The following is a 246,657-nucleotide window of genomic DNA, read 5'->3' as shown; positions in this document are numbered from 1 at the left end:
TGTTCAATGAGCTTATGTGAATGATCAAGATCAGTGAACACACTTCTCAAGAATTTTCAACCCACCACACCACCAATCTCAGAATTTATATATAGATCCCTGTCATTTGCCTATCATCCTTAATAGGATAAAACCCAATGGAAAGTCTGGTGAAATTGTAGCTAAGTGGAGAAATTATAGGATAAGATTTTTAAAAAAGAGGTTTATTAATGTTGCCAATGAGAGAAGTAAATACGAGACAAAAACAGAGAGTGCTGGGGAAACTGAATAGGTCTGGCAGCATCTGTGGAGGGAGAAACAGTTAACATTTCAAGTCCAGTATGACTTCTTCAGAATTAAGGAGCATAGGAGTACCAAGAAATTGATTAAATTTAATCCTGATAACAGGTGATGCATTTTGAGAGGTCTAATACAGGAAGGACATTCACAATGAGGAGTAGGTTATTTGGGAATATTGAAGGAAGAAGCAATTTTGGTGTACAAGTCCATAGATCCTTGAAAGTTCCATCAAAGGTAGAGTGGTGAAGAAGGAATACAGAATGCTTACCTTCCTGGGCCATGAATATAAGAGCAAGGAATTATTGTGTCAACTGTATAAAATATTGGTTAGGTGCCAAATAGAAGACTGTGTACAGCTCTGGTCACTACCCTAATGGAAACACATAATTGTGCTGGAGAGGAAAATCATCGCAGGCAACTTCCCAATATCGTTGCGGTGTGGTTTGCTTGTGCCATTCAGGAGTGTTTAAGCTAGTATGGCAGGGGTTGGGAACCAGAGCAGCAGGACAGCAAAAAGGAGAAGATAGAGGTTAATGGATGAACAAATAGGGCTAATTATTATATATGGTGGGACTATTAAAAGTGTATTAAGACTGGAGGCATAAATAATAAGCTGAAGCAGAGGATAGAGTGTACAGCTAAAAATAAAGTTATTTATACAAATGCGTGGAGTATAAGGAACAAATGAACCACAGACACAGATTCAAAGTTAAAATATAATATGCTAGCCATTAAGGAGTCATAGCTGCACAATGATCAGGACTGGGGGCTAAACATAGCTGGTTATAAGGTTTACAGGACAAATGGAGAAAATGGCAGAGAGGAGAAGTGGCATTACTAATTAGAAACGGAATCAGTTCTGTGGTGAGCCCGAGGATGTAGTGAGGGGAAAGCAGAGGAGACCTTATGGGAATTGAGGAACTGTAAAGGAACTAAAACTACAATCTGTGCCATGTAGATCTAGTATTAGCTCAGAAGTGCTACATTTTGTAAATGCTGAAATTAGACTACTATGTAGCAAAAATAAGGTCATATTAATGAGGGATTTTAATCTTAACGTAGACCAGTAGAGACAGACAAGCACCTGGCAAAAAGTTTGTGAATTTCTAGAGTGTGTCTGAGATAATTTCCTAAGACAGTATATCTGGGATTTGACAAAGATATAAGCAATATTGCATCCAGTAATGAGCAATGAGCCTGATTTAATTACTGATCTGCTTGTTTGTGAGCATTTGCCAATTAGAGTTATAGAGTCCTACAGCAAGAAGACAAGCCCTTTGGCCCCAATTGGCCCATGCCAACCAAAATATCCATCCACCTAAGCCCATTTCCCCACACTTGGCCTATTATCCTTCTAAACATCTCCTATCCATGTATTTGTTTAAACGCCTTTTAAACATTGCTAATGTACCCATCTCAACCACTTCCACTGGCAGCTCATTCCATATGTGTACCACTCTCTATGTAAAAAAGTTTTCCCCAGTTTTCTGTTTATTCTCTCCCCTCTTACATTAAACTCATGCCTCTAGTCCTTGATTCCCCAATGCTGGGGAAGAGACTGAGTGCACTCACCCTATACATGCCTTTCATGATCTTATACACTTCTATAAGATCTCCACTCAGTCTCCTTTGCTGTAAAGAAAAGAGTCCTAACTTGTCCAAACTCTCCTTATAAATCAGTCCCTTAAGTCCTGACAACATACTTGTAAATTTCTTCTGTACTCTTTTCAGTAGAGACCATAACATAATCAAGTTGCATGTAGCATTTGTAAGACATAAGGAAAGATTGAATTGTGGCTTTTAGTAAGGCAGGCTTTAATGGGATAAGATAAAGACTGTCCACAGTAAACTGGGAAGCTCTGCTAATAGGTAAAAAACCAAGGAACAGTGGAGGGTATTCAAAGTAGCATTTAATGCTATTCAGAAGCAGTTTGTACCCATGAGAAGGAAAAACTCCACCTCACAAAACGAAAGCAGCCAAGGACATTTAAGGAGGTAAGACACAGCATGAAATTAAATGAAAGAGCTCATAGAAATATAAAGAACAATACAGATCCCACAGAATGGGACAAATACAATGACTAAGAGCCACAAAGCGGCTTATAAGAGTAGTTGTAAAGGATTATGAAAGGAAACTTGCAAAGGACATAAAATACAGTTAGAAGAAATTTAATGATTATATGAAGAAAACTATGAAGAAAGGTTGAGTTGGTTAGGATTATTTTCATTAGAAAGACAGAGATTGAGGGGGGATCCTGATTGAGGTCTACAAAATCATTAGGGGTATAGACAAGGTGAATAGCAAGAAGCTTTTTCCCAGAGTGGGGGACTCAATTACTAGGGGCCATGAGTTCAAAGTGAAAGCAGGAAAGTTTATGGGAGATATGTGTGGAAAGCTCTTTACACGGAGGGTGCTGGGTGCCTGGAACATGTTGCCAGCGTAGGTGGTAGATGCAGACATGATAGTGTCTTTTAAGATGTATCTGGACAGGTACATGGATGGGGAGGGAGTAAAGGGATACAGACCCTTAGAAAATAGAGGATAGGTTTAAACAGAGGATCTGGATCGGTGTAGGCTTGGAGGGCCGAAGGGCCTGTTCCTGTGCTATAATTTTATTTGTTCTTTGTAAAGGGACAGCAACTAGTTAAGAGTACTGTCAGCAAACTGAGGACTAAATGATGAGATTGTTGATGACCATGCGGAAATGGCAGACGTTGAATGATTATTTAGCTTCAGATTTCACAGCAGAAAAGAAGAATAGCTTACTGGAAGTCCCAAAGAAATTAACAGATGATCAACAACAGGGTCTAAATAAAAGGAACTGAAGTAAATCATCAATGAAGGGGAAATTAATGGATCTGATGAGAAGCAAATCTCCAGGACCTGATGGTTTTCTTCCATGGTTGTTAAAGGAGGAAGGAGAGTACATTGTTGATGCCCTAACCATAGTCTTCAGAGTTCCCTGGATTTAGGGGTTGTATTGCTGGACTGTAAATTTGCTCATGTTGGTTGACTCTTTCAGAAGGGTGACAGAGAGAAACCAGGGAACTACAGACATGTTTTGTCCAGAGTGTGCAGGAGGGCTTCCTGACACAGTATGTAGATAGGCCAACAAGGGGCGAAGCCACATTAGATTTGGTAGTGGGTAATGAGCCTGGCCAGGTGTTAGATTTGGAAGTAGGTGAGCACTTTGGTGATAGCGATCACAATTCTCTCAGGCTTACTTTAGTGATGGAAAGGGATAGGTGTATACCACTGGGCAAGAGTTATATCTGGGGGAAAGGCAATTACGATGAGATTAGGCAAGATTTAGGGAGCATAGAATGGGGAAGGAAACTGCAGGGGATGGGCACATTAGAAATGTGGAGCTTATTCAAGGAAAAGCTCCTGCGTGTCCTAGGTAAATATGTACCTGTCAGGCAGGGAGGAAGCTGTAGAGTGCGGGAGCCATGGTTTACGAAGGAGGTGGAATCTCTGGTCAAGAGGAAGAAGAAGGCTTATGTTAGGATGAGACGTGAAGGCTCAGTTAGGGCACATGAGGGCTACGAGGTAGCCAGGAAAGACCTAAAGAGAGAGCTCAGAAGAGCAAGGAGGAAACATGAGAAGTTGTTGGCGGATAGGATCAGGGTAAACCCTAAGGCTTTCTATAGGCATTTAAGGAATAAAAGAATGACAAAAGTAAGATTAGGCCCAATCAAGGATAGTAGTGGTAAGTTGTGTATGGAGTCAGATGAGATAGGGGAAGCGCTAAATGAATATTTTTCAACAGTATTCACTCAAGAAAACAACAATGTTGTCGAGGAGAATACTGAGATACAGGCTACTAGACTAGGTGGGATTGAGGTTCACAAGGAGGGTGAAGATAGATAAATCCCCTGGACCGGATGGGATTTATCCTTGGATCCTCTGGGAAGCCAGGGAGGAGATTGCCAAGCCTTTGGCATTGATCTTTAACTCGTCATTGTCTACAGGAATAGTGCTAGATGACTGGAGGATAGCAAATGTGGTTCCCCTGTTCAAGAAGGGGAGTAGAGACAACCCTGGTAATTATAGACCAGTGAGCCTTACTTCAGTTGTTGGTAAAGTGTTTGAAAATGTTATAAGAGATAGGATGTATAATCATCTAGAAAAGAATAATTTGATTAGAGATAGTCAGCATGGTTTTGTGAAGGGTATGTCGTGCCTCACAAACCTTATTGAGTTCTTTGAGAAGGTGACCAAACAGGTAGACGAGAGTAAACCGGTTGATGTGGTGTATGTGGATTTCAGCAAGGCATTCGATAAGGTTCCCCACAATAGGCTATTGTACAAAATGCGGAGGAATGGAATTGTGGGAGATATAGCAGTTCAGGCCAGAAATTGGCTTGCTGAAAGAAGACAGAGGGTGGTAGTTGATGGGAAATGTTCATCCTGGAGACCAGTTACTAGTGGTGTACCGTAAGGGTCGGTGTTGGGTCCACTGCTTTTTGTCATTTTTATAAATGACCTGGATGAGGGCGTAGAAGGATGGGTTAGTAAATTTGCAGATGACACTAAGGTCAGTGGAGTTGTGGATAATTACGAAGGATGCTGTAGGTTGCAGAGAGACATAGATAAGCTGCAGAGCTGGGCTGAGAGGTGGCAAATGGAGTTTAATGCAGACAAGTGTGAGGTGATGCACTTTGGTAGGAGTAACCGGGAGGCAAAGTACAGGGCTAATGTAAGATTCTTAGCAGTGTAGATGAGCAGAGAGATCTCGGTGTCCACGTACACAGATCCAGGTTGACAGGGCTGTTAAGAAAGCATATAGTGGTTTAGCTTTTATTAATAGAGGGATCGAGTTCTGGAACCAAGAGGTTATGGTGAAGCTGTACAAAACTCTGGTGTGGCTACACTTGGAGTATTGTGTACAGTTCTGGTCACCGCATTATAAGAAGGATGTGGAAGCTTTGGAAAGGGTGCAGAGGAGATTTACAAGGATGTTGCCTGGTATGGAGTGAAGGTCGTACGAGGAAAGGCTGAGGGACTTGAGGCTGTTTTCATTAGTGAGAAGAAGGTTGAGAGGTGACTTAATTGAAACATATAAAATAATCAGAGGGTTAGATAGGGTGGATAGGGAGAGCCTTTTTCCTAGGATGGTGACGGCGAGCACGAGGGGGCATAGCTTTAAATTGAGGGGTGAAAGATATAGGACAGATGTCAGAGGTAGTTTCTTTACTCAGAGAGTAGTAAGGGAATGGAACGCTTTGCCTGCAACGGTAGTAGATTCGCCAACTTTAGGTACATTTAAGTCGTCATTGGACAAGCATATGGATGTACATGGAATAGTGTAGGCTAGATGGGCTTGAGATCGGTATGACAGGTTGGCACATCATCGAGGGCCGAAGGGCCTGTACTGTGCTGTTATGTTCTATGTTCTATGTTAGTCTAACATCTGTGGTGGGAATCTATAATCCAGGATAAGATAACTGGTCACTTCAAAAAATTTCAGTTAATGATGGAGAGTCAGCATGGATTCATGAAGAATAGGTCATACCTGACAAACTTAATTGTTTTTTGAAGAGGTGACGAAGGTGATGGACAGAGGTGAGTTAACGGATATTGTTTATTTGGACTTCCAGAAGACCTTTGATAAAGTCCTACACCAGAGTCTCTTAGTCAGGTGGAAGTCCATAGAACTGAGGGAAGTTCACTGACATGGATACAAAATTGGCACAGTGGCAGGAAAAGATTGAAATAATGGGTAAGTACAGAAATTGGCAGAACATGATTCGTGGTATCCTGCAAGGGATCTGTGTTAGGGCCTGAATTATTCAACTTACTCACTAAATGCTGAGGTAATAGCATACAAAGTCAAATATCCAAATTTACTGATGACACAAATTTGGGCAGCATTGCAGACGGTATTGATGACAGCATAAAGTTACAAAAGCATGTCGATAGGTTAGTGAATGGCCAAAGTTAAAACAGATGAATTTTAATATAAATAAGTATGAAGTTATCCATTTCAGACTGAGAAAGGATAATAGGGTATTTTTTAGAGGGCATAAAGTTAAGTAGAGTGGATATCCAATGAGATTCTGATGTATAGCTCTTTAAAATGCCACAGCCATGTGCAGAAGATAGTCAAGAAATGTCTCAGAATGTTGACCTTAATATCTAAATGGCTAGAGTATAGACATTATGTTTCAGTTACACAAAAGTTCTGTTAGACCCGACTGAAGTACTGTGAACAGATCTGGGCGCCACATATTAGGAAGAATTTTTGGCCCTGGAGAGAGTTAAACTCAGGATTACAAGGATGATACCTGTACTTCACGGGTTAAATTATGCGGAGAGATTTAAAAAATTATGACAGCACATTGGTTCAGTGTTAGCAGTGCTGCTTCATAGTGCCAAGGACCTGGGTGCAATTCCAGCCTCAGGTGACTATATGTGAGGAATTTGCATATTCTGTGTGAGTTTCTTCCGGGGTTCTGTCTTCCTCCCACATCCAAAGGATGCAGGTTAGGTGGATTGGCCATGCTAAATTGCCTGCTTCCATACTGAAGGGATTTAGAAATGGTGATCTAAGCAAGATTCTCAGGATACGAACAGGGAAAGACAGGGCAGATCAAAATAAACTATTTCCACTGATTGAAGATTCTCAAACCAGTGAGTTTGGTCTAAGATAATAAAGTGTGAAGCTGGATGAACACAGCAGGCCAAGCAGCATCTCAGGAGCACAAAAGCTGACGTTTCAGGCCTAGGCCCTTCATCAGTTTCTGCTCCTGAGATGCTGCTTGGCCTGCTGTGTTCATCCAGCTTCACATTTTATTATCTTGGATTCTCCAGCATCTGCAGTTCCCATTATATCTGATACGAGTTTGGTCTAAGAGTTAGGGCCAGGCTGTTTAGGAGAGCTAGTTAGAAAGCATTTCTATACAAAAACTGGAAGTGGAGGTTTGGAGCTCTCTACTTCAAAGGATGGTTCATGCTAATTCAGTTGTTAAATTTAAATGTGATATAGGCAAATTTTTATTTGCAAGGGTTTCAAGGGATATAGGCCCAAGGCAGGCATGTGATGTAATGCCATAGATCAGCTGAGATTTTATTGAATGACAGCGCAGGCTCAGGGGCTGAATGGCCTACTCCTGTTCCCATGTTCCTGAAAATCTCAGGTATAAGGAGAGACTGGGTAGGTTGGGTTTGTTTTCCTTGGAGCAGATGAGACTGAGGAGGGATCTAATTGAGGTGTACAAAATTATGAGAGGCAGAGACAGAGTATATTGTGAGAATCTTTACCCCATGGCAGATGTGTCTAAGACTAGAGGGCATAAGTTTAACGTGAAGAGTGGATTGTTTAGAGAAAATCTAAGGATTTCTTTTATCCAGAAGCTGAGTAGAAATATGAAATATGCTGCCTGAAAAGTGATGGAGGCAAGTACTCTTGTGACATTGAAGAACCATCTAGATGAGTACAAACTTCTGGAGCATTGCAGGTTTTGGACCAAATGCAAGTAAATGGGATGTGTTGGTGGTGTTTATTGGTTGGTGTAGATCTGAAGAGCTGAAGGACCTGTTTCTGTTCTGTATGATTCTATAAACCACCTCAGAGATAGTACAAACTGCAGATGCTAGAGTCAGAGATAACATTGTGTGGAGCTGGAGGAACATTACAGGACAGGCAGCATCAGAGGAGCAGGAATGTTGACATTTCCTTTCTGCTCCTTTGATGCTGTCTGGCCTGCTGTGTTCCTCCGTTCCACACTGTGTTATCTATAAACCATTTGTTGCCTTTGATATGTGAGCACAAATGATCGCCTCCCTATAACTGCAAGTGTTGCTGCTCATTCAGAAGAGCTACCACCCTTTCGTAGGGCAACCTCTCTTGGGTCTTACTTGCATGGGAAAGCCCACTGCTGTCTAGTCGAGTGCCAGATTACCTCAGAATTGTGTCAAGCCTTACAAAGAAAAATGAATCAAAGCTCCCACTTGTTCTCCACTTGACAAGCAAATATGCCTATGAACAAACTGAATTCCAGCCAAATGTCAAATTACTGGAACAGCAATACAATATAAGTGACTAAAATACAGAAGTATGATAATAAAATGTGAGGCTGGATGAACACAGCAGGCCAAGCAGCATCTCAGGAGCACAAAAGCTGACTAGGCCCGAAACGTCAGCTTTTGTGCTGCTGAGATGCTGCTTGGCCTGCTGTGTTCATCCAGCCTCACATTTTATTATCTTGGAATTCTCCAGCATCTGCAGTTCCCATTATCTCAAAATACAGAAGTATGTTGTGTTGTGAAGACACTTTATAAATGTTTTCAACTGATTAATTTCTTATTAACATGTCAAAAATGTACAGTTGTACATTATTAGTTTCTAAGACAAGAAACAACAAGACAGATGCCACAGACTTTCCTGGAGTCAATGCTAACAGAGTAATCAAGAAGAAATTTTATGGAAGGATGCAAGATATATTTTGTGGATGAGTTTAAGTAGGAATACTAATTCACGGTGATGTTCAGCATTTAAGTACAAAACCAAAAGATAGAACTATCAAAAGACAATGTTATTGATGTTAAGAAGATCTTATTTTAAACAATGAGCAACACTGGATTGAGTATCTTAGTGCAGATGAATGTTGTGGGTTGATTAAAGATACAGTTGGATGATACAATTGGAGAACATTAAGCGCCTTGGAATGCTTGCACAGGAAAAAGCTGAGGCCATAAAGATGCAACCTTTAAAGGAAAAGCAGGTACAAGGAGACCCAATTTATGATCAAAGAACAACAGAGCACAGAAATGAGACCTTCAGCCCTCCAAGCCTGCGCAGACATATTTTGCCCTTCTGTACCAAAACTGTCTTTGCTTACAGGATCCTTACTCCTCTCTTCCCTTCCTATTTATGTATTTGTCCAGGTGCCTCTTAAATGTTGCTAGTGTGTCTGCTTCCCCCACCTCTTCTGGCAGCATGTTCCAGACACTCACCCAACTTTGTGTAAAAAAAACTTTTCTTTTAAATATAATCCCCTCTTGAACCCGCATTCCCTAGTAATTGACCCCTCCACCCTGGGAAAAAAGACTCATATCCAAGCCATTCACAATCTTAAAATCTTCTATCAGGTTGCCCCTGAACCTCCTGCATTCTCGTGAAAACAAACCCAGTCTATCCAACATTTCTTCACAGCTAAAATCATCATTACTAGGCAACAGCCTGGTAAACCTTTTCTGTACTCTCTCCAAAGCATCCAGATTCTTCTGGGATAGTAGGAACTGCAGATGCTGAAGAATCTGAGAAAACAAGGTGTAGAGCTGCATGAACACAGCTGGCCGAGCAGCATCAGAGGAGCAGGAAAGCTGACATTTTGGGCCTAGACCTTTCTTTAGAAAATCATTTTCTGAAGAAGGGTCTAGGCCCAAAACGTCAGCTTTCCTGCTCCTCTGATGCTCCTTGGCCTGCTGTGTTCATCCAGCTCTACACCTTGTTATCTCAGATTCTTCTGATATGGCGGTGTATGCAATACTCAATGAGTAGCCAAACATTCAATACAGCTGCAGTTTAACCTGCCTATCCTTAAACTCAATGCCCCTTTCAATGAAGGCATGCATGCCATAGGCCTTTTTTACTATATTATCCACCCTATGTTACTTACGTCAAACCAGAGAGTCAAAGTATCGTTAACATAGTTCGGTAATATCAGAACATGTGATATTCCAGTAGAAAGATATCTGCTTCACCTTCCATTGCAGTCAGAAGTAAGGACAAAAATCACATGCCCCAGTACTGCTCCAGGCATGGGCCCCTGGCCCCACCACAGGACCCCAGCCAGAGCACAATAGCCCCAAGCCCAATCTGAACATAGCACGACTACCTCAGTACAGCGACCCTCTCCACCCTGAGAACAGTGGCCATCTCCCACCTGTGCAGGGGTGTGTCGGTATTAGGGAGGTGGGATCCTGCAACGGGTGGTGTGGACTTGTTGGGCCGAAGGGCCTGTTTCCACACTGTAGGGAATCTAATCTAATCTAATGTGTTTTCCTTCATTTGGGGAAGACCTCTCTGGGTTTTCAGACAGTTTCCACCAGTGTGATTTCAATAAATTCTTTGATGTTGCAAGTGAACTCCTGGATGTTGAGTGAATCGTTTGGTCATTCCACTCCAAAACCTCAGTAATTGGGTATTGGTAACTTACCCTGATTCCCATTGACTCAAGTTTTTGCTAGGGCTCCTGGATGGCACGTTTAGTCAAATGCAGCCTTGGTGTGAAGAACGGACAGTCTCACCTCATCACTAGAATTCATCTCTTTTGTCCATGTTTGGACTAAGACTGTCATGAAGTCAGGAGTTGAGTGGCCCCGGCAGAAATCAAACTAACATCAGCGAGCAGATTATTCCTGATAAAGTACTGCTTAATAGCACTGTTAATGACGCTTTCCATTGGTGATAAACAAGAGTACACTAATGGGGCAGTAATTGGCTGAATGGGATTTGTCCTGCAATTTGTGGCCAAGGTGTACCTGAGAAAGTTTCCACATTGTCATGAAGATGCCAGTATTGTAGTGTACGAGAGTAGCTTGCCTAAGCGAACAGCTGTTCCAATAGTCGGCATATGATGTTACATGGATTCCTGATGGCATTTGATAAAATCAAATGAGTATAAGAGATGACTAGCTAAAATTAAAGTTCATGGAATTGAAGACAATCATTGACCTTGTGAGAAAATTGTTTGAGTATTTACATTCAGAGTAGGAATAATGAGCAAGTAGTCTAATTGACAAATGCGACAAGTGGTGTCCCTAAGAATCTAAGTTGGGACCTCAACTATTTACCACATCAAATTAATAAATTAGTTGCATGAAATAGAGAGCCACATGTCCAAAAATTCCAATGACACCGAAGAGGTAATATTGTAAGCAATGTAGATGAAAGCATAAAATGAAAAAAACCTGATAGTTTGTGAACAGGCAAAACAATGATAAATGGAACAAAAGAACAAATGAATAAAGAAAATTACAGCACAGAAAAAGGCTCTTCGGCCCTCCAAGCCTGTGCTGATTCCAGATCCTTTATCTAAACCTGTCGCCTATTTTCCAAAGATCTGTATCTCTCTGCTCCCTGCCCATTCATGTATCTGTCTAGATACATCTTAAAAGACGCTGTCGTGCTTGCCTCTACCACCTCCACTGGCAACGTGTTCCAGGCACCCACCGCCTGCTGCATAAAGAACTTTCCACGCATATCTCCCTTAAACTTTTCCCCTTTCACCTTGAAATCATCTATCAACTTTGTCACTTCCTCAAAGAATTCTATCAAGTTGGTAAGACATGACCTTCCCTGCACAAAACCATTCTACTGATCACAAATAAGCCCATTTTCTTCCAAATGTAAATAGATCCTGTCCCTCAGTATCTTCTCCAGCACCTTCCCCACCACTGACGTCAGGCTCACCGGTCTATAATTGCCTGGATTTTCTTTGCTACCCTTCTCAAACAAGGGGACAACATTAGCAATTCTACAGTCCTCCAGGACCTCACCCGTGCTCAAGGATGCTGCGAAGATATCTGTTGAGGCCCCAGTTATTTCCTCTCTCGCTTCCCTCATTAACCTGGGATAGATCCCATCTGGACCTGGGGACTTGTCCACCCTAATGACTTTGAGAATACCCAACATTTCCCCCCTCCTTATGCCAACTTGACCGAGAGTAATCAAATATCTATCCCTAACCTCAACATCCATCATTTCCCTCTCCTCAGTCAATACCAATGCAAAAGTACTCATTAAGAATCTCACTCATTTTCCCCAACTCCTCACGTAACTTCCCTCCTTTGTCCTTGAGTGGGCCAACCTTTTCTCTAGCTACCCTCTTGCTCCTTATGTACAAATAAAAGGCTTTGGGATTTTCCTTAACCCTGTTTACTGAAGATATTTCATGACCCCTTTTAGCCCTCTTAATTCCTTGTTTCAGATTGGTCCCACTTTCCCAATATTCTTCCAAAGCTTCATCTGTTTTCAGTTGCCTAGACCTTGTGTAATGCTTCCTTTTTCTTCTTTGCTAGTCTCGCAATTTCACCTGTCATCCATGGTTCCCTAATCTTGCCCTTTCTATCCCTCATTTTCACAGGGATATGTCTGTCCTGCACTCTAATCAATCTCTCTTTAAAACCCTCCCACATATCAAGTGTGGATTTACCCTCAAACAGCTGCTCCCAATCCACATTCCCCAGCTCCTGTCAACTCTTGCTACAGTTGGCCTTCCCCCAATTCAGCACTCTTCCTTTAGGACCACTCCCATCTTTGTCCATGTATATTCTAAAACTTACAGAATTGTGATCATTTTTCCCAAAGTAACGCCCTACTGAAACTTCAACCACCTGGGCGGGCTCATTCCCCAACACCAGGTCCGGTATGGCCCCTTCCCATGTTGGACCATTTACATACTGCTCCATAAAACCCTCCTGGATGCTCTTTACAAATTCTGCTCCATCTAAACCCCGAGCACTAAGTGAATCCCAGTCAGTGTTGGGAAAATTGAAATCTCCCATCACCACCACCCTGTTGCTCCTACATCTTTCCATAATCCATCCACATATTTGTGCCTCTATCTCACGCTCGCTGTTGGGAGGCCTGTAGTACAGCCCCAACATTGTTACCGCACCCTTCCTATTTCTGAACTCTGCCCATATTGCCTCACTGCTCAAGTCCTCCATGGTGCCCTTCTTCAGCACAGCTGTGATATCCTCTTTGACTAGTAATGCAACTCCTCTACCCCTTTTACCTCCCTCTCTATCCCAATAGATTTCAATACATAGCTGTATGATATCCGTGTTGGACCTGAAAAGAATAGAGCAGGGTAGTCTCTAAATGGTGAAAAACTACAATTGATAGTGGTCCAAAGAGGCACTGTCAGGGTAATTGGTAGGGATGAGGTGATGGTAATATTGGGGTGTGGCAGGATGGGGGATGGGTGTGATGCTGAGGTTCCAGGTACATGCTTTATGACATTATTTTAAAGAAGCATAGAGTATAATTACAAATGCTAATGGAATGCTTGATTTTATGTCCAGTAGATTAAATATGAGGTGCTTGAAGCCACGCTTCACCTCTGCAAACTTTGGTTTGAACACATCTGGATACTACACCTTAACTGTTGTCCTTGGAGGGAGGTTTTACGAGAATGATACCCCTTACAGCTATCTTATTCCATAGCCCTAGGCAAATATCTCTTCCAGGATCAAGGAAAATCCTAAAGCTTTATATAGGTATGTCAGGAAAAAAAGAATGACTAGAGTAAGATTAGGGCCAGTCAAGGACAGTAGTGGGAAGTTGTGCATAGAGTCCAAAGAGATAGGAGAGGTGCTAAATAAATATTTTTTGTCAGCATTCACACAGGAAAAAGACAATGTTGTCGAGAAGAATACTGAGATACCGGAGGTGTTAGGAATTCTGGAAAGAGTGAGAATAGATAAGTCCCCTGGGCCAGATGAGATTTATCCTAGGATTTTCTGGGACGCTAGGGAGGAGATTGCAGAGCCTTTGGTTTTGATCTTTATGTCATCATTGTGTTCAGGAATAGGCCAGAAGACTGGAGGATAGCAAATGTTGCCCCCTTGTTCAAGAAGGGGAGCAGAGATAACCCTGGTAATTATAGACCAGTGAGTCTTACTTCGGCTGTGGGTAAAGTGTTGGAGAGGATTATAAGAGATCGGATTTATAATCATCTAGAAATGAATAATTTGATAAGGGATAGTCAACACTGTTTGGTGAAGGGTAGGTTGTGCCTCACAAACCTCATTGAGTTATTTGAGAAAATGACCTAACAGGTGGATGAGGGTAAAGAGGTTGATGTGATGTATATGGATTTCAGTAAAGCATTTGATAACGTTTCCCATGGTAGGCTATTGCAGAAAATACAGAGGCATGGGATTGAGGGTGATTTAGCAGTCTGGATCAGAAATTGACAAGCTGTAAGAAGACAGAGGGCGGTGGTTGATGGGAAATGTTCATCCTGGAGTTCAGTTACTGGTGGTGTACCACAAGCATCTGTTTTGGGGCCACTGCTGTTTGTCATTTCTATAAATGACCTGGATGAGAGCACAGAAGGATGGTTTAGTAAATTTGCGGATGACACTAAAGTCGTTGGAGTTGTGGAATGTGCGGAAGTATATTCCAGGTTACAGAGGGACATAGATAAGCTGCAGAGATGGGTTGAGAGGCGGCAAATGGAGTTTAATGCAGAAAAGTGTGAGGTGATTCACTTTGGAAGGAGTAACAGGAATACAGAGTACTGCGTTAATGGTAAGATTCTTGGCAGTGTAGATGAGCAGAGAGATCTCGGTGTCCAAGTGCATAGATCCCTGAAAGTTGCCACCCCAGGTTGATAGGGTTGTTAAGAAGGCATACAGTGTGTTAGGTATTATTGGAAGAGGGATTAAGTTTCGTAGCCATGAGGTCATGTTGCAGCTGTACAAAATACAGGTGCGGCCACACTTGGAGCATAGTGTACAGTTTTGGTTGCCACATTTTAAGAAGGATGAGGAAGCAATGGAAAGGATGCAGAGGAGATTTATCAGGATGTTGCCTAGTATGGAGGGAAGGTCTTAACAGGAAAGGCTGAGGGACTTGAGGTTGTCTTCGTTAGAGAGAAGAAACTGAAGAGGCGAACTAATAGAAACATACAAGATGATCAGAGGATTAGATAGGGTGGACAGAGAGAGCCTTTTTCCTCGGAGGATGATGGCTAGCACGAGGGGATGTAGCTTTAAACTGAGGGGTGATAGATATAGGATGAAAGTCAGGGGTAGGTTCTTTACTCAGAGAGTAGTAAGGGCGTGGAATGCCCTGCCTGCAACAGTAGTAGACTTGCCAACTTTAAGGGCATTTAAATGGTGATTGGATAAACATATGGATGACAATGGAATAGTTTAGGCCGGTTGGGCTTCAGATTGGTGTCACAGGTTGGCACAACATTGAGGGCTGAAGGGCCTGTGCTGCGCTGTAATGTTCTATGTTCCAATAAGTAGACATTGCAGAGTTGAACAGAAAAAATGAGAACAGTCAGAAAATAATAATCAATTCATTTGTTCAAAGTCTACTCACTGGCCAGTTGTAATAGAGGTGACACATCTTGTAAGTTAATCTCTGTACATGATCTGGTTTCATGCTACTATTGTCATATACAACATGGTAGTATGTTGGAGAAACAGTGCCTTGGTGTGCACATTGGTTGATTTGGAAGAAGTCATACCTGTCAATATGATACAACAAATTTAGTTCACATTTCAGAACACTTATCACCTCAGAGAGGGGCGATCTACAATATTTGATTTTTTGTAGGTAATGTATCAACTTATTACGAGTCATTTTTGACTTTGTGCTTGTGCTTAAGTGGCAAAATTTCCATCTCTTGACAAGAATGCACCTAATGCTCTAGAATCATGGATTATGACTCCCTAAATTGGTAGACCCTAATTCCATGATTCATAAAGCACAGAGTTTGGTCCTGGAGGTTTCAATGCCTTGAAAAAGGTCCAACTCAATTGTATATCGTCATAGACACGTATAGCATGGAAACAGACCATTATATCCAGCTTTTCCATGCCAAACATAATGCCAAACTAAACTAGACTGCTCCTTGCCCTTATCCCTCCGAACCTTTCCTCTTCATGTACTTACCTAACTGTCTTTTAAACATTATGTTGTGCTCACATCCACCACTTCCTCTGGAAATTCATTCCACACGTGCAGCATGCTATTGCCTCCTAATATGCCCCTTGTCTTGAAATCTCCCAACCTAAGAAAAAGACACCTGCCATAAACTCTATTTTTACCCTTCATGATTTCATGAACCTTTTTAAGATCACTTCTTAAGCTCCTGTGCTCCAGTGGAAGAAGTCCCAGTCTACTCAGCCTTTGTTTATAACTCAAACCTTCCATACCCAGTAACATCCTGATAAGTCTCTTTTGAAACCTCCGTAGCTTAAAAATATCCTTCATATAACTGGCCGACCAGAACTAGACACAGTAGTCCAGAAGAGGCCTCACCAATATCCTGTAAAACCTCAACATGATTTCCCAACTCTTATCATCAAAGGACTGAGCAATGAGGTCAACCATATATCTATATCTGATGCAAACTTCAAAGAATTATGCACCTGAACCCCTAGGCCCCTCTTTTCTACAACACCATCCAAGGCCCTACCAAATATTGTGTAAATCCTCTGATTGTTGTACCAAAATGCAATATCTTACATTTATCCAAATTGAACTCCATCTGCCATTTTTCAGCTGATTGACCCATTTGATCAAGATCCATTTGTAATCTTAGAAAACCTTCTTCACTCTCTACTATGGCACCAATTTTGCTGTTGTCCACAAACTTACTAACCATACCTTCTACATTCTTATCTAAATCATTTATATAAATGACAAAAAAGAGGACCCAGAACCATTCCCTATGGACCAATGTAAGTGATGGGCCTCCAGTCCGAAAAACAATCTTCTGCCACCACTCTCTGTGTCCTGTTGTCTAGCCAACTATGTGTCTAAGTGGCAAGCTCACCCTGAATCCCATGAGACCTAATTTTACTAGTTAATCTACTATGTGGAACCTTGTTAAAGAGGTTATTAAAGTCCAAGTAAATAACTTGGCAAGGGGATGGCAGGGACATGGTATCTCAGAGAAGAGTACCAAAGTCTTTTTCTGGAAGCTGCCTAAATTATGACTGTTTAACATTAACAGAAGGAGGTGCCCACAGATGAGTCTGTATCCAGGTAAATCCTCCAATCCCAATAGTCTTACACACATTTGCTCTCATTCCCTGTAATGTCAGGTGGACTTTCTTGACATTTGCAATCCTTGTATAACTGGATTTTCAGTGACAGTTGTTTAACGTGAAAATGTTATATATTCATATATAATTTTAACAAACCGTTCAGGATGGGTAGCCTCGCTATCAATCACAGTGCCAACTGGTGGATTTTGAAGCAGTCCATTCACATTAGCAAAAAATCGGCAGGTACCTTTCTTCCGAACTACAATGATTGTTACTTTGGGGCTAAAAGAAACAAAAGTTCTCATGAGAACTGAGGGAGTGCTATAGTTAAATGATTATTGTCTATTTTTGCTCATTAAAGACTTTATCAAAGGTAATTAAATTTTACATCACACTCCAGCAGATTACAAAATCGACCATTCCTTCTACCGCAGCACTGGAATTTATACATAGAAGTGAATTGAAATTTGCCTCACAGTTATACTAAGAATGGCAGCATTCCAGAAGATTATGCAAAGTGTAAATTACAGGCAGATCAATGAACACTCCAAAAGGAAGTGTTCCAAACTGAATTTACTTAAACTGGAAATCAGCAAATTCAGACATACTTCGGACAATCTGTTACATCAAGATAATTTATGAAGATTTCTCGAACAAGAGTTTCAGATGGTAGCTGCTGTGTAGAGTGTTTGGGAAGTGATAGCAGCAGAGGCAGCAGTGGTGACTTTCTGTCAAGGAAAGGGAATATAGAAATGTTAAACCTGGACTCTCAGACCAATTGGTTCTCCAATAAGTTTAAAGCAAGGCTTTCTCTGGGGAAAGGCAAGGGTTGAAATCCTGAGAAAGCCTCTCAGGAAGTAGGCTTAACAACTAAACTGCAAAGCTGGTAACATTCCGATCCCTCCCTAAGTCATACACTAAAATAGATATAAATAATGAGATTAGGAACTAAAAGTGAGAGAGTAAGGCTAAGAAAAATGGAGTCACACATGTGTTTAATAAATTTCGATCTAATGCAAAGCTTTTTTTTTACACTTCTTTTCATTTGTTAATACTGTCACCTCTGATACAGGGGGCTATGGCTCAAGTCCTGCTCGAGGGCTTGATCACAAAACTCAAGGTTGACATTCCTGCGCGGTATTGAGAGAAGAGCATCCATAAAACACATTAGAGGACTTTTAAATTAAACTGAATTTATTTCAATGTGAGAGCCCTAACAGGTAAGGCAGGTAAACTCAGGGCATGGTTGGCAACATGGGACTGGGATATCATAGTGATTATAGAGGTGTGGCTCAGGGATGGACAGGATTGGCAGCTTAATATTCCAGGGTATAGATGCTCTTGGGAGGATAAAAGGGGAGAAGATAGGAGGGAGAATGGCGTTTTTGACTGGGAACAACATCATGGCTCTATTTAGGGTAGAACTGTGAAATAAGATAGGGATGATGACCTTGTTGGGATTGCATTATAGACCCCAGAATAGTCAGCAGGAAATTGAGAAACAAATTTGTAACGAGATGTCAGTTATCTGTGTGAATAGGTTAGGTGGATTGGCTATGCTAATTTGCTCATAGCTTTCACGGATGTGAAGCTGACGTGGGTTATAGGGGATGGGTGGGATGCTCCAAAGGTCAATGTGGACTTGTTCAGCCGAAGGGACTGTTTGCACATTGTAGGGATTCCATATCTATGCCTATGTCTATTTCTAATAATAGGGTTATGGTAGGGGATTTTAACTTTCTAAACTTAAATTGGGACTGCCATCGTGTTAAGAGCTTGGATGGAGAGGAATTTAAGAGAGTGTACAAGAAAAGTTTCTGACTCAGTATGTGGATATACCTAGTAGAGAAGGTGCAAAACTTGACCTACTCTTGAGAAATAAGGCCAAGCAGGTGACTGAGGTGTCTGTGAGGGAGCACTTTGGAACCAGTGACTATAAATGTATTAGTTTTAAAACAGTGATAGAAAAGGATAGATCAAATCTAAAAGTTAAAGTTCTAAATTGGAGGAAGACCAACTTTGACGGTATTAGGCAAGAACTTTCAAAAGTTGACTGGAGCGGATATTTGCAGGTAAACGGATGACTGGAAAATGGAAAGCCTTCAAAAACGAGATAACGAAAATCCAGAAACAGTATGTTTGTGTTAGGGGGAAGGGCAAGGCTGGTAGGTGTAGGGAATGCTGGATGACTAGAGAAATTGATGCTTAGGTCAAGAAAAAGAAGGATGCATATGTCAGATATAGACAGCAGGGATCAAGTGAACATCTGGAAGAGTATAACGGCAGTACAAGTATACTTAAGGAGGGCAAAAAGGAGACATGAGATAGCTTTGGCAAACAGCACGAAGGAGAATCCAAAGAGATTCTACAAATACATTAAGGACAAAAGAGTAACTACAAGAGAGCATAGGGCCCCTTAACGATCAGCATGGCTGCCTATGTGTGGAACCCTAGGAGATGAAGAGGATACTAAACAAATACTTCGCAACAGTATTTACCGTGGAGAAGGATATGGAAGATAGAGAACGTGGGGAAATAAACAGCCACATCTTGAAAAATGTCCATATTACAGAGGAGTAGGTGGTGGACATCTTAAAATGCATAAATGTGAATACGTCTCTGGGACATGTTCAAGGTATCATGATTTAATGAAGGTCTGTTGCTCAGGTGGTGGTTGGAGTTGTTGGTTGGGTTACTGAGCTGACTGGTTTTTGTGCAAACGTTTCTTCTCCTTTCTAGGTGATTTCTTCAGTGCTGTCTAGCCTTCATTGAAGTGCTGTTGTTCTGGCCCGCTTTGAATTTATCTGGTCCAATCTGTCATGGTGGATAGTCTTGTGTCCAGTTTTGTACCATAGTGGTATGTAGGTGGGGTATATTTCAACATGTTTGTTTATTGCACCAGTGGTTGAAATCCGGGTCTCCAGGAATTCTCGTGCTTGTCTTTGCGTTGCTTGTCCTAGTACTGTAACTTTGCCCCAGTTAAACTGATGTCCTTCTATGTCGGAGTGTATTGAAATGAGGGAGAGTTGGCCACACTCTACCCTATATTAAATCACATCAGAACTGACTACAAGACTCCTACGACCTCTTAGAATAAGGACAGCACACAAACCTACAACCACACTTCGCCAGTTACTGTTAAAAATGAAAGACCTCCAACCCATAATGAGCAGGACAAATGTGGTATACAAAATACCATATAGCAACTGTGAGAAACACGACATAGGACAAGTGGGCAGGAAACATGCCACCAGGATTCATTAACACGAACTCGCACCAAAACAACATGACCAACTCTCCCTTGTTTCAATGTACTCTGACATAGAAGGACATCAATTTGACTGGGACAAAATTAAAGTTTTAGGTCAAGCAAAACAAAGACAAGCACAAGAATTCCTAGAGGCCTGCTTGCAACCACCGTTGCGATAAACAAACATGTTGAAATAGACCCAGTCTGTGCACCACAATGTTACAAAACTGGAAACAAGGCTACACATATATCTAGTAAGAGAGTATGGTGGAGACTGGTATAATTACAACATTTAACAGGTGTCTGGATGGGTAGATGAATAGGAAGGGTTTAGATGGATATGGGCCAAATGCTGGCAAATGAGACTAGATTTATTTAATGTATCTGTTCAGCAGGGATGAGTTGGACCAAAGGGTCTGTTTCCATGTTGTACAGCTCTATGAATCTATGACTCTCTGACATTAGTCACGAGTGACATTATCAAGTGGCTAATATTTCCCAGACTGTTTTCCTAGCATAAGTAAAACATTTACAAAAAATCTGTAAGAAATGTAAGTTGGAAGTGGCATCTTTCAGATGAGAGGTTAAACCAGTTTGCCACTTGTTCATTCATTTGGATACAAAAGATCACATGGTATTTATTTTGAGAAACAGAAGGGGAGTACCCTATCCCTTGGGCAACATGTTCATAGTCTGTTCATCATCTGTTAAATTCTGTTCAATATCATATTGCTGTTTGTGGGAATTTTCTTACATCACAACTGCTTGACATTCAATTGCAATTACAAACCCATATTCATCACATACATTTTATTCTTCAAAAGTAAGATTTAAATTTAGGAAATCAAGAAATATTAAGAACACATAATTCCTTTATGTAAGGTGACTGTGCACATATATTTTAGCGCCTTTAAATGGATATTGTGTGATTTCAATAACTCACTGCTTACATGTGTAGCACTTCAGGAAAACAAATTTATACACCTTACCTGTAGGCTGAGTGAACCATCTTGAAGCTGTCCAATATTTGGGGCACTTCATAATCAACTAATGTCATTAGTTGCCCATCCCCTACACCATCACGATAAATAACAATACGGCTAGGCAGTTCATGATTCACTTCAAGCCATTTGTTTAGAGCACCTATAAAATAACACTTTAATCATCAAGAGACATAATCAAGGGAGTAACAATTCCAGATCCTTTTACTAACACATGTAAAATATTTAAATAAAGAGTCATTGATTTATACAGTATGGAAGCAGACCCTTTGGTCCAACTCAGCCATGCTGTCCAAGTTTCCCAAACTAAACTAGCCCTGTTTGCCTGCATTTGTCATTTTCCCCTTGAAATCCAACCTGTACATGTACCTGTCCAAAGGACTTTAAACTGTTGTAACTATACCTATGTCTATCAGGTTCTCCGGCAGTTCATTCCAGATATGAACCATTCTAAGTGAAAAAGTTTCCTCTCAGGTCCCTTTTAAATCTTTTTCCTGTCACCTTTAAATTATTCCTCTTGTTTTGAACTCCTCTACCCTAGGGAAGACCTTTGCTTTTCACCTTATTTATGTTTCTCATGATGTATGGGCCATAAGTTCATGATTTTTTGTGATGAACGGGACACTTGTGTTACTTGCTATTCATTACATGGGAATCCAGTGTTAACACTAAGAATTCCCAGAGATAATGCACTTAAAGTTTAACATAGATCATGGCCGAATTTATACTGCAGCCTAAATGTTCATGATCAAAGTTCACAAATTAGGTCTCTTTATTAACATTCATATTTTGACCCTTACATGAGGCTTAAAGGAAAGAAGACAGAAAGAAACTGAACTTCATTTGCACAATATGGATTTCCAAGGTGGTTCCAGAAATGGGCACCACTCCATGCAGTCAGAGTGCAGATGACTGATCATGATCACTTGACTGGCAGTCAATTAATGAGTTGAACATGTGAGGCCCATCCAATGTTGACAGACAATGGGCAACAAGGCATCAATCTTAGCAATACCTGATGAAAAGGCAGACTCTGGGTTATCTCTAAAGGACTGCACGCTGTACTACCTTATTCATCAGGATCTCAGCAGCAATAACATTGAATATCCACTTGGCTGAAATCTGAGCTAGTCCAGCTTAAATTGCATTGAGGAGTCGTAGATCTCAGAAAGCCAACTGAGGAACTAAGGAATGGACAAAGGGGTTGCTGACAACTTGCTGGAGAGAAGACACCATGATCTGATGGCTCAGGGATGTCTCTTCACAAATTCGCCTTTAGGCTGCATAGGAGATAAAAAGCTCTTTCCAAGGGATGACAAAAAAACACCAATATACCTAACCAAGGGAGGACGAACATGTTCTAAGTGACATATGTTCAATGGTTTCCACAGATCACGTAAAAAAAAGGTTTTCGCTATAGAGGTAAAGGTAATGTGATTATGCCAAGGCAGCCATTGCAAAATTGTAAACAAAACCTTAAAAAAACTACAGATACTGGAAATTTGAAATAAAAACATAAATTGCTGGAGCATCTCAGTGGGTCTGAGAGCACCTGTGAAGAGAACATTTCAGGTCCTTTGACCCTTCTTCGGAACTGAGGTCTGGAAGGAGGGTCACTGGAATGGAAAACTTAAGTCTGCTCTCTCTCCACAGATGCGGCCAGACATTGAGTTTCTGTTTTTGAAATTTTTGTTTTTGTTTCAGATTGCCAGCATTTGCCTTTCTTTGTTTTATATTACTGCAGTTCTGCAAATGTCCCAATCTTCATTAAAGTAAACAAATAAACATTCTACGTACTCTCATTTGCAGTTATTATACACATTATCCAAAATACATTGTTATGAAGCAAACTATCATTAAGAAACTGCATGTTAACTCAAATCAGTTCCACTTCTGACAGTCTCTGCATGTATGGTATGCATAGTCTTTAAATCATGCAAGCCTCCTAATGGCTCTTATGCATGTTTCCTCGACTGTTTGTCTGGGATCCGTTCTTTGAGTGATTCTCATTCCTGTGGCAAGTGCTTTTACCATGTGAGCTTTGTTGCTGATTCATTTCTACTGCTGAGGAACACTGGAGTTCTAAGACTGGTGGTTGTGCTGTACCTTGGGCAGATAGTGAGATGACTTCCCCTGATCCATTACCTGCATTGAAAGCACAGATCTAGGCGTATCTAAACATCTGCATTGCAATGGTATTTCCAGTCATTCACATTCACCATGTATGATTATATCAACCACTATTCCAATCAGGTCTCAAGTTCCCAGAAGAGGGCAGCAGAGTGGTGACGCTGATTGGCTGATGTGGGGAAGATTTGCATCAGTGTTGTCACTGCTTCCAGAAGGTGGTTTGCAGAGGGGCTGTTATCAAGTGACAGGTCAACTCTAAGTACACATACCACAGTGAGAATTTGACGTAAGTGTAAGGGAAAGATTCAGAGAGCATCCTGGGAAGCTGTGCGAGGTAAGATCTACCTTGGGTATTTGCAGTGATAAGTAAGGGTAAGTGTTGAATAAATTTTCTCAAATAGCTTAATTGGTGATAGAAATGTCAGTCAGCTGCGGATGCGGGATGCGGGATGCGGGATGCGGGATGCGGGATGCGGGATGCTTCCGGCATCTCGGATGAAAGTGAATGCAGTTGCAGCTCCTCACAGACCACAAGTTGGTGTGGCAATTGGATGCACTTAGGAACATGTGGGTGGAGGAAAGCATCATAGACAGAGTAGTTTTAGAGATGCCAAGGTGCAGGCAGATAGTTGGGTGACTGCTGTCAGGGGCAGGCAGCCAGTACAGGAATCCCCTGTGGTTGTTCCCCCTCTCTAACTAGTATACCATCTTTAGATACTGTTCGGGGGGATGACATGTCAGGGGATAGCAACAGCAGCAGACTGGTTGCACCATGGCTGGCTCTATTCTTAAGAAGGAAAAGACAAACAGCACTGGTCATTCACAGGTATTGCTATTTAGAATGGATAGCCAGAGACATTTTCCCAAAATGATGATTATGAGGGGACATAATTTTAAGTTGACTGGAGGAAGGTATAGGGGAGATGTCAGAAGTAGGTTCTTTACACAGAGTGCTGGGTACATGGAATAGGCTGCTGGTAGTGGTAATGGAGTCAGATACATTAGGGGCATTTAAGCGACTCTTGGATTGGCACATGGATGATAGTAAAATGTAGGGTATCCAGGGTAGTTTGATCTTAGAGTAGGATAATAGGTTGGCACAACATCGTGGGCCATACAGCCTGTACTGTTCTATGTTCTAGCAGTAGTTATAGGGGACCCTATAGTTAGGGGTACAGATAGGCCCTTCTATGGACATACAACAGACTCCAGGATAGTATGTTGCCTCCCTGGTACCAGGGTCCATGATGTCTCTGAACAGGCAGAAAGCATTCTGAAGGAAAAATGTGAACGGCCAGAGGTTGTGGTACATATTGTATCAAGCCATTAATGACATTGAATGATGAGATTCTGCAGCAGCAGTTAAAAAGCAGGATATCCAGGGATCACTCCCTGTGCCACGTGCCAGTGAGGCCAGAAATAGGAAGATAGTACAGCTCAACATGTGGCTAAACAGATGTTGTAGAAGGGAGGGTTTCAGATATCTGAACCTTTGGGATCTCTCCTGGGACAAGTTGGAGCTGTACAAGAAGGACGAGTTGCATCTAAACTGGAGGGGCACAAATATTCTGGCTGGGGGATTTGCGGGTATCACTCAGGAGGATTTAAACTAGCCTGGCAGGGGGTTAGGAACCATAGCAAAGGAGAATTGACTGGAAGGGAACTAGAGAATAAGGCCAGTAACACTGAGGAAGAGCAGGCAGGGTGGGCTTGTTGATCAAAGTGGGTCTGGTGGACTGAAGTGTATCTGTTTCAATGCAAGAAGTGTAACTTGTGAGGCAGTTGAATTTAGAGCTTGGATTAATACTTGGAACTGTGACGTTGCTATTACAGAGACTTGGTAAAGGGCGGGACAGGATTTTCAGCATAACGTTCCAGGATACAGATGTTTCAGGCAGGATAGAGGGGGATGTAAAAGGTGTGGGGGAGTTGGAATACTTGTAAAGGAGACTACCACAGCTCTACTATGGGAGGGCACCTCAGATGGCTCTTACAGCGATGCAATACGGGTAGAGCTCAGGAACAGGAATGGTGCAATCCCAATGTTTGGGGTTTACTATAGGCCTCCCAACAAGGCCAGAGGGAGATAAAAAGACAGGTGTGTCAGCAGATTTTGCCAAGATGTAAAAGTAACAGGATTTTGTCGTGGATGATACTAACTTCCTTTATTGACTGGGACTCAATTAGTGCTTGGGGTGTGGAAGGGGCAGAGTTTGTAAGGAGCATTCAGGAGGGCTTCTTGAAGCAGTATGTAGATAGTCCAACAAGGAAAGGGGCTGTACTGGACCTACTATTGGTGAATGAGCTTGGTCAGGTGGTCACAATTCAGTATGTTTTAAAGGTACTGATGGATAAAGCTAAGTGTGGTTGTCAGGTGAAGGGGTAAGGATAATTACAACACTATTAGGCAGGAACTGAAGAATGTAGATTGCAGACAAATGTTTGAGGGGAGCTCAACATCTGGTATGTGGAAGGCTTTCAAGTATAAGATCATAGGAACTCTGGACTGGCACATTCCTGCAAAGATGAAGGATAAGTAATGGCGAGTTTAGGGAACCTTGGATAATGAGAAATATTGTGAGCCTAGTCAAAAAGAAAAAGGAAGCATTTGTCAAGGCTAGGGGGCTGGAAACACATGAAGCAAGGGTGGAATACAAGGAAAGTTGAAAGAAACTTAAGCAAGGACTCAAGAGGGCTAAAAGGGGTCATGAAAAGTCATTGGCCAACAGGATTAAGGTAAATCCCAAGTCTTTTTATACATATATAAAGAGCAAGAGGGTAGAGAGGTAGAGGATTGACCTACTCAAGGACAGGGAAAGGAATTTGTGTGGAGCCAGAGGAAATGGGCAAACTATTAAATGAGGTTTTTTTGCATCAGTATTTACCAGAGAGAAGAACTTGGTGGATGATGATTCTGGGGAAAGGTGTGTAGATTGTTTGGGTCATGTTGAGGTCAATAAGGAGGTGGTATTGGGAATCCTGAAAATCGTTAAGGTAGATAAGTCCCCAGGGCCTGATGGGATATACTCCAGAATACCCCAGGGACAAGGGAGGAAATTGCTGGGGCCTTGAGAGAAATCTTTGCATCCTCATTGGCTACAGGGGAGGTCTCAGAGGATTAGCGAATAGCCAATATCTTTACTTTGTTAAAGAAAGGTAGCAAGGATCATCCAACTAATTACAGGCCAGTGAGCCTTGTGTCAGGGATAGGAAAATTATTGGGAAGGATTCTTCAAGACAGGATTTACTCCTACTTTGGAAATATGTGGACGTACTAATGAGAAGCAACATGGTTTTGTGAAGTGGAGGTCGAGTCTCTCTAACTTGATTGATTGAGTTTTTAACAAAGTAGTGGATATGATCAATGAGGGTAGGGCAGTGGATGTTGTCTACCTGGGCTTCAGTAAGGCCTTTGACGAGATCTGTCATGGTAGGCTGATACAGAAGGTAAAGTCACACAGTATGAGAGGCTATAAGCAGAGGTTGAAGAAACTTGGGTTGTTCTCACTGGAATGACAGAGGTTGAGGGGCTACCTGTTGCAGGTCTACAAGATTATGAAGGACATGGGCAGAGTGGTCAGTCAGAAGCTTTTTCCGAGGGTGGAAAATTCACTACGGGGCATGGGTTTAAGGTGCAAGGGGCAAGGTTTCATGGTGATTTATGAGACAAGCTTTTTAGAGGGTGGTGAGTACTTGGAACTCACTACCAGGGGAGGTATTGGAAGCAGATACGATACTGACTTTTAGAGAGAGACTTGACAAATACTTGAATAGGATGGGAATAGAGGGAAATTGTCCCCGGAAGGGTAGGGGGTTTTAGTTGTGACTGGCACACGTTGGTGCAGGCTTGGAGGACCGAAGGGCCTTTTTTTTTGTGCTATAATTTTTTGTTCTTTATTCTTTGCCGGGCATGGTGACTTTTGACAGCACAAATGTTTGGATGCTTTCTGGTTTGCCAATTCTCAGTTTTGGCAAGTGCTTGGCCATTTTCTTAATGAATTTGGCTTTCTATCTTTTTACACTGAATTTGTCACTCACATTTAATACTACTTCTGGCTTCAGGCTTTTAATTATCAGAACAGTCGTTTGCACGCAGTATGGCATTAATCTTTGTAATGGACTACATTCCATGCATTCAGTGAGTGTATTTCTCTACAGATCTAGCTTCTCTTCCCTTGTATTCACCTGTGCCAGATATGTTTGATTCTTTTATGATCACTTTCACTGCTTTATCAACTCTTCTATTTGATAGAAGATACTGTGGAAATAATTGGCGATTTTGATTTTCCCAGTTCTTTAACAAGTGACCACATTTCTCATGGATTATGGGCCATGGTAACTCATCACCATGTAAAAAATGTAATAACTGAAGTATGCTTTCATGCATTCTACAATGTCACTGGATGTCACCTAGTCTAACTGCCAGTAGTCTGAATCGTAATTGATAGTAATAATCAGCTTCTGCAAGAGTGCAGAGACATGCACAAAGCTTCATCTGAAGTGGCATGCTTCATAAGTGGCTCTTTAGTTTGCTTAGCTTGGTCTCTGTTACACATACTGCATTAGCTCACTTGGTCCTTGACTCATTGCTCATGTTTGGCTGATTGAGCACCTTGACTTCTTCGTAGCAGACTCAATACCTTGATGGCTTGCGTGGATGTGCTTCAGCATTTCTTTTCTCATTTTGTGAGAGATGATAATCCTACTTCTTTTAAGAAAGATGCCATCTTAGGATGTCATTTCATCTCTGCCCAGCACTCATATGATAATGGGTGTAACCTTGCTGCTTTCAGGCTATCCTTTCATCGCTACTTCCTGCAGCACGCGGAGCGTTGTATATTGTGTTGTTTGCACAATTTGGGCAAGATGTTTCTCTGTCAGATTCAATGTCTCTGCTGAGTTGATGACATCAATAACACATTGAGTTTTTACTTTAATTGAATCTGAAAAATGTTACACTCTGTCTTAGCATCTGCAATCACCTTCATAGGAACTGTCACTCTCAACAGAATGTCTGAGAACACTGCAGGTCTGATTTCCTTGCTTGGATGTACTGGGTGGATGATACCTCTTCCAATGAAGCAACACTGTTACATGAAGTAACATAGAAACAGTTTGCGGAAGATGTTTTGAACTGGTTGTAGTTTGATTCCGCATCAATTTGTCACTCCCATTTATGTCATGATTAAAAATAGCCACAATTAAAGGCCACAGCCTGGTAATTTGTACTGCCTGAGCGTATGACATTGGGTTTGAGTTAAAATGTAGAATTCAGATGCAGCTGTCTGCTCTTGCTGTGTTTAGGGTTGTTTCAAGTCCTGTCTTGCAGTCATGATAATCCTATGATGACGTAATTATTGACATGATACACACTCTCTCTCTCTCTCTCTCTCTCTCTCTCTCTCTCTCTCTCTCTCTCTCTCTCTCTCTCTCTCTTCCCCCCCCCCTCTTCTCTCTCTCTCTCTCCCCCCCCCCCCTCTTCTCTCTCTCTCTCTCCCCCCCCCCCCCCCAAGCATGGGGGGGATCACCAGTTTATTTAGATTCCCTTCAGTGTGGAAACAGACCCTTCAGTCCAACAAATCCACACTGACCCTTAGAGCATCCCCCCTCCTAATCTAGGCATCCCTGAATACTATGAGCAATTTAGCATGACAAATCCACCTGCCCTGCACATCTTTGGGCTGTGGGAGGAAACCCATGTAGACATGGGGAGAATGTGCAAACTCCACACAGACACTCGCCCAAAGGTGAAATCAACCCTGGGTTCCTGGCGCTGTGAGGCAGCAGTGCTAACCACTGAGCCACCGTGCTTTGAATCTTCTGAGAGCTACTTCTTGTTCTGTGTTCCATTAGCACAACACTTCCTTAACAGTGAGCTTGTGTAGATGTTCCTATACTGACCATAAATTAGGCAAGAACTTTGCTAAATAATTTACAAAATCAACAAATCCCCTTTTTGTTTTACAAGGGTGGCAAGGATCATCCAGCCAACTACAGGCCATCAATGGGTATGTCAATGGTGGGGAAATAATTTGGGAGGATTCTTCAGGACAGAATTTACTCCCACTTGGAAATAAGTGGGCATATTAGTGAGAGGCAACATGATGTTGTGAAGGGAAGGGTGTGTCCCACTAACTTGGTTGAGTTTTTTTTTGAGGAAGTGATGAAAATGGTTGAGAGTTAGGCAGTGGATGTTGTCTATAATGGTCTTCAGTAAGGCCTTTGACAAGGTCCCTCATTGGCAGGCTGTTACAGAAGGTAAAGTCGCATGGTATGAGAGGTGAGCTTGCAAGATGGACAAAATTGACTCAGTTATAGAAAACAGAGAGGGTAGCAGTATGTTTCTGAATGGAGGGCTATGACTTGTGGCATTCCTCAGAGATCTGTATTGGGATGCTTGCTATTTGTCAGATATTTGTATATAAGTGATTTGGATGTAAATGTGACTAGACTGATTAGTAAGTTTTGCTGATGAGACAAAGGTTGATGGAATTGTGGAGAGTCAAAGGATAGAGCAGGATATAGATCAGTTGATGACTTGGACAGAGAGATGGTAGATGGAGTTTAATCTGGAAAAATATAAAATGCATTTTGGAAGGTCTAATCCAGATGGAAAATGTACAGTAAATGGTAGAACCCTCGAGTACTAATAAGCAGGGTGATCTGGATGTATGGGTACACAAGTCATTGAAAGTGGCAACACAAGTGGAGAAGGTCGTCAACAAGGCATATGGCATGCTTTCCTTCATTGGCTGGGGCAGTGAGTTTAAAAATTGGAAGGTAATGTTGCAGCTTTATAGAACCTTCATTAGGACGTATTCGGAATACTGTGTTTAATTCTGGTTGCTACACTACCAGAAGGATGTGGTGGCTTTGGAGATGGTAGACAAAAGATTTACCAAGATGCTGCATAGTATGGAGGGGATTAGCTATGAGGAGAGGTTGGAGAAACTTGGGTTGTTGTCACTGGAATGACGGAGGTTGAGGGGCGACCTGATAGAAATCTACAAGATTATGCAGGGCATGGACAGTGGACAGTCAGAAGCTTTTTCCCATGGTGGAAGAGTCAGTTACCAGGAAGTTATAGGTTTAAAGTGCGAGGGGCAAGATTTAAAAGTGATGTGTGAGGCAAGCTTTTTACACACAGGGTGGTGGGCACCTGGTACTTGCAGATGATTGATGTCATCATGTCTAGTCCATATTTTGGCAGAAATTGAATGGTGAGTGAACTGTGAATCATGTGCACTTCTGGAAGGGGAGATAGTGGAAGCAGAAACTATAGTGACGTTTAAAGGATGTCTTTACAAAAACATGAATAGGATGGGAATTGAGGGATATGGTCCAAGGAAGGTAAGGAGTTTTAGTAGTGATGGGCAGAATGTTGGTGCAGGCTTGGAGGGCCAAATGGCCTGTTCCTATGCTTTAATTTTCTTAGTTCTGTAACTCCAATGAGTTCCTGGAATGAAGCAGAAGTGCTTTTTAAAAAAAAAAAGGACCAAAGTGGCTGTCCTCATTACAGCATCACGTAATCACTAAAGCCATTTCTTGAATATCATCATGGTCCAAAGACTTGTGACAGCCTGTCAGGAAGGTGGCAGAATTCACTGTATTTAGAGATGGTGCATCCTCTGTCTATGGACCCTTGGTATAGGTTGCTTTTCTTTCCATTTTGGTGACTGCTGACAGGGCCCGGCAGCCATTTTCCAGTTTCTCAACCCAAGGCTGCATCTGCAGGTGGCCAAGAGGTTGCCATTATCCAAATCCCCACAGCTGAATCTATTTCTCTGCCAGGTTTGCTGTGTCATCGCATAACAGGGGGACTCTTCAGTATGAATTGTTACTCTAACACATGCTTTCTCAACATAATCTACCCTGGCACCTCCCAACATTCTCTCAATAGATGCATGTGCCACTTGCCATATGGTATTATTGAGGCTCAATTTGAAATCCTGATTCCTAAACACCCTTCTTGACGCAATATGCTATAGCTGTGATGCCCCAGCTTCCCTACCTGCCCTGATAATTGCCAAGTACAGCATTGAGCTCAGCAGTGGATCCCATTTCTGCTGTAAAACCCACCAGAGCTCAGACTCCCCTTTTGTAAAACTCAAATAAGCTTGCATAGGTCATTTGCTTTGTTTAGCAACCGTGGGTAACTCACTTGCCAGTTTTCCAGAAATGCACATGATTCGCACTTCACTCACCATTCAATTTCTGCCAAAATATGGACCAGGTATGATGACATCAGTCATCTGTGCCAACACCACCCATTTGACTGTATGACCCCTGTCATTGCCCCCATGACCATTCACAATGGGGCTGGGAAACCTCAGCTGAGATGTGAGCATTGAGCATTTATTCAGATCCTGCCCTCCTAAACATTACCTATGCCAGTAAAGTGACTTTCAATTTCATTGCTGCTTTAATGCCAACTTTCCTGAAGCTTGGGATAGCCATGCAGCAGCTGTCAACTCCAGATTGGATGCAATGGCATATGATAGAGCCTCAGTTAAATATGTTCATGATGGTGATGCTTCTCCAAATCAGGATAATCACATGAAAAATAGGGAATTAACATGGCGATGATGAGACATTCTTCTTGAGATTGGATATACAAATGTGTTGCTGAAGTGTATGCATTGTTTACCTTCTCTTGATGCTGATCTTTCCAACCCCACCCACCACCTGGTTCTTATTCCACCTGTTTGTTAATACTGAGGTGCAGATGTTACTAATCCTGTTTTCGTCAGGTTTGCCTATTTTAAGTAGATTGCCTGGAAAACCTGAAATATTGTCCACTGCAGGTCACCTTGGTTAACATCTAAATTCATGATAGGATTGGCATTCCTTCCAAATATATAAAGACCAATCATTGTTTGAATCACCTCTGTGTTAGCATTAAAACAAACTGGAATTCCCTGTTATTCCAATTTTGCGTGACAATATCTGACTTGAAACATTAACTTTCCAATAGGGCAGTGAAACATCTGTGCTACGTGAAGAAAAGACTTTTATATCTGCACAAAAGGAAAGCCTTAGAGGTATTTCCTCATTTACTGTCTTTCTAGTATCTATGTTTGTATCTCCAACAATCATTTGAACTGATTTTAAAGCTGAACATATATAATTATCTATTTGTAAATGCTAGTAAGTGTAAGGTTGTGGCAGCCAATTTCAACAAATTGTTCGATGATGCTTTCACTGGGAACACAAGTGAAAGAATGTGCACTCACCCAACTATCAAAAGCATCCAACGTGTTCAGACATATATTCACGAAGAGAGCTTTGGAGAGCAGATGAAGGGATATGTAATTTCATGTGTATTCTGACATCATTACAAGGCAGCTATCTGATTTTGGGGAAAAAAAATTGCTTGTTAGAATTACTATGCATGAAAGAAACAAGCTTATATCAAATCCGTGAACAGGAAGCTTGATTGTTTTGGAGAAGCTTGAATTATATTTTTTAGAAGACATTTTTATCAGAATATGTTTTCATCCCCACCCTAGTGCAGCATTAGACCCATGAATCATTAAAAGATGTGAGGATGTATTTGGCAATCTAATCACTAGTTAGTTTATACTGGATCAGTATAAACATGCAGTAATACTAACAGATGACAGCAGGTTCAATCAGTGGCAGACACAAGTCCAGACATACTCCTGAAAGAGCCACCCTCAGTTGACTCATGATCGATTACACGAACTCAGAGTTCATTGCTTGTTTCAAATGCTGACGATAGTAAAGTAAGTGTTACTTAATGTTTATCATCAAAAGCGCTACACAAGGTAAGAACATTAAAATGGGGCTTGTTCCTAGACGAATCAACAGATAAAAATTCATTCAATGATCGCTGAATTTTTTTGTTTCTATATGATTTGAAGAAAATGAATTTGTGTATGGTGTCTTCTGATTCTATAATGTTCCTCGTGTCTTTACCTATGAGTGTTATGAGGGTTTTATCAGTCACAGGTCAGATGTACAAGGTGATAAGCACAACATTTAAAAAAGGTTAGAGTTTTAAAATTATTTCGATCAGAATATGGTTTACCTGAAACTATTCTTGGAACCAGCTGTTAAGTGGAATTGTTGCTGCTTAATTGCTACATTACAATGTCAGCTGTATTCATTTTTGGATCCTGCTTGCCTACAGAGATGGCCAAATAACAGTATATAATATGTTAATTTGTAATTTCTTTAATGCTATGTATGCATGTTTTGATCCTTTTTTTCAGGAATAATTTAACAGGACATGTTTAGACCATCTTTTATGCAGCCTGAATTCTGATTGTCTCCATTCTTAAGTTTATCAAGTTATGACAGTGTATTTAACTATGTGAAATATACCATTCCAAAAGCATTCTACTGCAATTTGATGTTTTAATATTTTTGATACTTACTGCTTTGCTGCTTAATAATGACTACCTCCACTCTATCTCAGCCATTGTCAGAGTTCCATGTCGTATTTGATTTATGATTCTAGTATGGCTGTCAACCACACAGTGCTGGCGCGTGTATGCCTGTTCATTACCGATTATGTTAACAATCCTTTTCACAAACTTGCCTTTGCAATTTGTTTTAAATTTGAATTTCATTTAGACTCTACTGGTAACTGTGGCCAGTGAATCAAATCATAAGTATTTAATTAATGGCTAGTAGCATTTATGTATGATTTGGACAATGTAAGAATTGGGTTCAAATAGATTTAAACTTTATTTATTTGTTCGAAACCAATAGATTCATTTGGGAATGAAAATAACTCAATTAATATTCATATACACATATCATCTAGAGACTCTGAAGAAGAGGGTTCAGAGGAGGTTTACCAGGATGCTGCCTGGACTGGAGGGCTTATCTTATGAAGAGAGGTTGACTGAGCTCGGTCTCTTTTCATTGGAGAAAAGGAGGAGGAGAGGGGACCTAATTGAGGTATACAAGATAATGAGAGGCATAGATAGAGTTGATAGCCAGAGACTATTTCCCAGGGCAGAAATGGCTAGCACGAGGGGTCATAGTTTTAAGCTGGTTGGTGGAAAGTATAGAGGGGATGTCAGAGGCAGGTTCTTTACGCAGAGAGTTGTGAGAGCATAGAATGCGTTGCCAGCAGCAGTTGTGGAAGCAAGGTCATTGGGGTCATTTAAGAGACTGCTGGACATGTATATGGTCACAGAAATTTGAGGATGCATACATGAGGATCAATGGTCGGCACAACATTGTGGGCTGAAGGGCCTGTTCTGTGCTGTACTGTTCTATGTTCTATGTTCTAAGTTTGCTTGTGGATAAACATTAGTCAACGAGAGGATCAAAATCTCCAAAAGTCAAAAAATGCCTGTCAAAATGTATAAGCCTTAATTGAATGGTTCCTTGTGGAGTAGAAGAGACAGAATGTAAAATAACTGGTGCCAGCAATGTCATTATTTCCAGAACAAATGAAGTGCCAGTCAACCGTGTCTGGCCCATAGGACGTGTGATAAATCACAGACCTTAGGCAGGATATCCTGCAGTAGTGAGGCCCGGTGGTGAACCAGAAGTATGTTCCAGCATTTGGTTTAAAGGGCTGCCAACCCTGGTTGGAGGCATATTCAGAACCAGAAACTGACTGGCAAACTATCATCATTGAGGCACTAATTGCACAAAATTAAGAGGAGAACATGTAGGCAGAGCATTTGCTATCATCCTGATGATTCTTGTGCCTTCCTAATAGCAAAGATGAAAGTATCCAGTTCCTCATCCAGGGCACCCACCACATCAGATCAAACAAACCTAGAGCGACAAGCAATGAAAGTGGTGAATGTTTGGATGGCCTCTGGCTCAATGATGACTCATTAGATGTTCACCTCTGGACTGTGAATGGCAGAATGTCCACATTCTGCAGAATAGGAACAGGAGGCCTGCACACTCGACCCAGAATGTCTGGATGGAGGTGGCAGAGGAGGTCAGCAGCCATGTGAGGACTTTCCTACTCTGTGAGAAGCTGAACAACCTTCTCTGTTCTGCAAGTTTTGTTCCTGATGTGAGTTCATAACTATGGAAGGGTGTGTGATGATATGCATAGGTAGTGGGGCATGGTGTAATGATTGGGCAGTGACCAGAGCACTTATTCAAGAAGATTTGCACTAGCACAGTGAGGAATGTATGCATCATGTATATTATCCTGTGTTATAGCTTACATGAGAAAGATGTGTGTCCAAAATGCAACAATCTCTTACTCAACTTAATAAGATAAGTGGAGTGTGCATAATCTTCATTTCTTTTCTCACAGGTCAGCCACTAACCCTAGCAGCTACCATCTCTGATATTGACCTCTGAGATGGATTGAACCATTCTAACCTTCCACCAGAATGCATATTGCTGTGGGTAGTAAATTATCATGGGTACAGGAACAGCTAACTAATAGAAGACAGAGTTCGGAATAAGAGAGGGAAGACATTATCAGACTAGCAACCTGTAATTAGCAGTGTGCTGCAGGGTTCAGTGTTAGGGCCACAATTATTTCCACACATTAATTTACCTCATCCAATTCATTAACATATATCACCAAGTTTGTGGATTACATAAAAATAGATGGGAGGATGACACACAGCCTGCAGGTGGACACAGATACGTTAAATGAATGGACAAAAATTTGTGTGAAATGTGAGTTAATGTACTTTGGCAAGAAGAATAAAGAAGCTGACAGTTATTTAAATGGCAAATGACTGTAGAGAGCTAAAACATAGAGGGATTTGGGAGTCCTCATACATGTATTGCAAAAAGCTAGTATACGTTTCAGAACGTGATTGGGAAGGCAAATGCAGTGCTGGTCTTTATTTGAAAATAGTGTCTAGTAAAGGGAATTACTGCTGAAACTCTATAAGAAATAAGTTGGACCACTCCTGGAGTAATGAGAAAACACTGTTCTGGTTGCTTTATCTAAGGAAAGGTGTATTGGCATTGGAGGCAGTCCAAAAAATGTCAATAGATTGGTTCCAGCATGAAGGAAAGGTTGGTAGGCTGGGCCTATATTCACTGGAGTTCAAGAAAATGAGAAGTGACCTTTATTGGAGTGTAGCAAATTACTAAAGAGCTTGACGAGGTAGACGAGGTAGATGAGGTATCTCCTTGTGGGAGAGTCTAGGATCAGATGACGTAACTTCAAAGTGGTTGTTCACTTAAAACAGAGATAATGAGGAATTTCTTCTCTTGGAGGATAATGAAACTGTGGCATGCTTTACAGCAGAGGGCAATAGAAGTTCAGTTGTTAAGTACATTCAAGGCTAAGACAGACAGACGTACAGATATTTAATCCATAATCAAGAGTAATGGGGGAAAGGTAGGAAAGTGGAATTGAAGATTATCAGTTTAGTCATGATTTCATTGACAGACTTGATGTGCTGAATGCCACCCTCCTGCTCCTATGTCTTATGGTCTTAGAACCGTATTACATATCTTATGATTCTATAAATAATTCACATCTTATCGTTAAAATATGTACTGAGACAAAAAATATGGCTCCCCAGGATTCAAGATGGCACCACCGCCAGGTGACTCTTTACATGGTCTCGACAACAGAACTTTTTCTAACACCTTTTTATAATCATTCCACACTTTTAAACCTAAATTTGCTCTGTCCAAGCACCCTTTGATCTCTGTGTCCTTGTTTGCTATCACCTGCCTGTACTCTGCACAAAACAAAGCTTTTCACTGTACCTGGGTACATATGACTACAATAAATCAAATCAAAACTATTAAAACTAATGAAGTCATGGCCAGCTGCCTGAAGCAAAATCTTTTGCCAGGAATACAGCATATTTTCAGATACTTGTACTTCTATGAGGTTGTATGCATTTGCTAAATGGGAGTGACAAACTGATATTGGCACAAAGGCTGTGATAGACCTTGCCACAGAATCCTATGCAGATAATGAGACTTTTGGAGTTTTCCATTAAACAACAGATACTGAACTCCATCAGAAGGTGTGTGAAGATTTGGCACAGATTCCAAATGATATGTATACCCCAAGAACAGTAAAAGGTTCTGGAATTTCCCACTCATCCACAAAAGTAGCCTTTTCATCAAGAGATTGGTGACTCTCACAGACAACAAGATCCACAGCTCAATCATAGGTTCCTCGGTTTGTGTTCTGACCTGTAGTCTATTGCCATATCATAGAGCTCAAACAGGAAACGCTGAGGCAAAAGAGACAGAATACCTGAAGTGTGAGCCAGAACCTCCCAGTACTTTCAAGAAGGTGTAGATGTTCTCAGGACTGCAGGAAAAGAGCAACTGCTTGCATTTGGTATCTCTCCAGCAGCACCTGATGGTGGTAACATCTCCTGTGCCTCTCTGCAAGTGACATGTGTGCTTCAGGGTGCCACAGGTATAGAGGAGGCTCCTGTCACTATATGCAGGAGTCCCTCACCACATTACCATTCACATCACCAACAAGAGGACACCATCAAAGTCAACCCAGACAAAGGAGCATCAAAGGTTAGCAGCCTTTCTCTCATGCAGCAGGCAGCAAAGGGGAAATATATAGTACAGCACACACAAAATAATTAAGAAATCACAATGGACACACATGGACATTCATTTACTTGTTTTTAATGTGTGAATTGTACTCATGGTTTTTATTACAACATACATATTGTTGTTACTATGAGGGAATCCTCTGATAGCTCATTGGTTTAAAGAACCCAAGACTGCAGCATCATGTCTGTCGGCAGCAGCCATTTTTGCTGTTGTCATTGCTGATGATGTTTACATACTACCACTCGTGGTTCTATGTTAGATTGTTCAAACTGAGTCACAAGTTGAAATATTGGAGGCAAAAATCTTGTTACTTAAAGTCTGACACTGTTACCTCAGGCACCTTAGGTACTATGTGTGGAGCTGGATGAATGCAGCAGGCCAAACAGCATCAAAGGAGTAGGGAAGCTGACGTTGCTGATGTTTTTGGCCTAGACCTTTTTTCAGAAATCTCAGATTCTCCAGCATCTGCAGTTCCTACCATCCCTGAAACATAAGGCGCCTGTCTCTCTCAAGCATTCACTTCCCGCTGGCCCTCAAGTCACCCATCTTGCTTCTCCTATTTGTCTTCTGAAGCTGCTTTTTATTTGTCATCTGGGAATACAATCCTGTCAAGTGGATTATCATCTGCCAAGGCATCCCATCTTCAGAGATAACAAGGTGTAGAGCTGGATGAACACAGCAGGCCAAGCAGCATCAGAGGAGATGGAAAGCCGATGTTTTGGGCCTAGACCCTTTCTTTAAAAAAAAAAAATTCTTTTTCTCTCTCTGAAGAAGAGCCTAGGTCTGAAATGTTAGCTTTCCTGCTGCTTGGCCTGCTGTGTTCATCCAGCTCTACACCTTGTTATGTCAGATTCTCCAACATCTGCAGTTCTGTCTATTTCTGAAACCATCTTCAGAGAACCAGGTTATGAGTAGTGTAGCAGACCACAAGAACTGGGGAGAACTGAGCTAGTGCATACTGCAGTGTGCCCAGATTGGCCTATGCATCGGAATCTCATCTGGTGTGTGGATGGTCGTCATTGTAATGATGCATTACCTCTGTTTAAAGATTTGTCAACAGAGCCATGGGCCACTATGCAGTGGATATCTCTTTTCACCAATAGTCCTGTGGAGGAAGGTTAAGGCAATAGAGAGAGCCAGAGGACATACATCTGCATGATCCTCTGGCAATGGGCACACGCAAGTTGTATATTTAGAAGCTGAATGCCTCTGACAGGCCAATAGGAGCCTTATGGTCATGTGTGTACAGCTTATCAGGCTCTAGCATATCTTCTTTTGCAAACTAAGTCCTTTTTTAAAATTCATTTGTGGGATGTGGGTATTGTTAGCTGGCCAGCGTTTATTGCCTGTTGGCAGTTGTCCTTGAGAAGGTGGTGGTGGTGAGCTGCCGCCTTGAACCACTGCAGTCTATCTGCTGTGTGCTGAACCACAATGCAACTAGAGAAGGAAATCCAGGATTTTGACCCAGTGACTGTGGAGGAACAGCAATATATTCAAAACTCATAGGCCGGCAGATTGTTGAAAAGTGCAAACGTAGCAGGGTTGTTCTTAAGGGTGACTTCAACTTTCCCAATATTGATTGGAACCTCCTTTTAGTGCAGATGGTTTGGATGGAGCCATTTTTGTCAGGTGTGTTCAGGAGGGTTTCCTTACTCAGTATGTGGACAGGCTGACTAGGGGAGAGGCCATTTTGGATTTGGTGCTCGGCAATGAGCCAGGACAGGTGTCAGATCCCGTGGTGGGAGAACACTTTGGCGACAGTGGCCACAGCAGCCTCCCATTTACCATAGCCATGGAAAGGGAAAGGAGCAGTTACCAGGGGAAGATTTTTAACTGGGAAAAAGGAAAGTATGATGTTGTTATCAGGCAGGAGTTGGGAAGTACAGATTGGGAGCAATTGTTCCACAGAAAGGGCACAACAGACATGTGGAGACTGTGTTTAAGGAGCAGTTGTTGCGAGTGATGTATAAATTTGTTCCTCCTGAGACTGGTAAGATTAAGGAGCCTTGGATGACGGGAACAGAGGTGCTTCTCGTCAAAGAAAAAGGCAGCTTACATAAGGTGGAGGAAGCAAGGGTCTAGCACAGCTTTACAGGATTACAGGCTTGCTCGGAAGGAGCTCAAAAGTGGACTGAGGAGGGACCTGGAGGGGGCACGAAGGCTTGGCAGGAAGAATTAGGGAGAACCCGAAGGCATTTTACTCATACGTGAGGAATAGGAGAAGGTAGGGCCGATCAGGGATAGCGTAGGGAACTTGTGCATGGAGCCTGAACAGATAGGGGAAGCCCTATGAGTTTTTTTTGCTTTGGTTTTCACTAAGGAAAGAGATCTTGTTGTGAATGAGAACTTTGACGAGCAGGGAAACAGTCTTGAACAGATCAAGATTGAGGAAGTTGATGTGCTGGAAATTTTGGAAAACATTAAGATTGATAAGCCCCCAGGGCCAGACCAGACTTTTCCTAGCTTGCTCCGGGAAGCAGGAAAGAGCTTACTAAGCTGCTGACGAAGACCTTTGCTTCCTCACTCTCCACAGGAGTCGTACTGGATAATTGGAGGGAGGTAAATGTTTCCCTTTTCAAGAAAGGAAATAGGGAAATCCCTGGAAATTACAGACCAGTCAGTCTTATGTCTGTGGTCAGCAAGGTTTTGGAAAGAATTCTGAGGGATAGGATTTATGACTATTTGGAAAAGCATAGCGTGATTAAAGGGAGTCAGCATGGCTTTGTGAGGGGCAGGTCATGCCTCACAAATCTTATTGAGTTCTTTGAGGAAGTCGCGAGACAGGTTGACAAGGGTCGAGCAGTGGATGTGGTATACATGGACTTCAGCAAGGCATTTGATAAGGTTCCCCACAGCAGGCTCATTCATAAAGTCAGGAGGTATGGCATACAGGGTGATTTGGCTGTCTGGATTCAGAATTGGTTGGCTGACAGGAGGCAGAGAGTGGTTGTAGATGGTAAGTATTCTGCCTGGAGGTCAGTGCTGAGTGGTGTCCCACAGGGCTCTGTTCTTGGGCCTCTGCTCTCTGTAGTTTTTATAAATGACGTGGTTGAGGAGTGGGTTAGTATGTTTGCTGATGACACAAAGGTTGGAGGTGCCGTTGATAGTATTGAGGGCTATTGCAGGCTTCAGCGAGACATTGACTGACAGAATGCAGAGCTGCGCTGAGAAATGGTAGATGGAGTTCAACCTGGATAAATGCGAAGTGATGCATTTTGGAAGGTTGAACTTAAAGGCTGGATTCTCGGCAGTGTGGAGGAACAGTAGGATCTTGGTGTTCAAGTGCGTAGCTCCCTCAAAGCTGTCACCCAGGTGGATAAGGTTGTTAAGAAAGCATATGGTGTTTTGGCTTTCATTTAACAAGGGGATCGAGTTTAAGAGCTGTGAGGTTATGCTGCAGCTCTACAAAACCCTGGTGAGACCACACTTGGAATATTGTCTAGTTCTGGTCACCCTATTATAGCAAAGATGTAGAAGCTTTGGAGAGGGTGCAAAGGAGGCTTACCAGGATGCTGCCTGGACTGGAGGGTTGTCTTACGAGGAGAGGTTGACTGAGCTCGGACTTTCTCTCTGGAGAGAATGAGGAAGAGAGGTGACCTGATCGAGATGTACAAGGTAATGAGAGGCATGGATAGAGTCGATAGCCAGAGACTTTTTTCCCCCAGGGCAGGATTGACTGCCACGAGGGGTCATAGCTTTAAGGTGTTAGGAGGAAGGTACAGAGGAGACATCAGAGGGAGGCTCTTCACCCAGAGAATTGTGAGCGTGTGGACTAGTTTACCAGTGGTATTCATGGAAGCGAAGTCATTAGTGATATTTAAGCGACTGCTGGACATGCACATGGACAGCAGTGAATTGAGAGAATGTAGGTTAAATTATTTTATTTTTGGATTAGGATTATTCCACGGCACAACATCGTGGGCTGAAGGGCCTGTACTGTGCTGTACTTTTCTATGTTCTATATGTCCAAGTCAGGAAGGTGAATGCCTCGGAGGAGAACTTGAAGGTGGTGTTCCCATGTACTTGCTGCCCTTGTCCTTTGTTGATGGAAGTGGCCATGGGTTTTGGAAGGTGCTGTCTCAGGACGATCAGTGAATTTTTGCAGTGCATCTTCAGATCACAGAATCACAGAATCCTTACAGTGTGGGAAAAGGCCCTCCAGCCCAATAAATCCACACTAACCCTCAGATATCCCACCCAGACCTGTCCCCCTTTAGCCCACCTAATCTACACATCCCTGAACACTATGGGTAATTTAGCTTGCACATCTTTGGCCCGCAGGTGGAATCGAACCCAGGTTCCTGGCGCTGTAAGGCAGCAGGCAGCACGGTGGCTCAGTGGTTAGCACTGCAGCCTCACAGCCCCAGGACCCGGGTTGGATTCCCGCCTTAGGCAACTGTCTGTGTGGAGTTTGCACACTCTCCCCATGTCTGCATGGGTTTCCTCCAGGTGCTCCAGTTTCCTCCCACAGTCCAAAGATGTGTAGGTTAGGTGGATTGGCTGTGCTAAATTGCCCGTAGTGTTCAGGGGGATGGGTCTGGTTGGGATGCTTCAAGAGGTGGTGTGGACTTGTTGGGCCAAAGGGCCTGTTTCCACACTGTGTAGAGAATCTAATCTAATCTAACCAATGAGCAACCATGCTGTCCAAAATTGTAATGCTGCAATTTACGATTGTAAAGGTACATAATATCTTATACATAATACACACTGCTGCTACTGAGCATCATTGGTGGAGAGAGTGGATGCTCGTAGATGGAAGGCCAAGCAAGCAGGCTCGTTTGTCCTGCGTAGTATCAAGTTTCTTGAGCGTTGATAGAATTGCACCCATGCAGGCAAGTGGGAGGTATTCCTCACTTTTGCCTTGCCGGTGGCAGACAAGCTTCGGGGAGTCTTTTTCCCAGACTCTAACATTCTCTTGTAGTCACTATGTTTATGTGGTGAGTCCAGCTGAATTTCTGGTCAATGATAACCTTTGTACTGTTGATGCTGGTGGTTTCAGTGATGATAACACCATTGAATGTCAAGGGGCTATGGTGTGATTGTCACTGTCACTGTGTGGCACAAATATCACTTGCCACCTGTCAGCTCAAACCTGGATATTGTCCAGATCTTGTTGCATTTGAACATGCGCAGCTTCAGTATCTGAAAAGTTGTGAATTTTCCTGAACATCTTGCAGTCATCGGTGAACATCCCCAATTCTGACTTAATGAGGTAAGGTCATTGATGAAATAGCTGAAGATGTTTCAACTTAGCACACTGCCCTGAGAAACTCCTGGAGCTGAGATGATTGACCTCCAACAACCATGATCATCTTCCTAAATGCCACGTATAACTCCAACCACCAGACAGTTTTCCCCCAATACCTATCGATTCTGGTTTTGCTAGGGGTTCTTGATGCCATCCTTGGTCGAATACAGGTTAGATGTCAAGGGCTGTCACTCTTACCTCACCTCTGGAATTCAGCTATTTGGCCCATATTTGAACTTTAATGAGGTCAGGAGTGGAGTGGCCTGGCAGAATGCAAATTGGGTGTCACTGAGTAGATGCTGCTTGATGACATCTTCCATCACTTTACTGATAACCAGGAGTAGACTGATGTGGCAATAATTGGTTGAGTTGGATTTGTCCTGCTTCTTATGTACAGGACATACCTGGGAAATTTTCCACTTTGTTGCCTGTGATGTAACTGTACCAGAATGGCTTGGCCAGGAGAGCAGCAAATTCTGGAACACAAGCCTTCGGTACTATTGCTGGAATATTGTCAGAGCCTATAGCCTTTGCTGTATCCAGTGTTTCCAATCGATTCTTGATATCATTTGGAGTGAATCAAATTGGCTAAAGACTGTGATACGTGTAATGCTGGAGGAGGCCAAGATGGATCATCCACATGGCACTTCTAGCTGAAGATTGCTGTGACCGTTTTAGCCTTATATTTTGCACAGATGTGCTGAGCTCCTCCATCACTGAGTAAGGCGATATTTGTGGAGAACCTCATCCTCCAGTGAGTTGTTTAACCGTCCAACATCATTCATCACTATATATGTGCAAAATTGCAGAACTTAAATCTGATCTGTTGGTTGTGGGATCGCTTAGCCCTGACTTTTACTTGCTGTTTATCTGTTTGGTGTCTTCACCAGGTTAACACCTCCTCTTCAGGCATGTCTGGTACTGCTCTTTGCATGTCCTTCTGCACTATCCACTGAAGCAGGGTTGATTAGCTTGTTTGTTGATAATGGTTGAGTGGGGGGATATGCTGGGCCATGAGGTTATAGATTGTGCTGAAGAACAATTCTGCTACTGTTGATGGACAACAGTGCCTCATGGATGCCCAGACTTAAGTTACAAGACCTGTTTGAAATCTGTCCCATTTAGCATGGTGATCATGCCACACCACATGGAAGTTATTCTCAATGTAAAGGCTGGACTTTGATCACTGTGCAGTTCTTGTGGAGACAATCTTATCGGAATTGTCGCAGACAGATGCATCTGCAGCTGGCAGATCGGTGAGGATGAGGTCAAGTATGTTTTTCCCTCTTGGTGGTCCTCTCACCACCTACTACAGACCCAGTCTAGCATCTATATCCTTTAGGAACTGACCAGCCTGATCAGTACTACTGTTGTCAAACCACTCTTGGTGGTAGACATTGAAATCCCCACCCAGAGTATATCTTGTGCACTTGCCATCCTCGGTGCTTCCTCTAAGTGTTGTTCAACATGGCGGAGTACCAATTCAGCAGCTGAGAGAGGACCGTACATAGTAATCAGCAGGAGATTTCCTCACTGACATTTAATCTGAAGCCACGAGACTTCATGAGTTTCAAAGTCAATGGTCAGGACTCCAAAGGCAACTCCCACTTGACTGTATACCACTGTGCCGCCACCACTGTTGAGCCTGTCCTGCCAATGAGACAGCACATGTCCAGGTATGGTGATGGTGTCTGGGGCATGTTTGTAAGGTATGATTTTATGAGTATGACTATGTCAGGCTGTGCTTAAGTAGTCTGTGAGACAGGTCTTCCAATTTTGGTGGTAGGCCAGGTTGTCTGTCTGGTTTGATTTTGGGGTTTTAGAGATGTACAGCATGGAAATTGGCCCTTCGGTCCACTTCATCCATGCCAGCCAGATATCCTAAATTAATCTAGCCCCATTTGCCAGCATTTGGCCCATATCTGTTTGATCTCCTCTTATTCATATACCTGTCCATGTGCCTTTTAAATGTTGCAATTGTACCACCCTCCACTAATTCCTGTGGGAGTTCAGTCCATACACACACTATTCTTTTGAGACATTATAGCAATTGGTGCAACTGAATGACTTGCTAGGCCATTTCAGAGGGCAGCTGAGATTTAACCATATTGCTGTGGGTCTGAAATTATATATAGGCCAAACCAAGTGAGGATGGTGGATTTCCTTCCCTGAAGGACATTAGTGAATCAGATGGGTATTTCCAACAATCAACAATGATTTCATGGTCATTAGTAGATTCTTAATTCCAGATTTTTTTTATTGAATTCAAATTCCATCATCTGCTGTGGTGGGATTTGGACCTTGGCCCCCCCATTAATAGTCTAGCAATAATATCACTAGGCCATTGCCTCCACTTTGGGTCTCTTAGCATGAATAATCTCATCCATTGCCTCTGAATTTGCTCATCCTCTTTTAGGTCCATGACCATGTTGATGCACTGATGTGCTGCAGCCTGCAAAATACTGCAAACATCTTTTGGCTGGTGATCCCTGGAAGTATGAAAGTAGTTCGGTCACCTTCACAGCTACAGGCATTGCATGTCCAACATTTGAAATAAGCCATCAGCAAAAAATTACACAAAGGGACATCACTATCTCCTGGGAGAGAGGCTGACATCAAAGACACTGGTGCTCTGATGGGTGCAGTTGGTTCATCCTCTGTCTGTAATCTGCTTGTGCAGAGTATGACTCTTCCTGCTGTAAGGACTTGGTGATATTGGGCTCAATGGCCTTTTGTTCTTTGAGCAACTCCAGGTCTTCCATATGCCTGGCGAACAGGCCACTGCTGTCTCTGTCCAGCTTCTCCCCTCCCTCCTTCCCCTGTTCTACTCCTCACTGGAGGAATTCCAGTTGGAGTCTTTCCTTTCAATGTCGACTTCTGATGCCTTTCTCTCACTTCTATTAACAAACTTAGGTGCTAAAGCCATACTCTCTGAATTGCTTTATTTCCAAGCCTTATCCATTAGGTTTGAGTGCCCATCAATAGCTACAGTAAATCCATTCCCTTCCTGTTCGCCTATGTGTACTATATAAATGATTGATCAATTGCAACTAAACTGAAACTACTTTAATTGGATGTTAATTGGTCATTTTGTAAAAGCAAGTGAGATTCTGACTCCAGGTCCCCACTTGCCTTCCTTAATATCAAAGACTGGAATTATGATGCCTGATCTTAGGCTGAAGACCCTTCTGCCCCTCTTAAGTTGCTGGCGTGAAATCCAGCCCATGGTCTTTCCTGATATGTAAGTGTCTCTGTCATGATAATATCTAGTAGATTGACCAAATCCATGTTAGAAAAAGTGGTCATTCTCTAATTCCTCAATTCTGAACAGCTTGTAACCATATTCATGATAAGGTTTACTTGTAAGAAAGGAAAAGCTAACTAGGGGCAGAGAGGTGGCTCAGTGGTTAGCAGTGCTAACTCACAGCACCAGGGACCCGGGTTCAATTTCCTCTCGGACAACTGTCTGTGTGGAGTTTGCACATTCTCCCTGTGTCTTTATGGGTTTTCTCCAGATGCTCTGGTTTCCTCCTGTCCAAAGACATGTAGGTTAGGTGGATTGGCAATGCTAAATTGCCTGTAGTGTTCAGGGATGTTTAGGTTAGGTGGGTTATAAGGAGATGGAGCTGGGTGGGATGCTCTGAGGGTCATTGTGGACTTGTTGGGCCAAAGGGTCTATTTCCACACTTTGGGGATTCTATGATGAAACGTGGATTAAATAGTGGCAGTGCTAAAATTAAAACTCTTTTATAATCGACCTTATGTAAAGTATAACAGGACTTCAAAAAATAGCACTGGATAAAGTTATTTGAAAAAGGTCCAGCCTTCTCTCAAAACATCTTACAGCAAAGTAAATGATGATAATTTGATTAGTAAGAACGGGCTGAAATGTCATAGAATTCGATGCCACAAACATACTGACAATGTATGGAGTAAACAAAAAGCAGTAACATATTCTGTTTTTAAAACATGTATAACATCACAGGCTGTTCAGAGGTTTGGTGTGATAGGTTCATGTGACACTTAAAACTCCATTTAAAAAAAAATTCAACTTTAATCACAAGGTATAGTGTAAAAGTTAAAATATATCAAATATAAAACCTTAATACAACCTCCAAATTTCTGTGCACAGTATCAGAGTGCAGGAGGGATAATACATGGAATTGTTTCATCCCATATTTTGGTCAAGAAATAATGATTTATAATCTGTCTGTAGGCAAGTCACATTGAAACTGAAAGCATCTAGATATTTTTAAACAAGCTGTCCGGACATGTTATGACCTTCAGGGCAGGTGGAACTTAAAATGAAACTTCTGATCTGATGATAAGAACAATACTACCAGCTTAAAGAACCCTAGTAAAAGCAAATATGTTTTGCATTGCTTGCCCTTTTGCATGATTGTCACACTCTGCCCAACATTGCTCATACTGTTGGCTTGACAAAAATTAATTAAAAGATTTAGTAGCACATTTCAACTAGTCTAGTTGGTTTGAAGGGAACTGCACTCAAAGCAAGGATACTGTTGCTAACTGTCTGAACTACAATTGGCAGAAAGCGGAATTTGAACACCAGGGAACAGAGAGGGACAGCTCCAAGGTTCACAGATGTGATGCTGCATGGAGGTCAACAGAAAGGAGAAAGACCAGGCTCCACAGAATGCCCTGCAAAGGGAATGGAAGCTGGGGCTGAATTATGTGGGATGACTTGTATTCAGCACCCCTCCCCACCAACACCACCACCACCAAAATTGTCTGGGATACACAGAGTTGTAGTATTTCCTGCCCTATTGCTGCTGTGCATCAATTTAAGACAGAGAACAGCAGTAATTGCTTTATGGCGAGACTTCAGCTGTTACCTTAGGATGTCCAACCTGAGACAGCAGCTGCCCAATTAGATCATAGAATCCCTATAGTGCGGAAACAGGCCACTCAGCCCAACAGGTCCACACCACCTTTCCAAAGAACATCCCACCCAGACCCATCCCTCTATCTTGCCCCTGTGACCCCATATTTCCCATGCATGGCCAAGCCACCTAACCTGTACATTGTTTGGACTGTGGGAGGAAACCAAATCACCTGGCAGAAGCCCAGGCAGACAAGGGAAGAACATACAAACTCCACATAGTCACTGAGGGGTGCAACTGAACATAGGTCCCTGGTGCTGTGAGGCAGCAGTGCTAACCACTGAACCACTATGCCTGACAGCTCTCTAGCTCCAGCAGCATCAGTTTTGAATAGTGGACATTGGTAGAAATTTAATTAACCCCCAATGCTGAGGAGTTCAGGTAAATCCAACAATGGTATCTTGGTGAGAAGAGAAGTTAAGGAGTAGTAGGAGCTGAGTTCAAGAGACCAGAGAAAAAGGGTTAAAAAGAATGGATCTTACAAAGAGAGGGGGCCCAACTGGGGCCAAAGGGTCTGTAAAGGAGCATTCATGTGCTCTTTCTTGAAGCCACCCTAAGTAGCTAGGGCTGTCAGACTCCCTTGTAATATGGATCTTCCCCATCATGGGAAAATACTGGCAGAGGAGGCTGAGGCATTTAAGTGGCCAATTAGAGGGCCTCAATAAGCCCAACAGTGGGCAGGTAGTCCATCGCCTTCCCCAAACCTAGATAAGTGTCGTGAATCTTTGGCACTCTCTTCTGCATAGAGTAGTGGAACTGAAGTCATTTAACACTTTTTTTAAAGCAGATGTAGGTAGATACTTGACGAATAAGAGCGTTAAAATTTATTATGGGCAGGCAGAAATGTGGATTTTAGGTAATAATCAGATCAGCCATGATCTTATGAAATGATGAAAGCAGGTAAGAGAGGCCAAACGACTTACTCCTACTCTTAATTCATACGCTTGTTTGAATATGTCAACAAACCTTTTCCCATCAAATTTCTGTACGACTGGCATAAGACTTTAGGCCAAAAGGTTTGTACTTATTATGCTTATGTTTCTTTATTTAAAGATGAGTTCAACATCTGCAAGTCATGTCGTCCAGTATCACTTCCATACACAAGGAGCATTGAAGATTTGTGGTTAGAATTTCTGAAATTTCCACCCTTGCCTTTGCTTTTAGCACGGAAGTGGAGTACAAAACTAGCATTTGAGTAATATTAGGATTAGGGTGGTGATAGTGCTGAGTTCTGGATGGAATGCTGTTCAGAGGGTTGGTGCAGACTTGATGTCCTGAATAGCTTCTATCTGCACAGTAGTAGTTCTATGATAAAGCAAACATTTGAAGTGCTGGTAATATGAATAAAAACAGAAAATGCTGAAAATACAACAGGTCAGGCAACATCTTCGGAGAGACAACAACAGTTTGAGTTTCAAGGGGATGACCCATCAGAACAGAAACTGGTGGAGCTGACTGCATGTTTGACTTAACTGTACAGTTTGGGGTCATTTATAAAAATATAGTTGTGAATAATTTTTTAAACTGTACATACACAATTACTTAACTTTGTGAAATTTCTCTTTCCCTATAATTTATTTTGTTCTGATTTATAAATTTGACATTTGGCATGCGCAAACATGTTTTAAAATCAAAACTAAAAAAGTCAGAAATTGACCCAACAAATATCACATATTTACATAAGTCCAGAAAGCTTGGGTTGGTGGGAATCAAGGTCCATGGTCTTGAGGCCCACGGAATACATAGAAAGCACTCGTATTTACTTGACTAATTTCAGTTGAAGTGCTCCTAATTGTCTCACCCTCTCACACTCTCAAAATGACTTACATTGGACAAATTACATCCAACATAACAGTGACAAATGCAAACAATCCATCTTCATCATCCTTGACCTGCTTGTAGACTTTGACATAACTGGCAACACTGCACCCCAATGCCTCAACACCCTCCCCTGAATGGAACAGCACTTGCCTGGTTGCACTGCAAACTACCAAACCATAGCTGGACATACACCTATGTTTATCAGAGATAATGGGAACTGCAGATGCTGGAGATTCCAAGATAATAAAATGTGAGGCTGGATGAACACAGCAGGCCAAGCTGTGGGGTCTAGGCCCGAAACGTCAGCTTTTGTGCTCCTGAGATGCTGCTTGGCCTGCTGTGTTCATCCAGCCTCACATTTTATCACCTATGTTTATCATCCTTCTCCTGTACATTACCTCTGTAATTCCCTCGTGTTCCTCAGCTACTTTCTGATACTGCTGCAAGTAGCTTATCCCTTGACTCCCCAAAGCCTGTCCACCATCTACATCACAGGAGTGAGATGGAATACTGCCTACTTGTTTGCAACTCTAATAATACTCATGAAGCTTGACAGCATCCAGGATAAAACAGTTCACTTGATCGGTACCAAATTCACAAATATCCTTTCCCTCCACCACAGACATTTAGTGTATACAGTCTACAAAGAGGCACTGCAGAAATTCACCAAGGATATTGGACAACACCTTCCAAGCCCACAACCTCCCTCAAGGGCAGCAGATACATGGGAACACCACCACCAGTACGTTGCCCTCCAAGCCTTCCTGATTATGAGAGATATCACCATTCATTCACTGCTGCTGGGTCAAAATTCTGGAATTCCCTCCTAACTTAACCAGCACCTAGACAGAATCCATTTAAGAAGATAGCTCATCACCACTTTCTCAAGGGCAACTAAGAATGGGCAATAAATGATATCCTAGCTAGTGATAGTCACATCCCGCAAATTAATTTTTAAAAATAATCTAAAAAGAATGTTGATGTTCACATAAAAGGAATGATTTCCACTTATGTCGATGCCTTAGTGGCTACCTAATGTTTCAAAACACTTTTTAGCCTTTGAAGATTTTATGAAATGTAGTCAGTGTTGTAATGTATGAAACAGAACAATGAATTGGAGTACAAACGGCTCCCATAAATTGTAACGTGATAATGACCCAATGATTTGTTTTTGTGACATTAATTGTGAAGTATACATTGGCCAGGAGACCAGGAATAACTTCTTAGATTTTCTTTGAAATAGTGCCATTGCCTTTAGTACATCTCGTTGATAAATCAGACAGGTCAATTCAACGTCTAATCCAACAGATAAGTGTACGCCTCATAAATTAGTTATAGAGTCCTAGAGTCAGGGTAATACAGCATGGAAACAGGCCCTTTGGCCCAGACTGGTCCATGCTGAACACAGTGCCCACTCAGCTAGTTCTAATTGCCTGCTTTTGGTTCATAACCCTCTAAATCCTTCTCATCAATGTACCTATCCAAATGTTTTTTTTAAATGTTGCTATATTGTACTTGCCTCAATCACTTCATCTGGTAGCCCATGCCATACTCTCACTCCTTGCGTGAAGAAGTTGCCCATCAGGTCCTTCTTAAATCTTATCCTCCCACCTTAAACCTATACCCTCTAGCTTTCAATTCCCCATCCCTAGGAAAAAATTTTCTTGACACACTATCCAGTTTAACTATGTCCTTCCTATAACAGGGTGACCAAAACTGTACACAACACTGAGTGTGGGCACATCAATTGTAATGTAATGTCCCAACTCCTATATTTAATGCCTCATCTGATGAAGGCCGGCATGCTAAATGTCTTCTTCACCACCCTGTCTACCTGCGGTGCTGCTTTCAATAAACTACGTGCTTGTACTCCTAGGTTCCTCTGTTGCACAACAATCTTCAGGACATTATCATTTACTGTATAAGTCCTATCTTGGTTTGACTTTCCAAAGTGCAACACCTCACACTTATTTGTATTGAATTGTATTTGTTAATCCTCAGTCCACTTTCCCATCTAATCAAGATCCCTCTGTAATTTTTGATAACCTTCCTTGCTATCAATGATACCTCCTAATTATGTATTATCCACAAGCTTACTAATCACGCCTTGTGCATTCACATCCGGACCATTTATGTAAATAGCAAATAACCATGGTCCCAGTAATGAGCCTTGTGTCACACCACTAGTCACAGGCCTCCGGTCTGAGAAACATTCTTCAACCATCACCCTCTACTTCCTACCATCGAGCCAATTTTGAATCCAATTAGCTAGCTTTCCCTGAATCCTAGGCTAATGTTCATGAGTAGCCTGCCATGTGGGACCTTGTCAAAGGCCTTACTAAATTCCATACAGATAACAGCCACTTCCCTACCCTCATCTATCCTCTTGGTTACCTCCTCAAAAAACTCAAAGATTTGTTAGACATGACTTCCTGCGCACAAATCCATGCTGACTATCCCTAATCAGATCGTGACTATTCAAATGTTGGTTGATCCTATCCGTCAGGTATCCTCCCCAATAACTTGCTTACTACTTAGGTCAGACTCACTGTCCTGTAGTTCCCTGGCTAGTCTTCACTACCTTTCTTAAACAATGAAACAACATTAGCTACCCTCCAATCTTCTGGAATGTCACCAGTGGCTAAACATGAAGCAAAAATCTCTCAAGAGCCTCTGCTTTTTCTTCCTTACCCTCCCACAATGTCCAAGGATGGACTTGACTAGGCCCAGGGGATTTATCCAAATAATGTGACTTAAGGCTGCAAACACCACCTCTCTTGTAATATGTATGCAGTTCAAACCATTCCCATTGTTTTCCCCTTTACAACTTGAATTCACGGTGGGATCTGAATCCATAACCTCAGAAACTTAGCCCATGTTTCTTGATTATTAGTCCAGTGACATTGCTCTTATGTCACCACCTCCCCCTTAAAGTTCATAACACTATCTCATTTGACTCCTCCATCGTTGCTTGTGATCAGATTGCTCATCTTACATTCCGTATTGGATATAAACAGAAATTTCCTCCAATTAAATACTGGAGAGGCTGAAGCCATTGTCTTCCTGAATCCCTTACTCCAAACTCAACTCCACAGCTCCTAACTCTATTCCTGACCCTGGTAATTATCTAGGGTTGATTTTAGGTTAATAAATTTCTGCTTTTAAAAGCAGTTTTGATATTTCTTGAAAGAAAATCATTTTCCAAACTATCTACAACAGAACAACTGACTCATATGCAGATACATAGTTAGATATTAAACACATGCCCATCTCTGTGGCACAATAGGTTAGCACGTTGGGCTGTTAAGTGGAAGGTTAGTGGTTGGTGTGGCACAGTAGCACAGTAGTTTGCACTTCTACCTCACAGCACCAGGGACCCAGCTTCAATTCCACCCTCCAGCGACTGTATGCATGGAGTTTGCACATTCTCCTCATGCCTGTGAGGGTTTCCTCCCACAGTTCAAAGATGTGCAAGCTAGGTGGCTTGGCCTTGCTAAATTGCCCATAGTGTTCAGGGATCTGTAGATTGGGGGATGGGTCTGGTGTGATGCTCTGAGGGTCAGTGTGGATTTGTTGGGCCAAAGGACCTGCTTCCATACTGTAGGGATTTTATTCCACAAGACTATTAGGCATGGGAGCAGAAGTAGACTGTTCAAGTTTTCAAGCCTGCCCAACTATTCAATGAGGTTGATCTGAAATCCTGAACTACACTTTCCTACCTTAACCCTATAACTTCTTCTCCCTTTTGTGATTAAAAATCTTTTTCTGCCTTGAACATAATTAACAGTCCAGAATGAACAGCCCTCTGCAGTAAGGAATTTTGTACAAATTGACTACCTCTTGAGAGAAAATAATTTCCTCATCTCCTCTGTCCTAACTGGGCCACGTCCGACCCTTAAGGGGAAACAGCCTCTCTGTATCTATTCTGTCAAGTCCACTAAGATATATATTTTGAGAATGTCTCCTTTCATTGTTCTTTGCTCAAATGACTGCAAGAGCAAACTACACAATTTTTCCATGCTAAGGAGCTTTCCAGGACTGATTCCAATGCCACTATATCTTTCTTTAGATAAGGGAACTAAAACTGTTCACAGTATTTCACCTATAGAGATAACAAGGTGTAGAGCTGGATGAACACAGTAGGCCAAGCAGCATCAGAGGAGCGGGAAGGCTAACATTTTGGACCTAAACCTTTCTTCAGAAATGACTCTGTCACCTTTACTATTTTTCTTCCTATTTGTGAATTGTCTGCAAATTTTGTGATACTCTATTCAGGTAACTCATCCAAACAAATAAATAAAGTAATCCATTACCTAATAAAATATTTGCTCTTTTAAAAGAAAACTATCATGAAATAAAAAAGTACTTGCCTTTCGGACAGTCTTTAAAAAATAAAGCATATCTATCTGATCATTTTATAACCTACTAGGGCCAGGTGTTCCTACCTTTTTAAACAGTGATTCTGGCTTTATAACAAAAGTATCAGTTATTATGAAAGATTATATTAATTTGTTCTACTTCACCCCTATTTTCCACTCGTCTAGGCTTCCAGGCCACAAACCATGCCGGCAGTCTCCTTCCAGGCTTCAATGTGTGCCTCATGAGCCATTTAACATAATATGTAAAGGAGGACACGGCCCTGAAGAGACTCTCCTTGTAATTTTCTCGTGAGGAGGGACATTCAGGAAGTTCTCCTATCCTGCTAGATATATTCCAGTGTCAAAGGTCCTGATGCCATATTTTAATATGTTAATCATTCACTGCCAGCCAGGTGCGCCACTTGAGTTCTCAGGTTGGATGTCTCAAGTTAAACATTAGCGACATTTTACCGTTCTCTGATCAGTCTGCCTCACTTTCCAAGTCAGCCTTCCATCCTCGAGCTGTTTACTGGACCTGTGACCATTACAACACAGTCTCCTTCCCATTGGTCATTCTTATTTTCCCCATGAAATGTAAGCCTTCTGATGTTAGATGTTAATCATGGCATCGATGAACACTCCCCAAAGTGGGCAAAGCAGTGAGTCCAACGTTCAACAAGATAGTACCTCACCTATTAAACTGTTACATATAAATCATAAGGTCATATGACAGAGGAGCAGACATAGGCTCAGTGACTGCTCAGTAACACTCAGTTTGCATTCCACCAGGACCCCTCAGCTCCTGACTTCATTACAGCCTTGGTTTAAACCTGGACAAAAGACCAAAAGACAAAGGACATGAATTCCAGTGGTGAGGTAAGAGTGGCAGCTTTCGATATCAAAGCTGCATTTGACCAAGTGTGGTATCAAGGAGCCCCAGAAAAACTGGAATCAATGGGTAACAGGAAACCAACTCTCTGGTGGTTGGAATCATACACGGTACACAGAAAGATGGTCATGCTTGTTAGAGATCAGTCATCCCAGCTTCAGGACATCTTTGCAGGAGTTCTTTGGGTTCGTTCTTCTTCAGCTGTTTCATAATGACCTTCCCTCCATCGTAAAGTAAGAAGTGAGCATGTTCACCAATGGTTGCACAATGTTCAGGACCATTCAGGGCTCCTCAGATACTGAAGAAATCCATGTTGAAATGCAACAAGACCTGAACAACATTCAGCTTTAGGCTGACAAGTGGCAAGTAACGTTTGTGCCACACAATTCCAGGCTGTGACCATCACCAATAACAGACAATATAACCACATCCCCATGATGTTCAATGGTGTTACCTTCACTGAATCCTCCACTATCAATATCATGAGGGTTATCATTGACCAGAAATTCAACTCAACTCACCATATAAACACATTAGCCACAACAGCAGGACAGAGTCTAGGAATATTGTGGTGAGTAACTCACCTCATGACTTACCAAAACCTGTCCCTCATCTCAAACAAAAACAGTCATTGTTGGAAATGCTCAGCACATCTGGAAGCATCTGTGGAGACAAATCAGAGTTAATGTTTCTGGTTGAGTGGCACAAGTCAGGATTATGATGCAATACTCCCCACTTTTCTTGATCAGTGCAGCTCCAAGAAGCTTGACACCATCCAGGACAAAGCAGACCTCTTGATTAGCTTTACATCCACAAGCATCCAACACCCCCCACCCCCAACATTTGTACTTGTACTTCAAGTTCCCCTCCAAGTCACTCACCATCATAACTTGGAAATATAACACCATTTTTTCACTGTTGTTGGGTCATAATTCTGGAATTCCTTCCCTAATAGGATTTTAGGTCAACCCACAACAGGTGGACTGCAACGGTTCAAGAAGGCAGCTCACCATTACTTTGTCAAGGGCAACGAGGGACAGACAATAAATGTTGGCCAGCCAGCTATGCCCACATCCCATAAATGAATAGAGTCTGCTCTGCCATTCAATGATATCATGGCTGATATAATAATTCTCAACTTCACTTTCCTGCGTCACACCATTATCCTTGATTCCATTACTGATTAAACAACACTGTCCATCTCAGTCTTAAATATACTTAGGGATCCAATCTCAACAGCCCTCTGTAATAAAGAATTCCACACACTAATTAGTGTCAGAGAAAATATCCATCTTCATCTCTGTTTTAAATGTGTGACTCCTTATTCTGAGATTATGTCCTCTGATCCTAGGCACATTCACAAACCTTTCTGCATCTATCTGTCAAGTGATCTACAAATCAAACCTGTTTCAGTGAGGTTGCCCCTTATTACGTTAAATTCCTATGAATATAAACCAAATCCTCGGAAGATATTCCACCCATAACTGATATCACCCTAGTGAACCTTCTCCACATTCAATGCCTATACATCTTTCCTTACCTAATTGGCACAAATTTGTTCACAGTATTCCAGCCATAGTCTGACTAGTGCCTTATACAGTTTCAGCAAACCTCCCTAGTTTTATGCTCCATTCCCTTTGAAATAAAGGCCAACATTACACTTAAAGCTGAAAGAACTGTGGATGCTATGACTCAGGAACAAAAATAGAAATTGCTGAAAAAGCTGTGCAAGTGTGGCAGCATTTGTGAAGAGAAATCAGATTTGACATTTTGGGTCCGGTCATCATTCCTCAGAAACATTAACTCTAATTTTTCTTCACCGATGCTGCCAGAGCTGCTGAACTTTTCCAGAAAATTCTGTTTTTGTTCCCAATATTCCATTTGCTTTCCATATGTTTGTGATTCATGAACAAGAATTCCCAAATGCCTCTCTTCTATGCTTTCTGCAGGTTTTTAAATTTAGAAAAGTAAATTTAGAAGAGAAAGCATGTATTATTCATTCATAGGGAAATTAATTAGGGGAACTTCTGGTGATTTGGCAAATTGGCAAATGCAAATACATGCATATAGGCTTCATGATGTTTGCCATCATGAAGCTCAACCCACCTTTATGGCTCCAGAAACCTAATTGCAAATTCTGTTAGGATTCTGCATATTGGCCTCCTGCTTAATTAAGTTTACTCTACCTTGATTCCAGTTCATGGGAAATGCACAAGATTTGTTTCCTTGTGTTTCCTTTGTTTAAAATTCCACCTTCCTGTTTAATATTTAGTTCTGTGCTGAATTAAGAAATTTCAGATGAAATAATGTTAAGATTTTCTATAAAAATGCATTTGTATCACTGAGTTAAGAAAGAGAAAATCAAGCTGACTTCTTAACCATCATCACTAAACAAGAAGTTTTCTTTGTTTAGTTTTTCTAAAATTGTCAAGCTTCTCAAGCACTTCACTGCAGATTTAAAAATTGGCATCAAACTAAAGGACACATAAGGACATGTGAACAAAATCTTGATAAGAGGTAAGATTTACAAGTGTTGTAAAGGAGGAGAGAGAAAAAGGAAAGTTTGTGAAGAACTTTCCATAGCTTAAAACCTAGACAGTTGAAGACATGACCACCAATAATGGGGCAAAGGAAGTGGAGCATGCACTAGAGGCCTTGGTTTGAGGAACGCCCAGTGCTCAGAGAGTTGTGGATCTGTAAGCAGTTACAAACATAAAGAGAAGCAAGGTGCTGGAAGAATTGAAGCATATGGATAAGAATGTCAAATGGAGGCATTGATGGATTGGTAGTTAATGTAGGACCGGAAGCAAAGGGATAATGGATGAATAGAATTTGGTGCCATTAGAAATATGAGCAGAAGAGGTTTGGCTTGGATCTGTTAATATGTATGAACGGTGGAAGACAGGAGGCTAACTAAAAGAGAATATTTGTCTGGAAATAACATGTATGTATGAGCATTTCAGAGCAGATGGTTTGATCAAACTTGGAAACAGTGATATTCTGGAAGCAAAGGTAGTCAACATTGGGGGTGAAAAGTAATTGAAGATCATTCAAGGTTAACTAGGATGCTAAAATTAAGTTCATGCAGCAACTAAGTGGAATACAGCTAGGAAAAGAATTAGCTTCAGTTATCCCAACATTTATTTGTGAAAATTTTCAGATCATTCAGGAATAGATGTCAGACACGCAGTCTGACAATGGCAGTGGAAAGTCAGATAGAGATAATAATGAGACAGAGCTGAATATTATCAAGTAATATAGCAATCAGATATTCCCTGGGTGAAGTAAATAAATACACTTGGTTGTGCTGTCCACTGTAGCTTGTGAATTTTCACCCAGTCTACATATGAAATTCAGTTTAGGTAGATCTGCACACTTGCATACCAGGCAGTTAATATATCTCTGAAGTGGCATTTGTGGGAGTGGGGAGAGTTAAAGGTAAAATTACAGCTTGCATAGCATTTCTTAAATAAAGGCCAGAATTTGCCTTTTAGCTTTTTCCATTTAATTGTTGTAGAAGAGCACAGAAGTTATATTTTTAGGTGTAAACTGCAAACAAATTTAAACCTGATTGGAACTTCCTAACAGACATGAGTGACATCTTCTGGGAATAATGGCCTACATTGTCAGACAGGACAAAACTTTATTGCACTTAACTCATGGCAGCTCATTCATTTCAACAAACATCAAGTCAAAAGAAATCTGCCACTTGAAAACAAACTAACTTCTTCGCCTCAATTGAGTTCGGCTTCCTTTTTTTAAAACCCGCATTTCTCCTTTTCACCTCTCTTCGTGGTGCTTGTGAAGGCCAAAAAATGTTAGAAATGACTTTCGACCACATTAAAAATGTAGACCACTGTGATATACTCACTTCCTTTCTGCTACCTCAGCAGTTAAGGATGGGAAAGTCCGTGGTGACCTTCTCAACTGTCCAATAACATATTTAGATGGTACATAAACAGCTACTTAAGCAGCTTAACTCACCAGCGAACCCAAAGTAACAAAGTGTGAAGCTGGATGAACACAGCAGGCCAAGCAGCATCTCAGGAGCACAAAAGCTGACGTTTCGGGCCTAGACCCTTTATCAGAGAGCTTCATCAGCGAACCCAAAGTGGCTGTTTTCCTGACGCCAGGAAGATGTAAGGTACAGCATTCTTGCAGCAACCATGAAAGGAACATAGATTCAATCAGTTGCTGTCATCTAAACCATTATTTTAATGCATTTCAGGATGTAAGTTTGCTCGCTGAGCTGGAAGGTTTGTTTTCAGATGTTTCGTCACCATTCTAGGTAACACCATCAGTGTCATACAAATCTGCTCAAAACTCGTTAATGCATTTCAATTCAGCAACAACTTATTTATTTAAAATGCAACAATTCCCTAATTAAAATACTAAAGAAAAGAGAGAAATTTGGATCAATCAGGTTTAGTATTGCAAAAGAAAACTGCAAACTAATAAACTGTAAATGAAAAGTTGTCACTGCAAGAAAAGTAATTATGTCGTGGATCACTCATAATAGCCAATTAAATTTAAGGGTTTATCTATTAACAAGCAAATAAACTATTCCAGTATTGTACTACATTTAGGACATATTGGGGTTAACACCTCAGCCTGTGAATGAATAAAGGAAAAAGAATATATATAGGTATACTTATTTACGGTGTACCATAGTTTGATAATGTACATACCAATCACTTCAATGTAAGAAAATCAGTCTGGTACTATAACGGCCGACAATTTACCCTACTGAATTACTAACCAAGGAACGATAAATATCTATTCCCATAAACAGAAACCAACTAAGTATTAAGAAAATGATGTTCATATAGCACCTTAGGATAGTCTAAAGTGTTAACAGTCATTGATATTTTTGAAACAGAGTCCTTGTTGTAAATAGAAAACTCAGCAGCTAATTTACACACAGCAAATTCCCACAAGACGCAATTTGATGATGAGCAGTAAGACTGTTGTAGTAATGCTGATTATGGATAAATATTGTGCAAGACATCAAGGGTAACTCCCTTGCTCTTCTTCTAATTAATGTCATAAGGACATTTTCATAAAAATAAACAAAAGCAGAGAGGAGTTTTGTTTAATGTCACATCCAAAGTGGCACCTCGAACAATACAGCATCCACTCAGTTTGATATTAGTGTCAACAGTGCGTGTTTAATTCCTGTATCACCTAAGATTACCATGAAGTTCACACCTTCTCAACCTCACCTGTCACTTGAGGTTTGATGGCCCTCAAGTTAAATCACCACTAGCCGTCTCTCTCTCTGATGAGAGAGCAGCCCTATGGTCCTCTGGGATGATGATAAACTTTATTCTTAGTGTCAGTCTTGACTGCTGTGCTGAAATCCCTGGAATGAAGCCAGAATCTGCTGACTCAGAAGTGAGACTATTAGCAATTCAGCCACACATGGAAAATTGTGTTCCAACCAAATGTCTACTTGAGCGGAGGTACCATTGTTTTGCTGCTTGCAAACACCAAGGAATTCAATGCTTTTTCAAGGCATGAGCTTGAAAATAATTCAAAATATAAAAATATAAGGAAGCACCTCCAAAACAAGCAGACATTTACAACAATCTCTTCATTGTTGTGAAAGGATTTCATACCATGACTTGAAATAAGTACTGAAAGAACTGCAGATGCTGGAAATTAGAAACAAAAGCAGAAATTTCTGGAAAAGCTCAGATGTTCTGAGGAAGGGTCACTGGGCCCAAAGCATTAACTCTGATTTCTCTCCACAGAATGCTACCAGGCCTGCTGAGCTTCAATGGCAATTTCTGCTTTTTTTCATGCCATGACACTTCTGGTAAGAATGGGTTTAATATCAATGTGTAACCACAGATCTTCCCTCGTTTCTATGTGGTTTTCTTGCATTAATGATCAGATTGCCACACCGTCAAATCCACATTTAAGTACATCTCAGTTTAGTCTGACAGTCATTTACATCAAATTAGTTCAGCCTTGGAGTAAAATGTCCATTACATTGACATTGCATCTACAGTGTCAACCTAACAGAAAATTGCGGGATCTGAAAAGTCAATGTTACTGATCTTTACATAGATAATGGGAACTGCAGATGCTGGAGAGTCCAAGATAACAAAGTGTGGAGCTGGATGAACACAGCAGGCCAAGCAGCATCTCAGGAGCACGTTCTTTACATATTCTAGATTTAAACAGAACAAGCTGAAACTTATTCTCGATATATATTCTCCAAACTTTCTTTTAAAATGCAAATAATTTTCAACACCTGATTGATTCTGATGAGACTTTTATTTTGAAGGCAATTTCTTTTTCTTTTTTCATTAATGGGATGAGGGTGTCGCTGGCTAGGCAGCATTTATTGCCCATCTCTAATTGCCCAGAGGGAAGTTCAGAGTCAACCACATTGCTGTGGGTCTGAAGTACATGAAGGCTAGACCAGGTAAGGATGGCAGTTTAATTCCACAAAGGACTTTAGTGAACCAGATAAGTTTTTCCTATTAATTGACAGATATTTCACTGAATTCAAATTCCACCTTCTGCTGTGGTGGGATTCAAACCCAGGTCCCAAAATGTTGGATAACAAAGTGTGAAGCTGGATGAACACAGCCGGCCAAGCAGCATCTCAGGAGCACAAAAGCTGACGTTTCGGGCCTAGACTTGTCTGGGACTCTGCATTAACAGTCAAGTGATAATACCATGAGGCAATCTCCTTCCCTGCATATTATTGCATTGTCAAAACAGTTTACAAGAATTCAGGTTGTGTTCTACAAATCAACAGAGCACTGTGAATGGAGCTAAACACATCTAAATGGAGAGAACACAAAATACAGATACACATTTGAAGAAATGCAAGAAGCTCATAAGCAAATTTAAAAGAAGCAGCTATCCAAGAGCAACACAGTGGTTCAGAGGACCCATGTGCCAGGATCCCACATTCAAATCTGCCCAGAGAGGGATTACCTGTGTAGAGTTTGCACATTCTCCCTGTGTCTGCATGGGTTTCTTCTGGGTGCTCTGGTTTCCTTCCACAGCCCAAAAGATGGATGGGCCATGCTAAATTGCCCATAGTGTCCAAGGATGTGCAGGTTAGGTGGGTTAGATTAGATTCTCTACAGTGTGGAAACAGGCCCTTTGGCCCAACAAGTCCACACTGCCCCTTGAAGCACCCCACCCAGACCCATTCTCCTATAACCCACACACCCCTGAACATCATGGGCAACTTAAACATGGCTGATCCACCTAGCCTGCACATCTTTGGACTGTGGGAGGAAACTGGAGCACCTGGAGGAAACCCATGCAGACAGGGGTAGAATGTGCAAACTCCACACAGACAGTTGCCTGAGGCTGGAATCGAATCTGGGTCCCTGGCACTGTGAAGCTGCAGTGCTAACCACTGAGCCACCATGCCACCCCTATAGTTAGCCATGTGAAATACAGGGTTACAGGTTGGTTGAGTCTGGGTGGAATGCTTTTCCAAGGATCAGTGTGGGCTCGATGTACCAAATGGCCTGCTGTCACACTGCAGGGATTCTAAGGAAAGCTTGATAAAATAAGTAAAAGAAGGGACAGAACCATAGAGCTGTACAGCATGGAAACAGACCCTTCAGTCCAACCCGTCCATGCCAACAAGATATCCTAAATTAATCCAGTCCCATTTGCCAGCATTTGGCTTATTACCCTCTCAACCCTATTCATATCCTAACACAAATGCCTTTTATTGAATGCTGTAATTGTGCCAGCCTCCACTACTTCCTTTGGCAGTTATTTCATGCATGCACCACCCGCTGTGTGAAAAAAGTTTCCCCGTAGGTCCCTTTTAAATCTTCCCCTCATACCTTAAACCTATGCCCTCTTGCTTTGGACTGTCTTATCCTGTGGAAAAGCCCTTCATTATTCACCCAGTGCTACTCATGAATTTATCTCTGAAAGGTCACCCCTCCATCTCCGATTCTCCAAGGAAAATAGTGTCAGCCTATTCAACCTTTCCCCACAGTTCAAAACCTCCAACACTGGCAACATCCTTGCATATTTTTTCTGAGCCCTTTCAAATTTGACAATATCTTTCCAAAAGCAGGAAGACCAGAATGTGTAAGTGTAATAGAAAAAAAGGTAAATAAAGTTTGCAGAATGGCGAGACATGGTTACAAAAATCTGCGGCCTGATTGTTCTTTAAAATCTGAAATATAATCTATGTTATAGCAATGAATTCCTCAGGGAGTACTATCCAGAGGTAAATCCGCAATGTATCTGGAGCGCCGCAGAAACTGTTCCTCCCTGATTTATCCCGCCAAGCCCTAAACCCTCCTGGAAACCCCTGATATATTAAAGTAGGCAGAACTCTTTCTAAGATAATAAAGTGTGAAGCTGGATGAACACCAGGCCAAGCAGCATCTCAGGAGCACAAAAGCTGATGTTTCAGGCCTAGACCCTTCATCAGACAGGAGGATGGGGTGAGGGTTCTGGAATAAATAGGGAGAGAGGGGGAGGCGGACTGAAGATGGAGAGAAAAGTAGATAGGTGGAGAGTATTGGTGGGGAGGTAGGGAAGGGATAGGTCAGTCCAGGGAAGACGGACAGGTCAAGGAGGTGGGATGAGGTTAGTCGGTAGGAAATGGAGGTGGGGCTTGGGGTGGGAGGAAGGGATGGGTGAGAGGAAGAACAGGTTAGGGAGGCAGAGACAGGCTGGGCTGGTTTTGGGATGCAGTGGGGGGACGGGATGAGCTGGACTGGTTGTGTGATGCAGTAGGGGGAAGGGACGAACTGGGCTGGTTTTGGGATGCGGTGGAGGAAGGGGAGATTTAGAAGCTGGTGAAGTCCACATTGATACCATTGGGCTGCAGGGTTCCCAAGCGGAATATGAGTTGCTGTTCCTGCAACCTTCGGGTGGCATCATTGTGGTACTGCAGGGGGCCCATGATGGACATGTCATCTAAAGAATGGGAGGGGGAGTTGAAATGGTTCGCGACTGGGAGGTGCAGAACTCTTTCTGTGCAGGTTTCTAGGATCTTTTGATAAATCTTTGCTATAATAATACAAGCAGTCTTGCGGACTTTATCGGTCCCTCTCTCCTTTGCACTCTGTAACGTTGTGTTGTGAACAGGCGCTAGGACCTAACGAGCCACGCTCTGGTGATGTAGGTAAAGCACTAACATTCCTCTCATTCCTATGTGAATGGGGTTGATTGTTGGATATTAGTGCTGCACATTCGTCTCTGGCTAAAACCATTTTCCCCGCATTAGCCTTTAGGTCATCCCAGTCGGTTGCCCTTGCCAGCTCTTCGCGGAATTTACGGGAAAATTGGAAGTTACGTGGATTGACACAAATTACAATTTCCAGCAAAGGTTGAGAAATTCATTTTTGGAGGAGGCAGCCGAAGGTAACAACTTAATCAGAAATAACTGTCAACGGCAAAGTTTGAGGAAGGTGGTGAAAGTTTGCTTGGATTTCCGGCTCCGCGGTTCTTTGCGCTCCTTAATGCTTTCGGGATATTGAAAGTTATGCTCAATTACAAAGAGCAAATGTAAAGTTAGAGTAAGTGGGAACACTGTTGTTCTTGTCTGGCGGCTGATGAATGAGAAACTCCTGGCGAAGAAGTGGTAGCCGCCAGGTCACCGACATGTGTTATTGTTTTTGTTCTTAATTTTAGAACAGAAACTGCCATCAACTTATCGTAAATATACGCGAGTAATATTACAGAAGAGCTGAGTAAATCATTGCAAGAACGAGAGGGAAAATTGTCCTAAATATGTGGCTTTGACTTGTATGATCAGTTTTTGTGATGTAAAATTCACTCGTGGCCATGTAAATTTACACACGGACTTACAGACGGTTCTTTTTAGTCCACGGGACTATTTTATTAATAGTTAATAATACGCCAGATTTCTAAACTGCCACGTTTTCAGTTCTTAACGTTTTAATATTGTGGAGCTGAAAACAAGTTCAGAGTTGGTCCAAAGGCTATTTGTGTCTCTAGCCGGTCCCTCCTTTGCCTTTTTGTTTGTCTGTACAGTCACAGCATTTAATGTTTATATGGTGAACAGTCAGTGAAAATAGTTCTAAAGCACTGAAGTGTCCATATTTCTTTCGTTGCCGATGAAACTGTTCATATCCAAACAGTACTTTAAAAATAGTCTCAATTGTGACAGGCCTGTTCGCAATAAAGAAAAGATCGGGGTAACTTTCCGCTTGTCTGCAATCACCTTGCGCTCGAAAAGGGGCAAAATGCCCTTAATAAGTCAAACTAGTCCTTTCATTATCGTGGCTGACGTTCGTTCTGCTTTTCATGCTAACACCTGTCCAGCAGCCAGGAAATTTTTAAATACATTGAAATCGGCGCACTTTTTCTTTCTTCCAGTCACTGTTTAAAGCCTTTTCCAGTCATGGACAGCATGTCAGTGGTGCGTATTTCCAGCAATACCGAAGGGATCTTTAACTGTTTGCACGAAGCTTTTGCCGAATCTTCCCTGCCCCCATTATCTTTTACGGCCACAGTCTCAATTTGAACCCGCCTGTTTGCCACCTGAACGTTTTACTTGACGGGGAGATGAGCTTCTGGCTGTTTATCTTCTCCATGTCAACATCACCTGGCTCCACCCCCACATTGGCATCACCCCACATCCTTCCTCCGTTACACCCATGACTGTATCAGCCCCGCCTCATGCTCCCACTTGGAGTTGGAACAGTTCATTAGCTTTACAAACACCTTCCACCCCAACCTTAAGTTCACCAGGACCATCTCCAATACCTCTCTCTCCTTCTCTGGTAACCACCTGGAAACTGGTATCTAATTCTAGCCCACCCACTCCTGCAGATACTAGAATACACCTCCTGTCTCCCACCTTTCTGCAAGAATGCCATCCCCTATTCCCAATTCCTTCACCTCCACCGCATCTGCTCCCAAGATGAGACATTCCACTCCCGGACATCCCAGATGTCCTCATTTTTCAAGGGCCACAATTTCCGCTCAATGGTCGAAAATGTCCTCAATCGCATCTCACGTGTTTCATGCACCTCAGCCCTCACACCCCCTCCCCGCAATAACAACAGACAGAATTCCCCTCATCCTCATGTATCACCCTATCAACCTGCAGATTAAATCTGTCATTCTCTGCCACTTCCGCCACCTGCAATGTGACCCCACTGCCAAGGATATTTAGTTCCAGATATGTAGAGGAAAGGATAGCAAAGATGATTCTCGACAGGAGTGAGAGACAGGGTAGTTGTCATGGGGGACTTCAACTTTCCAAATATTGACTGGGAACACTATAGTTTGAGTACAATAGATGGATCAGTTTTTGTCCAGTGTGGGCAGGCGAGCTTCCTGACACAGTATGTAGACAGGCCAACAAGGGGCGAAGCCACATTAGACTTGGTACTGGGTAATGAGCCCGGCCAGGTGTTAGATTTGGAAGTAGGCGAGCACTTTGGTGATAGCAATCACAATTCTGTTGTGTTTACTTTAGGGATGGAAAGGGATAGGTGTATACCACTGGGCAAGAGTTATATCTGGGGGAAAGGCAATTACGATGAGATTAGGCAAGATTTAGGGAGCATAGGATGGGGAAGGAAACTGCAGGGGATGGGCACACTAGAAACGTTATTCAAGGAAAAGCTCCTGTGTGTCCCAGATAAGTATGTACCTGTCAGGCAGGGAGGAAGCTATAGAGTGCAGGAGCCGTGGTTTACAAAGGAAGTGGAGTCTCTGTTCAAGAGGAAGAAGGCGGCTTATGTTAGGATGAGATGTGAAGGATCAGTTAGGGCACTTGAGGGTTACAAGGTAGCCAGGAAAGACCTAAAGAGAGAGCTCAGAAGAGCCAGGAGGAGACATGTTGGCAGATAGGATCACGGTAAACCCTAAGGCTTTCTACAGGTATTTAAGGAATAAAAGAATGACGATAGTAAGATTAGAGCCAGTCAAGGATAGTAGTGGGACGTTGTGTGTGGAGTCAGAGGAGTTAGGGGAAGCACTAAATGAATATTTTTTGACAGTATTCACTCTAGAAAATGACAATGTTGTCGAGGAGAATACTGAGATACAGGCTAGTAGGCTAGGTAGGATCGAGGTTCACAAGGATGAGGTATTAGAAATCCTACAAGAGTGTGAAAATAGATATGTCCCCTGGGCCAGATGGGATTTATCCTAGGATCCTCTGGGAAGCCAGGGAGGAGATTGCCGAGCCTTTGGCATTGATCTTTAGCTCGTCATTGTCTACAGGAATAGTGCCAGAAGACTGGAGGATAGCAACTGTGGTTCCCCTGTTCAAGAAGGGGAATAGAGACAACCCTGGTAATTATAGACCAGTGAGCCTTACTTCAGTTGTTGGTAAAGTGTTTGAAAATGTTATAAGAGATAGGATGTATAATCATCTAGAAAAGAATAATTTGATTAGAGATAGTCAGCATGGTTTTGTGAAGGGAAGGTCGTGCCTCACAAACCTTATTGAGTTCTTTGAGAAGGTGACCAAACAGGTAGATGAGAGCAAACCGGTTGATGTGGTGTATATGGATTTCAGCAAGGCGTTTGATAAGATTCCCCACAGTAGGCTATTGTATAAAATGCGGAGGAATGGAATTGTGGGAGATATAGCAGTTTGGATCAGAAATTGGCTTCCTGAAAGAAGACAGAAGATGGTGGTTGATGGGAAATGTTCATCCTGGAGCCCAGTTACTAGTGGTGTACCACAAGGGTCGGTGTTGGGTCCACTGCTGTTCGTCATTTTTATTATCGACCTGGATGAGGGCGTAGAAGGATGGGTTAGTAAATTTGCAGACGACACTAAGGTCGGTGGAGTTGTGGATAGTGACAAAGGATATTGTAGGTTACAGAGAGACATAGATAAGCTGCAGAGCTGGGCTGAGAGGTGGCAAATGGAGTTTAATGCGGACAAGTGTGAGGTGATGCACTTTGGTAGGAGTAACCGGAATGCAAAGTACTGGGCTCATGGTAAGATTCTTGGTAGTGTAGATGAGCAGAGAGATCTCGGTGTCCATGTACACAGATCCTTGAAGGTTACCATCCAGGTTGACAGGATTGTTAAGAACGCATACAGTGTTTAACTTATATTAACAGAGGGATAGCGTTCCGGAACCATGAGGTTATGCTGCAGCTGTACAAAACTCTGGTGCGGCTGCACTTGGAGTATTGCGTACAGTTCGGGTCACCGCATTATAAGGAGGATGTGGAAGCTTTGGAAAGGGTGCAGAGGAGATTTACTAGAATGTTGCCTGGTATGGAGGGAAGGTCTTATGAGGAAAGGCTGAGGGACTTGAGACTGTTTTCATTAGAGAGAAGAAGGTTGAGAGTTGACTTTATTGAGACATAAGATAATCAGAGGGTTAGATAGGGAGAGCCTTTTTCCTAGGATGGTGATGGTGAGCATGAGGGGGCATAGCTTTAAATTGAGGGGTGAAAGATATTGGACAGATGTCAGACGTAGTTTCTTTATTCAGAGAGTAGTAAGGGAATGGAATGCTTTGCCTGCAACGGTAGTAGATTCACCAACTTTAAGTACATTTAAGTTGTCACTGGACAAGCATATGACTTCCATGGAATAGTGTAGGTTAGACGGGCTTCAGATTGGTATGGCAGGTCAGCACAACAGAGCGCCGAAGGGCCTGTACTGTGTTGTAATGTTCTATGATATATTTCCCTGCCCACCCTTATATGCTTTCCAGATGGACCGCTCTGTCCGTGACTCTATCATCCGCTCCACACTCACCACTCGCCCCATCATCCCCGGGCACATTTCCCTGCAACCACTGGAAGTGCTACACCTGCCCCTAGACTCCCCCCCCCCCCCCACCTCAACTCCATCCCAGGCCCCAAGAAAACCTACCATAATTAAACAGATGTTCACTTGCACATCTGCTAATGTGGTATATTGTATCTGCTGTTCCCTATGTGGCCTCCTCTACATGGGGGATACCAAGTGGAGGCTTGGAGACCACTTTATGGAGCACCTATGCTCAGCTTGTGACAAAGGACTGCACCTCCCAGTCGTGAACCACTTCAACTCCTCCTCCCACTCCTTGGACAACATGTCTATTCTGGTCCTCCTCCTCCAGTGCCACAACAATGCCAACCAAAGTCTGGTGGATCAGCACCTCATATTCCACTTGGGAACCCTGCAGCCCAATTGTCTCAATGTGGACTTCATAAGCTTCAAAATCTCCCCACCTCTGACCTCATCCCAAGTCCAGCCCATCTCATCCACACCTCCTTGACCTGTCTGTCTTTCCTCCCACCTAGCTGACCAACCCCCACCCCCACTTCCTACCTACTAGCATCATCCCAGCCTCCTGGACGTGTCTGTCTTCTCTCCACCTATTTGCTCGTCATTCCACCTTCTATCATTGCCTCCCCCTCTCTATTTATTTCAGAGCCCCCTTCCCGTCCCCCATTTCTGAAGCAGGGTCCAGACCCGAAATGTCAGTTTTCCTGCTCCTCTGATGCTAACTGGCCTGCTGTGTTCATCCAGCTGTACACCTTGTTATCCACAACTGAGGTTGTCTCTGCCTATTTCAGCCCATTTGCTCCCAAAGCCCTCTTTCATACCTTTTTTACCTTAAGACTCAACTTTTTTAATGCTGATCCAGATGAACACTGCTTTTCTACCCTCTGTAGTGTTGACCTTATTCTCAACTGTGCTCTCTTTAATCAAGCAATCACTCACCAATTGCTCTACATTGACATTCAGACTACCAGCACCTTGACTTTATTTTATAAAGTTCACGTATGAATTGCTCCTGTTTCTTTGCAACTTTCTGCAACCCCACAACCCTCTGAGAACTGTCTGCTCCTCTTGTCCTGTACCATGCCATTACTGCTTGTACCTTCAACCATTTGGCCCTAAACTCTGCAACTCTTCCCCTAAATGCCCTGCCTCTCCTGTTTAAGGTATTCCTGAAAATCTGGTTTGTTGAAGCTTTTAGTCACCAACCTTAATACCTCCAGCCACATTGCAGTGTCTGTTTTTAACTGATTACATACATTCATCTAAAACATCTTGAGATGTTTTGCTATGATATGTTTTTGTTGTAACTGCTTAAAGACTTTTACATTGGCAAATTCTGGGCAAATTTACCGTGTTTGTCCCCTTGTGCCACAAATTCATTTTGAGCTAGGGCAGACTATTGAAAATTGACCACGACATGATTTCCCACCTCCAGAAATGTAAATGCCGAAATATGAAATAGCATCTTGAGGGTCACATCTATGAGGGTGAGGCACAAAATTGTCCCGGCTTTCTTTTCTGAACGACTGTGGCCAGCCGACTTGCCAGCATCACCCCTGCCTCCCTACCCCCCAACACGTGTGCATACTGCATGCACCAAATAAAATTGCTTAAAGTTGTTCATCAGCCTTAAAAACTTGCTCAAATACCAGGTTTGCCTGTAAAAATTCAAAAGCTGATGAGTGGCATTTGTTTTAAGTACAATAAAGGTTAAATATATTAAAGGACTATTCTTGTGTTTAACTTACTTTCACTTTTTCGTTTCTGTCCGACTTTGTACGTACTATATTTTTCAGTTGAGTGTGTTGATAATTTGTCTGTTTCAGAGATTAAGTTTTCCTCATCAAAACTTTTAAGGCTTGCATACAACGTCAATTGCACTGCCTAAAATGTTTCCTTTCTCATAGGTAGTTATGGAGTCTTGGTGTCATACAGCACAGAAGAGACCTTTCACCCATCGTGTGTGTCGACCAATTCACACTCATCCCATTTTCTAGCACTTGGTCCATAGCCTTGAATGTTACGACAATTCAGTTGCACATCCATATAACTTTTATTAAAGGCTGCGAGGTTTGCCACCTCTACAATGACACATTCAGGTTCCTACCATCCTCTGGGTGATTTTTTTTCACCCTTCAATCCCCTCTAAGTATTCACCTTTTAAAATTATGCTCCCTCATTATTGACCCTTCAAATGATGGAAACAGCTGCTTTCTAACCATACTGTCCATTATCCACGTAATCTTATACACCTCAATCAGGCCGTCACTCAGCCTTAGTTAGAGACAAAACTGCAAATGCTGGAATCCAAGGTAAACAAACAGAAGGCTGGAAGAACACAGCAAGCCAGGCCAGGCAGTATCTGGAGGAAAGGAGAAGTCAATGGGTATTACCTCTCTCAGCCTTGGGGATAGCGAGAACTGCATATGCTGGAGTCAAAGTCAACACAGTGTGGAACTGGAGGAACACAAGAGGTCAGGCAGCATCAGAGATCAGGAAAGCTAATGTTTCAGTTCGGGTCCCTTCATCAGAACTGGGAAGGGAGAAGGGAGCGGGGAAATAAATGGAAGGAGGAGGGCTGGGGATGGGAAAAGATAGGTGGGATAGTGATAGGTAGATGCAAGTAGGGAGTAGTGGGGATTAGTCAGTCGGAAGGGTGGGGTGGATAGGTGGGGAGTAAGGTGGACAGGTTGTGCCGGGTAAAGGAGGTGAGAGAGAGGATGGGTGGGGCTGGGGGAGAGGAGGTGAATTGAGATGGTGATAGGTAAATGCAGGTAGGGGGTAGTAGGGATTGGTCAGTGGGAAGATTGAGGCAGACAGGTGAGGAAGAAATGGACAGGTGTCCTGTCAAGGAGGTGGAGATGAGAGAGAGAGTTGGACATGCGATGAGGCCAAGGATGGGGACATTTTAAAAGTAACAAATTCTAGGTTCAGGCCTTCAGGCTGTGGGCTCCTGAGGTGGAATATGAGGTGTTGTCCTCCCTCTGCCTTCTCTGATCTAAAGGAAATAGTTCAAGATTATGCAGCCTCTCTTCATAGCCAAAATGCTAGAATCTTTGCAACATCCTACTCGATCTCCCCTGCACTATCTCCAGTGCAATCACATCTTTCCTATTAGTGCAGTTATCAGAACTGCATAGAGTATTCCAGCTGAGGCCTAACCAAAGTTTTGTTACCTCTGACATGGCCTCTTTGCTCTTACTGTTGTCAGTTATGGCATAAATTATAAGTGTCCCACATTTCTTCTCATTTTCTTAATGTCCTACTACCCTGTTAATTTGTCCTGCTGCCTTCAGGGATGTGCGGATAAGCATGCTAAAATCCCTTAATTCCTCTTGAGTGTCCTAGTGCCGAACTATTCATTGAATACTCCCTTCTCTTGTTCGTTCATCCAAAGTGCTCACCTCACACCTTTAATGTTAAATTCCACTAAACTGTCCATCTGACCAACACATCTATATCTTCTTGTAACCTAAGGCCTTCTTGCTCATTATTAACCATCTAGCCAATCATTGTGTCATCTACACACCTACTTATATATACCAACAAGGAGGGATCCAGCACTGATCCTTGAGGTATAATACTTTTAATTTGAGATTGGTAGTCTTTGAAGAGTCACCCTTTTGTGGTACACCATTTTATTGTATTGATCCACTCCATCAATATGATGCCACTTTTAATTATTTATGGAGATTTTATTATCAGGAATTTCCTGCTGAATTTATTTGCATTCCAGCTTTTGACCGTCTCCAATGCTGATAATTTATAAACAAGCAATGCCGGTCAAATACTAAAGAACTGTGTAGTTTAGTGAAAACCAATAGTTTAATAATGCTTAATATCACAAATCTCTTTGAACACTCATTTTATTTCTAATGAGTAGTTTACCTCAAGAGGCCAACTTGCGAGACTGTGTGTATTTCAACTTCGTCCAGTCCTGAAAATGTGTGAGTACTAGGACTTCCCAATAATTCTACAATGCTGACAAGTCTTATTATGCATGTCTGGTGAAAACTATGTCATCTCGACCATGAGATAGTAGGAACTACAGATGCTAGAGAATCTGAGATAATGAAATGTAGAGCTGGATGAACACAACAGGCCAAGCAGCATCAGAGGAGCAGGAAAGCTGACATTTTGGGCCTAGACCCTTTTTCATCTTGCCCATGTTTTGATGCGAACATCAAATTTGACCCCTTAACGATAGTGTTTATTGTATTGTGGTAGAATTCAAGAAATTTGAAACTAGAATATTTTGCTTAGCATTTTACAAATGATGAAAGTTAGATGTCTAGTGAATTGTGAGGACACAGTGCTTGATTTCAAGAGGACAAACAAGCTGGTACAATGAGAAGACACTAGATGCAGTTTGCCCTAGTGAACGCAAAGTGTTACATTTTGATACTAAGACTGAGGAAAGACAATATGAATAAAAGTGAACAATTGAAAAGCGTGTTCATGACCAGAGATGCCTGAGGGTGCGTTTGCACAAATTGATGATGGTGGGGTGGTATGAGGAGATGATTTAAAAAGCATATGCAATTCTGAACCTTATGAATTAAAAGCATTGAATATAAAGCCAGAAAATTATTGTAAAACTCCTATGAAACTCAGATTCAGCCTCAGCTGTTTTGCTGGATATTACCTGTCCCCACAAGTTGTATTTTCAAAGGGGACAGAGAAGTATCCAATTAAATAGGTTGGGTGACTATTAGCTTTTCCACCCCATCACTCCAATAATATGAAGGAACAAGTAGGTGGTGAAATCAGAAGCCTACCTACCATGCAGAAATATATAAACAATTAACCATTGGAAATATAGGCATTTTATTTGACTGAAAGAGACTTCCATGTCCTGACTAATTACAAACATTTAAGACTGGTGTACATTATTTGTTATATTTCTCAGAAGTTTGGCATAAAGAGAGACTATCTGCTTACCACTCAAACATAGTGACTCAGTTTGCCATTACTGTTTCCGAAGGCCATTTGTTCTATGTATTTATCACTTGTCATGACCTTACATTTTAAGAGATTTAAAAAAAAACCATAGTCTTACCAGACCATATGGCTGCTCTGTCATTAGAGAGAGATGACAGATGGTGGTTTAACCTGAGGGTCACCACGTTTCGAGAGAGAGGAGGCTGAGAAGGGGAGTCCTTCATGGTAACTTCAGCTGATATGAACCCACACTGTTAGCTACGTTTAGTATCATAAACTAGCCATCAAGGCAAATGAGTTAACAAGGTGCAGAGCTGGATGAAGACAGCAGGCCAAGCAGCATCAGAGGAGCAGGAAGGCTGATGTTTCGGGCCTAGAGCCTACTTCAGAAATGCAGAAATTCCACTTCTGAAGAAGGATCTGGGCCCAAAACAACAGCCTTCCTGCTCCTCTGATGCTGCTTGGCCTGCTGTGTTCATCCAGCTCTACACCTTGTTATCTCAGATGATCTGGCATCTGCAGTTCCTACTACCTCTAAGGCAAATGAGTTAACTGACTCCACCTACCTATATGTCTTGTTAAGATAGTTTGAACTCAGTCTTTTGAGAGGTGTTTTTACATGCCTCTGGAGCAGGTGGGACTTGATTTCAGGTCTCCTGGCCCAGAGGCATGGACACCACCACTATGCCTGAAGAGCCCCTCACTTGTCTTTTTATTAATATGCAAGAAGATAGCTATACTCAGAGTTCAAATCCACAATTTAGTGTGAGCTTTATTTCAGTTAGCTGGATTTCATAAAAGTCACACACTGGCTTGTTAATTAGTTAAACCTACATTATCCCTCCCCAATCAAGTTGGAGTTAACCCACTTCATTTATAAAAGTTTGTGAGTATGCCAATTAAGTTCTTAGGATTTTTGATTCACCAAATGTTTGCAGTGACTGACAGGTTAGGGACACAGAAGTATTATATACGTTAATAGGTACATTTCTCCAGCAGCACCAACTTCCACAGAATTCATCAATGTTAAATTAACAGTTGATTGAACCAATGCGAAATATGTTCCATTGGCAACTGAATCAAGTATGTACCAAAACAGAGATAACAAAGAGTGAAGCTGGATGAACACAGCAGGCCAAGCAGCATCTCAGGAGCACAAAAACTGACGTTTCGGGCCTAGACCCTTCATGAGAGAGGGGGGATGGGGAGAGGGTTCTGGGATAAATAGGGAGAGAGTGGGAGGCAGACTGAAGATGGAGAGGAGAGGAGAGTATAGGTGGGGAGGTAGGGAGGGGATAGGCCAGTTCAGGGAGGACGGACAGGTCAATAAGGTGGGATGAGGTTAGTAGGTAGGAAATGGAGGTGCGGCTTGAGGTGGGAGGAGGGGATAGGTGAGAGGAAGAACAGGTTAGGGAGGCGGCGACAAGCTGGGCTGGTTTTGGGATGCAGTGGGGGAAGGGGAGATTTTGAAGCTTGTGAAGTCCACATTGATACCATTGGGCTGCAGGGTTCCCAAGCGGAATATGAGTTGCTGTTCCTGCAACCTTCGGGTGGCATCACGGTAGCACTGCAGGAGGCCCATGATGGACATGTCGTCTAAGGAATGGGAGGGGGAGTTAAAGTGGTTCACGACTGGGAGGTGCAGTTGTTTATTGCGAACCAAGCGGAAGTGTTCTGCAAAGTGGTCCCCAAGCCTCGGCTTGGTTTCCCCAATGTAGGAGGAAGCCACACCAGGTACAGTGGATACATTATACCACATTGGCAGATGTGCAGGTGAACATCTGCTTAATGTGGAAAGTCATCTTGGGGCCTGGAATGGGGGTGAGGGAGGAGGTGTGGGGGCAAGTGTAGCACTTCCTGCGGTTGCAGGGGAAGATGCTGGGTGTGGTGGGGTTGGAGGGGAGTGTGGAGTGGACAAGGGAGTCACGGAGAGAGTGGTCTCTCTGGAAGGCAGACAAAGGTGGGGATGGAACCACCCAAGACATTTTTCCATGTGGACTTCACAAGCTTCAAAATTCTCCCTTCCCCCACTGCATCCCAAAACCAGCCCAGCTTGTCCCCGCCTCCCTAACCCATTCTTCCTCTCACCTATCCCCTCCTCCCACCTCAAGCCGCACCTCCATTTCCTACCTACTAACCTCATCCCACCTCCTTCACCCGTCCGTCCTCTCTGAACTGACCTATCCCCTCCCTACCTCCCCACCTATACTCTCCTCTCCACCTATCTTCTTTTCTCTCCATCTTTGGTCCGCCTCCCCCTCTCTCCCTATTTATTCCAGAACCCTCTCTCCATCCCCCTCTCTGATGAAGGGTCTCGGCCCGAAACGTCAGTTTTTGTGCTCCTGAGATGCTGCTTGGCCTGCTGTGTTCATCCAGCTTCACACTTTGTTACCTTGGATTCTCCAGCATCTGCAGTTCCCATTATCTCTGTACCAAAACAGAGCTGGATTTGAAGTGGTTTAATAGAGTACAAAATATAGCTGTTTTGAGTATCTTTTCATATGGCACAAATGTTTTTTAATGCTCCATATACTCATCACATTTATCAGTTACAGGACAGAGTTGGAGTTTCTTAGATATAACAGATATTAGAAGGATTGAAAAAGTTTTCAATTAACTGGGTTTAAAAATAACAAGGTATTTGTCTCACATAACATATAGTCACAGTTAACAATTTTAAATATTTTTCCCTGTTCGGTGGTATGTTTCACAAATGAGCTTATTTAGGAAACATAAGAGATTCGTATATAAGCAGCTATTTCCTACACCACATTCTGAATTTTTAATTATTTCTATAAAATAGATTTCCTGTTTTATTACATATATTGTGTAGAGGAAACTCCGCTCTGAGAGTACATGCAATGTTTTTCCCAAAAAGACATTTGTTGTCTGAGTGCAAAAATTCACCGTAAATAATTAAATTGTTTCTTTCTTTCAAATAAACAAAATATCACAGCAAAATGGCCCTGACTGATAACAAAGGTGTTTGAGAAATTTTTTTCAAATTGATGCATCAACAATGTTGCATACCTCTATCTGTCTGTAACATACCTGTACACCTAAAATCCAATTATGTGTTTCTAAGTGGACAGTTTCAGAAGTACAGTGGAATATCTGGAAAATGACTGTCCACAAACGAATGATGTGTCCCTGCTAGTAAGTGAAGTATAAGGAAGGTGTTCAATATCTTAATTTTTTAAAATACAAAATGGTAATGTAATTGCAAACAGCATTATTGTGCGAGGGTTAAAATCTTTTAATTAGCAGAAAAAAACGATCAACACTGCAGCATAAGATTATTTATACTCTAATTCCTTGATAGTAGGAAAACTGAGGGAAACTTCTCAATTTTCACTTAGATGCAAAGTTGGCAGTATTTTCAGAAAATATAACCCCTTCAGTTTTCGATGAAGTTAAGAAAATGCGGTTTCAACATTGAGCATTAACCTCAATGTACTTTAGTCTATTCTTGCATAGAAAGCCAAAACAAAAATGCAGTAGTGAACCAGTCGTGGTGGCAATCATTTGTTTGTCAGAGGTGATATCTTTCAAGGGATGTAACAGAGATGCTGACCAGCAGAAATAGAGTGAGATGACATTGTCGGTGAAGTTAACTGCTTAGAGTAGAGATTTTTGTGTCTCGGACTGTGGTGTTTCTTGATTTCTGCAGTGGCCTTAACTTCCTTGGAACTTGAGTGAAACTAAATTGATGTTACCTTAGACTCGGATCATGTTAGGTGTAACAGTGACACTCTAGTCCTCTTTCTGAACTGAATACAAACTTGTACTATGCTAGCACATCACCTAATTCTCTAAGATCCTTCTATTTTGTGTTCTGTTGAGTTTGAAGTTAACTGATGAGTAATGTTCAGGAATTGTGCCTTTATATTATCAAGACTGTATTATAGTTTTTTTCTTAATCAGTATCCATTTTACAAAGAGTGAGAAAACTTCAACAGGGATGACCTTGCACAATTTTCATATATTCCATTAGTTTACTATTTGTGCAGAGATAATAGGAACTGCAGATGCTGGAGAATCTGAGACAACGAGGTGTAGAGCTGGATGAACACAGCAGGCCAAATAGCATCAGAGGAGCAGGAAAGCTGACATTTGGGGCCTAGACCCTTCTTCAGAAGGACCCTTCTTTTCTGAAGAAGGGTCCTTCTGAAGAAGGGTCTAGGCCCGAAATGTCAGATTTCCTGCTCTTCTGATGCTGCTTGGCCTGCTGTGTTCATCCAGCTCTACACCTTGTTATCATCTGTGTAACTTTTTTTACTGTAATTACTCCCATCACTACTATTTTCACACATTCTCTACATGCACTCCTCATCGTGGTTGGAGGAGGTGTCAAAATTTTCTTTTCCTGCCCCCAGACGAAAGCCACTAGGGATTTTAGTGCTACTGCTACAGCACTGCCTGAATTTAGTGAACAGTATAAGGACTAATGATTCAATGTGGAACTTCCTTGATCTGTAACAGTCACTATGGAAGAAGGCACATGGCATGCCTTTATTGGTTGGGGAATCGAGTACGAGAGTCAGGATGAGGTGTTGCAGCCTTATAAGACTTTGATTAGGCAACACTTGGAGTACTGTGTTCAATTCTGGTCACCACATTACAGGAAGGATATGGTAGTTTTAGAGAGGGTGCATAAGAGGTTTATTAGGATGCTGCCTGGATTAGAGGGTATGAATTATAGGAGAGGCTAGAAAAACGCACATTGTCTTCTCTGAAGTAACAGAGGCTGAGGTGAATCTTGAATAATGTCTATAAAAATGAGATGCATAGATAGGATTGCCAGTCAGAATCTTTTTCCCAGAGTTGAACTCTCTAAGACTAGGGGGCAGTCATTTCAGGTTAGAGGGGGTAAGTTGAAAGGAGATATGAAGGGCAAGCTTTTTACACAGTGAGTAGTGGGAGTCTGGAATGCGCCGCCAAGATTGCTGGTGGAGGTAGATATGATAGGTTGTTTAAGAAATTTTTAGATAAGCACATGAATATGCAAGGAACTGAGGGATCTGGACCAAGAGCAAGCAAAAGGGAATAGTTTAATTTGGTGCCATGTTTGACTCACGATGTTGTGCCAAAGGGCCCATTCCTGTGCTATATAGTTCTGTGTCTACATTACTGCATTTATTCAAATCTTTGGGACCAAAATTGTAGTAATCTGTTAACTATATTGGTGGAAGAGTTCTGGACACAGACTCCTACAAAATATTCAGTACATAGTTTACAGAACATGAATAACATAAGGAAATTTAGGACTAGGTCATCCAGCCCCTCAAGTCTGCTCTATCATTCAATAAGACTATGGCACAATCCAGTCCAAATAATCTATACCTGAACTGATATTCCACACTAGCCTCCTTTCACCTTCTTTATCCAGCTCTATCAATACATCCTTCTATTTATTCACTTTAATGTGCTTATTTAGCTTTACTCTAATTACTCACATGTGACAGTGTATGCCTCAACTATTCTTTGCAAATAAAAAAAACACTGTAGATAAGGGAAATCTGAAAACTAAAATGAAGTGTTGGGAGAAACTCAACAGGTCTAGCAGCATCTATGGCGTGATGCTGCCTGAACTGCTAAGTTTCTCGGGCACTTTGTTTTAACTCCTTGTGATGGTTTGTTTCCATTCCTAGCCCTTGTGAATAATCAAGTTCCTTCTTAATTCCATAGTGGATTGATTAGTGTCTGACTGATGTGTATAACCTCTAGTTGTGGATTTGGTCCAAGTGAAAACATTTTTTCTATAGCTACTCTGTCATACCTTTTATAATCTAGAGACCTCTTCCAAGTCAGCACTCAGGCCTTCACTGGAGAAAAAGCCACAGCATGTTCAGCCTTTCTTGATAATTATACTCTCACATTATATTCTGGTTGCATTCTTGTTAATTTTTCTTGTACCTTTCCACATATCATTCTTATAATACAGAAACCAGAATTGTGCACCATACTCCAAGTGTGATCCATCCAATGTTCTATGTAAGTCAAACAACCTGTCTGCATTTTAATTCTAACCATCTAGGAATGAATGCTAGTGTTTTTTTTGCCTTATTGTCCCCACTTCTGATGTCTTCTGCACCTGTATCCCTAGCTCTTTATCGTCTTATAAAAGTTAAAGTTCATTTTCTATTTTGATACATATTTTGCAAGTCTATCAATATTGTTTTGATTTTAAATTCTTCCTCCATATTAACAACACTCTTAGCCTCCTAAAGTGATGATTTAAATCCAATTTTCGAAGTTGTAGATTCAGTTTCATTCATCTATGATGTGTTGTTTGTTTTCCAGTGATAGTTTTCAGCAGCTGTAATTGTACAGATCTGAGTATTCTGACTAACTACAAAATTCAGCAAACAACTTGTTTAGTTTGGCTATTGTTTTCGGCTGAAACTGGATAAAAGGTTTTTATAAATTAAATTTTGTATTCAGTAACCTGAAAGAAAAGTTTGAAAAAGGTAAATTAGGCAAAGCAAAACTGTATTCTGGTCAGTCTTTAATGTGAAATGGAGAGGATTATTTAAACAAAATAAGACAAATAGTCAACAGAGATAAATGGATGCTGACAGACTCCTGAAGTAACAAACCCAAATGGTAGCCATTGCGCAAATATCAGTCTTTTGCTTGAATGTCATTGCTTTGATATCATCGTTAGTCCATGCTCATTCCATAATATGAACACCAAAATAAGGAACAGAGTAGACCACTTGGCCCTTTGCGTGTACTCCAACATTCACTAAAATCATGGCTGATTTAATTTTAAACCTCCAACTCTATATCCTGCATATCCCGATAATCTTTCATTACCTTTGTAATCAAGACCATAAAAAATGTTTAAGGACTCTGCATCCACTGCCTCTTGAGGAAGGGGATTCCAAAGACACTCAAACTTCAGAAATCATTTCTCTTCATTTCTCTTAAATGGTCAGCCTTAATTTTTAAACTGTGACCGCTAGGATCTTGATCCTCTCATGAGAGGAAACATCCTTTTCTACATCCAGTCAGCTAAGTCCCCTTAGTACCTAGTACATTTCAATTCAGCCATCTCTGCTTTTAAACTCCTGAGGATGCAAAAGGCAATTTGCTCTTTCTAGCCAAGTAAAGAAAAGAAAGAAGCATATGTCAGTGTAGACAGTAGGGATTGAGTGAATCCATGGAGGCAGATAATGGCAGCAGGAGTATATTTAAAAGGGAAAGGCAAGAAGGGAACACGAGATAGCTTTGGCAGATAGGGTTAAGGAGAGTCCAAAGGGCTAATACAAATACATTATGGACAAAGGGGTAAGTGGGAAGAGAACAGGGCCCATTAAAGATCAGCAATACCACCAATGTTTGGAACTGCAGGAGATGGGGGAGATACTAAATGAGCATTTCACATCAGTGTTTCCTGTGGAGAACGGTATGGAAGCTAGAGAACTTGGAAATAAATAGCGACCATATTACAGAGGTAAGAGGTGCTGGATATCTTAAAGCACGTAAAGGTGGATATACCCCCGTGACCTGGTCATGTGTACCCTACAACTTTGGGAAGCAAGGAAAATGATAGCTGGGTCCCTTGCTGAGATATTTGAATTGTTGGTCATGGGTGAGGCCATGGAAGATGGAGGTTGGCTCATGTGGTGAATGATTTAAGAAGTGTGGTATGGAAAAGCCAGGGAACTATAGACCAGTGAGCCTGGCATCAGTAGTAGACAAGTTGTTGGAGGAGATTCTGAGGGACAGGATTTACATTTACTTGGAAAGGCAAGGACTGATTTGGCATAGTCAATATGGCTTAGTGTGTGGGAAGTCATACCTCATTAACTTGAATTAGCTTTTTGAAGAAGTAACAAAGAGGATTATGAAGGCAGAGCGGTGGATGTTGTCTACATGGTCTTCAGTAAGGCAGTCAACAAGGTTCCATGTGGTAGACTGGTTAACCAGGTTAGATCACTTGGAATACAACATTTGGATACAACTCGTTCAAAAGTAGGAGGCAGAGGGTGGTGGTGAAGGGTTGCTTTTCAGACTGGAGATCGTGATCAACAGTATGCTGCAATGATCTATGCTGGGTCCACTCCTTTTTGCCATTTATATAAATGATTTGCATGTGACTTTGGAGTAATGTTTAGTACATTTGCAGATGACACAAAAATTGGTTGTGTAGTGGACACCGAGAAAGTTTACCTCCGGGTAAAATGACACCTCAGATAGGCCAAGGAGTGGCAGATGGAGTTTAATTCAGATAAATGTGAGGTAGTATCTTTTGGTAGGGAAAATCAGGACCGGACTTATACATGTAATGGTAAGCTATTGGGGAGTGATGCCAAATAGGGATCCCTGGAATGCTGGTTCATTATTTGTTGGAAGTAGAGTCGCAGATCATCCTGGAAGTGAAGAAGGCATTTAGTGTGCTTGCCTTTATTGTCAGAGCATTGAATGTAAGAGTTGGGAGGTTATATTGCACCTCTACAGGTCATTGGTTATGTCCCTTTTAGAATACTGCATTCAATTCTGGTCTCCCTGCTGTAGAAAAGATGTCATTAAATTTGAAAAGGTTCAGAAAAGATTTACAAGGATGTTGCCAGGATTAGAGATTTTGAGCTATGCAGAGAGACTGAATAGGTAGAGGCGGTGTTCCCAGGAGCATCAAAGGCATCTAAACCTCATAGAGGTTTAAAAAAAAATCACAAGGGGTATGGATAGGGTGAATAGTCAAGGTCATTTCCTCAGAGTAGGGGAGTCCTAAACTAAAGGTGAGAGCGGAAAGATTTAAGGGAGACTTAAGGGGCAACATCTTCACCCAGAGGATCATGTATGGAACGAGCTGGCAGAGGAAATGATAGTGCTGGTACAATTACAACATTTAAAAGACATCTGGATGAGTGTGTGAGTAGGCACAGTTTAGAGTGATATGAGCCAAATACTGGCAAATATATTTATTTAGGATATCTGGTTGGCAGGATGAGTTGGACTGAAAGGTCTGTTTCTGTGTGGTACTGTACATTTCTATGACTCTTAAGTAAATCTCTGAACTGCTTCCAATATGTCAACCTTCTTTGATAAGTATAATGACCCATACTGTACACAATACTCCAGATGAGGTCTCACCAGTGCTCTGTTTAACTCAAGTACAAACATCCTAATCTTGTATTCAATCTCCCGCACAAACTATAACATTCTGTTAGCTTTTCTGATTACTTGCCGAACGTGCATATTCACCTTCTGTGATTCATGCATCACGATAGCCAGATCTCTGCATCTCAGAGCTCTCTCCATTTAGATAATATGCTTCAGTTTTTTTATTTTCTGCCATTTATGGACAATTTCATTTTTTCCACATTGATAGTCCCTTTGCCAGTTCCTTGCCCATTCACTTAAAATATCTGTATCATTTTGTAGGCTTCTTGTGTCCTCTTCAGAACTGACTTTCCTACTTAGCTTTGTCATCAGCACGCTTAGCTACCATACCACCATTCTTTCAACTAAATTGTTTACGTAAGTTGTAAAACATTGGAGCTCCAGCACCAACCTCTGTAGAAGACCACTTGTGAGATCGTACCAGCTGAAAAAGACCTATTATTTCTCACTGTTTGCTTCCTTTTAGCCACTGAATCATCTGTTCATGCTAATATGTTGTCCCCAATACCATGAGCTTTTATTTTCAGCAATGACCTTTATGGCACCTTTAATCAAATGCCTTCTAGAAATATAACACATCCATTCTTGCAGCACAAGCTACAAAGGCACTTCTTCAAAAAAACCCCAAAATTAGTTGAACATGGTTTCCTTTGCCAAAACCATGTTGGCTGTACCTGGATAACCTTGAATTTATCCAAGTGTCCTGTAACAACATCTTTAGTAATAAATTCTAATGTTTTCCCTATACAGATTGTAGTCCTAAAATTATGCTATGTTCATTTGCATGGCATAACCACAGCCTATTATTGAAGTGCTTAGCATTAAATAAGAAAATGGGAAAAGAAACCCAAACAAGCTAATAGTGGAGGTGATGGAGGAGGAGGGTTTGATTTCAAACCAACCTCCTGAGTGATTAACAGTGTAGTTCATGTTGAATAGCGTTCCAGAAACATCTGTTGAACACCCCTAATTGTCAAGGCAGCTGTTACATTCCAAGTTTCCAGTTAGACAGTGTAACGTTTATACATGTAGATGTTAATGTTCTGAATGAGCTAATTGCAAGTGTCCATGTTAGTTGTAATTTTGTATCACGTTACAGTCTCTGACTCCTCAACAATAATAAGCATGAGTGGCTATGTTGGCTAAAATTTATTTAAATGATTGGGTATAAGTTTAACAGCCCAGAATTCCAGAAATATATAGAACATGCATGATTGTCTGTATTTAACCATAAAACCAGATGGAACCTGAAAGGCAAAAGCAAGAAATTGAAATGGATTTTGGACAGGAAAAGCTCAGAATTCACACAGTAACCATGTAGGAAATCTGAATTTACAGTATCTATGAAACAATGAAATGATCAAATAGGCTGAATTGCTTAAGACCTTCATAATCCTGCAGTGGGATCTTTTTCTGTACATCTGGTCCTTAGTTTTAAAGGCCTTGACAATCTGTTAATTGTTTTTGCTTTTCAGCTGAATCTCCCAAATATTGAGCAGGAAAACCAGTTCCCTGCAAATGCAAGAATGTATCTTCAGGAGTTATATAAATTTCTACTTTCGCACTTCTGATGTAAAATTATAATCCTGAACAATGGCAGGTTTTACACTATCTCCATCCGTGATATGAGCAGAATTGACACAGAAGAGCAGCTGTCTCCTTATAAATGTTGTACAAATACTAGTCTTTTTCTTGTTGTTTCTTTGAGAATGTTAGTTGGAAAAATGTCAGTTCTTTCAATGTAACTTTCTTCTTTGGAAATTTGTATTGAGGTTTGATTATTTTCTAAAAAAGGGCAAGAACTAAGTTCAGTGTAGCTAGTAACAAATTTTTCTGCCAGCTCAAAAGCACAATGGTTCTCTTTCTTCTTTGCATTAACCACAAATGTATATAATTTCTGCTGTTCCTGCAATCTGCGTTCATCATGTTCCAGTTCTGTAATTTTCTTCCTACCTTAGTCACTGAAATCATCTCTTCCTAAACTTGAAAGTGCCTCTTTCATTTTCTCCTTTGAGCTTTGCCATTGTTACTGCAAGCTCAGCTTCTTTTGATTTGGACATTTTCCACATATTGCTGCTGTCACTTTATCCTCCAACTCTGAATGTCTTTTATCATAGAATCCCTACAGTGTGGAAGCAGGCCATTTAGCCCATCAAGTCCATGCCGACCCTCTGAAGAGTATCCCACCCTATCCCTGGACAATGTGGGCAATTTAACATGGTCAATCTGCCTAACCTGCACATCTTTGGGCTGTGAAAGGAAACTGATCAGAATCAGGGAGAATGTGCAAACTCCACACAGAAAGTTGCCCAAGGCAACCTAGGCGCCCGTCCCTGGAGCAGCAGTGCTAACCACTGAGCCACCATGCCACCTTTATGATAGGTATACTTTAGTATCCCAGGTAGCTGCTAACAGTTGTGACAAGTTTGGCATTTTGCCTTTGTTCTCATATAAAAGCAGTGTTAGTTGCTACACCATGTGGCTTGAATACCTTGCATTTCCATCGTGCCTATACTACCTAATAGAGTTCAGCAGCCAGTTGTAGAACAGTGGCATTGTGTCACGTGATTTGAACTGGATAGTCATGCCTTTCATGTGCTCTGACTTGTCTATGTACACTTTAAGGTAAACCGTGAAACCACTGCCCAAACCAAGGCGAGATACAAAGTCTTATTTCACAGAACTGCTTAGTTCAATTTGTCTCTATGAAGTAATATAATATTATGTACATCTTATATTTTTTGATGTTGTTTCACTTTTCCTGATAACTTCAAATTGTATACATATTCTTCTTTTGAAACCACCTTTCAGTATGTTTCTCAGCTCTTAGGAAAAAGAACCATGATTGGATTTGAATACCTTTGTGAATTTATCTCCATATTTGCAACTTAAGTTGAGGGCCCGTTTCAGGCATTTCTGGCTGATTGTCTAGGACTAGACATCTCCCAACTAAATGGCCTGAAGTTGGTAGTCAGCAGGGAAAATTTCATCTCGACCCTATTTCAGTGATATTGTGACTGATTACAATAATCTTTGCTGGGGGATTCTCAGCTTGAAGTTGGAATAATGTCAACAGATTGTCCAAGTAACTAATCACATAAAAGCATTCTCACAGTCACCCAAACAGGAAGCTTAAAGCAGTAAAATAAAAACACTGTCAAAACACGCTTACTTAGAGCAAATTAAAGATTAATGCATACCTTCTACCGTCATTCCGTACATAAAGTACTCTGGTGTGAGCTGCTGACCAGTTACTGAGACAGACTGAAAAACTGTTTGGTCTTTTATGGTGTAATAAATGTAAAGCAACACAGTTGCAATGGACCCTAATGCTGCTCTCTATGAAGCTCATGAAAACGGTTTCTGAGATACCCATGTGATGGATGGGTGCTTTTGGTAAGTTTAAGAAAAAGGCAGGCACATTTAGTTGTGAAAACAGGCAAACAGATGATTATTTGAATGGTGATAGACTGAGAAAGCGAGAGGTGCAATGAGATCTGGTGTTCTAGGACACCCAGTCACTGAAGGCAAGCTTGCAGGTGCAATAGGTGATGAAGAAGATAAGTGGTATGTTGACCTTCATTGCAACAGGATTAGAGTGCAGAAGAGGCGACGTCTTGCTTCAACTGTACAATGAAGTATAACAGTAGCTCAGTAAATATTTAGGTTAAAACCTTTACGTCATATACATCTGGTTCCTCATTTTCAGATCCCCAAGATGAACGTTGCCCGGGTACACCACTCTGTTTATTAGAACAAAGTGAATATCTGTATGAACAAGGATTTTATAGGTAACATGAATTGTATCCCAAGCATTTCCCATTAAATACAGAAGAAATTAATGCAAAGGAAGAAGGTACCTTTCTTCTTTTTAATTTTTCACTAAACTAAAATTGTATTTTGGTTACTATCTGCTTATGGCCTTGTGATCTGCATGAATTATTTTCAACTATGATTGTTTCATAGACATTTTGAACCAGTGTCCTAATTGAACTACCACTAATCTGTAATGGCAGTTTTTAATCAACTTGTAAGTTCAATTACATAAAATAAAAGAATGCATACATGTTTATTTTCAAGTTGAATTTCTCACTTTACTTTTCATACTGAAATATTTATTGATAGGCTTGGTAAATGGTCTTGTGAGCTAAGGGTAATGTTTTCCAATGTTTCACAATGCATTAGGTGTCAAAGGAAACAATACAGAACTGGTCTCTATTGAGGTGCCTGCAGAAAGTTAATGCTTCATTTTTTTTTCAAAGATGCCTTCCAGCCCCAAAATAATTTACAGCCAATGAAATACTGTGCTCTTAAAGTGCAGATACATTTGTAAAAAAGGAAAACATAGTAGCCAACATTTGCACAACCAAATCCCATAAATAACAATGTGGTCAATAATTAGACAGTCCAATTAGGTCATGTCAATGTACTTAGCAGTTAAATAATATCTTTTCCTCATGCTTGTATGTGGCACAGTCCATATCAATACATTTTATATTTAATTAAACATTTAAGATAAACAGTACATAAATTTTTTAACAAGCATGTTGTTTTCTAGGCAAAGAGGTACTTTTCAGCCAACTTCTTCAGAACCTCATTGGGACTCCAAAATTTGAAATGAGAGGTTCAGAAGAAGCATCAACGGGAAGAGTTTTGCAACGCCTAATTCAAGAGCATTTAAGACATGGAAATCCACATGAGAACATGACCCTACTGACAATACAACAGCAAGCCACAGTGAACACTGGGCCAAACGACAGCAGTGGGAGCGCACACTCGTCCTCAGAAAACCTCATGCAAGAAGATCCACAAATGGTCCATCAGTCAGCACGTCAAGAACCTCAAGGGCAAGAAAATCAGGTGGACAACGGTGTGATGGAGAAGCAGGCACAGGTCACTCTAGCTCAGCAGAGTATTGAAGAACTACCAACCTATGAGGAAGCCAAAGCACAGTCTCAATTCTTTAGAGGGCTGCAACAAACATTGGTTGGCACTAGTTTCTATGTTGCAGGGATCACTAATCAAAAAACAAAAACTGAGGGGAGACCTACAGTTAACAGAGTAAGCTCTGGGCAGATACACAAGGATGAAGCATTAAAAGAACTTAAACAAGGTCATGTTCGTTCTCTTAGTGAACGTTTAATGCAACTTTCTCTGGAAAGGAATGGTGTAAAGTCACATCTTCCTGCCTCAAAAAACAATCTCCCTTCCCAACAAACAAATAAAGCCTTCAAAAATAGAGGACAACAATCTATTCAAACCCTGTCAAAGAGTGTGGATCCAAGAGGTCCTCCACCAGAATATCCTTTTAAAACCAAACAAATGTTGCCGATGCTTAATCAATCTCATGAGCTTGCGAATTTTTATAATGACTCTCACTCTCCAAATCCTCAGGAATTGCTTAAACCATATCCTGGAACTCTAGCAATTCGACAAGAAGCAACAATCCTAAGATATCAGTCACCACCAGAATATGGATCAAACAGGTAAAAATACATTTGACTTTCTATTTCTAAAGAAATGCATGCTAGTTTTATTGAGTGGTTAATGAATAAATTAGGTAATAAGAACAAAATGCTGGAGAAAATTAGGCCTGGTAGCATCTGTGGAGAAACAAAGATGCTTTTGAGTTTGATATGACACTTCTTTAATAAATTAATCATTATTATGAGTCTGGAATTACGTGGGCCAGACCAGGCAAGATGGCGGATTTCCCTCTCTAAAGGACATTCATGACCCAGGTAGGTTTGTATGGCAATCAACCTGGTTATGCTTGCCATTAGGTCAACTTTTTATACCTGGAATTTTAAAAATTTAATTCAAATTTCCCCTATGCCCCCAGAACATTTAACCTGGCGTCTTGATCACTAGAGCTGTGACATCACTGTGACACATCTGCCAGCATGCATTTGTACATGTTACCCTTTCAAATTTATATTGTCTGAAGAGAAACATTTTGAATCTGATGCCCTATTCACTGATCCTGCAATCCCACTGGATTCTGTGCTTGAAAGTAGCGTGGATCAAAGATAGTACTGCACTATTTGTGTGTCAATTCTTTAGCCCACATTCTTTTTGAACATGTTAAAAATCATGCCTTTTTTGATAACTTTAAGAACATAGAACATAGAGTACAGCACAGTACAGGCCCTTCAGCCCACAATGTTGTCCGACCTACTATCCTACTAAGATCTATATCTACCCTGCATATCCTACATTTTACTATTCTCCATGTGCCTATCCAAGAGTCACTTAAAAGTCTCCAAAGTATCTGAATGGAAAGCCAGGAGGGATTTGAACCTCCAAACCAATTTAAAGTGAAGTATTTGTGCTAGCATAGTCATCCAACACAATCTGAAATGATAAATTAAAAGATATCAGACAAGAATATGAAAACATTAAATTAGATTTAATCTGTCCTATAATCGCAAATAAAACAAATTTGTAAATAAGGCAAAAGGATATTATTTTGAATTTAATATCGGAGAACATTACTGTTTTTTTTTACTCATTTGTCATTTACAGTGCTGTCACAGTAATGAATATATATTGTAAGAAACTCTTGACTCAAGTTGTATAGAACCTAAATAAGCAACCACAGAAAGAGAAATGATGTTTCAGCTTTCCAAGTTTGTTCTTTTTCAATGTCCTATCTATGTCTCATGCATGCCAGCCTTTTACGTTCAGAACATTCATTGTTCCTTATATCCTCAGTAGTAAATCCAGCCTGGACAAAAGGCTTTCTGCCTTTTTATAGCAGGAATGTCTTTGTATGTCATGGGAATCAATGATTTCAGACTAGTCCAAATTTCTACAATTCAGATCTCTTTGTCAGCCAGATATTTTTATAGCTGCATGGTAGTGCAGAACTGTAGAATTTCTGAAAAATGACACATTTTGTTGAAAGTTTACATCTTCACACATCAGGGCAATTTGCAAGAAACATCAGTGCAAAAGGAGAACCAACATTTATACAATATGAATGGAGAGTGCTGGCTTGTTGACAAGCAGATCTGAATGGCAAAGATATTGCTATGGAAAATGATGATAGAAAATGATTGCCAGTTAACTGCCAAGTCATGTATAAATTTTAAATGAGGCAGGTTGACTTTGGTTCACATCTCAGCAACAATTAAGAGTATGGCTGTAACTTATTGTGTTGCATTGAAACAAGTGCAGTGTGTAATTCTACCTGCCTGCAGTGAACAATATGTATGTAGATTTCAAACTTGTAGGTGCACAACACTGCAAGCCTGGCTGACGACACTCTAGATTATGAGCAAATGTTGCCCATTGCCAGATGACATTTGTTCAGTTTTGCTTTTGTTCAGTAAAGGAATTGATAATCATCAGCCTCATTGTAGAATGAACTGAAGTTACATTGGCAGTCTCAAATAGCCTATTTCTATCCACGTAATTCATGACTCCAGCATAATTTAACTGTGGTCAGTGCCCTGGTTTGTTCATTGCTGCAGTGACATTGCCACAATATTGCATCAATGCTCAAATAATCAACTGTGGAGGTTTCCAATCAAAAGGCCCTCCAAAAGAAGTGCCCACAGACTTTATAAATGAAGCCACTCCAACATATTGAAAATAATTTGAATGCTGTGTGAAGACTTGCATTAAAATCAACATGAGATCGTTGTTAGCTGCTAAAGGTTAAAGGCCTGCAATATTTTGTTATTGAGATACCAATGAAGATGAGCTCACATTGTTTCATTAACAAGTTCTTATTTTAAGCCCTAAATATTCCATGTTTACTGTAGAGGATTTCAGAATATAGTGTGCCTGGAATTACAACAGCACATCAGAACAACTTCTGGTACTTGGATTAATGTGTTACAATTGTTTTTAAATTAATTGGCATATAGTCATTATTTTACGGTCTGGCCATTCTAAACAGTGTCCTGAAGAAATGCAATTTGTTCTGTTCTCCAGACATTATTCATAGAACATAACAGCACAGCACAGGCCCTTCGGCCCTCGATGTTGTGCCGACCTGTCATACCGATCTCAAGCCCATCTAACCTACACTATTCCATGTACGTCCATATGATTGTCCAATGACGACTTAAATGTACCTAAAGTTGGCAAATTTACTACCGTTGCAGGCAAAGCATTCCATTCCCTTACTACTCTGAGTAAAGAAACTACCTCTGACATCTGTCCTATATCTTTCACCCCCCAATTTAAAGCTACCCCCCTCGTGCTCGCCATCACCATCCTAGGAAAAAGGCTCTCCTTATCCATCCTATCTAACCCTCTGATTATTTTATATGTTTCAATTAAGTCACCTCTCAACCTTCTTCTCTCGAATGAGAGCCTCAAGTCCCTCAGCCTTTCCTCGTAAGACCTTCCCTCCATACCAGGCAACATCCTAGTAAATCTCCTCTGCACCCTTTCCAAAGCTTCCACATCCTTCTTATAATGCGGTGACCAGAACTGTACACAATACTCTAAGTGCGGCCGCACCAGAGTTTTGTACAGCTTCACCATAACCTCCTGGTTCCGGAACTCGATCCCTCTATTATTAAAAGCTAAAACATTGTATTGCCTTCTTAACAGCCCTGTCAACCTGGGTGGCAACTTTCAAGGATCTGTGTACATGGACACCGAGATCTCTCTGCTCATCTACACTGCCAAGAATCTTACCATTAGCCTTACCATTACTCCTACCAAAGTGCATCACCTCACACTTGTCTGCATTAAACTCCATTTGCCACCTCTCAGCCTAGCTCTGCAGCTTATCTATGTCTCTCTGCAACCTACAGCATCCTTTGTCACTATCCACAACTCCACCAACCTTAGTGTCGTCTGCAAATTTACTAACCCATCCTTCTATGCCCTCATCCAGGTCATTTATAAAAATGACAAACAGCAGTGGACCCAACACCGACCCTTGCGGTACACCACTAGTAACTGGTCTCCAGGATGAACATTTCCCATCAACTACCACCCTTTGTCTTCTTTCAGCAAGCCAATTTCCAATCCAAACTGCTATATCTCCGTTCCTCCGCATTTTGTACAATAGGCTATTGTGGGGAACCTTAGCGAACACCTTGCTGAAATCCATCTACACCACATCAACCGGTTTACTCTCATCTACCTGTTTGGTCACCTTCTCAAAGAACTCAATAAGGTTTGTGAGGCACGACCTTCCCTTCACAAAACCGTGCTGACTATCCCCAATCAATTTATTCTTTTCTAGATGATTATAAATCCTATCCCTTATAACATTTTCCAACACTTGACCAACAACTGAGGTAAGGCTCACTGGTCAATAATTACCAGGGTTGTCTCTACTCCCCTTCTTGAACAGGGGAACCACATTTGCTATCCTCCAGTCATCTGGCACTATTCCTGTAGACAATGACGAGTTAAAGGTCAATGCCAAAGGCTCGGCAATCTCCTCCCTGGCTTCCCAGAGGATCCGAGGATAAATCCCATCCAGCCCAGGGAACTTCTGTCTTCACCCTTTGTAGGATTTCTAATACCTCTTCCTTGTGAGCCTAAATCCCACCTAGTCTAGTAGCCTGTATCTCAGTATTCTCCTCGACAACATTGTCGTTTTCTAGAGTCAATACTGTTGAAAAATATTCATTTAGCACTTCCCTTATCTCATCTGACTCCACACACAACTTACCACTACTATCCCTGATTGGGTCTAATCTTACTTTCGTCATTCTTTTATTCCTTAAATACCTATAGCAAGCCTTAGGGTTTACCCTGATCCTATCCGCCAACAATGTCTCATGTCTCCTCCTGGCTCTTCTGAGCTCTCTCTTTAGGTCCTTCCTGGCTACCTTGTAGCCCTCAAGTGCCCTAACTGAGCCTTCACATCTCATCCAAACATAAGCCTTCTTCCTCTTGACCAGAGATTCCACTTCCTTCGTAAACCACGGCTCCCGCACTCTACAGCTTCCTCCCTGCCTGACAGGTACATACTTATCTAGGACACACAGGAGCTTTTCCTTGAATAAGCTCCACATTTCTAATGTGCCCATCCCCTGCACTTTCCTTCCCCATCCTATGCTCCCTAAATCTTGCCTAATCTCATCGTAATTGCCTTTCCCCCAGCTATAACTCTTGCCCAGTGGTATACACCTATCCCTTTATATCACTAAAGTAAACATAACAGAATTGTGATCGCTATCACCAAAGTGCTCACTTACTTCCAAATTTAACACCTGGCCAGGCTCAATACCCAGTACCAAATCTAATGTGGCTTCGCCCCTTGTTGGCCTATCTACATACTGTGTCAGGAAGCCCTCCTGCACACACTGGACAAAAACTGGCCCATCTATAGTACTCGAACTATGGTGTTCCCAGTCAATATCTCGAAAGTTGAAGTCCCCCATGACAACTACCCTGTCTCTCTCACTCCTATCGAGAATCATCTTTGCTATCCTTTCCTCTACATCTCTGGAACTATTCGGAGGCCTATAGAAAACTCCCAACAGGGTGTCCTCTCCTTTCCTGTTTCTAACCTCAGCCCATACTACCTCAGTTGACGAGTCCCCAAAAATCCTTTCCGCAACTGTAATACTGTCCTTGACCAACAATGCCACACCTCCGCCCCTTTTACCATCTTCTCTGTTCTTACTGAAACATCTAAATCCCAGAACCTGCAACAACCATGGCTGTCCCCGCTTTATCCATGTCTCCAAAATGGCCACAACATCAAAGTCCAAGGTACTAACCCATGGTGCAAGTTCACCCACCTTATTCCAGACACTCCTGCCATTGAAGTAGACACACTTCAAACCAACTTCTTGCTTGCCGGTGCCATCTTGCTTCCCTGAAACTTAATTTCGGAACACCCTACTGTCAACCTTTTCTATAGTTGAACTACAATTTTGGTGCCCATCCCCCTGCTGAATTAGTTTAAACCCACCCAAATAGCTTTAGCAAATTTCCCCCCCAGGATATCGGTACCCCTCTGGTTCAGGTGAAGACCATCTTGCTTGTAGAGGTCCCACCTACCCCAGAAAGAGCCCCAATTATCCAAGAATCCAAAACCCTCCCTCCTGCACCATCCCTGTAGCCACGTGTTCAACTCCTCTCTCTCTCTCTCTCTTTCTCCCTATTCCTCGCCTCACTAGCACGTGGCACGGGCAACAAACCAGAGACAACAACTCCGTTCGTCCTAGCTCCCTGAATTTCTGCTTTAAATTCCTATCTCTCTTCCTACCTATGTCATTGGTGCCAATGTGTACCACGACTTGCGGCTGCTCCCCCTCCCCCCCCCCCTCAAGGATCCCAAAAACACGATCAGAGACATCATGCACCCTGGCACCTAGGAGGCAACACACCAACCGTGAGTCTCTCTCGTCCCCACGAACCTCCTATCTGTCCCCCTAACTATGGAGTCCCCAATGACTAATGCTCTGCTCCTCTTCCCCCTTCCCTTCTGAGCAGCAGGGACAAGACTCTGTGCCAGAGACCCGTGCCCCACTGCTATCCCCTGGTAAGTCCCCCCCCCCCCCCGCCAACAGTGTCCAAAACGGTATACTTATTGTTGAGGGGAATGGCCACAGGGGATCCCTGCACTGCCTGCCGGTTCCCTTTCCGTCCCCTGACCATAACCCTTTTTCCTGTACTTGAGGAGAGACTACCTCCCTGTAACTCCTCTCAATAACCCCCTCCGCCTCTCGAATGATCCGAAGTTCATCCTGCTCCAGTTCCCTAACGCGGTTTTCAAGGAGCTGGAGTTGGGTGCACTTCCCGCAGATGTAGTCAGCAGGGACACTAGTGGTGACCCTTACCTCCCACATTCTGCAGAAGGAATGCAACTGCCCTGACCTCCGTTCCCATTATTCTAAATTCCCAAGACTTAAAAAAAATAAAAAATAAACTTGTTACCTTACCAATCAGGCACACCAAACCTTTTTTTTCCTGGTTAGAGGAGGAGGATGGGTGGGAGACACTACCCGGGTAGTGTTTCAGGTAACGCAACCACACAAATATATTACCTCACTCACCAGTCCCGTGTCGGCTGCTGCTCAGCGTACCTCCGCCTATTCACGAAGTAAGCTCTTTATAGATTCAAAAACAGTGACTCACCGGCTTCCCGACAGGCTCCTGCTGCTGCAACCAGAAGTGGAAAGCACCGGCACTCGAGGTACGGTCTTTATAGATTCAAAAACAGTGACTCACCGGCTTCCCAACAGGCTCCTGTTCCAAGCTCCCGCTGCTGCAACCAGAAGTGGAAGGCACCGGCATTCGAGGTACGCTTTTTATAGATTCAAAAACAGTGACTCACCGGCTGCTCGAAGCTCCCGCTGCTGCAACCAGAAATGGAAGGCACCAGCACTCGAGGTAAGCTCTTTATAGATTCAAAAACAGTGACTCACCGGCTTCCCGACAGGCTCCTGCTCCAAGCTCCCGCTCGCGCTGCTACTGTTTGATGAGTACAAATAAGATGTATTCTACTGCTTCTGTGGCAGAATCTTTTGCACATTCCTGATAGCTCTCCATCCTCCACCCACGAAAATAAATCTTACCTGAGTTAAATGGTCTTTTATTTTATAAGTTTTCCATTAGGAGAGCAGATTTCATTTGATTGAAAGCCACAACTTTTATCAGTCAAAAGGAAGATAAACGTACACTACAAAATGCAATGAAAGTAGGGAAGTGGAGGGAAAGGAAAAATAAAGGGAAGAGAAAGCAACTCTAACTAAAACAATTCGGCTTTTTGTGGATTTATATGAAAAATAAACTACTGAGAGACTCAAAGACACAAATATTCCATAATCAAACATTTGTGTTTATCAATCTGGCATTCTCTTCTTTGTATGCAATGGATACGAAACAGTTAATGCAACCTCAACCAGCAAAAAAAAAGTCAGAACAGATTATAACATGATACTGTAGCAGGATGATTAATGTATTTAACTATTTGCAACCAAGATACCAGGTATAGACGGTGTTATGTTCAGCTGGGAGTTCTAATTGTAGGGCCAAATGATATTTTCTCAGATTGGCTTTTCTTTGTGATCTAAATGTGTTTCAATGTTTATAATACTAGGAAATTTCAACGACTGTATTATGATGACCTGCACTGAATCTGCTAAAATGTTTGTTATTGTTATAGCACAAATATTCCAGTGACCAGCATAATAGTTACAAAATATTGTAGCAATTAAGGTGGCATTCTCTCAGAAAAAAACTTAATAATTTTGGGATTAAAACATTCAGATTCAACAGGCCTAGTGGTACTTTGCTGGACTATGAATCCAGAGACCCAGATAGTGTTCTGGGGACCTGGTTTCAAATCCCACCACGGCAGATGGTGGAATTTGAATTCAATAAAATATCTGGAATTAATAATCTAATGATGAGCGTGAATCCATTGTTGATTGTCTGAAAAACCCATCTGGTTCACTAGTGTCCTTCAGAGAAGGAAACAGCCATCCTTACTGCGTCTGGCCTACGTGTGACTCCAGACCCACAGCAATGTGGTTAACTCTTAACTGCCCTCTGAGCAATTTAGGGATGGGCAATAAATGCTGCCTGGCCAGCAGCACCCTCAACCTGTGAATGAATAAAGAAAACAAAATTTTTGACATACTAACCCATGCTGAAACAGTGAAGAGCTAGCAAACTTGAGCTACAGTGCTAGCTGCATGTCATGTTCTACCCAAATAAATTATACTTCTGCATGTATATGTGGTCTGATTCCAAATAATAGGTAAACTTCAAAGTTAGCGGAGAATTGACTTCCAACTAATCTCCTCTGCCTGCCCATAGTTCATATCCCTTCATTCCTTACTTATTCATGTGATTATCTAAAAGGCCCTTATTATATCTGCCTCTACCACAACCCCTGACAGCATATTCCAAGCACCCACCTCTCTGTGTAACAAAAACACCTTGCCATTCACACCTTATTTAAACTTTCCCCCTCTTACCTTAAATGCATGCCCCGAGTATTAGACATTTCGATTCTGGTGGGGGACAAGATTCTGACTGTCAACCCCATCTATGCCTCTATGCCTGTCATAATTTTGTAAACTTCTATCAGATCTCCCTTCACCTCCAATGTTACAGAGAAAACAACCCAAGTCTTTTCAGCCTCTCCTTTATAGCTCACCCTCTAACCAGTTAGCATCCTGGTAAACGTCCTGTGCATCCTCTCCAAAGCCTCCTTATCTTTTTTGTAGTATAGCAACCAGAATTGAATGCAGTATTCTAATTGCGGCCGAACCAAATTTTTATAAAGCTGTAACATTGTTTCCTGACTCATGTACTCAATGCCCTGACCAATAAAGGAAAGCAATCCGTATACCTCCTCTACAATCCTATTTACTTGTGTGGACACTTTCAGGAAGCTATGGACTACAACCCCAAGATCCCGCTACATTATTGCTATTTGTGGTCCTGCTATTAACTATATACTTTACCTTAACATTTGATCTCCCAAAGTGTAACACCTCACACTTACCCGGATTAAACTCCATTTGCCATTTCTCTGCCCGTATCTGTAACTGGTCGCTATCTCAATGTATCCTTTGACAACCTTCCACACTGTCCAGAACTCCCCCAATCTTTGTTTCCAAACTTACTAACCCACCCATCAATGTTTTCATCTGAATCATTTATATAAATTGCAAACAACAGAGGTCCTAGTATGGATCCCTGCAGAACACCACTCATCACAGACCTCTAGCCGGGAAAAAAAACTTTCATCACTTCCACACACTACCCTCTGCCTTTTATGGGAAAGCCAATTTTGAATCCAATGACCAAATCACCGTCTTAATCTTTTCAGTGAGCCTACTATGAGGGACCCTGTCGAAAGCCTTAATAAAATCCAAATAAACACCATCTACTGCCTTATCCTCATTGACCACGCTTGTCACCTCCTCAAAAAAAACAAAATTAGTAAAACATGATCTGCCCTATACAAAGCTGTGCTGACTGTGCCTGCCAAGATCATGCTTTTCCCAATGCACGCAAATCATATCCCTAATAATTCTTGCCAACAGCTTTCCAACTACGCATGTGGGACTCACTGATCTATAATTTCCTATAATTATTCCTATTACGCTCTTTGAACTGAGGAACAACTTAGCTGTTTGCTAGTATTCAGGCACCTCTGGTGGTTAGAAAGGATACAAGGATCTTGTTCAATGCTCTAGCAGTCTCCTCTCTTTCCTCTCTCAATGACCAGGGGTAGATCCCATCAGGCCCTGGGAATCTATCCACCTTCATGTTCTTCAACAGCCTAAAACCACTTCTTTCTTGACCTCAAAATGCCCTTGCATATTAGTTTGCTTGACCCGAATCTCACTAACACCCATGTCCTCCTCAGTGAATACCGATGCAAAGTACTCATTTAGGATCTCGTCCCTATCCTCTGTCTTCAAGTACAAATTCCCTCCTTTATCCTTGAGTGGTCCTACCCCCTCCCTAGTTATCCTGTTGCTTTTAATGAAAATATAAAATGCCTTGGGATTCTCTTTAACCACACTCACCAAGGACATTTCATGGCTATTTCTTGCTCTCCTAATTTCATGCTCTAATTATTTCCTACTTTCTTTATAGTGAAAGGAACAGGGTGGTCATTATGGGAGACTTTAACTTCCCTAACATTGACTGGAAATGCTATAACTCTAGTATGTCGGATGGATCAATGTTTGTCTAATGTGTGCAGGAGGGTTTCCTGACTCAGTATGTTGAAGGGCCGACAAGAGGGGAGGCCACACTGGATCTGGTACTTGGTAATGAGCCAGGCCAGGTGTTTGATTTAATAGTAGGTGAGCACTTTGGCGAAGTGACCATAATTTGGTTATGTTTACTTTAGCGATGGAAAGGGATAGGAACATGCCACAGGGCAAGAGTTATAGATGGGGGAAGGGCAATTATAATGCGATTAGGCAAGACTTAGGAGGCATAGAATGGGTTAGCAAAATGCAGGGGATGGGGACAATCGAAATGTGGAACTGGTTTGATTGGAGATAGTCAGCATGGATTCGTCAAGGGCAGGCCATGTGTCACAAACCTCATTGAGTTTTTTGAGAAGGTGACCAAGCATGTGGATGAGGGTAGGGCAGTTGACGTGGTCCACATGGACTTCAGTAAAGCCTTTGATAAGGTTTCACATGGCAGGCTATTGGAGAAAATACAGAGGCACGGGATTGAGGGAGATTTTAGCAGTTTGGATTGGGAACTGGCTTTCTGTAAGAAAGCAACAAGTGGTGGTCGATGGAAAATATTCAGCCTGGAGTCAGGCCACTAAGTGGTGTGCCGCAAGGATCTGTTTTGGGACCACTGTTGTGTGTCATTTATAAAAATGACTTGGATACAGGCATAGGTGGATGGTTTAGTAAGTTTGCAGATGACACTAAAGTCGGTGGAGTGGTGGACAGTGTGGAAGAATGTTGCAGGTTGCAGGGAGACTTGGATAAACTGCAGAATTGGGCTGAAAGGTGGAAAATGGAGTTTAATATGGATAAGTGTGAGGTGATTCACTTTGGGAAGAATAAAAGGAAGGCAGAACACTGGGCCAGTGGAAAGATTCTTGGTAGTATGGATGTGCAGAGAGATCTTGGTGTCCATGTATATAGATCCCTGAAAGTTGCCACCCAGGTTGATAGTGCTGTTAAGAAGGTTTATGGTGTGTTAGGTTTTATTGGTAGAGGGATTGAGTTCCGGAGCCGTGATGTCATGCTGCAACTGTACAAAACGCTAGTGCGGCCTCATTTGGAATATTACGTGCAGTTCTGGTTGCCCCATTACAGGAAGGATGTGGAAGCATTGGAAAAGGTGCAGAGGAGATTTAGCAGGATGTTGCTTGGCCTGGAGCGCAGGCCCTATGAAGAAAGGCTCAGGGACTTGGGTCTGTTCTCATTGGATAGAAGGAGCCAAGAGTGGATTTAATAGAGACATACAAGATGATCAGAGGATTAGACAGGGTAGACAGTGAGAGTCTTTTTCTGAGGATGATTACTTCAGCTTGTACGAGGGGATATAGTTACAAATTGAGGGGTGATAGATTTAAGACAGAGGTCAGAGGCAGGTTCTTTACTCAGAGAGTGGTAAGGGCATGGAACGCCCTGCCTGCCAATGTAGTTAACTCAGCCACATTAGGGGCATTTAAACAGTCCTTGGATAAGCATATGGATGATGACAGGATAGTGTAGGGGGAGGGGCTTAGATTAGTTAAAAGGTCAGCGCAACATCGAGGGCCGAAGGGCCAGTTCTGCCCTGTATTGTTCTGTGTTCCGTGCTCTGTTATATTCCTCACGGACCTTGTCCGATTTTAGCTTTCTAAACATAGTGGGTTTAGTCAAAAAGAAAACACATGCAATCTCCCTCATAATCCAAAGGTCAATTCCTTATCATTGTTGTCCTTCCTCCCCACTAGAACATGGTGGTTCTGAACTCTGATCAGTACACATTTAAACAATTCCTACATGTCAAGTGTGGACCTGCCTGATAACAGCTGCTCTACTTCTCCGGGCACTGCCTAACACTGACATAATTTGCCGTCCCACAATTCAGGACTTTCCCGCAAAGTCCTGCGTTATCCTTATTCATAGCTATCTTTAAAACTTAACGGGATGTGATCACTCACTTTCCAAAATGCAATCCAGGTCAGTCACCTGGCCAGGCTCATTTTCCAATACAAGGTCCAGTATGGCCCCTCCTCCACATGGACTATCTGCACACTGTTTCAAGAAATCCTTTTGGATCCACCTAACAAATTCTGCCCCACCTAAGCCTCCTACTATAAGGAAGTCCGGATCAATATCGGGGAAATTAAAATCACCACTATGACAACCCTGTGGTTTTCGCATCTTTCCGTAAGCTGCCAAGTATCTGTTCCTCAATGTACTCGTGACTGTTGGGATGCCTACAGTGTAACTCCATCAGAGTGATTGCACCTTTCTTATTTTTTGAGCACTACCCATATTGTCTCAGTGGATGTGCCTTCCAGCCTATCCCCTGAGTGCAGCTGTGGCATTCTCCCTGATGAGTAATGCAACTCCTCCACCTCTTTTACCTTCCTCACTATTTCATATAAAACAACAAAACCTTGGAACATTTTGACAGCCAGTCCTGTCGCTGTCCCAACCAGATGTTTGTATGGTCTGCAACATCATAGTCCCATGTACGGATCTGGGCTTTAAACTCATCTCCCTCACCCATAATACTTCTTGCATTGAAAAATAAACATACTTCAATGCATCAGCCCTAATGTATTCATTAACCTGCCACTGCCTGTCCTTCTTTTCAGACTTACTGGTTACTGGTTATAACATTTATCTTCCCTCCACTTTCTGACCTGCTGCTTTGGTTTCAATCCTCTACTAGCCTAATTCAGACTTTCCCAAGCAGCTCTAGTGACCCTCCATGGGAGGATATTGGTTCCCCTCCAGTTTAGGTGCCACCCAAGCCTCCTGTACAGATCACCCCTGCTCCAGAAGAGGTCCCAATGATCCAAGAACCTGAAACACTGTCCCCTGATCTAGCTCCTTAGCAATCTGTGATAATGGGAACTGCAGATGCTGGAGAATCCAAGATAGCAAAGTGTGAAGCTGGATGAACACAGCAGGCCAAGCAGCATCTCAGGAGCACAAAAGCTGACGTTTTAGGCCTAGACCCTTCATCAGAGAGGGGGATGGGGAGAGGTTCTGGAATAAATAGGGAGAGAGGGGGAGGCGGACCAAAGATGGCGAGAATAGAAGATAGGTGGGGAGGTAGGGAGGGGATAGGTCAGTCCAGGAAAGACGGACAGGTCAAGGCGGCGGGATGAGGTTAGTAGGTAGGAAATGGAGGTGCGGCTTGAGGTGGGAGGAAGGAATGGGCGAGAGGAAGAACAGGTTAGGGAGGCGGAGACAGGCTGGGCTGGTTTGGGGATGAGCTGGGCTGGTTTTGTGATGCAGTGGGGGGAGGGAGAATTTTGAAGCTTGTGAAGTCCACATTGATACCATTGGGCTGCAGGGTTCCCAAGCGGAATATGAGTTGCTGTTCCTGCAACCTTCGGGTGGCATCGTTGTGGCACTGCAGGAGGCCCATGATGGACATGTCATCTGAGGAATGGAAGGGGGAGTTAAAATGGTTCGCGACTGGGAGGTGTAGTTGTTTATTGCGAACTGAGCGGAGGTGTTCTGCAAAGCAGTCCCCAAGCCTCGGCTTGGTTTCGCCAATGTAGAGGAAGCCATGCTGGGTACACTGGATACAGTAGATGTTCACCTGCCAATGTGGTATACTGTATCCATTGTACCTGGTGTGGCTTCCTCTACATTGGGGAAAGCAAGCGGAGGCTTGAGGACTGCTTTGCAGAACACCTCCGCTCGGCTCACAATAAACAACTGCACCTCCCAGTCACGAACCATTTTAACTCCCCCTCCCATTCCTCAGACAATATGTCCATCATGGGCCTCCTGCAGTGCCACAATGATGCCACCCGAAGGTTGCAGGAACAGCAACTCATATTCCGCTTGGGAACCCTGCAGCCCAATGGTATCATATAGGTGACTTCACAAGCTTTAAAATTCCACCCCCCCCCCCCCACCCCCGACTGCATCCCAAAACCAGCCCAGCTCATCCCCTCGTCCCACTGCATCCCAAAACCAACCCAGCCTGTCTCCGCCTCCCTAAACTGTTCTTCCTCTCACCCATCCCTTCCTCCCACCTCAAGCCGCACGTCCATTTCCTACCTACTGACCTCATCCCACCTCTTTGACTTGTCTGTCTTCCCTGGACTGACCTATCCCCTCCCTACCTCCTCACCTATATGCTCCTCTCCACCTATCTTCTTTTCACTCCATCTTTGGTCCGCCTCCCCCTCTCTCCCTTTTTATTCCAGAACCCTCTCCCCAACCCCCTGTCTGATGAAGGGTCAGCTTTTGTGCTCCTGAAATGCTGCTTGGCCTGCTGTGTTCATGCAGCTTCACACTTTGTTAGCCTTAGCAATCTGTCCTATTTTCCTACTTCTATATTCTCTAGCATGGTGCACCAGAAGTAGTCCAGAGATTACAACCTTTGAGGTCTTGCTTTTTAATCTACTGCCTGGCTTCCTGAATTCTTGGTGCAAAACCTCATTCCTCACTTTGATCATACCAATGATACCAAAGCGTCCCCCAACTGCTAACTGATTACCTCCCCTTCTAGGATGCCTTGCAGACGTTCAGTGACATTCCTGACTGTGGTATCAGGGAGGCAACACACCATCCTGGAGTCAGGTCTTTGACCACAGAAGTGTGCATTTACTCTTCTGAGTAAAAAAAAATCCCCTATCACTATTGAGGCCCCTTCTCACCCACTGTGCAGATAAGCTGCTCTTGGTGCCAGAAGCTTGGCTCTGACTGCATACCTTTTGAGGTACAGTACCCTCATCATCTTCCAAGATGAGTGGGATTTAGTGAGTGGCACCCCAGGATCTCATACACTACCTGCCTGTTCTTTCTGGTTTGTGTGGTGGTCACCATTCCTTACTTTCCTCAATCCTTTGAGCTGCAGTGTGACCATCTCTCTAAACATGCTATCAGCCTCATGGATGTGCCACCATGCCTCCAACTGCTGCTTAAGCTCCGAGCCTTGAAACTCTACCCTCTGCAGTTTGGGAGTACTTCCTACATATGGGATCATCTAGGACACTGGCAGCATTCAGAACTCCCTATGTGACAAGCTGCACATTCCATTCAGTTGGCCTCTCCTGACACCTCAAATTTACAATTAACCTCTTAGACTAGAATAAAATTTCACAACAGCTCCAGTTGTTTAAACACAGCCCCTAATGTTGATTACTCACCGACCAATCAGATTACTTCTTTCCTATGAAGTCTCACTTCGTTTTTTTTCAAACACTGAATCCCATGTTTTTGGTTCTCAAGTCTCTGCCTTCCGATTGCTCCCAGCTCTGAAGTAAGTCCCTGTAATAGTAGGCCTGAAATCCGCACAGTGCTAGATGTATAGTGCTTACTGGTTCCCCAGTCTCCGCCAAGGACTGATCCCTGCTTTGAGGACTTACCTCATTGTCAGATTGAAAATGGCTGGCTAATGATCTTGTTAACATCAGCAGTAGGGAGAAAAAAAAGCAATAGAATTCTTATCAAAAGAAAGAATAGAAACATTGTCCCAACATCAAAATATAATGTTTAATCTGTGAAAGACTGTGTCGCTTGATCTATCTCGCTGAATTCTTTGAAGGGGCATCGGAAAAATGGTGACCAGAGATACTTAGCAGATGGAATTTATCTAGATTTCCAAAAGATCTTTGATAGGATACCAGATTATGGCTAATTAACGACACAGCATGCAGAGTCAGGTGACTGGGAACAGAATGGATAACTTTACAAGACAGAATGAAGAGAATAGAATTTAGAGGGTAGGTGTTCTGAGTGGACAGGGTTGAAAGTCCCTCAAAATTGCACGAGAAGCATAATTTAACAGTTTTTGTATTAAATATTTAAACTTTTGAAATGACGACAATTTCTAATTTTGTAAATGAAATTTAGCGGATAGGGAGGAAGGTCAGTACTTAAGAGGCATGAGGCAGAGGAGAGGTGGTGAGAGTGACTAACTTGGGCATCAAGGCTGCATTTGACCAAGTGTGACATCAACAAACCTTTGCAAAACTAGAGTCAGTAGGAATTGAAGACAAAATGCTCTGCTGGTTGGAGTAATCTTCACTCCAAAGTAAACTATGCATGGGTTAGTGTTCTAAGCCCTATTATCTTCAGCGGCTTCATCAGTAACCATCCTGCCATCATTACGCCAAAGGTGGGGATGTTCACTGAAGATTGTGCAGTGTTCAGCAACTACTGGGATTCCTCGGGTAGTAAAGCCATGTCCATCTGCAGCATGATGTATCCAGGCTTAGGCTGACAAATCACAAGGAAAATACATGCGAAAAAGATGCCAGACAATGATCGAAGCAACAACAACTATTGTTAAATTCCTCACAAAACGGTATTCTAGAGGGTTACCACTAGATACCGAACTGTGCTAGCCATTTAAATGTAGTGGCTTCAACAGCAGATCAGAGATTATAAATCCTGCAGTGAGTAACTCGATGCCTACACTCCCAAAGTCTGTCCAACATCTATCTAAAAGGCAGAAGTGACGGAATGCTCCCCACTTGCTAGATAAATGCACTCCAACAACACGAGAGCTTGACAATATCCAGGATAAAGCAGCCTGCTGACTGGCATCACATCCATAAACGTTCACTTCCTCCACCACTTTCGCTTGGTAGTAGCAACATATAGCTCTGCTGAAGCTTACCAAGACACTTTTGACAGCACCTTCCAAATGCACAACTATGATGATCTAGGTAGATAAGGGCAGCAGATACATGAGAAAATCATCACCTGCAAGTTCCCTCTAAGACAGTCACCATCCTGACTCTTAAATATATTGCCATTCCTCGGTGTGGCTGTCTCAACATCCTGGAACTCCCTCACAGCAGTGTAGGTGTACTGACAACAAATGGTTTGCAGCATTTAAAGAAGGCAGCTCACTACCATCTCCTGAGGAGAATTGAGGATAGGCAATAAACATGCCCCCCCAATGAGGCCCAATCATCTGTATAAATTTAGAAAAGGGTTGCAACAAATCACGAATGGTAAAAAAACTTGCAAAATGGCAAATAATTGCAAATGAATTTGAACAAAAGTATGAAATATGGTAATACTGAGAAAATAAAACCAATAAAGATCACATATTATTTGGGAAGTAATTATACAAATAATATAAATTAAAACATCTTTATGCACAGATGTAAACCCAAATTAACTGGTCACAATTTTTAGTCGTAAAACCATTGAAGCATAGAACATAGAAATTACAGCACAGTACAGGCCCTTCGGCCCTCTGTTGTGCCGACCTGTCATACCGATCTGAAGCCTATCTAATCTACACTATTCCATGTACGTCCATATGCTTGTCCAATGACGACTTAAATGTACCTAAAGTTGGCGAACCTACTACCGTTGCAGGCAAAGCGTTCCATTCCCTTACTACTCTCTGAGTAAAGAAACTACCTCTGACATCTGTCTTATATCTTTCACCCCTCAATTTAAAGCTATGACCCTCATGCTCGCTGTCACCATCCTAGGAAAAAGGCTCTCCCTATCCACCCTATCTAACCCTCTGATTATTTTATATGATTCAATTAAGTCACCTCTCAACCTTCTTCTCTCTAACAAAAACAGCCTCAAGTCCCTCAGCTTTTCCTCATAAGACCTTCCCTCCATACCAGGCAACATCCTAGTAAATCTCCTCTGCACCCTTTCCAAAGCTTCCACATCCTTCTTATAATGCGGTGACCAGAACTGTATGCAATACTCCATGTGCGGCCGCTCCAGAGTTTTGTACAGCTGCAGCATAACCTCTTGGTTCCGGAACTCGATCCCTCTATTAATAAAAGCTAAAACACTGTATGCCTTCTTAACAACCCTGTCAACCTGGGTGGCAACTTTTAAGGATCTGTGTACATGGACACAGAGATCTCTCTGCTCATCTACACCACCAAGAATCTTACCATGAGCCCAGTACTTTGCCTTCCGATTACTCCTACCAAAGTGCATCACCTCACACTTGTCTGCATTAAACTCCATTTGCCACCTCTCAGCCTAGCTCTGCAGCTTATCTATGTCTCTCTGCAACCTACAGCATCCTTTGTCACTATTCACAACTCCACCGACCTTAGTGTCGTCTGCAAATTTACTAACCCATCCTTCTACGCCCACATCCAGGTCACTTATGAAAATGACAACAGCAGCGGACCCAACACCGACCCTTGCGGTACACCGCTAGTAACTGGTCTCCAGGATGAACATTTCCCATCAACTACCACCCTCTGTCTTCTTTCAGCAAGCCAATTTCCAATCCAAACTGCTATATCTCCCACAATTCCATTCCTCCTCATTTGTACAAAGCAATTCAATCATTAGGATTAAAGTAGGTTAAAATTGCAAAGTTAGAAAAAGTGGTAAACATGTATTAGTTAGATCTCTCATTCTAACTCAATACATGGATTACATTGGAAACTAATTACAGATAAACCCATGACTGGTCTGTAGACTTGGGATTTTATGTTCATTGCACTACTAAGGCGCTCAGAAATCTCATCAAACAAAAATATGACACTGGGACCCTTGAAATATTGGGGCAGGTGTCAAAAAGCTTGGTCCAATATTTTTTTTTAAAGGTTGAGCAAAAAATGGAGATATGTTTGTATGGGTCTGAAAGAGTTAATACTGAGAAGATGTGCATCTTCCCACTCCTCCGTCCACTATAATGAGACCGATATCCTGCTCCACCTCATCATCTGAGAACAATGTCTATCTGATTAATCGTGCTACATTTAACTCCATTATACTGTTCTGTATATTAAAATATTCCTTCCGTCCTACTTTGACGCCATCACTCTGATAACTTGTCATGATCTCTCTACCTTAATTAGTTTTCGATTACTTGTTTCTTTGGTTAGACCTTGGCATGCAACTCTTATTCTTATCATGTCATTTCCAGCCATTTGGCTTGTTTCCAGCACCAACTTATTTTTAATGTTTTGTAATTATCTCTCTGTCTCAATTATTTGCGGTTATAGGACATTTGTTTACTTGCTGTTCAGCTGTTCACACTTTACTCACACTGCCTGACACATCTGATCGCCTGCCTGTCGACACTCCACTCACACCATTTGTAAAATCTTTTAGAACATAGTACATAGAAAAGTACAGCACAGTACAGGCCTTTTAGCCCACGATATTGTGCCGTGGAATAATCCGAATCCAAAAATAAAATAACCTAACCTACATTCCCCTCGATTCACTGCTGTCCATGTGCATGTCCAGCAGTTGCTTAAATGTCACTAATGACTCTGCTTCCACGACTACCACTGGCAAACTGTTCCATGCACTCACAACTCTCTGGGTGAAGAACCTCCCTCTGATGTCTCCTCTATACCCTCCTCCTAACACCTTAAAACTATGACCTCTCGTGGCAGTCAATCCAGCCCTGGGGAAAAGTCTCTGGCTATCGATTCTATCCATACCTCTCATTACCTTGTACACCTCGATCAGGTCACCTCGCTTCCTCCTTCTCTCCAGAGAGAAAAGCCTGAGCTCAGTTAACCTCTCCTCGTAAGACAAGCCCTCCTGTCCAGGCAGCCTGCTTGGCCTGCTGTGTTCATCCAGCTTCCCACTTTGTTATCCTGCTAAACCTCCTTTGCACCCTTTTCAAAGCGTCCACATCTTTCCTATATTAGGGCGACCGGAACTAGATACAATATTCCAAGTGTGATCTCACCGAGAATCCTGCCTTTAATCCTATATTCAGCATTTAAGTTCAACCTTCCAAAATGCATCACCTTGCATTTATCCAGGTTGATTTCCATCTGCCAGTTCTCAGCCCAGCTCTGCATACTGTCAATGTCTCGCTGAAGCCTGCAATAGCCCTCAATACTATCAACGGCACCTCCAACCTTTGTGTCATCAGCAAACATATTAACCCACCCCTCAACCTCCTCATCCAAGTCATTTATAAAAACTACAATGAGCAGAGGCCCAAGAACAGAGCCCTGCGGGACACCACTCAGCACTGACCTCCAGGGAGAATACTTACCATCTACAACCACTCTCTGCCTCCTGTCAGCCAACCAATTCTGAATCCAGACAGCCAAATCACCATGTATCCCATACCTCCTGACTTTATGAATGAGCCTGCTGTGGGGAACCTTATCAAATGCCTTGCTGAAGTCCATGTACACCACATCCACTGCTCGACCCTCATCAACCTGTCTCGCGACTTCCTCAAAGAACTCAATAAGATTTGTGAGGCATGACCTGCCCCTCACAAAGCCATGCTGACTCCCTTTAATCACGCTATGCTTTTCCAAATAGTCATAAATCCTATCCCTCAGAATTCTTTCCAAAACCTTGCTGACCACAGACATAAGACTGACTGGTCTGTAATTTCCAGGGATTTCCATATTCCCTTTCTTGAAAAGAGGAACAACATTTGCCTCCCTCCAATCTTCCGGTACGACTCCTGTGGAGAGTGAGCAAGTGAAGATCTTCGCCAGCGGCTGAGTAACCTAGGATAAATCTGGTCTGGCCCTAGGGACTTATCAATCTTAATGTTTGCCAAAATTTCCAGCACATCAACTTCCTCAATCTCTATCTGTTCAAGCCTGTTTTCCTGCTCCTCAAATTTCTCATTCAGAACAAGGTCCCTTTCCTTAGTGAAAACCGAAGCAAAAAACTCTTAGGGCTTCCCCTATCTGCTCACACTCCACACAGAAGTTCCCTACGCTATCCCTGATCGGCCCCACCTTCTCCCTGATCATTCTGTTATTCCTCATGTATGAGTAAAATGCCTTCGGGTTCTCCCTAATCCTTCCTGCCAAGCCTTTTTCGTGCCCCCTCCGGGGTCCTCCTCAGTCCACTTTTGAGCTCCTACCGAGCAAGCCTGTAATCCTGTAAAGCTGTGTTAGACCCTTGCTTCCTCCACATTACGTAAGCTGCCTTTTTCTTTTTGACGAGAAGCACATCTGTTCCCGTCATCCAAGGCTCCTTAATCTTATCCCTTCTTACCTGTCTCAGAGGAACAAATTTATGCATCACTCGCAACAACTGCTCCTTAAACAGTCTCCACATGTCTGTTGTGCCCTTTCTATGGAACAATTGCTCCCAATCTGTACTTTCCAACTCCTGCCTGATAGTGTCATAGTTTCCTTTTTCCCAGTTAAATATCTTTCCCTGTTAACTGCTCCTTTCCATGGCTGTGGTAAATGTGAGGCTGTTGTGGTCACTATCACAAAAGTGTTCTCCCACCACGAGATCTGACACCTGTCCTGGCTCATTGCCGAGCACCAAATCCAAAATGGCCTTTCCACTCGTCGGCCTGTCCACATACTGAGTAAGGAAACCCTCCTGAACACAACTGACACAAGCGGCTCCATCCAAACCATCTGCACTAAGGAGTTTCCAATCAACATTGGGAAAGTTGAAGTCACCCATAACAACAACCCTGCTACGTTTGCACTTTTCAACAATCTGCCGGCCTATGAGTTCTTCGATCTCCCTACTGCTATTTGGGGGTCTGTAGAAAACCCCCAATGAGGTGATTGCTCCCTTGCTGTTCCTAACTTCCACCCATACTGACTCAATCTACAACCTTCCTCAGCAGCCTCCGCCCATACCACGAGTCCTCATCAAAACTTCTTTCAGCCACCGTTATTCTGTCCTTCACTAACAAAGCCACACCTCCCCCTCTTTTACCACCTTCCCTTACCTTAATGAAAGATCTAAACCCTGGAACCTGCAACATCCATTCCTGACCCTGCTCTATGCATGTCTCCGAAATGGCCATAACATCGACGTCCCAGGTACCTATCCAAGCTGCAAGCTCACCTACCTTATTCCGGATACCCCTGGCGTTAAAGTAGACATACTTCAACCCAGCTTGCTGTCTGCCAGCATACACCTGTGACAGTGAGGTCCTGTCCATGTCCCCCCTACGCTCATCCTCCTGTGTACTAGGACTACACCTCAGTTTCCCATCCCCCTTCTGAGCTCGTTTAAATCCACCCTGTATAGCACTAGCAAATTTCCCACCCAGGATATTAGTGCTCCTCTGGTTCAAGTGGAGACTGTCCTGTTTGTACAGGTCCCACCTTCCCCAGAATGAGCCCCAATTGTCCATGTACCTGAAGCCCTACCTCCTGCACCATCCCTGCAGCCACGTGTTCAGCTGAAATCTCTCCCTGTTCTTGGCCTCGCTATCACGTGGCATGGGTAACAAACCAGAGATAACCATTCTGTTTGTTCTAGCTGTCAGCTTCCACCCTAGCTCCCTGAAATCCTGCCTGACATCCCTATCCCTCTTTCTACCTATGCCGTTGGTGCCTATGTGGACCATGACTTGGGGCCGGCCACCCTCTCCCTTCAGGACCCCAAAGACACAATCCGAGACATCACAGACCCTGGCACCTGGGAGGCAACACACCGACCTTGAGTCTCTTTCGTTCCTGGCAAACCTTCTATCAGTCCCTCTAACTATTGAGTCCCCAATGACTATCACTCTCTTCCTATCCCCACTTCCTTTCTGTGCCAGAGACCTGCACCCAACTGCATGCCTCTGGTAAGTCGTCCCCCTCAACAGTATCCAAAACGGTATACTTGTTTTTCAGGGGAACCCTGTACTGACTGCTTTTTATCCCCTTCTAACAGTTACCCAGCTTTCTTCACACTTAGAAGTAGCTACTTCCCTGTAACTCTTGTCTATTACTGACTCTGCCTCCCGAATGATCCGAAGTTCATCCAGTTCCCGCTCCAGTTCCCTAAAGCGGTCTTGGAGGAGCAAGAGTTGGGTGCACTTCCTGCAGACGTATTTGGATGGGACACTAATGGCGTCCCTCACCTCAAACATCATGCAGGAGGAACATTCCTCTACCTGCACTGCCATCCCTGCTAGTCCCCTAATCAGAAAGTTTTGAAAAAAAGAGAAGCTTACCTTGATTTGTCCCTGGTGTATCAGGTTAGAGGAGGTGGATGGGTGGGAGGCCCTACAAGGGTAGGATCTCGGGTTTACACAACGATCACTTATATAGCTGAGGGATGAACAAAAAAGGTCCCTCCCTTCCCAGAAACCTCTGCTACAAGGTGCTGCTGCTTCACAAAGAAATGGAAGGCTCCAACGCTCGAGGTAAGCTTTTTGAAGATTTAAAATCTCTGACTCACCAGCTTCCCGACAGGTCCCTGGTCCAAGCTCCTGCTTGTGCTGCTGCTTCACAAAGAAATGGAAGGCACTGACGCTCGTGGTAAGCTTTTTAAAGATATGGAATCTCTGACTCACCGGCTTCCCGACAGGCCCCTAGTCCAAGCTCCCGCTCGCGCTGCTGCCTCTCTGCCTATAAATTATGTGCCTGTGTGCTACTCTTCACTCAACCTGATGAAGGAACAGTGCTCCAAAAGCTTGTTATTTCAAATAAACCTGGTGTTACGTGACTTCTGACCTTGTCCACCGCAGTCCATCACCAGCATCTCCACATCATGTCTTACTAATGTAACCCACAATAAGCTGCTAACATGCAATAAACCGTACTTTGTTCAATACATGAGCCTCTACTACTTAGATTCCTTTTATTTATTCACAGGATGTAGATGTCACTGGTTGGGCCAGCATTCATTGCTCATCCCTATTTGAGAAGGCAATGGAGAAATGCCTTATTGAACCACTGCAGTCCATTTGCTGTACATACAGCCATAATTAATGAGGGAGCCTGCACATGGTCTTCCTGGTTATCTGCTGCTGTTGTTCTGCTAGGTGATTGTAGTCATGGTGAAAAGTGCTTTTACACCATCACATGAGACAGATCCTGCAGATCCCAACACTTATAGAGGATGGTGGCAGCAAACCTACCACACGGTGAGCTGTGTTATAGATTTCATTTCACTGCCTCATTAAACATGCTGGCGGCAATGGAGCTCTGAAGATTTTTCGGCATCTTCAGACCCTGTTTTAATTTACATGATACTGCAGAAAACCAGCAGCAGGGAAGAACTGAACATTTAAGAAGAAGAAACCCTTGTGCTTAGATTCAACAAGGGAGAATCTCTACAGTCAATGGTAAAAAGTATTTCAGACCTGATAAGAGAAGACAGCTACGGGGGACTTAGAAGCTTCCTAAAGGAGGAAAATTCTTGAACAAAAAGGCATTCCACACGGACTGAGAGAGCTTACTGCAGCAGTGATCTATAGGAGCAGTTGTGAGTGTGCTCAGCTGAACAGAAATTCAACATGTAAAGTACCATTAATACATTTACAAGCCCTGGGAAAACCTCAAAACAGGCTGGGGAATCAGGTAAGGAAAGTATTTGCAGCTTAGATAAATTTTTGCTGCTACAATGGGCAGGCACCACATGGCAACTCTACAGCAAGGAAATCACAGGATCTACTGGACAAAAGGGTGCCATTCAACTTATCATGTCAAGGATCACAAAAACATTTTAATTGGAGGCCATAGTCCAAAGGTGTTGAGAAGCCAGAATAAAAATGACAAAGTGAAGATTAGAAACCCTGGTTTAATGGAAAACTAAGTTTTTAGATTTTATTAAGGGTGTAGAAAAGGTAATTGTTCAGGAAGAAGGTGAAACAAATTGGGACCAGTATTTGTACCATTATTAGACAGTGGGAAGTATCAAGCAAAGCATGTGAAATAGAAATCAATTATTATGGTCTGAACAGTGGGATTCATCCAGTGAAATAGTGGAAGAGGCAGAAAAAAATTTCACTGCAGCAGCACAGAGTGAGCTATTACGGCTATTAGCACTAATAGCACAGCTATTACTGCAAATTAAACCTTTTAAATGAGGGCAATAAATAATCACATCAGTAAAACATGGAATCAGAAATAATATTCCAGACAGATTTGGTTTCAATAATGGATCAAATAGAACAACTTGGAAGAAATAATTCTGAACATATAGAATTCAGCACTAAATCAGAAGTTGAATATACAGATTGCCTTCTGTACTGCCTGCTGAACCTGCACACTTATTTTTAGCATGGGTCCATGCGGAGATCCAGGTCGCATTGAATTCTGTCTCCATTTATAGCCATTCAAATAATAATGTGCCTTGAGATTTTTGCTACCAAGTGGAGTATGACACTTTTATCCACTTCATCCTGCATCTGCCATGCATTTGTCTATTCACTCAGCCTGCCCAAATCACAGTGCCATACTTCAGGTCACGTTCCACCAACTTTGTGTCCTGTGCAAATTTTGAGAATATTGCATTTAGTTCTCTCATCTAAACCATTAGCGCTTTGTGTGACTAGCTGGGGTCCATTGATCCATGCTGTACTCCACTAGTCACTGCCTGCCATTGAAAAAGCCCCATTTATTCCTGTTGTTCCTTGTCTGCAAATCAATTTTCTATTCATCTCAATAGGTGACAGCAAACCTACTAGATGATGAAGCATAGACTTGTTTTTGCTTCAAACAAAATAGAGTTGTTTATAAAATGATAAAATGGCATGGGGCCTGGACAGCTGTGTATAAAGTTATGTATTTCAACTGTCCATAAGCCTTGAGGCTTCAACACTTAAGTTGTAGCTAGAATGCATAATCACTTGTGATGCTGTGTATTGTTGCATTGATTTTCATTTATGTTGTGATTTTCTAGGCAATGCCACACATTTTTTCAATCATTGCCACCACAGGACCACAGCCCTATGTCTTTCCAGAGCTCCATGGAAAAGAATAAGTTGCAACTTGCATTTTTGCAGCCACCTCTTCCTCAGGTCCAACCAGATCCTGTGTCAAACCAGCAACTTTCAGTTGATGCAGTTGCAATTGTGGCAAGGGCTCAGCAGATGGTGGAGATACTATCGGAAGAAAACCGTGCCCTTCGCCAAGAACTGGAGGACTTCTATGAAAGAAGTACAAAACTCCAAAAGGTACTATGGCTCTTTATATCAAATTGAGTGCAAGCCAAGTTCCAAAGGATCTAAAGATAATTTATTGATGAGGTGTTGTAACAGTTGTTGACCAAGTGACTGTTTTATATAACTTGCAGATTTTAATTACTGCCATTGGTTTGTTTATACTGCAAAGCAAAACTATGAATCACTATGATAATGAGTACACATATGAAAGAAATCGAGGTATTTCTATAATGTTTTCGGAAATAATTTTCAATTTTGTTCCACAAATGTCAACAGTAATGTGCCAACAAAGTATACTTGATATCCTGATGTAGGATCTTGTTGGGCAGGGAGTACAATCAGAAATCATTGCAAAGGGAACTGCTTGCTTCATAGGATTTACAATTTTTCAGCTACAGCAGCTGATGATTGTGCAATGGTATTTGATTTAGTTCTCCTTCAAAGGTGAAAGAAGGGAATGGGATGACTAGGTATAGCCTTGGTATAGATTACTTGACCTAAAATTGTTTTGTAGCTTCTGACATTCTCATGTCTAGTTTGCACTACAAAGTCATTTGGATGGAATGTTGACCCTTCTGTGGGGGAACTTCCTCAACATTGCATAATTTTGAGGCTGGACATTTCAACATATTCAGCCAATTTTTTTCCAGTATGGCGAATGCATGTAAGATCAATCTTGTGGACATTGGTGCTAAGTGCAGCATCTTGTTGGTGTTAATTCGTAAACTCCAAAGTGAACCTGCAGCTCCACTTAGGGTTTCAATTATCCATAGCTCTAGAGTTGACAGTATTGGCTGCAGTTCAAATGACCAAAATGCATTGTATGCATAGATAAACTAAGTTCTCCATACTTAATATTGTGTGTCTCCCATTCTATGAACTAAAGGGACTTTAAAAAGTATCATCATTTTGTAGGCTTACCTTGGATGGTAATCTATACAGGAGCTCTCCCAATGAGATGACTTTAAGTTGTCCTCCATCCAAATGATTGACTTCTGTTGTCACCTGTACTTACTCCTTGACACTTCTATGTACTTCATCTTATTCTTCCATTCTGATATTTGAATCGGAGCCCAATCGAAATATATACAAAACAGATTTTTGTGGCAGATGTACTAAGTATTTTTTATGTTGTGAAGCAAAAGGGTCAACATCCTCTGGAATTACAACATTTGGCTCCTTAGGGACTTCTGGGAAACACAAAAATAATAATTGCTGCAATATCACAAATAAGATTTAGAAAGAAATTCCTCCTCATCTCATTGAATGGGAACTCAGTTATTTTGAAATGACACCCTCTAGTTTTAGATTCCACAGGAGAACAAATATTATGTTGGCATCACCTTTTCAGAAACTTCTATGTTCAATAAAATATCTGCTCATTCTTCTAAACTCCAATGACCATAAACCCAACCTGCTCAATTTTCCTTATACGACAGCCCCTTCATTCCAGGAATTAGCCTTGTGAATCTTCTCTCAATTTCTTCCAATGCAAGTATAGCTCTCCGATAGTAAAACTGCATTTAAGTGCTCTATGCCATTGTTGCATGTCTTTCCCACATTTATGCTCTTTCTCTTTTACAGTAAAGACCAAAATCTATTTGTCTTCCTAGTTACTTGCTGTACATGTATGCTAATATTTTGTCACTCACTGTGCTGTACTGTTCTATGTTTTTTTTCTATGTTCTTCTATGCTAAGATACACATATACCTACATCATACTGCAGTCTGTCTCTATTTGAGTAATACTTCACTTTCTATCAACTGAATAACTTTGTGTTTTCACCCAATGGAAAAAGTTTGATAGACGACAACAACACTCAAGAAGTGTGACACCATCAGGACAAAGTAGCACTCTTGATTGGCATTACATCCACAAGCATCCACTCTCTCCACCACTGACACTCAACGACAGTGTGTGCTATCTACAAAATGGACTGTAGAAATTCACCAGAGATCTTCAGATAGTACCTCCCAAACCTACAACCACTTCCATATAGAAGGACAATGGCAGCAGATACATGGGAACACCACAACGTTCAAGTTCCCCTCCAAGCCACTCACCATCTTGACTTGGAACATGTCGGCATTCCTAAACTGTTGCAGGCTCAAAATCCTGGAATCGCCTCCTTAATGGCATTGTGGGTCATCCAATGGGTGGACTGCAGCAGCTCAAGAAGGCAGCTCACCATCACCTTCTCAAGGGCAACTGGGTACAGACAATAAATGCTGGCCAGTCAGCAATGCCCACATCCAACAAATGAATCAAAGAAGATGGAAAACAATAATTCAACCTATCTGTTACCATATGCAGACCCAGTTCTACTCACAACATGCTTTCCTGCCTATCTTTGTATCATCAACAGTGTTGGCTATAGCACAGTTAGTTCCTTCATCCTGGTCATTAATATAGATCATAAACACTTGAGGCATCATCACTTAACACTGAGACATTCCCGTCTCTACAACTCAAAATCTAAAAGTGATCCATTTATCCTGTTAGTTAGCAAATCCTCTGTCCATGCTACAAAATTTCACTAATCCCATGAACTCTTCTGCATTAAAATTTTGTGCCACCTAATTGAATGCCTTCTATAAATCTAAAAACAACACTACTTGCCATCTAGAAGGATGGTCCCAATAACTTAGGGAAGGGTGGGGTCCAGTTTAAGAATACAGGGTAGACAATTTAGGACTGAATTGAAAAGAAATTTGTTCACCCAGGGAGTGCTGAACCTCTGGACTTCTTTGTCACAGAAAACAGTTTCAGCCAAAGCATTGAATGTTTTCATGAAGGTGTTAGGTAAAGTTCTATGTGCTAAGCGGTAGTGGAGTACTGAATTAGATGATACTATTGAAATGGCACAGCAGACTTAAAGGACCAAATGGCCGCCTCCTTCTATTTCATACATTCCTACATTTACTAGATCGATTAGAGGTCCCCCTTGAACTACCCTGCTTGCAACATCTTCAACGAATTTGAATAAATCAATTGAACATTCTCTTTCCTTTCACAAACAATGTGATTTTGTGGATTACATTTGAAGCGATGCCACAAAAGTAGCATAAAACTCCAAAATATGTAAGTGGCAAGGAGTCAACATATTCTAGAGACACTGGATGTGGGTGCAGAGTGGGTGAAGCAAATTACAAGTTAACCATCTTACTAATGAATTATGTGAAATATTTAAATGAGCGGCATAACATACAAGCTACAGGGCAACTGTTAGGAAATGGAACTAAATGGATTAATGCTTGATGACTTGGAAGGCCCATAACCAGATGAAGGGCTAAAAATGCTATAATTCTAAGCATGCTGCAAGCTAGGGGATTTGTTAAGGTAATGTAAACCAAAGAGGTTCGAAATCTGATGCAAACGACCTTATTAAAAAAAAGCTATGGAATTTGATGAACAAAAAATATACTGCAGATAGTGAATGGTAGTTGTAATTATAATGCAGCATTGGTTTCACACGGTTTACATATGTTTCTCTTCCAAATAGTTGTTTAATAAATTTGGAAAACACCATTTTGATTTCCTAGCTTAATTTACATGGAACTGGGAAACGCATGAGCATGAGAAAATATTTTTTTTAAAATACCTGAAGTGAGTTGTTGACAGGGTATTTGTTGATGCAGTATGACTGATTGATTTGTTTTATATATTTTGTTTTCTGTTCTATCTCTTTCTTCCCTTGTACCACCTGGTGTATCCTGGTTGGTAAAGCAAGATAACTTGTTTATTTTATATAGAATTCCTACAGTGTGGAAACAGGCCCTTTAGCCCAACAAGTCTATACCGACCCTCAGAGAGCCATCCCCTATAACCCACACATCCCTGAACACTATGGGAAATTTAGCATGGTCAGTCCACCTAACCTCCACATCTTTGGACTGTGGGAGGAAACCAGACCACCCGGAGGAAACCCACACAGACACAGGGGGAACATTACAAACTCCACTCAGACAGTCACTTGAAGGTGGAATTGAACCTGGTTCCTGGTGCTGTGAGGCAGTAGCGCTAACCACTGAGCCATCGTGTGCAAGCAGTATTGGTGACTGTACTTGCAGAAGGAGGCTAATGTGTTGTAAGCAGCTCAGAGAAGGTTTACTAGAGTAATAGGATGAGTGAGTGGATTGCCTTGTGAGGTAAGATTAACAAATTAGACAATAGGTGCAGGAGTAGGCCATTCGGCCCTTCGAGCCAGCACCACCATTCATTATGATCATGGCTGATCATCCATAATCAGTATCCTGTTCCTGCCTTATCCCCATAACCCTTGATTCCACTATCTTTAAGAGCTCTATCTATCTCTTTCTTGAAGGTATCCAGAGACTTGGCTTCTACTGCCTTCTGAGGCAGAGCATTCCATATATCCACCACTCTCTGGGTGAAGAGGTTTCTCCTCAACTCTGTTCTAAATGGCCTACCCCTTATTTTTAAACTGTGTCCTCTGGTTCTGGACTCCCCCATCAATGGAAACATGCTTCCTGCTTCCAGAGTGTCCAATCCTTTAATTATCTTGTACGTCTCAATCAGTTAGTCTCAATCAGTTAGCCTCAATTACGTCTGAATCCTTTGGAGAGTAGAAAAGTCAGATGTGGTTTAATTGAAACATAAGATCTGAGAGGATTTGATTAGGTGGTTGTGGAAGGAATGTTTTCTCTTATGACAGAGTCTAGAACTAGGAGTCACAGTTGAAAATAAGGTGTTGCCCATTTAAAGCAGAGACAAGGGGTTTTTTTTCTCTTAGGGGATTGTGAGACTTTGGAATTCCCTTCCTCAAAAAAGAAGTGGATAAAGAATCTTCAAAATTTTTTAAGGTACAAGTCCATAGATCCTTGATTACCAAGGGGATATGCAAAAACTTAAGAGTTAAAGTTCAAATCAGATCAGCTATGATGGTATTGACTGGATTCAAAGGACCAAGTAGTGTGCTCTTGTTCATATATTTGTACAGTTACATTTACTATTTGATATGCTCTGTGGGATGTTCAACCATAGTTTGCCTGTTTCCCATATAGAACATAGAACAGTACAGCACAGTACAGGCCCTTCAGCCGACAATGTTATACTGACCTATTATCCTATTAAGATCAACCTACGCTGCATACCCTACATTTTACTATTCTCCATGTGCTTATCCAAGAGTCGCTTAAAAGTCTCTAAGTATCTGACTCCACTACCATTGCCGGCAGTGCATTCCACACACCCAACACCCTTTATAAAGAACCTACGTCTGACATCTCCCCTATACCTTCCTTAAAATTATGCCCCCTCGTAATAGTCATTTCCGCCCTGGGAAAAAGTCTCTGGTTATCCGCTCTAGCTATACCACATCAGCTTGTACATCTCTGTCAAGTCACCTCTCATCCTTCTTCGCTCCTTTGAAAAAATCCCTAGCTCCTTCAACCTTTCCTCATAAGACCTGCCCTCCAGTCCAGGCAGCATCCAGGTAAATCTCCTCAACACCGCGTCTAAATCTCCCACATCCTATGTTTTTCATCTCATTATGCTGTTATTAATTAGTATTATGGGAGATTGTCCTTTAAATGGTGAAAATGTTTTAAGTGTTCAATTCAGAATTTGAAGCTAAATCTGATGAGAAACAATATTTCAATACAAATCCATTTTGAGAGACATAAGTAGGTGCTGCCCAAAATTACATCATAGTTATGCCCACTGTCATTCTAATTAAATCTGGATGGAATTGGAATGCATACATAAATAAGTGAAATGGCTGTGTAAATTGTTTAATTTTTCGATAATTTCCATCCCATTAGAAATAATTTCAATCATTGTACCTTACACAGGTAAATTGAGATGTAGAGATAACAAGGTGTAGAGCTGGATGAACACAGCAGGGCAAGCAGCATCAGAGGAGCAGGAAAGCTGACATTGTTGGCTTAGATCCTTCTTCAGAAATTGATTTCTGGGCGCGAAACATCAGCTTTCCTGTTCCTCTGATGCTGCTTGGCCTGCTGTGTTCATCCAGCTCTACACGTTGTTATCTCAGATTCTCTAGCATCTGCAGTTCCTACTATCTCTAAATTGAGCTGTATCAGGGTTAAATGATAATTTGGTCAGAGAAGTTAATCAATTGAAAGGTGCTCACATCTGGATATTGTCTCCCTGCCTCAGTGTCAGGTTTGTCTGTGTTTTTATTGGTGAACTACAGAAATATATTTCAGATTGACAGAGGGATGGACATTCATCATCAGTGCATTTTTCAGAAGCCTGTATTGACACATGGGATTCCATGCTTTGCAGGAGTTCAGAAGATTGCGATGGAGAGTGCTGCAGAATTAAATGAGGCAAACTTATTACCGTGTTCCTCCACAATTAGTAGCAGACATTATGGCCTGAATAAACACGTGTGCCTTTATATTCTCTTGAAATAAGAAACTTGTATGCTAATCAAATCAAGTATGTAAATGCTGCTGCAGATGGTAAAAGTCTGTACAGCCATTCTGGGCTTCTGGAGATTTAAGCATATTAACGTTGGCTTGTTGTAACATTCAAGGTTACAGGTCAAGCGCTGGAAAGTGGGATTACTGTAGGTTGGTCAGTGCAGCCTTGAAGGACCAAAAGGTCCTTTTCTGTGCTCTGTGACACTGTGGCTGTATGACACGTTTAAACCTCATTCACCATGACTTCAGCGCAAAAATAAAGGCTCATATTCATTTGTTATACTCTGGGAATGCTGTACTGTTGGAGGTGCCATTTTTCAGAAGTTATGTTAAATCAAAGCAAAATTTGGCCCTTAGGTTTGCTGTGGGATTTTTTGTTTTGGAAGATCAGGGGAGTTATTCTCAGTGTTCTGCGCAGTATTTTTCCCTAGGAAGCAGTCAGATTACCTAGTTTTATCGCATGGTTATTGATAGGATCTTGCAAAGTTTAAATTGTCTGCTGCATTTCATTCTTTATATCACTGCATGTCAAATTTGCCTTTTTTTATTCATTCATGGGACAACAGCATCACTGGCTAGGCCAGCATTTCTTGCCCAAGTGCCCAGAGAGCTGTTAAGTTTCGATCACATTGCTGTGGGTCACATGTAGGCCAGACAGGCCAGGATGGCAGTTTCCTTCCCTAAAGGACAATAGTGAACCAGTTAGTTTTCTGACAATTGATGAGCAATTCATGATCATCGTTGACTCCCTATTTTTATTGAATTCAAACTCCACCATCCGCCGTGGCAGGATTCAAACCAAGGTCCCCAGAACATCACCAGTCCAAAGATGTGCAGCTTAGAAGAATAGTCACACTAAATTGCCCTCTGGTGCCCAAAGATGGGTGTGCTAGACGGAATAGCCATGGCAAATGAGGGGTTACAGGAATAGTGGGTGGGTCTGGGTGGGATGCAGTTCAGAGGGTCAGTGCAGACTCAGTGGGCCAAATGGCTTTTATCTACACTGTAGGATTCTGTGATTTCATCTTCATGCTTGAGGTGCAGACGAGAATAAAAAGCAGCCTCTGGATGTCTCTTGGCTGCTGATCTAAGCATTCACCCTGCCAAGCTGTTACTGAGGCCTTGTTCATTGTTAACTGGTCACAAACCCATAGACAATTAAAAACTTGTAAGCCAAAGCTCCATTCATATCTCTTCTGGCTCCAACCGTTCAAGTTATTTATTTTCAAAAACTGCAGTAATCACTCAATAATGCAAAAGTTTTAAAATAGTTCTTTTCCCATTTCTGTCTGCAAGCAAAAATACGGGAAAAAAATGCAGTTATATTAGGGTAAGGAGTTAGTGACAGTCTCAAACTGAACATGTTTGGATAAAACCCTGAAGCAGTTATTTGCAGCTACAAACCTTTAACCTCATGTACAATAACTCCAGAAATAAGCAATCATACTTTTCATACTAGGAGCTGATGTCCAATTATTCCGATTAGGTTTTTTAAGAAACAAATGTTCTGACAAGAATACTGTACTAGCAATGCTTTTTGGTGTTGTATGGTGGTGTTTTGGAATCTGTAAAGTAGCATTTTTTAACATTAATGGGATTACATTTCTCCATGTGAACCAGTTCCAAGGAAAAGTCATGCTGGATACAAAACAATAACTTTGTTTTTCTCTCCTTGGATGCTGCCAGACCTTTTGAGTTTCTCCAGCACTTTCTGTTTTTATTAACTAGAATACAATTATCTGGAAAGTCCACAAAGACTTTGTGCACTCATTAGGTTCACAATATTTGATTCTAGCAACTCTGTCACAAAAAAAATGTCCATTCCTGGATGTTGTGCACTATGATGAGTAAGGTCAAAGAAGGCCATGTGGATTCTTTACTGTGCATTTCTGCTGCCACTGTCATGTGGTGAAAATCATGTCTGTTGTACCCCTCCATAGCCCAAAACCACACTGTGATTCTGGAAGGATTTCCTCAGCCATAAGGGGGAGACAGTTGAGGAGGACCTTGTCGGTGACTTTTACAATGATTGACAGCAGGGATATTCCCCTATAATTATCACAGTCGGATTTGTTCTTTTTTTTTGAAAATACTCATGACTGTGGAATCTTGGAGCTCTCCCAGGATGCTTTCCTCCTTCCAGAGGGGGCATGTGGCAACAGCAGGAGCTCTTTCCCTCCATGCTTCAGTGCCACAATGGGGATATGGTCTGCTTCAGCAGCCTTGTTGTTTTTGAGCTGGTGGATGGCAATCTCCAGTTCATGCAAGGCTGTGGTGTTGCTGAGCTCATAGCATGTAACATGCTGTGGGTTGGGTTCAACGACGCCCAGATTGATGACAGAACCCTGGTTTAGGAGTTTCTCTGAAGTGCCCTACCTGCCCCAGCATTATTTTTTGGCTCCTTTTTCTTTGATAAGAGTTACTCAGTTCTTGGCCAGCAGTGTGGTGGGGCCTTGGATGTTTGGTTTGTAATTGCTTTTTGACAGCATAGAAAAAACCATGCATATCATGGTTGTCAGCCATTCGTTAGGTCTTCACTGCTTTCTCCGCCCATTACTTATTCTTTATGACACAGGTTAGTTTTTGCATCTTGGCCTTCATTCAGCTGTTGGTCTGCCTTTTCTCATCTAAGCACAGTTGTTATTTTACACTCAGAAATGCCATTTGCCTCTGGCTTAATAGTTCTTGGATCTCCTGATCATTCTCATCAAAAATAGTTTTGCCATTTCCTGGCCACTCAGTTGTGGCCAATTGAGTTTTTGCAGGCATTGATGATAGCAGTCTTGAGAGTAGACCAGAGCCTATTGGGACCCTGTGACTCAGTGTCACCATGGGTTGCCAGGTTTGTGAAGAGGAATTGGTTGTATGAGTTTTTTTTTTCTGGGTCTTTAAATACCTCAGTGTTGAACTTTTTGTGGCACAGCTTCTGTCGTCTCCGTTGCGGTGGGGCCGTTTTTATGTTGATCCTGGCTCGGAACAGGTGATGGTATCTCCCAGTAGTCTTTGGCTTGTGTCATGGCAGATGTGATTTTAACATCTTTCCAACCCCTTGACGTAGTCAAGGAGATGCCAGTGTTTGGAGTGCAGGTACTGCCACATTTGTATTTGTTCCTTTGGCAGAACACTGTGTTGGTGATGAGGAGGTTAGGTTCGTGGCATTTGGTCAGGAGGCAGGTGCTGGTGGAATTTTGCTTCCCAACTCCCTCTTTCCCGATTACCTCGCCCCAAAGGCCTGCACTTCTGCCAACTCTGGCTGAGACTGATTAGTTGTCCACTGCAGGGACTTTTTGAGAGAGATTGGTCAAGGATGGAGTAGAATTTCTCCTTGTCCTCAGCTGCTGCATTGAGCACTGGTGCACAGACACTGAAAACTGTGATGTACTGTTTCCAAGCGAGGGAATCTTGGAGTATCATGAGACCTTCACTTTTATTCCATAGGGGGAGCCTTTCAGTCAGTCCACCAGTTCGTTTTTGGTGTTGAAGCTGACTCCTTGGATATGGCACTTTTCTTTGGCCTTGACTTTCCAGAAAAAGGTGTGGCCACTATCATTCTCTCTGAGCTGTCCTTCCCCTGCTGTGAAGTTTCACTCAAGCTGGTGATGTCAGTATTATAGTGCCTGAGTTCTTGAGCAACAACGGCATTGTGGCATTCCGATCTGTCACTCGCAAAAGTGTCCATTAGGGTCCTGACATTCCAGGTCCCAAACTTCATCCTGAGGGTATGGAAGGTGCCTTTGTGAGAGCTCATTTAATGTGGGGAAACTATTGCACACTGGCTACCACGTGGGCTTAACAGTGCAAGGTCTTGGTCGAGTGATAAGAGGGGTTCAAGACAACTAGAGACCAGGCTGTTTGGCCTTAGATTGCCTGTGATTGAGACAAACAGTTCAGTGCTGGCCAGTGCCTCTCGTTGGGTTAGTGTGAGGTCCTAAGTGAGGAGCGTGGTAAGAAGGGAGAGGACAAGAAGGACAGTGCAGTCGTTGCCATTGTACTGATCATTCTCAGTTTGTGATTGTGAAATCACTGGGCTGGGGTGGGAGTTTGTAAGATCACAGGGGTGGGGTATTGTAAAATTACTGGGATGAATGGAGTTTACGTATTGAAAAAATTAAACTAAGTTGGGGAGTTTATAAAATCATTGAATGGGGTGTTGAGTAGTTTACAAAATTACTGGTCTTCAAGGAGTTATAAGATTATTGGGCTGGCAGCATTTATGAAAGCACAAACTGGTTGGGGGGTGCGGGGGAAAGTAGGAACTGCTGATGCTAGAGAATCTGTGATCACAAGGTGTAGAGCTGGATGAACACAGCAGGCCAAGCAGCATCAGAGGAACAGGAAAGCTGACGTTTCGGGCCCCGAAATGTCAGGTTTCCTGCTTCTCTGATGCTGCTTGGCCTGCTGTGTTCATCCAGCTCTACACCTTGTGATCACAAAGTGGTTGGGAGTGTTTTATAAAACACTGGGCTCTCCAGTTGTTGTTAATAAAAAAAACACTGGGCTGGGAGGGTGTTATAAAATTACTGGGCTCAGGGGTGTTATAAAGGCGACAGGGGGTGGGGGCAGGGTTGTAAAAAAGCACTTGTGCTGGACCAGGAAAGTTATCTAAGCATTGGGCTGGGAATATGTTAGGATATTACTGAGCTGTGGCATGTTAAGAAATTACTGGGGGGTTATCAAAGCACTTGGTTTGGTGGTTTGTTATAAAATTACTGGGGATTATACAAACACTGGGTTGGGAGCGTTGTAAAATTGTTGTGTCTTATATAAGCACTGAGCTTGGGAGAGTCACAAGATTAGCAGACTAGGGATGTTATAAAATTACTGGGGGTTGTAAAAGTGCAGGGCTGAGGACAGTTGTCATTGGGGGTTATTAAAACACTGGGTTAAGGGGTTATGTGAGCACTGGCCTGGTGTGTGTTATGAAATTACTGGGCTGGGTGAGTTGTTATAAAATCACTCGGGGTTATATAAACACTGGGTTGGTATAAAATTATTAGGGGTTATGAAAACACTGGGTCGGGGTCTTGGGGAAGTATTATGAAAATCTCGCTGTAGCAGCAACAGTAACAGGAGGTCCAGCCAGTGTGGGCGAGCTGTTTGTAGGCTGTGCAGCCGCTGCTAGGCACTGTACCAAGCACCAGAAGAACCAGTTTAGAGGCAGTCAGGAGACGTTAGGAGCAGTGCTTGGTCTCAGTCCCTGGAGCTGTAAGCAGGAGAGGTCAAGCAGAGTATGAGAAGGTAAGGTAAAGTGAGAGAGGACAGGTAGGCAGTTGTGTGCTCAGGCAGTTGTGGACCAAGTTACTGTTACCATCTTCTTATCTAGGTGAAGGAGTATATTTGCATCAGACAAAACTACATTTTAAACAAATATTAAGAAGAACTTATTTCTTCAAATCTATGTTTAGAATGATGTGACTTGCAAGTCATTACTGTAGAAGTGTTCAAAATGCAGTTGATTACAAGGTTTGTAGATTTGAGAGTACCATACGGTTGAGCTCTGGTGAGTAGGATGATTAATTTATTTTTGCCCTTGAATGTTCTTATATTTGTACATTCCATTTTCTAGTGTCGTGTATCATATATGCACTGCCCTGTTTTGGAACTGAGCCTTTCAGAACAACTGGTCCAAGCTATGTTCCCTGTTTAATTTGCTTTCTCCATTGGAATTGCTATGAGATGTGAATATTGGCCTCAGTGTACCTGGACTACGGATGGAAAAGAGCAACCTTGTTTTTCTCTGACCATCCTGTGACACCTGCATAGAAGGCTACATGTGCGTGGAATGAAAACAAGAAATGCTGGACGTCACAGCAGGTCACGCAGCATCCAAGCTAACCTCTCTCTCCATGGATGCTGCCTGATCCGGTGTGATCTCCAGCACTTTTTGTTTTAAGATCAGATTCCAGCATTTACAACAATTTGCTCCTACATATGTGTGGAAATGGAAATAGGTACCATTGTTACAATTTCTATAGTGTATATACTCTAAATATAGTCCAATAAGGCAGGCAGATTACTACCAGTATCACAAGAATGATAATTTACCCTGAAGTCTTTACAAAAGGAGGTAGATCTTCCAACAAAAAAAATTGCATCTGAGGCCTTAAAAGTAAAACATTTCTGTATTTCCTACTTTTAAGGATGTCCTCTATCTGCCTCTAACTGCAATTTTCAATTTCAAAATGGTGCAAGCCATTTTTAGACCAGGATCAGCTTCCTAAACCAGATTTTTATCACAAGTCAGCTGCTCAAAAGTGAGGAAATTAGATTTGATTTTATTTAGATTTGATTCATTAATTGTCTTTGTATTTTTCTACAAAACACAGTGAAAAGTGTTGTATAATGTCACCGCTGTCCGATGTAATCGATTTGTTATTTAAATAAGGTTTATTTTATATTTGGAGGTAATTAAAATGGAAATCTATTAACGGGTATAGAGGAAGCATAGGAAAGGAATATTCAGGTAAATACTTATTGTGTGCTTCTTTAATTCCCTCTTACCTGCCATTTCCCATCAACTCACTTTATATCTCATAGGAGATAAATGATCATAGTTAAAATTTATATACTTAAGTATATTGATTAAGATAGCTAGATCTGTTGTGGAAGTAGCACAAATTCAGGCATCCTAGATCACACAGCCGCCTCATTGGCTTAGATTTTTATGATCCTTTATTTTGCAGAAGGGAATTTTCCTGCTACATTGACTGTGCTTCTTTTGTTTCTTGCTTTATGTTCATATATCCTACAATTCAGGGGGTGTGGTGGCTCAATGGTTAGCCCTGTTACCTCACAGCACCAGGGACCCAGGTTTGATCCCACCTTTAGGCAATTATCTGTGTGGAGTTTGCATATTCTCCCCATGTCTGCGTGGGTTTCCTCTGGGCGCTCCGATTTCCTCCCACAGTCCAAAGATGTGCAGGTTAGGTGGACTGACCATGCTAAATTGCCCATAGCATTCAGGGATGTGTAGATTTGGTGGGTTACAGGGTGAAATGCTCTGAGGTTCAGTGTGGACTTGTTGAGCCATAGGGCCTGTTTCCACACTGTCGGGATTTTCTGATTGTATGAACTTTTTTTATGTGTTTCGTACCTAACGCCATTACTTTTGTGTTAAATCTCAGACTGTGTCTTCACCTTCACCCTGCCCTTTCTTCATTCAACTTCAGTTATTCTTGTTGTGGTGACTCTGCTCCATTCTCCTTCCCTTTGCTTACGTCCTTAATTCTTCCTCTAAATGGTTTCCTCACCTTTCTTTTGTATCTTCCATATGTCTGTAGATCCCACAACTGCCCTTTTCATAGATCATATTCAAAGCCTAACTTTTCCAAGTTTGTACTGTTGGTAAAATCACCTTGAGTCAATATAAAAAAACTTACAGGCAACACAGCTGCAGTCTTCTAATGTACACAAATTGCTGTCAAGATTTGACTCCATGAATGTGAATTCCAAAAAATTAGCCCAGTATCCCTCTTTTAAATTTCTTTCAGGTTATGTTATGCAGGAAGATAGGTCTCTTAATTTATACTAGGCTGTAGCTAGCAGTGGGAAATCGATATCAGAAAAAGTGTTTCTGGCCTGCTGTATCCTGTCCAAAGTATTTCTAGCCTGCTCCAACTCCTCCAAATATGCTTATAGTCCGTATTACCCCACACACTTAGTTCCTTTCCACTTATGTTCTTTCTCAACCCCTGTACAAATGTATAATTTTGATGCAAACCTTTAATGACCACCTGATGTGCAATCAAGTGTTTCCAAGCTGAATCTATTCTTGATGTCGAAATGGTGCTAATACACACGTGTTCCAGGAAACAGTCTCTTTTTGGAACATTATCATCAACATGTTTAAAAACGTCATTGTTTATATTTTTTCAAAGCACGGGCTCTGGATTTTCAGAAAGTATTTGGTATGGTGCCATGTGGCAGTTTGGTTAGAACATTAGAATTGTACAGGATTTATGGATCTTTGGTAGCATGGATTAGTAGTTGACTGATAAGAAATAGAGGATAGAAACAAATGGGCATTTCTCAGTCTGGAGTCAAGTTGTAAAAGGTGATCACCGAGGAAGAATTGCGAATTATCAGGATGACATTGAGCGACTTCAAAGGGACATTGACAAGTTGGCCAAATGGCAGACCCTGGCAAATGAATTTCTGCGCAGAGAAATATGAGGTGATGCATTTTGGTAGAAGAAACACAGAAGGAAAATGCAGGCTCAGTGGTACAACTTTGAGGGGAGTAAAGGAGCAGAGGGATCTCAGGGTTCACGTGCATGTTTCTCTGAAGGTGACTAGGTAAGTTGAAACAGTTCGGATCCTTGGGTTTATAAATAGAGGCATAGAGTATAAAAGCAAGGAAATGATGCTATACTTATACAAATCATTGGTCAGACCACATTTGGAGTATTGTATTCGATTTTGGGCACGTTATTGAAGAAAGAATGTTAAGACCCTTTAGAGAGTTCAAATGAGATTTATGAGAATGATAACTGGGAGTGAGGGATTTTAGATACAAGAAAATATTTAATTAATTAGGCTTATTCTCCTTAGAGCAGAAAAGATTAAGAGGTGATCTTATTGAGGTGTTCAAAATTAGGAAAAACTTTGACAGGGTAAAGAAGGATATTCTGTTTCCTCTAGTTTTATGTCAGTAACTAGAGGACACAATTTCAAGATTGACAGCAGGAGAGCTAGGAGTGAGATGAGGAGAAACTTCTTTACTCAGAGAATAGTTGGAACTTGGAACGCGCTGCTTGGGAGAGTGATGGAGGTGGATTCCACAGAAATTTTAAAAGATATTGAGGTTGGTTGACTTGCCAAGCTGGTTTATTGTTCCGCAGACGTGTCGTTACCATGCTGGGTAACATCCTCAGTGCAGCCTCCGATGAAGCATCGGTGTGTTTTCCTGCCTGGCTTTTAAACTCTGGGGTCCGTTGAGCTGGATTGCCTCACTTCCAGTTTTCCTTCGTAGTGCAGTGTATTTGGGGTCAAGTTCTATGTATTTATTAATGAAGTTCTTTGTGGAGTGCCTGGCTTCTAGGAATTCCCATGTCTGTCTCTGCTTAGCTTGTCCCAGAATTTTGGTGTTGTCCCAGTCGGATAGAGATGGGTGAGTATTGGTTGTAGGAGACTCCTATGACCACTAGGCATCAGAGTGGCACACAAGCCCACATCAACCCTATGACCACGCTCACCCGATCTAAAGACCACTCCCTGCCATGGACAGGACCAGTGTCATCTATAAGATCCCCTGCAGTGACTGTGAGAAACACTACATTGGACAAACAGGAAGGAAACTAATAACAAGGATACACATACACCAATTGGCTACAAAAAAACACAACCAATACTCACTCATCTCTATCCACATGGGTAAGGAGAACCACCAATTTGGCTGGGACAACACCAAAGTCCTGGGACAAGTTAAGCAGAGACAGGCATGGGAATTGCTAGAAGCCTGGCACTCCACGAAGAAAGTCAGTAACAAACACAGAACTCAAACCCATATACGCTCCACTACGAAGGAAAACCGGAATTGAGGCAATCTAGCTTAACAGACTCCAGAGTTTAAAAACCAGGCGGGAAAACACACTGAAGCTTCATCGGAGGATGCACTGAGGATATTACCCAGCATGGTAACGAAACATCTGCGAAACAAGAAACCAGCTTGGTGAGCCAACCAACCTCAACACCCACAACCTGAGCTACAAATCTACTGCAAAACTTTAGTTTTAAAAGATAGCAGGGTATATATCTGAATGTGATGAATTTGTGGAGCTGTGGAGATAGGACTGGAGAATGAGACTAGTTGGGTAGCTCTTCTGGGAGCCGATGCAGGCATGATGGGTCGAGTGGTCTCCTTCTGCATCGTATAATTCTAGGATTCAATGATTCTGTTCTGTGGTACAATGCACTCTGTAAGTTTTAAGTTTTCATTGGAATTGACTGACTTTTAAAAAGATAGTGTTTGGAAAGAAAAATTATAGCGACCAACAGACATTGTTACAATACTGTGCTTATCCAGGACAGTACAAAGATTTAACATTATTTATATACTGGGTAATAACAGTCTGCTTCCAATCATTTGATTCATTTAAAGCATCCTATTAAACTTATTTGTATATAAGTCACTGTGGCCTTCTATTGGATCTCCTGTTACCCTTTGGTATGGAAACAAATTTGTCTCTTTATTTCACTTAGAATATACTGCAGTTGTATAATTCATTTAAAACATTGGATATGTCTGCTTAAACTTCGAAGAAATTTTTGATTGAATTTTTGCTTGAAGTTTCCTTAATGAAGTCACTTGCGTATGTTTGTGACAAGCGAATTGTGTAATTTACTCTGAATAACCCTTTTCGGTATATAAATTGAGACTAGAGCTAACAATTGCTACACTGTTTCTATTGTGCTCTTCTGCAGTTTGAAATGGAAATTCAGCGGATCTCAGAGGCCCATGAAAACTTGGTGAAGTCCACCGCCAAACGGGAGACATTGGATAAAGCCTTGAGGAATAAATTGGAAGGCGAAATACGAAGACTATATGACTTCAACAGGGACCTTAGAGGTATTATTTTGCAGAGAGAAACAGAACAACAAGCCTAGTGATCTTATTTTCTCAAATGTCTGTTTATATCAAAAGTACACTCCTAAATGAATTAATTTTAATTATTGAGATAAGGTACAATATGGTGCTGTAAGTTGTTCTGCTATAACAAAATCTGGCCAAATGTTTTTAAACTTCCCACATTTAGATAACTTTATTGTTTAGTTCTTCAGCTTCTTCCCCAATCAGCATGCATGATTTAAACAAAAAAAAAATGACACATTCTCTGCTGGTTAGGCAAAATTCTACAGAGATGTGCAGTGTTTGGGATTGATGACCTTTCAGCTGAAATGGAAAATGGCAGACATGTAAGTTTATAATGCAATAGAGGATTTAGGATTGCTGGATGAACTAAAAGAGTAGGGTGGAGGGTGGGAGAGATAAACTGATAGATGATATCACAATGCAAAGGCTTAACAGGGTAATGCATTTACAGCAGAAGTGATTTATAATGTTTAGTGTGCCACAAGTTTGTTTATAATAGAGTCCTCACAGTTCCAAAAAAACGTAAATCCTTGTTTAAATTTAATTTTAATATGTAAATACTGGCCTTTATTTCTGAATAAGATAGTCTAGCTATACAACAGTTTTGCTTTATGGACTCCAATCATAGAATTGTTATAGTGCTGAAGGAATCCATTTGGCCCATTATGCTTGTATCAACTCTCTGAACATTTTGTCTTGGTGCTGAACTATTGTCTTTTCCACATAACCCTGTACAATGTTTCTATTTAAAGAGTTTAAAAGCCTTTTGAACTTGACTCCAGCATATTTGCAGTCAGTACATTCAAAACTTGTCCCACTCTCTGTGTGAATAAGTTTTCTTCTCAACTCACGTTTGCAGTGCGCTGTCTGGTTTTTGATTCTTTTACGAGTCGAAATATTCTCTTCATAACTACGTTGCCCAGATCTTCATGACCTTTAAAACTTCTATAAAATCTCCCTTGAGCCCTCTCCCCTCTGAGGAAACAAGTTCCAAACTCTCCAACCTATTTTCTTTCTCATCCCAGGAATTATTCTTGTAAAACTCTCTTCAGTGCATTCACATCCTTCCTGTAGTCTGGAATCTGGAATTGTACACAATTGTTCAGCCAAATCTAACTTGTGTTTTGTTTCAGTTCAGCATGTCTTCCATACTGTTGTATCCTTAGCTGCTATTGATGAAGCCTAAAATAATGTATGCTTTGTTAACAGGCTTCTCTGACTTTCCCACCACCTTTTTAATGACTTATATGCATAGGGCAGCAAGGTGACTCAGTGCTGTCTTACAGCATTAGGGCCCCAGGTTTGCTTCCACCCTCAGGTGACTGTCTATGCAGATTTTGCACATTCTCCCTGTTTCTGCGAGGTTTTCTTGGGTTGCTCCAGTTTTCTCCCACAGCCCAAACATGTGCAGATTAGGTTGATTTGTTATTGTAAATTGGGATGTGCAGCCGAGGTGGATTAGCCGGGAAATACATGGTTACAGGGATATGGTAGTGTTCTGGGTGGAATGCTGTTCGGAGGGTTGCTGTGGATTTGATGGGCCGAATGGTCTGCTTTCACGCTGTAGGAATTCTAATATTCTATGCATGAATCCATGTATCTCTGTCTTGCATATCCTTTAGAATTGTATCTGATATTTTATACTGTCTCTCCATGTTCTTTGTACCAAAGTGTATCACCTCTCACTTCACCACATTGAAAATTATCTGCCACCTATCAGCCCACTCCAACAACTTGTCAATGTCTTTTAGAATTTCTTCACCGCCCTAACAGATTACAATTCTCTCAAATTTGCATTGTCTGAAAACTATGAAATTGCCAAGGACACACCAAGATTGAGATAATTGAGCGCATGTGGAAAAGAATAGGATCCAATAGTGATGCCTGGAGAACCCCACTGCAAACCTTTTTCCAGCCTGAAAAATGTCCATTAAACATTATTCTGTTACCTATCCCTCAGCCTAATTTGTATTTGTGTTGCTATTGTCCCTTTTATTGCATAACCTATAACTTAGCTGTTGAGTTGCATTGTGTCGCATTGATGGACCGAAGGGTGGCAGATGGAATTTAATTTAGATAAATGTGAAGTGCTGCATTTTGGATAATGAGGACAGGACTTATACACCGAATGGTAAGGTCCTGGCGAGTGTTGCTGAACAGAGACATTGAGGTGGAGGCTCCTAGTTCCTTGAAAGGCAAGTCACAGGTAGGCAGGATAGCGAGGAAGGCTTTGGTATGCTTGCCTTTATTGGTCAGTGCTCTGAGTATAGGAAATAGGAGGCCATGTTGAGGCTGTACAGGGCATTGGTTTGGCCACTTTTGGAATACAGCATTCAATTCTGGTCTCCTTGAAATAGGAAGGATGCTGTGAAACTTGAGAAAAGTTCAGGAAAGATTTACATGGATGCTGCCAGGTTAGGAGGGTTTGAGCAATAAGGAGAGCTGAATAGGCTGAGGCTATTTTCCCTGGAGCATTGGAGGCTGAAGGATGACCTTTTAGAGGTTTATAAAATCATGAGGGGCATAGATAGGGTGAATAGCCAAGGTCTTTTCCCCGTAGTTGGGGAGTCTAAAACCAGAGGGCAGAGGTTTAAGGTAAGAAAAATTTAAACGGGGCCTAAGGGGCAACTTTTTCATGTATGGAATGAGCTACCAGAAGAAGTGGTGGAGGCTGGTACAGTTACAACATTCATAAGACATCAGGATTGGTACATGAATAGGAATGGTTTAGAGGATTATGGGCCAAATGTTGACAAATGAGATTGGGTTATTTTAGGACCTCTGGTTGACATGGATGAGTTGAACCAAAGGGTCTGTTTCCATGCTGTGCAGCCCTATGACAAGTTCAAACTCACAAATGTGGAAAAGGCAGAAAATGTCATTGCAGGACAGAGGTACCCTGTCCCATTTGTCAAAACTTGGATAATTAGTTGTTGTCATCTCTATAAGCAGCCTGCTCTGCTGTCATATTCTCAATTGCAAATGAAGCTTTGGCAAAACCTTCAACTGCAATGGACATTTAATTTGGATTTGACACCATATAGCCGGTAATACAAGACAACACTTCACCATTCATTACCAAGTATGAGCAAATGGTTACCTTTTTGATCACTTCTCTTCACTTCACTTTTAAACTGACAACATGCCTGGAAACAAATTTTACTCCCAGACATTAATTTAATTATATGTTAATGGATTTCCCTGGGGATGTGACAGATTAAATACCAAACAGTATTGATATATCTGCTATGTAGTGGACTCATGGGAGGAACATTTTCTGCAGTTTAAGAACCTGTGTTTTTATTTTACAAATTTTATGTGTCACAGGACAGTTACTCACACCTCAAAACTGGAGGATTTTTCAGAGATGGGACCACATAATAAGGGCTAACAATTTAGTGCACCACAGACTATCTTTTGGATTATATTGAAGAGCAAGCACTGTCTTCTCTGTCAGGTGATGTAAAAGGTCCCTTAGTACTCTTCCCAAAATTGCATGGGAACTCTCTTGGTGCCCTGGCGAACAGTCATCTGTCAGTCAACACCAAATAAAATATTATCGGCTTATCGCTACATTGCCGTTCATGGGATCTTATGTGTAAGTTTCCTATATTGCAACAGTGATGACATGTCAGAAATTGATAATTGGCTGTAAAGCATTTTGAAACATCCTTTGAGCATGAATAGGAATCCCCAGATCTCTGGACAAAATGTTAATGAGGAGTTATTGTCTGAAATTTGTGGCTAGTCTGAAAACCAGTAATGACTTGGATTTATTGGAAGTTGCATTCTGAAAGCACCATTCACAATCTGTTTAGAAATTTAATTCCGTTAGTACTGCGGTGCACAAGAGAATTAATTTAGTTTACTTATGTCAGCTTATTATGTAAGACCTTGGTACAAATGATATTTTGACATATTCTACTAAAAGATTTCCTCTTGTAGATCGCTTGGAGACTGCCAACAAGCAGCAGGCGAGTCAAGAGTATGATAGTACTGAAGATACCATGACGATAGAGGGCCACTATATAACACAGAGTGAGTACTGCAAACCACAACTCCTAGAATAATTTATTTTTTAATATAGGGTGGGAATGCAATGTAAGTTTAAATAAAAAGAAACTAAATTCAAAGATGTGAATATTTGCTTTTAATGTGAAGAAAAAGATGATCTTTTGTAGGGTGGACAGAAATCAATCTCAGCAAGATCTGATTTTTTTTAAAAGACAAATTAGCAGTTAAAATATAGTTCACGTTTTCTTCTCTATTGTAGTAGTGTATAAATGTCAAATGGAGTAAAGGTTGTGCAGTTTGTTTCACATAAATGTTTTCAGAAAGAACAAGTACAAAAAGTGAGAGGTTAATATTCGTCTCCACAGTTACAGAAGCAACTTGTCCTCTTGTCAGATTCAGTTACCTTTGTTTGTCTTGCTTTCACAATATTACTCGGCTTGCCGGAGGCTTCTCATGTCTGAATGTGCACTTCTGTTTGCTTCCAGTTTGGAACAAATTGATTTTGAGTTCCTTTGAATTTACTTTAATAACCTGCTTAATTTCCCTGTCATTCCAAGAGGCTGCCAAGTTGTACAATTACCTGTAATGTCCAAGCTGATGCAAGTAATGGTAAATAGTTTAATACAACACAAATTTTACAAACTGCAATTGGTTGTGTATTGAGGGCAAATGAAGTCTGCAGAGTTGTGCTGTTAGCTGACTGAACAGTAATCTCATGCACGTGATTTAGATGAAAGCACAGGATAAATATTTAGAATCAAAGAATCGAAGAACCCAAGGAACTAATGAGACCTGGGGCAAATATACATCAACACATCCAGTTCCAAGAATATACCAGAGCAACAGGCAGATATCTTCATATTCAGCAAAAGTTTTAAGACAGTGCCCTGAGATCAAGACATCTTACTTATTTATGTAGACCAATACTATTGTAATGTTGAAGGATGTTTATAAACAATAGGGTTTTATGCCTTTTCAGCTGGAATCATTAGTCTATCTCCGAGCATTACTGTTAGAAATATATATAATAAAATTTCAAATGAGTTTCCATAAAACTCAAGAACAAAAACAGAAGTTGCTGGAAAAGCTCAGCAGGTCTGACAGCATTTGTTTTTCAAGAGAAATCAGTTAATGTTTCAGATCCGGTGATCTTTCCTCTGAACAGAGTTCTGAGTTTGCGGTTTAAGCTTAAGGAAAACCAATTACCTCTCCTGCATCAGTTGCTGTGAGTTATGATTTTTAATTGGTACATCAGAGACATTTTATAAGCAAATCCATCACTCTGTACTAATTATAAACCAGTGGAATGTTCCAGATCATCTCAACATGAGGTGTTCCGAGGAAGGGTCACCGGACCTGAAACATTGTCTCTGATTTCTCTTCACAGATGCTGCCAGACATGCTGAGCTTTTCCAGCCACTTCTGTTTTTGTTCCTGACTTACAGCATCAGAAGTTCTTTTGGGTTTTATTCCATAAAAAGTCACTTTGTGATAAATGCTACAATTTGGATTTGCTATTAGACATCTGGCATAAGTCCACTTAAACATATGTACAGAAGTTATATTTATGTTTAAATGGACTTATTCCAAGTGTTTAATAACAAATCTAAATTATAGCATTTATTGCAAAGAGACATTTTATGTAAGCTCATCTGAAATTGTTCAGAGTGTGAGAGTCTCCCACTTCCTTTTTAGAACTATAACCTGCTTGAATTTTGATTGGCTTACAAGTATCTGCTGTAAAGTAACTAGTTTGGCTGGCTGAATTGTTTTCCTTGAGAAAACATGAAGTTGCATAGAATAAGTAAATTGATGCTTCAAAATTTTCAGCAGTGACTTGTAACCATTTACCTCCTGGTTTGTAAAGGTGCTAATCATATTTTGTTCATTTTATTCTTTGAAAGAATAAAGGATTAGAAGATTCAGAGAACAATGGCAGATTGTAGGGAAAAAAATCAAAATCATAATATCATTTATCCTTGAAATATGGGCAAATATGTTCTACATCCTCTATTTTCAGAAGAATATCCCAAAAGTGCCAATGCTGCTACATCATAGCTAATTTCCCAACCCAATCTATTGTTTCACTTCTGAAAGAAATGGCAGGGAAGAAAGATTTAATCCTATATGCCCTTTGAGCTATGCTCTCCATTGGACATAGCATTTATTTTTAAAGTGGAAACTACATTTGGACCCACATTTAAGGCTTTGCAAATTAAACTAAGAGTCAACCCAGTTCCTAGATTTAATTGTATGCATATTATATGAACAATGCCTTTTGTTTTTGTCTTTAACAGCTGTGGACTTGAAAACGACGTAACTGTTTTGAGAAAAAGGGATTTACTAGGTTGACTGTATAGTTTCACAGTAAGCAATTTGATACCTATTGTGAACTCCTACAATGTGCATATGATCAGGAGCCAAGGAGTTCTTCACAAGTGAAGATGATTAATTTTCAGCTAAGTGAGCAAGTTGAAACAATTTAGAGAGAGAAAGATCCAAGAGGATGAGCTGCTGTTTTGTCCAGCAGAAGCTGCCTCTTCCTTGCATTTTAAGCTTAAGGAAAACTAGTTACCTTTCCTGCAGCAATTGCTGCAAGCTATGATTTTTGAATTGATATTACATATTACGAGTGAATCCATCACTCTGTACTTTTTATAAACCAGGGAATCTTCCAGAGAAAGACATGGGTCTGGTGAACCAAAGTAGGCTCATCACAACGTGAGAATCAGGAAATAAAGATCATTAAACTTATAATCCATTTCTTTAGTTGTGCGTGGTGTGTGTGATATGTGTGTGTGTGATGTGTGAAGATGAAGTTTATAAGGGGATCTGAGTTTTAGACATAGAACATAGAACATAGAACAGTACAGCACAGAACAGGCCCTTCAGCCCACAATGTTGTGCCGACCATTGATCCTCATGTATGCACCCTCAAATTTCTGTGACCATATACATGTCCAGCAGTCTCTTAAATGACCCCAATGACCTTGCTTCCACAACTGCTGCTGGCAACGCATTCCATGCTCTCACAACTCTTAGTTTTAGTTAGTAATAGTAACCAATGGTTTATATTTGCTTAATTGTAGCTGTAGTCTAATATCTATTAACTGATAATTCTCATTCAGTACAGAAACCTGGCCCTTGTTTACTATCAGCCTTGGTCTGAATATCAAGTAAATTTAGGCATTGTGTGTACATTATGAAAAATTATAACATTTCATATGACTTTGGGAATAGCATGACTCCATTTATGGAACACCACCCAGTGGATTGCAACAAAATCCACAGCAGCAATGTGTTCTAGAACATGAATGTGGAGCATTAAGAATTTGCTTTTGTAAGTGATAACACATACTTAAGCCATGAAGTATCGAACACCTGGTGTAAATATCATTGTTCCATTGTAGTAATAACACTAAATTCTGTCTAAAATGTTATCTTTTAACGCAGCAAAACTGTTAGCAACCCAAAAAAAAGTATGACTTGCCTTTTACTGATAGCATATGACCCAGAAATGTTTTATTGAATGTTTTCAAAAATCTGCACATTCTTATTTTGTTTTTCGATGTGGAATTGCTTTGCAATTGGATTTTGTTCTGATATCAAATGATCAGAAATTTGATAGAAGCTGTCAGGAGGAGAAACTTTGCATAAAAATACTCCATATTGAAAGGAAGCTGCCTGGTTGACTGCAACTAATTAAAAATAAACAAAATATGACACTCCATTCTGGTCTGTAGTTTGGACTCAGTTTACAACTTGAACCAAACATAGGTCATGATGTAATATTACATATGTGATCAAGATAGTGTAAAAATAAGATACAACCAAGCCCAATGAAGTTTTTGATTTAATTCCAACTGCTTTTTTCCCAAAGAAATTGACAGTGTTGCAATTTATTAATCAAACTTTTAGGGTTATGGAATCCTAAGAGTAAACCCACAGTTGGACCTAATATTTTGAGTAAAATCAGCATCTTGCAACATGAGAGCACAGCTTAATTTCCTTAATTGAATGGGTAGAAATAGTGTGTGCGATTCTATATTAGCACATTCCCTTGAATTAGGTTTGGATGGAGCACATGTTAGGCATGCCAGCAACAGCTGCATTGCTGGCGAAAGATCTATAGTTTTTTAATAGATTATCCATGCCAGAGGTTTTGCATATTTTAAATAGATGTAACATACAGTGAGCTTTAATCATCACAATCTAATCTGGACCATGAGAAATATCATTCATTACTGTTTGAAGATGCGCTGGCTTGGCAGCTTGCTCTGTATTCCTACCATGTCTGTTGGCCTCTCTTTGAACCTGTTTCCTTTATGGAAACTGAGACAGACAAACGTCTAAGTGAAACTGTGAGCTCGTTCAGACTGTGGTTTGGGGAATTTCTTGTTGCTCGCATTAAATGATGAAAGTGGGGCAAAAGCAACTAACCAGAGTGCAAAAATTGCTGTTTAGTTAGTGAACATTACCATAGTCTTTTGGGCCCATGGCAGAGAATTTCAACTAACCTGGTTAATTTTACCTAAACTATTGCTGCAAAAGGAGACATTTGTTGAAGCTTTTTGCCTTGCATTCTTCAGGATAATTTTCACAAAATGCCCATATAAAGTGAAGCAGCAGTTACATAGTATGAGAGAAGTGTGCGATTAGTTGGCAAGTGATAGAATCATTGCCACAGAGAATGTATAAGTTAATGATAACTAACATTAATAATCAAGCTTTGTCCTGAGAAATGATTCAGGGAAGGGGCTATCACCTATTTTGTTGCACTGAAACAGATGCACATTATATGCAAAATTAACCCAAGCCATTAGCAATTGCATGTTCTCTTGAGATGGCCAAGAATAGTTTGTGTTTCCACATGTAACTGCTGTATAAATGAATCACCATCCATCTTGCAGCTAGTTTCTTCTGAATACCTACAGAGTTAGTGCTTGTATGTTGATAAAGGATTTTGAAAACAGGTTAAGTCACTGAGGTTTCATGTTGATGTTGTGAAGCTGTTGTGTGCTTTTGAACATTCTTTGAGTAGAACATAGAACATAGAACAGTACAGCACAGAACAGGCCCTTCAGCCCACAATGTTGTGCCGACCATTGATCCTCATGTATGCACCCTCAAATTTCTGTGACCATATACATGTCCAGCAGTCTCTTAAATGACCCCAATGACCTTGCTTCCACAACTGCTGCTGGCAACGCATTCCATGCTCCCACAACTCTCTGCGTAAAGAACCTGCCTCTGACATCCCCTCTATACTTTCCTCCAAACAGCTTAAAACTATGACCCCTCGTGCTAGCCATTTCTGCCCTGGGAAATAGTCTCTGGCTATCAACTCTATCTATGCCTCTCATTATCTTGTATACCTCAATTAGGTCCCCGCTCCTCCTCCTTTTCTCCAATGAAAAGAGACCGAGCTCAGTCAACCTCTCTTCATAAGATAAGCCCTCCAGTCCAGGCAGCATCCTGGTAAACCTCCTCTGAACCCTCTCCAAAGCATCCACATCTTTCCTATAATAGGGCGCCCAGAACTGGATGCAGTATTCCAAGTGCGGTCTAACCAAAGTTTTATAGAGCTGCAACAAGATCTCACGACTCTTAAACTCAATCCCCCTGTTAATGAAAGCCAAAACACCATATGCTTTCTTAACAACCCTGTCCACTTGGGTGGCCATTTTAAGGGATCTATGTATCTGCACACCAAGATCCCTCTGTTCCTCCACGCTGCCTAGAATCCTATCCTTAATCCTGTACTCAGCTTTCAAATTCGACCTTCCAAAATGCATCACCTCGCATTTATCCAGGTTGAACTCCATCTGCCACCTCTCAGCCCATCTCTGCATCCTGTCAATGTCCCGCTGCAGCCTACAACAGCCCTCTACACTGTCAACGACACCTCCGACCTTTGTGTCGTCTGCAAACTTGCTGACCCATCCTTCAATCCCCTCATCCAAGTCATTAATAAAAATTACAAACAGTAGAGGCCCAAGGACAGAGCCCTGTGGAACTCCACTCACCACTGACTTCCAGGCAGAATATTTTCCTTCTACTACCACTCGCTGTCTTCTGTTGGCCAGCCAATTCTGTATCCAAGCAGCTAAGTTCCCCTGTATCCCATTCCTCCTGACCTTCTGAATGAGCCTACCATGGGGAACCTTATCAAATGCCTTACTGAAGTCCATATACACCACATCCACAGCTCGACCCTCATCAACTTTTCTAGAGTAATTCTATTGTACTCAGTCATTGGAAATACAGTTGCAGTTCGTCTGCAGAAATCAAGTGAGATGGAGCAGAGTCAGCAGAGAAAATTACTGTTCAAGGAGAAGGTGAGGGCTGTCAGTCAGAAGCCTTGCCCAGTCAAGGTTTTCAGGGAATGTTTACAGCTAAATATAAGACAGAAGGGGGCGGCCGTTTTCACAGCACCAGGGACCCGCGTTCAATTCCACCCTTGGGCCACTGTCTGTATGGAGTTTGCACATTCTCCCAGTGTCTGTGTGATTTTCCTCCAGATACCCTGATTTCCTCCCACAGATATAGGGTAGGTGGATTGGCCATGCTAAATTGCCCACAGTGTCTACGAATGTGTAGGTTAGATGGTTTAGTCATGGGGAATGCAGGGTTACATGAATAAAATAGGGGAGTGAGTCTGGGTTGTACGCTCTTTGGAGAGTTGGTGTGGAATTTTTGGGTCAAATGGCCTGTTTCCACACTGTGGGGATTCTAGGATTTCTAGGAAGAAATGTATTCATGTATTCACTGGTTCTGTTTCACTAACAGCATGGTCATTAGAATCATGGTATTTCTTATACCCAAACCTTAATATTATCAATTATTAATCAGTATCAATATTGTGTCAAAACGTACTGCTGCACTCATAGTCATTGACATTCTATAAGCCAGAAGAGGGGAGATTGATTATTTTCTCTGTGTTTAGAGAGAGACAAGAGAAGTGGGGATGTGGCTTTATCAAAATAACAAGCCATGCCATGGTGCAGGGATCCATCAGGTTGTACAGTGATAATGGGAACTGCAGATGCTGGAGAATCCAAGACAATAAAATGTGAGGTTGGATGAACACAGCAGGCCCAGCAGCATCTCAGGAGCACAAAAGCTGATGTTTCAGGCCTGGACCCTTCATCAGAGAGGGGGATGGGGTGGGGGTTCTGGAATAAGTAGGGAGAGAGGGGGAGGCGGACCGAAGATGGAGAGAAAAGAAGATAGGTGGAGAGGAGAGTATAGGTGGGGAGGGGATAGGTCAGTCCAGGGAAGACGGACAGGTCAAGGAGGTGGGATGAGGTTAGTAGGTAGGAGATGGAGGTGCGGCTTGGGGTGGGAGGAAGGGATGGGTGAGAGGAAGAACAGGTTAGGGAGGCAGAGACAGGCTGGGCTGGTTTTGGGATGCAGTGGGTGGAGGGGAAGAGCTGGGCTGGTTATGTGGTGCAGTGGGGGGAGGGGATGAACTGGGCTGGTTTTGGGATGCGGTGGGGGAAGGGGAGATTTAGAAGCTGGTGAAATCCTCATTGATAACATTGGGCTGCAGGGTTCCCAAGCAGAATATGAGTTGCTGTTCCTGCAACCTTTGGGTGGCATCATTGTGGCACTGCAGGAGGCCCATGATGGACACGTCATCTAAGGAATGGGAGGGGTAGTGGAAATGGTTTGCGACTGGGAGGTGCAGTTGTTTATTGCGAACCGAGTGGAGGTGTTCTGCAAAGCGGTCCCCAAGCCTCCGCTTGGTTTCCCCAATGTAGAGGAAGCCACACCGGGAAACCCATGACTTTGCAGACACTGTAACTCATTAGGAAAGCACGCTAAAAGTACAATACACACCACACACTCAATATGCAATTGGTGTGTGAACACACCCAGAAAGTCATATTGGAAAATACTTGTTTCCTGGCAACAGACACAATCCTTTCATCTGCACCAGACCTCATATCTAGTAATCCTTGGCAAACAGGGCTCTCCAGTCTCAAACAGAGATAGCAAGAGCTACAGATGCTGGAGTCAGAGACAAGACGTGTCGAGGTGGAAGAACACAGCAGCCTAGGCAGCATCAGAGGAACTGGAAAGTTGATGTTTCGGGTCAGGATCCTTCTTCAAAAGATTCAGACCCCCACTTGTCTTTTGACTCCTCTCTGCAACCCAATCACGTGGTCAGAAAGAAAATGAAAGAATTGCAGATTCTGGAAAACTGAAACAGAAACCGAAATTGCTGGAAAATCTCCACTGTATCTGTGGAGAGAAATCAGAGTTAACGTTTTGGGTGCAGTGACCATTCAGAGCATGTGGTCACTGCACTTAAAATGAGAGCTGTGCGTTCATTAGGACATCATTGAGCAGGCATTCATAATGCAGCTGTTCAGCTATTTGAACCAATTGAGGAGGAATCTTTCTGAAACAGAATGGGTGTTCTGATTGGTGACTTTCTGCATTCTCCATTAATCTGACCATCTTTGGGGTACAGCTCCTGCAGTCATAGTTTCAACAAAAGCTTCAGAAGATAGAAAAAGAAGGGAGGAGGCTGCCAACACATCCATGGTCTGGACAGGTTGTTCTTGAGTGTATCATCAAACTTTGGTTCTTCTAAATGATTCTCAATGAATATCTACATATCTCAAGACTATTTGTTCCTGACCGTCCTTCTCTCCCAAACCATCACAGCTTCCCATTTAGTAACAGCCTTACCAAAAAAACTTTCATGAAATAATCATTCTGTTGAATGTACTAATTGTTTCAATTGAAACTGCTCCAGCTTTGGACTCAAAAGATTATGGTTTAAAGCCCCACTCCAGAAATTTAAATGTAAAGATCTTGATTGTACTGCAATGTAGTGCTGAGCGAATATCGCATTGTGGAGGTGCTGACATTTGTTTCAAGGGTTCATCCAAGGTTCCATCTTTTGTTACTGATGAACAAAATTATTCAGTGGAAGCATTCTGAAGAAGATTGGCCAATTTACTCCGGTGCTTTTGCCTATGTTTATTTCTCAATATAACAAAAAGATGATTTTCTGGTCACTGTCATAGTGCTATTTGCTGGGGGCAAATTGGCTGGTATTTTACCAAATTACAACAGTGACTGCACTTCGAAAATAGTTCAAGAACTGTACAACACTCTGAGGCACCCAGTAATTCTGAAAAGGGCTATGTACTGTCAGTCCTTAGTTGTACGCAGTACTGCCTAGAGGCTTTAGAATAGCTGATGGAAGATTTTCAGGAGGAAAATGCAGTTACCATTGCAGGACAACTTTGAACAGCTCCAGCTTTAGAAGGTCTGATGGTAGACTATGCCATGTTAGCATGGGAAATAGCAGTCAGGGCAAGCTAGATAATGACAAAGGTAAGAAAATATGTGCTGCATTCCTGAGAAGGGTCAGCAAGTCCATGTTAGAAGAAGGCACAATTGCCCTTCCATATTGGAGCATCATTCATCTCAGTAATGTTCAAAGACCCCCTACAGTGCATTCTGTAAAGGGCCTTTGGCCCAACAAGCCCACAGCAACCCTCAGAGTGTACTTCCAGACCCATCTCCCAATAACCCACCTATTCTACACATTCTGGAACACAAACGGCAATTTACCATGTTGATACATCCAGCCTGCACATTTTTGGACTGTGGAAGGAAACTAGAGCACCTGGAGGAAACCTACACAGACATGGGTAGAATGTGCAAACACCACACAGCTAATTACCCAAGGGTAGAATTGAACCCGGGTCCATGGTACTGTGAGGCAGCAGTGCTAACCACTGAGCCACCGTGATAGCCATTCTAGAAGACAGATTGCTGGACTGTCAACCCGCAAGCCCTTTTGACCGCTGCAGCTATGATGATAACAGCCTGAGACTGCATGGCAGCAAGCAGAGAGTTCATGACCTTCACTGTAGCACTGAAGTTGGGTGTGGATGTCTTTTGCTTGTGCTGTAACAAAAACTGACATGTCGGCCATCAGATGCAGCATTACCGTTGGATCCACAAGTATTTTCATGGAGTTGACCATCATTTTCCCCTGGGAAAGAAAAGGGCTGCGAGCTCAATTTGAACTCCATTGGAACTAAACTCCCTACAAGCTTTTTAACAGTAATAAGAGGCGCTGTGACAGGCCTGCAAATGCACAAAGCATTTAAGAGTACATGCCATTCAGCATTCTTTTGTGCTAAATATCTTTCTGCAGAGCATTATGATCATCTCCAATGAAATATCATAGAAATGATCTTTTCCTGTGGTCCACCCATGCCCAATAACTCACCATTGTTCTGTGCTTTTTGCAGTGAAGTAGAAGAACTGGTGGTTGATAGTGTAAGATCGGGCAGTGACATTTGCTTTTTCTCTCAGCTCCTAACCTCAGACATGAATTCTTGGTTATCTGAAGGCATCAGTGCATAAGGAATGGTTCAATTATGGAAAAAATGAAGCAGAAAACCAAATGGTGCATAATTCCATTATCTTCAGCTTGTACATCATAATAGATAGTGAAATAAGGCGGAAGTTGAGAAAGATTGTAATGCAAGAATGTTCATCCATCATCTGTGGCTTCAGCAACGTCACTGGTGTCTATGACTGTCACTCTATTTCTAGCATCCATCAGGTTCAGAACATTTAACAGTGCCTGTACTGTCAAGTCTACTACTGCTTCCACCTTGCCCTACAAAGCCGAGGGGAGTGTGTTATGATGTGAATTATCGGTTGTATGTAAAAACTACAGATGAGAATATGCTTACTCCATTGCTGAGTATATGGAGGTGCAGTAAAACATTAGAATGAGTTGTGGTTGATTTCTCCTAGAACTTATGCATTCTACATCTGTACTGTCTCACAGTATACTGTTTTTGCTAGTTTAAGAGTACATTGACATTTTTGCAAACAAGTTTGGATGGTGGTTAATCTTTTTCCATTTTAATGTAAGGAAATGAGGGATGCTGATGAGGCAATATTATCTCAGTTTCTGAATGTAAATGTGTGCAATATTGGTCAGACATGGATTTTCTGAAAGATAATAGAGTCAGACTTACTTCTGAGAATCACACATGTGCTTTCTTTCCTAAAATACACTGCTGAATTTTCTCAGCAACTTCAGTTGGCAGACCATCGCACAAGCTTTATAAGATAAGTCTGTTTAGCAGTAGGCAGATTCCTCTAACAGTAGAAGTGTTTTAAAAACCCAGTGTCCACATTTGTGTTGTGCGTTGGTGGCGTTCTCTTAGTTGCAAGAGAAATGTCAGCATAACCCTCACTAACTGTTAGTTTGAGTCTACAGAGTTGTTCCACTACCCTGGATCCTGAATTTAGCTGCACCTGGATGTCATATTTTGTGTAGGACAACAATGTTGCACTAGTTTCTCAATACTGCCAATCAATCATCAATTGGCCGAGAGTCATACAGCATTAAAGCAGGCCCTTCAACCTATGATAATCTGCTGACCACCAAACGTCAGAATACACTAATTCCATTTACTTGTACTTGATTCAAAATTTACTGAGCCCAGGCATTTTGAGTGCTCAACCAGGTGCTTCTTAAATGCCGTAAGATTACCTGCCTCCACCATCCTCTTAGGCAGCATGTTCCATAATTCTACCACCCGCTAAGTGAAAAGATTTTTTCCAGATCTCCTCTAAACCACTTACACCTCAGTTTAAAAGTATGCGGTGTGATCTCAGACATGTCTGCCATGGGAAAGGATTCTCACAATCTATCCTAACTTTGCCTTTCATAATTCTGTATACTTCAAGCAGATTCTCCCTCAGCCTTCTCTACTCTGAGGAAGACAACTCTAGCCTATTTTAATTCCTCTCTGGCCACAGAGAAAGTGTCGGAGGACTGGAGAACGGCTAATGTAATTTCACTTTTTAAGAGGAGTGGTAGAGATAAACCAGGAAATTACAGAATGGTGAGTTCCGTGTCTGTGATAGGGAAACAATTGGAGAAAATTCTGAAGGATCAACTTACTACCGACTTAGAGTCATAGAGTCCTACAGCATGGAGGCAGGCCCTTTGCCCCCAACTGGTCTGTGCCAATCAAAATGTCCATTTACCCTAAGCCCATTTCCTTGCACTTGGCTGATGTCCTTCTAAACCTTTCTTATCCATGTATTTGTCCAAATGCCTTTTAAATGTTGTTGATGTACCCACCTCAACCACTTCCACTGACAGCTCATTCCATATGTGTACCACTCTCTGTGTAAAAAAGCTGCCCCTCAGGTTCCCATGTATTCTTTCCCCTGTTACCTTGAACCAATGCCCTCTAGTCATCGATTCCCCAGCCCTGGGAAAAAGACAATGCATTCACCCTATCCACACCTCTCATTATCTTGCAAACTTCTGTGAGATACCCTCTTGGTCTCCTACGTTCGAAAGAAAAACGTTTTAACTTGTCCAATCTCTCCCTATAACTCAGTCCGTTGAATCCTGACAACATTCTTATAAATTTCTTCTGTACTCTTTTCAGTTTAGTAACATACCTCCTACAGCAAGGTGACCAAAACTGAACACAATACTCCAAGTACAGCCTCACTAATGTCATGTACAGCTGCATCATAACTTCCCAACATCCATACTCAATACCCAGCTTGATGTAGGCCAGTGCACCAAAAGTCGTCTTCTCTACCCTGCCTACCTGTGACTCCAATTTCAGAGAACCGTGTACTTGAACTCTAAGGTCCCTCTATTCCATTTCACTCCTTAAGACCCTATTATTCACCATGAAACTTCTACCTGGATTTGACTTTCCAAAATGCAACACTTATCTACATTAAAATCCATTTGCCATTTCTAGGCCCACTTCAGCAGCTGATCAAGATCCTGCTGCAATTTTTAATAACCTTCCTCACTGTCCACGAAACCACTTATTTTAGTGTCATCCGCAAACTTACTAATCATACCTTGCACAATCTCATCCAAATCATCTGTAGAGATGACAAGCAGCAATGAATTCAGCACCTGAGGCACTCTACCATTCACAGGCCTCCAGTCAGTCAAGCATTCTTCCAGTATAATCCTCTGCTTCCTACCATAAAGCCAATTGTGTATCCAATTTGCCAGCTCTTCCTGAATTCCATCTAATCTTCAAGAGCAGCCTACCATGTGGAACCTTATCAAAGGTCTCACTGAAATCCATGTAGACCACATCTACTGGCCTTCTGTTATCAACCTTTCTGGTCAGTTTATAAAAGAACTCGAAAAAAATTGTGAGGCATGATCTCCCATTCTCACAGCCATGCTGATTACTCCTAATGAAGCCCTGTATTTCCAAATGCATGTATATCTTATCTCAGAATCTCTCAAGTATCTTACCTACCACAGCTATTAAGCTTACTGGTCTATAATTACCAGGTTTTTCTTTGCAGCCCTTCTTACATAAGCGCACAACATTCGCTACCCTTCAGTCTTCCAGGACTTCACCCGTGGCTAACTTGGAAAGGCATGGGTAATTAAGGATAGTCAGCATGGCTTTGTCAGAAGGAGGTCATGCCTAAAAATTTTCTTTGAATTTTTTGAAAATGTAATGAAGTGTGTGAATAAGCGAAGTTCAGTTGATGCAGTTTATATTGATTTTAGCAAAGCTTCTCACGAGGTCCCACGTGGGAGGCTGATTATGAGGGTTAAAGTACATGGAATTGAAGGAAACTTGATAAGATGTATCAGAAACTGGCTCAGTAATAGGACACAAAGAGGAGTGATAAAAGGCTTTTTGAGTGACAGGAGGCTATGCCCAGCAATGTACCACAAGAATCAGTATTGGGACCTTTATTGTTTGCTATATATACATGACATAGATGAAAATATGTTGGGAATGTTAAGCAAATTTGCAGATGACACTAAGATAGGTAATGTGGTTAGTAGCAAAGAGATGATTGTAGGTTACTTGAAGATATAGTTAGGTTGGTCAAGATGGGCAGTCTAGTGGCAGATGGTATTTAACCCTGAGAAGTGTGAGGTCATGCACTTTGGACAAAGAAACAAGATAAGGGAGTATTTAATGAATGACATGACAATGGGTAGCTTAGAGGAACAGGAGGTGCGTTGGATAAATTCCAATTATAAATTGCTTAATCCTCCCCCTAGTTTTTCATCGATATAATGTAAAAATAACAAATAATAAGGGTCCCAATACTGTTCCTTGAGGTACATTTTTGGACACTAGCTCCAGTCACTGAAATAGCTTTCTACCACTACCCGTTGTGTCCTGTTACTAAACCTATTTCTGATCAATCTCACCAAGTGTGCCTCAAATCCGTGTACTTTTGTGTACTCAGTTACTCACAGATCGCTGAAGACAGCAGAGCACATGAGTAGGATAGTTAAGAGAGCATATATGGGACATTTGCTTTCATCAGTCATATCATTGAGTATAAGAGCAAGGAGATAATGTTGGAGTTACACAGAGCATTGGTTAGGCCACAACGAGAATACTCTGTGCAGTTCTGGTCACCTCACTATGGGAAAAATGTGATAACAATGGAGGGGTTACAGAGGAGGTTCACCAGGATATTGCCTGGGATAGAGAAATTGAACTATAAGGAAGAGATAGGCTTAGATTGTTCTCTTTAGAGCAAAGAAGACAGGGTGGACATGATTGAGGTGTATAAGCTTATGAGGGTCATGAACAGGGTGAATAGAAAACAGCTGTTCTCCTTGGTTGAGGGATCAATCACCAGAGGGCAAGGAAATGGAGATTCAGAGGGGATTTGGGAAAAAAACCTTTTCACTCAGTGGAAGATGGGAATCTGGAAAGCACTGCCTTGTAAGGTTGCGGAGGCTTAGAAACGTAACAATCTTTATAAGATATTTTTATGAGTGCTTCAAATATTATAATGGAATGAATGCAGAAAGTCGGGATTATCATTTTCAGTGGTAGTTATGTTGGTGCAGACTTGATGGGCTGAAGGGCCTTTTCTGTACTGTATGAGTCTATTCAGTCTATCCTCCTAAATGGGACTTTCCTTCCCAGGTAACATTGTGGCGAATGTTCTGTGTACCCTTTACAGTGCAATCACATCCTCACAAAAGTGTGGCAAACAGAATTGCCCATGGTATTCCATCTGTGGCCTAACAAACATTTTAAAAAGATGTAACATGATTTCATTGCTTCTATATTCTACACTCTGGCTGATGAAGACAAACATCCTGTATGCATTCCTCACCACCTTCTTCTACCTGTGCTGATGCTTCAGGGATTTATGGATTTGTACATAAAGGTTCCTTTGTTCCTTAGTATTCCATAGGTACCTGCCATTCATTGTGTATACCCTTCCCTTATTAAACATCTCAAAATGCATCACCTCATACTTATCAGATTAAATTCCATGTGACTCCGTGACTCCATTAAATTCCATGTAAGGGAATGGAACGTTTTGCCTGCAACAGTAGTAGATTCGACAACTTTAGGTACATTTAAGTTGCCATTGGACAAGCATATGGACGTACATGGAATAGTGTAGGTTAGATGGGCTTAAGATTGGTATGACAGGTCGGCACAACGTCGAGGGCCGAAGGGCCTGTACTGTGCTGTAATGTTCAATGTGACACTGCTCTGCTGAATTTACTAGCTGATCAATGTCAGATTATAGCTTGAGACCGGAAATTCACCCTTGAAGGCTCACTGGATCTGCAATGTTAACTCTGCTTTCTATTTGCAGATGCTGTCAGACCTGCTGAGTTTTTCCAGCAATTTCTGTTTTTGTTTCTGACTAACAGTATCTGCAGTTGTTTGTAGGGTTTTTCTGTAGCCTGAGACATCCTCATCACCATCAATAAAACCACAAATTTTCATGTCATCTGCAATATTAGTAATTTTACCAGCTACATCTCACATCCACGTTGTTAATGTACATAACAAATGGCAAGGATCCCAGCTCCAATTCCTGTGTTACGCTGCTGGTCACAGATTTCCAATCATGAAAGCAACCCTCCGCCATCACACTTTGCCTCGTGCCCTTGAACCCAGCCTTCCATATGGGACCTTGCCAAAAGCCTTACTGAAGTCCATGTAAAACATATCAACCATACAACCCACATCAATATATTTAGTGATAATAAAATGTGAGGCTGGATGAACACAGCAGGCCAAGCAGCATCTCAGGAGCACAAAAGCTGACGTTTCGGGCCTAGACCCTTCATCAGACATTTTGTGCTCCTGAGATGCTGCTTGGCCTGCTGTGTTCATCCAGCCTCACATTTTATTATCTTGGAATTCTCCAGCATCTGCAGTTCCCATTATCTCTCAATATATTTAGTCATCTTTTTCAAAAAGATTAAATTATTCACATAGGCTCTCCCTCTCAAAAATTCCATGTTGACAATCCCTGCCTTTCCAAGTGATGATTAATTCTATCTCTCAGAATTTTTTCCAATTATTTCCCTATGACTGACATCAGGCATCCCTCCTACATTTGAGGAGGTGTCGCTGATTAAAACAAATTGACAACCTTCTGAATTTATACTAAAATTACATTCTCTGATTTCATTTTTTGTTTTCTAATTAACCTTGAATTTATAGTTATCGTTCTGTGTTCCAATCACCAATGTTTCATGTGGAATCCATTTACTAGGAGGACCTCCCTTCTTGAGATGAGGACCAAGGATGAAGAAATGAGAAATGTGCTGATGTGCACAGCATTCAAGATGTTTTCATAATGGTGCAGCAGGCCAGGCATCATTTTGGTTCAAGCAGCCCTATAAAGTCATGACATTTTACATTTGTTTAGCCTATCCCACCTGAGCCAGCTCTGTGGCTGTCATTCTTCAGCCCTTTTGCAATATATATTTTAGAAAGTTATGCTTTCAAGTTTTTATCTACTTGTTTTATTTTATGAAACCGGTTGTGCTTCTTTTAGTCTTTGCTTTTGGTAGGTTAATCATTGTCATCTGAAATTACTGCGCAGAGGCTGGTATCCTGTCACCAAGTCACCCTTTATTTACTTGTGCACAATTCATGAGCTGTGGCCAGCTAGCTTGGAATCAGTCCTCAACTGAGATTCTAATCTCCTGGGTTTATGTTTTCTTATTTTTTCCCTGTCAGCACCTGTGTTGTGTGTGCAAATACAGGAGTCAGTAAAAACACCATGTGCAAAATAATTTTTTCAACATTGCACCACCAGGAAAAATACCCATGTGACCAGGGAGCCAGTAACAAGTAAAGCTCGGTAGGAACAATGCTTATGTGAAAGAAAACATGAAAGGGAGGGTAGGGATCAAATCAAAATACAGTTGAAGGGGGAAGAAAAGCTTCTCCCTAAAGGCATGAAGATGTTGGTGGTCAATGCGTGCTCCCTCTCCCAAGGACACCAGGGCTTGGACGTAACTGAGGAAGCAGAAACCATCCAGTCTGGTCAAGCCCAGGAGTAGACCCACAAGGAGATCCTGCGACCTGCCCACATCCCTCCGTGCCAGGTACTCAAAGATCAAGAGCACGGGGCTGAAGTGCAACCAAAAATACAACAGAAGGGCGGCCGGTGGCTCAGTGGTTACCATGGCTGCCTCACAGCACCCAGGACCCGGGTTCAATTCCACCCTCAGGTGACTGTCTGTGTGGAGATTGCACATTCTCCCTCTGTCTGCATGGCCCCCACCGACCAGCATGCCCTGACTCTGGTTGCCTGCACAGCCATGGCTCTCCCCGCTGCCAGCCACTTGAACCTGCACTTGTGGAGTTGCTGATTCCTGAGCAATGGCTCTATGATGATAGCTGCTACTCCTTACAGAGGGTAGACCCGATGTGAATCAGCCATGTCCCAGACAGTGATCAGATCCTGGTAAAAGACAGGGAGCATCCTGAGGACGACCTGCAAACTCTCACAGTCAATAAATAGGAGCTACATGTGTAATTGAGGTTATACACCTGGCCAGAAAAAATACGCCACCAGGGCACACCATGTAGGTGGATGCTCAACGTAAAGGTATTGCAGCAAGGTCTGAAGGCTGAGAGTCATCACCTGGGTGGAGATGCACACCAGCGACTGAACGCCCTCCACAATAGGGAGAGTCAGAACCTGTGCTGCAACCCAGTGCATCTTTTTGTCCGAGAACAAGTGAACCAATGTTCTCTGGATGTCAGCAACAAAACCGGCAGGAAGGACAAAAGCCAATAGCTGGTACCAACAACATGGAGGCCTCCAGCTGGTTTATTAACAGCACTCGACTCCTGTAAGACAGCACTCGAAGCAGTCCTGTCCAACAGCCAAGGTAAGCCGAAACTTTGGGACCAGCTCCTGCCAGTTCGGCAGCCAGGATTCCTCAGCTGGGCTAAGGTAGACCCCCCCCAGATAGAGGAGATGGGTGGTGCTCCAGCTGAACCCATGTAACCCCTCTGGCAGAAAGTCCACTGTCATGTCTGACCAGGAACCTGGAACATATGGCCCGATTGATCCTGGCAGAAAACACCACTGAGTACACCACCTGGCAGTTGCACATCCTCCCAAGGTCAGCCGGGTCAGTGAATATGAGGACCATGTCTTCCGAGCAAGTTGAAAGAACCACGCCCGTGCCCAACCCATGCAGAACCAGCTCAAAACCCTCCTCCACAAGAGGCACAGGAATGTTCCCACACGCAGGGAATATAGCTCTGTCAGGGACCCATTTAACCTTAACCAGATACTCTGCCTGAATCCAACTTTGGTACACTGCCAATGAACTGCATCCCGAACCTAAGTGCCCACAGAATCCCAAGCAGATACTCATGACTGAGCCTGTCAAATACCTTCTCCTGATCATTAGACAGGAAGACATTCGACAGACCTGTCCTCTGACAAAAATGGATCAAGTCCCGGACCAGATAGGTGCTGTCGTGAATCCTCCAGCTCGGGACTGTGTACGACTGGTCAGGGTGGATCACGTGGGCTAGCACAGACACCAGGTAGGAAGCCAACACTCTGACAAAAAATTATAATCCATGAGGGGGGAGACTGATGCCAGTTCTTAAGAGAATGAAGGTCCCCCTGCTTTGGCAGCAGGACAATGACCATCAGGCCCCAAGAAAGGGGCAGCTGTCTGGCCGAAAGTTCTCCCCCAGAACCTGCGTGTAGTTGTCCCCAACAAATCTCAGAATGCCCTGAAGAACTCAGCCTGTTCAGTGCCATGGAACTGTCCCTCAAGAGCCAGGTGACGGAATTAGGCATTAGAAGTGACGGGAGTGTAGTCTTCATGTCAATTGTAGTGCGCAACCACCACCAGTAAAACAGTTAAAAACACTTTTTGTGGGAAGATGGCACAGGGTTGTACAAGTGCATCCAGGAGCACCTTGAACTCCTGGCCATTCTGGATCAGTCCGGGTGTAGGGTGAGCAGCCTGGGTGGACCAGAAGACCAGCCCAAAATCCTTAATTGTGGTCGAGAACCAGGTGGAGTCTACCCTAGCAACTGAGTGTGGCCTCTGTAAAGTCTCTGAGTTTCTTGATGAGGGCGCACTAGAGAGTCTAAAACCTTGCTGAAGGCAGTCACAGTGTCATCCCCAACACCCACCACCAAGTTCAAGCCCTCTTCCGGGCTGCCGTCCCCAGCCACCAGCCCCTTCCCACTGTCAGAGAGGGAGCTGGCCTGGTGTCACCAGCTGGTTCCAATCCATTAGTGATAGCATCCCCTGGGTCACTGGCAGGAATGTCCTCTTTGCAATTAAGGTCTGTTCTAGGTATAGGTCATCTGATGGTGGAGACTCGGACCCCGCTCATCTCCCAACACCGGGACACTCGACTCCTTGGGGATAAGGTCCTCCCCCAGGGCCAAAGTGCCAGGGAAAACAGCGTTGGAGGGAAGACTGTGGAAAACACCTACCTCCTGTACACATCCCGATGACCCAGTGGGATTTTCGGTGCCCACACCTGACCCATGTAAGCTACAGCAATGAGAGGACCTGCAGTAAATCCCGGGTCTCTGGATTGCTTAGGGCAGGGCATGGGACATGCAGGAGGTGCTGTGGATTCACCCCAGGGGAAGAACTATGTCTTACCCGAGTGGTGGAGTTCTCCTACTCCTGCAGGGTGCAACGCATCTTTCCAGTGGTCATTGTAACCATGGTTGCTATGATGGTTTCTGCTCCCTTGCCTACCCCACTGCTCATGGAACATAGAACATCACAGCACAGTACAGGCCCTTCGGCCCTCGATGTTGTGCCAACCTGTCATACCAATCTCAAGCCCATCTAACCTACAGTATTCCATGTTCATCCGTATGCTTATCCATTGACAACTTAAATGTACCTAAAGTTGGCGAATCTACTACCATTGCAGGCAAAGCATTCCATTCCTTTACTACTCTCTGAGTAAAGAAACTACCTCTGACATCTGTCCTATATCTTTCACCCCTCAACTTAAAGCTATGCCCCCTCGTGCTCGCTGTCCCCAACCTAGGAAAAAGGCTCTCCTTATCTACCCTATCTAACCCTCCGATTATTTTATATGTTTCAATTAAGTCACCTCTCAACGTTCTTCTCTCTAATGAAAACAGCCTCAAATCCCTCAGCCTTTCCTCGTAAGCCCTTCCCTCCATACCAGGCAACATCCCAGTAAATCTCCTCTGCACCCTTTCCAAAGCTTCCACATCCTTCTTTATAATGCAGTGACCAGAACTGTACACAATACTCTAAGTGCGGCCGCACCAGAATTTTGTACAGCTTCACCATAACTTCTTGGTTCCGGAACTCGATCCCTCTATTAATAAAAGCTAAAACACTGTATGCCTTCTTAACAGCCCTGTCAACCTAGGTGGCAACTTTCAAGGATCTGTGTACATGGACACCGAGATCTCTCTGCTCATCTACACTACTAAGAATCTTACCATTAGCCCTGTACTTTGCCTTCTGGTTACTCCTACCAAAGTGCATCACCTCACACTTGTCTGCATTAAACTCCATTTGCCACCTCTTAGCCCAGCTGTGCAGCTTATCTATGCCTCTCTGCAACCTACAGCATCCTTCGTCACTATCCACAACTCCATCGACCTTAGTGTCGTCTGCAAGTAGGGCGAGTGGCAAGGGAGGGGAAATTTGATTGTGTTACATTCTGTCCCATACCTTGAATGTTAAGTGATGATGGACGGGTGTAGAATGGCTAGCCTTCAGATTGGGGCAGTTCTTCTTTATGTGGCTCCACCTCCCAGCAGACGTGGCACCACAATCCATCCACTGTCCAGAGCTCATGGTAGGTTGCGCCCTCGTGGAGCACAATAAAGTTGTCCTCAGACACCTCCACTCGGACCAAATAAATAAAGACCTGGTGCCAAAAAGACTATACGTGTTTCAGGGTGGGGTATTTTAGTCTGAGCAGGAATTACATCTGACCAGATTTGCCCCAGTAATTGCAGATGAGGGAGGAGGAACTCACTCTCAGCAAAGGACAGAAGTTGTAAAGCACGACACTCTGGGCCATCCCCTTCTCCCAGGTGTATTGCCTGCTCAGACCACAGGAAGAATACAGCACAAATCATCTTGAATAATTATGATGTGGTAGGCATCACAGAGACGTCATTGCAGGGGTTTCAGGACTGGCAGTTAAGCATCCAAGTATTTACAACTTATCGAAATGACAGGGAAGTGGGTAGAGGGGGCGGGGTTGCCTTGTTAGTTAAGGATGAAATTAAGTCTATGGCACTGAATGACATAGGGTCAGGTGATGTGGAGTCTGTGTGGGTGGAGTTGAGGAATCACAAAGGCAAAAAAACTGTAATAGGAGTTTTGTACAGACCTCTTAACAGTGGTCAGGACCAGTGGCACAAGATGCACCGGGAAATAGAAAGGGAATGTCAGAAAGGCAAGGTCATGGTGATCATGGGGGACTTCAATATGCAGGTAGACTGGGTGAATAATGTTGCCGGTGAATCCAAAGAAGGAGAATTCATGGAATGCTTGCAGGATGGCTTTTTGGAACAGCTTGAGATGGAGCCTACAAGGGAGCACGCTATTCTGGACTTAGTGCTATGTAATGAGTCAGACTTTATAAAAGATCTTAAGGTAAGGGAATACTTAGGAGGCAGCGATCATAATATGGTAGAGTTCAGTCAGTAGTTTGAAAGAGAGAAGGCAAAATTGGATGTAATGGTGTTACAGTTAAAGAAAGGTAATTACAGGGGCATGAGAGAGGGAGAGAGGAACTGACGAAAATCAACTGGAAGCAGAGCCGAGCGGGGAAGACAGTAGAGCAACAATGGCAGGAGTTTCTGGGTGTAATTGGGTACACAGTACAGAGGTTCATCCCAAAGAAAAGAAAGATTATTGGGGGGGGGGAGGGGTGGTGGGGGGGTGTGTTTAGACAACCATGGCTGACAAAGAAATCGGAAGATTGGGAAGGCTACAAAAACAAACAGAGGGTAACAAAGAGAAAAATAAGGAAGGAGAGGGTCGAATATGAAGGTAGGCTAGCCAGTAATATTAAAAATGATAGTAAAAGTTTCTTTCAATACATAAGAAATAAACAAAAGGTAAAAGTAGACATTGGGCCACTCCAAATTGTTGCTGGAAGGCTGGTGATGGGAGATAAGGAAATAGCTGAAGAACTTAATAAGTACTTTGCATCAATCTTCACAGTGGAAGACATGAGTCGCATCCCAACAATTAAGGAGAGTTAGGGGGCAGAGTTGAGTACAGTAGGCATTACAAAAGAGAAAGTCCTAGAAAAGCTAAAAGGTCTAAAATTGATAAATCTCCTGACCCTGATGGGCTACATCCTCGAGTTCTGAGGGAGGTGGCTGAGAAAATAGTGGAGGCGTTGGTTGTGATATTTTAAAATTCACTGGAGTCAGGGAAAGTTCCAAATGATTGGAAAATCGCTGTTGTAACCCCCTTGTTTAAGAAAGGATCAGGATAAAAGATGGAAAATTATAGGCCGATTAGCCTAACCTCGGTTGTTGGTAAAATTCTAGAATCCATCATAAAGGGTGAGATTTCTAAATTCTTGGAAGTGCAGAGTCGGATTAGAACAAGTCAGCATGAATTTAGTCAGGGGAGGTCATGCTTGACAAACCTGTTAGAATTCTTTGAAGAGGTAACAAGTAGGTTACCCCAAGGAAACCCAGTGGATGTTATCTATCTAGACTTCCAAACGGCTTTTGATAAGGTGCCTTACGGGAGGCTGCTGAGTAAGGTGAGGGCCCATGATGTTCGAGGTGAGCTATTGGCATGGATTGAGGATTGGCTGTCTGACAGAAGGCAGAGAGTTGGGATAAAAGGCTCTTTTTCAGAATGGCAACCGGCGAGAAGTGGTGTCCCGCAGGGACAAGTGTTGGGGCCGCAGCTGTTCACTTTATATATTAATGATCTGGATGAAGGGACTGGGGGCATTCTGGCGAAGTTTGCCGATGATACAAAATTAGGTGGACAGGCAGGTAGCACTGAGGAGGTGGGGAAGCTGCAGAAAACTTTGGGCAATTTAGGAGAGTGGTCCAGGAAATGGCTGATGAAATTCAATGTGAGCAAATGTGTGGTGTTGCACTTTGGAAAAAAGAATGCAGGCATGGACAATTTTCTAAACGGTGAGAAAATTCATAAAGCCGAAGTACAAAGGGATCTGGGAGTGCTAGTCCAGGATTCTCTAAAGGTTAACTTGTAGGTTGAGTCCGTGATTAAGAAAGCGAATGTAATGTTGTCACTTATCTCGAGAGGGTTGGAATATAAAAGCAGCAATGTGCTTTTGAGACTTTATAAAGCACTAGTTAGGCCCCATTTAGAATACTGTGTCCAATTTTGGGACCCACACCTCGGGAAGGACATACTGGCACTGGAGCATGTCCAGCGGAGATTCACATGGATGATCCCTGGAATAGTATGCCTAACATATGATGAACGGCTGAGCATCCTGGGATTGTAGTCATGAGAGTTTAGAAGGTTGTGGGGAGATCTAATAGAAACATACAAGATAAAGCATATGGACGTACATGAAATAGTGTAGATTAGATGGGCTTCAGATTGGTATGGCAGGTCGGCACAACATCGAGGGCTGAAGGGCCTGTACTGTGCTATAATGTTCTATGTTCTATGTTCTATATATTCTATAATGCATGGGTTAGAAAGGATGGACACTGGGAGGTTGTTTCCGTTAGGCGGGGAGACTAGGACCCATGGGCACAGCCTTAGAATTAGAGGGGGTAAATTTAAAACAGAAATGAGGAGACATTTCATCAGCCAGAGAGTGGTGGGCCTGTGGAATTCATTGCCACAGAGCGCAGTGGAGGCCGGGACATTAAATGTCTTCAAGGCGGAGATTGATAATTTCTTGATCTCGCAAGGAATTAAGGGCGATGAGGAGAGTGCAGGTAAGTGGAGTTGAAATGCCCATCAGCAATGATTAAATGGTGGAGTGGACTTGATGGGCCGAATGGCCTTACTTCCACTCCTCTGTCTTATGGTCTTATGGTCTTCCTGAACACTTACGCCGCAGCAATGATGCCTTCCAGGCCAGCCACACTAGCCATGGTCTTACTGCAAGCTGAGTGGTCATGTCAGGGTGTGGGTAGGCATAAACCCCTAGGCCCTTGGTCAGGAGCCTAAATGGACTTGGGAGTGCAGCCAGAGCTGAAGTAGCCAAGCCTAAGGCTTTGGCTACCCCAGCTGAAGCGTGGCTCAGCCCTGCCACTTTGGGACTGGCCATGGCATGCAGCCAGATGCTTCAAGGGCTTTTCTGATGGCTGAGTTCATGACACCAGCATCAGTCCCAGTTCTCAATAAGGCCCAGGCGACAGCAGCAGCAGCAGCCCAGATTTTTAAGACCCGAGGTGGCGGCAGCAGCAGTAGCAGATCTTGCGGGGTGGGGAGGTGGGTGCGATGGTGGGTTGGTTGGTGCCAGGCGGTGGCAGCAGCACCAGCAGATCAGGGTCGGGGCCAAGGTAATGGCAACAGCTGTGGAAGGCTCAGGCGATGGCAGCAGCAGCGACAGACAACAGCAGCAGCAGAGTTGGGTAGGCCCAGGTAGCAGCAGACCCAGGAAAGCTGAGGCTGCAGCAGCAGAACCCAAGTCCAGCAACAACAGCAGTTGTAATAGCAGCAGGTTGGAGATATAAGACTGAACACAGCTCAAAAAGAAAGACCTCAGTTGACAGTCCAGAATAGAACTCCCTCTTTCACAGTATAGTGGCTGTGGGCAGTCAGCTCAGTGTCAATCCTCAACTGAGGAGATTCTAGTCTCCTGGTTATATTTTCTTTAATTCAAATTTCACAAAGTTAACATAGAACACAGCTCATTTTAAACAGAAATGTCAAAGTCTGCTTAAGGCTACAGTGTCTCAAATGCAAAATATGGCAAAGTCACTATGCATCAATGCAATTCACCAGAGTGAGGAGATGTTGACATAGAACTTAGTATAGCAACACATTTTATTTCAAACAGTAGTACAAAATGTTACAGATAAATATGCATTCTCCAGGGCTATTGGTCAGCCTACACATGAGCCAGTTGTACATAGGGACACACAAAAGTTCGGCACATGGAAACAAAGCACATACATAGAGACCGGTCCACTCTTGGAGGCTCGATCCACACACAAAATGTTCAGCCTGGGTTCTGCACACTACAACAATGGCAAAAAGGCCGAGTCCTGTTACCAAGTCATCCTTCTATTTTACCAGCACAACAGTACCATTGTCTGTGACTAGCCAGCTCGTCAACTGAGGAGAATCTAATCTCCTGGTTGTTTTTTATTTTTTAGTCCAACACCAAGTATCTTCCCCCACAGGCCACTAGCTGTGGCCAGTCGGCTCAGAGTAGTCTTCAGCCGAGGAAATTCTCCTGGTTATATTGGTCAGCCTTTCCTGATTGGGGTTGTTAACCTGGGCCAATCAAGAACCTTATGGTCGACAAGTCCACCAGTCCCAATCGCTACATCATCAAATAGCTTATCTTTGTAAGAAGAAATTTTAATCTTTCACTTGACTCCTTCGCAGTAGCGGAACAGTCATGGGCCAGAACCCGGAGCAGAAACAGAATAAGTCCGGGCCAAGCTGGGAGTCGAGTCGCAGGCTGGAGTGGGAGCAGATGGTTGTGGGCCTGAGCCTGGACTGGGAGCCGAACAAATGTAGTCTGAGTCCTGGAGGCAAGTCTGGGACAGATGCCAGTGCAGTGTGCATTGAGTTGCAAAAATTCTAAAACTTGAGTGCTTTAATGATACTTTTTATTATCATTCTGGACTTTTTAAACTCTGTATTCCCATGCAAGTTTATTTCTACTATTTCAATTCTGTAACAAAGCTTAAAGTATTTGCAGCTGGGTACCCTGAATCTAAGATGGCGCCAAGGGGTGACATTACAAAATTTTCACTGCACTCATTCAAGTGCTCACAACAATAAAAGGCTATTTTCCAACTGGTGATTTTACATCCATACCCTCTAGTTGCTAGTAAATCAACAAAAATTTTCCTAAACATTTTATCAGAAATCTATTTCAGATGCCCTCTTAATTTTGTAGTTTATTTTTTGTAGCCTTTATTCACATTTAGTAACAAATTAGTAAATCTCTTGTATATTGTCCACATGACTTTGGGGCCCAGAAACTGGACACAATATTTCAGTTGAGGCCCAACTAACGATTGACATTGGCTCAACATGATTGTTTTTCTTCAACTCCATATTTCTAAGCGCAAAGCTGAGGAATTAATTTGTTTTAAGTAATTAATAATAATTTCACTTGCTTTAAAATGAATACATGAGCAGCTGGTTTCTCTGCTCATCTGCTCTTTTTGATGTTTTAGTGTGTTTTTCCTTTAATTTTACCTCTCAATCTATCACCTCATTGCACAAATATTGAAGTGAAAATGTGGTTTGAACAGTCAAAACACACTGAGCTAAGCATCCTGCTCGAGATTAATATGAACTTCTAGGAAATGCCAGGAAACCCTTGAATAACTAAATTAATAAATACATTGGGACTGATTTCTTCAAGGGTCAGTTATAACCGGTCATAGTTGTTATTGTTATGTTGCTTGTCATGGTCAGTATACCTAAGGAGATACACTCATAATATCATCACTGTATGATACTTGAGAGCATGAAAATTTCATACTCCATCATAGCTTGGAGCACTTATAAGGGATGACACTGTACTAGAAGCATGTTCCTCAGTTGTAAACTAATAGCTAAATATTAGCCTAGATATGGTGTAGAGCTGGATGAACACTGCAGGCCAAGCAGCATCAGAGGAGCAGGAAAGCTGACGTTTCAGGTCGAGACCTCCATCAGAAATGGGGGAGGGGAAGGGGATTCTGAAATAAATAGGAGAGGGGGGAGGCGGATAGAAGATGGAAAAAGGAGAAGATAGGTGGAGAGGAGACAGACAGGTCAAAGGAGTGAACTTGGAGCCAGTAAAGGTGAATGTAGGTGGGGAGTTAGGGAGGGGATAGGTTGGTCCAGGGAGACAGACAGGATAAGGTTAGTAGTTAGGAGATGGAGGTGGGGCTTGAGGTGGGAGGAGTGGTTAGGGAGGTGGAGACAAGCTGGGCTGGTTTTGGGATGGGGAGATTTTGAAGCTTGTGAAGTACACATTGATACCCTTTGGCTGCAGGGGTTTTTTTAAGATTAGATTCCCTACATTGTGGAAACAGACCCTTTGGCCCAACAAGTCCACACCGCCCCTCAAAGCATCCCACCCAGACCCACTCACCCCTGAACGCTACAGGCAATTTAGCATGGCTGATCCACCTAGCCTGCACATCTTTGGACTGTGGGAGGAAACCAGAGCACCTGGAGGAAACCCGCACAGACACGGGGAGAATGTGCAAACTCCACACAGACAGTCACCTGAAGCTGCAATCGAACCCGGGTCCCTGGCGCTGTGAGGCTGCAGTGCTAACCACTCAGCCACGGGGCCGGCCCCAAAGCAAAATATGAGATACTGTTCCTGCAGCTTTCAGGTGGCATCATTGTGGCAATGCAGGAGGCCCAGGATGGACGTGTTGTCCAAGGAATGGGAGGGGGACTTGAAATGTTTCACGACTTGGAGGTGTAGTTGTTTGTTGCGACCCGAGCATGGGTGCTCCGGAAAGCAGCCCCCAAGCCTCCACTTGGTTTCCACAATGTAGAGGAGGCCATAACGGAAACAGTGGATTCAGTATACCGCATTAGCAGATGTGCAGGTGAACATCTGTTTAATGTGGAAGGTCTTCTTAGGGCCTGGGATGGGGGCGAGGTTGCGGTCCTTGAAAAACGAGGACATCTGGGATGTCCAGGAGTGGAGGGCCTCATCTCAGGAGCAGATGTGGCGGAGGCGAAGGAATTGGGAATAGAAGATGGCCTTTTTGCAGGAGGGTGGGTCAGAGGAGTGTATTCTAGGTAGCTGTGGGAGTTGGTGGGCTTGAAATGGATATCGGTTTCCAGGTGGATGCTAGAGATGGAGACAGAGAGGTATCAGAGATGGTCCAGGTGAACTTAAGGTTGGGGTGGAAGGTGTTAGTGAAGTGGATGAACTGTTCGAGCTCCTTGTGGGAGCACGAGGTGGCACCAATACAGTCATCAATGTAACAGAGCAAGAGGTGGTGGACACAAAACTACGCTGGCCCTATTCCCCACTCCTTCCTCCGTTAATGTTGATGACTGTATCAGCGCCTTGTTAACTCAGATTCTCCAGCATCAGCAGTTCCTACTATCTCTATTAGCCTAGATGCTTGTGTGCCTGAAGAATGTAATGCCTGTGTGTACTACTTAGTTGTAGTATGCCTGTTTGGATTTTCAGTCCAGTAATGTCCATGCCTAATTACTTATGTTGTAGGAATAACGTAAGCATTGCTGCATCAAGTGAAACATTCTTGGGGGCAAACTTACATTGGTTACATTGGAGGTGCAGAATGATTAATTTGTTATTTTTTTGCACCAGTACTATTTCAGAATTTCATATCGTCTGATTTAGAGGAAATGTTCTACCCACATAGTATTGATAGCTATCACTATTTTCATACTCCTCAACTTTCTGCTTTTATTTTTCTCTGTTGTGCTGATTTCGGTCTGATTTAATTGATGAAGAAGTATTATAACAATTATTTATGTACTCTTTTTGTCATCAACTCCAAAGCATGCAACAATTACTTCCCCCTTGGGAACTTCATTTTATTTATGGTTTTTGTAAAAACAAAGAGTAAACAAAGGATGCTAGAAAGATTCTTCACTCGTCAATCAGTGTCTTTGCACCCATATCTAGCAGACAAATGTCTAAATCTTTGTATTGTCAGGAATTACAAGGTCGTAATTCCTGGTGAAGCTTTGATAATTGGCCTAATGACATGTCAAAGTGAGAATCTAATAACCTTCATTTTAAATGTGGATGTACAGCCACTGTTCAACATAGGATTGGCATGTCCAAGACAATATTGATCAGTTACATATCTCCTTGCAGACTTGCTGCAATGTTGGCTTACGGGACTATTGACCCAAAATGGTAAATATGGCCATTGGTCTTGACCAGCTATCTTGCATTCAGCTCAAATACACCACTGCCATTTTAGCTATCATGGTACAAAGTCAGATGCTGCTATTTGGAAATTTGTCAAAGATTTTGATAGACTAAATAGATTGATGTATTTTGTCTGAATCAGAAGTCAGTCATGAAAATTCACTAATTTAAAATAGTCCCTTAGCAGGAACAAAAGTTAGGAGAAATTTGTTTATACAGAGGAATATTGAATACATACACTGATTCAGCAGTTTCTGAGGCATAGTTTATTGTGACGTTTAAGAGTTATATTAAATATTTAATACAGAGGGAATGCAGAAAAATAAAGAGATGGCAGTACAATGAGATTAGTTCTTGATTTTTCTACCAAAGTGTCAGAGCAATCATAATGGCTGAATTCTATGCTATGAACTACTATGATTCTGCATACAGTTAATTAATTTAAAATGTAATTATGTAGGGAACCATTTTACACATAGGAAAGTTTTTTAGTTGTTTTAAGGTAGGCTGATGTTTTTTTTCTAGTTTTGTTTCAGAATTACTGTTCTGTGGGATTGAAGTCCATTCATAGTGCCACTTCTGATTTACTGTTTTTATGACTTCCCATTTTATGACTATTGCCCTTATGGGGTGAGGTGAGAAAAAGTTACTTGCACGAAACAATGTTCTTATTATTCAGTCAAGGGATGAAGATATCAATGGCAGGGATTCAGGGACCGCAGAGTTATAGAACTGTATGGCATGAAAATAGACCCTTCAGCCCAACTCATCTAGGCTGGCCAGATATCCTAAATTAATCTAGTTCCATTTGCCAGCTTTTGGCCCACATCCCGCTAAAGCTTTCCTATTCATGTACCCATTCAGATGCGTTTTAAATGTTATAATTGTACCCGCCTCCACCATCTTCTCTGGCAGCTTGTTCTATACACAAAGCACCCTCTGTGGAAAAGTTGCTCCTTATGTCCCTTTTAAATCTTTCCCGTCTCACATTAAACTTTGACGTCTTGTTTTTGACTCTCCTACGCTGGGGAAAAGACCTTGACTATACACCCTATCTGTGCCTCTCATGTCTTTATAAACTACTCTAAGGTCACTCCTCAGCCTCCAATGCTCTAGGGAAACAGCCCCAGCCTATTCAGCCTGTCCCTATATAGCTCAAACCCTCCAACACTGTCAATTTAATTGTAAATCTTTTCTGAATACTTTCAAGTTTCACAACATCTTTCCTATAGCTGGTGACCAAAATTGAATGCAGTATCCCTCAAATGGCCTAACCATTGTCCTGTAGAGCTACAACATGGCCTCCCAACTCCTAAACACAATGCACTGAGCAATAAAGGCAAGCATGCCAAATGCCTTCTTCACTCTCCTGTCTACCTGCGACTTTAATTTGATAGAACTATGAACCTGCACTCCAAGGTCTCTTTGTTCAGTAACACTAAGTCCTGCCCTAATTGGCCTTTCTAAAATGCAGCACTCACATTTATTTAAATTAAACTTCGTCTGTCACTCCTCGACCCACTGGCCCATCTGAACAAGATCCCATTGTACTCTGAGGTAACCTTCTTGGCTGTCCACTATCCCAACAATATTGGTGTCAATTGCAAATTTACTGCCTATACTTCATCTGTTCCTATCCAAATCATTTATATAAATGATGAGACTAATACTGGCTTTTCCTAAATACCAGACTGGTATTTTCTGCAGTAAGATCGACTGGGTTTTGCTAGCTGTCTGAATTTGACAAGGTTGGGATATATGAAAACAATACCATTAGTTTTCATTCTCCTGGATTTGTCAGTTACGCAGGCAGTGTAACAATATTAGAATAGAGTAGCCTTTATGGTCCCAGGCACTCGATTGAGTGCAGTATAGAGTTTGTAATGTCACACATCGGTGCCACCTTAGGTAGTGGGTACCTAGGCAAAAATATTTTAATTGTTGTTACAGAATAGTGAAGAAAGAGTAGCATGTGAATACAGAGTCCTAAAAGTCCAGAATGAGAATAAAAGTGTTTTTTAAAAGTTTGAGTCTTTTTCTACTGAGCCTGTACCCATCAGGTTTCAGAACATGAGGTCTCACTGCCTCCATGTGCAGGCCTCTGTCTGTGATTCACCTCCAGGACTCATCTGCCTGGCTGGCCTAAGTTCACTCTGCTCCCACTCCAGGTTCCAGTCATGACCCAGCTTCTAGCTCAGCCCACGCTCACTCTGCTCCATCCACGACTTGGCTCCCAGTCCAACCAGCTCATGCTCTGCTCCCTCTGTGGCTGTGACCAGCTTCTGGGGCTCAGCCTGTGCACACGTTGCTGCCGCTCTGGGCTCCAGCTGCAACTCCCTCCTGGGACTCGGGCTATGACTCGCTCTGCTCCCACTCCGGCCACAACTCATTTGTGGGATTTGGCCCCTCTGGCCTCAACTTGTCTCCCATGCCACGCTGGTCTCAGACTCCATTCTCCATTCCCACCAGGGAGGGTACTTTAAAAGTCGAGGAGGTGGGGCAGAAAAACGGCAAGAGAAAATAAAGACAAAGAAAGAGGAGCGAGCAGAGGAGATCTGGCTGGACCATCCTACTCTGCTGCCATTGCAGTCGGAAGTTGTTTCAGTGAATAAAAGATATTTGTAAGTTAGATCTCAACATGCTATTGAATTCCATTTTTGAGTACCTCAGGTATTCAACGCAGCATCCAATAATTTAACAGATTTCAAGCCTTTTTTGTTGACATATACTAATTGATGTTAAACATTGCACTTTGGAACAATGGAAAAATTCACCTTGATGGCAAATGTAGTGTCAGTTGTTTATGAATAACTGTGCAGCGGATGTTTTGGGTTTTTTAACTATCGAATGATAGTTGGATGAAGGATTGGAAGGGTGGATTAGTAAGTTCGCGGACAATACAAAAGTGGGTCCTGTTGTGGACAGTGCAGTGGGATGTTCTAGGTTACAAAGGGACATTGGTGGGATGCAGAGCTGGGCTGAGAAGTGGCAGATGGAGTTTAACCCTGAAAAGTGTGAGCTGATTCATTTTGGAAGGAAAATGTTGAAAGCAGAATACAGGGTTAACACAAAGATTCTTGGCAGTGTGGAGGAGCAGAGGGATCCCAGGGTTCATGTCCACAGTTCCCTGAAAGCAGACACCCAGGTGGATAGAGTTATTATGAAGGCGTATGATGTTTTAGCTTTCATTAATAGAGGGATTGTGTTCAAGAGCCATGAAGTTATGCTCCAGCTATACAAAAGCCTGGTTTGGCACATCTGGAGTATTGTGCCCAGTTCTGGTTGCCTCATTACAGGAAAGATGTGGAAGCATTGGAAAAGGTGCAGAGGAGATTTACCAGGATGTTGCCTGGAATGGAGGGAAGGTCTTATGAGGAAAAGTTGAGACAGCTAGGGCTTTTCTGTTTAGAACGACAAAGGATGAGAGGTGACTTGATAGAGGTGTGCAAAATTATCAGAGATAAAGATAGAGTAGACAGCTAGAGACTTTTTCCAAGGGTGGAGGTAGCTTTTACGAGGGGACATAGTTTTAGAGTGAGTGGATGTAGATATAGGGGAGATGTCAGACGTAAATTCTTTATTCAGAGAGTGACCGAGGCTTGGAATGCATTGCCGGAGAGGGTAGTGGAATCGGCCTCATTAGGGTCATTTAAGCGGCCATTAGTTAGGCATATGCATGATTGTATAAGGTAGGGATGGAGGTTAGATAGACCATAGGATTAGGGTAAAAGTTTGGCACAGCATCTTGGGCCAAGGGCCTGTACTGTGCTGTATTGTATGTCCTATGTTCTAAAAGCTAATTTATACCATGTGTGAAAATATGGATGAATACCAATAGTTTGTATGCAGTAATTGTGTACCGTTTGGATCACTATTTATATTGTAATCATCAACTCCATGATTACTGATATAAATGGGATGCCAAGTTACTTTATAATGTCTAGCACAGCAACAGTTCACTTGCAGTCCAACTGATATTAAAAGAAGTGAGACCTACTGATCTACCTGATGACTACAGTTTCTTCTTTCTTGATTGTTAGATGGAAATGTTAGTCATGAGGACAAGATTGTATTTCAAGTTTATTTTAATAATACCATTATTTTTAGATGTCTGCCTGGCACAGTGAATACAGCGTCATTATTATTAACCTAATAAAGACTCATTCTTGAGTCCTTGTAAGATACATTTTCTGAATAGATTTGAAAACCATTGTCCAGATTTGGCTTAATTATATAGCACTTTACTGCAGACACAGCAAATGGAGATGATAAACTGGAAGAATATCCTCACTTAATGTGCTCATTTTCTGCGAACCCCAAAACAAAGTAATCAAACACTTAGAAGACAAAGGGTGTTAATGGAAGGCTACGTTTCAGACCAGAGGCCTATGACCAGCAGTGTGCCATAAGGATCAGTGGTGGGTCTACTGCTTTTCATCATTTATATAAATGCTTTGGATGTGAACATAGGTATGGTTAGTAAGCTTGCAGATGAGACCAAAACTTGGAGGTGTAGTGGGCAGCAAAGAAGGTTACCTCAGAGTACAATGAGATCTTGTTCTGATGAGTCAATGGGCCAGGGAGTGGGAGATGGAGTTTAATTTAGATATATGTGAGGTACCACATTTTGGAAAGGCAAATAAGGGCCGGACTTACACTCTTAATCGAAAGGTCAAGGAGACCTTGGAGTGCAGTTCCTTGAAAGTGGAGTCAAAGTAGATCGGATAGTGAAGAAAGCGGATAGTATACTTGCCTTTATTGCTCAGTGCATTGAGCATAGGAGTTGGGAGGTCATGTTGCAGCTGTACAGGACACTGGCCAGGCCAGTTTTAGAGTACTGTTTGCAATTCTGTTCTCCCTGCCATGGGAGGGTGTTGTGAAACTTGAAAGGGTTCAGAGAAGATTTACAAGGATGTCACCATAGCGAGAAGGTTTGAGCAATAGGATAAGGCTGAATTGGTTGCTGCTGTTTTGCTTGGAGAATGGAGGCTCGGCAATGCCCTTATAGAGATTTAGAAAATAACAAGGGGCATTGGTAGGGAAATAGACAAGGTCTTTTACCTGGGGAGGGGGCTCCAAAACTAGAGGGCATAGGTTTAACATGAGCGGGAAAAGATTTCAAAGGGACCTAAGGGACTACTTTTTCACACAGAGGATGGTGCATATAAGGGACGGTCTGCCAGAGGAAGTAGTGGAGGTACAATTACAGCACTTAAAAGTCATCTGGATGGGTACATGAATAGGAAGGGGTGAGAGGGAAATGGACCAAATGCTGGAAAATGGGGCTAGATTAATTTAGGATGTCTGGCCGGAATGGACGAATTGAGCTGAAGGGTCTGCTTCCAAGCTGTACATCTCTTTGATTCTATGACATAGATCTAGGGTATGTTTTCCAATGTAATTTGGTCAACCAGTTGTCTCGTATACGTATACTAGGGTATTTTTTACATTTGTCCCTTTGGATGTGTATATGCAGCCTGGGAAATTGAATACTTTTTTATTTTGATCAATTCTCTACCAGGAGTATATAGAATCTAGTGAAAGTGTAGCTGTGCTGACTCAGCTCTCAAAAATATTGGTTTTAATCACAACATCAAAAGTGCTTCTATCTTTCACTGGTGTGATTCTACAACTTGCTGTTAAATTGTGCATAATCTCAGTCAAACACAAACATAGTGCCAAATTGTGCTCAACTGCTGCACAACAATTAGCACTTAACAATGCTGTTTTAAATTTAATTTGTGATATATTGTACAATTATTGTTTTTCATCAAATTTCTCTATTATGTTTAGTTATAAATCAGAATTTTTTAAAATATTACATAATTTGCCTTCCACTGCAGTGATAAAATTAAAACTACATTTAGTACTACATTTCCCCTAAAATACACTGAAATAGCTATGCAACTGATTTATACTTTTAAAACTTATTAGAGCAAAAGCATATGATGACCAAATCTGTTTTTGACCTTCAATCAAAGCATAAACAAAGCAAAATTAAATGATTTTTTTAGTGTTATCAGAGATAATGGGAACTGGAGATGCTGGAGAATCCAAGATAACAAAGTGTGAAGCTGGATGAACACAGCAGGCCAAGCAGCTGTGCTCCTGAGATGCTGCTTGGCCTGCTGTGTTCATCTAGCTTCACACTTTGTTTTCTTAATGTTATGTTAAATTGTGAGAAGTGTTAAAGATATTTATTGCCAGCAATCCTAATGAATCACAAGCATCCTCCACTCCCCTCAAAATTAATATTTTTGCCCTTTCTTGTTGCCTCTACTATTTTAAAATGTTCTTAAAGAACCAGAACTATCCCACTTAGTTACCTGTGAGGGAAAAATGTTCAAGTTGTAAATAGTTATGTTCTACTTCCAGTGATTTCTTCTCTTTTGTTTCAAAACACTGCAGCTTGTACTTGAAAGCATATTTTGGCCCATTCACTTCATAGAATCAGGGAGGCATCTCCTGGAAGTCAGAGAGAGGCTGGTGTTTAGTGGGAGGAGGAAGAAACTGTAGGGTGGGTTGGTGAGGGAAGGAAGATGACATGGGCAGATTAGCTTCTGAGCACAAACAATAGAACATAGAACATTACAGCACAGTACAGGCCCTTCGGCCCTCGATGTTGTGCCAACCTGTCATACCGATCTCAAGCCCATCTAACCTACACTATTCCATGTACGTCCATATGCTTGTCCAATGACGACTTAAATGTACCTAAAGTTGGCGAATCTACTACCGTTGCAGGCAAAGCATTACTACTCTCGGAGTAAAGAAACTACCTCTGACTGCTGTCCTATATCTTTCACCCCTCAACTTAAAACTATGCCCCCTCGTGCTCGCCGTCCCCATCCTAGGAAAAAGGCTCTCCCTGTCCACCCTATCTAACCCTCTGATTATTTTATATGTTTCAATTAAGTCACCTCTCAACCTTCTTCTCTCTGATGAAAACAGCCTCAAGTCCCTCAGCCTTTCCTCGTAAGACCTTCCCTCCATACCAGGCAACATCCTAGTAAATCTCCTCTGCACCCTTTCCAAAGCTTCGACATCCTTTTTATAATGTGGTGACCAGAACTGTACACAATACTCCAAGTACAGCCACACCAGAGTTTTGTACAGCTTCACCATAACCTCTTGGTTCCGGAACTCGATCCCTCTATTAATAAAAGCTAAACCACTGTACACCTTCTGAACAGTCCTGTCAACCTGGGTGGCAACTTTCAAGGATCTGTGTACATGGACACCGAGATCTCTCTGCTCATCTACACTGCTAAGAATCTTACCATTAGCCCTGTACTTTGCCTTCTGGTTACTCCTACCAAAGTGCATCACCTCACACTTGTCTGCATTAAACTCCATTTGCCACCTCTCAGCCCAGCTCTGCAGCTTATCTATGTCTCTCTACAACCTACAGCATACTTCGTCACTATCCACAACTCCACTGACTTTAGTGTCGTCTGCAAATTTACTAACCTATCCTTCTACGCCCTCATCCAGGTCATTTATAAAAATGACAAACAGCAGTGGACCCAACACCGACCCTTGCGGTACACCACTAGTAACTGATCTCCAGGATGAACATTTCCCATCAACTACCACCCTCTGTCTTCTTTCAGCAAGCCAATTTCCAATCCAAACTGCTATATCTCCCACAATTCCATTCCTCCGGATTTTGTACAATAGCCTGTTGTGGGGAACCTTATCGAACGCCTTGCTGCAATCCATAGACACTATGTCAACCGGTTTACTCTCATCTACCTGTTTGGTCACCTTCTCAAAGAACTCAATAAGGTTTGTGAGGCACGACCTTCCCTTCACAAAACCGTGCTGACTATCCCCAATCAATTTATTCTTTTCTAGATGATTATAAATCCTATCCCTTATAACATTTTCCAACACTTTACCAACAACTGAGGTAAGGCTCACTGGTCTATAATTACGAGGGTTGTCTCTACTCCCCTTCTTGAACAGGGGAACCACATTTGCTATCCTCCAGTCATCTGGCACTATTCCTGTAGACAATGACGAGTTAAAGATCAATGCCAAAGGCTCGGCAATCTCCTCCCTGGCTTCCCAGAGGATCCGAGGATAAATCCCATCCGGCCCAGGGGACTTATCTATCTTCACCTTCTGAAGGATTTCTAATACCTCTTCCTTCTGAACCTCAATCCCACCTAATCTCGTAGCCTGTATCTCAGTATTCTCCTCGACAACATTGTCATTTTCTAGAGTGAATACTGTTGAAAAATATTCATTTCGCGCTTCCCCTATCTGATCTGACTCCACACACAACTTACCACTACAATCCTTGATTGGGCCTAATCTTACTTTTGTCATTCTTTTATTCCTTAAATACCTATAGAAAGCCTTAGGGTTTACCCTGATCCTATCCGCCAACAACTTCTCATGTCTCCTCCTGGCTCTTCTGAGCTCTCTCTTTAGGACTTTCCGGGCTACCTCGTAGCCCTCAAGTGCCCTAACTGAGCCTTCACATCTCATCCTAACATAAACCTTCTTCTTCCTCTTGAACAGAGATTTCACCTCCTTCATAAACCACGGCACCCGCACTCTACAGCTTCCTCCCTGCCTGACAGGTACATATTTGTCTAGGACACACAGGAGCTTTTCCTTGAATAAGCTCCACATTTCTAATGTGCCCATCCCCTGCAGTTTCCTTCCCCATCCTATGCTCCCTAAATCTTGCCTAATCTCATCGTAATTGCCTTTCCCCCAGCTATAACTCTTGCCCAGTGGTATACACCTATCCCTTTCCATCACTAAAGTAAACATAACAGAATTGTGATTGCTATCACCAAAGTGCTCACCTACTTCCAAATTTAACACCTGGCCAGGCTCATTACCCAGTACCAAATCTAATGTGGCTTTGCCCCTTGTTGGCCTATCTACATACTGTGTCAGGAAGCCCTCCTGCACACTCTGGACAAAAACTGACCCATCTATAGTACTCGAACTTTGGTGTTCCCAGTCAATATCTGGAAAGTTGAAGTCCCCCATGACAACTACCCTGTCTCTCTCACTCCTATCGAGAATCATCTTTGCTATCCTTTCCTCTACATCTCTCGAACTATTCGGAGGCCTATAGAAAACTCCCAACAGGGTGACCTCTCCTTTTCTGTTTCTAACCTCAGCCCATACTACCTCAGTTGACGAGTCCCCAAATGTTAAATATAAATTTGAGGTTGAGATCTGAGAAGTGTTAAAATGATTAGTAACTGGTTAAAATCTTGCAGTTTTATACTTTTGGATAGATATATGTTAGCTTTGACCTCTTCAGTCTGTAGAAGGCGAATTTAAGGCAATGGCCATTATTGTGTAGGGTATCGGTTTTTTTGGTTAAACAAAACTTATTGCTAACTTACCCCTGTTGTCTTGTGCCAATTTAAGTATTGTGGTGTCTATAAAATACTTTGCATGTCTGTTGTGACTTTAAGTTTCACGGATGGGGTGATGATTAACAAGTATGTCAATGAATTATTTTAATTCTGCCTCTGCCTCAGTCCAAATACCATTATGCCAACCGAAATACAAAAGATATTGTTACCACATGACGGTATCAACAAATAAATGAATGAGTAAGAATGGAAATGACCCCTTGAAAACTGAAAGGTAACCAGCAAAAATCGAAAAATGTCCGTAGTATTTCAAAACATGGCTCTTGTGGAAATCTCAACAGCAACCCTTATAGTGGAGTCAGAATTATTCCTATCTGCTAGTGAGTATGATACACGTATAGCTTGGTAAGGCAACCACGAACTGAATAAAGTATTTATGAATAAATGAAAATAGATGCTTAATGTAACAGTTCAACTTTTTAATATTCTGATATTTATAGCTCCTGCCTTCATTTCTCTGTAGTGAAAATATTGGCTCCCCATAACATAAACAGAAAGTTCTGGAAATGCTCAGAAGGTATGGCAGCATCATTGGAAAAAGAAATAGATATAATTAAGGGCAACATGGTGGCTCAGTGATTAGCACTGCAGCCTCACAGCGCCAGGGACCCAGGCTCGATTCCCACCTCGGGCGACTGTCTGTGTGGAGTTTGCACATTCTCCCCGTGTCTTGCGTGGGTTTCCTCCGGGTGCTCCGGTTTCCTCCCACAGTCCAAAGATGTGCAGAATAGGTGGATTGGTCATGCTAAAATTGCCCATAGTGTTCAGGGGTGGGTGGGTTATAGGGGGATAGGTTTGGGTGGGATGCTTCAAGGGCGGTGTGGACTTGTTGGGCCGAAGGACCTGTTTCCACACTAGGGAATCTAATCTAATGTTTCATAGCCATGACCTTTCATCAGAACTGAACTTAGTTCGAATTGTAAGAGGTTTAAAGGAAGTGCAGAGGCAGGAAAAATATTTCGTTGGGACTGGGGGTTGGGGTGTGTGGTGATATGGAAGAATAAAATATGGGGAAGGTATGTGATAAATTGGGAGCAAATTATCCTTTTCCCTTGCTGATAAAAGGGCAAGTAAACAAAAATGTGTCCACGGGAGATGCAAGTCAAGATAGCAGAACCCCATTGTCAACAACTGATATATTGAAAAAGAAATCCAATCTAAAGTTATGATCTGGAATTATTAAACTCAGTGTTGTGTGCAAAAGACAATAAAATGCCAAACCAAAAGATGAAGTCCCATTCCATGAGCTGATATTGAGTTCAGTGAATAGAGTATAGGTTGGTGAGGTAAGAATGAGAGATGAAGAATCTTTAGCTCAGTATCATTCTTACAAACTGAACAAACATCTTTAACAAACCTCTCATCCACTTATACCAGAGATGTTAGAACATAGAACATAGAACATAGAACAGTACAGCACAGAACAGGCCCTTCAGCCCACAATGTTGTGCCGACCATTGATCCTCATGGATGCACCCTCAAATTTCTGTGACCATATGCATGTCCAGCAGTCTCTTAAATGACCCCAATGACCTTGCTTCCACAACTGCTGCTGGCAACGCATTCCATGCTCTCACAACTCTCTGCGTAAAGAACCTGCCTCTGACATCCCCTCTATACTTTCCACCAACCAGCTTAAAACTATGACCCCTCGTGCTAGCCATTTCTGCCCTGGGAAATAGTCTCTGGCTATCGACTCTATCTATGCCTCTCATTATCTTGTATACCTCAATTAGGTCCCCTCTCCTCCTCCTTTTCTCCAATGAAAAGAGACCGAGCTCAGTCAACCTCTCTTCATAAGATAAGCCCTCCAGTCCAGGCAGCATCCTGGTAAACCTCCTCTGAACCCTCTCCAAAGCATCCACATCTTTCCTATAATAGGGCGCCCAGAACTGGACGCAGTATTCCAAGTGCGGTCTAACCAAAGTTTTATAGAGTGTTAGTTTATGTTCAGTGTTAGTTTGAGATGAAATACTAGGGACTGACAGTCATAAGTCCAAATTTTATTACAAAGTACGTCAATTTCAGAAATGTAAATACAAGTGGAATTGATTGGCAAGTGGACTTTGTTTAGCAGTGTATTGCCATGGAGCTTGCATCAGTTAGATGATGACAATTAACTGCTAATATTTGATGAAATTTAAAACAGGCAAGTTGACTTTGATTAGTCATGTCATTGTCACGTCATTAGTCATGTAAACTATACGGTAAATGGAAAAGCCCTGGCAAAAATTGATGCAAAAATTCAGAGATCTGGGTGTTCAGGTCCATTGTACCCTGAAGGTGGCAACGCAGGTCAATAGAGTGGTCAAGAAGGCATACGGCATGCTTTCATTCATCGGACGGGGTACTGAGTACAACAGTTAGCCGATCATGTTACACTTGTATAGGACTATACTAATCCTAAACTATACTTATATAGGACTATAGGACTGTTTGGATAGCAGTAACAGGATAGGTCAGTGTCAGCATGGATTTACGAAGGGGAAATTGTACTTGACTAATCTTCTGGATTTTTTTTGAGGATGTATCCATGAAGATGAACAAGGGAGAACCAGTGGATGTCATGTACCTGGACTTTCAGAAAGCCTTTGATAAAATCCCACATAGGAGATTGGTGAGCAAAATTAGGGCACATGGTATTGGAGACAAAATACTGACTTGTCTTGAAAATTGGCAGGCTGACAGGAAGCAAAGAGTAGTGATAAACGGGTCCCTTTCGGAATGGCAGGTGGTGACCAGTGGGGTACCACAAGGTTCGGTGCTGGGACCACAGCTGTTTACAATACACATTAATGATATAGACAAAGGCATTAAAAGTAATATTAGCAAATTTGCTGATGACACAAAGCTGGGTGGCAGTGTGAAATGTGAGGAGGATGTTATGAGAATACAGGGTGACTTGGACAGGCTAGGTGAGGGGACTGATGCATGGCAGGTGCAGTTTAATGTGGATAAATGTGTGTTTATCCACTTTGGTGGCAAGAACAGGAAGGCAGATTACTATCTTGTTGGAGTCAAGTTAGGTAAATGGGAAGTACAACGAGATCTAGGTGTTCTTGTACATCAGTCAGTGAAAGCCAGCATGCAGGCAGTGAAGAAAGCTACTGGCATGTGGGCCTTCAAAACAAGAGGAATTGAGTATAGGAGCAAAAAGGTCCTTCTGCAGCCGTACAGGGCCCTGGTGAGACCATACCTGGAGTATTGTGTGCAGTTTTGGTCTTCAAACTTGAGGAAGGACATTCTTGCTATTGAGGGAGTGCAGCGTAGGTTCACGAGGTCAATTCCTGGAATGGTGGGGCTATCATATGTTGAAAGTTTGGAGTGACTAGGCTTGTATACACTTGAGTTTAGAAGGAGGAGAGGGTATCTGATTGAGACGTATAAGATTATTAGGGACTGAACACTCTGGAGGCAGGAAACAATTTTCCGCTGATGGCTATGTCCAGAACCAGAGGACACAGTTTAAAAATAAGGGGTAGGCCATTTAGAACAGAGTTGAGGAAAAACTTCTTCACCCAGAGAGTGGTGGATATATGGAATGCTCTGCCCCAGAAGGCAGTGGAGGCCGACTCTCTGGATACTTACAGGAAAGAGATGGATAGAGCTCTTAAAGGTAGTGGAATCAAGGGTTATGGGGATAAGGCAGGAACAGGATACTGATTGTGGATGATCAGCCATGATCATAATGAATGGTGGTGCTGGCTCGAAGGGCTGAATGGCCTACTCCTGCACCTATTGTCTATTGTCTATTGACTTTGGTTCGACCACATTTGGAATACTGTGTACAATTCTGGTCACCACATCACCCAAAGGATGTAACAGGGTGCAGAGGAAGTTCACCAGGATGTTGCCTGGTATGGAGAGCACTAGCTATGTAGAGAGGTTGAGTAGGTTAGGATTATTTACATTAGAAAAATGGAGGTTGAGGGGGGAACTGATTGAGGTCCACAAAATCATGAAAGGTATAGACAGGGTAGCTAGCAAGAAGCTTTTTCCCAGAGTGGGAGACACAAATACTAGGGTTCATGATTTCAAGGTGAGAGGGCAAAAGTTTAAGGGAGATATGCGTGGAAAGTTCTTTACGCAGAGGGTTGTGGTTGCCTGGAACATGTTGCCAGCGGAGGTGGTAGAGCCGGGCTCAATAGCATCATTTAAGAAGTATCTAGACAGATACATGAATGAGCAGGGAGCAGAGGGATACAGATCCTTGGAAAATAGGTGACAGGCTTAGGTAGAGGATCTGGATCGGTGCAGGCTTGGAAGGCCAAAGGACCTGTTCCAGTGCTGTAATTTTCTTTGTTCTTTGTTCTACTCTGAGAAATGGATAAAAGAATGGCTGTCACCTGTATCATAGAGATAAACCTGACACAATGCGTACATATGTTCTTCCTGTCTTCACAGAACGGGGCTCCAGCTGTGACTTCTGGTAAATGCAAGTGCTTCACATTTGTGAACCAACCACGATCTTAAATTCTTCTCTCTCTCTCTCTCTCACACACACACACACACACACACACACACACACACACACACACACACACACACACACACCAGCACCAGCAGTTCTTGCCCATCCCTAGCTACCCTTGAGCAGGTGGTGGTGAGTTGCCTTCTTGAACCACTGCATTCCTCCTGCTGTGGGTTGACCCACAATGCTGTGCGGGAGGGAACTCCAGGATTTTGACCCAGCGACAGTGCAGGAATGGCAATTATATTTCCAAGTCAGGATGGTGAGTGACTTGGAGGTGGTGTTCCCATATATCTGCTGCCCTTGTCCTTCTAAATGGAAGTGGTTGTGGGTTTGGAAGCTGCTGTCTGAGGATCTTTGGTGAATTTCTGCAGTGCATCTTATAGATAGTACACACTGCTGCTACTGAGCGTCGGTGGTGGAGGGAGTGAATGTTTGTGGATGTAGTGCCAATCAAGCAAGCTGCTTTGTCCTGGATGGTGTCAAACTTCTTGAGTGTTGTTGGGGCTACAGTCATCCCAGCAAGTGAGGAGTATTCCATCACTCCTGACTTGTGCCTTGTAGATGGTGGACAGGCTTTGAGGAATCAGGAGATGAGTTACTTGCCACAGTATTCCCAGCTTCTGGCCTGCTCTTGTAGCTGCTCTGTTAATATGATGAGTCCAAGTGAGTTTCTGGTCAATAGTAAGCCCCAGGATATTGATCGTGGAGGATTCAGTGATTATAACACCATTGAATGTCAAGGGACAGTGGTTAGATTGTCTCTTATTGGTAATAGTCATAGCCTGGCATTTGTGTGGCATGAATGTCACTTTCCACTTGTCAGCTTGGATATTGTCCAGATCTTGTTACATGTGAACATGGACTGCTTCAGTATCTGAGGAGTCATGAATGCTGCTGAACATTGTGTAATCATTGGCGAACATCCCCACTTCTGACCTTATGATGGAGGGAACGTCATTGATGAAACAGCTGCAAGATGGTTGGGCCTGGAACACTACCCTGAGGATGTCCTGGAGCTGAGATGATTGGCCTCCCACAACTACGACCATCTTCGTATGTGTCAGGCATGAGTCCAAACACCAGAGCATTTGCCCCCTGATAGCCACCTGATTCCTGTTTTGCAAGGGCTCCTTGATGCAACACTCAGTCGAATGCAGCCTTGATATCAAGGGCAGTCACTCGCACTTCGCCTCTGGAATTCAGCTCTTTTGTCCATGTTCGAATCAAGGCTGTAAGGATGTCAGGAGCTGGGTGGCCCTGGTAGAACCCAAACTGGGCGTCACTGAGCAAGTTATTTCTGAGCAGGTGCTGCTTGATAGCATTGTTGATGACACCTTCCATCACTTTACTGATGATCAAGAGGAGGCTGGTGGGACGGTAATTGGCTGTGTTGGATTTGGCCTGCTTTTTGTATACAGGGCATACTTGGGCAATTTTCCACATTGTTGGGTAGATATTAGTGTTGTAACTGTACTGGAACAGCTTGGCTAGGGGAGTGGCAAGCTCTGGAGCACAAGTCTGCAGTAGTATTGCGGAATGTTGTCAGGGCCGGTAGCCTTTGCAGTATCCAGTGCGTCCAACTGTTTCTTGATATCATGTGGAGTGAATCAAATTGGCTGAAGACTGATATCTGTAATGCTGGGGACCACTGGAGGACGCTGAGATGGATCATCTACTCGGCACTTCTGGCTGAAGATTGCTGCGAAAGCTTCTGCCTTATCTTTTGCTCTGACGTGCTGGGCTCTTCCATCATTGAGGATGGGGATATTTGTGGAGTCTCCTCCTCCAGTGAGTTGTTTAATTGTCCACTGCCATTCACAACTGGATGCAGCAGGACTGCAGAACATAGACCTGATCCATTGGTTGTGAGATTGTTTAGCTCTGTCTATCACTTGCTGCTTTTGCTGTTTGGTGTGCAAGTAGCCCTGTTTTGTGGCTTCACCAGGTTGATAGCTCATCTTCAGCTATGCCTGGAGGCTGCTCCTGGCATGCCCTCCTGCACTCTTCATTGAACCAGGGTTGATTCCCTGGTTTGATGGTAATGGTTGAGTGGGGGAATATACTGGGCCATGAGATTACAGATTGTGTTAGAGTACAATTCTGCTGCTGTTGATGGCCCATAGCACCTCATGGATGACCTGTCCTGTGTTGTCAGGTCTGTGCAAAGTCTGTCACATTTAGCATGGTGATAGTGCCACACAACACAATGGAGGTTGTTCTCAGTGTGAAGGTGGGACTTCTTCTCCACAAGGACTGTGCAATGGTCACTCTTACCGATACTGTCATGGACAGTTGCAACTGCAGCCGGCAGATTAGTAAGGATGAGATCAAATACGTTTATCCCTCTTGTTGGTTCCCTCACCACCTGCCGCAGACCTATGTCCTTTAGGACCCCAGCAGCTTGATCAGTAGTACTGCTGCCGAGCCACTCTTGGTGGTGGACATTGAAATTCGCTTTTGTGACCTTGCCATCCTCATTGCTTCCTCTAAGTATTGTCAACATTGAGAAATACTGATCCATCAGCTGAGGGAGGATGGTTATCAGCAGGAGGTTTCCTTGCCCATGTTTAACTTGAAGCCATGAAACTTCATGGTGCCCAGAGTCAATGTTGAGGACTCCAGTAGCAACACCCTCCCGACTGCATATGACAGTGCCGCCACTTCTGCTGTGTCTGTTCTGCCGGTGAGACAGGACATATCCAGGGACGTTGATGGTGGTGTCTGGGACATTGTTTGTAAGGTGTGATTCTGTGAGTATGACTATGTCAGGCTGTTGCTTGACTAGCCTGTGAGATAGCTCTCCCAATTTTGGCACTAAATCCCAGATGTCAATGAGGAAGAATTTGCATGATCGACAAGGCTATTTCTGCCATTGTCTTTTCCGTTGCCTAGGTCAATGCCAGGTGATCCACCTAGATTCATTTCTTTGAGCCTTTGTAGCAATTGGTAAAAGTGAGTGGCTTGCTAGACCATTTCAGAGTCAACCACATTGCTGTGGGTCTGGAGTCATATGTAGGCCAAACCAGGTGAGGGTGGCTGATTTCCTCCCCTGAAGGACAGTAGTGAACCAGATGGGTTTTTTGACAATCGACAATAAATTCATGGTGATCAGTCGACCCTTAATTCCAGAGTTTTTTTTAAATTCCAATTCCACCATCTGCTGTGGTGAGATTTGAACCTTTTTCAACTCACTGAAATATGTGATGTACGTTTTATGGTTCATTTCTCAGGGCAATGGCTTAACCAAGCAATGTGAACCTACGTGGTTTAAAGAAAAGCTTAGGAGTTAACTATCAGTCATCGTCTAATCGATGCTTCTTCATGCAACTCCACTGCCAATTAGAGTTTGCTTGGTAATCAAATCACCATTCTTGGCTCCCCAGAATATCAGCTGGGTTTCTGGTTAATAGTCTGGTGATAATACCAGTAGGCCATCGCCTGCCCCAATTTGATACTGATAGTCTGTACAACAACTGAAGGAAGCCATTAACATTTTCATTGAGGTGTGGTACAATAGCGAACCATATTCACCACAATGGTGTGAATTAGTATTCATTTGAACTTCTGAATTTGGCAACTTATGCAGTTGATTTGAGTGTTAACAATACCATATATTCCCAAAAAGGCAGTGTTGCCATAAGGTCCCTTCCATGTTTTTTATGGAGTGACCACTTGCATATATCTGTTCTGTTAGATGCTATATTTCCAATATTTGAATCCACAGCTGCATGCAAGAATTTTGTTCATGGGCTTCTTCACGGGCAATGTCCTGTGCCTGAATTTACCGTTGTAATGGAACAGTCAAATCAGCCCCTATCCCACCATCCTTCCATGGATTTTTACAACTGTCTACTGAAAATTCATGGCCTAGTAAACTTACTGTTCCATACCTTATTGGGTTTAAGCTATTTTTTTTCACTGTACAAGCTTGACGCTGTAATAGGGCATATCATTCTATGGGGTAACAGCAACCCTGAGCAGATTATTTAGAACACAGAATTGTACAGCAGCGGACCAGGCCCCTCAGCCCACAATGTTATGCTGAACATGACGTCAAATGAAACTAATCACTTCTTCCTGCACTTGGTCTGTGTCCATTCATTCCTTGCATATTCATGTGTTTATTTAGAAGTCCCCTAAACACCCTTATTGTATCTGCCTCCACCACCACACCTGGCAGGACGTCCCAGACACCTACCACTGTCTGTGTAAAACAAAACCTGCCGCAACTGTCTCCTTTGAACTTCCCCCCTCACCTTTAGGGCAGCACGGTGGCTTAGTGGTTAGCACTGTAGCCTCACATCGCCAGGGACCCGGGTTCAATTCCCGCCTCAAGCGACTGTCTGTGTGGAGTTTGCACATTCTCCCCGTGTCTGCGTGGGTTTCCTCCGGGTGCTCCAGTTTCCTCCCACAGTCCAAAGATGCACAGGTTAAGTGAATTGGCCATACTAAATTGCCCATACTGTTCAGGGATGTGTGGGTTATAGGGGGATGGGTCTGGGTGGGATGCTTCAAGGGGTGGTGTGGACTTGTTGGGCCAAAGGGCCTGTTTCCACACTGTAGGGAATCTAATCTAATCTAATCTAAAAAACCTTTAAATGCATGCCCTCAAGTATTAGACACTTCAACTCTGGGAAAAAGATTCTGGCTGTCAAACCTATCTGTGTATCTCATAATTATATGGACATCAATCAAGTCTCTCCTTGGCCTCTGCCATGCCAGAGAAAACAGCCAGAGTTTTCCAGTATCTCCTGGTAGCTCATACCTTCTATAAACAGCATCCTGGTAGACCTCTTCTGCACCCTCTCCAAAGCCTCCACATCCTTCCTGTAATGTGGTAACGAGAATTGAACTCAATACTCTAAATGTGGCCTAACCACAGCCTTATAAAGCTGCTACATGATATCCTGACTCTTGTACGCAATTCCCCAACAAATAAAAAGTAAGCATGTCATATGTCTTCTTCACCACCCAATCTACTGGCGGAGGTAGTGGAAGCAGATACGATAGTGACTTTTAAAGGACGTCTTTACAAATATATGAATAGGATGGGAATAAAGGGATACAGTCCCTGGAAGGGTAGGGGGTTTAAGTTGTGACGGGCAGCCTGTCAATGCAGGGTTGGATGGTTGAAGGGTCTGTTCCTATACTGTAATTTTCTTTGTTCTTTGTATCATCTGCAAACCTACTAACACACCCAGCTACATTTTTACCTCAGTCATTTGTATATATCACAAATGGCAGGGCCCCAGTACAGATTGCTGCAGAACATCACTAGTCACGGACCTCCAGCCTGAAAAACACCTTTTCATGACTACCTGCGTTTTCAATGGTCAAGCCAGTTCTGAATCCACATGGCCAAATTGCTGTGGATCCCATGCATCTTAATCTTCTGGAATGAGCTTACCATGAGGGACCTTGCCAAAAGCCATACTAAAATCCATGTAAACAACATTTACTGCTCTGGTGTAATCTATCACCTTCATCAATTCCTTGAAATATTCAATCAAGTTGGTGCTGTATCAATTTTTTGATAATATATTGCATAACCTCATAATCTGGTCTAAGTTGTCACTTGTTTTTGGACCTGAAAAGTACATATTCTACCCCAAATAAAGGTAAAGTATGTAAAACACTAGAGTTACATATCTGTTTCATACTGACATGAATAGTAGCAATAAAAATGATGTTTGCCATTTACATTTGCTGCCATCAAGCCAAAAATACTTTCTGCTTATCACATAAATGAATAATATGAATTCCAATGTTGGTATGAAGCTAGGCCTATTGGCCACATACCCCAAAGATCACATCAAGCAGCAAACCCCTTTTCCTGTTTGCTGCAAGCAAGATGCTGACCACATGCAACTAGCCCATGCTTGCAAAACGTAAAACACAGTATTCAACATCAGATGAATTCTGATTGGACAATGTTTGCTAAATGTGTGCTAAGAATTAAGCTTGAAGATTGGTACACTTGCATGTACCAGAAGCTACAAATATGAACACATTGAGCCTAGCTCTTTGCAGTCGAAAAAAACACATATACACCATGCCTTTTTCAACTCACTAAAATACGTGATGTACATTTTATGGTTCATTTCTCAGGGCAATGGCTTAACCAAGCAATGTGAACCTACCTGGTTTAAAAAAAAAGCTTAGGCGTTAACTGTCAGTCATCATTTATCGATGCTTCTTCATGCAACTCCACTGCCAATTAGAGTTTGCTTGGTAATCAATCACCATTGTTCATATAGTATAAATGTTGTTTTCCTTTACATTGGTGTTTCTTGTGAATTGTTCTGATGAGTGCAAGATGAAAAGCTTTTAAAAAATTGTCTGTTTTCAGGAATATTCATATTTTGAATCTTTTCTTAATAAGAATATTGATTAAAATAAAACAAAATAGGTGTTGAAGTTAACTTATCTGAACTGTATCTATGTATCGTTGTGACTTTTTTCAGTATTTTTTCCTGATCTTAAAGTAAATCCTGCACCACATCTAGTGAATTTAGCAGTGACTTTTGCCACTTTCACACATCAACGCCTGCAGAGAGAGATCCAATTAATTACATTTGTGGACTTAACACATCAGTGAATTCTCTGTTTAAGTTTGTGATGACTTTTTCTTATTTTCCTATAACTGATCTTGGTAAGAAAAAATGGTAAAATGTAAATTCATCATCCATTCAGTTTTGAAAGATTAGCCGTTGATATTCCTTCTATGTTATTTCCGAATAACGGATAAGGTTTTCAAATGAGAAGAAAAATGCCAAGTAACTTTAAGTCTGCTTTATGTTTTCTTCCTGTCTGAGGCAATTTGGCATGATCCCAGTTAACAGGAAAACTGCCACACAAAGCTAACCTTGTTCTCTATTTCTAATGCAAACAAAGAGCTCTTGAAGGAAGAGGAAAAGCTGGAAATGGAACTGGCCACAATGCGTTCAGCCAATGAGGATCAGCGGAGGTGCATTGAAATCTTGGATCAGGCATTGAACAGCACCCAAGCCAAGGTGGTCATGTTGGAGGAGGAGGTGGGCTTAATGTTTAATTTGATTTGATTGACTTCGTTGATGACAGCCAATTCAACACTGTTGGCCACAAAGCAATCAGCAATTAGAAAACTGACTGGATATTTCAGTGGGTTTCTGCAATGCTACTGAAAGATACTTCAGCATGAAGAGTCAAAATTCAAACTGGCCATATTTTAAGGATGTTTTATCCATATATTTTGACCCCCTCAGTGGATCTTTCTTTGTCTTTCTTTAAACCACATTTAAGCAAATTAGTAGTCTTCATTTTTCTTTAGATAACAAGAGTTTTAAAGCAGTAGTGGTGAAAACCTTAAAGTTAAAACAATTGTCTGTGATGAATGAAGAAGTTAGTATCTTGTCTGGTCAATTGCAGGCCTAACTAATAATCATTTGCTGTTGGCTTTCTCAATTCAATGAGCTGCAGCCTACACCAATTCAAGCACTGCAACTGTCTGTTTTCTGAGTAAACACACAGCTAGTTTAAATAAAAGAACCTTCTACCCCACAGTCCATCTTTGAGATTATGCAAAACATGCCACACAGTTATCAACAAAATAAACCTACAACTCTTTGATTGTCTAACCCATAGGAATAATTTATATTTCTATCCAATATAATTGCCCTCTCTCCAGAATCCTTGCAACTACTCAGGTTTAGTTTGCACATTCTCCCTGTGTCTGTGTGGGTTTTCTCTGGGTGCTCCGGTTTTCTCCCACAGCCCAAAGATGTGCAGGCTAGGTGGATTGGCCATGCTAAATTGCCCGTAGTGTTCAGGGGTGTGTGAGTTATAGGGGGATGCGTCTGGGTGGGATGCTCCAAGAGGCGGTGTGGACTTGTTGGGCCAAAGGGCCTGTTTCCACACAGTGGGGAGTCTAATCTAAATCTTAAAAAGCTGCTTTTGGCTTCTTTAATTAAGCTAAATGTACGTGCCCTTGGTCTACCAAGAAAACAGAGATGCATCTTCCAAGGCTCAGTACTTTCCCTTGTAAGTCTGATCTCATTAAACACATACCTTGAAATGTTTTTACCCCGGGTCTATTTGAATTAGACTTGAGTAATTTCTTGATTAGATGTTTCCATTGAACACTTACAAGTTATATTCCTAAAACATGTGAAAATGCAGTTCATAACTCATAACAAGAACGTGTTTGTCAATACACAGAGCGTAATAAATAAAGTTAGTTATCAGCAGATCCAAGAAGTGGGAATGTGATTTTATTTGTGATAGTAGGAAACCTATCACAAAAATAGAATAGAATAGAATACGATATATTCCTAGATGCATGTTTCAGGAAAAGTAGGGAAGCAAAGAAAGAAGGATGGGAAACACTGTTGATCGAGGAAAATACGACTGTGAAAAAGAAAGAGTTGTCCTAGAGAGATCAGAGGTGGTATGTATTTTGGTGGGGCTAAGAAACAATAACTAGACCATTACACTTTTTTTTGATGAAGGGTTAGGCCCGAAATGTCAGCTTTTGTGCTGCTAAGATGCTGCTTGGCCTGCTGTGTTCATCCAGCCCCACACTTTGTTATCCTGGATTCTCCAGCATCTGCAGTTCCCACTATTTCTCATTACACTATTAGTTGTATTTTATAGACTCTCAACAAATGGGAAAGTCATGGAGGAATAAGTTAGCACAAAAACTAGTTGGTGCAACACATCCCTCACACCCCGCCCCTGCCACAACCACCCAAAGAGGATCCCCCTCGTTCTCACACACGACCCCACCAACCTCCGGATACAGCGCACCATCCTCCGACACTTCCGCCATCTACAATCTGACCCCACCACCCAAGACATTTTTCCATCCCCACCCTTGTCTGCTTTCCGGAGAGACCACTCTCTCCATGACTCCCTTGTTCGCTCCACACTGCCCTCCAACCCCACCACACACAGCACCTTACCCTGCAACCGCAGGAAGTGCTACACTTGCCCCCACACCTCCTCCCTCACCCCTATCCCAGGCCCCAAGATGACTTTCCATATTAAGCAGAGGTTCACCTGCACATCTGCCAATGTGGTATACTGTATCCATTGTACCCGGTGTGGCTTCCTCTACATTGGGGAAACCAAGCGGAGGCTTGGGTACCGCTTTGCAGAACACCTCTGCTCGGTTCGCAATAAACAACTGCACCTCCCAGTCGCAAACCATTTCCACTCCCCCTCCCATTCTTTAGATGACATGTCCATCATGGGCCTCCTGCAGTGCCACAGTGATGCTCCCGAAGGTTGCAGGAACAGCAACTCATATTCCGCTTGGGAACCCTGCAACCCAATGGTATCAATGTGGACTTAACCAGCTTCAAAATCTCCCCTACCCCCACCGCATCCCAAAGTCAGCCCAGTTCATCCCCTCCCCCCACTGCACCACACAACCAGCCCAGCTCTTCCCCTCCACCCACTGCATCCCAAAACCAGTCCAGCCTGTCTCTGCCTCCCAACCTGTTCTTCCTCTCACCCATCCCTTCCTCCCACCCCAAGCCGCACCTCCATCTCCTACCTACTAACCTCATCCCACCTCCTTGACCTGTCCATCTTCCCTGGACTGACCTATCCCCTCCCTACCTCCCCACCTATACTCTCCTCTCCATCTATCTTCTTTTCTCTCCATCTTCGGTCCGCCTCCCCCTCTCTCCCTATTTATTCCAGAACCCTCACCCCATCCCCCCCCTCTGATGAAGGGTCTAGGCCCGAAACGTCAGCTTTTGTGCTCCCAAGATGCTGCTGGGCCTGCTGTGTTCATCCTGCCTCACATTTTATTGTCTTGGATTCTCCAACATCTGCAGTTCCCATTATCACTGGTATTATGATAGAAGGGTTTAATTATCTTGACATAGACTATGATATTAATGGTGTAAAGACATAGATGAGGGCATTTCAGAATTGTGTTCAGGAGAATTTTCTAGATTAGATTGATTCCAGCCGAGCAAGGAAGGAAGAATTGCTGCATCTGGTTCTGAGGAATGAAGTGAAAGAAGTATCACTAATGCAAACGTTTTCTGGAATAATGTTTATAGCATGACAGGCTTTGGATTGGCTATAGAAAAGGACAATGAGCAATCCAGACTAAAAAAAAAATTAATTGCTGAGAAATGATATGCCACAAGTAAATTGGAATCAAAAATTGCCAGACAAAATTATAATATAACAATAGGCTACCTTTAAAGAAAGATAGTTCAGGTATAGATGAAGTACGTTTTCATGAAAGGAAATGGTGGAGCTATCAAACCCAAAAGTCCCAGGACAAAAGAGGTAGAGAGAATATGAAGTGGAAGGGTTTATATGATAGCTATCAGGTGGGTAACAACAAATGAAAATCTGACTGAATACGGAGGGTAAGTGGATAAAAGAAATGTGAGAAGCAATTGGAGAGAATGAGAAGAGAATGGAATTTAACATAAAATGGACTTCGAGCATCTCAGAGAAATAAATGGTTAAAGGAGGAAGAGGTGAATGAGGGATCAAAAAGGAGATTTATGCTTGGAGGCAGAGTTACCAAGAAAGAAAATATTACCCAAGACATTATGAAAAAGGTGGTATTTGAGACACTGTTTGGGCTAAAAAATGGATAGAATGATAAAGAGGAGGAATTAGGATGGCTGCCTGGACCACAAACCAATAAATCACCAGGACTGGATTTTTTTTTCCTTTATTCAATCACTGGGTGAGGGGAACACTGGCCAAACAGCATTTATTGCCTATCCCTAATTGCCCAGAGGGCAGTTAAGAGTCATTGTTATGGGTCTGGAGTCACATATATGTCAGACCAGGTAAGGATGGCAGTTTCCTTCCCTAAAGGGCATTAGTGAACCAGATGGGTTTTTCCGACAATCAACATTAGATTCTTAATTCCAGATTTTTTTTATTGAATTCAAATTCCACCCTCTGTCATGGTGGGATTCAAACCTGGATCCCTAGGACATTATTTGAATCTCTGGAGTAATAGTCCAGCGATAATATCATTATGCCATTGCCTCCTTTCTATGAGATATATCTAAAAATACTGAGCTGGCCATAATCTTCCAATCTTGCTTAGATAAAGGGATGGTTCCAGAGGATCGGAGAATTAGTGTTGCAACCTGATGTTTCTGTTTCAAGTGAGGTTATAAACATTCAGGCAATGTAACTACAGCGAATGAGTTTAACCTAGGTGGTGGAAAATCCTTTAGAAATGTTAATCTAGTTCAAAACAATGAGTCACTTCCTCACATATAGATTAGTTAATGAAAGCATGAATTTGTTAAGGGCACATTTTGTTCAATTGACATGATTGAGCATTTGTGATTGAGATAATGATGTTGGTTGATGAGGATAATGCATTACATAGTATTCTAAAAAGTTTAAAGCAAAATGTCACAAAATAGACTTCACCTGTTAAAGTCCCTGAAGTAAGTCTGCAAAGTGCAGCACAGGTGAAAAATTGGCTGAGTGACAGAAAGCTGAAAATGGTGGTGAATAGGTGTTTTGAACTGAAGATAAGTATACTGTGGTCATTCGGGGGGGGCTTTCATTTGATTTATGTCAATGACCTAACCTTGGGTGTGCATGGACAGTTTCAAAATTTGTAGATGAGACAAAGCTTGGACATATTGTGAATCGAGACAAAGATTGCTGCAGACTCCAAGAAGATACAGACAAGCTGGTGCCATTGGGAGACAAGTAGCAGATGACATTTAACACCAGGAAGTACACAGAGATTTTAACAGGAAGGATGATCAGAGGTAGTATAAATTTGTAAAGTACATTTGTAACGGATCGCAACAACAAAGATAGTGGAGCTATGTATACACAAATTATTAAAAAGTAGCAGGAAGGTTAAGAAAAGTTTAAAAGGCATACTTTAGCTTTATAAATTGAGGCATTTGGTACAAAAGCCAAAAAGTTATGATTAAATTTTATATAAATAGCATAACTTCAAATGGTAAATTTAGATTAGATTAGATTCCCTACAGTGTGGAAACAGGCCCTTTGGCCTAACAAGTCCACACTGCCCCTTAGACCATCTCACCCAGACCCATCCCCCTATAACCCACACACCCTTGAACACTACAGGCAATTTAGCATGGCTGATCCACCTAGCCTGCACATCTTTGGACTGCGGGAGGAAACTGGAGTACCTGGAGGAAACCCATGCAGACACGGGGAGAATGTGCAAACTCTGCGCAGACAGTTACCTGAGGCTGGAATCGAACCCAGGCCCCTGGTGCTGTGAGGTTGCAGTGCTAATCACTGAGCCACCGTGCTGCCCCCTAATAGTATACAATTCTGGATATCTTTGTTTAGAAAGAATCTGATATCATTGGACAGACTGAAGAATAGATTCACAAGACTGTTTTAGGGTGAGGACCTTCAGTTGTGTAGATAGATAGGAAAAGTTGGGACTGTTCTTTGAGAGGAGAAGATTCAGAGTATATTTAATGTAGCTGCTTCAAATCATGAAAACCTTGACAGAGTAGGTAGAAAGAAACTATTGTCTTGTAGAAGGATCAAGTACCAGAGGACACTGACTTAGCCTGAATTAAAAAGAATCAGGGTTGATACGAGGAAAAGATGTTTTTTTCTGCACAGTGTGTGGACTAAGATCTAAAATGCATTCCCTGAGAATGTGGTGGAGGCAGATTCAGTTATGGCTTTCAAAAGGGAATTGGCCAGTAGCAGACTTTCTGATGGGAAAAACATGAGGGCTAAAGGAGCTAATATCAGTGGCTGATCTTGCCATGCTGTGTTTTGTTTGGCGTGTTCCATGTGTTTATCACTCCAGAAATGTATTAATTCCTCTGCTGTTGTATGTACTTTAAAGTCCCCAAAGAGAGCATTTCATCAGAGGTTGAAGCAGTATTATGTACTATAACCGTCTTCAAACGATTAAAAACTACTCTAAATCCTGGACAAAATGAGCACATAAATGGGCCACTGCCCTGTGCAAAACACATACAGGAAATACAGCTGTTACAATTTCTTTAAGTCCAACATCTGCTGAAGTTTGTCTTCTGCTTCTGTCATTTCTTTGTGGTTGTACTGATATTGTGAAGTAAAATTTAACAAGATTTGGAGTTGACTTGATACCAACTGAAGAAAATAGTGAAATGCCTCACTTGGTTGTGACCAAGAATGGCTATTTTGCAAATTATTAACATTCACCTCATGCCATCGAAGGTGAGCATTTACATACAGCATGGGAATCTGGCCTTGTACTTCAGGGTTATCTCCTGAAGATAATTATGAAGTCAGTTCCAGAGGCATAGACTCATAGAATTCTTACAGTGCAGATCGAGGCTGTTCAGCTCATCAAGTCTGCACTGACCCTCCAAAGATCATCCTGCCCAAACCCATCCCCTACCCTAACCCTGTAACCCTACATTTTCCATGGCTAATTCACCTAGCCTACACATCCCTGGACAGCATGGGGTAATTTAGCATGGCCAAATCTACCTTAACTGTGCATCTTTGGACTGTGGGAGAAAGCCAGAGCACCTGGCGGAAACCCATGCAGACATTGGGAGAATGTGCAAACTCTGCACAAAGTCACCCAAGGCTGGAATTGAATCTGGGTCACTGGTGCTGTGAGGCAGCAGTGCTGAACAATATTGTTAATGCATTATAATTCTGCATCTAATTTGTGGTGCTGCTGAGTCTCCTGTAATTAGTTTTAACCAAAGGAAAATTGTGAGTGTTGTAAGTTAGGTCAATTTACCTCTAGACCCTCTATCCTAGGATTTGAGCTGCACAGATTTTTAGCGTCTATTTAAAGCAGTTTTGAGGCATTCTTAGACATTTATAAGACTGCGCAATTGATTTTAAAAAATATATAAATGTTTTGTTTTTGATCAAATAAATTTTTCAATTCTGATCTAATTTTGTGATCACGCATGGGTCTTTTCAAACCTATTTTAACATTTGAGCCTTAAATTCAAACCTGAGACTTGGAAATTAGACTTGCCTCAGACTGGTTTGTCCCCATGCCCATTCATTACTGGACTTCAGCCTCACAAAGATTAGATGTGTAAGCTGCAAACACCTACTGGTAATTCGCAAACAAAAGGCCTTTACTTCAGGCCTGTGTACGACCAGTATTTTGGAAGGTCTAATCCATTGGGAGAATGCTTGGAAAGGGGTGGGAGAGTAATTGTGAGGGGTTGAACTAAGAAGTATTGATTAGGTCTTTAAGAAAAGATTGAGAGACAGCCAGTAGCAGACTGTGGATTAAATGGGCAGCCTGTGAGATAGCCTCTTGCCCTGCTTCATGTTTGGACATCATTTAAGATACTAACCTCTCGTGACAGCCTGTAGCTGTCCCTTTAAATGTCTCTCGTTGGGACAAATGGAGACTTGGTTTTCCCGAATGTCATTGGTTAGGCACTGACTAGCAGACATCCCAAAATTTGCCCAGTGGTAACTTTTGACACATACTTTAAAACAAATGCCATTCTTATAAAGCCAAGTATACAGACTGGAACATTCTAATTCTGTCTGTCTGCACTGAGTATGTCAGGGTTGGAGAAATTGGACTAATTCATTGTGGCCCATATCATTGTTAACTAAAACTTAATAAATCATGGGTGAAACTTTGTGCCTTCCCGTGATGTGTTTCATGACAGGGATGGTATTTATTCAGATGGGTGGGTGCTCGTTGGTGTCCCCATGACTGTCCTTCTTTCACCCCAATTAAATGCTCAGTAGGAAGATCCATGGATATTAAAGAAATGGCTATTTGAACATCTTTTCCTGCTGCTCTTAGTGTTAATTCAGGGCTGACGGGGGACTCTGCATGAAGGAAGTACAACATTTGTGGCTGCCTTGGGCAGTTATCTGTAGTGATTATAATGAGGTCAGCCAGGTGGTCCTCACGGAATATGGGTTCCTTGCTTGGGGCTGTCAATCTGATTCTTTTGGGGAGCTCTAGCTGACAGTTTCCGTTCACTCTGATAGCTGACTCTGTAGGACCTGGATAAAAGAACAAAGAAAATTACAGCACAGGAACAGGCCCTTTAGCCCTCCAAGCCTGCGCCAACATGCTGTCCATCACAGCTAAAACCCCCTACCCTTCTGGGGACTGTATCCCTCTATTCCCATCCTATTCATGTATTTGTCAAGAAGCCCTCCAAAAGTCACTATTGTATCTGCTTCCACTACATCCCCCAGCAGCGAGTTCCAGGCACCCACCACCCTCTGTGTAATAAACTTGAATCATACATCACCTTTAAACCTTTACCTTCACACCTTAGACCTATGCCCCCTAGTAACTGACTCTTTCTCCTTGGGGAAAAAGCTTCTGACTGTCCATGCCCTTCATAATCTTTTAGATCTCTATCAGGTCGCCCCCTCAATCTCATGTCTTACCAGTGAGAACAACCCAAATTACTCCAACTTCTCCTCATAACTAATCCCCTCCATACCAGGCAACATCCTGGTAAATCTTTTGTGTACCAACTCCAAAGCCACCACATCCTTCTGGTAGTGTGGTAACCAGAATTAAACACAATATCCCGAATAAGTCCTAACGAAGGTTCTGTAAAGCTGCAACATTACCTGCCAATTTTTAAACACCGCCCCAGCCAATGACAGAAAGCATGCCATATGCCTTGTTAAGTACCTTCTTCACCTGTGTTTCCACTACCTGGGTACCTGTACATCCAGCTCCCTCTGCCTATCAGTATTCTTAAGGGTTCTGCCATTTACTGTATATTTTCTGTCTGGATTAGACCTTCCAAAATGTATTATTTTACATTTTTCCAGATTAAAATCCATCTGCCATCTCTTTGCCCAAGTCACCAACTAATCTATATCCTGCTGTATCCTATGACGGCCCTCAATGCTATCCAAAATTCCAACATCCTTTGTGACATCTGCAAACTCACTAAACAAACCAGTTACATTTTCCTCCAAATCATTTATAAATATATTACAAACAGTAAAAGTCCCAACACTGATCCCTGAGGAATGCCACTTGTCATAGCTTTCCATTCAGAAACGGACCCTTCCACTGCTACCTGCTGTCTTCTATGGCCGAGCCAAGTTTTTGCGACTTTACCTTCTGGACCAGCCTGATATGAAGGACCTTGTCAAAGGCCTTCCTGAAGTCCATGTAAACACCATCCACTGCCTTACTCTAATCGATATCTTCTTCACTTCCTCAAAAAACTCAATCAATTTAGTGAGACAGGACCTCCCTTTCACAAAACCATGTTACCTCTTGCTAATATGCACACTTATTTCCAAGTGGGACCAAATCCTGTTGTGAAGAATCCTCTCCAATAATTTCCCTACCACTGATGTAAAGCTCACCAGCCTGTAATTAGCTGGATTACCCCTGCCATCCTTCTGAAGCAAAGGAGAACAACATTGACACTGATAGTCAAGGACTCACTACATGTAAATAAAGGGTGACTTGGTGATGGGATACCAGCCTCTGTGGAATTATTCGGTACAACATTGGGCAGATGAAAAGCAACAAGCAATTCTTCTGAAAACTGGTAGACCCACTGCTTTTTCAGTTATTAGGAGCCTAACTTTATCTGAGATACCAGATACTAAAATCTTTCAAGAGTTGGTGTGTTTAGTTAAATAATATTACAAACACAAGCCTCCTCTAACTCTGAGATGCTATCAGTTTTACTTAACAACTCGAGAACCAGGGGAATCCATGTCAAGATTTTTGACTTAAGAGGACAGGCAGAGGAACATAACTTTGGTTTAATCCTGAATAAGGTGGTGAGAGACAATTTGGTATGTGGGATTAACAATGTAACCAAGCAAAAGTGACTGGCTGAAGCCTAACTGGACTTCAAACAGGCACTACAACTGACTTTATCATTGGAAAATGAGCCAAGTGAAGTGTATGAGTTACAGGGTATTCCAATGGAAGTGGACTCCCTTGCAAGTCCAGTTAAGCTTGGGAAGCACCACTTGAGTGAAGGCAATTGCATAGCCTCACTCACGACATATCCTGAATGGAGGGACTGTAGGTCAACCCACAGCAAAACCCCGAAACATAGCCAAGCCTTGGCTAAACAATTAAAATTTTCTTCAGGATCCAGCTAACTTTAGAAAGAAAGTAGAAAAACACACCCCATTTACATCAATAGAACTGAAGTTGACAGGGTGGAAAGTGTCAAGTTCCTCAGAGTGATAATAACAAAAAAACTGCCCTGGACTTCTTACATAAATGCTATGGTTAAGAAGGCACTACAATGCCCCTTCTTCCTCAGGCTGCTCAAGAAATTTGGTATGCCCATAAGGACCCTTACCAACATCTACAGATGCACCATTGAAAGTATACTGCCTGGGTGCATAACAGCCTAGTATGATGTCTGCTCTGCCCAGGACTGTAAGAAACTACTGAAGGTGGTGTTCACAGCCCAGACAATCACGAAAGCCAACCTTCCATCCATAGACTGCATGTACGTGGCTCACTGCCGCGGTAGGGCTGCCAACATCATCAGAGAAACCCCAGTCATGCTCTCCTACAACCTCAACAACTAGTTTCAGGAATAGCTTTTTCCCAGCAGTTATTAGACTGATGAATAGATTGTGAAAATTGATCTTGCTGATGTTGATCTCACTTAACACACGCCCTGTGCAATGTAACCTGTATGCCTGTACCTAAGTCTTTTTACAGTCACTGATCTTTACATGCTTGCTTACTATGATACGCCTGTACTCCTCATAAACAATCGCTCACTGTATTTCAGTACACGTGACAATAAAAGCAGTCAAACAAGCCATTGCATTTGTTGCCGGTACACAGATTTGAAACAGCAAAGGTTCCCACTAGATCTAAATTGATTAGGAGAACTCATAGGCCAGTGTCCAGGAGAGTGCACACCCTGAAAAGTCCACTATATCTTGTTTGGAACAGTTAAATTGCTTAGCAACATCCAAATCAGAACCAATTAAAATAAACGTCTGGTTAAATGGTCACTCAAATCTATTGGAGTTCAATACTGCCGTGGCCATTTCAGTGACTGCAGAACCTGTCTTTAAAAAAATTCACTCTGAACTCCAACCTTTAAGTTTGTGTAAGACCTCAGCTAAACTGAGAATTTATACCAGGGAACCAGATTGAGGCTGCAACTTTGGTTCCAGTCTCCTATGAGAAGCACCTGGTTAAGTTACCACTGATTGTAGTAAAAGGCTCTGGGCCAAGCTTCATGGGGAAAAATTGGTTGAGAAAGATTCATCTAGTTTAGCTCAATAATGTTTGATTAGAAAATGGCTGACTGAGTGAAATCCTAATTCAATACCCAGATGTTTTTCAGAAAGGTCTAGGGACTATCAAAGTAGCCAAGGCCACCTTGCACATTGACCAGGAAGCCATTCCACAATTCTGCAAGGCATGCCCGGTGCGGGCGTTATGGGCAAAAGTAGAGGCAGAAATCAGAAGGCTGGAAAGCGAAGGAATCATCAAACCAATCCATTTGGCAGAATGGGCAGCACCAGTCATACCACTGTGAAGCCTGAAGCATTAATTTGCCTTTGTAGGGGTTTTAAGCAAGCAGTAAACTGCTTTTCACAGCTGGATAAAAACCCAATCCCTTGCAATGGGGATTTATATGCAATGCTGGCAAGGGATCTGTCCTTCACAAAATGAATGTGAGGCATGTAGGATTCCCAGAAGTTTGCGACAATTAATGCCCATAATAGTTTGTAATATACAAGACTGTCATTAGGTGTATTGTCAGCCTGTGTAATTTTTCAGCAGATGAAGAAGAACATTTTACAAGGTCTACCCCAGGTTGACATTTATCTAGATGACATGCTAATAACAAGGAAGACTAGGAAAGGCACTTGGAAACTTGGAGACAGTCCTAAGACTCTTCTTCCAACTGGCCATATACCTTAGAAAGGAAAAATGTGTTCCAGGAATCTCAAGTAACCTTCTTGGGGTACAAAGTCAACAAGGCCAGGTTTCATCCATTGGAATATACAGTGAGGGAGATCCAGTGTCCCCTGTCTCCCACATCTGTACTGGAGCTTAGGTCTTTTTTGGTGGATGGCCAAAATTGGATGCAGACATAACCACATTAATGGAGCAGTACCACGAGTGCCAACAAGGACAGCAGCACCCTCACATTTGTGGGAACAGCTGAGTAAACTTTGGACTCAGTTACATGTTGACGATACAGATCCTTTCCATGGCTCTATGTTCTTAGTCATATGGACAGCGGCTGAAATTGGCTGGACATGTAGAGTAGAACATGTGGGTGACAATAGACAAGCTGCTCACATCATTTCCAATACAAGGGCTCTTGGAATTGTTGGCCACAAATAAAGGGCCATCATTTATAAGCTCGGAATTTGAGTATTTCCTGAAGTCAAATGGGATTCGACATAGAAAGACAGCTGTATACTATCCATCATCCAATGGGTAGGCAGAAAGAGCAGTCCAAACATTGAAGGCATGCTTAAAGAAACAGCTTGTAGCTTCACTAGAAACCAACTGTCCTGGTTCCTAGTGACTATAGGACCACCCCTCCTGCAACTACAGAATAGCTCCAGCAGAGTTGCTAACGGGGAGAAGACTTGATTTGATTTGATTTAGTGTCATGTTTACGTAAGTACAATGAAAAGCTTTATTTACGAGGAGATCACAGTAAATAAGGACATACAGGTCACAGGATGAGGAAAAAAAATTGCTTAAACAGAGGCATACGGGTAATGTTGCACAGGGCGTGCACTGAGCAAGATCAACATTAGCAAGATCAGTATTATTTGAAGTTAGAGAGTTCATTCAGCAGTATAATAACAGCTTGGAAGAAGCTGATCCTGAACCTGCTAGTGTGTGTGTTTAACCTGTTTCCTTTGCCTGACAGAAGAGGATGTAGGACAACATTACTGGGTGCAATGTGACTTTAATGATAATGGCAGACTTTTCGTAGCAACAAGCCATATAAATGGAGACCATGGGTGGAAGGTTGGCTTCTGTGATGGTTTGGGCTGGACTCTGCATCAGGTTAAATCTGCTCTTCCTGGACTGGGCGTTGTGAAGGAATGAAGTTGAAACAGCATCAGGGATGCCAATGTCAGACACAAGACTCCGCTAAGCAGGAGAAACAGTTTACTTTAGGATATAAAGTTTGATGTAGGAACCATGGATAATGGACATGGTTGAACAAGGTCAGGCCCAGTGACATATAAAGTTCAGGTACATGTAATGGCCCTGAACAAGCACATGGACCATATGTAAGCTGCAAACTCACAAACGATACAGGAGCCTGGCTCTCGACTACCTCTCTGACTGTTCCGGAATCCATGGGTTCTCCCTCTCCATCAAACATTGAAGATACCTTGGAATCTGAGATAGACACGGCAGATTTTGCCACCTGAAGAGGAGAAGGAACTTCTTCCGAGACAGTCTGGGTGCAAGATGAGAGTCAGTGTACATTTCACATCACCCTTTTCATAGACAGAGTTAGAGGAACTTTACTCAGTGCTACAATGCCCCAGGAGAAGCTACAAAAAAAAAGAATTGGACTAAGTCCTTGGACGCAGAGGGGGAAGGGTGCAGTGTTTGTAATGAGGTCAGCCAGGTGGGCCTCAGAATATGAAGAACAAAGAACAACATGTCACAGGAACAGGCCCTTTGGTCCTCCAAGCCTGCACTGCCATATTGAAACACTCTTTATTTCCAGGATCCGTATTCATGTATTCCCATCCTATTCATGCATTTGTCCAAGTGTTTCTTGAATGTTGTTATTGTGTGAGCTCTCCCACCTCCTTTGGCAACGTGTTCAGGCACTCACCACCCTTTGTGTAAAAATCCCACCTCAAACATCTCTTGTAAACTTCCCTAATCACACCTTGAACCTGTGTCCTGTAGTATTTGAGCCCTCCATCCTGGGAATAAGCCTCATACTTTCCAGTCTATCCATTCCAATTACAATCTTATAGACTTCTATTAAGTTGCCCCTGAACCTCCTGCATGCCAATGAAAACAAACCCTGTCTAGCCAATCTTTCTTCATAGCTAAAATTTCTGTACCAGCCAACATCCTGGTAAACCTTCTCTGTACCCTCTCAAAAGCATCCACATCCTTCAGGTAGTGTGGAGACCAAATCTGTATGCAATATTCCAACTGCTAGAGTTCTATTAAGCTGCTGTATAACTTGGTCTATCCTTACACTCAATGCCCCTTCCAATGGAGGCAAGATGCCATAAGCCTTTTTTACTACCTTATCTACACACATTGCCACCTTCAGGGATCTGTGGACCTGCGCACCCAGATCCCTCTGCATATCAATACTCCTAAGGGCTCTGCCATCCACTGTATAATTTCCATCTGTACATAAACTTCGAAAATGCATCACCTCACATTTGTCTGGATTAAAGTCCACCTGCTATTTTTCTGCCTGTGCCCCCAACTTATCTATATCCTTGTATGTCCTCTGACAACCCTATCCCAGTTACTATCTGCAACTCCACTAATTGTTGTATCATGTGTAAATTAACTAACTAGACCAGCTACATTTTCCTCCAAATCATTTATTCAGACCACGAAGAGCAGAGGTCCAAGCATTGATCCCTTTGGAACATCACTAGTCACAACCCTCTATTCTGAAAAATGCCCATTCACTGCTACCCTCTATCTACTATGACTAAATCAGCTCTGTGTCCATCTTGCCAGCTCACCACTGACAACATGCAACTTCACCTTTTGTACCAGTCTGCCTTGAGGGACGTTGTCAAAGGCTTCACTGACGTCCATAAAGGCAACATCAAACACTTTTCCCTCATCAATCATCTTCATCCCCTTCTCAAAAAACTTTATTGTTAGTGAAGCACAACCATTCTTGCACAAAAGCATATTGTCTATTGCTAATAAGTTCATTTGCTTCTAAAAGCACATAGATCTTGTCCCTGAGAATCTTTTCCAATAATTTCTCTACCGACAACGTGATACTCACAGGTCTGTAATTTCTAGGATTATCCCTCCTACCCTTTACAAGCAATGGGACAATATTGGCTATTCTCCAGTCAATATTCTGGGATATATCCCATCAGGACCTGGGGACATATTTACATTCATACTTTTTAAGACAGACAACATCTGTTCCTTTTTGATAGCAACTTGTTTTAGAAACTCCCTTTCCTGAGATCATCGTCCAATTCCTTCTCTTTAGTGACTACTGACGTAAAATGTTCGGTTAGGAGCTTACCCATCTCTTCTGGCTCCACACAGATTCCCTCCATTGCCCTTGAGTAGGCCAACCCTTTCCCTGGCTGCTCTTGCTTTTTACATATGCATAAAAAGCCTTGGGATTCTCATTTTATTCCATTTGCTCATGACTTTTCATGATCCGTTTTAGCCCTTCAGTTCCTTGCTTAAGTTCTTTTCTACTTATATACGTCAAGGGCTTCATCAGTTCCCATCCTCATAGACTTTACGTATGCTTCCTTTCTCTTTCTGACTGAGATCATAATGTCCCTGGTCATCCAAGGTTCACGTAACTTGCCTTACCTACGTTTCATTCCCATAGGAATGTGCCACTCTTGTACTCTTATCAACTGCAGTTTGAAATACTCCCAGATGTCCAATGTCAATTTACCCTCATACAGCCACCTCCAATCAAACTGCTCCAGTTCCTGCCTAGTATTGTTGTAGTTTGCCTTCCTGCAAGGACAGCAGTTATCCCTATCCCTGAGTATCTTAAAATTCATGGTATTGTGGTCAATACTCCCGAAATGCACCCCCACTGAAACTTCACTCACCTGGCCAGGCTCATTTCCCAAAACCAGGTCCAACATAACTCCTTCCCTGGTTGACTGTTTACATACCGTGTCAAGAATCTCTCCTGAGTGGTCCTGACAAATTCTGCCCTATCCAAGCACCTAGCACATAGTGAGTCCCAGTCAATACAGAGGAAGTTAAAATCACCCAACACAACAACTCAGCTGTTTTTATATCTTTCCAAAATCTGTCTAAATATTCTTTCCTCTATCTCCCAGTGGCTATTGGGAGGCCTGTAGTGTACCTCCAGCATTGTGATTTCACCTTTGCTATTCCTGGTTCTACACATATTGCCTCACTGCACAAGCTCTGAGATACGCTTCCACCAGTAATGCAACTGATCCATCCATTTTATCTACCTTTCTACCACACCTGAAACATCTAACACCTGCAACATTTAGCTGCCAGTCATAGTTCCAAGTACTGACCAAAGCTTGAAGTTCATCTGCCTTGCCTGTTGAAACAAATGCTTTTCAGACCACCATCCTGTTCTTTTCAGTGGTGTTTCCTTGCCTGTTCTTGTTTTTAGTCATGTTTTCCTTTCTACCTGTCCCTTAATTTCTGCATCTACTACCCTATTCCTCTGGTTCCCATCTCCTAGAAACACTAGTATAACCCTTCCCCAACCACTCCACCAAGTAACCTCCAAAGGATATCAGTCCTGGTCCTCCCTAGGCATATCTTTTTGGTTTGTACAAGTCCCACCCTCCCCCAATCCAGTCCCAATGCACCATGAATCTGAAACCCTTGCCCACCACACCATCTTTTCAGCCATGTGTTCATCCTATATATCCTGTTGTTTCTACTCCTACTAGCTCATGGCACTGGTAGTAATCCTGAGATAACTACCTTTTGAGGTCCTACATTTCAACTTTCTTCCTAGTTCAATATATTCTGCTTTTAGGACCTCATCATTTTAATCTATGTCATTAGTACTCATGTATACTATGTCCTCTGGCTGTTTGCCCTCCCCCTCCAGAATGTCCAGCAGCCACTCCAAAACATTCAGGACCCCAGTACCAGGGAGACAACACACCATCCTGGACTCTTGTTGGCTGCCACAGAATGCCTGTTTCCCTTATAATTGATTCCCCTATAACCGTAGCATTTCTATGCCAGTCTCTCCCTCCCTCTACAGCAGAGCCAACCATGGTGTCATGAATTTGGCTGCTGTTGTTATCCCAAGAGGCCATTACCCTATATATCTGTTTTGAAGGGGAATAACCACAGGAATTTCCTGCACTGCCTGCATAACCCTCCTGATCCGCCTGGTGGTCATCCATTCCCTTCCTGCTTGTTGAGTCTGAATCTGTGATGTGACCACTTCTTTATATGTGCTATCCATGACACAGTCTGCCTTGTGAATACTCCACAGTGTCTCCAGATACTGCTCCAACTCTGAAACTTGGGCTTCCAGGAGTTGCAGCTGGAGACACTTCTTGCACCCATGCAGGTCCTGGGCACTGGAAATGTGCCCAGCTTCCCAGATTGAACAAAAGGAGCAGACTATGATTTGGAGCTCTCCTGCAATGTCTTGCCCCTTTAAATTAATTAATCCTCACAATGTTAAATACTTTTAATATGAAGTTGAAGCTTCTGATGCTCTCTGCTCCAAAAACAATGAATCAAAACTTACCTAGATATTAGGAACTGCCGATGCTGGAGAATCTGAGATAACATGGTGTGAAGCTGGATGAAAACAGCAGGCCAAGCAGCATCAGAGGAGCAGGAAAGTTGACATTTCGGGTCTGAAGAAGGGCCTCGACCCAAAACATCAACTTTCCTGCTCCTTGGCCTGCTGTGTTCATCCAGCTTCACACCATGTTATCTCAAAACTTACCTGTTGCTCACCAGCAAGTTTCCAGAAACATAGTTTAAGCTTGTGCTCTTTTACAAGCTGGAACTATCACCGCCAATCTTCCTGTCACGATGTTCTGTCTCCTCTGAACCTTCCATCTCCCTTTTTTAATGGCTTGTCACCTCCTGGAGATCCTCCATGACATCGACCCCCATAATTTGCAGCTGGAGTATGTTTTGCAAGGTTTCCTGGAATTGGACAGTTTTCCTAGCCTCTTTCTCATAATCTGAACACATCTGAGGATAAAGAACCTCTTGATGTTCCCCTTAACTGCTTCCCACCAGTCTGATGGAGATTAGAAGTTCAGAAATCTGTGTAATCCCTTTTGAGCTCTTCAGTGTTTTCTGAGGTCAACAATTTAATGGTCAGCTTCCACGTTCCCTTGTCAGCCTGTCGGTCATCCTGGATGTGACAGTCGGCCAGCAGGAGGGAGTGGTCAGAGAAGAACACTGGCTTGCATCAGTGGATCTGACCAAAAAGGTGTGGGATGCAAACAAGAAATCAATCCTCGAGTGGATAGATCCGTCTGCCACGACCAAGTGTATCTATGCTGTACTTCATCTGCAGGGGTGCTGAAGATGTGCAGCTTGGCGACTATTTCCATCAGGAATCTGGACAGAGTCCAGTTCGCTCTCAGCCCTTCTGAATCGTCCATCCATAATGATGATGCAGTTGAAGTCACTGGCCAGAATGACCATCCTGACATCACCAGTGGCTCACTCTGTACCACTGGGCCATACACATGGTTTAGTCTCAGGGGAGCATTTCTGTATGTCACGTCTGCCATGAAGAGGCACAGGCCCACAACCTCCTTAACCTCGATGATGGTGAAGTTGCCTCCTCACAGCAGAACGCAGGCTGGAGGAACAGCTATTGTTTCCCCCTGAGCAAATCGAAGGCCCATGGGCCCATAAGCTTGATCATCTCCTGTAGCTGCTGAGATGTGTTATCCTATGCTCTGGCAGAAGCAGGGGGTCTGCTTTGACATTGACCAGGTAAGCTAATGTGGAAACACATCATGTGGTAGAATTAGCACTGAGCACATTAATTCTTGTGATTTTAATACCCATTTTAAAAGTTTACAGAATCACCCAATGTCCCTTCACTCGCAGTCTTGTCATTGGGGTCTCTCTGCATCCCTGTGGTGTGGACAAACTGTTGGACACTCTCTGCACTGAGCTAGCTGTCATGTTCATTCCTGGAAGAATTGCCCATCTCCTGTGTCGTCGGGATGACAGCAAAGCCAGCAGGGTCCATTTCTGAGTCTGATAGCGTGACTATCAGAGTGACACAGCTCCCAGTTTCCTGAAGCTGTGCTGTGATGAGCATCCCCTGGTTCTCATCAGCTGGAATTTGGATTTCATCTGGCCTCTTGGAGAGTCTCTCATTTCTGGGTTGGGAGGTACTCCTGTCCTTTTCCCCAGTGGAGCTCTGTCTCTTTATTTTGTTGATGCCCATCCCTCTGCACATCTTTGTAATTAGAGGAACTATTGTTATAGCCATTATGCAGCTGCCTCTTTCCATTTTGCTCCGGGACTTTGGAGACCTGACTTGATTTTCTTCACTGGTTGTTTCTCACCCTAATCCAATCCCCTGTGTCATTAGTTTCCTTCTTCTCCATTGATTCTATCTATTCAGGTGGATGTTGGGTTAGTTGCTGTGCCTCCACGCTGGCTACCTTTTGTTTCACTCCAGCTGGTCTTCTTTGAGTGCCCATAGTTTCAGTTTTCTTGCTGGGAGGTGGCACCTTACAGACCTTTGGGTGTCCACGGCTCACATTGCTACTTCAGCCATCGGAAGTGGCACCACTCTCCCCTTGCCCCCTCACTGTTTTGGTTGGACCTTGTATAGGTGGCCTGCTTCCCCACACAGATTGCAGCTGTTGGACTCCTTAGTTTGGTGTCCTTCCTGTTTGCAGCTCATGCAGAGGGTCACCTTTGCAGTCTGCTGCCTTGTGCCCTGCCCTCCTGTAGGTTCAGCACACTCTAAGCTGCCCCATGTACACCACGTAACCTTGGTTCTCTCCAATTGCAAAGCTGGGGGATGTTCCCACTGGCATCCACCTTCAGGGTCACTTTGATCTACCGCTTGCTGGCCTAGATGCTGAAGGGGGCCTCTACATCAGTGCTGCCTCGTTCTAGCTGCATGTACCTTTTTGGGAAGGTCAGGACATGGGAGTTGTACAATAGATTGTCACACCCTGGCTCCTTTGTGCAGGGAGAAGGAACAACAGTGCCACAGACAGTACAGAGAAGGGTCCCTTACCTCTTTTCTCCTTGAAAACATTCAGGCGACATTCACATTGCTTCACACTCCTGAAGGTCACATCAAAGGACATGACCATTGGGAAAACTCTGTAGCCAAAAAATATCTGTTGTTTGGAACCCACAACAGTCCAAGAGGATTGTTTTTAATGAAGAATGTCTGCTCAACTGGCAATCGTTCCTCCATTATCTTCACAGTCACCCTGACTGTGTTCCAAACTCCCTAACCTGGGTGTGTGCGGTTGCTGAGGTCATAGCTCTAGGTTGCCTTTTCCCTGAATTGGCGTTAGGCTGAAGCCAGCATAAAGATCTACCAAGAGCAAGTCAACTTAACCAACAGCCCTCCAACATCCAATCATGATCTCTATCTCCAACCAGTAATGATGTCAGTAGCTCTGATGACTCACAACTTGATCAAGGGATCTCCCCTGCCAACAGAGAAGACAACCAGGGGTTTTTAGCTAATTCTCCAGTTGGAGGCTAAAATGTCCATTGTTTCCACAGGATTCTGCATCCAGTTTTCAGCACTTTACTCTTAGTTTGATATCAGAACACCACAACACCAAGTGCCATAGCTTGAATACGAAGGGAACAAAATCAGGTTGTGTGTTACATATGGTATACTTTTCCAAAGAGTTTCAACATGTTCTGGGCCTGAAAAGCAAGTTTGTTTCTAGCATCACCATGATGTTGATGTTTATTTTCTGTTGACAGGTGAGGAAGAAACAAGTGTATGTGGAAAGGGTAGAGCGGCTACAACAGGCCTTGACACAGCTGCAAGCAGCCTGTGAAAAGCGGGAACAGATGGAACGGAGGCTACGTACTCGGCTGGAACGAGAGCTAGAATCTCTTCGAGCACAACAGGTATCACCTGCTTTCAGACATCATTTTGTGTCAAGAATTTCAATGCATCATTTCAAAATTATTAATACTGCAAAAATGCAGAGTGCAGAATTTTAAGGGCAATTTCAATTATAGGAGATGCAAAGATTGGCAAAACTAGAATTTAGGGAACTTAAATCTGTCTGTTTTCTCTTAGTTTATTACAAGGATATTCTATTCAATGCTAATAATTAATCTGTAAGTTTTTTAGCACAATTGGATCACATAAAGCCATTTCAGTGTCTTTTTTAAGTGCAGTTAATATAGCAAATATCCCAGCATAGAGTGGTTATTTACGATAAATAATTAGTCACAAGTAGATTTAACACATCTCCACAACATCTTGCAAAAGAAGAGTGAAGCAAACTGCTGGTGAGGTTTAGGGAGGGAATTTAGAGTTTGAGGCCAAGGCATCATAAGCAAGTCTAGAGATGTGCAATAATGAAGAATTGGAGGAGGGACCAGATCTTAAAAGGATGGAGGAATTAGAGATCGGGAGGACTGACGTTCACATTTATCGGGAAACCTTACAGAGTTGAACCTGCATTCCGTCAAGTGCACTTTGACCACTGCTTTATTTCCAGATATCATAGGAATGGTGAAGCAGAAACAATAGTTAATTTTTACATAACTGAACAGCAAACAAAAATAAATTATTTAAACAACCCACTGAAAACAGATCTCTATCAAACTCAAATCTACCACAATCAAAAAAATTCTGCCGTTACAGAGTAATACAGGCCCTTTAGCCCAAGTGGCCCACTCAGTTACTTCCAATTGCCTGCAGATGGACTTCACCAGCTTCAAAATCTCCCCTTCCCCCACCGCATCCCAGAATCAGCCCAGTTCGTCCCCTCCCCCCACTGAACCACACAACCAGCCCAGCTCTTCCCCTCCCCCCACTGCATCCCAAAACCAGTCCAGCCTGTCTCTGCCTCCCTAACCTGTTCTTCCTCTCACCTATCCCTTCCTCCCCCCCCCCAAGCCGTACCTCCATTTCCTACTACTAACCTCATCCCGCCTCCTTGTCCTGCCCGTCTTCCCTGGACTGACCTATTCCCTCCCTACCTCCCCACCTATACTCTCCTCTCCACCTATCTTCTTTTCTCTCCATCTTCGGTCCGCCTCCCCCTCTTTCCCTATTTATTCCAGAACCCTCACCCCATCCCCCTCTCTGATGAAGGGTCTGGGCCTGAAATGTCAGCTTTTGTGCTCCTGAGATGCTGCTTGGCCTGCTGTGTACATCCAGCTTCATTAGCCTGCACTTGATCCTTGTGCCTTTAAACCCTTCACATCCATGTACCTATCCAAATGTTGTTTAAATGTTTATAGAATCCCTACAGTATGGAAACGGGCCCTTTGGCCCATCAAGTCCACACTGAACCTTGGAGCAACCCATTCAGACCTGTAACCCCTATAAACCTGCACACCCTGAACACTATGGGCAATTTAGCACAGCCAATCCACCTAGTGTGCACATCTTTGGACTGTGGGATGAAACCGGAGCACCTGGAGAAAACCCACACAGACATGGGGAGAATGTGCAATCTCCACTGAGGGTGGAGTTGAACCTGGGTCCCTGGTGCTATGAGGCAGCAGTGCTAACCACTGAGCCGCTGTGCTGCCCTGTCGCTATTATACCTGCTCCTTGACCACTTTATCTGGCAGTCCATTCCATATAGACGCCACTCGCTGCATGAGGAAGTAACCCCTCAGGTCCTTCTTAAACCTTTCCCCTCTCACCTTATTTTCTGTTGACAGTTGAGGAAGAAACAAGTGTATGTGAAAAGGGTAGAGTGGCTGCAACAGGCCTTGACACAGCTGCAAGCAGCCTGTGAAAAGCAGGAGCAGATGGATTGGAGGCTATGTACTCTGCACTCTAGGGATTCTGTTCTGTTCTGTGATTCAGTGACCTCACATTATGTGTTGTCTCTGGTGAAATGAATTCCACAGAAAAATAACCTTCCAAGAAAATATTTTTTATCATCTTTTACATCTTTTATTCTTAAATTTTGATTCCAGATTCTAGTCTGTCTAATAAGGCGGTACATCCTTTCAGCATTCACCCTGTCGAGTCCATTCAGAATTTTAAATATTTCTATAAAATTACCTTGTATTCTTTTAACTCCAACTATTCTCCCATATAACAATACTTCCAATCAAAAGAACCTGTGGAGTGAATCTTGGGAGTTTGGAACACACTCAGGGTGACTGTGGAGAAGGTAGAGGAAGGATTGCCAGTTGAGCAGACATTCTTCATGAAAACAGTCCTCTTGGATTGTTGTGGACTCCAAGCAGCAGATATTTTCTGGCTACAGAGTTTTCCCAGTGGTCACTGGGATGACCACTCATCCCAGTGGTCACATTCTTTGATGTGACCTTCAGGAGTGTGAAGCAACTTGAATGTCACCTGAACATTTTCAAGGAGAAAAGAGATGAGTCCCTTCTCTGTATACTGTCTGCGGCACCATTGTTCCTTCTCCCTGCACAAAGGAGCCAAGTAGTGACAATCCATTGTACAATTCCCATGTCCTGACCTTCCCAAGAAGGTACATCCAGCTAGAAGGAGGCAGCACTGACGTAGAGGCACCCTTCAGCATCTAGACCAGCAAGCAGTAGATCAAAGTGACCCTGAAGGTGGCTGAACTGTTTTTAACACAATTATTTTCTCTTCCTTGTTCATAACTATCTGTTAATACAGAACTTGAGAGTTGCTGATAAAAGACACATTTTTGAAGCCTTTTGGTCTTGTGTCCTTCAGAACAATTTACGAGAAATATCAAGGGGATGTAAACGTTTACTATGAGACAGTGTGCTGATTGATTGGTAGCTGGACTCAAATTACTAGCGGTATTGCCAGAGAACGTACCACTTAATGATGACTAATGATAACTGCCAGGCAGATTGACTCTGGCTCTTGTCATTGTATTGTTGTGCAAAACCAATCAGAGAATGAATGTTGCCAATTTCCTTCAGTTGAAACAAGTGCCATATATTCCTACTATTTCTGTACATGTATATGTTCTTCCCATTCACAAAGATTAACATTTAGAGATCTAATCATATGTAGTCTTCGATACAAACGTTTTTGAGCAGATTTGTAGCTTGGTTTATGGATGAGGTTGTAGGCCTGCTCACCGAGCAGGTGTGTTTGATTGCAGATGTTTCATCACCCTGTCGCCGATGAAGTATTGGTGTTCTGTCCCGCTTATTATTTATATGCCTCAATTTGCTGGGGTGGTTAGCATCACTTCCAGTTCAGTTTTCAGTGGTTTGTATATTGGTTCCAGTTCGGTGTGTTTGTTGATGGAGTTGTGGTTGGAATTCCTGGCGTGTCTGTTTGGCTTGCACTACTATGGATGTGTTATCCCAGTCGAATTAGTGTCCTTCTTTGTCTGTGTGTAATGAGACCAGTGAGAATTGGTCCTCTGTCTTAGTGGCTATTGGTGTTTGTGTATCCTTATTGTTAGTTTTCTTCCAGTTTGGCCTATGTAATCATTCTCACAATCCTTGCATGGTATTTTGTATATTATGTTAGTTTTATTGGTTGTAGGTATCTGAGATAGATTTGTCAGTAGCTATCACAAGGTGATTGTTGGTTTGTGGGCTACCCTGATACCTAGGAGTCTGAGTAGTCTTATGGTCATCTCAGATATGTCTCTGATATATGGTAGAGTGCCTAGTTTGTCTGGCTATGTTGTGTCTTCTTGTTGTGGTCTGTCATGGAGGTAGTGACAGATTGTGCTTTTTGGGTATCTATTCCTTTTAAAAACTCCGTATAAGTGCTCCTGTTCTACTTTGCGCAATTCTGGCTTGCTGCAGCTTGTTGTGGCCCATTTGAATAATGTCCGGATGCAGCTCTGTTTATGGGTGTTGGGGTGGTTGCTGGAGTAATTCAGTATCTCATCTTTCTGTATATGCTAGTCTGGAGTTCCCCATTGTCCTTATGGTCTACCATTATGTCTAGGAAGGGTAGCCGGTTAATTTCTCTTCTGAGATAGTAAGAACTGCAGATGCTGGAGAATCCGAGATAACAAGGGCCTAGAAGAAGGGTCGAGGCCCGAAACGTCAGCTTTCCTGCTTCTATAATGCTGCTTGGCCTGCTGTGTTCATCCAGCTCTACACCTTGTTATCTCTTATTTTCTCTTCTTCTTCTTTTGTGAATTTTATTCCAGTGAGGATGTTGTTTATATGTTGGTGGTTTCTTCTAGTCTTGTGCATTTGATAATCACGAAGATGTCATCTACATGGCGGACTCAGAGTTTGGCCGTATAGTGGGGAGCTCTGTTCATTCTAACCTTTGCACTACAATGGAAATGCATCCAAAATGGACCACTACGTTGTGAGCTTTGAAAATGTGGACCGACTTGGTTGTCAGTACCTGCTTGTTGTAAACATCCAAAGTAATATGCTATTTGATACAATTTGCCGGCCTTTGTATGCCAGTCATACGCCCCAAAGGATATATGTTATTCTGGCACTGTAATTCATATGCCACATTACTCATTTGCGCGCCAGATATGGTCCCACCCAGAATGTATGTAGCAAAACTTTTATATTCCATTCCCTTTGTAATAAATTACAACATTTCATTTGTCTTCCTCATCATTACTGCATTGGGGTATTAGGTTTTTTTTTGTGATATAAATATAAAGGCACCCAGATCTTTCTGTACCATGGCATTCTGCAATCTTTTTCCATCTATAGTTTTGCTGCTATTCTATTCTATCTTGACAAATTGGATACATTCAAATTTTTGCATGTTAGACTCCATCTGCCAAAATTTCTGCCCCTCTTGAGGAGTTTTCAAAGGGATATATGAATAGGTTATGTCCTCTTTATAACTTGCTGTCCTGTGCAGTTTGCTGATGACAAAAATAACAACGAAGCATTTATCCACATCATTGTTACACATGATAAATGTTTGAAGCACTAGTGCTGATCCCTGTAGCAAGTCATTGATTACATCTTGTCAACCCTCGACCTTTGGATGTGACACCTTATCAAATGGTGTCTGAAAATCCAAATGCATTATCCAAATCCACTGGTTCCCTTCAACTGCGTTGATTGTTGCTTAACGGATTCTGATATTTTAGTCAAAACATGGTTTCTGCTGGTCACTACGCAAAACCAAAATCCATTTTGTAAAGGTAAACATAATAACATGGATGGAGGATTGGTCGGCTAACAGATAGGGATAAGTGGGTCATTTGCAAGTTGACAAGATGTAATCAGTGAAGTGCTACAGGGATCAGCACTGGAGCCTCAATCATCTGGAACAACCAAACATTTATTCAAATCATTGTTATGCCTGCTGATGACAAAGATACATAAGGAGAGCAAGTCATGAAGAGGACAGAACCTATCCATACATCCCTATGCAAATTCCTTGACTGAGAGGCAGAAACTTGGTAAATGGAGTCTAAAGTGCACAAATTTGAACATTCCAATTTGTCAAGATTGAATAGAATAGCAGCAAAACTTTATATGGAAACAAATTACAGAATGCCATGGTACAGTAAGATCTAGGTGCCTTTAAACTTGTACCACAAAAAAGTTTAATACCCAGATGCAGCAATGATTAAGTTATAAAGGAAAACCATAACTTATAAAGGAAGAATAGATATCCTGCAATTTGCATGAATTAAAATTAATTAATTGGCACTGGCCAACATCTCTGCTTGCAAAATTTTATATAGTTTTGACACTGGCTACAGGTTAAAATTTATATGATACTAGATGGTTTAAAAAAAGGCTTCAGGAAACTTTTCCGTTGATTAGTTTCAGATACAATCATATTTTTGTTTTATTGTTTCACTTCCAGCGACATGGAGGCCCTATTTTGACTAACGTTCCACAACATAATACTCCAGCATTGATTGAGTTATTAAAGGTAAAGGAAGAACGAATCCTGGTCCTGGAGGCTGACATGACCAAGTGGGAGCAGAAATATTTGGAAGAAAGGGCAATGCGTCATTTTGCTATGGATGCTGCTGCTACAGCTGCTGCTCAGAGGTGATGATCAAGCAGTTTGAGGGCGCATGGGCATTGGTCTTAGAGCAGAACCATCTTTTGGAACAGTGAACAAGAAAAAGCTAGTTAATGAATCACTTTCAGTAAACCTATAATACTGGTCAGTTGCTCTTGCTACCCTGGCACTGGTTTTCCAAATCCTCAAACACAAGTTATTTTTCATTAATGCTACGTAGGTTTATAGTGCAAAATATACTTTGCTTGATACAAGGACTCAGTATCCTTTCTTTGTTTATTCTTTGATGAAATCTAGACATCACTGGAAAGACTTCAGAAAATATTACCCATTTCTTATTGCCTTTGAACAGAGTGCCTTGCTATCTCATTTCAGAGGGCAGTTAAGACTCAATGACATTATTGGGGTCTTGAGTCTCATGTATCCCAAACTAAGAAATAGGTAGCAGGTTAGTATACCAAATCGATTTTTCTCTAATTATAGTTTCATGGTCACCAAACTGAGATCAGCTTTCAATTGAGATTTATTAATGGATTTCAGACTCCACCAGCTGCCATGAAAGATCTGAACGCATGTATACAATGCATTTCCTTAATCACTGGCTAATTATTTCAGTGACATTACCATTATGCCACTGTCTCTTATTTGGTAACATACTTGATAGCTTCCCTCAGTTTAATTGATATTTTTTGTTTACTCACTGATGTTTCTTCCTATCATTTCTACAAGTTTCTTGACTCCACATAATACCTTCAATGACAGTATGACTGAAATTGGGAATTGATCATGAAGAATATTTTGGGATAGTCACTCGTTGTTGACATTGTAGTGTGTTCCTCATATAGCAAGCTTGTTTTTGTAGAGATCGAAAGGTAAATAGACAGGAGCTGGAGTCAGTTCCTTCAGGAGAAAATGAAGAGAAAACTGCAGCAAGAAGGAAAATAAAACATACAAATAAAGACTTTAAGTGGATTGACAAGGACTTACAATGGACAGTTGCCAGTTAATTCCTACTTTGAAATGCCACTTTTTAAGTTGTTGAATGGCTTGCTTGATTGAGAATCAAGAAAATTGTATCATTTAATATTACCTGGCAGGTACAAAGCAGAGTCAAATGTTTACTCTTTCTTTCAACAAAGCAGAGTGGAAAGGCTGGTACGCTTCCAAACAGGTTATCCTTCTTACAGTAAAACCCTCTCTGATTTTGATGCAATGCAACTTCAGAGTTGCCTGATCCTGTGGGCATCTAGACCCCATTTCAAGTGAGCAGTTGTTGGTAGAGTGTCAATGGGTCTTGGATCGAGTGCACTCACCTTCAGAGTAGCTCTGAACTCACATGGGAGTCCCATCTAGAAATTTGCAGATGAAGAATGGTATTTGTTCATTGACTGCTTTTGATGATAATTACAGAAGCCACACACCTTGCACATAGCAGTTGCAAACATGTAACAGTGATATCGGAGGTGAGTGAAATAAAACAAGTGGAATGGGTATCAAGTTCCTGTTTGGTGACAGAAATCAGCATGTTATAAATTTTTTTCCAATATCTTGCCATGTGATACAAACTGTTGAAATGCCCCAGTGGATATGAAGAGAAGATGCTGGAGTGCATTACTGCAGCATGCTCACCAAATGCGAAATGTGTGGAATCAAATGTAAAACATTTTAAAATCAAATTTATCAAAATATATAGAGATATATAGAATTTAGAACATTAGTCATATCTGAATGATTGTACGTTTTTCACTTGGTATCTCACTTACAAGAGGTAAAACATGCCTGAGTTGAAACCCTGAAATAAAACAAATTAGCGAGTTTTGAGAAGATTTGTAGCTCAGGTTGAGGTTCTGGATGTGAGTTTGCTCGCTGAGCTGGAAGGTTAGTTTTCAGACATTTCGTCACCATTCTAGGTAACATCGTCAGTGAGCTTCCGACAAAGCGCTGGTGTTATGTCCCGCTTTCTATTTATCTGTTTAGGTTTCCTTGGTTGGTGATGTCATTTCCTGCATTGGTGATGTCATTTCCTGTTCTTTTTCTCAGAGGTTGGTAGATTGATTTGGAGCCAATGTGTCTGTTGATGGAGTTCCAGTTGGAATGCCATGCTTCTAGGAATTCTCGTGCATGTCTCTGTTTTGGCTTGTCCTAGGATGGATGTGTTGTCCCAATCAAAGTGGTGTCCTTCCTCATCAATGAACATCAACTAGCCACAAAACGACATGACCCACTATGTGTTGTCCTTCCTTATCTGTATGTAAGGATACGAACGCTGGTTCAGGGGAGCAGCCAACCTGCAACGATGGCTGCAGCAAGTGCTCGTGCCCCAGGTCAGCGGGTCTGGAACACCATCTGTGTTTCCGTAAAGAAGGTGGATGAAGGTGCACCTGTGGACCGCACCTTCTTCATGAAGAGGGTCCTGTTGGACTGTTGCGGGTTCGCTGCTGCGGACATTTACTGCCTGCAGGATTTCCCTGGTGGAGGTTTTTACGATGTGACAGTCAGGAGTGCCAAGCTTTGCGAGCGCTTTCTGGAGGTTTTCAAGGAGAAAGGAGGTGAGGGCCTCCTCTCTGTATTGACCGCGGTCCCGCTGTTTGTGATGCCAGTGCAGAGGAGCCGTATGGTGACTGTACACATGTACAACCCGCATGTGCCAGCAGTTGATGTCCTGACCTTCCTTGGAAGGTACGTGAAGGTGGAAGGGGACCTAACTGACATCATGGACCCCTTTGGCATCTGGACCAGTAAGAGGCAGCTCAAGGTGATGCTGAGGATGGGCGCGGACGGCCACCCACCGTCCAGCTTCGCGATCGGCGGCAGCAAGGGCTACCTGACCTATGCAGGGCAACCTAAAGTCTGCCATGCCTGTGGTAGTTCAGGTCACGTGACAGCCGACTGCAAAGCCACCATCTGCAGGAACTGCAGGGAGGAGTGACACCTTGCAAAGGATTGCCCACAAGAGAAAAGCTGCAACCTTTGCGGGGAAGCGGGCCACCTCTATAGGGCATGCCCGCAGCGGGGGACCACCTACGCCCAGGTCACCGGCAGGGGCAATGCGGGGCCAGCCCCCCCCAGAGGAGAGGAAGGCACCAGCGCCCAGCAAGGACCCCACTAATGCGCAGGAGGGCCAGGTCGTGCAGGAGGGCCCAGCCCCGCAGGATGGGCCCGAGGCCAGCAAAGTGCCCCTGCAGGCTCCGCTCCCCCCCCCCCCCCCAACAACCCAGAGTCGATGGAGGCGGCGACAGGCAACCCAGGGGAGTGGACGACAGTCCGAAAAGCGAGGAGGAAGGTGCATCGACGGGCCCAGGAACCGCAACCATCAGGCGGGAAGAGGCAGCTACAGGGGGGCTATAAGAGCTCCTCTGACGAGGGGGATTCGGAGAGGGCCCGCCCGAAGCAGAAGTTAAAGATCTCAAGGGAGAAGGAAAGCAGCACCACACTTCCAGGTGACGGGAGGCGTCCTGAGGCTCCCTCCGACACCCAGTCAAGTGCCACTGGGGCACTGGAGGGCCCCCTGGAACTTCCAGACGGGAAAGAGGAAACAGCGCTTCCCCAGCCTGACCCAGAGCTGGACCCTCCTGCCTCCGCACCCCCGACGGGGGATGCCACCTGGAAGGCAGCACAGACGGTTTCCTGAGCCCGGAGAGCGTCCAGCAGTTAGCCCGGGCAATGGGCATGAAGGGACAGATGGAGGGGTTGGACCTTGGACTTGGGGAGAGTACTGCAGTCACTGCCCACAATGGGGGTACGAGTTGCGAGCATTAATGTGCACAGTGTCAAGTCCACCGCAAGATGTGTATCCACGTTGGCCTACCTGACCACCATCAAGGCGGACCTCCTGTTTCTGCAGGAGTGCGGGATACTGCACCTTGGCAGGTATGGGAAGTGGTCCGGCGCCTGGACCTGTGGGCCTTTGATCTGGTCGGGGGGGTAACGACTGTCGCTCCTCGGGCCTGGCAATTCTGCTGCGGGGGCACGACTTCACCATCTCTCAAGTTCAGGAGGTGGTGGGGGGGGGGGCGCCTCCTAGTGGCTGACGTCACCTACGGGAACGCTCCCCTGAGGCTGATCAACGTGTACGCCCCAGCGGTACGGAATGAGCGGTTGACCGTCCTGCAGCGGCTTCCACTCCTGCTGGCTACTTCCAGGCTGGTCATCCTAGGTGGAGACCTGAACTGCATCATCAATGCAGATGGAAGATCCAGCGGGACAGCGGGTGGGGGGAGTCAACTGGACGTCACATCCAGATTCCTGATGGGCACGGTGAAGGACGCCAAGCTGCTCGACGTCTTCAGCACCCCTGCAGACGGAGCGCAGCGGAGGTACACCTGGTCGCGGCCAGACGGGTCTATCCGCTCAAGGATAGACTTCCTGTTTGTGTCACGGGCATTCTCGGTCAGGTCCACCGGCGTCGAGCCGGTGTTCTTCTCTGACCACTGCCTCCTGCTGGCCGACTGTCACTTACAGGACGACCAGCCGGACGGCAAGGGGACGTGAAAGCTCAACACGACTCTGTTGACCCCCGAGAACGTCGAGGAGCTTAAGAGGGAGTACGCCGGTTGGAGAACTGTGAAACCCCTCTTTGAGTCTCCGGGCGACTGGTGGGAGACGGTGAAGGAGAACATCAAGAGGTTCTTTGTCCTCAAGGGTGTTCGGAAGGCGAGAGAGAGGCAGGGATAGCTGTCGCGACCCCAGAAAAGCGTGCAGAACCTGCTCCTTCAGCAGTTGATGGGGGTCGATGTCACGGAGGACCTCCACGAGGTGATGGGCCAGCAAGCCTCGCTCTTCGCCGCGGAGGCCTCCAGGATAATCTTCCGGTCCAGGGTCCGCTCCGTGGAGCAGGACGAGACGTGCTCGCGTTTCTTCTTTCAGAAGGTGCACAAAGAGAGCTCTGTGCTTAGCCGGCTGAAGGAGGACGACGGCTCGGTGAAGGAGAACAGATCCTTCTATGCCGGACTGTACGACACGAAGCCCACGGACAGCACGGCCTCCAAGTCGTTCCTGTCGTCTATCACGGAGGTCTTAGACGACGGCACGAGGGAGTGGCTGGACCGGCCGATATCCCTGGACGAGCTGACCAGAGCCCTCAAGTCCTTGGGGAGGAATAGGACTCCCGGGAGCAACGGCTTACCAGTCGAGCTGTATTCCGCTCTGTGGGACCTGGTCAGCCAGGACCTGCTGGAGGTGTACGATAGTGCGCTTCGGGCAGGGGAAATGTGCAAGTCCATGAGGAAGGGCATCATCACCCTCGTTTACAAGAGGAAGCGGGAGAGGGAAGAAATTAAGAATTTGCGTCCCATTTCACTATTGAAAGTGGACTACAAAATCCTGGCCAAGGTCATAGCCAACTGGGTCAGGTCTGTCCTGGAGTCGGTGATTCACCCTGACCAAACCTGTGCTGTGCCGGGCAGGAAGATCGCTGAGAGCCTCGCGCTCATCAGGGATACGGTCGCCTACGTACAGGACAGGCGGGTAGACGCCTGCCTCGTCAGCCTGGACCAGGAGAAGGCCTTCGACAGGGTCTCTCATGCTTACATGAGGGACGTCCTCTCCAAATTCGGGTTCGGGGAGGGCGTCCGCAATTGGATGCGGCTGCTCTATGCCAACATCGTTAGCGCAGTCTCGATCAACGGGTGGGAATCGGACAGTTTTCCTGTTAGATCTGGAGTCAGGCAGGGCTGCCCGCTCTCTCCTGCCTTGTTCGTGTGCTGTGTGGAGCCCTTCGCCGCATCCATCAGGAAGGATGTGAGCCTGAAGGGCATGACCATCCCAGGCAGCAGAGGCCTTCAGGTCACGACCTCCCTGTACATGGACGATGTCGCCATCTTCTGCACCGATCGTCGGTCGGTGAGTAGACTATTGGACATCTGCAGCCAGTTTGAACTGGCCTCGGGTGCCAAAGTCAATAGGGGTAAGAGCAAGGCCATGTTCTTCGGGAACTGGGACGACCGCTCCGTCATCCCCTTCACCATCAGGACAGGCTACCTGAAGGTGCTGGGTGTTTGGTTTGGTGGAGCTGGGGCATGCACTAAGACTTGGGAGGAGCCTATCACCAAGTTGAAGCAGAAGCTGGGCAGGTGGACTCTCCGGTCCCTCTCCATCGCGGGTAAGAACCTGGTTGTCAGGTGCGAGGGGCTTTCGGTACTGTTGTATGTGGCGCAGGCCTGGCCTATTCCCTGGACCTGCGCCGCTGCAGTCACCCGGGCCATCTTCCACTTCATTTGGGGGTCGAGGATGGACCGGGTCTGCAGGGACACCATGTACAAAGACCTGGAAAATGGGGGAAAGGTCATACCGAACGCACCCCTCGCCCTGACAGCTACCTTTGTGTGCGGCTGCATCAAGCTGTGCATAGATCCTCAGTACGCAAACACCAAGTGTCACTACTTACTGAGGTTCTACCTGTCCCTGGTGTTGCGAAGGATGGGCCTGGCCTCGTTGCCGCAGAACGCTCCGAGTAGTTGGACTGTTCCGTACCACCTGTCCTTCGTGGAGAAATTTTTGAAAGGGAACACCTTTGACCACAAGGCCGTCAGGCAGTGGTCAGCACATAGTATCCTCGAGACCCTTCGGGAAAAGGAGAGGGTGGATCCCGTCGTGTGGTTCCCCACGTAAACTGCCAAAGTCATTTGGCAGAATGCCTCATTGCCAGAACTTTCAAACAAGCACAAGGACATTGCTTGGCTGGCAGTGAGAGAGGCTCTGCCAGTGAGATCCTTTATGCATGCCCGGAATCTCTGCGCCACCGCATGCTGCCCTCGAGGTGGCTGCGGGGGGGACGAGACTGTCGGTCACCTCCTTCTGGAATGTGCCTACGCGCAGGAGGTCTGGAGGAGGATGCAGTGGTATTTGTCGAGGTTTGTCCTGAGCAGCTCCGTGTCGCGGGACTCCGTGCTCTACGGGCTGTTTCCCGGGACGCACACCGAGACCAACATCAACTGCGCCTGGAGGACCATCAATGCGGTGAAAGACGCTCTTTGGTCTGCCCGCAACTTGCTGGTCTGCCAGCTGAAAGAACTGACTCCGACCGAATGTTGCAGACTGGCGCACTCCAAGGTCCAGGACTACGTGCTGAGGGACGCGCTAAAGCTTGGGGCAGCCGCCGCCAAGGCGCGGTGGGGAAAGACCACGGTATGAAACCCCTCGTCCAGAATAGAAAAAAGGGCCGTATCTGGTAACTGGGCCCAGCTGGCGCCTTCCCCAACTGGCCAGGGGGCCAACTGGAACTGTGCAGGGTGACAACTGCCGGGGTATTTTCTTTGCTTTGTTTTTTTTTTCTTCTTTGTTTGTTTTTTTTCCTTTAGTTGATGTATTGACCCCCTGGGTAACCCAGAGCGGCTTGCATGACTGGGTAGGTGTATAAATATGTTTTTTTTTGTACATCTTATGAGTAAAGTATATTTTTTTAAATAAAAAAAGTGACGAAACGTCTGAAAACTAACCTTCCAGCTCAGCGAGCAAACTCACATCCATAAAACAAATTGTTAGCTCTACAAAAAACCCTTCCCCATTTGAAAAGAGAACAGACAGATTCATGCTTTTAGGTAGAGATTATTTTTAGAATGGAAAAAAGAACAAATTGTTTTGTATTGTGATTGACAAAGACTTTGAGAAGGAAAGTACATGCCAGGTAGAGATCCTGCAAGGTCTCATTCACAGCTATTCTTTTTCAGAGCTGACTTAACCTTCGGTGGAGAAGCAAAATGGGATTAGTAAATTAGCTGATTGCTGCATTGAAACAGCAATTACATATATAATATGTGCTAATATGTCATTTTTAACATTATTAATGATGTCTGCAGCTTTCCACTTTAGTTAAGGTAGGCATTAAATAAGTCCCTATTTTCTATTACGTTTGTAATGTCAGGGTTATCTTCATTTTAGAGTAGTTTCTTTGTTGTATCTAGAAATACTGCTGACCATTGACATGTACAAAAGAATAATTGAACAACTAGAAAAAAAATCTGAAGGGTTTTTTGTTTGTTTTTCTGTTACCAGGGATACCAATATAATAAATCACTCTCCAAATAGCAGCTACAATGGTACTCCACTGGAAGTACGAAATTTGAATGAGGAAGAGGAGAATGTGCAGTCAAATCAAAGATACCAAGACACAGAGCATGGGTACATATTCATGTCATTCTTGCTAATGCATGATAAGTTGTGTCTGTTGGAACTTGTCCAAAACTATCATTAGACATTTTTGGATGGAGTAAATTTAGGACATTAAATGTACTAACTGAACATAGTATAATGAAATTGCTGTGATCCTAATAATTTTCATTAACTCAGAATATTCAAGCAACACGGATAACTTATAAAGGGTATGTGTTACAGAAGCAGGCCTTTAGATCCAACCTGTATTTGTGCTGGATTCATGCCCCCACCTAGCTTTCTTTATCCAAATCTGCCTTCATGACCAGGTACTCTTTTCCCTCTCAAATGCTTGTATAACTTCCTGTTCAAGACATCTGTACCACTCTGGAAATGAGTTCCATATTCTTACCACTCTTTGGATTTCTTGGCGGCTTTCTTGTGAGGAAGAGCTTATCTAGAAGTCATTGACATAAGTTAAAATATTCTCTCTATATCCATTCAAAATATTTCAGAATTTTAAAAATTAGATCAACTCTTGACCCTGTTTTTGCACAAAAGACCCAGTTGGCCAATTCTTTCTTGAGATATAACAAATCATCATGAAGTAATTTTGCCAGTAACATAATTTAGATAGTGAAGGTATTAAACACTAAAGTAAAACCAGGAGACAGGTTTAATTTAGTTGAGTCCAAAAGTAAGTTGGTCTTTGAAATGAGGGACCAGTAAAATTAATTTACGGGTATAGTTGTGGGAACAAAACCTTGAGTTATTTAAGGGACAGGTGGATGTTGTGATGGAGGAACTGTAAAGTTAACTGAATAGATGAGATAAGCTGGGTGGAATTACCTATTTTTCATTTATTTGATCATTAAAATGTAGGATGTGGATGAATAAAATTTTAAATGACTCAGTATTATATTCTGAATCAGTGTTTTCTGATGATTTCTTTTTTGCCCTGAGACACACACAGTACATGGCGAATTAGGTGACACTGTGGGAACAAAAGGGTTATGTACATATAATACCTTTGACCACATACACTGCAATGTGAGAACCCAAAGCCTAGGCAGTCCACAGAGTACTTGAAACGGGTTCAAGAAAATCCAGTTTTGCAAATTATCATCCAGTTGCAGTTTTGTACTTGGAAATTAGAGTTTTTTTTAAGAATTTAGAAAAATAGCAACGATACAAATCACAGTTTATAAAAAGAACGTCAGTGAGAAAATGCAGTGATGTATAAAGGACAAAAGAATATGCAAAAGAATAGCATGTGTTATATGAAAGCGGTATATATGAAATTCTTTTGTTTTGATTCTAAAGGTTTTAGATTGAATGTTTTCATGCACCGAATCTGTAAATAGTTACATGCACCTTTGATGCCAGATATAAAAAATGGTGAGTTTCTCATAAAATATTGAATTGCTCAGCTCAAGAGAGCTTCAGGTGAGAAAGGAGTAAGGCACAATAAGCTTCAAAAATGATTGTGGAATGTAATGTGTGCAAAATGAAAATGTTCAAATAATAGTATCTGGATAAACAATTTTATTTCCAACAGGGTAGGAGGCTTCAACTGCATTTCTAACAGAATAAAAAACCTTCACGCGCAGCTTATAGAGAAGGATGCCGTGATAAAAGTACTCCAGCAACGTTCTCGAAAGGAACCAGGAAAATTGGAGCCTGGATCCCTGAGGCCGGGAAAATCAAACTCATCTATACATGGACATACTGTACTGCATTCTCACTGGGCATCCCTGAGTAAAGAAGCAAAGGAGGATAAGGGCAGGAAGGGAGGTGTAGGTAAGCATCAAACTAATTATATAGTTGGCTCAATGTGTCCGAGAAAGGAAAATGCCATTACAAAATCAAAATCACCAGCAAAAGAGCTGTTGAAACCTTACATTTCTCCCGTAGCTGCCACAGCATCATGAGAGGTAAGGAGTGGGTATTTCTGGGACTGCAAGGGGGCCACTGGATGATGAGGACATGGCGACCAGAGAGAGGAAGGTATGGGGTTTTTGACAATGAGGAATTGAGGAGCTTAGACATGGGTTGTGGGACAAATTTTTAATGCTATAAATGGGGAGGCACAAAAGGAGGGCAAAAATCTTAGCATAGTGGAATACTCATGTACAAAGGGCACCCTTTGAATGATTCCCCCAAATAAAACTGTTTAAAATTAGATCTCCCATTTTTGTTCACATTCCACAAGGAAATGTATCATTACAATGGAAATGGCAATAATTGGCCACTTAAGGGCCTCAGTCAGCCTAAGTTGTATGCAGGCTGTTAGGCACATTACCCCACCATATATTATGGGCACCACATCAGGGATAGACTGTCAAATAATGCAGAATAATTTGTATGACCTCCCTGTCCCAAACAAAAAAAAACTGATTCAGGCTGTAAAATCTGGTCTAATGTTTAACCTGAGATAATAAGAACTGCGGATGCTGAAGAAGGGTCTTGACCCGAAACGTCAGCTTTCCTGCTCCTCTGATGCTGCCTGGCCTGCTGTGTTCCTCCAGCTCTACACTGTGTTCTATCTAATGTTTCAACGTTCCATGATACAATTGAGAAGACAGTGGTAGGGATATGGTGGGCAATATCAGTGGTCCACATTACAGTGTCATGTTACATTATGTTACACTACCCTTGGAGGACATTTAACATAGATCATAGAACATATAATACATTACAGTAGGTGTATATAGTCTAACAGGTTTGAGTGAAATCGCATGGCCTAACAATGGTACATGTGCAGAACAGGCCCTTCGGCACTCTATGTTGCGCCGACCTGTGAACTAATCTAAGCCCCTCCCCTTACACTATCTCATCATCATCCATATGCTTATCCGAGGACTGTTTAAAAGCCCCTAATGTGGCTGTGTTAACTACATTGGCAGGCAGGGCGTTCCACGCCCTTACCACTCTCTGAGTAAAGAACCTGCCTCTGACATCTGTCTTAAATCTATCACCCCTCAATTTGTAGCTATGCCCCCTTGTACAAGCTGAAGTCATCATCCTTGGAAAAAGACTCTCACTGTCCACCCTGTCTAATCCTCTGACCATCTTGGATGTCTCTATTAAATCCCCTCTTAGCCTCCTTCTCTCCAATGAGAACAGACCCAAGTCCCTGAGCCTTTCTTCATAGGGCCTGCACTCCAGACAAGCAACATCCTGGTAAATTTCCTCTGCACCTTTTCCAATGCTCCCACATCCTTCCTGTAATGGGGCGACCAGAACTGCACGCAATATTCCAATTGAGGCCGCACTAGCGTTGCATTCTTTCTGTTGCATTTTGCTCTAAAAAGTATTTCTTAACACCTACCTTTTTGTGCCTCTCTGCTTTTACTAAGCAAAGTGAATACTCCACTAGTAAAGGTGATAAAATTGTTTTGGTGTCCTTTTAATAATTCATGGAGTCATAGAACCCCTACAATGCAGATAGAAGCTATTTGACTAATTCAGTCGGCACAAATTCTCTGAAGAGCATCCCACCCTAACCCCATGGCCCCACATGTACCATTGTTAAGCCATGCAGACGCAGGGACAAGTCTACACAGAGAGTTGCCCTAGACTGGAACTGAAACCTAGTCCCTGGTCTGTAAGGTAGCATTGCTAATTACAGTGCCACCATCCTGCCACTGAATGGAAGAAGTTAAAGTGCTTCCTTAAGTCTATAGAGTCAAAAGTCACACGACACCAAGTTATAGTCCAACAGGTTCATGTAAAATCTCAAACTTTTGGAGCACCACTCCTTCATCAGGTAAAAGCACCTGACAAAGGGTTAGCCCATCATTAGCTTGCGATTTCACTTAAACCTGTTAGACTATATACACCTGCTGTAATGTGACCTTTGACATTGAATTAGGGTAGACAATAGCACCTCTACATTAGTGTCTAAATATGTCAACAAGAGGGGTTTTTTTCCCTAAACTACTGGCCCGAGTGTAGTTTTATATTTCCCATACACTTAATTAAAACCTCTTAAAAACAGTGGACTATAATGTCCTGGATAGATGTCTAAACAGGTTAAGTCAGAGGAATTACCTAATTTAAGTTTTCATACTTTATTTTACTTGCCTATATATGTGTATGCTGCTGCTTCTCCTATACGCAATTGGGCATGGTTTATCACTGTGTTCTGTGTTTTTATTAAATGAAAAGGAGGATTGTATTGAAACTTAGAGTACCAGTCTTTTAAAAATATTGTTAAACCAAAATTAAGGAAAATGTTTCACTTCAAAATCAATTTAGGCATCCCTGAAAAAAATTATTTGCTACAAAACATTTTATAAGCAACTGCATAAATTACATTGTTACAACATGGAAACAAACAGCCAAACCAAATCAGTCTTTTTATTTCTATATTTGCAACACAGTAAAAATAAAACCTTCAATAGTTCCTGATTTTAAATTATTAGGAAAGTCTGGGATTGATTAATCAATGCTAGTTTGCATCTTAAGACTCAATTTATTAATCAAACAATAACTTTAGTAGAGTAAAATTAAACAACAAGGTAATCTAATTAGTCTGTACTTTAAACCCAAAAAACCTTTGTTGTCAACTCTATCACACAAAAGTCAGACAGACAAGTTTGTTAAGAGATAAATAAAAGATAAACAACAAAACTGGCTAGATTTAAGTGGTTTTCATGATGCATTGTTCCACAGGCATAGATGATGGTTTCTTGGCTGATTTCCTGAAGATGTCAATCAGGTCTGTCTTTACAGTTCAGATGGATGAAGGTAGTAATACTTAAAGCTTAGTTTTCTATTTGCTGAGCTTCTTAAGGGAGTTAGTCTTTCAAAATCTTCATGCTGAGATATCAACAGCTTGACTGTTCCTCACTGGAAAAAAAAAGTCCAGACCGAACTAAAAAACTTTGACCTCTCCATAATAGATTGACTGCCTCATCCACAAGGTCCCAGTTATCATTCAACATCTGCCATGTCCCTGAATGACAAGGTCCTTTCAAGCTTGTTAGAATTAATTCCCAGGTACTGACTTCATTAGTAGACAACTTTTGCTTTCTGTTTAAGTATAATGTTCTTCCCCTGTGATGATGCATTTGCTGAACCATTAATCAGGAACTGTAATTCTGATTAACTTCCAGGCCTGACCTCTCAAATAAGCCAAAGCTTGTTTTGTCCATTTTCCTTTCAACACAAGCTGGTACTCCCAATTTAAGAAAGCCATCTTTAGCTCTCAGTTCCCAGTTCACAGATTCAAAACAAAGTGGATAAAAAGTAAAATAATGAAAAAATAATCAAGTGGTCCTAACAATATTTAAGTACTATATTTGGATACATTATTTAATTTGCTGCCCAACTGTTCCCACATCAGGTGATTCATACCAAGACAATCCCATTGATGTTAGACATACTGCACTTCAAAATCTACTTATAATTTAGAGAGCAGAGACTGATTATTGGAACTTATTTGACAGTAGTTCATTACACCTGAACTTAATCTTGCCCTCAGTAAACAATTAACCTCATGTTCTACACACAAGAGTGTCTTTGGATCACTAATCTGAAATAACTTGTAGGATAAGAAAATTGAGCAGAGACCACAATTGAATCTGCATTTCTCTTGGTCTGAATTCCATACTAACCAGTTTCACCCCCTTTTATCAGCTACACTTCTGGCAAACTCTGTAGTGGGTTATTCTGATGAAGGGTCTGAGCCCAAGACATCAGGTTTTCTGCTCCCAAGGTCCTGCGTAGCTTTTTTCATTCAGCTCTACACTTTGTTATCTCAGTAGTGGGTTATGCAGTTTGGAGTTACACAGCTTGATATTCAACACACCAAAATTTATGACTATTTGGAAAAGCATAGCGTGATTAAAGGGAGTCAGCATAGCTTTGTGAGGGGCAGATCATGCCTTACAAATCTTATTAAGTTCTTTGAGGAAGTCACGAGACAGGTTGCTGAGGGTCGAGCAGTGGATGTGGTGTACGTGGACTTCAGCAAGGCATTTGATAAGGTTCCCCATGGCAGGCTCATTCATAAAGTCAGGAGGTATGGGATACATGGTGATTTGGCTGTCTGGATTCAGAATTGGTTGGCTGACAGGAGGCAGAGAGTGGCTGTAGATGGTAAGCATTCTGCCTGGAGGTCAGTGCTGAGTGGTGTCCCACAGGGCTCTGTTCTTGGGCCTCTGCTCATTGTAGATTTTATAAATCATTTGGATGAGGAGGTTGAGGGGTGGGTTAGTATGTTTGCTGATGACACAAAGGTTGGAGGTGCTGTTGATAGTATCGAGGGCTATTGCAGGCTTCAGCGAGACATTGACAGTATGCAGAGCTGCGCTGAGAAATGGCAGTTGGAGTTCAACCTGGATAAATGCAAAGTGATGCATTTTGGAAGGTCGAACTTAAAGGCTGAATATAGGATTAAAGGCAGGATTCTCGGCAGTGTGGAGGAACAGCGGGATCATGGTGTTCAAGTGCATAGCTCCCTCAAAGTTGCCACCCAGGTGGATAAGGTTGTTAAGAAAGCACATAGTGTTTTGGCTTTCATTAACAGGGGGATTGAGTTTAAGAGCTGCAAGGTTATGCTGCAGCTCTACAAAACCCTGGTGAGACTACACTTGGAATATTGTGTCCAGTTCTGGTCGCCCTATGATAGGAAAGATGTGGAGGCTTTGGAGAGGGTGCAAAGGAGGTTTACCAGGATGCTGCCTGGACTGGAGGGCTTGTCTTATGAGGAGAGGTTAACTGAGCTCGTACTTTTCTCTCTGGAGAGAAGCAGGAAGAGAGGTGATCTGATCAAGGTGTACAAGGTAATGAGAGGCATGGATAGAGTCGATAGCCAGAGATCTTTCCCCAGGGCAGGATTGACTGCCACGAGGAGTCAGAGTTTTAAGGTGTTAGGAGGAAGGTATAGAGGAGACGTCAGAGGGAGTTTCTTCACCCAGAGAGTTGTGAGTGCATGGAATACTTCGCCAGTGGAAGTCGTGGAAGCAGAGTCTTTAGTGACATTTAAGCGACTGCTGGACATGCACATGGACAGCAGTGTATTGAGGGGAAACGTAGGTTAGGTTATTTTATTTTTGGATTAGGATTATTCCACGGCACAACATCGTGGGCCAAAGGGCTTGTACTGTGCTGTACTTTTCTATGTTCTATGTTCTAAAACTACCATGGAGGTAATTTACTATTTACAAAAAAAGGGATGTTATTTACAGTTTTGCTACAGGTAACAGAGGAAGCTTTATTTCACATTTCTCGTGGCTTTAATTTTCTCTAACCCAGCATTGTGGGACTTCTGGCTTTGTCCACCTCAGGCCAACACCAACACCCCCACATCTTGATAAACGTAAATTGTTGGCTACTCTACAGTCACATTGAGAGACCAGTAATTGAAATTATAAAGTGAAGCAGTACTCAGTGTACAATACACATTAAAGATTTGCACTTATTTAAAAAAAAATCAGGTCTTGTTTTACTATTGGCAACAGTTGTTGAGGCTAGTTACAAGTGTTTTAAAATCAGGTTAGGAGTTACATAGTAAGCAATTTAACATTGTACTATACTTGAGTGTTCATGTTTGAATTTCACCATTGGAAATTTTACCTGCTGGAATGCATCTGAGAGATTGACGGCTGTTGCACAGCCAAGTTTGCTGCATTTACCCAATGCCAGATTTAAACTTGTGAACCCATAAAACTTATAAACACAGCTGTTAATCTTGTTGCATTTGACAGGCTTGCTTCAAATTAAAGACAAACAGGAAAATTCTTTGCACACCTCACTTCAAATGACTGCAACTTCACTCCCAGTGGTTTCCACACATATTAAAACTGGCAGTAAGGACAACAGTACTCAGACAGATAGAAGTCCTGAACTGGTCCGTCCAAGTAGTGCCCCAGTCCACGGAAGGAGAAGGCTCAGCACAACCCCCATCAGCAGCCCCAGTATGAGACTGAAATCAGCACGAAGCAACACAGAAAAATTAGGTAAATTGTACTGCTTATTGCAATGTTGGTTTTTAATTAACATATGAGATTGTCTCAAAATAGGGACTAAGTGTTTGTTTAATCTGCCTGATTTGTAAGCAGTCCTATTGCTCAAACAGGTAAGTATCATAGGATTTGGTGTACTGGAAGGACATCTTAAGGCTGATCTATTAGACTTGAATGAATTATTTATTGTAACTTGTATTTAATAAATGAATACATTGAAAAGTGTAATATACCACCATGCTCCAGTGTTATTTGAATAACAAAAGATATTAAGATATACTAGAATATAACCAAAAACAATTTTCATCCCTTCTCATGCTCTGCTCTGGATACAGAGACCCTCCCTTCTCCAAATGGGCTCCAGGCCCACAAACACCCCTACAGTCTATTCCAAGGAGTCCTACTCCAAGGCCACAAATCACCACTACTGCATTCCAGGAGTACCGTACCATCACCAATGCAACCACTGCTCCCATCAATCTGTCAGGAGTACCAATTCAGATCTACCTCATCCTGGCAGCTGAAGCCTAGCATCCTGATTCCAACACCAACTACAGATGCCTCTTTCTCCACTGACTGCGGAGGATGCCCTGCAGTCACCATCATCTTGAAAGCTGGTGCCACTGCCACCATCTTCAGTCCTTCATTGGTGGGCCAACCAACAAATTTACTACAGTCTGGCACCATCTCTCACTGCTGGACCCACACTTGCTGCCATCACAAGCTCACTAAGGGCTCCATGTCCCCCGCACTCAGCTCATTCTCATTGAGGAGATGCAAGAACTGCAGACACTGGAGTCAGGAACAACACTGTGTGGAGCTGGAGGAGCCAAGCAGGAAAGTTGACATTTCACGTCAGGACCCTTCTTCAGAAATGGGGTAGGAAAAGAGAGCTGTGAATTAAATAGAGAGGAGGGGTGGGGCTCGAGAAGGTAGGTAGGTAGGATCCTGATAGGTAAGTGCAGGTCGGAAGTGGTAGGGATTGGTGAATGGGATGGGAGGAGCATATAGGTGGAAGAGAAGATGAACAGGTCATGTCAGGTCAAGGAGGGGAGGATTGGTTATGAGATGGGTGGGGGGATTTTGAAACTGATGAATTCCATGTTTAGGCCATTGGGCTGTAGACTTCCAAAATGGAATATGAGGTGTTGCTCCTCCAGTTGCCTAGATGTGTTCTTGTGACACTGGAGGAGGCCCTGGATGGACATGTCATCAGGGAGTGGGAGAGGGAGTTAAAATAGTTGGCAACTGGAAAGTGTTGTTTGTCATGTATAGAGTGCAGATGCTCTACAAAATGGTCTCCAAGCCTCTGAGTCTAGCTTGGTCTCACTGATGTACAGGAGGCCACATCAGGAGCAACAGATATAGTAGACTAAGTTGACAGATGTTCAAGTGAATCCCTTTCTGATATGGAAGGTTTGTTTCGTGCCTTGAATGGAGGTGAGGGGGAGATATAGGGGCAAGTTTGGCACTTCCTGAGGTGGCAGGGAAAGGCGCCAGGATTGGTAAAGTTAGTGGGGAGTGTGGAGCGGAAGAGGGAGTCATGGAGAGAGTGGTCCCATGAAAGGCAGGTAGGGGTAGGGAGGGAAATATCTCTTTGGTTGTGGGGTAGGTTTGTCGGTGGCGGAAGTGGCGGAGAATGCTACATTGTATGTGGAGGATAGTGGGTTGATACGTAAGGACAAGGGGGATTCTGTCTTTATTTTTGTTGGGGGATGGCAGTGTGAGGGCGCAAGTGCAGGAGATGTGATTGAGGGTATTTTCAATCACCAGAGGGGGGAATGTACAGTCCTTGAAATAGGAGGACATCTGGGATGTGCGGGAGTGGAACGCCTCATCTTGGGAGTAGACACGGCAGAGGTGGAGGAGTTGGGAGTAGGGAATTGCATTCTTGCAGGAGGGTGGGTGAGAGGAGGTGTAGCCCAGGTAGCTGTGAGAGTTGGTGAGCTTGAAATAAATGTCAGTTTCGAGGCAGTCACTAGAGATGGAAACGGAGAGGTCCAGAAAGGAGAGGAAGATATCGGATATGGTCCAGGTGAATTTAAGGCTGGGGTGAAAGGTGCTAGTAAAGTTGATGAACTGTTCAAGCTCCATGTGACAGCACAAGGCAGCATCATTACGGTCATCAATGTTGCGGATGAGGAGATGGAGATAGTGCCAGTGTAACAGCAGAAAAGTGACTGTTCCATGTATCTTATGAAGAGGCAGGCATAGCTTGGGCCCATGCTGGTGCACATGGCCACTCCTGTAATCTGTAGGAAGTGTAAGGAATTAAAGGAGAAGTTATCAAGGATAAGGACGAATTCTGTTGGGCAGTTGAGGGTGTCTGTGGAGGGGGACTGATTAGGCCGGTGGGAGAGGAAGAGGCGGAGGGCTTTTAGGGCCTTTACGTGGAGGATACAAGTGTACAGAAATTGGATTTCCGTAGGGTAGTTGAGGTGTTGGGAGAAAGGGAATTGGAAATTTTGGAGGAAATGGAAGGTGTGAGTGGTGTCCCGGATGTAGGTGGGGAATTCCTGGACGAGGAGAGAGAAAAAGAGTCAGGTAAGCGGAGGTGAGTTCAGTGGAGCAGGAGCAGGCAGAGACAATGGATTGGCCGGGGCAGTCAAGTCACCAACCATTTCAACTCCCCCTCCCACTCCCTGGGTGACATGTCCATCCTGGGCCTCCTCAAGTGTCACAATGATACCACCCTCAAACTGGAGGAGCAACACTACATACTCCGACTCATGAGCCTACAGCCCAATGGCCAAAACATGGAATTTGCCAGTTTTAAAATTTCCCCACTCCCATCCTCAACTCATGTCCAAGCCTCCGTCTCATCGGCACAGTGGCTTAGTGGTTCGCACTGCAGCCTCACAGTGCCAGGGACCCGGGTTCGATTCCAGCCTCAGATAACTGTCTGTGTGGAGTTTGCACGTTCTCCCCGTGTCTGTGTGGGTTTCCTCTGGGTGCTCCGGTATCTTCCCACAGTCCAAAGATGTGCAGGCTAGTTGGATTGGCTATGCTAAATTGCCCATAGTGTTCAGGGGTGTGTAGGATATAGGGCAATAGGTCTGGGTGGGATGCTCCAACGCGCAGTGTGGAATTGTTGGGCTGAAGGGCCTGTTTCCACACTGTAGGAAGTCTAATCTAATCATCCCTGCCTCCTTGACCTGACACAACCTATCTCCCAGCTATCCACCCCTCCCATCCCACTGACGAATCCCCACTACTCCCTACCTGCACTCTCATATCACCATCCCATCTACCTTCCCCAGTCACACCCCTCCTCTCTATTTATTTCACAACTTTGCCTGCCCCATTTCTGAAGAAGGGTCCCGAACCGAAACGTCAACTTTCCTGCTCCTCTGATCCTGCCTGGCCTACTATGTTCCTCCAGCTCCATATTGTGTTGCCTCTCATTGAGGAACCATGTCTTGCCACAGCTGTCGTACATGTTTGGGAGGCCTGGCCTGCTGTCGCTCTGCAAAAGATGCTAAAAAGACTGTTCAAGAAGAAGAAGAAAGGAAGAGCGCAAAATAAAAGAACAAAATTAAAAAGCGTAAGTAAAAGAAACAAAAAACCCCAAAAAAAGCAGATGAAAACTGACAAGCCCAAGCCAGGAGCTCGGACACAGCTCTTCTACTCTGCTGTCATCTTGGAAGAAAGCCCAGGATAAACTTAAATTCGTGACTGTCGGCTGCTATGTTATTTGCACCCAGAATCATGGAGCACCTCATCCACAACCACTCCAATACCTCTGATTTAACATTCTCTTCTTAAATTATGAACGCTTCAACATGCAAAGACACAGACCAGACAAATTGCAAATGTGGTCCTCAGTATTTGCAAAACGGTTGGTTTTGGTAGTTGTTGAAGCAATGTAATTTAACGTGATAAACCTTTTTTTCTGGGGTACTTATCAGAAAGTAAATATGTTGAAAATGGAGTATGATCTTTTGCTTAGTGCAAAGCCCATAGGGGCTTGTGGTGGACAGCAATCTTAAAGGAGGCCTTGTGTATTTGTGAAATAATTGTATTTGTACATGAGTAAACAAGGATGTATGCACAAGTGCAACTGTTTTTAAATGCAACAGTCATAAAAAGCATGTGGAAAGTGATTTTTATCATGTATGCTCTTTGTTGAGGTATTCGATCATTGCTGGACCTGTGGTCAGAATGATAGGTCTAGACATAGTAAAAAAGAATTAGGGAAGAGATAGAGATAGTAGGAACTACAGATGCTGGAGAATCTGAAATAACAAGGTGTAGAGCTGGACGAACACAGCAGGTCAAGCAGCATCATAGGAGCAGGAAAGCTGATGTTCCAGGCCTAGACCCTGCTTCAGAAAAGGGGAAGGGGTCTAGGTTCTAAAATCAATAAGTATTTATTTCAGAACCTCCTCCCCCTCCCCCATTTCTGAAGAAGGATCTAGGCCCGAAACGCAAGGTTTCCTGCTGCTATGATGCTGCTTTGCCTGCTGTGTTCATCCACCTCTATACCTTGTTATCTTAGGGAAGAGATAATTAGTTTGAGCTTCAGTGATCCCTGTTAGAAATGTACCTATCTGAACTTAGCTTAAAAATCATGTCCATCTCAACTTGAATAACTGTTTACACTCATCGTCAACATAATCATGTGTCCATTATCCATGTAGCTAAGGCCTCAGAACAAATATCACTTGTGCTGTTAGACCCCTTATTACTGTTAATCATTTTAGGAAAGGATGAGAAAACAAAACGAAATTAGAGTAACAAAAAAATTTCATTTATAATTAATTATGAATAATTAAAGTTATAATCATACGTTATACTGGCAATGGGCCTTTTGTGGATTTATACACTGGATTAAAACTTAAAAGTATTTTAGGAATCCTTTCTTCTTTAGAAATGCAGAAGAATTCTGAGAATTTTCAAACAGCAATGACATACAGTTTGATGCTATGAAGAAAGGTTGAGTAGGTTAGGATTATTTTCATTAGAAAGATGGAGTTTGAGGGGGTACCTGATTGAGGTCTACAAAATCATGAGAGGTATAGACAAGATAGAACACAAGAAGCTTTTTCCCAGACTGGGGGACTCAATTACCAGGGGTCATCAGTTCAAAGTAAGAGGAGGAAAGTTTATGGGAGATATGCGTGGAAAGTTCTTTATGCAGCGGGTGATGGGTGCCTGGAACATGTTGCCAGTGGGGGTGGTAGATGCAGACACTATAGTACCTTTTGAGATGTATCTGGACAGGTACATGGATGGACAGGGAGCAAAATGATACAGACCCTTAGAAAATAAATGACGAGTTTAGACAGAGGATCTGGATCGGCGCAGGCTTGGAGGGCTGAAGGACCTGTTCCTGTGCTGTAATTTTCTTTGTTCTTTGTTCTTACGCAAATTGTACATGTTCATAACAAGGAATAAAAGTTTTCAAAACATTTTTGCATGGAGGCAGCAGCCCTTTAAGACAATCAACAGGAGGGTGCAAAATTCGAAGAACTGATTCATTCTAATGTATTCTCACCTCTTTAGGAGATGCTTCCATCATTCATATCAAATCACACGACAGCAAAGGAAGAGGCACCTATTCCTTCCACAAACCTGATTTTGATGATCTAGTGGAAATCCTCATTTAACAACAGGAAGTCACAGCTGTACAGTCCATAGATGATCAGAGCTTGCATTAACAGCTGGAGAATCAAGAGTATGGATCTTCAGAAGTTGAGGACTTCTTTTTTAAATAAGGCAGAAACTGTTTGGAAGTAGAAATTACAAGAAGGATTTTGTATCTAGGTATATGCAAAATGGAACATGATACAAATAAGTTGGGACTGTAAAGAGGAAGATGAGTAGATGAGAGTGGTAGGATATGGTGGGTGTTTTGTTTGGAATGTATTTGATGGGCCTGTAAGCTTAAAAGATACAAGCTAAGAGTATTTTCAATACTCTGTCTCATAATGATATATCTGTGCATTATTTTCAATTCATATAGAAGCGGATCAGTATTCTTACGGCTCTTTGGCACTTCTGCTGAAAACAATGCCCACGTGTACACAGTACACAGTATAAAGTAGCATCTTTATTGCCATTCAATATCCAATTGGAATATAAACAGGCAGATGAATAAATAATATCCTGCATAGTGTTTATCTGCTACTTGTGTACTTTAGAATTTTGCTGGTATAATTCTAGAGGCATTTCACAAAAGGTTGAGTCCTGCTTTCTGTGAACTCTAAACTCAGTCTCAAAACATCATTTGAGGAAAGGTCACTACTGCAATGATGGACAATATTTCATTTTAAAAGCAGATCATTTGGAAATACTATAACCTCACATCTATAGGCAATCTTTCTAACACATAATATGTGCACAATTAAAACAAAAGTAGAAAAAATAAAAATATAGAGTAACAGAAATTGAAGCCAGGGCACAAGCTTATCATAAAAATGAGTCATTGATATTGCACATCACTATATGACTGATAACCACTATGGGCTCTCAGATTACAACAGCATTTATTCTGCGATATAATGAATGGTCAACCTCACTAATTCTGGTTAAGTAAAATATTATTTGTACAAATATGGATTGCTTTAGACAATGATGATACTTGTAACGATGAATCTAAATACTTATTGACAAACCGTAAATATCAAGATTGTTTTCTGTACACACTATCGAGCAAAGCGTTGTAGTGACAGTTAAAGTAATATTGTCGGTTACATTTTCCCAGGCCGCCATTTGGCATACTCAAGTTTGGCATAAAAATTGATGCTTACATTTATAGTAAACTTGGGGCCAAATTGAACCAGCTGTCTGCAGTGAAATATGTTTCAACCTGAAAAATATAAGAAGCAGAGTTTCTGTTCAAATTCAGAACTCCAGTACGTAACAGACCATATGGCAATTTACAGAGTATAGCTAGTTATTCTCTAGATCAAATTGCATCAGTTTGTAATTTTCTATTCTTGTGATGTGTGCAGAATGTAAAAATGAATATCCCAAATCTGTGTTTATATTGAGTGTGTTGTCCACCCGTCTGGTGAAAAGCTGCCTGCATTGCCACAATAATTGATTGCTATTCCTTATCCAACTGAACTGAAAGTAGGCTGAAAACAAGTTATGTGACCTGGTCTAATTGCACATATTTTAAAAAGTAGTGGAATTTCAAAATGTAGACCCCAAAAGATTAAACAACTCCTTCGTTTGCAGAAAAAAAGTTGTTATAAAACTAATTCTCCAGGAAATTTTATGGCTAATGTCATTATTTTTAAAAGTGCAGATTTGCATTTTCGCCCAGAGCACCAATATATTAATGAAGAGCTCTGACTTCTATCAGTTTGTCGAAACAAAAGAAATCATTGCTTGATTGACAGCTCGAGCTTTTTTTTATTGCTGGTATCTGTTTCGCCAATGCTTACTTGTACAAGATAAAGAGTACTTTTTAAGGTCTGGTTGATTGACATTTTTACAAGGTTGTAGTGAAGAAAGTTGTGTGACTTTTTTAAGCTTTTCTACACATGCCATTGTTAATCTAGAGTTTATTGGTTCTTTAGTATTTGCACTGGTTGAATGAGCATGAAAATGCTAGGCGCTGTCATGGATGGGATATGGGCAGATCATGAGTGTGAGGGATATGGGAAGTATTAGTTAAGAAAGTAACCAGGGCCAAGTGCCAACAAACTTAGGTGGGTCTTTAAACCAATTTGCTTTAACACTTAAATAAAAGCAAAATGCTGCAGATGCACATAATCTGAAACAAAAGCAATTTTAACGTCATGTATCATGCAAACAGGTGGAGATTTGGTAAAATGACAGTTTCCAGTTTTGCTGATTGGGTCTTAACCTATTCGTGTTTGCTGTCCGCATCCTTCCATCTGTATCTGTTGATAAAGGTAAAGCAAATCAAATTTGTTCAGTGTGACTTGCTTCTATGACGCATATTTACTGATGGCTAAAGAGACACTTTGTATTTGTAAACTGGGTGAATCAGTAGGAAACTCCAAGCTATATGGTCCTAAAATGGTCAGAAATTTTACCAATTGAATCAGGAGGGTAGGGATAGACTGACTATAATAGTCAATGACAACATCCAATTCAAACAAGGGCAGGTTAGGTCATCAACCAGGTCAACTAGAAACTAAAAATCCTCCTTGCCTCAACTGTTGTTCGACCAGGTACACAGAGGCAGGTATGTAATGTGATGACATTGTTCAGTAGAAGTTGATGGCCTCATTGCAAGCTAGGGTGGGGGGGAAAGTTCCTGATCAGACATTTTTGGAAAATATCACAGCTTGACAAAATTAATTATTTAACATGGAATGTAATTATATAGAACTTATGGAAATGATTAGGACAGGGTCCCTGCCGGCATTCTGGTTGGCGCATGGGATAACCATTAAATTGAGTCTGCAACATTTAATTTTGATAACCCATTGACATGTGGTCCTTGTCAACTCACTCTTTTCACTCATACATCGTATCCATTTTAAAAGGTGCTTTTTATTTTAAGCGTTTAGTAATTGTCTTATGAAAGGAAAGTGCAGCATTTTCCAGAATCCTGATTTTGGCTATTTTATTATACATTTGCTGATGTTTATTTCCTAATTGATTGCTGAGTTCATTCGTGACAGCACTTTGTATTATATTTTTGGCTACCTTATGTAAAAATGTCTGAGTTAATTGGTGCAGTTGTGAACTAACTGTTAGAGAGAAGAAAGGCAATGGCTGGCCAGTGCTGTACAGGTAGCTGATTATATCAAGGGTATGTTTTTGTATAGTTCTCAATGGGAGAGAAATAACTTGATGTCACAAAGATGTTTCTCAACAAAAGTGTCTTTTTTTTTGTCTTTCTTGCTTCATTTTTGAATATTTTGCTTATTGTACATAATAAAGACACCATATTTGACACATTGCATTATTTTTGGGGCAATTTTGTGTTGAAAGCATTATAATTTCTAATATTAGTCTGTTAATTATTTTGCTCACTGAGAAATTTGTTTGTGGACTCTCACCCTGTTCTAAACTGACTAAATTTTCTCTAAAGCTCACTATAAGAGCATTTAATTTCCAAATGTCTTAATGAACTATTACCTTTCAGTCATTTGTTATTGTCAGGGGTGTGACAAGAAACAGAGAGGAGCAGTTAATATGCTTTTCAGGCTCACGAAGGGTTTGTGATGGAAGTTTCCACTGGTCAGTGTTCGGAACCTTAATCTTCCTGTTATGTATGAATAACTTATGCTATATGCAAAGACATAATTTTAAAAGTTGCAGATGTATTGAAATCTGGAAACATAAACAACAAGGAGGGAAGAGTCGAACTTCAACAGAATACAGATTAGGTGGCAACAAAGTGTGAAGCTGGATGAACACAGCAGGCCAAGCAGCATCTCAGGAGCACAAAAGCTGACGTTTCGGGCCCAGACCCTTCATCAGAGAGGGGGATGGGGAGAGGGTTCTGGAATAAATAGGGAAAGAGGGGGAGGCGGACTGAAGATGGAGAGAAAAGAAGATAGGTGGAGAGGAGAGTATAGGTAGGGAGGGGATAGGTCAGTCCAGGGAAGACGGACAGGTCAAGGAGGCGGGATGAGGTTAGTAGGTAGGAAATGGAGGTGTGACTTGAGGTGGGAGGAAGGGATAGGTGAGAGGAAGAACAGGTTAGGGAGGGGCGGACAGGCTGGGCTGATTTTGGGATGCAGTGGGGGAAAGGAAGATTTTGAAGCTTGTGAAGTCCACATTGATACCATTGGGCTGCCGGGTTCCCAAGCGGAATATGAGTTGCTGTTCTTGTGGCCTCCAACACATCCCTCACTTACCCGGATCTCTCAGTCTCCATCTCAGGTAACCAGCTAGAAACTGATGTCCGTTTCAAGCCCACTGAATCCCACAGCTACCTAGAATACACCTCCTCCCACCCACCCTCCTGCAAAAATTCCATCCCTATTCCCAATTCCTCCACCTCTGCCGCATCTGCTCCCAGGATGAGGCATTCCACTCCCACACATCCCAGACGTCCATGTCCTTCAAGGACCGCAACTTTCCCCCCGCAGTGGTTGAGAACGCCCTTGACCGTGTCGCCCGCATTTCCCGCAACACATCCCTCACGCCCCGCCCCGTCACAACCGCCCCAAGAGGATCCCCCTTGTTCTTACATACCACCCCAACATCCTCCAGATACAACGCATCATCCTCAAACACTTCTACCATCTACAATCCAACCCCACCAACCAAGACATTTTTCCATCCCCACCCTTGTCTGCCTTCCGGAGAGACCACTCTCTCCATGACTCTCTTGTCCACTGCACACTCCCCTCCAACCCCACCACACCCAGCACCTTCCCCTGCAACAGCAGGAAGTGCTACACTTGCCCCCACACCTTCTCCCTCACCCCCATCCCAGGCCCCAAGATGACTTTCCATATTAAACAGATGTTCACCTGCACATCTGCCAATGTGGTATACTGTCTCCACTGCACCCGGTGTGGCTTCCTCTACATTGGGGAAACCAAGCGGAGGCTTGGGAACTGCTTTGCAGAACACCTCCGCTCGATTTGCAATAAACAACTGCGCCTCCCAGTCGCGAACCATTTCAACTCCCCCTCCCATTCCTCAGACGACATGTCCATCATTGGCCTCCTGCAGTGCCACAATGATGCCACCCGAAGGTTGCAGGTACAGCAACTCATATTCCGCTTGGGAACCCTGCAGCCCAATGGTATCAATGTGGACTTCACAAGCTTCAAAATCTCCCCTTCCCCCACTGCATCCAAAAACCAGCCCAGCCTGTCCCCGCCTCCTAACCTGTTCTTCCTCTCACCTATCCCTTCCTCCCACCTCAAGCCGCACCTCCATTTCCTACTTAATAACCTCATCCCACCTCCTTGACCTGTCCGTCTTTCCTGGACTGACCTATCCCCTCCCTACCTATACTCTCCACCTATCTTCTTTTCTCTCCATCTTCAGTCCGCCTCCCCCTCTCTCCCTATTTATTCCAGAACCCTCTCCTCATCCCCCTCTCTGATAAAGGGTCTGGGCCCGAAATGTCAGCTTTTGTGCTCCTGAGATGCTGCTTGGCCTGATGTGTTCATCCAGCTTCACACTTTGTTATCTTGGATTCTCCAGCATCTGCAGTTCCCATTATTACAGATTAGGTGGTAGTTTGGGCAGTCAAGTTGCAAGTGAAATTGTGAAGCCATTCCTTTTGGTCTGAAGAGCCTCGGGACAATGTAAAGGGCTCCAAAAGGAACTGCAGACATGGAAGGACCCCAGTGTATTCTATATACAAAAATATGGCAGGGCACTTCAAGTTTACAGTTGATAAAGCTTATGTTTTATCACTGAGGATACAGAGTGTGAAACCAATCAGTTGTTTGAAACCTGTGGAAAATATTAGTTCAACCTCAGCAGGGGGATTATTTCTCGTTGTGTGTGACAAATTAAAGGAAAGATGAGCAGGGAATAAAGAAGAGTACAGAAAAGATACACAAGAATGGTCCTAGAGATAAGAACTTCACTTAATGTGAATAGGTCATAGGAAGACGGAACTGGTTCCTTGGGGAACAGAAGGTTGACCGATATGATTGAAATATTCAAGATTTTGGGAGCTGGGCAGAGTAGATTTGAAAAATTTGTTTCCATTAATAGAATGCAAAAGTTCAAGGCAGTTTGGCAGGCTGGAGTTAATGTGAGCCATGACTAACCTCTTGAACTACTTCATAATTATGGAGGTCAGAGTCACTAGGTGGCCATCATTAAGACATTCTATATGATTTTACTTTGGCAGCGGAATGATGGTGATCTTCTTGGAGCAGGTGGAGACTTCAGATCATTAGTAAGGAGAAGTTGGAAATGTCTGTGAATACTCTCACCAGCTGAGCCACACAGATCTGAGTGTATAGCTGGGGGCTCCATCTAGGTAGGTCACTTCCCATAGGTTCACTCTCAAGAAGGACAATCTAACATCTGTGGTGGTGACCATGGATGCAGGTGTATCTGAGGCTGATGGGATGGATTACACCATTGCATTGACCTTCTGTTCAAAGCGAAGGTAGAATCAGATGGGATGTACTGTTGCCCATGATTCTGTTTGACTTCATTTTGTCAGCCCATTGTGTGGGCCTTGCTACAAAAAGCAGATGACCATTTGGTTGGTCTGGGTCTTTTGATTGGGATCACCCCTTGGCATCTCTGATGGCTTTATGAAGGTCATTTCCTGTGTAGATCAGAGTTGCCCAACTTGTACAATTCAAACCTGGAGTTCAGTAGGGAGTGGATCTCCCAATTCATCCATGGTTTCTGGTTGGAACCTTCAGATTAACTTCTCTGGCATGCAGTGTCCTACACACTCACTATTGAAGTCTGCGTGGTACTGGAATACTTGTTTAGATTGGCCACTGAGTTCTTGAATATGGCCCAGTCCAGTGACTCTAAGCAGTCCCAGCAAAGCCATTCCATTGCCTCAAACCAACACTGCACTACTTCCTGTACTGGGTTCTCAAACTTCAATTTCTGCTTGTAAGCTGGGAGGAGGAGCGCAACATTGTGATCTAATTTTCCAAAATGTCATTTGGTGGCTGGAGCAGTAGGTATCTTTGGCTGCATACAAATGGCCAAGGAGGTTCAGACTTCTGGTGGGACAGGGGCCATGTTGATGGTATTTTGGTAGCACATTTTTGAAGTTTGCCTGGTTGAAGACACCAGTACAAGGCCTTGGGGTCTTCTGTCCCAACTCTGTAACATTGTAGATACATGACATATGCGTTGTCATCCGAAGTGCAGCATCATATATTCTCATTTATACCTTGCCAATAATATCAGACTACCCTAGATCATTAATGACTGAGAGTGCAGACTGAGCAATTGCAGAAAGGTTATGGACTAAATTCATGTCTGAACATGGGACTATAGAAAACAGGATTGGGCCCTCCGGCCCATCATGTTGTGCAGAAAATGATGATTTGATGAAAACACAGGAGGTATGGTTGGTAAATTTGCACATTGGAGGTATAGTTCATAGCTAAGAAGGTTACCTCAGAGTACAACAGACTCTTGATCAGATGGGCCAATGGGCCGAGGAGTGGCAGATGCAATTTAATCTAGATAAATGTCAAGTGCTGCATCTTGGAAAGGCAAATAAGGGCAGGACTTAGGCTCTTAATGTTAAAGTCCTGGGGAATGCTGCTGAACAAAGAGACCTTGGAGTGCGGGTTTATAGTGGATTCAAGGGTAGATGAGATAGTAAAGAAGGCGTTTGGTATGCTTGCCTTTGTGGGTTTGTGCATTGAGTATAGGAGTTGGGAGGTCACACTTCAGCCATACAGGACATTGATTAGGCCACTTTTGCTATGCTACATGCAATTCTGATCTCCCTGCTGTAGGATGTTGTGAAACTTGAAAGGGTTCAGAAAAGATTTACAAGCATGTTGCCAGGATTGGAGAGTTTGAGCTATAGGGAGACGCTGAATAGGCCAGGGCTATTTTGCCTGGAGGGTTGAAGGCTGAGGAGTGACCTTATAGAGGTTTATAAAATCATGAAGAGCATGGATAGGGTAAGTAGCCAAAGTCTTTTTCCCCCAGAGTGGGAGAGTCAAAAACTAGAGGACATAAGTCTAAGGTGAGGTGGGAAAGATTTAAAAGGGACCAAAGGGGTAACTTGTTCATGCAGAGGGTGGTGCATGTATGGAATGAACTGCCAGAGGAAGTGGTGGAGGCCGGTACAATTGCAATATTTAAAAGGCATCTGAATGGGTATATGAGTAGGAAGGGTTTACAGGGATATGGGTCAAATGCTGGAAGATGGGACTAAATTTATTTAGGATATCTATTCAGCATGGACAAGTAGGGTTGAAGGGTCTGTTTCTGTGCTGTACAGCTCTATGATTATGACTCTATGACACGAAATTAAACTAACCCCTCTGCCTGCCCATGGGCCATATCTCTCCATTCTTTGCATATTGATAAACTTATCTAAAAGTCTCTTAAATGCCTCTATCATATTTGCCTCCACCACCACCACCCCCAGATGTGTGTTTCAGACTCCTACTGTGCTCTGTAAAAAAAAAACTTGCCCCTCACATCTCTTCTGAACTTTACCTCCTCACCTTAAATGCATGCCCCCTAATTTTAAACATTTCTATTCTGGGAAGAAGATTCTGACTGTCAACTTGATAGGTCAGTCCAGAGAGGATGGATGGGGATGAGGTTAGTAGGTAGGAAATGGGGGTGTGGTTTGAGGTGGGAGGAGGGGTAGGTGAGAGGAAGAACAGGTTAGGGAGGTGGGGACGAGCTGGGCTGGTTTTGGGATGGGGTGAGTCCTGCCTCTTTCTAGGTTACATGGAACAATCCCTCTTCTGCACCTACACTGCCCCTAAAGTCACCTCTTCCTTCATTACATTGATGATTATCAGCTCCACCTCATACTTCCAAGAGGAGTTCGAACAGTTCATCCACTTCACCAACACCTTCCACCCCAACCTTAAGTTCACCTGGACTATCTCTAACACCTCCCTCACCTTCCTGGACCTCTCTGTCTCAATCTTGGGCAACCACCTAGAAACCGATATCCATTTCAAGCCCACCGACTCCCACAGCTACCTAGAATACACCTCCTCACCCGCCTTCCTGCAAAAATGCCATCCCCTATACCCAATTCCTTTGCCTCCGCCGCATCTGCTCCCAGGATGAAGCATTCCACTCCCAGACATCTCAGGTGTCCTTGTTTTTAAAGGACCGCAACATTCTCCCCCGCAATGGTTGAGAACACCTTCAACCGTGTCTCCTGCATTTCCCTCAACTCAACCCTCACACACCATCCCCACAATAAAAAAAAGACAATCCCCCTTGTTCTCACATACCACCCCACCAACCTCTGGATCCAATGCATCATCCAACGACACTTCTGCCATCTTCAATCTGACCCCACCACCAAAAACATTTTTCCCACCCCACCCTTGTATGCTTTCTGGAGGGACCACTCTCTCCATGACTCCCTTGTCCGCTCCACACTCACCTCCAGCCCCACCACACCTAGCACTTTTCCCTGCAATCACAGGAAGTGCTTCACCTGAACATCTGCTAATGTGGTATCCTGCATCCACTGTACCCATTGTGGCCTCCTCTAATCGGGAAACCAAGCGGAGGCTTGGGGACTGCTTTGCAGAACACCTACGCTCGGTTTGCAATAAACAACTGCACCTCCCAATTGTGAACCATTTCAACTCCCCCTCCCATTCCTTAGACAACATGTCCATCCTGGGCCTCCTGCAGTGTCATAATGATGCCACCCCTAGGTTGCAGGAACAGCAACTCATATTCCGCTTGGGAACCCCGCAGCCCAATGGTATCAATGTGGATTTCACCAGCTTCAAAATCTCCCCCCCACCCCACACTGCATCCCAAAACCCGCCTGCCTAACCTGTTCTTCCTCTCACCTATCCCCTCCTCACACCTCTAGCACACTTCCATTTCCCACCTACCAACTTCATCACCTGCCGCCCCCCCAACCTGTCCATCCTCCCTCCCCAGACTGACCTATCCCCTCCCATACTCTCCTCTCCACCCATCTTCTCCTTTATCCATCTTCAGTCCGCCTCACCCTCTCTCCCTATTTATTTCAGAATCCTCTCCCCATCCCCCTTTTCTGATGAAGGTCTAGACCAGCTTTTGTGCTCCTAAGATGCTGCTTGGCCTGCTGTGTTCATCCAGCCCCATACTTTGTTATCTTGGATTCTCCAGCATCTGCAATTCCCATTACCTCAAGAATCAACTAAGCTTGGAATGTGGAACGATATCAAAAAAGCAGTGTTAAGACACTCTATCTGGAAGCACACATTTGCAACAGCGTGGATGATTTGAAAGTACAAATGAAGGTAAAAGTATATGAACTCATTGCCGTTACAGAAACATTGCAGCAATGTGACCAAGACTGCGAACTGAATGTTCAAGGATATTTGATATTTAGAGAGGACAGGCGAAAAGGAAAAGCAGGTGATTTTGAGAAAATAATAAACAGATTAGTAAAGGAGGATTTCAGGTCAGAAGAACAAATGTGATACATGGGTGGAGCTACAAAACAGTAAAGGGTGGCAAAGATTTATTTGAGTTGTTAATAGAATGCAAACTATAGTAATAGTGTGAATCATGGCATTAATCTGGAGATCCAATATGTAGCATGAGTAATTCAATACACATGGATGACTTTAACCTGCATATAGCATGGATAAACTTCACGAGCACTAATGCTGTGAAAAATGAGTTTCTGGAGCATGTTGGGAATGGTTTTCTTTTGCAGATGTTTCTGTTCAGAAACCAACTAGAAACTGGGCTAGAGACAGTAGGAACTGACGATACTGGAGAATCTGAGATAACAAAGTGTAGAGCTGGGTGATCACATCAGGCCAAGCAGCATCAGAGGAGCAGGAAAGCTGACGTTTCAGGTCTGGACTCTTCTTCAGAAATGGGGAAGGGGAAGGGGATTCTGAAATAAATAGAGAAAGAGGGGGAGGTGGACGGAAGGTGGATAAAGGAGCAGATAGGAGGAGAGGAGATAGACAGGTCCAGGAGGCGGGTAAGGAGCCAGTAAAGGTGAGTGTAGGTGGAGAGTTAGGGTGGGGGTTGGTCAGCCAAGGGAAGACGGACAGATCAAGGAGGCAGGGACGAACTGGGCTGGTTTTGGGATGTGGTTGGACATGGGGAGATTTTGAAGCTTGTGAAGTCCACATTGATACCTTTGGGCTGCAGGGTTCCCAAGCGAAATAGGAGGTGCTGTTCCTGTAACCTTCAGTTGGCATCGTTGTGACACTGGACGAAGCCCAGGATGGACGTGGATTGGGAGGGGGAGTTGAAGTGGTTCATGACTGGCAGGTGCAGTCACTTGTCACGAACTGAGCATAGGTGTTCCACAAAGTGGTCTGCAAGCCTCCGCTTGGTTTCCCCCATGTAGATGAGGCCACATCAGGAACAGTGGATACAGTATACCAAGGTTTTCTTGGGGCCTGGGATGGGGGAGTGTGGAGCAAACAAGGGAATCATGGAGAGAGTGGTCCCTCTGGAAGACAGATAAGGGTGGGGAGGGGAAAAATGTTTTTGGTAGTGGGGTCATATTGCAGGTAGCGGAAGTGCTGGAGGATGATGTGTTGGATCTGGAGGTTGGTGGAGTGGTACGTGAAGATGAAAGGGATTCTGTTTTTGTTGTTATTGAGGGGGTGTGAGGGATGAGTTGCAGGAAACGCGAGAGATGCGGTTGAGGGTGTTTTCGACCATGCTTGGCCTGCTGAGTTCATCCAGCTCTACACCTTGTTATTACAGATTAGTCTATTTTAGTTCACGTATTATGGAATGTAAAGGCTAATTATCAATAAAGTTGCTTCAGAACAATAATAGATGACTGACCATGATATGATAGAAATTTATGTTACATTTGAAAGCGAACTAGTTCAATCTAAAACCAAGGTGTTAGATTTGAACAAAGGAAAGTATGATTGTATGAGGAGCAAATTGGCTGAAATGGATTCAGACAAGCCATTTAAGGCATGATGTCCTAAAAATAAAACAAAGAAATTTGGACATCAGAGATCTGAAACAAAAACCGAAAGTGTTTGAGAAACTCAACACTGTTTAGCAACATTTGTAGAGAGATAAACAGTTATTGTTTAAGACCAGTGATCCTTTGTTAGAACAGAACTGGTTCCCCTACAAGGCACAAAATCCGAAAAGTCAATTAACTGTGGCTAACAAAAGCAGTTAGAAGGCCAATAAAGTTGAAAAACATTATAATAAACTTAAGGGCTGAGAGGACCAAGAAGCAGATTAAAAAATGAAAATAAAATATGAATTTAAACTACCAAAATTTAAAAATTGCACTGGGAAAGCTTATATCTACCCTTAAAAAAGGAAATGTTCAGCTAAGACCAATGTACATCTGTTACAGGCAGAATATGGAGAATCTATGATGGAGAACTCAGAAATAGCAGAAAAGGTAAATGTTTACTTTATGTGTGCTTTCAATAAGGTACAAGAAATCTCCCAGAATTAGAGATCCAAGGGATTAAGGACAATGAGGAATTAAGGAAATTATTAATATAAATAAAAGAAAAATGCTACACATATTGGAAATCTGAAACAAAGACAGAAAATGCTGGAGATATTCAACCAGTCTGGCAGCTTTTCTGAAGTTCCAAAACAGCATTAATGTTTTGAGTCCATTAATTTTTCTTCAGAACTTCAGTGCAAAGTGAAAATCAAAAGGATTTGGACAGA

The 246,657-nt window shown here is 42.6% G+C and overlaps 1 protein-coding gene across 5 annotated transcripts; it reads left to right on the top strand.

The window, feature by feature from the left end:
* Nucleotides 1–33,111: 33,111 nt before the first annotated feature.
* Nucleotides 33,112–237,251, top strand: amotl1 (angiomotin like 1). 5 transcript variants are annotated; one of them, XM_048533191.2, is made up of 14 exons: nt 64,109–64,265; nt 64,368–64,504; nt 86,644–86,790; nt 87,493–88,420; nt 114,086–114,359; nt 131,181–131,325; nt 135,295–135,387; nt 185,505–185,644; nt 206,209–206,358; nt 212,201–212,391; nt 220,358–220,483; nt 222,012–222,253; nt 228,169–228,420; nt 233,932–237,251. In XM_048533191.2, exons 4-14 carry the CDS (start codon nt 87,552–87,554, stop codon nt 234,033–234,035), a joined length of 2,586 nt encoding a protein of 861 aa, XP_048389148.1. In that variant the 5' UTR covers nt 64,109–64,265; nt 64,368–64,504; nt 86,644–86,790; nt 87,493–87,551; the 3' UTR covers nt 234,036–237,251. The 5 variants fall into 5 exon arrangements, with proteins under 5 accessions (XP_059502522.1, XP_048389148.1, XP_048389149.1 ...); XM_059646539.1 differs by lacking the exons at nt 64,109–64,265; nt 64,368–64,504 and adding an exon at nt 33,112–33,192; XM_048533192.2 differs by lacking the exons at nt 64,109–64,265; nt 64,368–64,504; nt 86,644–86,790 and adding an exon at nt 64,505–64,551.
* The last annotated feature ends 9,406 nt before the right edge of the window (nt 237,252–246,657 follow it).

This window comes from Stegostoma tigrinum, chromosome 6 (assembly GCF_030684315.1).
Source record: "Stegostoma tigrinum isolate sSteTig4 chromosome 6, sSteTig4.hap1, whole genome shotgun sequence".
NCBI lineage: Eukaryota > Metazoa > Chordata > Chondrichthyes > Orectolobiformes > Stegostomatidae > Stegostoma > Stegostoma tigrinum.
This window is presented reverse-complemented; position numbering and strand designations above follow the sequence as displayed.

What these genes read in the sequence shown, in the direction of transcription:
- amotl1 (XM_059646539.1), top strand. Translation starts at nt 87,552, where the DNA reads ATGAGAGGTTCAGAAGAAGCATCAACGGGAAGAGTTTTGCAACGCCTA. An exon ending in GGGCCACTATATAACACAGA is followed by an intron (nt 135,388 to 185,504) that starts GTGAGTACTGCA and finishes ATGCAAACAAAG; the next exon opens with AGCTCTTGAAGGAAGAGGAA. An exon ending in TACCAAGACACAGAGCATGG is followed by an intron (nt 220,484 to 222,011) that starts GTACATATTCAT and finishes TATTTCCAACAG; the next exon opens with GGTAGGAGGCTTCAACTGCA.